General features: G+C 40.9%; 6 protein-coding genes and 1 long non-coding RNA gene across 27 annotated transcripts; 3 read left to right on the top strand and 4 right to left on the bottom strand.

Moving 5' to 3' along the window:
• The first annotated feature begins 25,954 nt into the window (after positions 1-25,954).
• On the top strand, positions 25,955-30,446 carry LOC148125551 (uncharacterized). The gene is made up of 4 exons (XR_015743998.1): positions 25,955-26,366; positions 29,475-29,556; positions 29,909-30,235; positions 30,381-30,446. It is a non-coding gene; the product is annotated as an uncharacterized LOC148125551 (long non-coding RNA).
• Positions 30,447-41,686: 11,240 nt separating this feature from the next.
• On the bottom strand, positions 41,687-51,932 carry RIBC2 (RIB43A domain with coiled-coils 2). The gene is made up of 7 exons (XM_026705845.2): positions 51,744-51,932; positions 50,034-50,115; positions 48,423-48,767; positions 47,871-47,989; positions 43,646-43,873; positions 42,598-42,764; positions 41,687-41,863 (listed from the first exon to the last, which is right to left on the bottom strand). Exons 1-7 carry the CDS (start codon positions 51,840-51,842, stop codon positions 41,782-41,784), a joined length of 1,122 nt encoding a protein of 373 aa, XP_026561630.1. The 5' UTR covers positions 51,843-51,932; the 3' UTR covers positions 41,687-41,781.
• A 162-nt stretch (positions 51,933-52,094) lies between these two features.
• Positions 52,095-84,671, top strand: SMC1B (structural maintenance of chromosomes 1B). Its single transcript, XM_087934216.1, is given in 26 exon segments — positions 52,095-52,233; positions 53,173-53,281; positions 54,137-54,325; positions 56,501-56,613; positions 56,914-57,117; positions 57,938-58,176; positions 58,279-58,537; positions 59,329-59,469; positions 64,221-64,303; positions 64,497-64,704; positions 70,707-70,892; positions 71,274-71,453; positions 72,605-72,751; positions 73,388-73,525; positions 74,785-74,901; positions 75,860-75,966; positions 76,426-76,567; positions 77,145-77,290; positions 79,331-79,484; positions 79,875-79,973; positions 81,024-81,180; positions 81,814-81,968; positions 82,846-82,997; positions 83,412-83,481; positions 84,389-84,621; positions 84,623-84,671. Coding segments are annotated over 25 exon segments (3,777 nt in total). The 5' UTR covers positions 52,095-52,233.
• A 1,074-nt stretch (positions 84,672-85,745) lies between these two features.
• On the bottom strand, positions 85,746-107,225 carry SIRAL2 (SIR2 antiphage like 2). Of its 9 annotated transcripts, none has more exons than XM_087934204.1 (11): positions 103,907-107,225; positions 103,571-103,635; positions 101,764-101,870; positions 98,048-98,110; positions 96,671-96,923; positions 94,869-95,090; positions 91,472-91,600; positions 90,104-90,389; positions 88,933-88,965; positions 87,568-87,651; positions 85,746-86,489 (listed from the first exon to the last, which is right to left on the bottom strand). In XM_087934204.1, the coding sequence occupies exons 4-11, from the start codon at positions 98,092-98,094 to the stop codon at positions 86,461-86,463; spliced, it is 1,083 nt and encodes a 360-aa protein (XP_087790330.1). In that variant the 5' UTR covers positions 98,095-98,110; positions 101,764-101,870; positions 103,571-103,635; positions 103,907-107,225; the 3' UTR covers positions 85,746-86,460. The 9 variants fall into 9 exon arrangements, with proteins under 9 accessions (XP_087790330.1, XP_087790331.1, XP_087790329.1 ...); XM_087934205.1 differs by having other exon boundaries at positions 103,947-107,225; XM_087934203.1 differs by having other exon boundaries at positions 103,952-107,225.
• Positions 107,226-107,383: 158 nt separating this feature from the next.
• Positions 107,384-131,736, bottom strand: LOC113439873 (uncharacterized). 6 transcript variants are annotated; one of them, XM_087934211.1, is made up of 9 exons: positions 131,552-131,688; positions 128,495-128,642; positions 123,409-123,494; positions 118,568-119,069; positions 117,812-117,979; positions 116,844-116,999; positions 112,155-112,392; positions 110,506-110,585; positions 107,384-107,914 (listed from the first exon to the last, which is right to left on the bottom strand). In XM_087934211.1, the coding sequence occupies exons 5-9, from the start codon at positions 117,906-117,908 to the stop codon at positions 107,778-107,780; spliced, it is 708 nt and encodes a 235-aa protein (XP_087790337.1). In that variant the 5' UTR covers positions 117,909-117,979; positions 118,568-119,069; positions 123,409-123,494; positions 128,495-128,642; positions 131,552-131,688; the 3' UTR covers positions 107,384-107,777. The 6 variants fall into 6 exon arrangements, with proteins under 6 accessions (XP_087790337.1, XP_087790338.1, XP_087790336.1 ...); XM_087934212.1 differs by lacking the exon at positions 128,495-128,642 and having other exon boundaries at positions 118,568-118,759; positions 131,552-131,736; XM_087934210.1 differs by lacking the exon at positions 128,495-128,642 and having other exon boundaries at positions 131,552-131,713.
• Positions 131,737-131,785: 49 nt separating this feature from the next.
• On the top strand, positions 131,786-202,156 carry KIAA0930 (KIAA0930 ortholog). 2 transcript variants are annotated; one of them, XM_026702521.2, is made up of 10 exons: positions 131,786-132,189; positions 170,190-170,338; positions 181,778-181,885; positions 184,191-184,268; positions 185,867-185,968; positions 187,209-187,349; positions 189,399-189,593; positions 191,112-191,274; positions 193,231-193,386; positions 195,416-202,156. In XM_026702521.2, the coding sequence occupies exons 1-10, from the start codon at positions 132,057-132,059 to the stop codon at positions 195,454-195,456; spliced, it is 1,266 nt and encodes a 421-aa protein (XP_026558306.1). In that variant the 5' UTR covers positions 131,786-132,056; the 3' UTR covers positions 195,457-202,156. The 2 variants fall into 2 exon arrangements, with proteins under 2 accessions (XP_026558306.1, XP_026558314.1); XM_026702529.2 differs by having other exon boundaries at positions 131,826-132,189; positions 181,781-181,885.
• A 6,148-nt stretch (positions 202,157-208,304) lies between these two features.
• Positions 208,305-229,014, bottom strand: NUP50 (nucleoporin 50). Of its 7 annotated transcripts, none has more exons than XM_087934199.1 (8): positions 227,251-229,014; positions 226,262-226,380; positions 222,678-222,761; positions 220,237-220,435; positions 216,302-216,979; positions 212,627-212,708; positions 210,974-211,092; positions 208,305-208,784 (listed from the first exon to the last, which is right to left on the bottom strand). In XM_087934199.1, exons 2-8 carry the CDS (start codon positions 226,328-226,330, stop codon positions 208,579-208,581), a joined length of 1,437 nt encoding a protein of 478 aa, XP_087790325.1. In that variant the 5' UTR covers positions 226,331-226,380; positions 227,251-229,014; the 3' UTR covers positions 208,305-208,578. The 7 variants fall into 7 exon arrangements, with proteins under 7 accessions (XP_087790325.1, XP_026558345.2, XP_087790327.1 ...); XM_026702560.2 differs by having other exon boundaries at positions 228,913-229,014; XM_087934201.1 differs by having other exon boundaries at positions 212,627-212,705; positions 228,913-229,014.
• Between the last annotated feature and the right edge of the window lie 38,846 nt (positions 229,015-267,860).

The raw sequence follows: 267,860 nt of genomic DNA, 5'->3' as shown, positions 1-267,860 counted from the left end.
GATTTTAAAAAATGAGGGGAAGGACCTTCAAGGAGAGTTAAAGGAGGAAGGGGATGAAGAAGAAGGGAATCAACCGAGGAAATGCTTGACTCCTCCGGCTTCAGAGCCTTCACAGCCTTCCTGTGAGGAAATGAGCTCCATCTGTCAAAAGCCCCGAAAGCCATAACTGACATTAGATTGATTCTGGCCGAGATGCAGGAACAGGGCAAAAGAAATAAATGGAGAATTAGAGGAATCAGGGGGAAAAAAACCCAGAAAAGGCTACTTTAATGGGTATCTCATCTCAAGACAGAACAATTGCCAGAGTTAAAGCTTTCAGATCGAGGGTGTCCATAGAGTCTTCTCTCCTGAGGCCAATCGAAAGGGGGTTGGACTAGAAGACCTCCAAGGTCCCTTCCAGCCCTATGACTCTATGATTCTAAAAGCAAAAGCCAAAAGTATACTGAAAAGTGTTGTGAGCAGGCAGCGGAAAGAACCTGCTGGACTAAAAGAAGAAAAAAAAAGGGATGGGTATAAAGTCCAGGATAGTATTAGAGGCAGTTTGCTCTAGTGGTTAAGGCCCCTGGCTGGAAACCAGGAGGCACTGAGTTCGAGTGCTGCCTGAGGCAAGAAAGCCAGAGAGACTTTGGGCCAGTCAGTCTCTCTCAGCCTGACCTACCTCACAGGATTCTTGTTATGGGGGCAACAAGAAGAAGGAGGATTGGGTATGTTCATCCCCCTTGAATTAAATATTTTTAAAAAATATGTGTAAATGTAAAAAAAAAAGCCCCTTTGTAAATTCTTTTTCAACAGGACAGATCAAGGATTTAATAGCTGAGATTTTAAATATACCCAGAGAAAGTAAATCTAGGATTTAATACTATTAAAAGGATTATCCAACTATTTAATGGACCTAGATGAGTTCCAGAAGGAGCTGGGGGGTTATAACTGCAGATCTATTATGCTATTCAGCTGAGCTCCTAGTCACTGTTTGGAATAGGAAGGTGACTGAGGCTCTGAATAGGATTGCACCCTTGCGAACTCTCCTCCCCCGTAGACCTCTCTGTGCCCCGTGGTATAAAGAGGAACTGAGACGGATTAAACACATAAGGAGACGGTATATACCAGGGGTCAGCAACCTTTTTTTTGGACCACCAAACTCATAATTTTAGATCCCAGGGACCACTAACTGGTTCTGTGGGTGTGGCCTAATTTGTGGGTGTGGCTTGGTGGTCATGTGACTGGCTGGACATGGCTTGTATGTAAATATTATAAATATTTATATAAATATTGAATTTTTTTTATTTAAAAAAGAGCAACTTTTACCCAAAATCAGGCAAAGCAGGCAGGCAGATTGAGTTGCTCACAGAAACACAGATTCATTCAGAGATCTATCTATCTGCCATCGGCTAGCTCAGTCTGTCACATAAAATTTGCTCGCAAGCAAACTCACAAAATTAACTCACAACACACCATGCATGTAAATATTGATTTTTTTATAAAAAAACAGCAACTTTTACCCCAAAGCAGGCAGATTGAGTTGCTCACAGAATTGTTAAATGATCTATCTATCTATCTATCTATCTATCTATCTATCTATCTATCTATCTGCCATTGGCTAGCTCAGTCTTTCAAATTTGCTTGCCGTGAGTCTGCACTGAATTTGCCTGCAAGCAAACCTTCAGTCCTAAGGGAAGTCCAGCTGTACTTAAAAAAAAGCAGAGCCGAAGATCTAAAGACTAGATGGAAAGCAAGAAATCCAACCATTTTCTGCTTCCTAGCTAATCTAAATCTCCCGGCACAGAGAACACATGATGGTCGGAAAAAGGGAAAATAGAAATTTAGCAGGCAAGTTTACCGGGTAAGGAGTGAGTGGGTGGGGAGGATTCCCGCGGGGCATGTGGGCGGCTCAGGCACTTGTGTTTCTGCGCAGCCTGGATTAATTGCTTTGTGGGGGGTGCTCTTTGGGTGAGATTCCTCTGCAGCCCACCAAAAAATTTTCAGAGCCCTCCGGTGGGCCACGGCCCACTGGTTGGTGACCGCTGGTCTAGAACACCGCTGGTGGAAGACAGGTGATGAACTCGATTGAACACAGGTAAGAGCTGCTACTAAGGCCTACCTCATGGCGATTCATGAGGCAAAGTGTAAATACTTCTCCACACTAATTGCATCTGCAGATAATTGCCCAGTGACCCTCTTTAAGGTGAGCTGTCTCCTCCTAGGCAAGGAGGAGATTGAGGTCCACCTGAAGGGGTGCGCTGAGGAATATGCGGATTTTCTGGAAGACAAAATCACAGGGGTGGGATTCAAATTTTTAACAACCGGTTCTGTGAGTGTGGCTTAAGTGGTGGGCATGGCTTGGTGGTCATGTGGCTGGGTGGGTGGTCAACATCACTCACATCGAGGCACGCATCTCTACGCCTAGCCTTTCATGACTGTGGGGTTGCTGCAACAATTGCAAGTGTGAAAAATGGTCATAAGTCACTTTTTTCAGTGCCATTGTAAACTTTGAATGGTGACTCCACACAAGCAAAGTACCAGCAAAGGAGGGGAAAAAAACTCCAGAGACGTTCCTGAGACGGGAAGTCTAATCCTGCCAAGAATGCAATAAGGGTTAACGAAGAGGCAGTTTCTGTAAGCAACCCCAGAATGTTTCCTTCCTGCCTTCCTTACAGGATTAGGCCAGTAATTTCTTCTTACAACTGGTTCTCCGAACTGCTTAGAATATTAACAAACATTTCTAGTGAATAGTTGCGAACTGTTAGAATCCAAACCCTGCAAAATCACTTGACTTCGTTCCCAGTTAGATGTTGGCTGATCCAATGGAAGCTCCTGAGGTAAGTTCTTGCCCTGTTATCTGGGAATGGTTTGACCCTGTTGCTCCTGAAGAAATGGACAGGATCCTAGGGAGTATGCATGCAAGCACCTGTGTTTTAGACCCCTGTCCCTCCTGGCTTGTGGAAGCTTCTCAGGAGGTGACAGGTGGGTGGACTCTGGCAGTGATTAATGCTTCCCTACAGGAGGGGACGGTGCCCTAGCACTTTAAGGAGGCTGTGGTCCGACCTCTTCTTAAAAAGCCATTGCTGGACTCCACCCAGTTGGATAATTTCCAACCTGTTTCCAATCTTCCCTTTTGGGGGAAGGTTGTTAAGAAGGTGGTCGTGCAGCAGCTCCATAGATTTCTGGATGAAACGGATTATCTCGACCCCTACCAGTCAGGATTCAGGCCTGGATTTGGGACAGAAACGGCATTGGTTGCATTTTTGGATTATCTTTGGCGGGAGCAGGATGGGGATAGTGCATCCATCCTCGCTCTACTTGACCTCTTGGTGGCTTTGATACCATTGACCATGGGATTCTCCTGGGGAGGCTTTGGGGATGGGAGTGGGAGGCCTTGTGCTGTCTGGATTCACTTCCTTCCTCTGCAGCCCCTCTCAGTCAGTGTTGATAGGAGGGGAGAGATCCAACCCTCACCCACCGCTTTACGGGGTTCCACAGGGCTCAGTACTCTCTCCACTCCTGTTCAACATCTATATGAAGCTGCTGGGTGAGATCATCCATCATCATGGACTGAGGTATCACCAATATGCTGATGATACTCAGCTGTTTGTGTCGGCCCGTGGTGAGTTAAGTGTTGCTGTGTCCTCCCTCGAGCAGTGCCTAGAGGCTGTTGGGGCTGGATGGGGAGCAATGGGTTGAAACTAAACCCTTGCAAGACTGAATGGTTCTGGGTCTGGGGTTCGTGGGTTCAGGGAGAATTACCATCTTTAGTCTTGGATGGGGTGGCACTACCCCAAACAGACCCTGTGTGTAACCTAGGGGTTCTCCTGGACTCACGACTCTTGTTCAAAAAGCAGGTGGCGGTCGTGGCCAGGAAGGCCGTTGCGCAACTGCGGGTTGTACACCAGTTATGCCCTTTTCTGGATCAGCGGTCCCTATTCACAGTCACTCATGCCCTGGTCACTTCCCGTCTTGATTATTGCAATGCACTCTACATGGGGCTGCCCTTGAAGAGCATCCGGAAGCTCCAGTTGGTGCAAAATGCAGTGGCCCACATGGTTTTATGCAGACCCCGGGTGCACGTGTATCACTTCTCCTGCAGGAGCTGCATTGGTTGCCAATTTGCTTCTGGATGCAATTCAAGGTGCTGGTTGTCACCTTTAAAGCCCTTCATGGCTTGGGTCCAGGTTATCTAAGGAAACATCTCTTGTAAATCACATCCACATGACCCATTAGAACGAGGAGGCAGGGAATGTTGTGAGTCCCACCTCTGAGGGAGGTATACCTGGTGGGACACAGAATAAGGGCTTTCTCCGTGGTGGCTCTGTCTCTCTGGAACATCGTTCCCTCAGAGATTAGAATGGCCCTCACTCTAGCTCTCTTCCGAAAGGCACTGAAGACCTGGTTTTGCCAGCGGGCCTGGGGAACCCAGAGGGGGATGGAGGCCATCAAGTGGCTAGTGTGATCTGCTGTCATCAGGGAGGGGGATGGGAGTTGGTTTTTGATTTTCTGGGGTTTTTTTGTTTTGTTTTTGTTTTTCCCAAATTTTGTTCTATTGGACTTTACTAATTTATTTGATTTTTTGTTAGTTTTTATTGTTTTTATTTTATTTTTTGTTTTAAATATGGTTTTACATTGTGTAAGCCGCCTCGAGTCGCCATGGGTGAATGGGCAATATTGGAACGGCTGGGAAAATGTTCCACACGTCATCATCTCTGTCTTTCATTTCAGGGAGAGAAGAAGTTGGAGGAGGAGGCCTTTGGCCTCATGCTCCGAGGCCTTCTTCAGCAGTCTGCAACAACGGGGCATTTAATTTTTATTGTGAAGGGAAGGGTGTTAAGTCTTAAAGTCCCAGGGGAGCTTGAAGGAAAACTGGGTCAGTGCAAACATTCACGGAATCACAAAACTCCAGTGAAATATTCCAAAATACGGGAACAATCTAGGCGGAGGATTGTTCTTGAGAAGAGGCATCAAGTAACATGGGAATTGGGCTTGTCACAAGAGCTGTTTCCCTTAATGCAGGGACTTCTACACAAAGAGGCCTCTTTAACTGTAATGTTCAATGGCCACAATTGCAGATAAGAGACCAAAAGTGTTTGTAGAGTCCTTTGCTTGAAATGCCATCCCACAGTTTCCTCCTTCCAAAGAGTCTGGGATTTAAGATGCTGGGAGTAACCATAGAGGGAGAGGGCAGCTCCAGAGGCTTAAACAAAACATTCCCTACATTGCACGTGTGTGTTTTGACCATGAGATTCCTGGGTATAAGAGGTTCCAATCAAAGGTATCTTTTTCGTCTCAATTCCACAGTAATTTGAGGAACACGGCTGGCAATACTTCTCATCCACCTAGAGTCAGGTTCTCTACTGTAGGAACCATCAAATAAGATCCACGTATGTAGCAAAATGAAAAGAACATTGTAAACTTTGGGTTCCCCACTATACTTGGTCCCCCGCCCTGATATAATGTCTCTCTTGGGAGAAAGGGACTGGGAGGCAGGGTTTCTTTTTCCTTTTGGTCGACTAAGGAATCCCTCAATGGGATGTCTTACTGCTAATACTTGTGTCGATGAGCCAAAACAAGGAATGACTCTGAAAGACACTTTGGTAACAGTACAATGGACTTCCTTCTGTCTCTTCCAGATCGCTGAAAACCAGCAGGAGTTTCCACCATTTCCTGTTGAAATTCGGCTGGCTAAAAATAGGATGGTTTCATTTCATGAAAGTAGCTTTAGTTTGGAACATTAAGGTGGGGGAAGTATTGGAAACTGAAAAGAAGGAAGGACAGGGGACATAGGACTTCCCTTCTAGAACATTGTCCTTCCTGAGACGAAGGTTGTCCTGTATTCTGTTTTTAATTGGTTTTAGGATTGTTTGCCACCGAGTGTCCCTTATTTGAGATGGACAGCTGTACAAACTGAATCAACAAATACACTTTGGACATTATTCCTTCTCTTGGTTCTCTAAAGAACTTGTACTCTCTACTATATTTCGTTTCTTAAAAATCTGTATTTTTTGGTTACCACCAGAGGGTGTTGTTATAAAAAATTTTTTAGACTGTGCAGAGATGGACAGAGTAACAATGAAATTAAGAGACAAAGAAGAGTTGATATAATGTCTGGGATGCTGCCTGGTATGAATGGTTTAAGAATAAAAAGAAATCAAAATGGCAATTAGGTAAAGAATACGAAACTATGTAAATACTTATATCTATATTCATATCTATCTATATTTATTTATATATTAAGTTGAAATTGTATAATGAAAGAAATGTGCATATAGAAAGATGATAAGGAAATGTAAAAGATGTCTTGATGTTGATATAATAATATATAAAATTTTATTTTATGTTTTTAAATTTTGAAAACTAAATAAAATTTACTAAATTTAAAAAAAAGAAAAAAAAGAAAAAACTGATGGACTAAAAGATAAATTGGAGTGGTGATAAAGTGTGGTTTTTTAAATAGAAAATAAAAAAAGTCAGTCCTGCTATCTTAAAAGAAAAAAGACTTTCAAATATGGAAGAATTACTAAAGAGAAATAATTAAAAGTCTCTTTCAGGTAAATTGTATTTGTCCAGGAAGCGTCTCAAGAAGTACCAAGCAGGGTTGTCTTTTCATCCCATTATTTAATATTTTGATAGAAACACTAGCAGTGCCTCTTCAGCGCAATAGAGAAATTTTAGAGATAAAAACAGAAGATAAAATGATCTACAGGCAGTCCCCAGGTGAAGAACTTCTGACTTAAGGACAACTCCAAGATACAAACCGGCTGCCCAGTACTAAAAATGGTGGATGGTATTCTTGTTTCTTGAGCCGACTAACTGCTGAAGCCGGGCAAGGATTTCAGGAGGAGCCACTAAAACTGGCCATTTTTCATACATAGCCTCTTTTCGGTGGTTTTCAGGAATTGCTCAAAGCGTTGGGCAGTTTTGTCTGTTCATTGGCTCGAGGAAGGAGGACACTACAGGGCTATTCAATAACCGGCAGTCCGGTCAGGAAAAGTTCTGACTTACATGAAAATTCAAGGAAACGACAGAGTTAGGAATTGTAGTAATTCATAAACCAGAGATTGTTGGCTTGTTTGCAGATGATAGATTATCGTTTGCAAATTCCAGTAATACAGCTTCAAGTACATGAAGATTGAATTGAAAAAAATTGCAGAAGTATCAATGTTAACAGTAATCTTTGTAAAAGTCACACCACATGGACTCCCATACCTTTTCTAAAATTTTAGATGAGATGGATTTTTATATTTTATATACATGCACATGTAACATTTGGAATTAATATTATTTTTAAAAAATCAATCAACTGTTTAATAACAAGTTTATCCCAATGCAGAAAAAAATTAAAAAAAGAAAGAAGTGAGATAAATATATTTAAAAATTGTGGTTTGAATTCTGGCAGTAAAAACAATGGCTCTTTCAAGGATAATGAATTAATGAAATTTTAATTTCCAAAATTGAATAATTAAGAATTAATAGAAAGAATATACTGTATGTACAAGAGACCTCAGAAACACAAAGATGAGGAGTTCTATTTTTACAATTATATTAGCAGCAGCAGATTTGGGGCCTATTATTCCCTCAAGTTTGAAAACTATGGAAGGGAAACCTTGCAGTACCCAGCATTTATTTGTCTGTCTCTGTCTGTCTGTCTGTGTCTGTGTCTGAGCTGTTCTTTCCATTGCTTTTCTCTCTGGTGGCTTGATGGCTGTGGATAGCACACAAATGATACCAAAAACAATCACAGCCATAAAAAACTTTAAAAAAAACAGTAAATAGCTTTCCAACTCCCCCTAATGCAAGATATCCACTGATATCCAAGTTAAAATTGAGAATTAACTGAAATCCAACATCATACTACTTAAGATTTTAGTGCAAAACCAAAATTCAAAGTTCAAAGCTTAATTTCAATTCAGCGATACGTCAGTGGCAAAGATAAGACAGTTGAACTATTAAGAGACTAACAGAAATAAAAGTACCCTAAACCTTTGGGGGAACTATATTAAACCCAGGAAAACTCTCTAAAGCAGAGGTTCTTGAATTCTGGATCATACTTGCTAGGGGGAAATGAACAAATTGGGGGTACAAATTGGGTAAGCTTTGCCCTTAAAAAAAAACAGCTGACGTCCGATCATCTGGGTGATGTTCACATGAATTGATTCTTCATTGGGAACATTTCTTCGGGAACTGGATTTAGGGTTTCACCTGTTGGAGAATGCATCTTGGTGTTGAAAATCAATTGGACCAAAGAGGATGAGGTGGAAAGAAATTGCTGATCATGAGACACGGTACTCTGTCTTGCGGAGGGACAAGGTTGGGGAGGAATATTCTTTTTCTCTTTCTCTACAAGAGAATTGTCCAGAAGAAAAAGGAGGGTGTCTTCATTCAAACAGAAAGAATGGTGGGACCTCAGCCGTGATGTGGACCAAGGGGAAACTGCCAGGAAAACAACTGGCAGAAAGCTGTCATAATCAGTCTCACTCAAATGAGAGGCTTAATAGAGCTTCCATTGTAAGAGGCAGTCCACATTGGAAGATCTAGGCCTCCTGGATAAAAAGAGAAAATCTGATCCTTTGGCTTTCTGAAAAAAGCAGGATCCTTCAACTTTGGAACCTGTCCAAAGAGGATCCTATGATTTGGGGCTCAACTTCATTAAACTAAATATTTTTCTGGGTAGAGTCTGTCCCACAACTTTTTGTTTCTTGCCTGCATTGCTATATGAGAAATGATGTCTGAATTTAAAAACCAGGACAGATAATTTCTCCCCCACTTTCATTAAATAAAGCTTTCTCTAACAATACTTTGGCATAAGAAATAGGTGTCTGCTAATAAGCAGTTATATGACAAAAGAAGTTCACCCTAGACAGAGGGAACAACAACAACAAAGACCAAGAACCAGAATGGCAACCAAAATCTACCACCAAACAGCCATGCCTCAAAAGTGACCCTTTGAGAGCAGTATGCAAATTTCATTTTAATGTATGCTGAATAATGTACATTCAAAGTGACAATAAAGTTATTCTAAGTCATGCCTTCTGTGCCAACAATGAGAAATAGGCAGCTTTGGTGAGTACTTAGTAGGTTCCCAGAGACCTTGGGCTGGCATTGGTGTGTATAGAAAAGGTGAAGGTGATGAGCTTTGATAGGATCCCAAAGGAGGCCTGGCATCTCCTTGGGGATTCTACTGGCTTTGCAATAGTTTCTATGCCAGTCAATTGTCAGTTTCTGTCAGTTGATGATGATCAGAGTGAAGATGGCGTCTAGGTCTCTAGGATGTCAGTAGGTCTTCATAAAGGCTGCTGGGCTCTGGGGAACTTTCCCCATTTTGTAGCCAATTTCTCAGAGGACTGGGACATTCCATAGAGGGTGGAGGGGAAACAGCTATTTCTTGTTGTCTTGGGAAAGGAGAAGATGGGGGGCAGGGGAAGTAAATATGTTCCAGAGAAGTTTTATTTTTAATTCCTTATTGATGCTAAAAGACTTGGTTGGGTACTTTCCAATTGATTTGGATAAGTTTGCAGCCTTAACCTGTGAACTAGGAAAACCTTTTAAAAATTTGATAAACTCACATGGCTGTGGAACCTATCCTGTCATGTGAAACCAAATCAAAGTTAAAAGTGATGAGCCCAAGCAAGGAGAATCATTTTCCCATTCTGGTTTCTTAAATCAAAGTTATTACGGAAACTAGGCTTTTCTTACATTCCTTTTTCTCTCTTCTGGGGCTTTTTAAAGATATTTCTGGTGCTTTGGAGACAGAACAAAGAAGGCAAAGGACCCAGGATCTGATGCTCCAAGTCCAACCTGCCAACTGCAGGGCAGCTGTGCTGTCCATGTACAGAATACAGACCAGCACCAAGGCTCCTGGGAGAAAACTAGTCAGATCGATCATCAAAGTAGAGCTCCAAAAAGTGGAGCAATGTGGTAAGTGGACACTTTGGATTGGGATGTGACCCTGAGAGGGAAAGGGAAGGATCTCCTTTTGGAGTGGATGCCTAGATGCAGGGATATGCAGGACGCACATCTGCATCTTTGAAGATACAAGGTTGCCCAGAGGGACAGGTCAGAGCCCAAGCTGTTTCTGACACACTAAGTCCCCCTGCAGCTCCTATATTTATACTGACTCCCCACAAGTTCTTCTGCTTCCATTTGGATCTTCAAGGAACCTTTAAGATGGTTCACCTGCACTTATTTATATACATTGGCAAGTGGGGAGGGGGTGGATAGAGAGCAGGGTTTGCCTTAGGCCTCACTGAGAAGTTTCTCATGGCCAGGAGATTCCACCAGCTCTGTTGTTGGATTTTTTTTTACCTAATTTTCTTCTGCTAGGTTCGAATTTCCCACTGGGAAGCCTATCCGATGGGGGCAAAATAATTTGAGTGGAACAGCTGCGTGAAAGCTGGGTCTCTTTATTTTTCAGGAAGGAGGTACAAGCGGCAGCAGTATGAGCAACAGCAAGGACACACGATCCTGGGGTAGCTGATGAATTGTTAGTAATCGGGATGTTTTATACTCTTTTTCCCTTTTGAAGTTTGTTTTCTAGTCTTTCTTACGGCTTTGTGTGATTCCTGTGTTAATGGTTCTAATCCCGTTTCATTTTTGTGACTCCCCCAGTTTTAATGGTTTTGATCCTGTTTTGCTCTTCCGGAGGACTGGCGAGGAAGTGCTTGCTAGCGTTTAATTGTGTTTATAATGTAATCTTCTATTCGTCCCATGTTTGTTTCCAAAAGCTAATATTGTGTTTTTGATCGAGTTTTAGCACCTTTCTGTTTGTTTCCCCCTTGTTATTGTGGCCCGTCTCCTTCTGCATCTGTGTTTCCTATTTTTCCATCTCACTATATTGAAATCTTAATTACTCTGCTTCGTTTTTCTTTTTTGTGCTGTTTCTATGGAGATTTTTAATGATTTTCTATTCTAATGTATTTTGGTGCTGACACTTAAATGGCTTTCTGATTTAATATATTTGGTGCTGCAGTTTGATGCTGACTTTTAAATGGTTACTTATTCAATATGTTTGGAGCTGCCGCCTTTTGAGTGGCTTCTTATTTTTAATATTTGGAGCTGCAGTTTCCTGTAATTTAAGTAGTATTTGGCTCCAGTTTATCTTTCCCTAGAAGCTTCTAATGATGACTTTGTTTCTGAAACTAAGTTTTTTCTTTTAGTGGTAATACTGTCTGGGTAAGTTCCCCATGTTCCCTTCCTACACTGTAAAGCAGAAAAAGATTTTAACAGATGGAACTGGGTCTCGAGGGGAAGAAGGACCTGATTTTGGGGAGTTTCTTCATCTGGGGGAGACCTAAGACTTTGCTGAGCACCTCCCTCTCCTTTCCCGGTTTTCTCCACAAAGGACGTGAAGAACAAGATTCTCTTCACCAAAAGGAGCAACATATGTAGAAAACTGAAGATTTTAAACCGCATCCTCATGAAACCTCTCTCTTGGGAGAAAAGGCAGGGTTTCTTTTTCCTTTTGTTCCACCTGATGGTGGACTAGAGAATCGTGGAGAGGATCTCTTGCTTTGACTCTTGGGTCAACGGGGCAAGGGAAGACAGGGAATGGCCCTGCAAGACACTTTGGCAACAGTACAGTGGAATTCTTTCTGTCTCTTCCAGCTGACTGAAGTCCAGCAGCATCTGGTGGAATATGGGATGCCTGAAAATGATTATTTCATTAATGAAGGCAACTTGATTACTGATAAAGTAATAAATGAAAGTACTTATGACTGATCATCAAAGTTCAATCAAAAGTGCTGCACCACCCTGAAGGCCCTGGATCGCATTTTGGGTGCTTGTCAACCAGTTCAAATTTACGAGCATTTGCAGCATCCTATGGTTATGCGATCACATTTTGCAATAGTTTTTGTTGCTTTCTGAGCAAAAATAACAATAATCATAAAACACTCCCTTTGGATAATCTGGATTTGGACTAATGACCACATAATTTGCTTTAGGGCCATGTGATTCACTAACAGCACCGTTCATAAAATTGACCAAAATTGTGACTCTATTATTGTCGTAATTTGAGGAGGACTCAAATTATGTAGCCAAGAGATAAATTGCAACAACTCTGTATCCTTCAGGTGTTCTCATTTTGTTCATAGGCATAGGCTTTCCTTCCATTTGTCACCTTCTTTCCTTTATTTGTCTCACTTTTATTCCCCATGCAGGTGACCTAACTTTAAAGGAGCTGCGACTTCCTCTTTGGAGATGTAAATGTAAGGAAGGAACCTTTTACAATTGTTGATGGACGTGGGACAAAGCAAAGAAGTGTTGGAGGAGGATTTACCTCTTCCTTACAAGGTTCTTAAAGTGAATATAAAGCTAAATACAGAGACTTTTCTTGTAGGCTTAATGGGCAAAGACCTTGAAAGAAATAGAACTTTGATGTTATATATGCTGACAGAGGAAGAATACTCTACGCTCAAAAATTAAGGATACTTTCTGAAGCAGCCTGAAAGGTCAAAAACAAAATATGCATTTACCAGAAATCCTCTGACCCCTTTCCTTGCTTCTTATAGAAATATTGTGCAAAACCACAAAATTGCTGAGCTAAGGAACTGGAAGTAAGCATGTTTCAGTGAATAAGGATGGGTCTGGAAAATAACAGATATGTACTTCTCCTTTTTGGTATAGTTTAAGATAAGAAACGTCCCAGGCTAGGCTGAGGTTATGAAATGTATAAAAGTGACGCCTCAGGAAGAGCCAGGGGTTCAGAATTTGCCATGCTAATGCTCTGAACCTTGTGCACAAATAAACCTGTATTCTCCAACCTTTCGTGGTCTCGTGTCCTGATTTGGAAACAGGATCTGCTGCAACATTTAGATTCCCACAATGGATTGTCATCTCCTTGGAGATTCTACTGGCTTTAAAAGTGTTTCTATGCCAGTCAATTGTCAGTTTCTGTCAGTTGATGAGGATCATACATCTAGGATGTCAGCAGGTCTTTTTAAGGGGAGCCTTCCCCATTTTGGAGCCCATTTCTCAGAGGTTTGGGACATTCCATGGAGGAGGGGGCGGAAACAGCCATTTCTTGTCCACTTAGGAAAGGGGAAGGGCGGGGATGGGAGGGTTCTTGAATTACCCTTGAATCAGAGTGATTATGGGAATTAGGCTTTATGTTGGTTCACTTATATTCCTTTTTCTCTCTCTTCTGGGGCTTTTCTCAGGGGTTTCTCCTGCTTTGGAGGGAAAAGGAAGAAGGCGAGGGAGCCAGGGGCTGGCGCTCCAAGTTCTCCAAGCTACCAACTGGAAGGCAGCACCAAGGCTCCTGGGAGAGCATGAGCCACGTTCATGGCGGGTGTGGAGCTGCAGAAAGTGGAGCAATGTGACGAGTGGACGCTTTGGATTGGGCAGTCCGGTCAGGAAGAGTTCTGACTTGCATACAAATTCAAGGAAATGACAGATTTTGGAATCTTAGCCCCTCTTAAGCCTGTTTGCAGATGATACATTATCATTTGCAAATTCCAGTAATACATTAAGAATTAATTGAAAGAATTTGCAGAAGTATCAATGTTAACAGTCCTCAGGGACTTCCATACCTTTCCTTAAAAATTAGGTGAGATAGATAGTATTTTATATACACTCACAGAAAGGAAATTCTGGTAATATTTGGAATTAATATTATTAGGTAAAATCAATCAGCTATTCAATAACAATGGTATCCCAAAGCAGGAAAATTTCTGCGTTGCCGTTTGAGAAATGATGTCTGAATTTAAAAATCAGGAGAAAGAATCTCTCTCCTCCCTCTCTCTCTGCCATTAAACAGAGTTTGTCTAACAATACTTTGGCATGAGGAAATAGGCGTCTGCGCTTAAGCAGAAAAAACACCACGAGCTGACCCTTTTTTTGCAACACCAACAAAAAGACTCCCCACAAATCAAGGTCTACAACCAAAGGGCCATGCCTTCTGTGCCAAAAATGAGAAATAGGCAGCTTTGGTGAGTACTTAGTAGGTTCCCAGAGACCTTGGGCTGGCATTGGTGTGTGTAGAAAAGGTGGAGGTGATGAGCTTTGATAGGATCCCAAAGGAGGCCTGGCATCTCCTTGGGGATTCTACTGGCTTTGCAATAGTTTCTATGCCAGTCAATTGTCAGTTTCTGTCAGTTGATGATGATCAGAGTGAAGATGGCGTCTAGGTCTCTAGGATGTCAGTACGTCTTCATAAAGGCTGCTGGGGTCTGGGGAACCTTCCCCATTTTGTAGCCAATTTCTCAGAGGATTGGGACATTCTGTGGAGGATGGGGGGGGGGGAGGGGAGGAAACAGCCATTTCTTGTCCTCTTAAGAAAGGGGAAACCGGGGTATGTGTATGTGTTCTTGAATTAACCCTGGTTTGTTGAATCAAAGTGATTATGGAAACTAGGCGTTAGTTGGTCCCTTTTCTTACATTCCTTTTTCTCTCTTCTAGGGCATTTTCAGATGTTTTTCCTGCTTTGGAGAGAAAAGGAAGAGGGAGTCAGGGGCTGGTGCTCCAAGTTCTCCAAGCTGCCAACTGGAGCGCAGCACCAAGGCTCCTGGGAGAACATGAGTGACGTTCATTGTGGATGTGAAGTGCCAGAAAGTGGAGTGATGTGGTGAGTGGACCCTTTGGATTGGGCTGCGACCCTGAGAGGGAAAGGGAAGGATTTCCTTCTGGAGTGGATGTCTAGATGCAGGGATATGCAGGACGCACATCTGCATCTTTGAAGATCCAAGGTTGCCCAGAGGGACAGGTCAGAGGCCAAGCTGTTCCTCACCCACTAAGTCCCACCTTCTCCTGCAGCTCCTGCATCTGAATAGACTCCCCACAAGTTCTTCTGCTTCCATTTGGCTCTTAAGGGAACCTTTAAGATGGTTCACCTGCACTGGTTTATATACATTAGCAAGTGGGGAGGGGGTGGATAGAGAGCGGGATTTGCCTGAGGCCTCACTGAGAAGGTCTCTCATGGCCAGGAGAATCCATCAGCTCTGTGAAGCAGGAAAAGATTTTAATAGATGGTTGTGTCTCGAAGGGAAGAAGCACCTGATTTGGGGGGATTTCTTCACCTGGGGGAGACCTAAGACTTTGCTGAGCACCTCCCTCTCCTTTCCCAGATTTCTCTACAAAGGACGTGAAGAACAAGAATCTCTTCACCAAAAGGAACAACGTATGTAGAAAACTGAAGATTTTAAACCCCATCCTCCTAAAACCTCTCTCTTGGGAGAAAAGGGCAGGGAGGCGGGGTTTCTTTTTCCTTTTGTTCCACCTGATGATGGACTAGAGAATCGTGGGGAGGATCTCTTGCTGCTAATTCTTGGGTCAACGGGGCAAGGGAAGACGGGGAATGGCCCTGCAAGACACTTTGGCAATGGTACAGTGGAATTCTTTCTGTCTCTTCCAGCTCACTGAAGTCCAGCAAAGTCCAATGGAAATTGGGTTGGCTGAAAATGAAGATGATTTCTTTAATGGATAACTTTATTACTGATAAAGTAACAAATGAAGGTACCTATGATTGATCATCAATGTTAAATTAAGTGCTGCAGCACCCTGAAGTCCAAATTTACAAGCATTTACAGGGTCCTGTGGTTACACCATCACGTTTTGCAATAGCTTTTGTTGCTTTCTGGGCAATAATAAATAAATCACGAAACACTTCCTTTGGATAATCTGGATTTGAACTCACGACCACATTATTTGATTTACGACCATGTGATTCGCTTAACAACTATTATAAAAACGTTCTTAAAATTAACCAAAATTCCAGACTCAATTATTGTCATAATCTGAGGGTGACCCTTTTGTGGTTTCCAGCAACGTAGCCAAGATGTTAAACTGCAACATCTCTGTATCCTTCAGGTGTTCTCATTTTGTTTGTAGGCATAGGCTTTCCTTCCATTTGCCATCTTCTTTCCTTCATTTGTTTCACCTTTTTTTCCCCACATAGGTGACCTGACTTTGGAGGAGCTGTGACTTTCCGTTTGAAATATAAATGTAAAGAAGGAACTTTCTGTGGACATGCGACAAAGAAAAGCAGTGTTGGAAGTGGATTCACTTCTTTATTACAAGGTTCTTAAAGTGAATATAAAGATAAATTCAGAGACTTTTCTTTTAGGCTAAATGGATAAAGACCTTGAAAGAAATGGAACTTTGATGTTATATATGCTGACAGAGGAAGAATATGCACAAAAATGGAAGGATACTTTGAATCCCACAATGAATGGCTGCAAAAGTTGATGGAGTTAACAAAGACACTAAATTGACTGCTTTGATTAAAGAAAAGAGCACAGTTAATTTTGTTTCAGCATGGAAACCTTTTTTGACTTTATGCTTTGAGGGCCACAGAGGATGAACTTTGTAAGAGTTGGTATATGTTTTTATAGTACTGTTGTACTGGATAAGTATGGGGCTTTTTTGTATTTTAAATTTGCTTTTCAAATGTATGACTAATAATATCCCATAAGCCTCCACTTTCAAGAAAATGCCTTTCTTTCAGAAACCAGGACTGGCAGAAGAGGATTCAAAACACAGCAGATAACAGTTTAATTTTCTGCTGTTCTCAAGCCTCCATGATCAAAGCAAAGATTCTAGCTCAACCTTGGGAAGTGCAGGGAATGTTTTTTATCCAGACATATTTTGATGTTTTTCCTTTGCAAGTGTTTCTTTTACTGAGAATACAATGCTCTTTTCTATGACTATGTTCACATATTATTAGATGCTTTAATTCATGTGATGTAACTGGACAGATGACTATTTCTAAACCAATGAACTTTTGCTTTGAAGTTCTTTGTTGTGATAATATAAAAGTCAATGTAAATCATTTTAGCCAGGTTCCCCCTTCCCATAGGGACTCCCCCACTTTATCAAAGTCCTCTAATACAATGCTTTTAAATCATTTTCCGATTCTTTTGCCTATTGGAAAACAAGGTAGAACAAGGCAAAACCTAGAGCGAATTTTGACCAACAGCATGAGGTAGAACAAAATGTAACTTTGATTTTGGATTTTGCTGTTAGATAGTCTGTTGTTGTTTAGAAATGGCTAGTGTCACTGTTCCGATTCTTGAAAACCAAGAAACAGAAATAAAAGGTTCAATTAAATGCTTTTAATTCTGGCAGGCCTGGAACCACCAGCACACAGCCACCAACTCCAAGGCAGCAATAACCGTTGCTGCTTTCCTGCCTATTTAACCCCACCCCCTGCATGCGCCTGCCCCACCCACATGGCTGCTGTACTTCTAGAGAGGCCTGGAATCTTTCTGTTGGGCCTAATTCTTTCTTCTGTTGCTGGCTTGCTCTCCAGCTGATTGTTGGCTGGCTGCTTCTTCGTTGTCTACCTCCCATGCCATGAATCTACTGTTTTTCATTATCCCTGTAAGCCTTCTCCCACAAATGGCAACCCCAGTCCATCGGAGGCTCACTGTAGATATTTTATATAAAAGTAAAAGTACATCCTCAGCCTGTGTGTGTGTAGAACATTGAATCTAGAGTAAAAAGGCTTGCAAGGGTCCTTGGATGTCTTCTAGTCCAGCCTTCTGCTCAGCTGAGCTCTAGTGGACTTCCTCCTAGTGAATGAACTTGGAAAGAGGTGAAAGAGATGCTTCTAGGCACTCCAACCTGCAACTGCATCATCTGGAAGCAGGGAAGAATGATGGCCCAACAGAGGTTCTTCTCTTCTGCACCAGATTATCACCAGATGCCTTCAAAAGGAGCCACAGGCCAGATTCTTCCTTGCAATAGGAAGACCATGATACATCATCCAGCCCTCCACCCCCAGGAGTCCTCAGTGTACAAGTTTGTTTAGTGACCATTTGAAATTACAGTGGCACTGAAAAGAGTGGCTTATGACCGCTTTTCACAGTTATGACCATTGCAGCCTCTCCATGGTCCCATGATCAAAATTCAGACACTTCACAACTGGCTTATACTTATGAAAGTTGCACTGTCCCAGAGTCATGCAACTTTTCCAGCTAGCTGGCTTCGGTCAATCAAAATCAATGGAGAAAGCCAGTTTGGCTTAACAATCACACTATTCACTTCACAACTTATGACTCACTGAACAACCATAGCAAAGGGGTCATGAAATGGGATATGACTCATTTAACAACTGTCCTGCTCAGCAGTTTTGTGCTCTGTTGTCATGAATTGATGTCTATGTTTAAAGCATTTTTTAATATAGAACAGGGTGTACCTAGGTGTCTGGAAGCTGTCCGTGTGTCATAAACTCATGAATTCTTTGCAGATAGTTGTCAACTTATGACGGTCACTTAGCAACCATTCAAAGCTACGATGGAGCCCAGAGCTATCTATGACCCAGATTCAGAGTTCTGAGGGCTGTACCCCCACTCATGGTCCAGCAAAAAATGGACTTAATGACCATGGCATTTGCTTTATGACTGCCACATTCACTTAAACACCACCACAAGAAGAGTTGTAAAATTGGTCAAGGTCCTTGATGATTTGCTTAATGATCGTCAGTATACAATACCCTAATTGCAAGCTCAATAACAGTTGAAAGTGGAAGACTGCTTGCTTTGATTACTTTATTAAACTTCTATCCTGACTTTCTGTCCAGAATTTCATGGTGGTATTTGTGACACTCCCTCCTCCAATTTTCCCCCAATACAGAAATTCTGAAAAGTAGATTGGAGTTGACAAATGAATTGGCCCAAAGTCACTTTGGATCATGCCAGACAAAAACTATCGCATTCTTTGACACAGTGACTAAGTTAGCCGACCACCCAAATCTGTCAATCTGTGATTATATGATTCTGAAAACAATATGGAACATTTTTGTCACCAGTGCTGAATCTTTTATGGGTTTAAAGCCCATGTCAGTGTATTTAAAGCCATTGTCAGTGTATACAATTACAGTGCCAGTATATATACCGGTGTAATATTATATATTACTCATTTGGAGTTAGGGATTTCTTTATTTATTGAGATGTATTCTGTATTCTTGGGTGGGCTGCACCAAGGAAGGCTCATTCAATTTCTTTGAATACATATTGCACGTTGACAATAAAGGTTTGAACTTGAACTTGTCTTCTCTGGGTCCTTCTCTGGCCTGCTGAGCCCTTTGCTGCCCCTCTGGCCCAGCTTTCAGGCTGAGCCCTGCCATTTTCCTTTTACTAATAATATGTAGCCAAACAGCAAGGCTAACAAAAGATACAAGGCCTAAAAGGGAGCCATCTTTGAAATGGCTGAAGAATTGAGGCCTGGAGGGAAGAATCCAGGAGCCCAGCAGCGAAGTAGAAAATGCCTCATTTGAGGGCAAGAAAGTTGACCTGATTTAAAAAATGAGGTGAAGGACCTTCAAGGAGAGTTAAAGGAAGAAGGGGATGAATCAGCCCCTTGGATTCGGAAGGGCTTGGCAGGGACAACCAAAGAAGGGAATCAGCTGAGGAAAAAGGCTTGACTCATCTGGCTTCTGAGCCTTCCCAGACCACTGACTGAGGGGCTGATGCTCTGTGGGGAAACGAGCTCCATCTGGCAAAAGCCCAGAAAGCCATAACAGACATTAGATTGGATCTGGCCGAGATGCAGGATCAGGGCAAAAAATAAATAAATGGAGAATTAGAGGAATCGGGGAAAAAACAGAAAAAGCTACTTTAATAGGTATCTCAAGATAGAACAAGTGCTGCCTGAGGCAAGAAAGCTTCTGGATGACTTTCGACCAGTTACTCTCCCTCAGTCCAACCCACTTCACAGGGTTGTTGTTATTGGCAAAATAAGAGGGGGAAGGATGATTATTCACTTCCTTGAATTATTTATAAAAATAATAAACTTGTGTTTAAAAACACTTTAAAAAAACCCTTGGTAAGTTTTTTTTGTCAACACGAAAGATCAAATATCTCCTAGTTGGGGTTTTAAATATACCCACAGAAAGTGATTTTTTGATATCTGAACTTAATATTATTAGAACATTGTCCAACGATTTAGTAATAATTTCACCTCAATGTGGAAAAAATAAAATGAAAATCTGGGATAAATATATATGTAAATATTCTGGATCAAATTGTGGCAGTTAAACAGATGGCTCTTTCAAAATTAAATGTTTGATTTCAAACTCTTCCAGAAGTCTCACATGAAATATTAAGGCAAAAAAGGGTGTTTTTTTGTTTCAAAACTATGCAATAAAAACTGAAAAGGAAAAGCTCACATCTACCTCAGATACCTCAGAAACAGATGGACTTAGCCTTAGGGCGTCCATCTTGTCCCTCTTTTCTTCAGGGGCTTTTTTCAAAGTTTTTTTTCCTTTGGGGAGGAAGAATGGGGGAAGAGGCTGGCTGTACAAGGCATACATGAGCTTATGTTCAAAATTGTCCAGAGGAGGAACAAAATAATGACTGAAAGACCTGTGGAGCATCATGGTTGGCAGGCATTTTGCCCTGAGATGGGGGAAGTGAGAGGGGAGGAAGGTCTTCAGGACTGGGCTCCTTTATGGCAATCTATACAGAAAGATCATCTCTCAATTCATGGTGGCCCAGAGCCCAGGCCAACTTTTTTGGATCCACTAAGAACCCACAGAGAACGGGCTTCCAAAATTCAGTTTAATAGCAGGAGAGAGGATGCATCAGTCAGTCTAGCTGAATGGAGCTTCCACATTCAGACAGTCCACCTCCAAAAAGCTTGTCCTCCTTGGCAGCAAAATGGGCTGTTTTTATTATTTTAGGGGGTGGCTTCTCAAAGACATTGGCCCAGTATTGCTGTGAGGTTGAAATGCTAGACCAGGTGATCACTCACAATCACCTCATGCTTAAAGGTAAGGAGGCCTGGAATCTCCATGGAAACTCCAGGGCCTCTATGTCCTCATCCCTCCAGCTCTGAGCTTCTCTCAAGTTAAACCCTTTCCTCAGAGAGTGAAAAATTCAAGGTGCAAGCTGGATTTTTCAAGGACTGCTGGACTCTGGGGAACCTTCCCAGGGGTAAAATTCAATTTTTTTCCCCTACTGGCTCTGTGGGCGTGGCTGTGGGCGTGGCTTGGTATACTAGTAACAAAAACTAGGGGTGATTTTTTAAAAAAACGATTCAAATGGTCCCTACCACATCTCCCAAGGTGGGCTGGGGTGGTTGAATTTCACCCCTGAACCTTCCCCATCTCAGAGGATTGGGATGTTCCAAGGAGGGAAAACACCGACTTGTTTTTGGTCCTCTTAGGAAAGGGAAATGGGACAAATTTATTCGAGGAATTTTATTTTTTTATTCCTTATTGGTGTTAAAACATTGGTTACTATACAGATTATTTCATTAACACATGGCATCATTAGCCTCTGAAACTTGAATGCTCCAACAGAGGATGTTTTTAAGAAGAGATTGGACAACCATTTGTCTGAAATGGTATAGGGCAGGGGTCTTCAAACTTGGCAGCTTTAAGACTTGTGGACTTCAACTCCCAGAATTCCTCCAATCATGTTAGCTCAGGGATTCTGGGAGTTGAAGTCCACAAGTCTTAAACTTGCCAAGTTTGAAGACCCTTGGTATATGTTGTGGTCCACTGGCAGCCTCCAGAGATGGCAGCAGAATCAGTCAGTGGGGAAGAACAAGGGCCAGTCTGGGAGTCTGGGGAGGACTCAGACAAGGGTCCTGCACCTGACACAGAGATGGGGCCAGGGCCATCTGAGAGTTATGTGCTGACTCCAGAGCCTCCAAAATCTGAAAGCAGCAAGGCAGAGGAACAAGGGGAGCCTATTCTCAGTGCACTATGCACAAAGCTGCCAGAAGGCAAGAGCAGTTAAGACAAAAGGGGTGACTTGGAAGTAAGGCTGGGAGGTGATTGCCCCTCCCATAAGATTATAAAGGAAGTGCAAAGGGACAGGAACCTTTGCAGGAAGCAACATCATTCACTCTTTTCAGATTAAACCTTGAAGGTGTGTGGACCTTGTACTTCATTTGACTTTTTCAGTTAATTTGGCACTTTAGTTGTTGGCAGCAATTCAAAGGAGATAAAGGTTGGTGCTTATCTCGAGAGACTGTTTGGGACTCATTACGGGCTGGGAATGAGCATAATTCCCAGTGTTGAAATAAAAAGTGAGCTGTTTGGACTAAGCATGTGCTTAATTACGGTCTCAGGAAGTCCTGGTCAGAACACAACAGGGTGCTGGCTCCTCTCCTAGAAACTGCTCGAGCAGCCCATGCCACTGCAGCCCATGCCGCCACTGCTGCCAAGAAAAGCTCCCACAGCCCTCTCCATCCCCTCTTCTGTGAAATTGTTTTCTCCCACTCCCACTCCCACTGGTGGTCAAATTCAAAAGGAATTCCCAGCTGAGAATCGCTGCTGTAGATTGGTTGATTCAGGGAATATACATTTCTTTAGTGTTAACTAATAGTTAGCTATTTTTGGTACAGGATTAGATTTGTATTGGATGCCTCTTTTTTTTTTTCATTTTGTTTTTGTAGACTCAGTCTTGAATACCCAAAAATGAGTGCAGCAGAAAAAGCAAAGATAGTGGAAGATCATTCCAAGAGGCCTGGACAGAGTCATTTGGAGTGATTGAATGCAGTGGGAAAGTGTTACTATTCTGTGTAATGAAAGTGTTGTGTGTTTCACATCTAGTGTCAAACAGCACTTTGAGACCAACCACAAAAGTGTTGAACTTGGCGTAACCGAGTTTATTGAACAGAAATTGAAAAAATATCATTCCCAGTCTCTTAGTTTTCCAACTATCTTTCCAGAACAAATCATCTGATAGTTGCTAGTTTTCACATTTCTCTGTGCATAGCAAAACATGGTAAGCCCCTCTCGGATGGAGATATTATCAAAATAACCATGTTGTCTGGGAGTAATTCTCTTTCATGATTTCCCAAACAGGGATAAAATTATTAAACGCATCTCTGAGATGCCACTTAGCAGAGTCCAGTGCATGGCAAGTGATGTTAGTCAGCAGCTCCCCACTGACTTACAAACGGCAGCCTATTACTCCATGTGCTTGGTTGAAAGCACAGTTGTAAATAATCATGCAAGGCTAGCAGTAATGTTGTGTTATGCTGTTGGTGGCATCATGAGAGAAGAGCTGGTGAAACTGGTGTCTTTGCCTGAAAGAACACAAGGGATAGATTTCTACAATGCTGTGATGCAGACTTTTCTGTCACAAGACGTAAGACCAGAAAAAGTGGTTTCCAGTGATGGGGCACCTTCTATGGCAGGGCAACATCTGGTTTCATACAGTTGTTTGTTACAGAAGCAAAGCATAAAGTCTTTGAGTTATATCAAATCTGACACCAAAAAAGAGACTAACAGATGACCTGAGTGCTGCATGTGTTGCTCTCAAACTTATAAAGGATGAGCCAAGGGTAGAAAAATTATCAGCGTGCATACAACAGCAAAAGTCACATTAATCAAGAACATGCCAAATGCAAACTTTTACTTTTCAATAAAAAGTTGTTTGTATCACTGAAAGCGCTCTTATTTTGCTTTTTTTTTTCCAGAGAAAAAACGTTAATCACAAGTGAGTTGTTTTTCCTAAACTAAAACCTCATTATTCAGGTTAAATTGCCATGTTGACACTTTGTGATAAATAAGTGGGTTTTGGGTTGCAGTTTGGGCACTCGGTCTCTAAAAGGTTCGTCATCACTGGCGTAGACATTTTGGTGAGGTACCAATATTTATTACTGTAAGGAGTCCCAGACCACTCCTGAGTGAAGGAGTGGAACGTCTGGAAGTTTGAACTGAGATTACAGAATGTGAGGCAACTGGCAGTTGGAACAGAGTTCTTTTCAGGTGGGGAGGGGGAGTAGAACTCCTTAGTATCAGAGCACGTTAATTACTGTATAAAAAATACTAATGATTGAAAAATTTCAAAATTTCTTAGCACCTAGAAGCCAAGAAGAATATACGTGCCAAATTTCAAGTTTGTAGGCTTTACGGTTCTGGAGATTTTGTGATGAGTGAGTGCTACTTGGCTTTTATATACGTATATAGAGATTCAACTTTTCTGTTTCACTTCATTGATACAGAACCCAGTGGAGTCCAACCCAAAGATCAATCAGTCAATTTGGTGGAAATATTTTACATGTTTTCCAGTTTTAAATGCATCAAGGAAGAAGCAAGGGATCAGGCAGCTTGCCTCCTCATCAGAAACTATTAAGTGGTACCAAAGAAAAGAAAGCAGCCATATCAGCAATGAGAAGTTTCTTCTTGGCCAGAGTGGTGATCGTAGGTTGAACCTGCCAGTTTTCCTCTAGAAATTCAATTTGATCTCTTTGCTTCCACATTTCTGTTGGAATAATGAATTGACCTCATCAAAATGTTTAAAAAATTGTCAGTCTGTTCAAGTATGTCCCAACAAAAAAGTAGCTTCTTCATTCCAATATATGTAGATTTCTCTTTTTCAAATTTCAACAATGAAAGCTTGCGTAAGTTGCTATGTGGTCTTTCTTAGACATGACATTAAAGATACAAGCAAGGAAGCCCTCTGTTGCTCTTTCAATTAGGTAGCCCATTTAGGTGCTCATAATATTTAAAATGTTTAGTAATAGATATCCTGAAAGTAATTAGAGTGTTGTTATAACGTATTCCTCAGCTACAGTTTGTTCTTTATGGACGTGCTGAATTATTATTGTACTTGCTCTGCATTTTGAGCTTCAAATTACAAAATTAGACACAGCTAGAACAGGCAGAAAGTTGTTGTGATAACTCTCACTGAAGTGGGTGGCTTAATAGAGCTTCAGTACTAAGGGGCAGTGTACCTTAGAAGATGTAGATCCCTTTTGAAAAAAAAAAGAACAGTCTGATTCTTTGGCTTTCTGAAAAAGCAGAATCCCTGAACTTTGGAATTTGTTTAAGAGGGTCCCATGATTTGGGGCTCAGCTTCATTAAGCCATACATGTTTCTTGCGTAGAATCTGTTAAAACATTTTTGGGGGGTTTCTTGCCTGCACTGCTATAGGAAATGATGTCTGAATTTAAAAACCTAGGGCAGAGAGTTTGTCTCCTGTCTCTTTCATTAAACACAGCATTATCTAATAATACTTTGGTATTCAGAATAAGGTGTCTGCACCTAAGCAGAAAGAACAGCCTATATAGGATGTTGAGATTTTTTAAAAAGACCAAAAACCAGAATGACAACACAAAGGGAATAGGACTGAACGCTGACCAAGGTATGCATCAGTGAATCTTGCTCAGTTAGCTAGCTTAGAGGAGCTTCCATATAAAGAGGCAGTCTACAATCAGAGCCATGCCTTCTGTGCCAAAAAACAATAGCTTTGATGTTTTGTTAGTAGGTTCCAAAAGGGCTGGCATTGGTGTGTGTAGAAAAGGTAAGCTTTGATAGGATCCAAGGGAGCTCTGTTGTCTTCTTGGGAATTCTAATGGCTTGACGTCATCCACCAAGCTCAACTGTCAGCTACTGTCAGTTGTAAATTGATCAGAGTGAAGATGGCTTCCAGGATGTAAATAGGTCTTCATAAAAGCTGCTTGGCTCTAGGGAACCTTCCTCATTCTGCAACCAACTTCTCAGAGGATTGGGACATTCCAGTGTTGGGAGCAGCCATTTGTTGTCCTCTTAGGAAAAGGAAACTTGGGCTGCAAAGAGGAGCCTGATTTTGGGAGTGGGGGAGTGTCTTCATCTTGGGGAGACCCAAAACTTTGCTGAGAACCTGCCTCCCATTCCCAGATTTTCCCAAAAACAACACATTCAGAAAGAAGATTCTCGTCATGAAAAAGGACATTGAAAAAGAAGAGAATATACGTCAAGCTGCCTGCCGTAGAATAGACCAACAGAAGAGCCAGAAATTATAGGAAGAGGTTCAGGAGTGGATGAAGCAGACCAACCAGTTAGGTGCCCCTTGGAATTAGAGGGTCCCATTAGCTAAGCTTTTCTCCCATGTGTGAATCCCAGTCTCAGGGGGGCACAATATATTCCCTGGGATAGAGAGAAACTCAGAAGGGTTTTTCAACCTTCATTTCTGAAAGGGAGAACCCAGGGGATTCTGGAGGCAAAATACCCCCCAGACTCCCACACTTAGACCGACTCTTTCCCATTGCAGCAGGAGTACAGCGTCGTCCAGGGCTTCTCTTTCATCACCACTCTGTTTTAGCTGAAGCAGAGCGGGCAAATGTCAGTCCCAAAGCCAAGAAACAGGAACCTCTACAGCCTTGCTGTCTTGGGAGGGAGGCAGGTGGCAATTGAAGGCAACTAAAGCAGGACAGAGAGACAGGAGCAGTGGAGGGAGGAGAGAAAAGCTGCCCCTAGACTGTCAACATGCGGCCTGTGCAAAGGGTCCTTAACTTGGGGCTCAGTTTCCTTTCTACTGACAGGGAAGCTGGAGGAAAAGAGCAGGTCAACAGGGGCTGGGAAAAAGAAAAAGGGAAGGGCTGGAGCAGCCTGGCTGACTTTCCCCTCTCTCCACTCTTGTTCCCTGCCAGACTCTGATGGAGGACAACAATTTAAGCAGCTTCACAACAGGACTAGCTGCATTACTTGCTATTTATGACGTCAGGTCAGCCTTTTCTTCCTTTTGCCTGCTATTCTCTTGGGAAAAATGAACCCGAGGGCTGTTACCCAAGATGGGCACTGATGCCTCTTCGTTCCTTTGATCTCACAGCAAGGTTCCCCCAGCCATGTGCCCACATTGAGCCTCCCCTCCTGGAGATCTCTGGGTTCATGTGGTCGTCCTCCATGTAAAAAGGAGACAAGAATGTTTCAGAGGTACCAGCAACTCAGCAACTTTTCTGGGACTTCCTTTCTGGTATTGGAACAGCTGGGAAAACGTTCCACACGTCATCATCATCATGTCTTTCGTTTCAGGGAGAGAAGTTGTTGCTGGAGGAGGCTTTTGGCCTCACGCTCCGAGGCCTTCTTCAGCAGTCTGCAACAACGGGGCATTTAATTTTTATTGTGAAGGGAAGGGTGTTAAGTCTTAAAGTCCCAGGGGAGCTTGAAGGAAAATTGGGCCGGTACAAACATGCACTGAATTGGGTGCTAAAACTCCAGTAAAATGCTCCACTGGGAACAATCTAAGTGAGGGATTGTTTTTGAGGACAGGCATCAAGTAGCATGGGAATTGGGCTTGTCACAGGAGCTGTTTCCCTTCATGCCAGGACCTCTTCACAAAGAGGCATCTTTAACTGTAATGCCAGAATTGCAGATGAAAGACCAAAAGTGTTTATAGGACTCTTTGCTTGAAATGCCATCCCAAAGCATCCTCCTTCCAAAGAGGCTGGGATATAAGAAGCTGAGAGTTCCTAGTGAGTGGGCACCTTTAAAGGCCTATAGAACCTACTGTAAATTGCACATGTGTTTTGATGATGAGATTCCTGAGAATAGGAAGTTCTCAGCAAAGATTTTTGGGTTTTTTTGCTCCAATTCCACAGCACTTTTGAGGAACACAGCTGGCAATGCTTCTCATTTGCCTGGAACCAGCTGCTCTACTGTGGGACCATCAAACTAGGATAAACATATGTAGCAAACTGAAAAGAACATTGTAAACTTTGGGTCCCCCACTGTTTTTGGGACACCAACACTGTAAAACCTCTCCTTGAGAAAAGGGCATTGAAGCAGGGGTTCTTTTTCCTTTTGTTTCATTTGATGGTGGACTAAGGAATCCCTGGACAGGATGTCTTGCGGCTATAATTTGTATTTATGGGCCCAAGGGGAGATCGGGAATGGCTCTGCAAGATACTTCGACAACAGTACAATGGACTTCTGACTGTTTCAACTTACTGAAGTCCAGCATACATTTCCACAATTTCCAGTGGAAGTTGGGCTAGCTGAAAATGAGGATAGTTTCATTAATGAAGGTAACTTTTTTTTTGGAACATCAAAGGTGTGTTTGTCTCACCCTTTTTCCCATGCAGGTGATCTAACAGTAGAGGAGCTGTGAGGTCTTGACCCCTACCACCATTTACCCAAGGATGGATACGGAAGATTGGATGAAAAGTACTTCCACTCTATCTCAAGGAAAGTCCCTTGATTTGTCCCATCTACAACTTTCAATTATTACATGTAAATGTTGTAGTTGCTCTGTTCTACTCTTCTGACCTTAAAATACAGTAAATCCTGATATTTGTGCTTTTAAATCCTTGGATCATCCTCATTGCTTCAAGAATGGACCTTTCTGTATTGAACTGCTTCCTTGAACTTCTTCCTGCCCACCGTCATATAGCCAAGGATGAACAATGGATGAAAAGGACTTCGACTCTATCTCAAGGAAAGTCCCTTCGTTTCTCCCATCTACAACTTTCAATTATTAAACATATTTTTTGTATTTGTTCTGTCCTTCTCTTCTGACCTTAAAATACGGAAAATTCTGATATGTTTGCTTTTAGATCCATCAGCGATTTGAAGAAAGGAGGTCTCCGCTACAGATCTCCATCTTTGATGTTTGAGGATGGCACTGAGGCTTTATTATGTTGCATGTTAGTGGTGTGGAGGGTTTTGTGTTTCTGCAAATCTGGGGTTTTCCTCTATCAAGCATGTGGTTGAATGCTGCTTTTTGCCATGTGATTTGGGACACACGTGGTGCCTGGAACACACCTGCTTCCTTCAACTGATGGTGACTGAACACCCACTTTCGAGGCTGGAGGAAAGATCAAAGACCCTGCAATTGAATGGACTCCACTGATGGATTGACTAGGAGATTTGATGGCAAAGGCTGACACCTTCCTGTTGTGATTGGAAGGATTGGTACTGTTAGGAACTTTGAATCTGATGACTGTTAGATCGTGGATTGACGTCAGAGCCAGGGAACGTTGATCTGAAGGGCAAGCCAGTTAATTAGCACGTTGCCTTAATGGGTATAAAAGGACACAGCTGAGCTGGTGCCTTTTGCCAGAAACAAAATGTCTATTTTGAATGAGGACGTTACTGCAAAGAGATCTCTGTTTGTTTGAATTTTGAAGGGGAGTTCTAACCGTTTCTGCCAGTCGTTATCTTGTTATTTTCCTTCAGTTTGATTTGATTGTGAAACGGCTGCTTTGTGTTTGTTCATTTGAATCTCCAAGAGGAGACATAACACCTTCCAGTTGCTGTTTCTTGTATCTATGGGACATTTATATGGCCTGTTATATGCCACGCATTTAAGGCAAGCCCAAGATGAAGAGAACAGAATTTCATTAAAAGACTATATTAACAATCTTGCAAGTCTTAAAAAGTTCCCATCATTGGTTTTCACAACTGCATCCATTACGGCAGTGGCTTCCTATGTTTCTTCATCGGACTGTTCAGTGACTGGGGGCTCCTCCTACTATCTTTTTTGTCCCAATTCCATAGCACTTTGAGGAAAATGGCCGGCAATGCTTCTCGTCTGCCTGGAACCAGCTACTCTCCTGTAGGAACCATCAAACTAGGATCACCGTATATAGCAAAATGAAAAGAACTTTGGGTCCTCCACTGTTTTTGGGACCCCGTCCTCATAAAACCTCACTCTTGGGAGGAAAGGGCAGGCAGACAGGAGTCCTTTTTCCTATCATTTCATTTGATGGTGGACTAAGGAATCCCTGGATGTCTCGTGGCTAATACTTGTACTGATGGGCCGAAGGGAAGATGGGAAATGGCTCTGCCAGACACTTTGGCCACAGTATGATGGACTTCTTTGTGTCTCTTCTAGGTCACCGAAGCCCAGTAGGCGTTTCCACAATTTCCAGTGGAAATTGCGCTGGCTGAAAATGAGAACAGATTCATTAATGAAGGTAACTTTCTTTGGAAACATTAAGGTGTGTGCATGTGCGTGTGAAGGTATCATCACATGAAAGACAAGCTCCCGCATTGTATCCCAAGTTGGGTTCATGACCGGATTATTTGCTTTAGGACCAGGTGATTCACTTAACAACTATTATAAAAATGATCTTAAAATTTGACCAAAATTCTGGATTCAATGTTGTCGTAATTGTTGTAACTTGAGGACGACCTGTTTGTGGTTTCTAGGAGTGTAGCCAAGAGATCAAATTGCAACATCTCTGTATCCCTCAGGTGTTCTCACTTTGTTGATAGGCAAAGGCTTCCCTTCTTTCCTTTATTTTTTTCCCCTTCTTCCCCATGCAGGTGACGTAACAGTAGAGGAGCTGTGACTTCTTCCTCCCCGCCACTGTATAGCCAAGGATGAACAATGGATGAAAAGGACTTCGACTCTATCTCAAGGAAAGTCCCTTCGTTTCTCCCATCTACAATTTTCAGTTATTAAACATAATGTTTGTATTTGCTCTGTCCTTCTCTTCTGACCTTAAAATACAGAAAATTCTGATATGTTTGCTTTTAGATCCATGCAACATCAGCGATTTGAAGAAAGGAGGTCTCCGCTACAGATCTCCACCTTTGATGTTTGAGGATGGCGCCGAGGCTATGCGGCTTGTGGAACAGATGCAAACTGTGGTCAGTTTTATTGTGCCGCAGCATGTTGGTGGTGTGGAGGGCTGGACTAAGAGACGCTTGCGTTTCTACAAATCTGGTTTTTTTCCCCTCTATCAAGCATATGGTTGAAACTGCTTTTTGTCATGTGGTTTGTCTCTCTTTTTAGGCCGTGCAGCAGGTTGGGACAGGAATGAACGTGGTGCCTGTAACTCACCTGCTTTCTTCGACTGTTTTTCACTGGACCATCCTGTTTCCAGGCTGGAGGAACAAATACAAAATATTTAATTAAAATAGAGAAGGAAAGTAAAAACTCATGAACAAGAATGGGCGATGATTTTATTTGTTTTTCAACTGACATTATCCCAGAAATCCTAAGCTACTTTTCAATATTCTATAAGTGACATGGGAAATGTATGATTCTTTAATGAAAGCAGATTGATGAGCCAAATTCAAGATGTGGGAGACATTCTTCTTACACCATGTGAACATCATCCCCCATGGAATTTCTATATTACTTACTGGGGTATAACCATGAATCTCCTGCATAAGATGATTTCGCTATGAAGTTTCCCTGTGAAGCTATTTAATATGAAATTCTGGAAAAGAAAGCCAGGGTTTCTAACAAAGTTTCTCACCTGACCAGTCTTTCTTTAAAATATTTACAGAGCACCTCTTTTTCTTCAATTATTTCAAGATTTTAAAATGTAGGCTTCTTGTTCTTCATTCAAAGCTCTTCTGTTTCTGACAACAGCTTTGAAATTACTGTTGTCTTTCTGTAAATTATGAAAACCAGAAATTACCCCTTATTGTTTTTACTTGAATCACCAAGTATAACTATGTTTTTAATTTTTTACACTCCATTATTTTTTATTATTTACAATCCATTGATTTTATTCTTATACACACATATATGAAAGTAATATTTCTTTTATTCAGTATCTTGTTTACATCTGGTCTCAAGATTCTAATAAATTTTAATTAGAAAGAATATGTCAGGATTGCTATCTAAATATTTCTCACCTTTAAGATCATTATTTTTCTCAGGAGGTCACCTTCTCCACAACTTGTTCTTGAATTTTACAAATGAGGTTTTGATTCTCCATTCTGAGCTTGTCCACTTGTTCATCTAAAATACTTACTCTGTAAAATATCAAGACAAGAATGAAATTAGCCCCCTCCCCTAGGTTTTTACTTGAATCATCAAACTTGTTTAAAACTAATTAAAAATATCTGGCATTTTGTTTGTATATACATAACCTTACTTTTTAATAAATGTAGTTTTGCTAGTTCTATTACAACAGCTAGCAAGTTCTTCTTACAGGAACCAATGCTGGAATGATTTATTGGATGCTTTAGAAATGCTCAGTAAATTTGACAATCAGTAAATCTTTCAAGATCATAACTATTCCTCCATTATATTGTTAAGGGATTTGACTAGCTTCTTCAGTATTAAGGTTAACACCACTGTATTTAAAAGTTTGATTATTTAAGTTCAAGTTAATAAATTTTACTTCACGTAATCTGTTACTACAACAAAGGAATCTTCAGATCTTAAAAACTTTTTTTCCCTTTTTCTTACATACCAGAACAGCACAAATCAATTCAAAACAATTTCTGAAGTTTCTAATATGAACAAAAGGATGGAGAAAACTGAATTGGTGAGGGTTGAAATACAGAATAAAGGGGAAACCAAGAGCTGAAGTCAATGAGCAGCAAATTAGGTAAAAGATCCTTCAAAGAGACCCAGTGCTCTCTTTTCTTTTGCTACTGCTACTATTACTGGAAGTGAAAATCTTTGAGGAAACAAGGCCTCACTGAGATCAGATAAAGGCACTCAACATGGAGAGCTAGAATGTTTTGTTGAAAAGAGTCATCTCTTATTTTTCCCAAACCTAATATGAAATTCTGGAAGAAAAAGTCAAGGTTGCTATCTGAAAATTTCTCACCTGCTCAGTCTTTTCTCAAACTCTCTTTTCAACCAATTGGAGATTTTTATCCATCAGCTCCTCATTCTTCAGTTGGAAGCCAGACTACACTGAAGCATTGGCAGTTAATGACAGTTGGCAATCAGACATTTTGTAGAACTCCTGGCTCTAAATACATAGCAATGAATCAACATAGTCAACCAATCAATATAGGGTGGGACTGGACATTAATATTTGAGCCACCATAAGTCTATGTATTTGCCATATGCTAAATAAATAAAATAATAATAAATAAAATAAATAATTGGAGTTCCTCTTTTTCTGACAACTTTGAAATCTGCATCATCTTTTGTAAGACCAGAGAAAAATTAGCCTTTTAGTTTTTTTTAAATCAAACTTTGAACCCTCAAAGTTTTTCTTCAATTAAAAAATATTTAAAATTCCTTCATCTGTGTACATGTGTATGTGAATAAAGTCCATACTGCTATAACAACCAGCAATCTTTCCTTATAAGAAACAATGTTTTATCCATTTATTGGGCATGTTAGAAATGCTCAGAGAAAGTGACAAATCATTACATTTTCATGGACTTTACCTCCATATCAGCTAGTTTTAAGGAATTTGATTAACTACTTCAATATTAAGGTTAGCATCACTATATTGGATTATTTAAGTATAAGTTAATGATCCCAATTGGAAATCTGTGGGGTGATCTGAAGAGGGCTATCTATGCACAGGAGCTCTTCCAATCTGACAAATTTGAAGTACTTTTACGTGGAAGGGTAGACCCCAAAAGCAAAATGTGTCACGTTGATAACTTACAACATAAAGACTGAATGCTGTCACAAAATCAAAGTGCTTCAACAAAAGATTGGTTTAAAATGTGCAACCATGGTATTTTTAATTGTTATTTTTCCTCCTAAAAGATTTCAGTTTTTCAATTGAGTTGTATAGCTTATATGCTATGTTAAAGGTGGAAAAAAATTGAAGTTAATTATCTTGGTCTGATTGTTTTTCATAGCAAAAAACTGACAACAGGTGTGTGTAGACTTTCTATATCTACTGTATTTAAACTACCAAGCTGTCTTTAGATGTAAATAACTTTTTTATACATTCCTCACTTGCACTCCCATGAAATGAGATGGTGTTTTTCTAATCAAGGACCAGATTGCATTCTAAGAAATGCCAAACTCTCTGAAACTCGATTGCTGATATATATTTTAGATATTTTTTTCATACAGCTGCCAGTCCCATTATCAATATAGAAATGATTAATGTTGTATCTAAGAAGCTTTATCTCATGAAAAATACAAAATAAATTATGTGAACACTGAGCTAACATGACCTGATGGCAGTTAATCCATTAAGATAGGGAACAACAAATTATTACAAAATACTTTTCAGAAGTCATTCTGGAGAGAGTATCTAATTTGTTGTGAGTTGCCTTTAATTGCATTGAGAATATTTGTGTCCTATGTTTCAATGTACAATTTACCATAATTATATGTTATATTGTAATTTATGATGTGGGGTATCTCAACTCAGATATGAGGGGTTCTTGGTGCTCTCTGAGACATGCAGACATTTCATTACACAAATTAGATCATCAGTGCTAGTTAAGAGTGGGGTTTTTTCTCTGTTTATATTCGACCTGTATACTGCACCAGTCAAAAAGAGGGCTGTGAAAATATTTACAGACTCCTCACATCCTGGACATAAACTGTTTCAACTCCTTCCCTCAACACGACACTATAGAGCCCAGCACACCAGAACAACTAGACACAAGCACAGTTTTTTCCCCAAACGCCATCACTCTGCTAAACAAATAATTCGCTCAACACTGTCCAACTATTTACAAAGTCTGCACTACTATTACTATTAATCTTCTCATCACTCCTTATCACCCATCCCCTCCCACTTGTGACTGTATGACTGTAACTTTGTTGCTTGTATCCTTACGATTTATATGGACTGTTTCCTAGTATGATTTGATTGCTGATTGTACCCTATGACTATCATTAAGTGTCGTACGTTATGATTCTTGATTCTTAACGAATGTATCTTTTCTTTTATGTACACTGAGAGCATATGTACCAAGACAAATTCCTTGTGTGTCCAATCACACTTGGCCAATAAATTATTCTATTCTATTCTATTCTATTCTATTCTATTCTATTCTATTCTATTCTATTCTATTCTATTCTATTCTATCCTATCCTATTCTTATTCTATTCTCTAGTGGCTTGTCCTGTTAAGTGGGGATAGTCTTGGAGGTTCTACTGTCCCAATGGCGGTTGGTGGATCGTTTACTATTAGGTTGATTGGCAGTTTCTTGACTGATGGTCTTTTAGGATGGGGATGGGCAACCCGAATTTTATAGATGTCCACCATCCAATTTGGAAGTAAAACTAAATACTGAAAACAAAATGCAATAGTGCCAGCCTCTGTCACCCTTTATTCCCACAAAAGCTTCTGTGGCCTAAAAGGAACCTTTTTAGAAAATAAAGGGTGGGTGATGACATCTAGGTGCTTTATCTAGAAGTGAGACTTTCTGCTGGCCTCCCTCCTACCAATGCCCCGAAAAGACCAGGGGCCAATGGTGTAGGAAAAGACATTCTGGACAAGTAACGATGGATCTCTGCTGTCCTTAATCTTAATTTTAAAGGTCTAAAATAGATGCCCTATGACCTCCTATGGGCTCATCTTTTCAGGTGGGTTTCCTTACTGCCTTCAAAAAGGAGGGAGCTCCCAGTGTATCTTAAAAAGCTGGGCACACCTTCAAAGTTAGCCTTGTTGAATGACCCTATATATAGACATATATTGTCCGACCTGTCCACAATCAGCACCGGGAAATGTTTCATGACGTTTTGGGTTATGTCATAAATCTTTGATCAAGCTGTGGATAGATGCTAAGGGTGCACCTTCAAAATAAAATACCCCACAGCCTGCGCGCTCTTTGCAATATGAAGGGTTACAAGCTAAGCAGGCAAACCTCAGGCAAAGGCTGTTGACTAAAAGAAAGGGGAAAAAACGGGAGGTGAAAGATGGAAGGCCAGGCCCCCCAATGCTCCCAGGACAATTGAGCGCACAGAATGTCCTTAAACTGCACACAAACAGATCAAAGGTTCCGTCAGGGTGGCAGAGGGTCTCATTGATTGAGCAGGGGCTGGACTGGATGACCTCTGAAGGCCTCGGATTCTCTATGACGGTCGCAAAAATAAACGTGAGGGGCTGTTGGTCTTTTTCTCCTCCTCACCCCCAATTCGGTGGTAAAACTCACCTTCACACCTCAGCCCTCCAACCTCTCTCCCTTTGGGAAGCCTTCCTTGACTCCAGGCTGAAGAAGAGAGCAGCTGAAGCCAAAAGGAAAAAAAAGTATGTTTTTTTTCCCCACCCTTAAAATGGAGGGGAAAAAAAAAAGAATCGCCTCGTGAAAGTGGCCACAAAATGGAGGACGCTGGGTCTTTTGCCAGATTTAGATGTCCTTCTCACTACCTGTGGAAGACAGCTAGGCCTTAAAAGGTCAGAGTGTAGACTACCCCCTACAGGCAGCATGAAGGACACCTAAACAATGGAAAGACCTGTGGAGGGAGGACCCCGGGTACTGGCTGAGGAATTCTGGGAGTTGAAGTGCACACATCTTTAAATTGCTAAGGTTGAAAAACATGCTCTACTAGGCAATTGGACAGATGACCTCTAAGGTCTCTTTAAACTCCCATTATTCTCATCATTTATTTCTTGTGTCACAATAATAACAAGGCCAGGCTTTGCTTAGTCACAACAAATTAATCTAATTGCACCCCTTGCCCCTACTGTCAGAAGTCCCCCATCATCAAGGACCTGTATACTGCACAAGTCAAAAAAAGGGTTGTGAAATACTCTACAGACCCCTCACATCCTGGACATAAATTGTTTCAACTCCTACCCTCAAAACGATGCTATAGAGCACTGCACACCAGAACAACTAGGCACAAAGTTTTTTCCTTAATGCCATCACTCTGCTAAACCACTAATTCTTGATTAATGTATTTTTTATGTACGCTGACAGCTTACGCACTGAAAACACTTGGCCAATAAAGAATTCTATTCTATTCTATTCTATTCTATTCTATTCTATTCTATTCTATTCTATTCTATTCCATGCCACTCTACAAGTCCCCTTTGAAATCTCCCCAAAAGACCCACTGAAAGCATCTCCTATCCAGCCAAGGAAGCTGCCAGTAAAGAGAAGAGTAAGTGGGCTTGATTTCCCTGGGGTTGACTTGGGTCCCCTGTGGATGAACCTGCAGCCATCTTTGGCTCAGAGAGAGGGCAGGGTTCAGGGCCCCCTTTTATCCCCCAAAGTCCTTGTTTCGTTGGTGAGGAAGGGGCTTCCCAAGCAGGCCCAACTCCTTTGTTGGTGGGACTTGGGGAGAGGTTTGCCATGTGCTCAGGCCTAGCTTTTGTCCTTTTGTTTCCTTAACAATTTAATTCTTTTCCCTGAAAGAGGTTTCCCTGGCTTTTGTCCCATCCCTCCACTTGCTTACGTGCCTTCACTACTTTTAGGTATGCCGCCCCAGTCTCACACTACCAACTCTTATTATTCTATGTTTTATTCTATGTTTTATTCTATGTTCAATAAGACAGCAGTCTCCAACCTTTATGGCTTGGCAGCCGAGCAGGATGGGGGGTGGGGGGAAACTGGGCCATGCAAGTGGCAGGCTGGCGTGCACACGCTTCAGCTTGCCACTCGCCCAAGTTGAGCTGCCTGCGCACATGTGCCGACCAGTGGCTCGTGCAGCCAGGTTCCGGATGAGCCACGGCCCAGGTGGTTGGAGAACCGTTACCAAAATAATTAGTTTGACTATGATTGGTCACTCACCAATAACTAGGGGGGGGACACAGAACCAAAGGGGGGTTGTTAAACGCTTGGTTGGGGGCACGAAATGCCAGATTTAGCTTTGCTACACTGTAATCATTTGGCTTTAGTAAACCATACTTTCTTTAGCTGTGAGTCTAGGAATCCTTATTTTCTATTGACCCAGTTGGGGCAGCTGACAATTCCTCACATTCTTTAGCGGTCCTATATACTCTTCAAACTGGAAATAGTTTAATCTGCATTTTGCAACATATTGGCTATTCTTGCTAGGGTTTCAGATAGAATGAATTCTGTGGTTTTGGCTTTATTCTGGTTAAAAAGCCTCTACAGAGTTCTTTTTTATTCTTAGCTATTCTCTGCAAACAAAAGCTTAAGTTCAAGAGCAAAGAAATGTAGCTGATATTGTTTGGAGTGTTTGCATTGAATATGGCAGTGATTTTCACTGCTGATGCTGAGATTAGAAGCCAATTACTTGCATTATTAAATTTCCATGTGCCCATTTAAGAGGCTTTCTGCTACATCTCTGCAGAATACCCTGCATTTGCCTTTCTTCTTTCCACTAACCAATACTTAATGGCATAGAGATTATGGCAGAATTATTGTTCTTGCCCCACAATCCTGCCACTTGATCTTTTGGCATCAGTCACCACTCCGTGTTTACTCTTCCAGGAAGTATGTCTCACTTACACAAAAACATTGGGGCAGGAAGTTCTTTGTTGTCTCACTGGAATGAAAAGTTCTTCCAATTTTAGTTAAGGGGAAAACCCACATTGTTCTGTTTACAGACATGTGGGAAGACCGGAATAAGAGTTTATTGGCCAGACTTAGTGTGGTGGGTGGCCTGGAGCCAAATTTGTGTTCTCAGTCTTGCAAAGCAGCTTAGCTGATTTTTTTGTTGAGATTATTAAGATCTGGATCAGTGTTTCTCAACCTTTGCAACTTTACAATGTTTGGACTTCGACTCATAGAATTTCCTAGCCAGCATATGTCAAAGTTACAACAGTCACACAAACCCCATACCCACACAAAGGTACTTATGGCCGCTGCAGTGTTCCTGTGGTTGTTCATCCTTATGACAGATTGCAGGGATGCTGCAAAGAAATAGGACAATTGGGCATGGCCAACTTGCTGCGGCCAACTTGCAGCGACCAAATACGCCACGGCTAACTCACTGCAAGCAACTCATTGCAGGATAATTTAACAATTCTATTTAATTATTTAAAATAAATAATTTTTGCCATTCAACTTTCATTTTGTTCCTCTTTTTGCATTCTTTCTTTAATGATTCTATTCCACCATATCTGCGATATTAGTATAACTCTTGTCCCGTAGCAAGTTGTCCTGTGGTGAGCTGGCTGTGGCGAATTGCCATAGACCCACGCGGCAGTGTCTCCCCACCCCATTTCCCCAGGTCCCCACAGGCTCCCAAACCAGCCACTCAGATACACAAGATCGCCAAAAGCCCGTCATCAGAAGCAACCAGTGCATGGAGGTAGTTGCAACCTGTAGGACGAGGCCTACTTTGCAAACCAGCTACTCAAGGGATTTGCAGGAATTGGCCTGCTCTCATCCAGCTTTACTAACCAGCAGAATCCAACTTTAACCTTCCTTCCCACCTGCCACTTTTTTTTTTTTTTTTGGCAGAGGAGGTGATGATGATCCTCTGATGATTTTCTTGGCCTAAAGCAGGGGTGTCCAACCTTGGCAACTTTAAGACTTGTGGACTTCAACTCCCAGAAAGCTGGCTGAGGAATTCTGGGAGTTGAAGTCCACAAGTCTTAAAATTGCCAAGGTTGGACACCCCTGGCCTAAAGGGATTGGAGTTGTTTTTTTTAGAGGATCCATTTGTTTGTGGACCTTCCTTAAAATAGATTCCTCTGCTGCACAAAGTACTACTTGCTTGGTTGTTCGGGTTTTCTCCCGCGTAAGATTCAAAGTGTCTAGGCAACGTTTCGATGAAGTCTCATTCATCATCATCAGGCCTCTGTCTTTGGCTCTTGCTTTTCAGAGTGATGTGAGGTTGCAGCTGCTTTTTTCTTTCTAACTGTCAGTGGGGGTGGGATTTGAATGGGTGGGGGCTTGGCTGTGTTCTGATTGGGTGGGGGTGTCTTCTCATTGGTGGGGGCCTGGCTGTGTTTTGATTGGTTGGGGGTTGGCCGTGTTCTGATTGGCTGGATTTCTTGCTGCCCGGCTTCGAGTTCGAGGTCGCGCTGCATCTCCATAGTTGGTGTCGGCTTGCTTCATGTATGGCTCGGAGGGGTTTGGAGTGGGCAGTGGTGAGGTTGCAGGTATTCGTCTGTTCATGAGGGCGGGTTTCCAAATGGCTGGGAGGCGGGAGGTGTCATCTCGTTTGTTCATGCTGTGTGGGCGTTTTTCTATTTCTATGGCTTCTCTGATTATTCTGCTGTTGAAGTGTTCGGTTTTGGCAATAGTTCTGGTATTTTTAAAGTTAATTTTATGTCCTGTGGCTTTGAGGTGTTGGACCAGGGAAGAGGTCGTTTCTTCTTTTTTGATTGAGTTCTTATGTTCTTCAATGCGCGCACTAATTCTTCTGTTAGTCTGTCCAATGTATGTGGCAGGGCAGGCAGTGCAGGGGATTTCGTATACTCCTTGGTTTTCTAATTCGACTCTGTCTTTGGGGTTTCTTAGGATGGTGGATATTTTTCTGTTTGTGCAGAATGCTGTTTTAATATTGTGTTTTTGGAGGATCTTGCTGATTCTGTCTGTAGTGCCTTTTATATATGGGAGGAGGGCTTTGCCGTTTTCTTGTTCTCTGTCTTGGATTTTGGTTGGGGTTTCTTTTTGGATTAGGTGGGTAATCTTGTGTCTTTGGAATCCATTGGCTGTAAGTACGTTGGTGAGGGTGTGTAGTTCGGCTTTTGGTGTTGTTCATCGGCTAAGCATTTTGTTCTGGAGATGAGTGTTTTGGCTACGGAATTGATCTGTGCTGGGTGGTGGTGTGAGAGTGCATGTAGATAGCGGTTTGTATGTGTTTTCTTTTGGTAGATGGTGTGTCCTAGGGAGCCATTGGATCTTTTGTATACCAAGACATCTAGGAAGGGAAGTTGATTGTTGGTTTCTGTTTCCATGGTGAATTGTATCTTGGGGTGTAGGCTGTTGAGGTGTGTGAGGAACTTGCTTAGTTTTTCTTTCCCATGTGGCCAGATTATGAAGGTGTCATCTACGTATCTGAGCCAGAGTTTGGGTTTGTGGTCGTATTTTTCTAGAGCTTGTGTTTCAAAGTGTTCCATGTAGAGGTTTGCGATGACAGGTGAGAGGGTGATCCCATGGGTGCTCCTTCTATTTGTTTGTATTTTTGTCCATTGTAGGTGAAGTATGTATTGGATAGGCAGTGGTTGGTCAGATCTAGGATGTGCTTGGGGGGTTGTATTTGTTTTGGATGGCTGTCAAGGCTTCTTTTATTGGTATTTGGGTGAAGAGGGATATGACATCGAAGCTTACTAGTAGGTCGCTGGGTTGTAAGTTTTGTTTCTTTATGATTTCGATGAACTGGAATGAGTTTCTTACATGTGAGTTGATGGATTCTGCATAGGGTTGTAGTTGTTTGGCGAGAAATTTGGCCAGGTTTTGTAGAGGTGAGCCTATGGAGCTGACTATTGGTCTGAGTGGGGTTCCTTCTTTGTGTATCTTGGGGAGACCATAAAGCTTGGGGCATCTGGATGATTTTTCTCTGGGTATGATTCTTTGCTGGATTTCTTCACTGATGGGGGAGGTTTTTATTTTGGATTTGGTAGTTTTTTCTAGGTAGGTGGTGGGGTCTGTCTTTAGGGGTTTGTATGCGGGGTCTTGGAGTAGGTTGGAGATGCAGCGCGACCTCGAACTCGAAGCCGGGCAGCAAGAAATCCAGCCAATCAGAACACGGCCAACCCCCCAACCAATCAAAACACAGCCAGGCCCCCCACCAATGAGAAGACACCCCCACCCAATCAGAACACAGCCAAGCCCCCACCCATTCAAATCCCACCCCCACTGACAGTTAGAAAGAAAAAAGCAGCTGCAACCTCACATCACTCTGAAAAGCAAGAGCCAAAGACAGAGGCCTGATGATGATGAATGAGACTTCATCGAAACGTTGCCTAGACACTTTGAATCTTACGCGGGAGAAAACCCGAACAACCAAAGATCCACATATATATATATATATATATATATGCAAACAGGTAAGAAGGCGGGTCCTGCAAGCAGGCTGATAACTTGCCTCCATCATTTGCCAGTTGCGTCGGTAAGGGGAATTGAGGTAGTTAGTTAGGAATTGAGAGCTTTCCCCTTAAGGAAATGCATCATGGTAAATGTAGTCCATGTCATGTGGCCACATCTGTAATCCTGATTGGTCACTGAATTGATCCTTGGTGGGTTGGGGGAGGTCTCTCCACTCTTGCCTGGAACCCAGCAACATGCTGCTGCCTCAACCCCTTGCTCCTTCATTTTGGGGATGAAAAATTACCATCCTTTTACACCAGAAAGTCAGCTATGCAAAGAGTTGGACATTGAGATGAATCTCGATGTAACCGTGAGTTATCTTGAGGATGCCTGATGACCCAATAAAAAGACTTTGTATGGTTGCTTTGTGAAGTTATCTATCTGCCTTTATACATTCAGTCAGTAATTATAGAGGACAGAATATGTTCCCCCATAGTTGCAAACCCTTTAGAGCAAGAAAATCATCTGTAATGTTATATTTTTTTATTATTTATGTCAAGAAAGTAGAAATATTTTTACAAACATATAAGCTGCACTTCTATATGAGAATATCGGCTCCAACATCATCGGGCAAGCGTGTTAAACTGTGAGTAGTATTGGCCAGAAGGAAAATTTGTATATACTTCTTCATTCATATATGCTTGTCTGGAAAAAAAAAAAACAGTTGATACATGTTAATGATTAAGGTCTCTAAATATGAGATTGCTTATTCTCAGTATCAATAAGAAATCAATGTCTTTTTTTTTTTACAAATGGGATAAAGAAATTAGAATGCCAGTTTGGTGAAATGGTTAAGAGAGAAGGATAGAAACTCAGAGACCATGGTTTTCTGGTCCAACCTTAAGCATAAAGCCAAATGGGTGACTTTGAGTCAATCACTCTTTCTCAGTCCCAGGGAGGGAGCAATGGCAAACTATTTTCAAAAACACTTGCCAAGAAAACTGCAAGGATTTGTCCAAGCACTTGCCAGGAGTTAGCACTGACTTGCCAGGAGTTAGCACCCGCCCAAAAATTATCTAAGACACTAATAAAAAGCGTGCTTTGAAATAAGTTGACATCAATGGTATTTGTTGAGGGCAGTCATAAAACACATAATGATGAACATGACAGCATAACTGAGGCCCCACCCCTTTGTACATGCATGCACCTGTAGAGCAGGGTTATTGGGCAGGCTGGAAAGCTGTTGAGAATTAAATAACGGCAGGCAGATTATTCTGCCACTCCACTGGACAAAGCTACCAGGCCTTAAAACCTCTAGAGGCATCATATGTCTTGCCAGAAGCAGATGCTGATGCTACCAAGTCCCGCTAATTTGCCCCGGGGGAGTTTCTGGGCTCATCTTGGGCTAAAACAAAGTGGGCATCCAGAAAATGTCTTACTTATTTTTCTGCTCCTGGGATAGCTGCACATTAAAATTATCTAACGCTCTCCGCAAGTCCCGATTCTGACGTTGCTGATGACGATCGTAGAGCAATTCAGCTCTGGCCTCCTGAATCCGCTTCCGTTCCCATTCTGCGTTTTTCTGGCGTTCCTCTTCATCTAACCTCTGCATGAGAATCAGAAAGCTGGTCTGTGGTCAGCAATAAAACACCCCTGCCCCCCCATCCATCTTTCTGTGCTGCTAGTAGCTTTCAACAGATGGGCTGCTAAGGACCCGGACTCTTCCCAAGGTCCTTCTGGAGTTGAAGGAGTCAGGGAGGTTCAAGCTATCTGGAATCCTAATGTACAAAGATTGGTTTAGGCTCCCCCCTCCCTTTACCACCCATTAAACAGGACCTGTGGTCCTTAATCTGTTGCACGGCTACAATTTCCAACAGCCCCTGCCGAAGTAATAATGGTGTAGGAAGGTGAAGGTTGCAGATAGGAGCATTTGGAGAGTGTGGTCAAACAGATCAAGATGGAAGACATAGCAGTGCCATCAAAGCTCCGCCTCTGTGTTTTATGTGTGTGGCATGCAGGATGCATCTGGAAAACAGGTGGAGCTTTCCTCAGACTACTGCAGCCCATCTTGGTTTTCCCAAGTTTGATCTGATGGAGGAAGATCAAAGACAGAGGAAGGAGACCATCGAGCAAGGAATGGCTGGAAAAATGAGGAAATGGCTGAAGGAGCCAACCTCCCTTATACTCTTTGGAGGACCCTTCAAAGAGCCTCTTAGCGGATAACAACACGCTATATGTGAATGTGGAGAGGCACAAGCCCGGCCTATCTGTTAGTATGTCAGTTACTATCAGAAACATGTACCGATAATGAATTATTTTTAGTCAATGACAAAGCCAGGAAGGTGGCTTCATTCTGATAGTTTAAAGTTTTATGGAAGAAGGAAGGAGGAAAAGGAGGAGAAAAAGAAGCCCATCTTGACTTTTTTGATCACACCATGCAGAATTCCAGGTTGTTATTCCACAAAGTTATTTCTTTAAAGGGAATACCTGCTTCTCCAGAACTTGTTGCAGCTGAATATCCTGGATTTCTTTCAGCTGAGCTTGGCTCATTCCTTTCCATCGATCCGTGATGATACAATTTGGTCCAAAGGAGCTGACAGCTTGCTGTGGGTTTTCAGTCAGCAAATCCCCCTGAAGCTGGCTCAAAATATCCCTCTCGTTTGCTTCTTCTTCTTGCTGTTTTTCAAGTCTTCTCTTACGTTCAGACTCAGCAGCCTTTAAAAAAAAAATCACAGCAATGCTTACAAAGTGAGAGAGAGTTGGCCCTCACCAGATGGCAAATGTTTAAATCAAGTTCAGCAATTGTGTTTTGTAGGGTTTTTGGTAGGAAATCAAGACAGGGTAAGTAAGATAAGATAAAGAGTAAAAAGAGACTAAGGAGAGAATTGCGAAGTCTTTTAAAACTCTTCTCTCATTCTGACAAATTAAAAATTACAATTGCGCACATGATGCAAAATAAAAATATACATTGACATCCTGATCTGGGTGTTGCTTCTTGTCCTTTCAGGTCTGCCTGTTAAGTTGGAGCTGTGACAAACTTGAGAGCTGTGACAAACAGCAAGTGAAAAACAGCTCTTTATTTGGTAAACCAGTACAACGAAGTGAGATGCCTGTCCTACAGCTCCCTCTTTTAAAGGGAGCTGTCAGGCAGCTCGGCCACTGAGATTATCTCTTTTTCCCGCCTGGAAAAGTTGACCAATCATTTTAAATTATTTCTTTTCCTGCCTAGACGGACTAGAGGGAAACCTTTGCTCTTCCCTCCTCATTACTCTATTCAACACTGCCAATGAGTTCTGTGGTAGATTTACACCTCCTTCCAAGTCATGAAACAAACCGCATGGATCAGGTTCTTACACTGCACTAAGTCAGAACAAGCAAGTATTATGGCTTCAGTTGCATGAGTAACTCAATCTTCTGGAGAGGTTCAAAAATACACAGTGATACAAAACAATCCAGTTTCCTTCCCTTGCTTAGGATAAGGCTTAATCAGAAATGAGCACGACGTTGAGTGCTCAGGATGCCCTATCCAAGATAGGGCAAGGACAGTCACAAATGACAAGGTGACAAATGGCAACTTCAAATCTCAACTGTCTTACATATTGGCAAAAAAAATCAGAAAATAAAATACAAGCTGAATAGTCAAGACCTTGTTGATGATCCAAACTCCGTCAAGGACCTTGGAGTTCTCATCTCTAATGACCTAAGTGCTAGAGCCCACTGCAACTACATAGCCAAAAAGGCATTAAGAGTTGTTAACCTAATCTTGCGTAGCTTTTTCTCTGGTAATATCACACTACTAACTAGAGCATACAAAACATTTGCTAGACCAATACTTGAATACAGCTCATCAGTCTGGAACCCGCATTATGTATCTGATATTAACACAGTTGAGAAAGTCCAGAAATACTTCACAAGAAGAGTTCTCCACTCCTCTACTCATTGCAGAATACCTTATGTCACCAGACTTGAAATTCTAGACCTAGAAAATCTAGAACTACGCCGCCTTCAGTCTGATCTAAGTATAGTATTACTATATATTATATATTGCAATGTCCTACCTGTCAATGAATACTTCAGCTTCAACCATAACAACACAAGAACACACAATAGATACAAACTCAAGGTTAATTGTACCAAACTTGATTGCAGGAAATACGACTTCAGCAACAGAGTGGTCAATGTCTGGAATACTCTACCTGACTCTGTGGTTTCTTCCCCAAACCCCAAAAACTTTAACCTTAGACTGTCTACTATTGACCTCATCCCTTTCCTAAGAGGTCTGTAGGGGGTGTGCATAAGTGCACCAACATGCCTACCGTCCCTGTCCTATTTATTCTTTTTTTCTTACATGTATCCATTTCATGTATTCATAACTATGTTTATACTTATATCTGTTATCTTATAATCGCTTGACAAATTAAATAAATAAATAAACAGTTACTGCTAACCCAACTATGAGATCATGCCATAACTACTGCTGCATGGAGATTACATATTCAGATCTGGAAACCATCATTCATAAAAGTAGAGGGCTTTGAAGATTGGACTGGATGCTGGGTTTTAAGTATACTCTCCAAATCTCAATGAGGTAAATTCAAAATACACTCCAAAATCAAGTTGAGCTCTGGCAGGAATTCTATATAGCTTAACTTGATTTTGGAGCAAATTTACATCATTCAAACTTTGAAATATATCTGCTTTATCAGATACACAGTATTTATTTATATCCATCTCATTCTCCAAGAAGTTCAAACTTCCACAGGAGGTGGGTGGCTAATAAATTTGAATGAATTCATACAATATAGAAAATACATTACAGATTCATATCTCTTTATGCAATTTGTGTCCTTTGCTCAATGATGTCATGCTCCTCAATGATGTCAACTCTCTCACGATTTGCAAAATCCACCCAATAAAAGTTTTTTTTTTTTGTCTTATCCCAAGCCATTTAGACTCTGGAACAGGTGCAACAATAAATGATAACAGTCAATAATCAGACTTACTTTCAAGCTGAAGTGTAAATATTTGTAATAGCCTATTTCAGCTATATGAAAATAAATATCCTAGACTATTAACATTTAAAAACTACTTTGAACACCATAATTATTGAACATTTGCTTCAATAATTACTATATTTTATTTGTGTGTGTGTGTGTGTCTACATCAGGCTTGTCCAACCTGCGGCCCAAGGGCCGCATGCGGCCCAGGTCACCTTGTAATGCGGCCCAGTGCCCATCCCAACCTTCATGCCAGAGCCAGTGAGGAGGAGGAGGAGAAGCAGGCGCGAGGCAGGGCGAGGCGAGCGCCAGGCCAAGCAGCAACAGAAAAAGCAGGCGCCGTCAGAGCGCCACCTCCTGCTGTTGCCACCACCGCCATCGCCGCCGCTTCTGCCCCCGCCACTTCTGCCCCCGCCGCTTCTGCCCCTGCTGCCACTTCTGCCCCTGCTGTCGCTGCCGCTTCTGCCCCTGCTGCTGCTGCTTCTGCCCCCACCACCTCCGCTTCTGCCCCCGCCACCGCTGCTGCTTCTGCCCCTGCCGCCACTGCCCCCGCCGCTGCTGCTTCTGCCTTCCAGTCCTGCCTCATCCAGCCGGACCATTTGCAGGAGGAGAGGTAGGCGCAAGGCGGGTGAGTTTTCTCCCCCCCCCCGCAAAATTTGGCCGGAAAATAAACCATGATAAAAAAACCATGATAAAAAATAAATAATTTTTAATAAATAATTAATAATAAAAACATCTCACTAACTTCATTTCCAAATAAATTTAATATGTTAACTATGTTTTCTATGGGTTTTTTGGATGATCAGGTATCATTACTGTTGTTTTATTTTATGTGCGGCCCAAACCAAATTTTCATCTTCTAATGTGGCCCAGGGAAGGTGAAAGGTTGGACACCCCTGGTCTACATATACTTAAGGTTTATGCTTAAATTTAGAATAAGTGATCATATGGTTTGGGGGGGAATTGGACTGTTTAGTTTGTCTATTTTCTATGTGATGTTTTAATGTACAGTGAGAGGTTATTTTATTATATATATATTTGTACCTGTACTGAAGAAAGTTGGAGGTAATTCTTTTTATATTTCGTTTCTTTCTTTTCTTGTCACCTAATTCCCACAGTACTTATCGTCTTATCTTTCCTAGTACCCTCTTCTATTGGTATCTTATGATTTATCACTTGTTTGTATCTTATGATTAATTATTAACTATGATTTATGATCTATACTCTATCACCTTACTGTTTATATGTACATTGTGAGCCAGTGCACCAGAGATAAATTCCTTGTATGTCCAATCACAATTGGCCATTAAAGAATTCTATTCCATTCCATATTTTTCATTCCATTCCATATTTTCTATTCTATTCCATTCCATTCCATTCCATACTTTCCATTCCATTCCATTCTGTATTTTCTATTCTATTCCATTCCATTCTATATTTTCTATTCTATTCTATTCTATTCTATTCTATTCTATTCTATTCTATTCTATTCTAATCCAATCCAATCCAATCCAATCTAGTCTACTCTATTGTTTTTACTTTCCCGATCTCCCCATTTGTTCCCCTCTCCCCTTTAATCTTTTTTCTTTGGGTTAATTTGTATTATATCTTTTTTTTGAAATGTAAAAGAACTGCCTTTTAAAAAAAAAGCAATTACAATGTCATACCTTTTCTCAGGTACTATATTTAAGTAATAATAACCAATTTTGCTTTACCAGGGCTTGATTGAATTCTGTAGTAGTGATACAAATTGCTCGTCTGGTTTCCTCATCTGCTCGTTGGAGATTCATAGCCTTTTCATCAAGCTCCAGTCTCTGCTGCTTGTAGAGTTCATCTACAAATTGTAACAAATCAGTTATGTCACAAGTCATCTTCATTTAATGACCCCATTATCCCTGGGCAACTGAATGGAGCTAGCAAAGTGTTTTAATGGCCGGATGCCTTTCCTGTCACCAATGCGGAGTTTTGTTCAGCAGATATATTCTCAGTGTGCCCAGAGAGAGAAATATCTGCCTCTACCTAGGATCAAACTCACAGACTCCTGATTGTGAGGTGAGAGTTCCACCTATAGGCCACCCCACTATTCTTGTGTTACAAGTGTTATGTCACAAGAGCCAGGTACTAAATCCTTGTCCCGCTACTAGCAATACCAATAAGCACTTAGCTGCATGGTGCTTTGCAACACCCTCTGTGCGATTTGCAATATCTAATACTTATTTGCATATTGCCCCAACAATCTGGGTCCTCTATTGTAGATTCGGTCATACCTGCATATTTTTTATCTGCCAGTGCATTCTGCTTTTCTTTTTTTTGCTGCAAAAGCCATTCTCTGGTTTGTTCTTGCTGGAACCTCCATCTATTCTTGCTGTTTAAATCTTCTCCCATGAACTTCTGCAAGCTGGATATGGTACAGCGTGGGTCGCTGTCAGCAACGCGGGCAGCAGTATCTTTCTGCAGGCGTTGTGGGTCAAAGAGATCGTACTCACGCACTGTTTCTGGTTTCTGATAATTTTGACGAAATTCATTAATAGCTTTGTTTAGAATCCGAGTATCTCTTTTCTGTCTTTGGTCACACATGCAGAGGATCTTATCATTTTGTTTCATTTCTGCAGCTATATTTAGAAGGGGGAAAAAGGCTGTGATTCTAATCCTTAAAAAAAAAAACATTATTTGTGAACTTAAATAGCAGTGGCTGAAGTTAATTGTTCCAACCCAAATAAGATCAATGCTCTTTTACCTGCTCAGATTATATATTCATGTACTTCATCTCCATGTGAAGCAGTTCATGGTTACAGGTAGTCCTCAACTTATGACCACAATTGGGACGAGAAATTCCATTGCTAAACAAAGTGGCTATTAAGCAAGTTGCATCCAATTTTATGACCTTCTTTGCCATAGTTGTTAAACAATCACTGCACTTGTGAATAGCAATAGCACTTAGACTTATATACCGCTTCACAGTGCTTTACAGCTCTAAGCAGTTTACAGAATATTGCATATTGCAGAGTCAGCATATTGCCCCCAACAATCTGGGTCCTCATTTTACTGACCTCTGCGGAATGGAAGGCTGAGTAACCTTGAGCCTGGTGAGATTTGAACTGCCAAATTGCAGGCAGCCAGCAATTAGCAGAAGTAGGCTGCAGTATTGCATTCTAACCACTGCGCCACCACGGTTCTATCATGCGTTGAATCATGCAGTTGTTAGCAACTCCAGCTTCCTGGCCTGGGATATTGCAACCATTTGTAAATACATGCCAGTGGCTCAGTGGTCAAAATCTGATCACATGACCATGGGGATGCTGCAATGGTCGTAAGTGTGAGGATCAGTGAGAAGTCACTTTTTTCAGTGCCATTATAACTTTGAATATTCACTAAAAAAAATAGATGTAAGTCGTGGACTACCCATGTTTTGAAATATTCCTTGAAAAGAATATTGCACAGGGACACTTCCATAGAGCTAATATCTATGCCAGTAAATATTCCTCATATCTCACAATGGTACTTCTTGCAGCTCCACTAAGCCCAGAAAAGCTAATTTTTGAGCCATCTGTATCCCATCTTGCAGTGCTATCTTAGTACGTACCAAAAAAAAACCCCAGTTGAGTGCAAAAAGTTCTCAAGACTGGGATGAATACACTGAGATTTTGGAAAAAGGGAGAGGGGTGTGATGGAAGTTCTCACTAAAATATCCAAACCCAAACGTTGCAGAGTTCAATTATCTTATGATTTACAACTATCTTACTTGCCCAAGGAAAATCTTAGGTGAATGGATGAGGAATAGGAATGGAATCAAAATTGTATGGTGGAAGGGCTGAAGGAGAACTCATTTTTATAGCCATCTGACAAAAGATTGTTTAAAAAAATGATACGATATATACCAATGGAATCATCACGGGCCTTCTGGATTGCTTCTTCAATCTTTTTGTCTTTTACCTGGGCGTCCAGAGCTTCCTTATCAATCTGTGGTAGACATGAAGGAAAACTTAGTTCAGATTTCATATCAAAGACGATAGCTCCAGAAGAGGACATTTCCCAAAATAAGCTCAGCTTTAACTGCTATTTTCAGGAAATAAAAAGCTGAGACAACTAAAGGCAAGAAAATCATATTCTTCTTTATTGATGAATTAAAACTAAATAAATAACTAGAATTACACTGTATCCCATTAAATAGATTTTAAAATCTCATAGATACAGAACTACTGAACTTTTAATTCAATTATGTCACATATCTCCAAGATTGACTTTTGTATTTTAAGGACCAAAAAATAATCAGTCCAACACTAAAAACATGCTAGTTAACATGCCAGATATTTAATAACTCCAATGAAAAGAGTTATTAGAATTATAATTTATAAAAAAAGAAAATTATGTAGCTGAAAACATATCAATGTAGCCTAGCTTTACAATTCTTTTTAAAACCTTCAAAAGTCAACATGCATATCATACAGATGCCCCAACAAACAAAATTAAATAGGATGATTTTATATATCACATGTGGCTGGATTATTTACAGAAAAATCCATGTGGCTAGTTCATATTTCTTTGTATTATGTAAGCACAAAGAGTTGGATTACTCAGATAACCATGATCCATACATCAACTTGAACAGACACTTATGTAAATAATATTAGATCACTCACAAGTACAATATTAATTTTATCTAATAACTGGCTAAAATTAAATCCATTTTCATAACTGCAACATATTCCAAATCAATAATATACACAGATATCTTTTCTCTACCAGATTTTAGCTTGATACTACTTTTTGTTTTCCATATAATTTTATGGTAATTGTGTTTATCTCTTAAGCTAATGATTACATTATGGGCAGTACTTTAGAAAGTTACAAAAGAACATATGAGTTGCCTGATGATAAATTGTCTTAGATATAAATAAAAAAGGAAAATTTCATATTACTTGCAGGAAATATAAATTTCATTCAGTGAAAATCTCTCAAAATAAAAAAAAACCCATTATTTTATTTAAAAAATATAAATAGGAATAAATTGTGGCTGAAATGCAAGCTTACATACCTAAGAAATTGTTACATAATATAGCTTCTCTTTCTATAATTTATTAAACATTTTACTGCCAAGTTGGAAGACTATACATTTATTTTTTTCTATATAGAATTAAGCAAATAGATTTCATAATATTTTAGAGAACACAGCAGTAAGTGGATAATTGTATGCAAGTTTCAGTGCCTACTGTTAAATTGTGTATTTGCACCTAATAAACAATAAGTATGTAATTCAAATTTTCAGATACATGTTCTGTTTAACTTTGTATCTGGTTCTATTCCTTTTGGAATTCCTTGAAACTATTTTATAAGGAGGTTTCAAAGGATTGCACTCAATTGTGTATCCTTCGTAAAATTAGTCTGAATAATTATTTAGGCATTGTATGTTGTTTCTGAGAAGGAAAACTTTCCTCCTTTCTCTTTTTGTGTATAAAATAAGAGAGATTTTTTTAAAATGCATAAAGTTACGCAGCTGGTGTTGAAAAAACTATCCCCGTACTACTTCGTGCAAAGAATTAAATTTAAATGACAATCAAGAAAATCCAAATAATTACAGAACCACCTACCCCGATAGTCCTGACTCGGGCATCAAAGATCTGGCTTTGCTTCTGCAGCTCCCGGTAGCGCCTCCGTTCCCGCACCGCTGCCTCGGACCGGGAGTGCATAGCCGGCCACAACAGTCCTGCCGAAGCAGGGAGGACGAAAGAAGATGCTTCGCGCCGGGATAGCTACCTAGGATGCTCAGCATCCCGGCGCCTAGCAACAGTCTCCACAACTCTGCGTTGCTAAGGAAATGAGCTTCGAGCTATCGAGGCTCTCTTGCCCGCAGTTCCCGTCAGCATAGAGATTAACTGATTGCTAGAGTGGCGTAACTACGTCTCATCGTCAGGTGTCTAGAACTGAGGCAAGGAACTCTCAGCAAAGCCTCGGAAGGCAAGCGTGGGGGAAGTCTCGCGGGATATCCTCTCCCCTCAAGTGCAACGCGACATTGGCCGATTTGGCGGGAAGGGAGGTTGTTACGCTGTGAGGCGGAGGGTCAGACTTTATATATTAAATGTATAACCTCCTGTATAAGCGCTTTTATCGTTCCTCGCGGATCTCTGGAAGGGGAAGATAGTCTTCCGCCCCCGCCGGTTATTTTGCACATTTCAAGCGCTTGTCCTGCCCGAGCTGGCGGGGTAGTACTTCGGTTAAAATTTTCAACCGCGTGGTTCATCGTCCAATTTTTGTTGCCTTCTCAGCGATTTTTATTTCCTTTCCTCTCCCCAACCCCCTTTTGAGGGACAGCTGCGCTGAATCCAGTTGGCAAAAATACCTAAATGATACACGTGAAATATTTAAAAAAAAAACACCGGGTGCTTTTTGATGAATCAGGTTGCTCCTCCACATGTGTCCCTGAAATGCTTATATTTCATCTCTTCTAAAAGGGACGACGATTTGGAGGAAATGCTGTAGATTTGGAGGAAATGCTGTAGAAATGCCCACGTTCAAGAGTGATGTTTCTATAAATGCAAGGGACTGGCTTGAAAGTGGAATAAAAAAAGATAATGGATCCACCACAGTTTTGTCTAGTCTGCACTCAGGGAATCTTAATTTTTTAAACATTTGGGCCTTATACCATAGATATAGATGTATATCTATGGTATATACACATTCCAAATACCCTCAAATGAAAAAAAATTGCAGCCAAAGACCAGGGCATAATAAAGCTCAGTAATGTAAAACAGACATGTAAAGAACAAATGGTTAAAATTAACAATATATCCATAAGATGGTTGCACACATTCTGTATAATGTAGCAGAGTTTAGCCAATGTGGAATAGATTAATATCCAAAAGTAAATCTGAAATCAGAAAATTGGGAAATTTGCTTAAATATGATGTTATGAACACTGATTGTACCAGCATAATAAACAGGCAATATATGTAATGTTCTTGCTTTAGCTCCATCATCAATCATGGCGGTGTTCCTTTTGCTTTTCTTCCTCAATCATAGATGGGATACTTAAAGCTTTTGCTGGTTGAGAATTTCAAATCCTGGCGGGGACAACAATGCATTGGACCATTCAAAAAATTCACTTGTATCATTGGTCCTAATGGCTCAGGTAATGTATATAAATGATTTATAGCAGTTGCCTTTGATTAGGGCCCTCCTAGACTGGTCTTTATTGTACAATTGAAAAGCAAAAATGCTTTAGGTAAGCAAAATGTTGATTAAAGCGTATACACAGATTAAGCTATATAAATAGGTATTTATATTGGCAGTAGAACATTAATCACTTGTACAAGAGATGACATTCCATTTGGGAAGAAGGAGAATGGATTATGTGTTTAGAAGAAACTTCCTGTGTTCATTAAGAGTCTACTACTAGGTGTTTACAGCAAACAGGGAACATGGTGCCTATGGGCTTAAGCTTTTTTCACCAACCTCTTTTAATGTCCATGAGGTTCCTTATATAGGCTACTTTTTAAAATATTTTTATTAAAAACAAACTGGAAGATGGCTTTTAGTAAAGCAGCAGTCGTTGCTGTTATATTGATTTTTCAGCAATACTGTTGGATCACAAAAAGATCCTGCTGGGATGGTAGATATTTTGCTATGTGTTCTCTAAATTCCAACAGCATTTGCAACAAAAACTTTTACCACAAGTCTTTGTTAAGGTTCATCACTGTTTCTACCCTCTAAAATGAAAAAATGGCTCCCTGAAATTTTTCTAAAATAGAAATGAAAACTTTTGAATTGCTTTTTTTGTGGCTACATTTAAATTAGAGGGGGAAATTGTGATTTAGTGTAGGATCTGAACCAGAAAATCATTAATTATTCAAGTATTGCAAGCAATTAGGAAAATATCAGTGTAGGGTGAATTGGTGAAAATGTTTTCATGAAATTTAAAATGGTAATATTTGTCATTCTAATTTGCATCCGTAAAAAGCTTTTTTCACGATTTATGCAATTAAAGGGAAATCAAATATAATGGATGCCCTTAGCTTTGTAATGGGTGAAAAGACATCTAATTTAAGAGTGAAGCACATTCAGGAACTGATATATGGGGCTCATGTTGGAAAGCCAGTTTCTTCAAGTGGACGTGTAACAATGGTGTATATAGAAGAAAATGGGGAAGAGAAAAGATTTTCAAGGATTATTCGAGGCAAGTGCATTTTTTCTAAAAATTAAATATTTGTGAAATCTAAATATATATATATATATAAACAAATATAGACATTAGCATTGTTTTGTTAAATGTGGCAAATTTGTGGTCATAGGTTGTTGGATAAATTTACATTTTACAGAGTTTTGTAATATCTGTCTGGTATATGATTCTCTAAACGTAATGAGAAAGCAGAAAATCTATGGATTGATCAAGTATATCAATACTTGATATTACATATTGAACAATGTCAAATAATATCATGTTCTGCCCTGGCTCCTGTCCTCTGGAACATCATGCCTCCTTGGTAAGTTTGCACCCATCCTTTTGGCCTTCCGAAAAGACCTAAAGACCAGGTTTTGCCAATTGGATCGGAGCGGGTTATATTAGAGGTAGTTAATAAGATCCCATCTCCTCCATATGTGTATCTTGTTCATTTCCATCTTCATTAATTTTTAAGTCAATTTTAATGTTCATATTTATTGTTCTAATGTTTTATTTTGTTGCTGTTATTCATTTTAATCCATCCAGAGTCACCTCAGGCAAGGTGGATGTTTAATTTTATTTATTAATATTATATTTACTAAATAAAATAAAATAAAATAAATATCAAGGTAATTGTTGTTAGGAATAAAACTGCCAGTGTACATTTATTTTAAAGGCATACACCAAATACTTTTTAAAAAACATGCAAAACAAAACAAATACATACAAATACAATACATGATAATATTTTGTTATAAAAATGATATTTTTTCATAGAAAAAATAAATATACAAAATAACAGAGCTGAAAGGGACCTTGGAGGTCTTCTAGTCCAACTTCTTTTTTTCAATCAGGAGACCCTATACATTCTGGACAAATGGCTGTCTAATCTCTTCTTAAAAACCTCCAATGATGGGTATCCAAAATTTCTGGAGGCAAGCTATTCCACTGATTAATTGGAAGTTAATTAACTGACAGGAAATTTTGCCTTAATTCTAGGTTGGATCTCTCTTTGTTAAGCTTCCATCAATTACTTCTTATCTTGCCCCTAGTTGCTTCTGGAAAATACGTTGACTCCCTATTCTCTGTGACAGCCCCTCAAATATTGGAAGATTGCTATCATGTCATCCTAGTCCTTCTTTTCGTTAGATAAGACATTCCCAGTTCCCACAACTGTTCATATCTTGTTTAGCCTCTAGTCCCTTAATCATCTTTGTTACTCTTTTGCACTCTTTCTAGAGTCCAACATTTTTCTATCGTGGTAACCAAAATTGGATGCAGTATTCCAATGTAGACTTACCAGTGCAATATAAAGCGTCACTAATGCTTCACGTGATCTTAATATTCACCCTTTGTTGATGCAGCCTAGGACTGCATTGGCTTTTTTGGCAGTTGCAGTACCATTCTGGCTCATACTAAATGATTGTCCACTAGGATTCCTAGAACTTTCTCATAGTTACTACCAAAGTTTTTAAAAAAAATTATAAGCAAGTGAAGTTAAGGAACGAAAATACAACCGAATTATTAGGTGCATAAGCAAATTATCTGCTTAACATGCAGAATTACATTATGCATAATTAACTATAGTTTTAAATATGAAATGAAATATTCGTGCAATGCAAAATTTGCAACAGTACAGAAACTAGTAAATTTCAGATTTGTTAAAAAAAATAGTTTGCTGTTAGGTCCAAGCTGTGTATTCCTGAGGAAGAAAGGGAGGGAAGGGAAAGAGAAAGGGGGGGAGGAAAGAAAGAAGAAAGAGAAAGAAAGAAAGAAAGAAAGAAAGAAGGAAAGAAAGAAAGCCTTATAGTTATGCAGAAGGGAATTTAGGAAAAATGGTCAAACAAAACAAGACAGCTGATAAAAGAGGACGAAAAAAGTTAGAAAATCAAAAACGCTATATTTCCTGCAAAGGAGCTAGCCCCAAAATTAGCTTGAAAGCTGTGAATAACATAATTATTTGCAACACAAACATTTCTTACAAATTAAAAATTGTTTTATTGGTTTTCTGTAATGAGAACAGTGTAATGAGGTGATCTGTAGTTAAGTGTAAAAATTTTCTAGAATGTTTTGCTGTGAAAATAGATTTATTATTTATTTTCCAAATGTTGGATTTGTGTACACTGCTTGTGTACATTTTAAAATAGTGGATTGGGTATTAACTTATTTTGTTGCTTCTTTCAAAATTAGGCAATGGGTCTGAGTTTCTTATTAATGACACTGCTGTCAACCGCTCTATGTATACAAAGGCACTTGCAGAAATTGGCATAATTGCAAGAGCAAAGAATTGCCTAGTTTTTCAGGTAAATATTTGTGTTCAAAATTTAATATAGCATTATGTTACATGTTTATATTGGTGGTAATATTTTTAATTTTTTTTTGATCCAAATAGTTAGAAGAATGTGGGGGATGAGATGGCTTTTTTTAAACTAGGAGAATATTTGTGACTTTTACATATAAAATACTAAGAAGAATTATTTTGTAGCAGGAAGGCAAATCCTTTTAAAAATTGTAATATCCTGAAATATAGCAAAAACCAGTGTTGGTTTTAACATGTATTTCCTTTTTATACTGTTAATCTAATGTTAGAATTATTATTGCAGGGTGAAGTTGAAGCAATTGCAATGAAGAAACCCAAAGAAAGAACTCAGCTTTTTGAACAAATTAGTACCTCAGGAGAGTTTGCTACTGAATATGCAGAAAAAAAGAAGGATTTGCAAAAGGCAGAAGAAGATGCACAGTTCAATTACAACAAGAAGAAAAACGTTGCGGCTGAGTGCAAATGCGCAAAATTAGAGAAAGAAGAGGTGAATTCAGAAAAAATGACTTTTGGTTCTTAAGTTAGTATATAAAATGAAAATGTTATGATTTTGGTGGAAGTTTTCTGATGAGATTCTCATCATAAGAATAAAGATTGAGTCATACCATGGTACTGTTAATTTTCCTGCCTTATTTTGACTATGTTATAAATAAAATGGTAATACAAGAAAGATTGCATAGAAGGTACTAACCCTTGGTCAGAATTTTTCCAAAAAATGTGAGAGTATTCTGAATATCTATCAGAGAATCAACTTGAGGAGTATTAATTTTATCAGAGTCCTTTTGAAATTTGAAATATTTTAAGATTAAAACAGTCTGACTATAGGAAATTATATTAATGCTGCGCAAACAATATGGAAAATGTTCTTAATTTAAAATGGAATTAAACTATTAGTGAAAAAGCTAAATATTTTAACAGTAGGGTGACAGAAATTGCAGCCAGATTTCCTTCATATCCTGACCTATACCTAAAATAATTAAACTCAATAGAGAGGGAGAGAAGGAAGGATAGCATCCTATGAGTTGTTGTGTATTCTAGTTAGAATCTCCAATTCTTATTAAGCAATTTTAAGAATTCTACAACAATGTAATTTTATATTTTTAAGAACACGTATTACTAAGCCAATCATTAATATGAATACAATCCTTTCCTATACTATTGTATATGTCTAACAGTACTCATGATTAAAAAATTTTTATTATTAGATAAAAATGATGGTGTTGAGGCTTGGATGGATCTGAACTCTTTATAATTGAATGGCATACTGCTACGTATGAGTTCATAGCTAATCATTTTGTTGATTATAGGCAGAACATTATCAGGAGTTGTTTGAAGAACTGACAGAACATAAAAAGCAGTTGCAACTTTTTCAATTGTATCACAATGAGCAAAAAATCAAATTTCTCAATGATAAAGTAGCTGAAAAAACTAAGATAATCGGTACTAAGAAAATGGCTGTTTCTCATGCGGAAGAAACCATGAAAGCCAAGAAATCTGCTTTTGGAAGGTTAACTAGAAGCAGTCAGCACATTGAAAAAGAAATTAGGTAAGTGCATCTAACAAATAAGGTGTACCTCTTATCCATTTATATTAGACGTTTTTGGACTTTCTCAGGATAAGCTTTTTTGAAAATTGTATTCCTTTCTAGGGCTCTAGAAGTTATATTGAATCAAAAGAGGCCTCAGTATATTAAAGCAAAGGAAAAAACTTCTTACCAAATTAAAAAAGTTGATATTGCTAAAAATAGGTTAAGAGATCATATGAAAGAGCAGGCTAAGCAAGAAGAAGGCAAAAGGGAATTGGAGCTAGAGCTGACAGAGATTGATAAAGCTTGGAGAGCATTTGAAAAAAAGGTTGAAGAAGAGGCACAACATAGAGAAAGAGAAGTTTTCCTGGAAGAAAGTCAGGTAAATTTCAAGGCAAATAAAAATTATATATGTAATATTCAAAAGAGCAGATTAGGGCTTTAAATTGGATCGTGTATAATCAAGGGAACAAAGTCAATGGGGAAACCAGATTCACTTAACAACAGTGACCCTAACGTAATGGCTGCAGTGATTCACTTAACAACCATAGCAAAAAGTAATAAAATGAGGCAGAACTCACTTAACTGCTACTAAGCAACAGAAATTTTGGGCTCAATTGTAGTTGTAAGTCAAGGATCACCTGTAATAGGTTCTAATTATCCAATAATGGCAGAAGTGAGGATAATATTGAAAGCCATCTAAAGGAAAACACTGGAATTGCAGGAACCCAAAAGTTATGCATTAAAACAAGGTATGGTCATTATAAGACAAGTGGATGGAAATGTTAACAGTATATTGTTAGTGAACCAGAGTTGTGAGATGGGCAGCCATATGTGATCATAAAAATTGTTTAAAATTTATTTTTATAATATTACAAGTATCTCTGTCCTTGACCTATGACCACAACTGAGCCCCAAATTTCTGTTGCTGAGATATTTGTTAAGTGAGTTTTGCCCCATTTTATGATCTTTCTTGCCTCAGTTGTTAAGTGATTAAGTTAAGCCATTAAATTAGGGTCACTGTTGCTTCCCCACTGACTTTGTTCCCTGGGTTATACATGATGCATTTTTTTCAAGTTCAGAATTTAAATCCAATACTGGATTATGATTGATACGATTTATTTAGGGATACAATCCCATACACATAATGAAGTTTTTTCTGTTTGTGTTCAGGTAAATCAGTATCAGAAATTGAAAGAATTAGTTCATAAAAAAGTAGCCATATTAACTCAGCAACGGGAAAAACTGCTATGGGAGCAGAAAGCGGATATAGAAAAGATGTCATTTGATCGGCGAAGACAAAAAGAAACTGAGGTATATATAAATATTAATCATGATTTGAGAACCAAAAAAGTGTTCTAAAAATAATGAGCTCCTTTTTTATTAGGGCTGTGCTGAAGACTTAAAGTTTAGTTTTGACATCATTGTTTGGAAAAATCCTGGTGAAGATAATCAAGCAATAGTTTTACAAGAATCAGTTTGTTTAAATAGGGTATAGCAGACAAATTGTATTGCTTTTTTGACAACTAGATTAGTAAATTAGGATAGGTATAGTTAGTAGGTTTCAGTGAAACATTTAATAAAGATGACCATAGCTTCTTTCTTGATAAAGAGAAACAGTGTGAGATGGATGGTGGATGGTCCCACTAACAGATGGATTTGGAATTGATTAAACAGTAGTATCCAACATGTGATCCTTATTGGATCTATGTCTCCAAGGTACAGCTATTCAGTGGAGTATCCTAAGCAGGGGTGGGATCCAACAGGGTTAACTACTGGTTCGGTGATTTATGATATGTTTCCCTGCACGCTGCTACGTGCGTGCCTGTATATCATCAGCACGCTGTCTGCAGAGAAGCAGCCTTTCAAAAAGCACTTTTTTTCTGCTTTTTAAACTGTAGCTGTGCTTCGCATGGCAGCTGAAGTTGAAAAAGCAGGAAATAAAGGTCAGGTAAGAGCCTGGGCGGGCGGGTGGGCAAAAACATCAGCACACATAGAACTGGTTCTATGTCTGCTGCTCTTCAGAGTTACCGGTTCTACAGAGGTGGACAGAACCGGTAGAAACCCACCCCTGATCCTAAGGTTCTGTCTTAGGCCCAGTGGTCTTTCAGGTATTTATGGTTTGAGCTTCTTCGGCGACAGACCGAAACCTCATCTCTCTGAGGCTTCGATCCATGCTCGCCGCTGGAGTGCCCCAAGCCGGCTGGTTTCAGGGCTAAGCCTCCCCGTAGAGGTGGTGAAGAGGGGGGAGACTGCCAGCAGGGTCAAGGAGAGCTGCATCTCTCCTCCTCAGCTTGCCATTACTCCCTTTCCCGAAGGCGGTTGTAGTGGTGGTCAGAAATGGCCACCACAAAGAAGAACTCGACTGGAAAAGAATGTGCAGGAGGAAGATAAGAGAAAGTTTTGGTTGACCAGGTCAAACAGCAAAAGCAACAAATAAGGCACCCTGGAATTTAAACTTAATTACATTGTTCCCAAAGAAGATTTTGAAGCTGCGAAGGAGAGAGAGAGAAGGGAAAGGATTAGGTTTTTTTTCTTCCTTCCTGATACTGACAGCTAAGAGACTTAAGCAAGAAACTGAAAAAAAAAATCTACTTTGACATTAATAGGCATCTAAGCTGAAAATAAAAGTCAAAGGGATAAAAAAGATTTCTGGATATTTAAAAGTTTTTAAAAGCTGGAAAGGAGAAAAAAAAGAATAGAAGGGCAGGATTTGGAAAAATGGAGGGGACTGCCTGGAATTAAGGAATGGAACTGTAATTAAAAGGAACTTACAGTGAAATTTTAACAGGATTCCTCAAATATACATTTTAATGGAAACTTGGTAACAAAATAATAGAACCCCAGGAAGAGAAAGTGGAAAAAAGAAGCAAGTAGAAACAGCCTTGGATTATTTGGATTACTTAGTGATTTTTGGTTCTTGCATCTAGATGACTAAAATTAACTGGGTGGCTGTTTAAAAGTTTTTAAAATGGTATCACTCTTAGAAGAACTGAAAACGGAACTTAAAAAATGGAAAGAAGACGCACAAGAAAGGAGAAGTTCTTTTGGCTTCGTGTTTCAGTTCTTAGAAATGGAGATCTGGAACTGAGAAGCAACAAGAAATGCTTGCATCTTTAATGATCAAATAATTTTAAGGGGGGGGGGGAAGAAAACGGGGGAAAGAGAGTGAAAGGTTTAAGATTAGAAAAAACAACCAAAAAGAAGAACAATCTGAAAGATAAGTATAATATTAGAAAGCAACAGAAGGGGATTACAGATAAGAGAGTTAGAAGTAGAGAGACGAGGGGGTAAAAAGGGGAGGGAGAAGAAGAGGGGGAAGAAGGCAAGGAAAAGAAGTTGTAAAAGACAGAAACAAGAAATGGAGAAACAGGGAAAAGATATAAGGATTGTAACCATAAGTTTGTTTAGAGATAATGGGTGAAAATTTAATTGTAAAGGGATTCTGCAAAGGTACATAAGATAGCTTTGTTATATTACAAATAGAAATAATTTTAGAAAATATGACGATGGATAAAATATTTATTGTAATGCAGTGGGATGTTTGTTAATAAATTAATTAATTAAAATGATTGAGAGAATTAAAAGGGAACATTTTTAATTATTAGTAATGATTTATAAAAATATAAGTGAGAAATATGGGGGAAAAAAGAATTAACTATGGAAAGTTTATAAGTGTTCCCAAGGAAGTATGATATTCAATTGAAAAGAAATGTTAAAGATGTTAAGATTTTAATGCATATTAATGATAGAATTGAATTGGAATGGAATGTGTTTTATTTACATATATGTATAATTTTTTCTTTTTAAGAATATAGTGTGTATTTTAAGAATGTACCAAGCAGAATTCTATTGGAAGTTATTGAATGCTATAATCTTAAAGCTATACATTGAAGCTTAAATAAGAGCTTGAATGGATAAAATCAAAAGATATAAAGGTGTCATACTCTAATTGGTAACTACAGGGAAAAATTTGCTTAATAAAAAAGATAATGTGAAATTGTAACAGGACAGACAAAAGTATAAATATAATGATTTGAATTGAGTTAATTAAAACAAAGTTGAGAAAATTAGAAGAGGGGGAAAAACTATGTAGAAAATATAAAATGGTAATAAGATATGGAATAGAATATAAAAATGAGCATGAAATTGAGTTTTGTGTCTGTATGAAGAAGTGATAACCTGGGACCATGCTATTTTCAAAAAAGATGTTTTATTTGTATTTTGTTTTTGTGAAAACCCAAATAAAATTTTCAAAAAAAAAAAGAAATTATACATTAGTTATAGGTTGCATTTTAAATTACGTTGATTCATAAGAATCGAATGTGTTCTCTATATTAATATCTTGGCCATTTATAAACAATTAAGCACAGTATTCGTTAGTTGGAGGAAGTCTGCTTTTCTTCCTGTATAAGTGCTCAAATGGCAGCTAGACATTATAAGATCCAGTGTCTGACAAGGAGCACCATAGTCACATTCAGAAAAGGATATCGGATTTGCTGGAAGGATTACTAATTCCTGAGAAGAAGGGCTTAAAGTTCAAAAGGATTGTGCAAACTCTGCAAAGTTGGTGATAAGAGTTCTTAGTGTGCATAAAAAGTGCTGTTCTATTTGAATAGGAACTTCTTTAGTAATGCATTTGGTGGAAATTACAGGAAGTACTGGAGAAGTTCCCAGCATCTCTGCCCTACACACAAACCTTTTTGTGACTAATGTATTGTGATATATTATTGTTTTTGGTACATTGTGGGAAAAAATGTGGTACTGAGAAAACCACCACAAAAATTCATTTTAGTCATGGACCACTGTAAAATACAAAGAGGAACTATTATATCCACCTCAATAATTCCATTAAAACTTACAAATGACAGGAGGTAACTAAAAATTAGTACTGCTAGCACAATACTGTAAAATTGAAACATTAAAATATCTCCTTAAATTTTTTAAATATTAATACTAAAACTATAGACTAAAGTGTGGCCTCTGAAGCCCAGAAAAAAGATGTAAAAAAAACATTAGATTAGAAGTTTTTAAAAGAAAATCTCACTGAGTTTATCAATGCCAGTACCCTTAATTTTCTTTTTGAGAATTTCAGTTGTTGCTCGACAAAGTCTAGCTACGTTGTATGTAATAAACTGTTCCTTAATTTAGAGGATAAAATCAAGAGGAAAACTTCGTTATAACCTATAACAGTGGTTGCCAACCAGTGGGCCGGGGACCACTGGTGGTCTGCAAGAAAATTTTGGTGGTCCGCAGAGAAATGTCACTGCAAAGCACCCCCCAAAGCAATTAATCCAGGCTGTGTGGGAACACAAGGCTGCGCCACCCATGTGGCCCATGGGAACACAAGGCTTGCATCACTTGCATTGCAAACAACTCGAGGTAGTGAGGTGAGGGGGGGAAGTGTGGAGGGGGGAACTTGCCCTATGTGCCTGGCCTGGCCACCGGGCTGCTTCTTCTGCTTTTGGCTAAATACAAGGAAAGCAGCAAAAGTCTTTCTTTCTCTCCCCCAAACTCTGCCAGAAATGAGTCTTTGGGACCCTGCAACGCATCCTTCTCCAAGAGGCTGCACTGGCAAAGACTCATTTCTGGCGGAGTTTGGGGGAGAGAAAGAAAGGCTTCTGCTGCTTTCCTTGCACGAAGCCAAAAGTCTCTCTCTCTTTCTCTCTCTCTCTCTCTCTCTCTCTCTCTCTCCCCCTCTCTCCCCCTCCCGCCGAGAACGGAGCTGGAGGCGGTATCCTGTGATCCCAAATAAAGAATGATGGATTGGTAGGAAAAAGGAGGGGAATTTTTCTGCAGATTTTGGGGGGGATTTTCCTAGGGTTTCTGGTCTACAGGATTTAAAATTATGAGTTTGGTACTTCCTGAGGTCCAAAAGGTTGGTGACCCCTGACCTATAATACACATCAATAAAAGAAGAATGGTACTGAAAAAGTTGTTTTTGTTGTAGTAAACTGAAAAACATTTTATGGAAGTAAATAATGGTAATTTTAAAATTCAGTAAAATTCTTTAAATATTTTATATGTAAAACCAATTTTTAATGTATATTACTACATATTTTTAGGAGAATATAAAGCATGTCTTACAACAGATAGAAGATAATGAAAGAAGAATGGAGAAGCTTGAGGAATACAGTAGGACATGCTTGTATGTATTTATAGCATCTATTAAAATTAATAATTTAATTTGACTTTATATATAACTTACATATCTGTCCAAATGGATTATTCAAGAACAGTTTAGCATATTATTGGCCATCATAATTTATGATAGCTTTATTTGACATTAAATTATTTGTCCAAGTTATTTTATTTTTTTTACTTTTTGGCTTGAATTGAAGGGAATCTTTAGAAGAAAAAAAGCAACAAGAAGAAATACTGACAAATGAGATTGAAACTTCAAAGATCAGAATAGGCAAAATAAATGAAGAACTGAGTAAAGTTGTTAGTGATTTGCAGAACGCTAGAATTGATGTCCATGAAGGGAAACGCCAGCAGAAGAGGGCAGAAAATTTGGAGAGCCTCAAAAGATTATATCCTGATTTTGTGGTAATTAAATAGACTAATTCTTTTAATTTCACTTCACATCATTTACAAATAAGATAGCTCCTTTAATAGTACTTTGTTATTCAATAATACTGAACGCTATTAAAAACAAGCTCAATGCCACGGGGATAAATGCAGCAAGAATTGTCAAGACAGATTAGTAATATTTTTCTTTCTTTTTTTATTTTAAACTTTATTTACAAGAATTAAAAACATACAAATTTAAAAATACAAAACCAATAGTGTATACATAACACATTCCTGTTTACATTTGATATCGAATTTGATATGTCCTAATAGTCATTACTGATACTTCTCACATTTCCATTTACTATCACATCTTAATCACTAAGCAGCTCATAATACTCTACTAATCTTGTTGGTTTATAACTATTTATTAATTAATAATACATTCATAATTTTTAAATAAATAAAAAGATATAGTGAATATATAATGCTTATATTGATAACGTAGAAGAAAAGAGGATTTAACACCTTTGTTATTCTTATACATTTCATATAGACAGCTGAATATAATTTGTTTCTTGGGTTCATTTATGTGTTTTTCCTTTACAGTCTACCCAGTTGTACCATTTATCCCATTTCCTATAATAATCTGTGTCCTCCTTCCCTTTGATTTTGAGTGTGAGCCTCTCCAATTGGGCACACTCATTCGTTTTTTGAATAGTAATATGTATCGGTGGTACATTTGGATTCTTCCAATATTGTGCTAATGAAATCTGTGCCGCTGTTAATAAGTAGATGGTCAGATATCTTACTTTAGGGGTATAATCTCCTTTAATCATTCCCAACAGGAACAGTAGCAGTTTCCATTCCAGCCACACTCTATAATTTCTTCTATCCACTCTTTTATTTTTAACCAATATTTCTTTGTCTCAGGACAGGTCCACCATAAGTGAAAATAAGTACCAAATTTCCCTTTGCATTTCCAACAGCATGGGTTTGCTGTCGGAAATATTTTGGCCAGTCTGAAGGGTGCCAGATGCCATCTATACCTCATTTTGTACAGATTCTCCTTATGTGCTACTGATTTAGTTAATACGAGATTTTTTTGCCAAATTTCTTCCCAGTCATCCAGATCTATACTGTAACCAAAAATTTTTCCCAAGCTAACATGGGTTCTTTCACGATTCTCTCAGCCATTTCATGTTCTAATAAGTAATTATATAATTTAGAAATCAACCCTTTCTCAGGACTTGAAAGTATTTTGTCTAAATGCATATCTTTTACCTCAATTCCATATTCCTTTACGACTTTATTATATCTCAATTTTACTTGGAAATATGACCAATTATCAATGACTATCCCTAGTGCTTCAAGTTCCTGTATTGTTTTAATTCTTCCCTCTTTATCTAATATTTGATGGTACTTCAGTTTTTTACTGATATCCATCGTATTTAAGTGAAACATTTCCTCAATCGTTGAAAACCACCTTGGAATTTTGGTATAATGATTTCTTCTAATATCAGCCCAAATTTTAATTAATGGCTTTCGAAATACATGTCTAGTAAAGTATAGATTATTTTGGCTATTCGGGTTCCACAAAAATGTGTGCCACCCTAATTGTAAGTCGTGGCCCTCCAATTTTAAAATTCCTCAAATTGATCCAATCTTTTATCAATCTGTTTCAGTAATTTGGTGTAGTTGTCCTCCCACAGATTTAATGTTCTAGCTCTTAACCAGATGCCTAAATATTTGGTCTTATTTACAATTTGTAATTCCATCTTTTCTTCCAATTTTTTTTGTTTACTATTTGGTAAATTTTTAACTAGCATTTTAGTTCTTTTCCTTATTAATTTTTAATCCTGCTAGTTTTCTGAATTATCTATTTCATTTAGTAAAGCTGGTCCTGAGTCTTTTGGATCTTCTATAACAAAAACCATATCATCTGCGAAGGCCTGTAATTTATACTCCTGATTTTTAATTTTGGTTCCTTTAATTTCTTTATTTGATCTAATTCTATCCAACAAAGTTTCTAAAATTGTTATGAAAAGCAGAGGTGAAAGAGAGCATCCCTGTCTGACACCCTTCCTTATCCTTAATGATTTAGTAATTTCTCCATTTAATAATACGTTAGCCTTTTGTGTAGCATAAATTGCATTTAACATTTTTACAAAATTACCTCCAAAGTCCATCAAGTTTATCTGCTTCTTCATAAAGTCCCAATTTAAGTTATCGAAAGCCTTTTGCGCATCCAGGAAGACCAAGGCCACTTAGTTTCCTGGATGTTTTTCATAATATTCTAATATATCTTATTATTATTCTTGTATTATATCTAATCTGCCTCATGGGAAGAAAGCCATTTTGGTCTGAATGAATTTTGTTACTAAGTGCTTTCTTTAATCTTTCTGCCATTATCGCCATAAAAATTTTATAATCTGAATTTAAAAGAGATATTGGTCTATAATTCTTTATTTGGTTGGCATCTGCACCCTCTTTCGGAATCAATGTTATGTAAACTTCCTTCCATGATTCTGGAATTTTAGCTTCCAGTAATACCTCATTGCAGACCTCTAATAGCATATTCTCTAGTGTGTCACCTATCTCTTTATATAATTCGTTTGGTAGCCCATCTGGACCTGGCGTTTTGTTTCTTTTTTGTTTTTGAATCACCGCCTGTAGTTCATCTAAAGTAATTACTTTATTAAGCAGCTCTTTTTTATCATCCGATAAAGGGTACAGAATTCCTTCTTTCAAATATTCTTCTATTTTATTTAAATCAACTTCCTCTTGTTTATAAAGATCCTCAAAATATTCTCTTGCGATTTCCTTTTTTTTCTCCAGATCCATCTCTATTATTCCATTTTTATCCTCTTATTGATATATCGTTCTTTTCTGATTTTCTTTTCTTAATTTATATGCCAGCCATTTACCGGATTTATTTGCATGCTCAAAATAATTTTGTTTTGTATATAATAATTTTTTAATTAATTCCTCTTGATCTAAAATATTCATTTCATGTTTAACTAGCGCTAATTCATTTCTAATTTGCTTGTCCCCCAGGGTTTCCATTTGCTTATTTTCCATTTTCTCTGTTCTTTTTATTAGAGCTTTCCACTTTCCCTCTCTTTCTTTATTTCTATTTGCTATAAAAGCTATCGATATTCCCCTTAAATATGCCTTCATAATATCCCATAGATTCTGCAATGAGGTATCCTGTTTCTTATTAAATTTTAAAAAAACTGGTCAGTTCTTCCCTAACTTTTTGAATATATTCTTCCTCCTTCAATAGTTGCGAATTGAGTGTCATCTACCTTTTTTTATAGAGACTATTTTTCCATATTGTCTGTACCGGATTATGATCTGCACACGTATTAGCCAAAATCTTTATATCCTGAATCTCCTTGCATAACTCACTATTTACCCAAGCCGTATCTATTCTGGTCCATGATTTGTGTGGGCTGGAGTAGAAAGTGAACTGTGATATTCCTGGGTTTCTCTTCCTCCACACATCCACAAGGTCTAATTCTTCAACCATCTTTTAGAAATTTCTTAGGCAATGTATTCCGTTCCTCGTCTTTGTTCACAGGCATAATCGTGACTATTGTTTGTTATTGTGTTGTAATCTCCTATAGTACAGATTCTTGAGTTACCAAATTCTATTAATTTCTCATATAAAATTTTGTAAAATTCACTTTGATTTTTATTGGGGGCATATATCCCCACTAATAATGTCTTTTTATTTTGTATTACCGCCTCTACCATTACTTTTCTTCCCAATTCCTCTTTATAAATCAATGTTGAGGCTATGTCCTCTTTTTGGTGAGTATGTCCTCTTTTATATATAGTACTACCCCTCTTTTTTTCTCTTCTGCCAGTGCTGAATACATTTTCCTCAGTTTTTTATTTACTAAATATCCCTGATCACGTGTCTTAATATAAACCTCTTGAATACAAATCGTATCAGTTCTTTGTTTTTCTAACTTAAAAAATACTCTTTTTCTCTTAACTGGATCATTTAACCCATTAATATTTATAGATATTAAATTCACCCCTTTATCCATTTCCCTTGTTACTTCTATCTAGATTAGTAATATTTTTCAATATGGGTTTAAACCAGGTTTCCCAAGTGGTCAGTATTGATCCTCAAAGGTTGATGGGACTATCCAAAGCTATGATGATAATGAAGATGATTCATTGCACAATCAGCCAGATGTTCAGGCTGGATTTGGCATTTTTATCCATCTATCAAGTCCTTCCCAAGGACATGGATGGGCAGATGTTGTTGTTTGTGATGTTAAAGGTATCGTCACAGGATGTAAGCTAATCCAAGAAAAGCTACCTTCTGCACTTTACTGATGGTGATTTTGTTATTGCCAGTGGTTTTCAAATGGTGGTGCAGTTGTTTGTTATAGAACTATTCATAGAACCATTAGTTAAAGAAGTATTTATTGAATTATTTTCATATAATAAATGTTTGAGTATTGATTAAATAATCTGAAGCTTTACGACAGGGTCGATGAGCTGAAGAGTTTGGGTGGGAGGCTAGTTTAATCAGAAGCAAACCTTCAAGAACTTGACATCAATTTTTAATTTAGGTACAAACATATACATATGCTACCTACTCACCAGAAGCTAATAATTTACAGTTATAATTGTAAATTATAATTATGTACAATTATAAACACAAAACTAGTAATATCTGTTGTGAATTAAATACTATTAACAATCAATACTATTTGCTGTTGCTGTTGATGTGGGGTAGCAGAGTATTCCAAACTGAGGGGGCTTTGAGTATTTGCAACTCTGACCTCTTGGGGAGAACTCACGGCACTTGCTACGATTAGGACATGTTAAGTGTTGTGCCCATTAAGTCTTGATCCACTGAATCCACTGAATCCAGTTGGAACAGCCTTTGGGCCATCTGGAAGGGCGGCCCACATAGAGCAAATTGCAGTCATTGCAGGAGCTGAGGAAGGATTTTGTCCGAGGAAGGCCTAATATTGATAAACAAGTTCAAATTAAAGCTCCTTCATAACTATGTGGAAGTGGTGGGCTCCATCCTGCTGGGATTCAGACACTGTCCCGTACCACTCAGTCTCTTGCAGCCTCCAAGTACTGAGTCAAGAACCCCCCCCCCCCACAGGATCTCCTGCTTGGCATGCAGTGGAGAAATACAGTTGGATATCATCAGTATACTGTTGATGTCTCACTCAGCCCCTCCCCTTGGTGTTAGAAGCACCAAGGCTCGGCAGCTTTATACGAATGCTAAAAGATGCAAGGGAATAATATATAGGAAGACCTTGACAGAGAGAGGGAAAATTCCTTACCAAAACAACAAGGAGGGAAACACTACGTAAGCCCAAACAAGGAGGGAGGCATGCCAGAATGTTTCAGATAGGCAGTTCCTAAATTCTTATTGTATAAAAGAGGATAAAGTAATCAGAGTGGCACTATTCTGTTACTAAAACCAACCTTAAAGTACTTTTAGCCCTAATATGAAGTAATTTATTAGGCTGACTCACATTTTGGGACTAACAAAAGACCAACATTATTTATTTGCTGTATTTCCATACACGTTTATGGGAAGTTCTTGGCAACTGGTGTCTCCATCGGTTGAAGTAATTTTATGCAAAAAAGTATGAATACAGGTAGTCCTCAACTTACAACCATAGTTGAGCCCCGAATTTATGTTGCTAAATGAGACATTTGTTAAGTGAGTTTTGCCCCATTTTATGACCTTTCTTGCCACAGTTGAATCATTGTCGTTTAAGTAAGTAATATGGTTGTTAAGTGAGTCTGGTTCACCCGTTGATTTGCTTGTCAGAAGGTCCCAAAAGATGATCCCATGATCCCAGGACACTGCAATCGTCATAAATATGAACCATTTGCCAAGCATATGAATTTTGATTACATGACTGGGGATGCTACAACAGTTGTAAGTGTGAAAAATGGTCATGTCACTTTTTCAGTGATGGTCACTAAACGAATTATAAGTTGAGGACTACCTGTAGTTGCAAATTAATACGCTATTTTTCTTTTAGGTTGGAAGACTCGTAGACTTGTGTCACCCCATCCATAAAAAATACCAGCTTGCTGTCACCAAAGTCTTTGGCAAATACATGACTGCAATTGTTGTGGCCTCAGAAAAGGCAGCTAGAAATTGCATTCATTTCCTCAAGGAAGAAAGAGCTGAGCCAGAAACGTTCCTTCCTCTGGATTATCTTGAAGTAAGTGGTTAAAGAAAACACAGTAACTTCTGTTCAATTCCCCTCACTCAGAATCTTTCATGGAAAGATCATAATATTTTAAATTTTATTCATAATTTTTATTGTATTCTGACATGAATATAAGGAGGCATACTTTGGATTGCCATTTTATCTCATTTACTCTGTTTTGATGTCCATTGCCTAATATCTATAGGTTTCTCTTTTGTCTTTAACTTCAAATTGGTCTGTTAATAATAAAATGTGCATTAGGTTTTTTTTAGATGGTTTTGTTCCTCCAAATATTATTTAAATATTTTTCTGCTTTTCTAATAGAAGGAACTCAAGTCATTTTGTCAGGATCTTTATCTAGTATGAGATTTACCCACCCCTTTTTATATGTAGGTTGAACCAATCAATGAACAGTTAAGAGAAATAAGAGGAGCAAAACTGCTGATAGATGTCATACAAACATCTTTTCCTCCATTGAAGAAAGCTATTCAGTTTGCCTGTGGAAATGGCCTTGTATGTGAAACAGTAAAGGATGCAAAACGGTTAGCATTTGATGGCTCACATCGACTGAAAGTAAGTACTAGGAGGGCTGAGTTTTAAAATCTAGTTTTTAAAGGATCTTTAATAAAGGTTTGGGATGCTAGTCAAATAAGCTTTGGCTGTGATGGAACTATATATCAGCTGTAACGTAGATTGTCAGGCTGTATCTTTGTATAGCTGAAGTACTGTTTAAATCTCTTCCCTGCTTGTTGGCTTTTAGAAATGGCAAGGTACTGATTTTTTAAATGCTGCTGTTCTGAAGGTTCTATATATATAGAATATATATATATAGCTCAGGATAGAATTGTGAGATACTAGGTGCTCTCTGAGCCTGGCTGTTTTCTTGCAGACGTTTCATTACCCAATTAGGAATTTCATCAGTGCTAGAAGGGAGTAGGATTTGCTCTCTTTTTAACAGGGTTATCTAATAATAATAAAAAATAGTATAAACATGGTTATGAATACATGAAATGGATACGAATAAGAAAAAAAAGAAATAATAGGACAGGGATGTTAGGCACGTTGGTGCGCTTATGCACGCCCCCTACAGGCCTCTTAGGAAAGGGGTGAGGTCAATAGTAGACAGTCTAAGATTAAAGTTTTTGGGGTTTGGGGAAGAAACCACAGAGTCAGGTAGAGTATTCCAAACATTGACCACTCTGTTGCTGGTAATATTTCCTGCAATTTGTTGAACATCTTCTTAACTTCAAGTGGTTGCTAAACAGCACAGTCATTAAGCAAGATCTACTTGTAACTCTGATTCTGTTATGATAACATGAACCCTAAAGCCAAATGTAGGATAGTCAAGAAATATTTATTCTAAATATTGTTGTTGACTCTACTCCTATAAAGCAGAATGCAAAAATAAAAACAAATATTTTGTCAAAAATAACAACAATGTATCAATTTTTATCCAGGAATCAATCTAGTATAGTGGTTAAGGTGCTGGCCTGAAAACCAGGAGATGGTGAATTCTAGGTATGACAGCCGGCTGGTGACTATAGACTAGTCACTGTTTGTCAGTCCAACCCATCTTATAGGGTGGTTGTTGTGGAGAAAAGAGGCAGTTCACTGCCTTAAATTATATATAAAAAAGGCAGAACAAAAGGGTGGTAGTAATAAGGATGATGGAAATAACTAGTTGTCTTTTTAATTTTCTGTTTCTGCTTTTTCTCAATTTTCAGACAGTGGCTCTTGACGGAACTTTGTTTTTGAAATCTGGAATAATTTCTGGAGGCTCAAGTTATTTGAAAATGAAGGCTAAATATTGGGAAGAAAAAGAAGTAAATGAACTTAAGGAACAAAGGGAGAAACTAATGGATGAACTAAAGGTAAAGCTACAAACTTTTATATGTGGCACTATATTCTAATGAAAAAGCCATAAAACTATCAAAATTAAATGGTTGATTTCACATAATTATTTTTAAATACTGGAATATTTAAACATTGTATACTTAGTAAACAGGTTATTTATTAAGTAGGTTAAGGAACTAATTGAGAATTGAAGGCAGTGGTAGAAGATAAAAGATAAAAGGAAAATACCATGAATGACACAGTCCTTAACTCACAGCTAATCTTCCAAGCTAGAATACATCAGTACAATTAGAACAAAATAGGACTAAGGATAGAATGAAACTGCTTAAATAAATCCAGAATGTAATTTCAAAAAGGATCCTAATTTACACTGAGCATCACTTCCCCAGATGAGTGTTTCTTCTGATTCTCCAACTCTTCTCCAGGTTAAGACCTTTTTCTTATCTGGCAAGATATGCCACTTCCTCTCCAAATGGAAGGCTTGAGAACAAAAGTGGAGAGGGAAACATTTCTGTTTGAGTCTCTTGGGCTTTGCTGTTCTCTTCCTACTACTTAGATTGACAATTGTAGGTTTAATAGATGAACTCTTTCATTTTGGGGTTTTGAATGATATATTCTGCCCCTTTATTACACTGTACAACATCTTTCCATAGATCTTACTGAAAATTAAACATAAGGAGGCTGATTTAAAGCATTTACAAGCTCAGTGCCAAGGAATTCAAGCACAATACAAATACTCACAAAATGAACTAGAGATTCTCAAGAAAAAACGTCTGGCTAATTTCTACAAGGTATAATTAGGCTTTCAAATTTTCTTTTGTCTAAATAACATATTTTTAATCTCTTATAATTAAAAAGTTTGTTGTTTTTATTTTTGAAAATCTGTGTAGTATGTTTTGTGTATTGTATTGTTTAGTTAAGTTAGATTTTTGTTTTAAGTTTTGTAGTATTTTTATGATATATTTCTTTAATACTGTTGCTGTGATCTAAAAAAAAACCCATGTTGGGATAATCTTATAAAGTGTTAACAGTAAAAGTTAAATTTATTTTAAATTGAATTTGACTTCTGGTAATTATAGTATATAAAACCATACATTGCAATGTCCTACCTGCAAATGAATACTTCAGCTTCAATCATAACAATACAAGAGCATACAATAGATACAAACTCAAAGTTAACCGCACCAAACTTGACTGCAAAAAATACGACTTAAGCAACAGAGTGGTCAATGTTTGGAATACTCTACCTGACTCTGTGGTTTCTTCCTCAAACCTCAAAAACTTTAACCTTAGACTGTCTACTATTGACCTCACCCACTTCCTAAGAGACCTGTAGGGGGCGTACATAAGTGCACCAATCGTGCCTACCGTCCCTGTCCTGTTGTTTCTTTTTATTTTTCTTATAAGTATCTATCTCATGTATTCAAAATTATGTTTATTCTTATACCTGTATCTTGTAAGCGATTGACAAATCAAATAAATACTAAAAATACTAAATACTAAATTACACAAACTGTGCCATGTTTGGCATTTCCTCTTCCTGAATGCTTTTTCAACTTTTCAAAAAATCCTTGTGTTTGCAGGATGTCTCCTATTAAAGTACTAAACAAGTCTGACCCTGTTTAGCTCTTTGAAGTCAGTTGTTGACTGGGTCTTGCTACTTAGCTAGGTAAATAAAATTGGATCACTATAGTAAATTTTTATTCAGCAGAACTACTGGGAGCAAGAGTCTCAATTAAAGTAGAATGTCCAAAATTAGAGGCTTACTTCAGCCCAAACAAGAACTCTGACATGGTTGTAAAATAAACTAAAGCGGATATGTGTCACCTCTTCCTCATAACAGTTCCTAGCAAGACCTATCCTAAGATCTGCTGTGTGTCTGCTATCCCTGTACTCTTTGATCTGCCAGTATACTATATTCTTGTTCAGCAGCTTTTATTTAAGTTCAAAGTCCACTAAACCAAGTTTATTAAATCACAGCCTTATTAATAAGTTAGAATAGTCGTTCATTAAATAAACCTAAATTTTCTTCATGTTTATTTTTCTTTAGGAAAAATCTATGCTGGAAAGTGAAATGGTCAATATACAGTCCCAATGCACTATGCTGAATGACGGAATCTTACAAAGAACTGAAAATATGAATGAGCTCAAAAAAAAAATTAATGAGGTATATAGGTTTTCCATTATAGCAGCACCGGAATTGTAGCTGGCTAGCGTATAGCACTGGCTTGGGGTCTTTTTATTCTAGCTAATAGGCAATATTTTCAAACAAAGAATATTTTTATCGCTAAGAGGCCATTTTTGTGGAATGTGACCTTGAATGTGATGTTGTACATTCTCTTGAAAAGCCGTGGATCAAATTTTACATTGTATCAAATTTAACTTTGGTCATGTTTTTGAAATTAGAAACTAACAATTGTTGGATTCCTAGATGAAATATTCAAATATTATACAGTAACTAAGGGGTGGAATCCACGCAGTAATCCAATGACTTATTTTTGTCTTCAAAAGAATATTAAAAACATTTTTTTTGTCAGTGTAAAATTGAAATGGAATGGAATATTGTTATTCTCTGAATGGAAATATTGAAAGTAGTAATTGCTGAATGTATCTGAAGCGATTAAAAAAAAACACAAAATGGGATTTAAAATGCAGACAAACTTTTAAAATATTCTTTCTTTCCTGTTTTGAAAATTTATTAGAAACAGAATTAATCTCATTAAGTTTCACAACATTTTTCCAATCATTTCAGCAAGAGTAAGTGGTGTTATAGCAGCTTAGTAAATTAAAATTAACGTTTATATAATATTGGAAATGTGAGCAGATGCCACAGAAGGAAATGCCACAGAAACCAAACCACAATTCTTGCATTTGAGATAGTGAAAGAACACAGTGATTTTGTCAACTTAAAGAAGAAAACATGTAATAGCAAAATACTTCCCCATTCTTCTAATAGTTTCTACCTAGAAGAATTTTCTTATACTGGTAAAATTCACATAACAAAGGACAGGTTTTTAAATTCCTATGTCTTATTCCATATTTCTTTATAAGAGAAATGAAGCATTCTTGTTTTTAGAAAATATATTTAATTCTTGTACTTTGGGTGGTGGATGGTTATATAATAGGTTGAAGACAATGTTTTTCATGAATTCTGTGAAGACATTGGCGTAGAGAACATTCGTGTATATGAAAAAGAACACATACAAAAGCAAGAAGAAATTGACAACAAGAGGTAATTATTCAGAATTAAAAAAAGAATACTCATTTTAAATTTCTTTGTTAAGTGCAATCTTTAATACATTTCATATCTATATAGGAAGAGGAAATTGCTGCAAAGATAAAATGTTTGTGTGAATAGAAAATGAATTTTTTAATAAAATGAGGTAGATGAAAGGAGAAATTGAGCTTTGGGAAAGAAGTAAAGTAGTTAATATCCTTTAGGTTGGATAGAACCATTGCTGAACTATCTGGAAAAGTTTGCCATAAGTACATTTATTATCTATGTAAAATATCCAGCATACCGCAGTCTGCAGAATTTAAATATTTTATTATAAATTTTAGGAAAGAGTATTCATGAATTTCCTGATAACCCTGTTGTATATTTCTTGTGTGAGAAACAAAAATCCTCACTAGTTGACAAAATAAATTGAGTTTATATTGTCTTCTATTTTGCAAAACTGTGTTTGGAAAGATCTGAATTTGAAAACCAGAAGACAAGACTGAATACACAACTTGAGTTTATTAACAGTATTATAGAAAAGATGGTAAAGAAAAATAGTGTGCTAAAGGCAGAAATTCACAAAGAAGAAACTGAAATAATTCACCTGAAAAAGGTAACTAATAGTTTTATAATAATTTGAAATATATGCAAGTCAGTTAAAAATATAACAGCACTTCTTACTCTAAATAATTAATGATTATAGGAACACCTGTAGGACTTTCTTATACTGTAAATTAATAAATTACTTCATTAAATCTAATTTAGAATCAGGGAATTGTAAAAATGTAAATCTACTTTCTCCATAATTCATCTTAATCAGAAATGTATATATGTTTTTGTTGTTTACTTATACAAAATTACATTACATCTGTTCATTTATACTGATGTTTTGTATTCCCTATCCCTGTCTTTAGATTAGTACTCAGTATGACTTATGAATAAATTACTTATAAATGTAGATTATGTATTGATAATTAACAGTGAAATCTGGACATTCTTTATTGAAACTTGTGTAAAATTTCATGTAAATATATGCATGTTTGAGAAGTTAACAATCATGGCAAAGTCACTAATTTTCATATTATTACCATTAATCTGTATTTGGCATCCTTCATTCAATATTCTGCTGAAGAACCTGTTTAACAATCTGGCATTTCTATTTAAAAAAATGACATGTTTTTCCTATATAGGATGAAGAAAACTTTTTACAAATGGTAAATGAAGTCATGGAAGAATTACAGCAGCTTAGGGAAAGGCAGAATATTAGTAAAAGCGATGTTGCAAAAGCACAGAGTGAAGTTGAAGAATCAAGGAAGGCATTATTAACTTTAAATAGGTAACTGATTTTTTTGTTGGAAATATAATTAATTTCACCTGAAACATCCTGAGTTAGGAACTTCTCACATTACCTTGAACTTTAATTCACCTCTAATAATAAATCCTCTTTCAAACAATGGGGACTACACCCAGTTCTTGACTTCATAGTTTGCATTTTCTCTTAAGGTGGAAGTCTAATGCCTTGGAAAATGCTTAAAAATTTACCTGGACACTAATTCAATTATTTTTTTCAGGGATGCAAATTTTAGTGATTAAGGTATTTGGATGGATAAGAAGACTCAGATCTCTGGTAACTCCCATCTTATCTGCTCCAGTGTTAAATCAGCTTGCTCCCAGATCATTTGAACCATCTGCAATACTTTTATTTATTAAATTCATTTTACTTTATTTATAAATAAGGATGCCTTTTAACAATATTAATGATTGCATGACAGGCAGTGAATTGGGACAGTTCACTTTCAGCAAACATACTAGTTCTGTATCTTGACATTGTTCATCTCATTCTTATCAAGATGAAATTCTTTCCACTTTTCTTTCTAACTAATGCTTAATGTCCATGGTGGAACCTGATCCTTTAATTATCTGGTATAGCATAGAACTTACTTTGCACCACATTCATTTTTTACAAGTTATCAAGTCTCTGTTTTGAGGCCTCTCAGATGAATCTTCTTGAATCTCTCAGCTATCTGTACTATACACATCCATAAACCTTGTTTTGCACAGCAAAGTAAATTCCCAGGATACCAATGCCTTAGCAGCAATTCTTCAAAGCACACCAGAATTAATAGAATCCTGGAATAATCTCCTCCAAAACAAAGAGTTATGAGTTAAATATTTAAAAGCCATTTTGTATGTGTATATCTTTTGTATCAGATCAGTCTCATTCTATGTATTGCTATTTTCTTTGTTATAGGATGAGCTTGAATCTTAAGTCAAAATTCAGGGTATATATGCATGTCTGTGCACACTGTTATGCAACATGCCATTCTAATACTTTAAGGGAACATTTCCAAATTTCTTTAATGAGCTATGTCTACATTGGATGCCTGGACCCTTAAAATATTGCCTATAAAGCTCTTTAGATAAAATAATGAAAATTTTGTTGGATAACAATATTTAGCAGATAAACAAAGCTATATTTGTATGTCTAAAAAATAGGAATCACTTCGATAAAAAAACATTACTGTATTCTATTCATAAAATACGTTACTGTATTCTGCATATTTACATTAAGCTTGAATGTTAAAAACACAGAAAGGTAAAGTGAGCATTCAGTAAATATAAATGAACAATCCCCTGTCTATGTAAATAGATAAATATCTGAAAAAGTTTGAAAACCTAAAAACTTGTTTATATGTTTCGAAGTTTTCAAACTTTTTCAAGGTGCAGAAATTTTTTATGTTGTTTTTTTGTTTTGTTCTTAAAAAAACCTCTTGGAAACTCTGATCAAGAAGTAAAGATGTACCAATAAAAAAAAACCTGGCTGTATATAAATGAATCTTATCTCTTACGGAACATCAGGCAGGGTATTTTGCAGTTTGAAAGATCCTGGTTAGTGTCAGGCACAACTAATTGGAACCATTCGTGTAGGTTGCAGCATAAACAATTTATTGAAGCCCATACAGAAGAGTCTGGTCAACTAAATTAGTGTTACATAAGAGTCAGTGGAATTCAAGGGGAGCTGGATATGGATCTCTTGTGGCAATGACTTTAAACTGAAGATGCATTTTACTCCACTCCCCAGTTCTGCCTGCTCTTCTCCTACAGTTAGTTTATTTCTCTCATTTCTCTCACTACTGGAATTGTCCAATGAGCAATTAATGTCCTGAATTTGGGCAGAAAGTGCTGAAGATCTAGAATGCTATGTTACATTTAAGATAATGCTGGTTAAAAGCGTAATTGAAAAGTATTCTGAGATTATCTTTTCTAGTGTTGTGTTAGGGTGACTGAATATTACATGGAAAATTTTGTCATAATAGTTTTAAAGTTTCTGAAATACCAATGTCACATTTTATTTGCCTTTCTCTTTTTCTGGCAGAGAATTAGCAACATTACAAAAGGAAGCAGGAGCTATAGAGACTTCTCTGGAACAGAAGAAATTAGAGAGACATAACAGGCTTCTTGATTGTAAGCTGCAAGATCTAAGGATAAGCCTTCTTTCAGGATCTTTGGATGACATTAGTGAAATTGAGGTACAGTAGCTTCCTTTGTGGCAGAATCATTAAGAAAAAAATAGATGTTGAAAATCTTCATAATTGTGTAAGCCAATACAATTACATTAAACTAGATTTTTAAAAGAGCTAGAAAGTGAATATTGAAATTGCAAATATGAGAGTTAAAGATACCAGAATTGAAGAAGCTTCTTGGTTGAGAAGCGAAATGTCTTCAAGGAAAAACAAAATCCAGTTGCCTTTTTAAAAAGTTCTCATCCCAAAGTGTTTTTTTAAAAAAAACATATAAAACATAATACATTATAAAGACATTTTAATTCCTTAAATATTGGCGAGATGCAGAGAAGTGAAATAGTGTTGCTCTTTATTTTAACTCTTACATATTAATACTGACTTAACTATTTCTTACAGTTGGAACCTGATACTCAAAGCACACAAGTTTCTGCAGATATCTATGAAAGAGAGGAGGCACTTCAGATAGACTATAGCAGTATTAGAGAACAGTTAAAGGTAATATGATTATATTTTTTCCATATATAATATTGATTATTACTCTAAGCAACTTACTACTCTGTGATTTGCTTAATGACCATGTGATGATTCAGAATTACAACTACATGGTTTGCTTAATCACTGTAATAAATTGCAAAATCGGGTCCGGTCATATTTATGACTGAAATTCAGTCCCAATTGCAAACATAGGTTGAATAATACTTGTAGTGTATAAAAAACATTTTCTGTTCAACTGAATACAATGGCAAAAACATGCAACATATTGCTGTGGTTTCCTGTGTGGCCTATAATATCTTTTAAAAAATCATTTCAATTCAAGATGTGGGAAGTGATATTTCAGTCAAGTACACTATGATTTTTATTCAATACTTTATAAAGAAATCTTGAAAGTGCCTTTCAATGAATAAACTTAACTACTCTTGTAGGTTACACTACTTCAGATTTTTTTAAAGCGCTTTAACTCACAATCAGACAGTTTCACATCTGGTTTGATTCAGATTCCAAAAGTTGAAGTTTACATAGTTAGAATTGGGTAGCTTCAGTATCACGCCTATATAAGATTATTACTGAGAAGCCTAATTTCTCCAGTGAACAGTGAGTATAGAATATACTATATAGAGTATATAGAGTATAGTATAATAGAAGTGTTTACAAGGTGTGGTCCTAAAAACCCCCCATCAAGATGGCCAACATAAGAATACACTTGAAGCTCAGCCTGCTGTTATCATACATAAAAAATAGGTAGAATTTTGATAGCATCACTGTAGCTAGCATCTTGACATTTTTTTCCGACCCTGCAGAAATTCCCAGGATATAATGAGTAATCAAATAATGGAGTATGACTTTCAAAAGATGCATTTCAACACCCATGCTATAATTTGTGTTCTTTAAAATTCTATATTATTTTATTATATTGTTTAATGCTATAGCTGTTCATAGATCTACTCCGCTTACTGTTTACCTCTTGAGACTTCTAATCAGTCCTTCTAATGGTTCAGAAATATTTCTTGGTTGTTGTCATCACTAATTGTTTCATTTTACAATTAGGAATTGCAATCTGACAAAGAGATTGGGACTCACTTAGAAAAACTTCAGCAAGAAGTGGAATGTGAAGAAAATGTTTTGTTAAAAACAACAGAACCAAATCTCAAAGCACTGGAGAAGTTTCATGCTGTTACAGGCAGATTCCAAGAATCTGTCAATGGTAATTAATGCTCAACTCTTTTTCATTAATTATTTGTGGAATGGAGGCACTTTTCTTTTCTAGCACTTCACTTTGTTTTATCTCTAATTTGGACTTTTGCCAGTGAATCAGATTTGGGTTCCAGTTTAGTTCAATTTTGTATGTATACATGTATGTTTATAAATATAGATCAGCATATGTACTCTATACCTAAACGCTTGTACATTTGAAGACTTCAAATGATTGAGAAAGCTCAAGAATAGCAGCACAATAAGCCGTAGTGCTGGTATGCGCAGTAGGACACAAATGTGTATGACTTTGTTATTTCCCACTGTGTTCACGGCTGTATTGTAATACTGCTAAATAAAGAGAATTGTTACAGTAAATAATATATTCTTTTCAGGGAGATAAGTTATTTTGAAGGAAGGACAAAAAATCAGAACCAAATATTGCCACTTGAGGGTTATTTTTTTCCTTCATTAAAATGTTGCCTATAAATTAAAATAGAATGTATGTTTAAATTTTAGAGTACTCTATTACACATATTTTTAATGATAGTTATTTTTGTGTTTGCTGATAAGGTGAAGTAATATATTTACTATTATCAGTTCTAATGCTTAACTGTTACATTTTATTCCGTTTAATCTTTCATAGCATTTGAAGTCCATAGGAAGAAAGCCAGATTTTGTAGGCAAGAATTTGAAAAAGTGAAAAAAAAGAGATACAAGAGATTCAGCCAATGTTTTGAACATGTGTCAGTTGCTATTGATCAAATCTATAAGAGACTTTGTAGAAACAACAGCGCTCAGGTTATTATTTCATTAATATTGATTAATTAAAACTAGACATTTGACAATAGATATGTGTATCATACATCACTATTAAGAACCTGATATTAATTTATGTATGCCATTTCCATACTGGGCAGTATACATGAAAGTTGCTAAAGTGAGGTATAAACAATACAGTGTAGTTAGAGAATGGAACAACAAATTACAGGTTAAACAGTTCCATAAAACATTGAGAGATCTTAAAACTTTAAAACATGAAGACCTCAAAATCCATTAAAACTTTCCTAAGAGGTCTTTTAATATCTGGAAAAACAAATAAGAAGTCTCGTGGCCTTGAGGGGGGAACAGCAGGTAAGTTTGAAGAATGGAAAGCATTGCGTCACTGAGAGTTGTTACCAGAGATGTTTTTCTCTTGGTAGGAGCACTTTGAAGGATTGCATCTGGCCGGGGCAAAGTATGGAGTGGTGTATGTGGGAGGAGGCAAACTTCAATCAGTAATTCATTATTCCAGAACATACTTTTAAAAGTACAAGCCGTTATTGTGATCCTTAAGAAAGCAGATCTATCTAGTGCAGGTTGAATCCCTTTTTATTATATCTCACTTAAGCTTCAGATCTCTTGCCATTCTGACACCAAACAGCTTTGTGAATTTATATGGATAGATAAAATTAGATGTCCTCAGAATTCTGGTTGCAATAAATCCCAAACACCAAACTTCAGATCTCCCGTGGTAGAAGATCTGGAGGAACTCAAGGCAACAATGACACTGTGAAGTAGCAGCCCAACCACCTTTTGAAACACTCTCTGCTGCCCCTAGCAAAGAATGGGATCATCATAAAACTGAGCTTAACATCCTCTACTTCTGAACTGAATGAAAAAATATTGTGTCTTGTAGGCCTTCCTTAGTCCAGAGAATCCCGAAGAACCTTACTTGGGAGGCATCGGCTATAACTGTGTAGCTCCTGGGAAACGATTTATGCCAATGGACAACCTGTCAGGTGGAGAAAAGTCTGTTGCGGCTCTGGCTCTTGTGTTTGCGATGCACAGGTAACAAGCTGGATCTTGCTACTGTTTCTGCCTTTTCCAAACCATATCACAAATTTTAAACCTGATAAACTTGACAATAATTGGAGGAGCACTCAGTCTTCAAACTGATTCTAACTGTGTACGCATCGTTGATTTCCAAATCCAGTTCAGAGGATAATGACTAATGTCTTGAAAACATTTTCCCCCGAACTCAGGCAAAAATAAGCCTTCAATATCTGGTAATTAGACCACATATTTTTAAGAATTTGTGAGTCAGTTACCCATGTACTGTAATCAAGGCTTTGTCCTACAAAGTTAGGTTCTTTGTTTGCTTTTGAATTATAAAGGTGGCAGCCTTCAGCCTTCAGTTCACAGGAATTGACCTCTCACTAATTTTTAATAAATCGTTTAATTCTGTTTACTTTGTTGTTTCAGTTTTAGGCCTGCTCCCTTTTTTGTTTTAGATGAAGTTGATGCAGCTCTCGATAACACAAACATTGGAAAAGTAAGTCATCCAGTTCTCTGTTTATTGTATCTATAGCCAATGTTTATTTGTATAACTCAAGGTGGGGAATATAATGAATTAATCTCCCATCACAACTCCTCTGTGAGGTGTGTTGGGATTAGAGAGAGGGATTGGTTCAAAGTTACCCAGCTTGTTTTCATGTCTAAAGTAGGATTAGAATTGTATCCTAGCCTGCCTCTCTGCATCAAGGTCATCTTCCTTATGCTGTACAAGACATTGACAAAAATGGAAATAATCTCAAAGAAACAGTGGCGGGTAACATTTATTGCATTGAGTTATCCAGTGTGGAATTGTCTGCGGTGAGTTGGCAGGTGGCAAGGTGGCTGTAAAGAATTGTCCCTTTCCTCTCAGGACTGCCTTCCTCCACTAACATCTAACTGCCCCAGTGGGTTCTGAATGGCCCCCATCTTTAGGGGCCTGGATGCATGCCTTCCCAATTCTCAATCCCCCGTTCCTCTCCCTTCTGAGGAGGAATTGCTTTTATTTTGGATAGAGCTCCCAATTGAATGTTAATGTTATTCTGCATAATCTTGCATTTTTTTTCCCTAATGTCAATTACATATTTTGGAGTTTATGGCACTCAGTTACTTATAAAAATAAATAAATTTTAGTAACTCAGAAATAAGTTATTTTTATAATGGTGCATTCTTCCTCTTTTCTAAATTTAACATATTTAAATCATAAATACTGTATAATGAAGAGTGTGTGTGTATAAATAAAATATAGTGCATTTTCAGCTAATATAAACCTCTTATACCATAGTTTGATAATCTGATTTTTTTCAAACAGCTTATTTACCAATTTATAAAGTAAATTTCCTTCTGAATCATACTGTATTTCACATAACTAGCAATTTTCATAGCCTTCTCTTTTTTCCTCCAAAAAGGTATCAAGCTTTATTAGGCAGCAATCAGAAGAAAGCTTTCAAATTATAGTTATTTCTTTGAAGGAAGAATTCTATTCTAAAGCAGATGCTTTAATTGGCATCTGCTTCAAGGTAAGTAATGCCTTTCCCCAACTTATTTCAGAGATGAAAAAGAGAAACCCTTCAATTAAATGAAATTTTTAATGATTTTGAAAACTATCCCTGTATCATTACAATAAGATAATGTGTGCCCAATCTCTCTTCCCTTTTCAGCAAGATGACTTTATGTTTAGTCAGATACTGACCCTTGATCTTACTCGATATCCAGAATGAGGAGAATGAAAGGCAGAAATGGAAGAAGAGCTCTCTGATTTAATGCCTGTTGGTTTCACTAAGTTATAGTTCTAGATAAAGTTATATGATTCCTGTTGCACTGGTTAAATGTGCAGTTACTAAATCACTTACTTCAGTTTAAAACAATACCATGAAATACTTATGTAGAACTGGTAAACTTTCTGCATTATATCAGCCAAGTGTACTTTTTTTGCGTTGATTGTTCATATCTGCAGTACCCAAGACCCAAACTAGAAATTCAAACAAAGGAATAGTGTAGTACATGTAATTTAAAAAAAGAGGGGATTGAACAAAACAAGACTTTCTAATCTGTTTCTTCTTGTAGCTTTATCATTAACTTGAAAGATGTTATATACATAAATATTTCCAACAGCAACACATATAAAACTATCAGATAGATCAAAGCAGTAGGATTAAGACTAAGTATTATATAGGGGAGGGCAGTATCGAAGGCTATAAAGCTTTGGCTGCTTTTGTGTATTAGTTTTGTCTTTTAGTTGTGCATTTTTTATTTGATCTGGGATTTGGGATGGTATTAGAAATATCTGCATGTATGTCACTGTTTATCATTCTGGTCACTATAGAATAAACTGCCATTTGGGGGCATTTCAAGGGAACCTTAATCTAGTTTCACATGAATATCTATAGACAGTGTGACATACTCATTGGAGATTTCAATTAGTAGTTCTTGATATAGAATGAAGTTTGTCCACTGTATACACTTGTATTTGAAGATTATTAAATAAAACAATTCTAGCTTTCAGATATCAAGTTTCCTATCTGCTATGAGTCTTTTCTATATGGAGAACTAAACTTTATTGCAAGTTGGAATGAAATTTACCATCTAATTTCATAGTAACATAAGTTTAATGTTTATTATATGACACTGAGACACATAATTTTTATTATGTGGCACTGAGAAACATCTTGCATAGGTAAAGGATGCATTATGCTTTATATCAGTTCATCAACTTTTAATTGTTGGTTTCTTCAGATCTAATAGATGCACAACAGAACATCTCTGAATTATATATGAATTTATTTATTCAAAAACAAAGAAATTAACGCACATCAAATTTCACATTTTGTTCAAGTTTTTTTCTTCAAGAATTTACAGAATGTATAAACTTTATTACATTAGCACAGCATTTCTCAACCTTGGCAACTTTAAGATACTGTATGGGGACTTTGTCCCAGAATTCCTCCCACCATGCTAACTGAAGAATTCTGGGAGTTGAAGTCCACACATCTTCAAGTTACTAAGATTCAGAAACACGACTAGCATTTCGTCACTGATCTTTTGCAACTGCCTGCATGAGAACTCCCAGTACTATGCTAGGAAAACTTGAAGAGTTCTTTGCCTAGACACATGGAATGTTACTCAGATTGGGTGCCTTTTTCCTCACAAGGTGTCATGTAGCCCTTTGAGGGAAGGAAAAGGCTTCCTGTGCTTTAACTTACAGTGCATGGACTGAAATAAGATGAGAGGAGTCCAAAGTTACAAACTAAATGCCACTTCATAGGCCATAGCTCCCTCTTTTCCAAGACTTCATCCCTGAGATATTTAGAAATCTGTTCTTCCTCAAGAGCAGCTATGAAATTTGAATTATTGGATATGATATGGATCCCCCCCTCCAAAGCAGACTTTGTAAGAAGTCTCCACCTATCCGTTATTTGACTCCCAGCAGATGCAAATGGCCAAAGTAAGGAGTTGTTTCTTGAGGAGCAGTCTGGTATGGTCACAGAAGGACACCACCTTCAGCGGGATCTGTTTAAAACAACATAAAAGTCAGTTTTGTTCCTCTCGGCCCACATGATTTAAAATAGTTTATCATGCATAACCATAGGAGAAAGGAGTGCTCTCAGTTAAACCAAGTCAAATTTAGTGAATTAGATGTGCAGGGCTCAAAATTTGTTCCACCCCCTGTCATCTCTGACTACTGAGTGCTCCTGAAATCAGGTTTTTTTCCTATTAGAATGGAATAAGGAACACTGAAATCTTAAAAATGTCTCCACCCCTTAACAGTGACCCTCAGACTAGAACACAGTGCATTGTTTTCTTTTTTGTACAAAGCAAGGCATGAAGCAATTCACGCCACTCATGATTTACAAAAGGAAGAAAGACGTTAATTGCAAAATGACCCAAAAGCCAAACAGAACAATCAGTAAGTAGGTCAACATTATGCAATTCTTGCAGAGAATTGCAAAATCTAAAAAAGAATTAATTGGACTTTCAAAACAATCATTCACTACTTAAGTTTTTTTAATGTGTTTTTTCTCTGTGTACACACAGTGTCCATTCTTTCAGCATGTCACTGTTGCGCAATAGTTCTGGCTGTTCCTGACATGTCAGAAGGTAGCGTGGAGAAGATCTACTCATTCAAGATCTTGACCTATGATGACCACTCCAGAGTTCTCTCTTGTCTCCAGTGCTGATGTTTTAACATTTACATGAAACTGCACCCCACTCCGCTGTTCCCACCTCAATATATATCAATAAATATTGGGCTGATCTTAATTGTTTTGCACAGATGGCTAAATCACTTTGATATTTCTCACACCATTATGATGACTCCTGTTGGTGTGAGAAATACTAATGAATTTTGGACCATGGCAATACAACCCTTGAGGAAACCTCACACATGCTACAAAGGACATAATACAACGATCCCCACAGCTCAGTATGGATAAGGCTAAGGTGTAAAGCTGCCCTGCCCTCCCAAAAGTAAACTCAGAGAAGGCTTTCCAAATACATTCAGATGCCTTTCTGGCTGCCCAGTGCAGGCAGTCTTTGACTTACAACAGTTCAAGAATACAAATGTACAAGAATACTGAACAATAATTACCATCCTTCAGGTGCCTAGCCTTCTTGGCTCGGTCATTCCCACTCTCTCCTAACCTTCTTTTTGTGCAATCTGCACATGATGGCCCTGCAGGAAGAAGCGTTACCAACATTAATGACTTGTGATATGTAATTCTTACCCTATCCACAAGAGTAGAACAGAGACTCAAAGAGTCAAAAATATCACCAAATGGTGGTGTGGGTTTTTTTGGTAGTCAATTCAGCACCAAAGCCGGTATAATGTTAACAAAGCTTCATTTTACTTGAGGTGAAAACCAGTGGTGTCCATGGGGAACATCCAAATCTGCAAAATGGCAGGTCTATAACCATCATCTCACATATTTTGACACCCCACTGCTGACACTCCTGGAGAATTTTTTTTGAAATACACCTTCCCCCAAACTGATTGTACACCCTTAATTAGCAGCAGGATCATTGGGAGTCATATAGCTTTACATTTTGTCTCTCTTAATTAGTACGTACTTGCCTTATCTAAGAAAAAGCTCACAGACAAAATCAGTAGAATTGCTTTGTTATAACCAAGAACGAAGTTGTAGATTTGTTTATATACAGATATCAATGTTCTTTGATCTTCCCTCCTGGCTTTAAATTCTAGGTCTTCTTCTGCCTTTACAAACGGATACTCTGTTGGTATTTTGGTAACTAATCGAACCCCAATGCTAATAAGTATGTATACTTTCATACTTGAAAGACTGATGTCAGCCTTACCAAGTCGACTAGACAGGAAACGCAGCCAGATAAACTAATTCTACTTTAATACTTATCCATGAATGAGGTTTTTTAAAAATAGTTGAATTCTTCCTCTTTTCCCCTCTGTTCAGGATAGCCTCATCCTTTAAGAAGTTATTTGCTTGTTTGTTTTGAATTGGAAGGGGGGCAAAAGGGACTTTGTACTTCAGTAAAAGGCAATATTCTTCTGGAGACTTAAGAACCAACTCCAAAAGGCCCAGATCAGTCCCTAATATAGCGGAAAAACTGTCTGGAACAAGCAGCTCCATGCTGCATGTTTTATGTATGTATATATGCATGTACTTAATTAAATTTATTATAGCCACCCATTCCAGCAAGTTCTGGGCAGCTTACAAAATCTACTACTAAATTAAAATCATTAAAGACATAAAACAACCATTGAAACACAGCCTCCCCCTTATTGCTAAGCATCCATTGTAAGCAAATTTTCACTTCTGCTACAGAACAAAATAAGTTCTATTGCAGTCAATGAAGTCGTATAATCAAATTCAGGTTTTTAAGAGCAAATTGCAAGAGGGGGATGTGGACATGTCTAAAGCCCCATACCAAGAGATTTGAAATCATTTGAAATTTGAAGAAATATGTGAAATATATATACCCCAAACTGTTGTGCTATCCACCCTGTCTGCATCTGGAAAAAAGAAGAAAATTAAGCAATGAATTAACCTGGATACAATTGTTTAAAATATGCCTTTATGGATTTTTTTTAAAAAAATAACAGTAAACCATATATACATCTTGTGTTTTCAGTTTCATTAATAACTTAATTCTGTTTTATTGTAGTAACACTTCCCATAGCAAGGAAAGGCACAGAAGTTGATAGAATGTTTGTAGTTCAGGTTGAAATATAGGTCCTTGGTGCTTTTTGAGCTTGATTATTTTCTTACAGACATTTAATTACCAAATTAGATAACAACATCAGTGCTGAAAGAGAAAAGCTAAGAGCAACCAATCTCAGCACCAACGACCCCAAAGAGACACTCTTGGAACAATAGAATGCAATGAGGAGAATAATTAAATTTTAGCATTTCTCCTTTGTGATGCCAGTCGTCCTTCCTTCCTTCCTTTCCTTCCTTCCTCCCCTCCCCTTTTTCCTTCTCTCTCCCTTCCAAAAGTGGATCTAAATGTAAACAAATAATATACTGCAATGTATACTTTGACCCAAGACAACATTTTAAGCAATAGAGATTTGTAAGACTTTGGGTACCACAGAATGGTTGGCTTGTGTTTAATATGTTAATGTGTTTAATATGTGAATCAAAGCAGATCTGCTCAAAAAAATCAAGATGTTGGCAGCCACAGCGTAATCGAAGCTTTGCCTATTATGTGCGTTGTACCCATTGCATCTTTACTTTAAAATTAGGCATTGATATAATCAACGTTAGTTGAAAAACTCATTTCTAAGTTGACAATGATCAAAGAACATAAAATGGAGGAGCTGCGTAGATACATGACATCCTTATTTTATAAGGAATTTGTATCGATGCAATCTCCCAATTTTTCAACTAAGTAGCATTTTATTTATTTCACAACATTTTCTTTAAGAACATTTATATAGACAGCCAACCCATTCTCAGTGACTCCAGGCGGCTTACAAAAATAAAAACCCAATATAAAAGCAACAAAAAACTATCCCTCCCTCCTGCCTTGGCAACAACAGTCAGTCAATCAAATAAACTCCATCCCATAATTAAAGGTTAAGGTTAAAATATATTTTAAAGTCGCACAAGCATGCAGAACGGTAGCCCAGAGATCTTTTCATACATCACCTGGACTTCTTTGTTTACAGATCTGTGCCGTGAGATCCTGGAGGTACCCTGGGAAATGTTCAAAGCAATCCCCATAGGATACGACTTTTATGCCATGCACAAGCATATCGGCCTGCAATTTAAAGAACTGGTCTTCATTTTCTTTCCGCACCAACATATAATGTTCTAGTTCCACTTTGTTTTTAACCGTGTACAGAAAGAGAGCTTGAAAGATTTGATCACGCAGGGTCTCCCCACAGCCCACAAACAAAAAAGATTTCCTCCGGTATAGGTTCTGTAGTGCTTCCTATAAATAATAATAAAAAAAACCAAGCAGTTATTAAAACTAAATGTGTCATGAACTGTGGATGCTGACCTCATTTGAGATAAGTTGGCAAAGTGCAAGGCATACAGTAATCTTAGGCTGAGGAGGCTTTAGCTAAGATCTCTCTACTGAGTTAAGCTCAGGGACAGCTCACTGAGGAGTCAGTCTATCCCACCCTGATTTCTAGGAAGCTGTGAAAGTAGATCCACAAGTTCTCCCATGTCAGCCAAATGCTTCTCAGTGTATGAATCTGCTCCACAGCAACTGCAGTGAACGTAAAGCTTTAACTCAGGTTTCATGACCCAACTTGTTTGTGTCAGAATAGAACAGAACAGAAAAGAATAAGAATAAGAATAGAATAGAACAGAACAGAACACTTTATTGGCCAAGTGTGATTGGACACACAAGGAATTTGTCTTGGTGGAAATGCTCTCAGTATACATAAAAGAAAAGATACAATTGTCAAGAGTCAAGAATCATAAGTTATAACAATAATAGTCATAGGGTACAATAAGCAATCAAATCATACTAGGAAACAGTCAATATAAATAAGATAAGATAAATGTATTGTCATTGTACTCAGAAACCTGAGAACAATGAAATAAGGTGCTCTTTCACAACATACAACTGAACAACACCAAAAGACATACAAATAACAATGTAAAACAAATTAAAACAAATCATAAGGATACAAGCAACAAGGTTACATAAATGGATCATTGTCCTAAGAGGATGCATAAATGCAGTCCATCAGCTATTTCCAATTCTCAGGGTAGTTTTGAGGCACTGCTGATCTATAAGCCTGCATAGTTCAACAATAACAATAGCAATAGTATTAGTACTTGGACTTCTATATCACTCTGAGAGTTTTACAACATCAGCATATTGCCTGCAACAATCTGGGCTCTCATTTTTCCGACATCGGAAGGATGAAAGTCAACTTTGAGCTGGTCACGATCGAACTGATGGCAATCGGCAAAGTTAGACTGCAATACTGGATTCTAACCACTGCAACACCACAGCTCCTCAACAAAAAAGCCTGTCTGGCCTTTGGATCCACATACCATTACTTCGGGGTCTTGGGTTACTTCCTGATATCCTGAGGGATCCAGCACCATTCCGCAGGGATCAGTATACAAACCATGAATATGAAGGACACCATATTTGAGGTGTCCTTTTGCCCACTGGAGAACCTGAGGAGAGACCAGTTGTTCAGTAACACAACTTGCAGAAAGAGACCAAGCCCCAACGGAACAAAATATTCATACATTTAGATGGCAGAGTTGTTAAGGCCTTGCTTGGTTGCTTCATATAGAAACCACAATGAAGTCCTATATTTCATGACATTGTCATTCAAAGGTCAATTTATGCAATTTGTAAGATGATATTATGGTCCTCATGAGGACCTCCTCACTGTGGATGCCCAGGTAGTAGAGTGCAACATTAGGACAGTGTTTCTCAAATTTAGCAACTTTAACAGGAGAGGACTTGAACTCTCAGAATTCCCCAGCTAGCCATGCACTGCCTAAATAAGGAGCAATGTTCTTTACCATCTTATTGATGGTATCTCCATTTCCAACACTTGGATCTTCAAAGAAACAACCTTCTCTAGCTGCTTAAAAATTAAGATTTGTAAAGACTTTCAACCAATGACATTAAAAGGGCATTAAGAAAAACAATTATATAGTTATTTAGTAAATGACACGCCTTAAAAAAGAAAGAACATTGTGTAATGAAGAATATATCTTTTTTTGAAGACAATAAGCCAGGGATCCCCAAACCCTGAGCCGTGGCTGACTAGCAGCCCGCGGCCTGTTTGAAACCGGGTCTCACAATGGGCCGGTACATGAAGCTCCACTCACATGAGCAGTGAGCCAGTGTTCACACACACTATGCTCCGTTTGCACTCACGCCCCTCCATGTCAGGCCGCCACGCTGGAAAGACACTGCTGCTATGGGGGAAAAAGGAATATGGCAAAGAACATAACCTACCTTTTTCCCCAAGTTGGTTCTACCCAAAATACCAGGTGCCCACAGGGTACTATCAAAAAAGTAAAACTGGATCAGATCCAGTTTGAGCTTCTTCGGTGACAGACTGAAATCTGCGATCGTGCGTAGTTTCAATCTGTGCTCGCCGCTGGAGCGCGCCAAGCCGGCTGGTTTTGGAGCTAAGCCACCCCGTAGAGGTGGTGAAGAGTGGGGAGACTGCCAGCAGGGTCAAGGAGAGCCGCATCTCTCCTCCCCAGCTGGCCATTACTCCCTTTCCCAAAGGCGGTTGTAGCGGTGGTCAGAAATGGCCACCTCAAGAAAAGAACTCGACCGGAAAAGAATGTGCAGGAGGAAGATAAGAAGAGAAAGGTTTTGGCTGATCGGGTTGAACTGGAAAAACAACAATACAAGGTACCCTAGAATTTGAATTATAAAGAACAACATTGTTTCCAAAGAAGACTTTGAAGTGGTGAATGAGAGAGGAAGGGAAAGGATTTGGTTTTTTTTCTTTTCTTTCCTATAGTGACAACTAAGAGATTTAAGGAAGAAATTGGCAAAAATCCACTTTGACAGTAACAGGTATTTAAGCTGAAAATAAAATGTCAAAGGGATAATAAAGATCTCTGGATTCTCAAAAACTTTTAAAAGAAGGGAAAAAACAAAAGGGTGGGATCTGGAAAAAGGGAGGAGACCACGTGGAAGTGAAAGGAATTAAGAGTGAAATTTTAACAAGATTCCTAAAAGATACATTTTAACTGAAACTTGGTAACAAGATAAGAGAACCCCAGGAAGAGGAAGTGGAAAAAAGAAGCAAGAAGAAACAGCTTTGGATTATTTGGATTACTTGGTGATTTTTGGATTTTTGTCTGTTGGATCTAAAGGACTAAAATTAATAGGGTGGTTGTTTAAAAGTTTTTAAAATGGTATCACTCTTGGAAGAATTGAGAATGGAACTTAAAAAACAGAAAGGAAGAAGGAAGAAGGAAGAGGTTCTTTTGGCTTCGTATTTCAATTTTTAGAAATAGAGATCCTGAACTATGAGAAACAACAAGAAATGCCTGTAGAACAAGAAGGGCGGGACAAAGAAGAAGCCATCTTCAATGACCAAGTATTTCTATGTGGGGAAAAGAAAGGAAAGGGGGGGAAAGAGAGTGAAAAATTTAAGATCCGAAAAAACAACCCCAAAAAAGAATCGTTTGAAAAGTAATTATAACATGAGGAAGAAACAGAAGAGAGAATCAGAATTAGAGATAGAAGGGGTCAAAAAGGGAAGGGAGAAGAAGAGGGAGAAGAGGGAAAGGAAAAGAAATTATAAAGGACAGAACCAGGACATAAACAGGAAAAACGCACAAGACACAGAGATAATGGGTGAAAACTTAGTTGAAAGGGGGATTCTGCAAGGGTACATAAGATAGTATTGTTATATTAGAAATAGAAATGAACTTTGAAAATAAGAAATAAATGTGATTAAAATGATAGATAAAATACTCATTGTAATGTAATGTAATGTTTAATAAATAATGAAATAAAGAGAATGAAATTAGGAAAGGAGGGGAACATTTTAATTAAATGTGTTATAAAAATTTAAGTGAAGAGGAATATGAAAGAAACATGAAAAAATTATGGAAATATTGTAAGTGTTCCTAGAAGTATGATATCCTATTGAAAAGGAATGTTAAAGATGTCAAAGATTATAACTAACATTAATGATAGAGCTGAATTGGAATAGAATAAGTATTTTATTTATTATTGTTATATATACTGTATATTTTCTCTTTAAGAACTTAGTGCATATTTTAAGAATGTACCAAGCAGAATTCGACTGGAAGTTATGTGTTATATTGAATGTTATAATTGTAAAGGCATAAACTGAAGTTTAAGTAAGAGTTGAATTGATAAAAATTAAAAGATACAAAGGTGTCATACTCCAATTAGTAACTACAGGAGAAAATTTTGTTTAATGAGAAAAGAAAATATGAAATTGAAACAGGACAGACAAAAGTATAAATATGATGACTAGAAAGGTATTGAAACTTAGAATATATATATGAATTTAGAAAGGAATGAGATAATTAAAAGTAAGATTGAGAAAACTAAGGGAAGGAAAAAACTGTTGAGAAAATGTTAAAATAGTAGTAAGATATGGATTAGAATACAAAGATGAATATGAAATTGAATTTGTGTCTGTGTGGAGAAGTGATAACCCGGGACCATGCTATTCTCAAAAAAAGAAATTTCACTTGTATTATGTTTTGTGAAAGCCCAAATAAAATTTTTATATATAAAAAAAGTAAAACTGGCAGCTGTTACTATGATGCACATTAGAACAGCACAGATCGGATTGCACCTTTGAGTTGCCATTTTTACCTCTTCACATCTTTGTCCTTATCCATTTTGACAAAATCTGAGAGAGGCCAACCTTTCACATTTTCAAACAGAAGCTCACACCTGTATTTATTAGGGACACCATACCTTGTCTTTATCTTTCAGGTCAAGCGATTCCATAGCTTTATGCTGCTGTTGCCCAAAGATCTCAAGTAAGTTGTCATAGTTGGTGGTGAGTACCATTGTGCCCCGTTCCATTAGTTGGAGGATGGACAGGAGGAGAGCAGGATGCTGAATGTGTTGGTCCAAGTTGTCAAACACCTCCATCAAACAGTCCTGGAAAAAGTTGGGCTTAGCATCCCCTGTGCGCTGCAGAAGGAAACAGAACAGCTTCAGGGAAATCGAATGATGTACATCTTAGAATGATGATGTACATCTTTGGATGATGTCTGGAGCTGCAAAACATTTCCACACTGGACATGAATTATAGAAGTTATAGAATAACAGAGTTGGAAGGGACCTTGGAGGTCTTCTAGTCCAACCTCCTGCCTAGGCAGGAAACCCTACACCACTTTAGACAAATGGTTGTCCAATCTCTTCTTAAAAACTTCCAGTGTTGGAGCATCCACAACTTCTGGAGGAAAGTGGTTCCAGTGATTAATTGTTCTGTCAGGAAATTTCTCCTTAGTTCTAGGTTGCTTCTCTCCTTAATTAATTTCCACCCATTGCTTCTTGTCCTGTTTTGGAGAATAGATTGACTCCCTTTTCTCTGTGGCAGCCCCCGAGATATTGGAACACTGCTATTATGTCACCCTGGTCCTTCTCTTCACTAGACTAGCCAAGCCCAGTTCCTGCAACTATTCTTTATATGTTTTAGTCTCCAGTCCCCTAATCATCTTCGTTGTTCTTCTCTGCATTCTTTCTAGAGTCTCAACATCTTTTTTATATTGTGGTGACCAAAACTATGTTCAGGGCTACTCTCCACTCTTCGGATCATCTTATCCCCTGAAACTTTCAACATGCAAATCTGATTCTTCCATTGATGGGCCAAGAAAATATGTCATTAGGACAGTCTTTTTTTTTTCTACTTTAGGAGGGAACTGAAAATATTTATTTTCACCTGGGCACTTAAGAGAATTCTTAGAGGGCATTTTCTGCTAGTGGTTTTTAATGATTGGCTAGGCTGCAGTTTAATGTCCTGTTAGATTAGAATTTGACTGATGGAATAATTGCAGGCGTCTGCAAGACCCCTCGAGCCATAAAATGAAAATTGACAGCACGCCAGTGTTTTTGTTTCGGTAAGAAAGATTGCAATCCTATGCAAATTGTAATCTTGTCTGGAGTCAGTTTCGTAGCTGCCTTTCTAGAATAAAGCTGTTCCCACAATTGGGTATGGATCACCCCATGCATCTATCCCTCACTAATTATAGGTAGGCAAGTGAGGGAGGAGGCAGAAGATTCAGAAGTGTGCACCTTAGACACTGAACACTTTTCTGTGGGAAGGAGATAGCAACCCCCTTGCAGAATTACTTTTGCTGCTTGGCTAAACTCAGGCCAGAAGAAACCCTTATTTGTCCAAACATAAAATAGCTACTTGTCTAAGTAGGATATTTTTGGTTGAGAGACAAACTGGAAGTAAGTGCTGGTTTTCAGCAAAACCATCATAAAATTTGAAATTTTATGATGGACACTGCAAATGGCTGTAAATGCAATCACACTGTCATGTGCCCAAAATTCTGTGACTGTGGAAGGAGCCTGACTGCAGGAATTTTGATTCTGGATCATACGTTTCCTTTCCCTCACTGGTTTTAACTTCAAAGAGTCACTAAGTCATCAGTCAAGGACGATCTACAATGGAAAGCCTGACCAGGGATACAGATCTATTTACATCTTCACTTTCAAAGCAGGAATAACATTCACTTCAGATCCCTTATCTGACAAATGCTCACCGGTGACATCTTTCGGATTAAATCGTGTGCAACCACAAGCAAATCTCGGTCTTTGGACACTTTCTGGCGGAAATCGGCTACATCTCCAGGATGTAACACTTCTAGCTGGTCAGCGGCTTCAATGACTGCTTCAATGCAACTCCGCCACGAACACAAGGCTGGAATTCCTGGTGCAACAGCAGCACTCACCCCGGTTCCAATTACTAGCAGGAGTTCTTGGGGCTGCTTCCGTATAAGGCTTTTCAAAAATTTCCTAAAAGAGAAATCCAGTAAAACTCTGTTTTTGGATCACAACTGCTATGTCTCTAAAGTAGACAGTCACTTGATTATAGATTAAAAATATCTAATCCCCTATCAGGAACAGAACGTCACACTGCAAAATAATTATGAGATTCTGGAATTAACAATGGAAATAACTTTTGGAGTTAACCAAGCCATCCAGGGCTGTTAGGAGTAGAGATGGAAACGCCGGGGGTGGGGGTAGGGATGGAAAAATTGGGGAAAAACAGGGTTTTCCCAAAAACATTTGGAAAAAAATGAGGTGGGGGGAAACCTGTTTTTTTTTTCTTCTCATTTCGTCCATTTTTTCCCCCAAACTTTGGAAAAAGATGGAAAAAACCAGAAAAAAATCTATTTCCCCCCCAATTTTGGTGTTTTTTCACCAGCCTTTCCCATCTCTAGTTGGGAGGGAGGGAGGGAGGAAGGGAGGGAGGGAGGGAGGGAGGGAGGGGAGGAAGGACGGAAGGAAGGAAGGAAGGAAGGAAGGAAGGAAGGAAGGAAGGAAGGAAGGAAGGAAGGAAGGAAGGAAAACAACTAGGATGGGGAAAAACTTTGCTGGAGAAACAAATACTAGGTGGAGCTTCCCATTTTAATTTTACCCTTGAGCTAAAAGGAGAAAAACAAAGATTACAGTAACTTTAAAGGGTGCCAAAGTTGCCCTTATTTTAACAAAGCAAAATGATTTTAGGCGTAATCAACAGGATTAAAAGAATGGGCACAGTCTTGATTTATATGGAAAAAGGACATGTTAAGAAGCAAGATTTTTAAAAAGGAGGTTTCTGCTTTTAGGCTCAAGGAATATCCTCTTGTGCCAAACAATTGGATTATTATGGAAGGGTGACAGTAGCGAGACAAATAAAAAAGAGAGCAGAAAGGTGTTCTGCCTAGGAAAGGTGCTTTGTGAAATTATCATCAGTAATCATCTTCCCATAGAGGGGTCAAAACCCTGAAATCCTGCCCCACATCATCACACATAAAAAAACAGTCAGTCCTTCAACTGCATGGTTGTGACTGCCATTTTTTATTTTATTTTTTGACACACATACTCCATTCCCAGGACACCTATTATCAAGTTTAACCTTTTGTTCATTTATTTACCTTGATTTTTGCTCACTTTTAAACGTCGTCTTCTTTGAGGGCTCCATTCTCTGTCTCCGCTTCCTGTGAAGTAAGAATTGCACGGAGTCAGGAGTTTTTAATGAGCAGCTACACCAACTGACGAGATTAATTTGATTAAAAACGTAGTTCAATAAAATTCAGACAAAGCAATTTGGACAACCTGGCAGGAACCTCTCCTGGATCACAGCTCTCTTCACCAGGCTGCCAAACTGAATTCCCTTTTCTTTCAAACACCTGATCTGTGCATCACTGCACATGCCAACTTGCAGATTTTGACACACAAATAACCCACAAAGGTACCCCTGATACAGATCAACTCCAGAACATTGCGTGTCAAAGAAATAATAGCAATGGATATTACTCAGAAAAGATTGTCAGCGGTTTCTGAACTTCAATATGTAAACACTTCAGAGATACTTCCGTGCCCCACGTTTCCCAAAGAATATATTTAATATCCATTGCAATCATAATAATTACTCTTTACAGAGGTTGAGTTTAAATCAGAGGTCTCCAAACTTGACAACTTTAAGACTTGTGGACTTCAACTCCCAGAATTCCTCAGCCAGCATAGCATAGCTGGCTGAAGAATTCTGGGAGTTGAAGTCCACAAGTCTTAAAGTTGCCAAGTTTGGAGATCCCTGGTTTAAATGAACAATTTAAATCGTGAATAAAATTCTACAAGAACAAAAGCCAGTTTAAATCAATCTCCTATTGACCCTTTGTTTAGTTTTTAAATAATGATCCTGAATTAATCATTCATCACCTACTACTTTTACAATTCGATTACTAACAAATGTTTAAATACATTTAGAAACAAAAACTATACAGCAACCATCTCCTTGAAGTAACCACTTTAGCTGAAATTAAATCTGGAGATTCCCACAGAGAACGGAAGATATGGAAAATAATGGGATATTCCTTTCCGCAGTGAAAAGAAAATCAGCAAAGTTTGCTGTTTGCTTTTTCATGATGGTTGTGTTTTTGTGATCTTATAGGAAAAGATGCACAATAATCCTTCCAAAAAGAAGGACACTAAGACTCTAACGCAGTGTTTCGCAATGTTGTCATCTTTAAGATATGTGGATTTCAACTCCAAATCTTCCCTAGATGAACATGCTGGCTAGGGAATTCTGGGAGTTGAAATCCTCACACCTCAAAGGTGTCAAGGTTGAGAAATACTGCCATAGAGACACACTCTGTTGTGTGAGAAACCACATTCCAGAAATAAGTAGAGCCAGGACAAATCACAAATATTAACCCTATCATTAATGATAATAAAAATCAGTTGGCTAAAAAAAAAAGGTATCTCAAGAGGGGCATCTGCAGGGAAATGTCATGAAAATTAAGAGTTAGTTAAGAGAAAGTTAAGCCTGCTAGATGCATTGCACAATCGCTCAGGAATTGTTTTGGTCTGCTTGTTTCTGCAGTTGATTTAAATTTAATTGACTCCGATCTGAGGCTATTGCATGTACGATACAGCTGTATATAGTGTCCTCAAAGAGCCAGGTTTTTTGGCATGTCTTTGGTGCCACCAAAACAACCCTCTGGATTTCAGTAGTTGTTTGACCTTCTTCCTTGCCTAAGCCACTTATCTCCCCCACCCGAAAAAGGCATTAATATGAGAGAAGGATATGAATATTCATATCTTCTCTGCCTTGCTCCTGATAGAACAGTAAAAAAGAAGAAAAAAGAAAGAGAACAGAAAAAAGATAGGAAAGGATAGAGATAGATCACTGCCCTAACAAGAAAAGAAACGGAAGGAGAAGAATTCCAATTGATATTGTCAGCTGTTCGTCCGATATTGAGGGGGTGAACGATAAGATATCAACTCACTCGTGTAGCTTCAGTGAAGTTTTTATTCATCTCCCACACCACAACAACAGGTAACAGCGATCAAATTATGTTTAAAGTCAGCTCTGGGTTTCGCTGCAACCCAGAGCTGTATTTATACATGTTATGCTTTGGATAACAACATAATTACTATAGCCACCTTCCGGCTGCCTTCACTGCCGAACATCCGGCATCCTTAAATTAAAGAAACATGGCCACTGCACCTTTTCCCTGCTCGATGAGTTCATGTACCCCCATTTGCCTCGTATCATTATTACAACACCACCTCCTTGACATCCAGCCATGAATCATTATTATTGTACCACTCCTTGTCAGGAAGCTGATGTCAGTCATTTGAAGAATATTCATCATAACATCTATGTGGTAACACAATCAATGTAAGGCAACTAAAAGACAATGGTCATATCACATCCTGGCTGTCTCGGCTCCAGTCTGTTCTTTATATAGATATATTAGATATATTATATTACAATATAATATATAGATATATTAGAAATTGGGTTAAATTAATTTGCCGTCAAAGTTTAACCTTCAATCGATTCTCTTTTTTAATGGGGATATCTACATCCACTGCTTCTTTAATCTGCACCCTGAATTCAGAGCTATTTAAAACTAATCTCACCTTCTGGTCATGTAACAAAACTATTGATAGGATCATTTAATTTTTATAATCAAAGCTTGCACAATTGTTGCCATAGTGTTCATTTTATCTACCAGGAGATGGCAACTGCAAAATTCAGAATTACTAGATGACAGTTAAGATATAAAGAACATTTTGCCGGCATCTTGTGGTCATTTTAGGATTTGCAGTCCAAAAAACTGAACTTGATTTTGCAGTCTTAGAACTTAAACTTATAGAGCTGGAAAGGACCTTGGAGGTCTTTTAGTCCAGTGGTTGCCAACCGGTGTGGCGGAGACCATTGGCAGTCCGCGAGAAAATTTTGATGCTCCGCAGAGAAATGTCCTCCTAAAAGCAATTAATCCAGGGTGCACAGGAACACAAGGCCCACATGGCCCGCCCCACCGCTAGCCCCCACCCTTCGGTTGAGCACAAACCTTACCTTGTAGTAGAGCCATGTGAGCCAGAACTGGAAGGTAAGACCAACGGCGGGGGAGGGAAATCCACCCCAGGGTGGCTTGCTGACGTTGGTGGGAAAGTCGGTCCCATATTCCAGAGCTGCAGTAGTCAGAGGACTGGCCCTTTGGTCATCCTGGAGTAGCTGCTCCTCCACCCGGGTGCACCGGCCTGCCATGGACTGGAGCAGCTGCTCCGGGATGACCAAAGGGCCAGTCCTGTGACTACGGCAGCTCTGGAATATGGGACCGTCAGCAAGCCACTGTCAGTCAAAATTCATATTAGTGGTCCATGGGATTTAAAATTATGAGTTCGGTGATCCCTGAGATCCAAAAGGTTGGTGACCCCTGGTTTAAAGGTTTAAAATTTGGGGGGATCTGTTTCGCAAGGGGAGGGAAACTAATATTATTGTAATATATTAATCAACATTCAACTGGGGGGATAATATGTGTGTATGTATTCATTTTAATGCCCTTTTAAAATGTTTGTTTTGTGTTTTTCCTTTGTTTGTCTCTTTAGAACAAATCTGCTGTTTTGTATTTTAACTTTTTTTTAAATAAAATAAAAATAGACAGGGAAAGAAAAGGAAATTTCTCCTTGTTCTAGGTTGGGTGTCTCTTTGATAAGTTTCTCTCTGTTATGTATCGTCCTGCCCTCATGTGCTTTGGAAAACCGGCTGACTCCCTCTTCTCTGTGGCAACTCTTCAAATATTGGAAGGCTGCTATCATGTCACCATCCTGTCCTATTGGCAAGCTACCCTTTACCTACCTTATCAGAAAAGGGAGTTTCCAACAACGGAATCAGCAACTGAAGGCAGGATTTGTTACTTGTTTCTTTCGACCGAAGACAGCTGCCACTCGGTCTCTGGCAAAGCTCTGGAAGCAACAGAAAAACTAAGATTTCAAAGCCAAGAAAAAGGAGGATAATCATTCTTGAGTCGAAACAAAAGCTGGGTTCACACATCTGTCTTCTGTCTCTCTCTATAAAAGTGAAATATCACTCACGCATCATCACAAAATCTCCAGAACCGTAAAGCCTACAGACTTGAAATTTGGCGCTTATGTTCCTCTTGGCTTCTAGGTGCTCACTAAGAAAGGATTTTTCGAAATGACCATCAGAGCATTAGTATTTCCTATATTATTATTATTAACACGCTCTGATGCTAAGGAGTTCTACTCCCGCTCCCCACCTGAAAAGAAATCTGTTCCAAATGCAAAACACAAGAAGAGGAGAGGAGTTTCCGTTTCCGTTTTACTTTCAGCACTAAGAAACTTTAGTACAGAACAGTTGAGCTAAGCCACGCCAAGGCTCCTTATTGTCTCCTTCTTGCTCACACAGCAAATATTGTGTATATTAAAGTTGCCAATTTGGGGTGGTGGGGTGGTGGTGGTCTAAGTGCTAGTGCTAGATAGGCAGTGATAGATGATAGACAGACAGACAGATAGATATAGATGATAGACAGATAGATGATTGACAGACAGAGAGGTAGGTAGAGATAGATAGATAGATAGATAGATAGATAGATAGATAGATAGATAGATAGATAGATAGATAGATAGATAGATAGATAGATAGATAGATAGATAGATAGATAGATAGATGGATAGATCGATAGATAGATAGACAGAGAGAGAGAGACAGAGAGAGACAGACAGACAGACAGACAGACAGACAGACAGATAGACAGGTAGGTAGGTAGAGAGATAGATAGATAGATAGATAGATAGATAGATAGATAGATAGACAGACAGATGATAGACAGATGACAGATAGATAGGCAGGTAGGTAGTAGGGAGGTAGAGATAGATAGATAGATAGATAGATAGATAGATAGATAGATAGATAGATAGATAGATAGATAGATAGATAGATAGATGATTGACAGATAGGTAGGTAGGTAGGTAGATATAGATAGATGATAGATAGATAGATAGATAGATAGATAGATAGATAGATAGATAGATAGATAGATAGGATACAGACAGAAGACAGATAGATATGCCCCAAAGCACTTCTGCTCCCTCCTGTTTCTCTCTCTCCCTCCCTCCCTCTGTGTGTGTGTGTGTGTGTGTGTGTGTGTGTGTGCGTGTGTGTGTTGGGAGGGGGGAAATCTGGGCTCATCCGGGGGGCAATGCAGCCAGTTGTAACAGCTTCTTTGCCAATCTAGTTCAGGGTTGTGCGCCCAGAGTCCTTGTGTCAAACCAGAGCCCCTTCCTTTGGATCGGGGTGTGAACCTTGCAGGTAGTCCTCAATTTACAACAGCTCATTGAGTGACCATTCAAAGTTACAACATCACTGAATTAAAGTGACTTATGACCATTTTTCACACTTATTATTACCGTGGCAGCATCCCTACGGCCACCTAACCTAAAATTCAGACATTTGCCAACTGATTCATATTTATGACGATCGCAGTGATCCTGGGGTCCTCTTTGGAGACCTTCTGACAAGCAAAGTCAATGGAGGAAGCAAGATTCACTTAACAACTTCGTCACTAACTTAACAATTGCAACGACTCACTTAGCAACTGGGGCAAGAGGGGTTGCAAAACAGGGCACTTAAAAAAAAAACTCACCTCACAAACGTCTCAGTTAGCAACATAAATTTTGGGCTCAAGGGTGGTCGAAAGTTGAGGACTACCTGTATTCCAGAGCAGGACAAGAGGGAGTAAGGAACCGAAAACCGCCGGACCCAGGACAAGCCGCCCGGCTTCCCACTCAGACAATCCTCCCTCCCGTGGACTTGCTCCCCAGCGCCGCAGGGTTAACTCTCTTTTCCCGCCGGCCGGCCCTCCGGTCCCCGCATCCTTCCTCTCCCTTCCGAACCCCGCCGGGGCGTCAACTAAGGGCGTCCGCCCGCCAAGGCTCTCTCCAAGGCCGCACCGACGCCGCCCGCCCGCCCGCCAGCTCACCCGCCGCGCCCGGGACTCAGCGCGCCTGGCCTGGCCTGACCTCACCTCACCGCCCGCTAGTTCCGAAGGTCGCCGGCCTGGCCGGCTCCAGCTGTCCGGGTGAAGAAGGAGGGCAGGAAGGCCGGGCGGAGCGCAACCCCGGCCGGCCCTCCGCCGGCTCCGCCTTGCCTGGCTGGAGAAGCACCCAGGCGGAGGGAGAGAGAGAGAGAGAGAGAGAGAGAAAGAGCGCGCAAAGGGCGGCAGCGCCGGCGGAGCTACGGTTGTTACAGTCTCCTCCGCGGAAGGGCGGTGAAGCCGCGGAGCTTCCCTCGAGAGACGCTCCAGAGGGAAGCGAGGCCGCCGCTGGACCGGCCCCGGGCTCGAAACCGCGCGGAGGCAGAAACGGGCTTGGATCTCCCGGGGGCGCCTCTTGGTGAATGGAGCCTATACTGCATTAGCGGCGATGCTCCTGGTTACTGGGCCCTTCTTCCGGCATAGACTTCCCAGGGATCTCCTGGTGGTCTCCTATCCATATACAGGGAGTTCCGACCCTGCTTTGGATGGCAGATTATTGGGGGTGGGGGGGACGGACGGGACGGGACGGGACCCGGATTGTAGGCTGTACTAAGAGGTCTGAAAAAGGATCCCAGAGAGGAAACCCAGAATGGTACCAATACAATCAGCTTGGACATGGAGTCACCAGTCATTTCACGGATGTTATTTCAAAACTTTGAGCAGGCTCAGATTTTGTTACTACTGGGAGATCACTGAGAAATCTCAGGCCTGTGTTTTTAAATAGTTTTCTTTTTAGTTCGTTTAGCTTTTTAAAAGTTTCAAAAGACTTCTTAAAGTTTAGTTTAGCTTTATTCTTCTTACATAGACCTAGATTATTATAGCAGTTTTATAGTGTGTATATATTTATATACTATAAATTGATGCTGTAATATATTTATACATACACACATACACTATAATACACACTATATACATACATACACACAGACACACACGTTATTGTTATTATGTATTGTTTTTTAACAAATTAATGTTGATAAAATTCAGTGAATTTTAAACAGAAACAATTGAAGGACAATAAAAGGAAGAATAAAAAGCCAAATAATATTTAGTAAGAAAATACCAGTTTGATATGAGAAGGATAAAAAAAACTGGACATTGTTAAACAGCAAATTATAGCAGTGTCCATAATAATAATAAATTATTAGATATAACTGCGGTGTTGTACAGTATAAGCAGAATAACCTATTTATGACAAAGACATGATTTTATCCAAGCCTGAACAAGAAAAGAACCATACTGAATAATAAAATAATGAGGAAAGTTTACAGCTAGAATGTAGTATTGTCAAAAAAAGAGATGAATGGAATGGGTGGCATATGGGAACCTGAGAAAAACGCCACAATTTTTACTTTTTATAAAAAGTATTTATTTATTTTTAATCTATCTTTAATTATTTTTATAAATAGCTCAATGAACATATCTAACACTCTTCCTTCTCCTGTGAGGTGGGTTGGGATGACCCAAAGTCACCCAGACACCCAAAGTGGAACTAGAACTCACCATCTCCCAGTTTCTAGCTTTGTGCCTTCACCCCTAGGCCAAATGGTTAAGAATTGGACAGCTCCAGGAATAGATGAGCTGCGTAGTTTTTGACTCAAACATTTAAGTAAATGCTGTATTTGCAAAGAGGAGAAATAAGCGACTGGGGTACCGTTGGTAAGATTTATCTCCTGGTAAAATATTACTATTGTCCTGACCCAGGCTTCATAAACCGTAATTATTCATAAACTTGTTTTAAAAACAAAACCTATTTTATTGCAGCGCTAGGAATTGTTTTCATTCCCAGCCAGAATTAATCTCAAACAGTCCCCCAAAATAAGTACACACCTTTTAGTTCAGTGAAGTGCTGCCCAAAACAGAAGTATCAAACGAACTAGAAAAGAAACCAACCGAAGTACAAGAAAAACCAACCAAAGTTCAAAGAGCTTCCAGGATGACTCGGAACCAATCAAACTACTTTGCTTCCTGCAAAGGTTTCATCATCTTGGCCTGAGTTTTATCCCTTATGGGAGGGGCAATCACCTCCCAGCCTTACTCCTGAGTCACCCCTTTTGTTTCAGCTACTCTCGTCTTCTAGCAGCTCTGTGCATATGCACACTGGGAACAGGCTCCCCTGGAGCCTCTGCCTCAATGCTGCCAGACTCCGAAGGCAGCATCCCACTCCCAGATGGTCCTGGACTCATCTCTGCATCAGATGCAGGACCCTCATCCGAGTCCTCTCCAGACTCCCTGACTGGTCGCCGTTCTTCTCCACTGTCTGATTCCGCTGCCGTCTGCACCGGCTGCCAGCGAACCACAACAACTATATTGACAAATGGTGAAAGTTGCATGCTAGAAACCAGGAGACTCTGAGTTCTAGTCTGACCTTGGACACAAAGCCAGCCAGGTGACTGCTCTAAGTAAAATATGGCTTCCAAAGCTGACACATGGGCCAGTCACTTTCTTTCAGCCTAGGAAAGACAATGGCAAATCACTTCTGAAAAACCTTACTGAGAAAACTGCAGGGACTTGTCCAGGGAATCTCTGATAATCAAAAACAATTAAATGGAAAGAAGAAAAAAGGATCACAGACAGGGTACTGTATGAAATCAGACAAGATAATCTAAACTTTTGGCTGGTATAACAGATGCCCTACAAGATAATCTAGAAAACAATAGCCTGCTACCAGCCGAATAGAAAGAAATAGACAAAACCCAGAACAAGTGTTGAAGATCAGGCTCTAATTGATAAAATGGTTTTGGAAAATTGTAAGAGAAGAGTATGTTGCTCTGTCTGATTCTAAGACGCTACGAGATTATTATCACACAACTGGATTACACAAGACTTGGTTGGGAAACATTGGAGGGAGTAATCACATCAAGAAATATGTTTCAGAGACAGTGAGCTTGTGGAAAACACAACTGATAATGGACAGTGAACAAATGGGCTGAGATAAATATCAGCACTACGCAATTCTATACAGGCCGACGTCATGTTCCATGAGGCAGCCTCAATGGCTTCTACTCAGCATCTGTGATGAAAGTCTGACAACTTAATCAGCCTCTGCGCTTCATAGAGATGTTCTTTGAAGAGGGATATCGAAAAAGGGACTGGGAAGTATATAGATATTGCCCACTAGGAACTGTCCAAATTAAGAGACGTTAATTTTAGCGATGTCTGGTAGAATCCATGAGAATGTCATTGCCCAAAATATTCATCAAAAATAGATAATTCATGTCATATTTGCAATGAAGTGCCTCCCCTATGGACACCCATAGTTAAATATAGTCTTGCTTCACTTTTGTAGAACTTTTGTAGGCAATTAGAATTAGGAACTTGGTTAGGCCCAGTTTTACACAGAATTCTTTCATATTTTATGTATAAGCCTACCAAGCTTTGCCACCCTAGTACATTTAAAACAAGGGCAATACTGATAATAGGTATCTTAAAATAATGTTATTTATTTATTTATTTTGTGAAGTATGTATTAGATAACAAATATAAGTATAAACATGATTATGAATACATGAAATTGATACAAATAAAAGGGAATATTAGATCAGGGACGGTTGGCACGTTGGGGGGCGCTTATTTTCTGGATCCAGGGTTATCATTGCAGAAAAAGGTTTCAAAATGCATCCAAAATATATGTTTGAAGTTAATGCACGTAGAATCTGAAGAATCATGTAGGCGAAATTGCAGATATTCTGTTTTATTTCATGCTGTTTGTTCCTTGACTGGGGGTTTGGGGCTGTAGAATCTCCTTTGATTTCCAAGCAAATTCTGCTCTTCCTCCATATCTACAATCATTTTCAATCCAGAAGAAAGAAACTGTCTACTTTTTATTGGAAAGTACAGCTGCCACAATTAGAGCAATTATAAGGACAGCTCCACCCACGGAAACCAAAATAGTAATTACGATCATGCCGCCTGCCCGCTCAAACATTACACTGGCTGATTCATAGTTGGTCACTGGAACACAAAGAAATACATAGTTAAGAGGCAAACATTACAAGAAATATCAAAAGAAACTCCGATTTGCATCCTTGTTATGTCTGTAAATTACATTCAGGTCTAAAAATCAACATCCTAGCCTGGAAATGTTCATAACTTCCTCTATGGAAGCCAAGAATTCAGTTGAGCTCTCCAGGCGAGATCGAGAAATGAGTTGACATCAGCAAACAAATTATTTTCATACATGAAAAGAGATCCAGATTTCAAGTTCCTACAGGTTCCACATTTCCTCCAACAAAGGTTGTTTTTCCTACTGGCAAGAGTTGGGCAGCAGAAGATCTCCCTTATAAAATTGATGTTTAGAATTAGTTAAGATACAATGTGGTGGGCATAGGTCTCCATTTTAAGCTATCCTTGGATCTCTTTTCCCTGCCCATGGACTGCAATCATCTTCTTCACCTCCTTCCATCTGCATTAAGTCAACCTTTAACAGCATTATAAGACCAGGCGGCACCGGTATTTCCAGTACACAGAATACAGGAGAGCAGAGTTGGAAGACACCTTGGAGGACTTCTAGGGGGGTTGGATTAGAAAAGGGTCCCCGCCCCTGGGCCACCACTGGGCAATGGTCTATTCACAATTGGGTGGGCTGCTGGGGGCTTGCAAGGGCTTGGGAGAGTCCCTAGCTAAGACTCCGTGGCTCAGAGAGCCCACAATAACCTCAGAAAGACAAGCAGCAAGGGAAAGCTCTTAATAGGCTTAATCAAACTTCTGGGCGTTCAGCCAAGAACATTTCACACCCCGTAAAAGTGTTGCAAGCTAGATGAACAATCCACTCAGCACTTGTCAGGGAGAGCCATTGAGAAAATCAGATAACAGCCACTAGCCTCCGAGTGGATTAATTCCCAAATAATAAGAATCACGTCACTCACCAGAAACTCCACTAAGACTCCAAGATCCCTTTTACAGTCACTGCTATTAAGCCTGGTTTCACCCAGTCTTTTATTTAAGTATTAAATGCACGAAATAATAAACAACTGTTCAGTGTGTGTGTGTGTGTGTGCACGCGCACACACACACACACACTGAACAGTTGTTTATTATTTTGTGCATTACAATATATTTGTAATTAGGGCAAAGAAGCGATATTGAGTTGGCCATACCCACCCAATCACATGAACACCTAGCTACACCCACCCGATTGCATGACCACCCAGCCACGCCCACCCAGCCAGTCATTAGGGTGGAGAGCCCCTTGCTAAAAAATTTGGGCGCATGCACAGCTCAACTTGCATCAGTGACAGGCCGGTGCACACACGCAGCTCAGCTCGGCTTGCAGTCGAACTGTGTATGCATGCGCTTGTGTGCCAGCCCACTACTCACACGGCCTGGTTCCCCTCTCCCCACCCCAAGCCAGGCCACCAAGCTGCAAAGATTGGGGATTGCTAGATTAGAAGACTTCCAAGGTCCTTTCCAATTCTGTTACTATATATTCTGAATACTGGATTGATTGATTGATTTAATTGGGTGCCCATCTTACCTCAGAATAAATCTGAGCACCTTACACTCACACCGGCACTGCCTGGTCTTGCAAAGCTGTTAAACTTTGACTTGATATGGGTCCCCAGCGAAAAAACAGCTTATGAGTTTGATACACATTTCTACAACAATATATATAATATATGTGAGAACTCTCCACTGCTTCATCTGAATATTTATGCAGCTCCAATTTATGAATTCAACCATACAACTTTGTAAACCACGGCTTATGGCTTAGCATTGTGGATGGATCATTCTGTTCCCCAAACTATGGTTAAAGTCATGTACAGAAATAGCCAACCTTTGGGGGATGAATTGGCGTTTATGACAGCAAGAGCTGAAGGTGCGCCTAGGAAGTAGCTCCCGGGGGGATAATTGCCACCAGTTTCACTGATTTTTCAGGATGCTTCTAAATTTTCCCATTTGGCCCACCAAACTTGCCACTTAGGGAGCATCCTTGCAAGAAAGCCCTCACCTGTGGGTGTACGTTATGGGGTTCATTTGCAAATAAAGATGCTGCTGCTGGGATTTGCCTGGTTCTGGATTAAAGCAATGGATTGATCCAGCCAGGGAGTTGTGGGTCAACAAAAAAAAAATTTTTAATGGGGAACTTTCTTTTCTTCCTCTACTAATAAAATAACTAATCAACTATTGATTTTAGCTACTTTCTTAAGATACACTGCTGTGAAAAAAACCCCTGCTAACTCAAGAATGTTGATATGGGCATAGGATAGATAGATAGATAGATAGATAGATAGATAGATAGATAGATAGATAGATAGATAGATAGACAGATATATATATATATAGGTAGATGATAGAGAGACAGACAGACAGACATAAAGATAGATTACAGACAGACAGACAGACATAGAGATAAAGATATAGATAGATGATAGATAGATGAAAGACAGACAAAGAGAGAAATATAGAGACAGACAGACAGACACACACACACACACAGAGAGAGAGAGAGAGAGAGAGAGAGATGATAAAATGTTCACAAAGCAGCCAAGAAATAATTCCCTACTAACGTACCTGTGTTTTTAGTCAAGTATCTTGAAACTTACCATTCCTGGTCTGTATGGCTGTTGACCAATCTGTATGTGCTCTTATGACAGACTTGTCATCCAAAAAAAAGTAGTTCACCCTTTAAATGAATGAACAAGCAAAAGAGAAAGAGAAAATGATTAGGAATGTGGAAGTTGATGGAAGATAAGAGCTTCAAAAAGATGGAGGAATTATAAATGGTTGTTGGTATCTCCTGGACTTTTATAAAATGCTGTTTCTAAGGAAAAAGTGAACAAAATAAATGCTTCTTTTGAAAACACCCTTAAAAGCAAAGGAAGAACTTCAAGAAACAATGGCTGGAAACCATCCAATGAGGACACCCCATAAAGCATAAAGAAACAGAAGATTCTATCGAGATGGATCAAAAAAGTCAAGATTATTAAAGCTCCACATCTTTTTTTGCATGCATGACACGTGCAATACACTAACACGGGGGGCCTTGTGTTAAAAAGGGGTAGCCCTGGCCTGTCTCCTTTTAATAGGCGTTAACGTGCGTGGCATAGGGATTGACAACTGCAGTGGCCATTTTGAATTATTGGGATGGAGCCACTTCAAAGACAACTGTACAAGCAATTACAGAAGTTCAACTTTAAATGGCTAGCATGAAAGCACCTTCATGAGGGGCACACAGTATCCAGTCCATCCCACTTGCCCATGGAAAATACAGGTAATCCTTGACTCATGACCACAGCGGAGCCCAGAATTTAAGTCATATGTCATTGCAGTCATAAGTGGAGGCACCACAGGACTTGATTTTGCAACCATTTTTATAACCATTGTAAAGAAAGTCACTGTGATCATGTCGTGTAGTCATTAAGCGAATCCAGCATATCCATTGGGTGTTTTGTACCATTTTCTGCCAGAAAAAAGGCAAAAAAAATGTAGCAAATCACGGCTGAAACTGGTCATAAATGGAAGCTGGTAGGCTAAACACCCAAAATGCAATCATGTGACTGCGTGCATACAGCAGTCATAACTATGAGGATGGGCTGTAAGTAGTTCTTTTTTAAGGTCCATCATAATTTGGAATGTTTGTTAAATGACCAGTCATATATTGAGTTCTTCCTTACAGAGGACAACTGAAGTCTTGGAAAAAAGGGAGATATTTATATCTCTCTAGGTGCACAATGAAAGTGAAACACCACTCATGCATCATCACAAAATCTCCAGAAATGTAAAGCCTACAAACTTGAAATTTGGCACATACTAGTTTCTAGGTGCTCACTAAGAAAGGATTTTTCAAAATGACCATCACAGCATTTATGTTTCTTATATTATTATTATTAACATGCTCTGATGGTAAGGAATTCTACTACCCCTCCCTACCTGAAAAGAAATCTGTTCCAAATGCAAAACACAAGCCGAGGAGAGGAGTTTCAGTTTTAGTTTAACAGCACCAAGCAGCTTTAATACAGAACAGTTGAACTAAGCCACACCCAAGCTCCTTGCTGTCTCCTTGTTCACACAGCAAATACTGTTTCAGTTTCCAAACAGCCCTCAACTCTCTCACACACTGACAGGATGCTAGCCAGATGAATACAGATGGATGCTGGTAGGCAGAGGCACAATTTTCTCCCCCTATTTTCCTCCCCAAAATTAAGCCCAACCACATAGTTTTGTAGAGAAGCATGGGTATCGAGCTAGTTACCTATAAAAAGTAGATGGCTTAAGAGGTTGGTTGCAGAAGGGACCTTTGGTTTTACGGCAGAACTCTGTCCCCACCTGGTAGCCTACCACACTGATCAACTCATACTGGCTATCGTCCAGGTCAAGAACCAGAAGTTCCCTGGTCACTCTGCAGGAGACGCTTTTGAATTCATCTGCAAAATACACCTGGGCCTGAGGAGTCCTACGGATGTTCTCAATCTGTTCGGTATCTGTTACACCTGAAAAAGAATAGAAAAGAGAAAGACAGAAATATGAAAATAGCTGGCCTGTTTGATCACCAGAAAAAGAATCACAAACTTTTCAAATGGGCAGAAACGGGGAAGAATTTAGCTTTTCTAGGCTCTGCTTGCCAGGTTGATAATTCTACATGAGCTATGACAAAAAAAAAATTAGACCAAGGAGACATGGGCTACAAATATCCGGACTACTACTTGATCAATACCTAATAATATCACTCTATAAAGTCTTAGTAAGACCACATCAGCAATACTGCATGCAGTTTTGGTCACGATACTGTAAAAAAGATGTTGAGACTCTAGAAAGAATGCGGAAAAAAGCAACCAGGATGATAGGGAACAGTTGGAAGGGACCTTACAGGTCATCTAGTCCAACCCCCTGCCCAAGCAGGAGTCCCTACACCATTTCTGACAAATGGCAGTCCAATCTCTTCTTGAAAGTCTCAAGTGATGACGGTCCCACAACTTCCGAGGGCAAGCTGATGGTTGATTGTTCTCACAGTCAGAAAGTTTCTCCTTATTTCCAGGTTAAATCTCCCCTTGTTCAGTTTCCATTATTTCTTGTCTGGCCTACAGGCGCTTTAGAAAATAGATTGACCTCTTCTTCTCTGTGGCAACCCTTCAAATATTGGAAGATACTACTACAGTCTCCCTGGTCCTTCTCTTCCCTAGACTAGCCACGCCTAATTCCTGCAACCGTTTGTTGTGTTTTAGCCTCCAGTCCCCTAATCATCCTGGTTGCTCTTCTCTGCTCTTCTTTTTCTAGAGTCTCAACATCTTTTTTATAGTGTGTTGACCAAAACTGGATGCAGTACTCTAGGTGTAGGTTACTACAGGCTTTATAGAGTGGTATTAGTACCTCACTTGATCAAAGAATATCAGCCAAGGAGACACTAGGAAGCTTTACGATGATGACAGGGATGGGATTCAAATTTTTTAACAACTGTTCTGTGGGCGTGGCTTAGTTGGTGGGCGTGGTTTGGTGGGCATGTGACTGGGTGGACACAGCTTGGTGGTCCTTCAGTCCCAAGCAGTGGGTGAGATCTTAACCAACAAATTCAATATGAATCTACAAAGATCACTTGCCATTCTTTTTCTTCAAAGCTTTCTATATTGCTTGGCATTAATCAAAACATCTCCAAACAACTTAAAACAACATCGCTCCATCGGCTGGGTTTCAAATGTAGAATGTAGAGTCCAGAAAAAAATTTTTTTTTATTCCACTGAGATCTAGTTCCCCATACAGATTGTGTATGGATGATCCACAAATCTCATTAAGCTAAGGCTTCCCTTGATCCCTGCCTGAGATCAACCTTGGCTGATCTCAAAAGGCTGAACAGGGTTGGACTATCCTTATTAGCCCAGGATGAGCAGCCCAGGACAATTAGTCTCATTGACATATTTTTAAAAAGTCAGTTAAGAAGAGGAAAAATGAAACCCCTTCCACACAATTGCTAAAAAACCATATCATTATGCCAAAAAGTGTTGGCTCAACTCAAAAGGTGCCTAGATCTTGATTTACTTAATGTGCAGCATAACTAGCATAATAATCCAGGGCAAGGGTCTTCAAACTTGGCAGGTTTAACACTTGTGGACTTCAATTCCCAGAATTCCTGAACTAACATGACTGGAGGATTGTGGGACAGGATTGTGCAGTCATTGTGGGACTTGAAGTTTACATATCTTAAAGCTGACAAGATTGAAAAACATTGATCTAGATCAGGGTGTCCAACCTTGGCAACTTTAAGACTTGTGGACTTCAACTCCCAGAATTCCTCAGCCAGCAAAGCTGGCTGAGGAATTCTGGAAGTTGAAGTCTACAAGTCTTAAAGTTGCCAAGGTTGGACACCCCTGATCTAGATCATCATCCAGGGGTAGGATTCTACCAGTTCGCACCTATTCGCTAGAACCGGTTGTTAACATTCTAAGCAGTTTGGAGAACCGGTTGTTAGAAGAAATTACTGGCCTAATCCTGTAAGGAAGGCAGGAAGGAAACATTCTGGTGTTGCTTATAGAAACTGCCTCTCCGGTAACCCTTATTACATTCTTGGCAGGATTAGACTTCCTGTCTCTGGAACTTCTCTGGAGTTTTTTTTTCCTCTTTTGCTGGTACTTTGCTTGTGTGGAGTGACCATTAAAAGTTACAGTGGCACTGAAAAAAGTGACTTATGATTGTTTTTCACACTTATGACTGTTGCAGCATCCCCCCAGTCATAAGAGGCCAGGGGAGGGGATGCATGCCTCGATGTGAGTGATGTTGAGTTGACTGCACAATCCTGTCCCACAATCCTCCAGTCATGTTAGTTCAGGAATTCTGAGATTCAACCTGGAAATAAGGAGAAACTTTCTGACAGTGAGAACAATCAACCAATGGAACAGAAGTTGCCTTCGGAAGTTGTGGGAGCACCATCACTTGAGACTTTCAAGAAGAGATTGGACTGCCATTTGTCAGAAATGCTGTAGGGTCTCCTGCCTGGGCAAGGGGGGTGGACTAGATGACCTACAAGGTCCCTTCCAACTCTGTTAATCTGTTAAACATGTCAAATGTCATATTCTTGCTTTCTTGAATGCCCTTGTCCAAAGTGGGAGTGGATACTAACCCTCCACTTCATACAGAACAGCTGAATTGCTGCAACAAGGGCCCGTTAACCATTTCAGAACAAATGTGGCAGACACTACAGCAGTTTCTGCAATTCTTTGAAATTGTTGATTAGCAAGTTTTTCCTCACGCAAGACCAAAAAGGAAATATTTCCAGCTTGAGTCACAGACCCTACTCAGAACTGTTATTTTCTCTCTTGTTTTTCAGAATGAGGTGAAAATCTCGTTGAATTCAAGCTTAGTCTTGGCTATTCTTTACACCCATCCATGCCATTGATTGCATCAAGAAAGCACAACTTTCTTTTGCAGACAGTTTTCCAAGCCTGGATATCAGCTTTGAGATTTTCCCCATCTAAAGCTCACATAAACCCAACAAGAGGTATCCAATCCATGGGAAGGAAGTCAAACAAGTCAAAAGGACAGCAGAGAGAAACACTGGCTGGCTTTCAAGATTCTGTTATTATACCCTACACTACAGCAATAAACTGGGACTCCTGGAAACCTTCTAAATCCTGAACTGGTCTAGCTCAAAGGGCTGGTACATTCACTGGCTACCCATGTAGATTGCTCTAGATTGCTCTCAGTGGTGGGATTCAAATTCTTTTACTACTGGTTCTGTGGGTGTAGCTTGGTGGGCGTGGCAGGGGAAGGATACTGTAAAATCTCCATTCCCTCCCCACTCCAGGGGAAGGATACTGTAAGATCCCCATTCTCTCCCCACCCCACTAACCTGCTTTCCAGCTCTATTCTCCCGTGCAGGGCAACAAAAGAAGACCCAGATGATCAGCTGGGACTTGGGAGGCAGAGAATAGATGGGGGCGGGGCCAGTTAGAGGTGGTACTTCGAACTACTCAAAATGTCCGCCACCAGTTCTCCAGAACTGGTCAGAACCTGCTGAATACCACCTCTGATTGCTCTCCATGCCTATGCTTGATTATTTTCAAGAGAGCTACAAAATGTAATTCTGAAATAATCTCCTCTTGGACTTCTCTTTAGCACTTAGCAATAGCACTTATACTTATATAGCACTTCACAGTGCTTTACAGCCCTCTCTAAGTGGTTTACGAGGTCAGCATTTTGCCCCCAACAATCTGGGTCCCCATTTTATCCACCTCGGAAGGATGGAAGGCTGAGTAAATCTTGAGCCTGATCAGATTAAAACTGCCAAATTGCAGTCAGCTGGCAGTCAGCAGAAGCAGCCTGCAATACTGCACTCTAACCACTACACTTTAATGAGAGCTTCCCTTCCCAGTTCCCACAATGAATTCTCTCATTTTCCAGTTCTGGATATTCTACACCCATTGCCTACAATGAAATTTCTCATTCTACACCTACTAGAACTCTCATTGCTCCTTCTTCCTCCTTGATGTAGTTACTACTGCTATTCCCATAGCATCTTTATCCAAAGAGTAGAGCAGTGTTTCTCAACTTTGACAACTTTAAGATGTGTGAACTTAGTTGGGGTAGAGGAACAATATGTTTCCATTACAAGGACCTTGCCTTAAAAACAAAGGCATTTATTATTAAAAATGAACTAAGCGTCTCCAGTAACTAGAAAGCATGAATATTGAAGTTGAGAGGCTTGTAAACAAAAGACAGATGGCTTCTCTAAAAGCTATTGTGTTTTTAAGTTGTTTGCACAACTGATTTGGAAATCAGAATTTGAAAGCACGGAAAATCCTCCTTTGAGAAATATCTGTGAAACTTTAGTAGATGAGAAGAGTTTGATTGTAGGAATGCAATTTCTCAGCCTGAATGTTATTCTTATCTGTTCCCAATGTTGTATTTAAGTTGTTAAACATAATAAAGACTTCGCTTATTTCAAGGTAATTACCTGGTAAAGTGGATGCATCTGGAAGTTGAGCCACTGCTACTCTGACTTTGGTTGACTTAAACTTGGAGGAAGACACACATTTTGGAACGTTAATAATAAAATTGCTGCCCATGAAGGTGGTGAGAAGCATGCTGTTGTTAGTGGAGAAATCCAGGGCTAAAAAATATGAAATCAGTAGGAATATTAGTGTATTTCTTCAGTCTGTAAGCCACAGGATGGATCATTTTTCATGAAATATGACAGCCTGGTGCAGTTTATTCAGAAATGAAGTTTTCAAAAAGTATTAACATAAAAAGGCTGCAATGTTATGAAAACTGCTTCTTCTCTTCCACAAAGCATCATTTAACTCTACCCAGAAGATTGAATTATTTTTTTTAAAAAAAAATCAAAATACTAAGGGAAGAAAACTTCAGCACTTCAATGTTTCTTCAAAAGAAATCAACCAACCAACCAACCAACCAACCAACCAACCAACAAGGAAAAGCTGATGAAACATCTAAATTTCTCCTTATCACCTCCTAAACTGTAGGAGACATTGCAGAGAAGGATTAGCAATCCCACTTTGTAGCAGTGAAAGAGAAAATCCTAAAATAAAATGTATGAAAATAATGTTCTAGAATTGAGTCTGTCTGAACAGAAAAATATTTTTCCCTTTTAATTTGTCCCTAGATTGTTCGAGTAAGCAATGAATTGGCATGATGTAATAAAGTTATTTGGCTCTCTTCACACTCTTGGACTATCATGAATAATATCTGCATTTTGGCAAATTGGCCTTGGCCAACTTGATGTAATTATGGGACCTTCTCCTTGGGGTGCCTTTAGATAACCTTGACCTGCAATCTCTACAGTCTTTCTGGCTACACCTCATGGAATTTCTGAACTGAAACATCTGAAGAGCTCCAGTTGGGCAAGTCTATATTAGTTCATGCAATCCCGATCTCGGTTTGACTGAAGAAGGTCATACTTACGGATTTTCTCCAGATTTTCTAATGGAATGGTCCATCCTGATCTCAAGATGCCAGAGAAAAACAGAAGCAAACCCAGATTCACACCATAAAGTCGCATGGCTGGAATCTAAAGATTTGATTTTCTCCTGGTGTCCTAGAAGCTGCCCTGAATTCCACCTGATTTGACAACTGAAAGGCAGTGAACAGAAGGATAGATTTTCTCCTTAAAAAAAGGGGGGAGGTCCTTGATGCCTGGCAAACATAAAACTAGGCTGAGAAACAGGGTAAACCAGAGAATCAGGCCATGGACCCAGTAAGGTGGGATATCTGTTGTGCAAGGGGTTCTTTCAAATATTCAAAGCATGAAGCTGATCTATAAGGAAGTTTTTGCTTTATGAAATCTGGGCAGAAACCAGACAGTGTTATTTTCACGTTCCTTACCTTGTTAATTGAGAAGATCATTGCAGACACATTATTATTTATATATCATTTGCAGTGTAATCCTGTGTATTATGCTCAAAAGTAGTCATGTATTACTGAGTCCACTGGAGTTATTTCTACTGAGAAAGTGACTGTAATACAGGGGTCTCCAATCTTGGCAACTGTAAGACTTGTGGACTTCAACTCCCAGAATTCCGCGGCCAGCTTGCTGAGTTGAAGGCCACAAGTCTTACAGTTGCCAAGTTGCAGATCCCTGGTATAGTCCAACAATCTTAAAAAGAAGAAATTTAGGCTTATGTACTTTGAAGAAAATCCCAGTACATCCATATAGCTTACTTTAGCGCTTTATTTTCTTCCTCCAAGAACGGATTGTCCAAATTTCAGGTAATTTATCAGCCTTGCTGGAAGTACAGAAGCTTCCCTTGAGTCAAGCTGGATCTCTCCGATGATTTCAGGGTTATGTGTTGGAAACCACATGAAAATGTTGCAGTCTTCTTCCCCAACTTTGCAATCAAGTTCAGTTGAAAGCTAAAAAAAGGTTCAGTGCATTTCAGGCCTACTTATTTAAGGAAACGTTAATTGTAGATCCCATGAGTAGCACTCTCAAAAAAAAAAAATCCAAATCTGAGACAAGTCCTTTCTTTTTTAGTAGACATTTCTTTCCATAATACAGAACCCATTTGACACTGCCATCTTCATTTCTCTTCAGATTTCCTGGCCAAGATGTTCACTCTGAGATTTCTTGTAGGTTTCTCATCCAAGATCTAGCCCTACTTAATTCACTCCACTCCCCATCCCAGGTCAGCCAAGTGATGGCTTTACTCAAGCTGGAGAGTTCCTTGAAAGAACCAAACCAGATGGAACCACATTTTATTTATTGATTGATTTGATTTGTCAAATGCTTACAAGATAATAGGTATAAGTATAAACATGAGTAAGAATACAGGAATTTGGTAGGAATAAATGGGGACAATAGGACAGGGACGGTAGGCACGATGGTGCACTTATGCACGCCCCTTACAGACCTCTTAGGAATGGGGTGAGGTCAATAGTGGATAGTTTGAGGTTAAAGGAGAGTGGGGGTTAGAGGATGTAACAAGAGTCAGGTAGTGCATTCCAGGCATTGACCACTCTGTTGCTGAAGTCGTACTTTCTGCAATCAAGTTTGGAGTTGTTGACATTGAGTTTGTATCTGTTGTATGCTCTGGTATTGTAGCGGTTGAAGCTGAAGTAGTCATTGACTGGTAGGACATTGTAGCAGATAATTTTGTGTACTATGCTTAAGTCTAACCGTAGGCAGCGTAGTTCAAAGCTGTCCAAGCCCAAAATTTCAAGCCTGATGATATAGGGTATTCTGCTGTAAGCAGAGTGTAGTACTCTTCTTGTGAAATACTTCTGGACTCGCTCAATTGTATTATTGTCTGATATATGTAGGAGTCCAAATTGATGGACCTAACCCAATGGACAAGCACCTTGAAAGCAGCCCAGACACAGAAGAAATACAAGGCCATCATTTATACAGAGGGATTCTTATCATCTATTTCCTGCTATGCACCTTGTCCTTTCCTAGGGATGTTCAGCCTTTCTTTCATAATGTCCAGGTCAGGGTCGCCAACCTTTTGGATCTCAGGGACCACCAAACTCATAATTTTAGATGCCAGGGACCACTAACTGGTTCTATGGGTGTGGCCCAATTTGTGGGTGTGGCTTGGTGGTCATGTGACTGCTCAGCATGGCTTGTATGTAAATATTATAAATATTTACATAAATATTGAATTTTTTTATAAAAAAAGAGCAACTTTTACCCAAAGTCAGGCAAAGCAGGCAGGCAGATTAAGTTGCTCACAGAATCACAGATTCATTCAGAGATCTATCTCTCTGCCATTGGCTAGCTCAGTCTGTCACATAAAATTTGCTTGCAAGCAAACTCATAAAATTTCCTACCAAGCAAACTCACAAAATTAACTCACGACACACCACATATGTAAATATTGATTTTTTTTTTATAAAAAAGAGCAACTTTTACCCAAAATCAGGCAAAGCAGGCAGGCAGATTGAAAACAGATAATCAGAGTTGGAAGGGACCTTGTAGGTCATCTAGTCCACCCCCCCACCCAAGCGGGAGACCCTACACCATTTCTGACAAATGGCAGTCCAATCTCTTCTTGAAAGTCTCAAGTGACGGCGCTTCCACAACTTCCGAGGGCAAGCTGTTCCATAATAGAGTTGAGATTGAGTTGCTCACAGAATCAAAGATTCACTTAGAGATCTGTGTTTCTGCCATCGGCTAGCTGAGTCTGCACTGCTTCAGTTCTAAGGAAGGCTTGGCAGAGCCGAAGATCTAAAGACTAGCTAGAAAGCAAGAAATCCAACCATTTCCTGCTTCCTAGCTAATCTAAATCTCCTGGCAAATCAGAACAGATGATGGTCGGAAAAAGGAAAAATAGTAATTTAGCAGGCAAGTTTGTCAGGTAAGGAGTGAGTTGGTGGGGAGGGTTCCCGTGGGCCATGTGGGCGGTGCAGCCTTGTGTTTCTGCACAGCCTGGATTAATTGCTTTGTGCGGGTGCTCTGGGGTTGAGATTTCTCTGCGGCCCACCAAAATTTTCTCACAGCCCACCAGTGGGCCATGGCCCACAGGTTGGCTACCGCTGGTCCAGATGACCTAAACTCAAGCTTTTTAATCTTTTCAGTCAAGTTCATTTGTATATGGAGAAAATTGGACTCCTATCTTGCACCAAATTCTTTTTCCCTTGCTTATTTCTTTTTCCTCTGTGTGTTATACTGACTCTTTCATGTCGCAAAATTCCTCAAGTAAAGGTAAGAAAAAAAATGCAATAGCTCTTATCATTGGGTCTAGCCAAACAATCGCACCAAAGTATTTATAATGGAAAGAATGGCTTTGTCTCATCTGAATGTACTCCAAGGACATAAAAACCAGGCAAAGCCTTGACCACATATCCCAGCTACCATCTTTATTATAATTTTTTACTGTATCTGCAGAACCCCTTGTTTATTCTCAAACAAGAATTTCCTGCTCGTGCCTTCGTTTTCTAGTTCACACTCAGCAAGATGAGATTTCTGAAGGATCAAAGCCAGTGGTGGGGCTCAAATATTTTTACTACCGGTTCTGTGGGCGTGGCTTGGTGGGCGTGGCAGGGGAAGGATACTGTAATCTCCATTCCCTCCCCACTCCTGGGGGTAGGTTACTGCAAAATCCCCATTCCCTCCCCACCCCACTAACCTGCTTTCCAGCTCCGTTCTCCTGTGCAGGGCAATCAAAGAAGACCCAGCCAACCAGCTGGGACTCGGGAGGCAAAGAATAGATGGGGGCAGGGCCAGTCAGAGGTTGCATTTGCCAGTTCTCCAAACTACTCAAAATTTCCGCTATCGGTTCCCCAGAACTGGTCAGAACCTGTTGAATATGACCTCTGGATCAAACCACAATACCTGGTATTTGTGACCTTCTCAGGGATAGGATTACAGTCTATGTTGCTAAGCTGGGCTTTTCGGTATGTCATTCAGAGACAGCAAACAGTGCAATTCCCCTTCCTAATGCCAAGTATTAGACACAGGATACTGGAGGAAGTAATGAGTCATTGAAATGAAGTGGTCAAGTGAGCAGCTTCAGGAATGTGAAGCGTGAAACCTCCTTGCTTGGCCTTTTGGTTGTCAATATCTCACTGGTTAAACCAGTAAAACAGTGTCTTATTCAGAAATCTACACTGAAACCTGAAAAAAGAAAATCTAGTCCAGATTCCGTCCGGCTCTACCTGGCCTAACTTTCATCCTTTTGTCCAAGTACAGGCAGTCTTTGACTTACAACAGTGACCGTGCAAAGTTACAACGGCACTGAAAAAAGTGACTTAGGACCATTTTTCAGAGTTACCACCTTTGCAGCCTCCCCACAGTCATGTGATCAGAATTCAGATGCTTGGCAACTGACTAGTATTTATAATGGTTGCAGTGTCCTGCGGTCATGTGATCACCTTTTACGACCTTCTGATCAGCAAAGTCAATAGGGAAGCGACATTCATCAACTGTGTTACTAATTTAATAACCACCACCAATCAGTCAAAATGCGACAAAACTCAACAAATTTCTCACTTAGCAACATTAAACGTTGGGCTCAATTGTAGTCGTAAGTCAAGGACTGCCTGTTATTCAAGGCCTTGACTTGTGCATCGGTTTCACACATAATCTGGACTGAACGCTCTTTGAATGCACATCCCACTCTCTGCTGTTCTTCTTGCATGAACTGCGCCTCCACAGAAGACATTGGGAATAGCCATATGTCCGTTTTAACTTCTCAACTGGGCAGCCACAAATAAAGCACTCATAAAAATTGATTTAAAAACCACACATGTTCTCAATGGCCACCTTTCCCTTCCAATGGTCATTTCTAAAGGTGGTCTTTTGGAACAAAAAAAAATAGTATACAAAAAAAATGGAACAAAGGACCTACGATCTCTCTCTGAAACCATATTAGGCCTGGTTTTTAACATTATTGTACTTGCATTGTGTAATTTTTTTTTTTTAAGAGGTATCTCTTCACTTTTTATCTTTTCATTTAAATTTGATTAAATTAAATTTAAACATTGTATCTTTGCATCTTATTTTGTTTTATTTAGTTTCCTAATATTATTTGATTGCTTATTTAGTATCCTATGACTATCATTAAGTGTTGTATCTTATGATTCTTGATGAATCTATCTTTTATGTATGTTTTATGCACCGAATACAAATTCATTGTGTGTCCAATCACACTTGGCCAATAAAGAATTCTATTCTATTCTATTCTATTCTATTCTATTCTATTCTATTCTATTCTATTGGACAAAATCTGGTTATGAACTTTGAATGTTATTTAAAATGTTTTAAATAAAAATCACCAAAGAAAAAGGGAAAAAAATATAAGGCACAAAGAAAAAAATACTGCCCGATTGATAATCCGAGTGGGATGTCATCTTAAATGCCTTCTCACCCAGAACTTGGCCAGAAAGTATTTCAACACCCAAGTAAACTCACCCAGCCCATTACTCCACCACTGACCTGCTATTCATTTGGTTGATAAGGTGTGCTAACAGGTTCCGCTACATGCCTTCACAGCCCATAATATTTAACTGCATCACATTTAAACAGAGCCTATTGTTGCTATGAGTCTTGATCATGCTCTTACCTCACTCAAGAAGACCATATCTGACAAATCACCTGAGGACATTGTGGAATTCAACTTGCATTTATACCACTCCCTCCTGAAAATATCTAAAAAAATGTAAGATATGGTAACATCTGTGAAATATTCAGCACCTTATATATTTTTCAGTGTTATCCTCTAATGTGCAGAATTCTTCTATGCAGGACTAAATCTAATGTAGAATAGAAATTGAATAGAGTCTAAAGACAGTTCCTATTATTTAAAAGGAAAGCATTTCTAAATCCCACTGGTGCCAGAGGAAGATATTTTGTGGTTACTTTTCATAGTCAAACAAATACTAAGTCATATTGTTTAACTTTGGCTGGATATGTGCTTCTCCCCAACAGCCAATGAGTTCCAGAATGTCAAGAGTAGCGGTATTCAAAATTGCCTTCAAAATCCAAAAATTGGTGGGCATGGCATTGTATTGGAAGTGATGCCCACTATCTTTGAGATGTTCACACCTTCTACACGAATGCCTCTTTTCAATTAGTTGGAGGTCCTGGAATTCTTGTTAACGTCCACTCACACCAGTGTGCGCTCACAACCAGCAAACCTGTTGTTAATGTTCACCTCTGAGAACAGCTGATTGGGGTTTTCCGGGAGGCTGATCCACCTGCCCAATCAGCTGCTCGTGTTGAATCAGGCTGCGATAATGTGCTGAAGCTGACCAGGCTGTTTGCTAAGGATGCTAGCCAGATGAATATTGATGTTGGTAGGCAGAGGCAGAAATTCTTTTTTCTTATTTTCCTCCCCAAAAACTAGTGTGTGTCTTATAGTCTGGAGCGTCTTATACTCCAAAAAATATGGTAAATCATGCGTAATTTTTTAATACAAACCCAACCTATTGAGAAAGCTACAGGTCTTTAATATCAGAGCTCCCATTAATTTCTGGACACTTTGGAGAGCTGGTTCAGGATATTTATTTCAGTTAATTCTGTCGCAAGTATCTAGGGATAGGAGTCAGGATAACTGTAGGACTACCAGATGTGGACTTCAAAAATCAGATGACAACATTAGAGGACAGCAGAGGTTAAAAAAAAAACTGTAGTTATTTACTGCCCTCTAGTGTCGACTTAAATTCTGGTCTAGTACCAGTAGCTGTAAGTACAATAAATGTACGGTAATTCGAAGACAAACCAACGCTAAACTTTATTTATGTTTCATTTTATTTAAATGAATTAAAGTTTAAATTAAAAAGTTTAGATTAAAAATTTAAATTTAAACTTTATTTAAAACATTCTGCAATGAAAACATCAATATTCTTTCTAAAAGACTAAAGAAGTGCCTCTCTGGCATTATAAATATTGTAGACACCTCTGAAATTCTCCATTTCCCTGAGATCACCAATCCTATTGGGACATCCACATTTTGGCCATAATCTGTAGAATGTGGTCAGATCTAGAGGGTTGGCCAGAGGAGAATGGTCAAGGACAGTATTTTTTAGCCATTTTAGGATAGACGTCAATTTCCAGAATTTCTCAGCCAGCATAGAATTCTGGGAGTTGAAGTCCACCCATCTTAAAGTAGTTTAGATTAAGAAACATTGGATTAGGGCAGGGGTCGCCAAACTTTTGGATCTCACGGACCACCACTCATAATTTTAAATCCTGGGGACTACCAATTCGAATTTTGACTGACGGTGGCTTGCTGACTTTGGTGAGAGAGAGAGAGATCTGATCTAACCTCTCTCCCTCCCTCCCTCCCTCCCACACACAAACACACAGAAGTAGGGTGGTGGGATTCAAATTTCTTAACAACTGGTTCTGTGGGCATGGCCTAATTTGTGGGTGTGGCTTGATGGTCATGTGACTGGCTGGGCATGGCTTGTATGTAAATATTATAAATATTTATATATTGACTTTTTTATAAAAAAGAGCAACTTTTACCCCAAAGCAGGCAAAGCAGGCAGGCAGATTGAGTTGCTCACAGAATCACAGATTAATTCAGAGATCTATCTCTCTGCCATTGGCTAGCTCAGTCTGTTACATAAAATTTGCTTGCAAGTAAACTCATAAAATTTGCTACTAAGCAAATTCAGAAAATTAACTAACACACCATATATGTAAATATTGATTTTTTTTATAAAAAAGAGCAACTTTTACCCCAAATCAGGCAAAGCAGGCAGGCAGATTGAGTTGCTCACAGAATCACAGATTCACTTAGAGATCTATGTCTCTGCCATCGGCTAGCTGAGTCTGCACTGCTTCAGTCCTAAGGAAGGTTTGGCAGAGCCGAAGTACTAAAGATTAGCTAGAAAGCAAGAAATCCAATGATTTCCTGCTTTCTAGCTAATCTAAATCTCCCGACACAATAGAACAGCTGATGGTCGGAAAAATAGCAATTTAGCAGGCAAGTTTGCCAGGTGAGGAGTGGGCGGCGAGGATTCCCGTGGGCCATGTGGGTGGCGCAGCCTTGTGTTCCTGCGCAGTCTGGATTAGTTGCTTTTTTTTTTACATTTCTCTGCAGTCCACCAAAATTTTCTCATGGACCACCAGTGGGCCGCGGCCCATTGGCTGGCGACTGCTCGTTTAGGAGACAGTGTTGAAAGAAATTTCCTGTGTTCGTTTCCCAGCTGGGAAACAGTCACCGATGCTGACAAGAAATAGACATGGAAGCCAGCTTTCAGAAAAGAGATCCTTTAATTCAGGAAGGCAAGAAAAGTAGTGACACAGCTCCATCGCTCCTGGCTTGCAAGCAGATTGGGGCTGTCTCTCTGAGTCTTTTATGCTTAATTCCCCTTTGAAGCTCCTGCAGCTTGATGGGATTATTTGTGTGCCTCTAGTTAAAGTGATTGCCCTGGATTCTGTGTTCCTGCCTTAATGGGTTAATCCTGTCCCAGGACCTTTGTCTTTCCTATCTTGTCTTGGGGCAGGAAAAAAGGAGTTCTGGTTTTGTCTTGGTGAGTTATTTTTAGCCTGATTCTCCTTATCTTAAGGAGAAGCTCTACTTAAGCGTTTCTATTGTCAACTGTTAGCAGGACTGCTCTGAGTTTTTTTCTTTCAGATGGTGATTCTTGGTATTCTTAAAGAGCTGGCTTGAGTTTCTTGGCACTGTATTTCTGAAGTTCTGGTGCTGTGAGGTTTCTGGCACTGTTCTTTTGGGATATACTCCCCACAACGGTTGATCAGAAATCTTGCATTAAAAATGGAATGTCTCATCTAGAGTTGCACATGTGGGATTTGACCAGTTGTGAATATGATTATTGGTGGCACAATTTAGGTAATTTTTGTGTCCTGTTTTCCTCTAAAGGGGTGAAGAAAATGGATATATATTGGTAGTTACTGTCTCACTTTAATTTCACAGAACCCCCACTTGTCCATGCAGCCAGGAAGTGTGAGTCAAATGATTTGACTCATACTTCCTGCCCACACGGACAAGTGGCTGTGCTTGTCCATCTCTGCATCTCTAAAGATAATCAAAGATATTTGGAGTCTTTTCATCCCAAAGCTTGAAATATAATTGCAAATGCTGAACATGGAAATAATGTCATTCCTAATTGACTAAGTTGACAACTTGGGGCCAGTTGTCAACATGCCTTTGAAATGTACATGCTTTAAACAATTACTTGTTCCGGCTTTACATTTTTGGAAAGCCATTTTTAAGGATTGACTAATGTCATGTCTGTCTTGTCTAACTGAAATCTCTATAATGCAGGGGTTTCCAACCTTAACAACATTAAGACTTGTGGACTTCAAGTCTTAAAGTTGTTAAGGTTGGAAACCCCTGCATTATAGAGATTTCAATTAGACAAGACAACTCCCAGAGTTCCTCAGCCAGCTTTGAAGTTGAAGTCCACAAGTCTTAAAGTTGCAAAGGTTGGAGACCCCTGCTATAATGGAACAACATCTCAGGCCTTTTACATTCCATTACTCCAGCAATGTCTCTTCTGTGTGGTAGGAACTGCCATGCCAAAGCTTCATTTCAGGAAGACTCTTAACAGCTTTCTAGAAGGTTTTAAGGGTACATAATTATTTACTTCATATGTAATGAGCAAGACCCCAGGAACCTCAGACTAAGAGTTACTTTCCCACATGTAGGAAAAACATCCACCAGACTTAAGTGGGACTATGCTGAAATCCTCCATTGTTGGGAGTTGCACCACCCGATGATCAGTATGAGTGGCTGGGGACGGACTGAATTAGCCTTAATGTTCTGGAAGTCTCTTAATGGCTTGCTAAATGGACAATCCCCCTTCAGGGACAGGAGCATAAGAGAGACCCAGCCAGTTCAGGCATTTTTAATTGACTGAGGCAAAGTTGGCTGAAAATGTCTTGCGTTCTCGATTTCTCCAAGCTGGTGCCTTTCTTCAGAGAAATTCAACTTCAGTTCCTTGGCAAGGCTGGCTTGCCAAGTTAGGGAGTTGAGTTAGGGAGTTAAGAGTCAAATACTCCTGGGGGATATCAATTCTGAGGGAAGAGAGCAAAGCTAATGTGTGTTTTAAAACGCCTTTTCACTTGTATTTACAAATTATAAGCAAACATTCCCAAAACAGCTAAATGTGTTTTTAAAAAAGAAGAAACATTAGGAAAAGAGAACACCAAACTCACTAATAAAAGGAAAAATGAGGTGGGGGAGATACTTTGATTTAAATACCACGATAATTTGACAAGGTTTGGGGCCTATGTATATCTGAGCACTTACCTTTGTAGGAAGTTAGCACCCGCCCGTCTCCTAGAAAAATGAAATATCCTGGGAAATATTAAAAAGGCAGAATATTTCCTCTAAAAAGAGTAGAAACTCAGAAGCAGAAACTCACCACCTCAGAAGCAGAAGCTCGCCCCCACCTTTGTTAATGGGTGGGCCATGAAGACCTGGGCCAGAATACTTTACATAACAATGATCTCCAGGTAAAGCTATAGCAATTGCTCAAAAGCCCTTTCAGTGCATCATCCAGCAAGGCTCAACCAAGCCTGGAACTCAGGACAGCCTACAGAGTTGTCCCTGCATGGCCCCATGGGAGGCTGACAACCAATCAGAATACAAGTTCAAATTCAAATCCCAACAAAGGTTATTCAACCCAGGCACTCTTAGCACATCAGCCCCTTTTCTTAATCTCTTCCTTCACCTTGAAGTATGTGATCATCCTTCCTTTTCACTCTGGAGCTCCAGGCCACATGGTCCTGTCCACCATTAAACCTTCCAAACAGCCTCCGTGTTTCCAGGGTCTTTTTCCCCACTTGGAACTGAACCCAGAAGGATTTTTCTTTCAACACCTTGGCCAGAAAAATATGAGTGTTTTAAGAATTCAAAGGCTCTGCTTAATGGTGGAGGGCATAAGCATTAGTGGGCGCCAGTGTTAATTCTTGACAGCGGGAGAGGCATCATACTAACAGATCTCTTACTGGCTTTTAATAATCCGTTTTCCTTGACATCTGCAATGTAGTACTATTCCAATCTCTCAACATTTCAGTCACTTAGACATATAAACGGGGCCACCGGGAGAGGCCACCCAAGGCAGTGATAGTGCCCACCCGTCCACGGTCAGTGAGGCGACGTGACGGCCTGAGCCGTGTCCTCCTCCGAGCTAAGCCCCACCGAGTGAGCGCCTCTGCCCGATGCCCATGCCGCTGGAGCATTTGGAGCTGCCGGAGCATTTGGAGATGCGTGGGGATGGGGACGGGCTGGACGAGGGGTGGAAAGGACGGGCGGCTTCGAGCTCTCTCCGCCGGACCTGCCGGTCAGGGAAGCAGCGCTGCCGTCGCCTCACCTCCCTGTCTGCTGACAGGTGGGCACTATCACTGCCTTGGGTGGCCTCTCCCGGTGGCCCCTTCGGGTTCGGGCTCAAGGGACTTGGGAAGGAAGCCAAGCTCGGGTCGGCCCAGCTCTTTCGCTTGGCAGGTGGGCGCGCACCCGCAGCTCGTTTTCCCAGCTCTGCCCAGCCCGCCTGACTCTGGTGCGGCCCTGGCGGGAAGAGCAGAGGGCCCAGCGGGGAGGCGCACACTGCCTTGGTGAGAGCTCCACCGCCGGGCAGGAGGGCCCACCTGTCAGCTGCGCTGGGCACCCCAGGCGAAGCTCTTCATGCTCTGCCCGGCACCAGGCAGGGACGGCGGCTGGGCACTTCTCATGGAGTGGGCCGATCCTGCGCTGCGGCCCCGGGAGATTCGCCTCCCCATGTGGGGTTGGGCTGCCCTCTCGGGCAGGGGAGGCTTTGTCGTACCGGTACTAGGGTGTCATTTTTAAAAGAATTGGCTTTGCCTTTGAAGGTGAAAGGAAGGCGGTGACAGGAGCGCCTGAAGCCGAGTGTCTCCACCGGCCTTCGGTTGCAGGGAGGAGACCTGGCTAGCCATGTGTGGCTGCTCCAAATGCCGCGGCGTTGCTCTAAATACCGCAGTAGCACAGGGAGAAGGGAAAGCAACGGTGGTGAAAGGTCCCCGATACGAAGTGCCCCACCAACGCTGAAGTCAACATCCAAGCTGTCGCTGCCCACCCGCCTAAGGTTGCAAGGGGGGGGGGAATTAAGTCACCCCCGAAAAGACGGCCTAGCCGTTTTTTCAGGGGTCAAAAAAAATTAAGGCCCAGCCTTATTTTGTGAGAAACACGGTACTAACCACCCCCAGCGTTGCATCACTTTTCAATCCACAGACCAATTGATACAGCCAGGTCTCCATACCCTTCTGAAAGGGAAGGTTCGGAGCCCACCTCACCTCTGGGGGAAAAATGTTCCAGAGGGTTGGGAGCCAGAGCAGAGAAGGCTCTCTTCCTGGGCCTCACCAACTGAAATTCTCTGATTTGGGCCTGTATGGTATTTGTATGTCAGTTCCCCTGATCACGAAGTCCTCCAGCTAATAAGAGGATCTGTTGTGCAAACCCAGATTTTGAAGGTACATGAATCGCTAGCCTGCAACCCCGAGAGAGCCAGCTTCCAGCTGGGCATCTGTAGAAGATGCCCGAGCCAAAGATGGCCCATGGGAGTGATGACTTATTGATTACTAGCTCTATACCCATGTTTTGCTACGAAACTATGTGATCGGGCTTAGTTTTTTGGGAGGAAAATAAGGAGAAAAAAATCCTGCCTCTGCCTACCAGTATCCATCAGTATTAATCTGGCTAGCATCCTGTCAGTGTGTGAGAGAATTGTGGGCTGTTTGGAAAGTGAAACAGTATTTGCTGTGTGAGTAAGGAAGAGACAGCAAGGAGTCTGGGTGTGGCTTAACTCAATTGTTCTGTAATAAAGCTGCTTGCTGCTGTGAAATTAAAATTTGTCTTCTCTACTTGTGTTTTGCAGGTGGGGGGGGAGTAGAACTCTTTAGCATCAGAGCGTGTTAATAATAATAATATAGGAAATACTAATGCTCTGATGGTCATTTCAAAAAATCCTTTCTTAATGAGCACCTAGAAGCCAAGAGGAACGTAAGTGCCAAATTTCAAGTTTTTAGGCTTTACGTTTCTGGAGATTTTGTGATGATGGATGAGTGGTATTTTGCTTTTATATTAGAGAGATTTATATTTATATGATACGGATTTACAGAGCCGTCCCCATGGACATCTATGCCATATCATGATGCAAGTGTACTTGTACAATCATGGTTTTGTGTGTGATGCAATTTCATCCAGGTGATAAAAAGCAAGGTGTTTACTAATCAGATGCCTCCATTTTTAAATGCAATACCTACAAAGCATGATTTTGTCCGCCACGGTGTCTCATCTTCCGCTAAACCAGGGATCTCCAAAGTTAGCAACTTTAAGACTTGTGGACTTCAACTCCCATAATTCCCCAGCCAGCCATGCTGGCTGGGGAATTCTGGGAGTTGAAGTCCACAAGCCTCAAAGTTTGTTTGTTTGTTTGTTTATTTATTTATTTATTTATGTCAATTGCTTACAAGATAATAGGTATAAGTAAAAACATAGTTATGAATACATATAAGAAAAATAAAAAAAATAAAAAAATAAAAAAGTTGCCAAGTTTAGAAATCCCTGCCCTAAACCTTTGGAGGATATCGGAACCTTTGTTTTGGGGGGCTTTTGGACCGGAATCAAATCTACAATGCAACCGGTTCGGGGCATTTCTGCTTGGTCCCTGGAAGACATTAAAAGGGTCCATAATAATAATTTAGGAATTGCAATTAAGGTTCAAGAGGGTTGCGACCGCAATTCCAACGCCAGTCCCGATTCTCTTCCTCACCTTTTCTCGACAGCAGCGGGACGCCCAAAGGTTGGGTGCTAGGGAGCCGGAGGCCTGGGCACGGCGGTGGATCACGCCCACCGGCTGCAGGAAAGACGACGGACGCCCATCTGGCTTTCCCGAGGCTTCCCCGCTTCGGCTGCAGCTTCGCGGTCCGGGAGTGGGTGACGTCAGGGGTCCAGCCCGGGCTCGGCCACGCCCCTCCCTTCTTCGCGGCCCCCCATTGGCTGCGACGCGCCGAGCTAGCGGGTGGCAGGAAGCGTTCCAAAAGGCGAGCGCCGCCAGCTGCAGGCAGATCAGCTGCTGCTGCTGCCTGCGGAGGCGGAAGCGGCGCCGGCCAGCGGGGAAGCCTCTCTCCGGGAAGGGACGGGCATTTCAGGCAGGCCGCTCGGCGGCGATGTCCCCGCAGTAGCTCTCTTGCCTTAGTCCCCACGCTTGGGGGGCAGGGGAGGGGCAATCCGGCCCGAGCGCTTGAGATGCCCGACGCTGGGCGGGCGCTGCTGGCATGGCCTCCTTCGCGGCTCCCGAGCAGCAGGACGGCGACAGCGGGGAGCTGGACCGCTCCCTTCAGCAGATGCTGCGGGCCATAGTGGAGGAGAGGACCCGCGTTAGCCTCCGCCACGAGATCAGTGGGCTCGGTGAGTGGAGGGCCGGCTGGAGATGCCGAGGGAAAGCAGCAGCCGGTGGGGGTGTGGGGCGAAGGCGACCCCCGGGGGCAGCCCTGGTAGAGAAAGTCGCCGCCTTGCTTGGTCGGGAGAAATGCAGGCGCTCCGCCACCCCTTCCTCTGCGCTGACCCTCCTTCTCGGAAGCCCTCTGCACCTGCTCAGGGACTCGTTTTCCCCCCCCACCCCGCCCATAACCTGCAAAGAGCTGAAGAGCCTTGAGGTGGGCGCCCGCCTTGCACAGAAATTGTGCCTTGGTAGCTTTTCTGCTTCAGGGCAGAAAGGATTCCTTAAAGTACCTGGGGAAAAAATTCTGCCTCCCCACTGTTGGTAAAGGAACAGGCCTACTCTTGGTCTGAAATAATATAGGGTCTCTTGCTTGAGCAAGGGGTTGGGCTAGAAGACCTCCATGGTCCCTTCCAGCTGATTGATTGATGATTCATGTGTACAAGCCACCCAGTTGTATCTGGCTGTAGTCTCCAAAGTGCCCATCATTGCCAAAATGAAACACCAGCCACTAGTTGCTGAATTAGGGTGATTGAACTGCTACCAGAAGCTCTGTTCTGTTAAATGTGGGAAGAGATGCTTTTGTGGTTTCATAAATAAATCTTTATTCTTGCATAAAGACTCTTAAATGTGGGAGATACAATTGTTCCCTGTGTAGATATACGTAGTAGGCCTAATAATTCCCCTAAGTGAGAATTGTTTCTACTTCCTGCTAGAATAGATCCTCTTTAATAAGACAGATCTATGGGGGTTGGACTCATATTCTTTTGAGGAAAACAAAGTTTGTTTCCTCTTTCCTGGCTTAATTTCTGAAGAGGGGAAGTAGGAGGGGGCTGTTGTGAATTGCACTTTAGTTTTAGTTTTGGGGCCGGCCTGCCTTGCCTCACAAAAGGGTATTAAAGGTGTGTCTCCGCTACTTTGCTGGGCAGAGATGAGGAAACTGTCATTTTAATGTTCTCTGTGTTGGGAGGTACTGCTGGATCTTGCTTCACCCGAAAGCCTCTGAGAGCTTTTATTTATTTATTTATTTATTTTTTAAAAGTCTTCCCTATTTCAAGGATACCGGTTGAAATCACCTCTCTGTTGTCTTCCTGCCTTGTTTCTAACACAGGCCATAATGTAACATGTTTCTGATGTATGCTCCAGTTTCTAGAATGCAGTGTAAACAATTAAATCCCCTCCTAGACAGAAAAAAGGCCTTTGTATTCCCCAAGTTGGAGTCTGTTGTTGTTGTTGTCATGTTGGATGAACACCTGTTGTACATTCTGGAATATGTAACATTCAAGGATCTAACATAATCCCATCTCCAACGTCCTCTGAAGAAGTGGTGTAGGGTTTTCTACCTAGGCAGGGGGTTGGACTAGAACACCTCCAAGGCGGAGGTGGTATTCAGCAGGTTCTGACCAGTTTGGAGAACCAGTAGCAGAAATTTCAAATAGTTCGGAGAACCGCTAAATACCACCTCTGACTGGCCCTGACCCCATCTATTCTCTGCCTCCCATTGAGTCCCAGCTGATCGGCTGGGTCTCCTTTTGTTGCCCTGCACAGGAGAACAGAGCTGGAAAGCAGGTTAGTGGGGTCGGGAGGGAGTGGAGATTTCTTCCTTTGCCATGCCCACCAAACCATGCCATGCCACGCCCACAGAACTGGTAGTAAAACAAATTTTTGAATCCCATCACTGCTCCAAGGTCTCTTCCAACTCTGTTATTCTATTCTACTCTACTCTACTCTACTCTACTCTACTCTACTCTACTCTACTCTATGTTGGCTAAAGCATCTTACATATGTCTTCTTTACAGCTTAATTCTGCAAACAAATTGAATGGCCACAGCATTTATTGGATTGGAATCTAATAAGTGTATTAAAGTGTATTTCCCATGGTTTACTGGGAGATTTCTCAGCAAAAGATGGGAAGTGATGAATGAAATTTTCTGTAAGAGGGTTTGCCAGATCTTCCCCTCCCCCTCCAAAATGGGAATCTGCTCCACTTACTAGGAGGTCATTAGGAAACAACAAATATATTATCTGTTCCAAGGGTGTCATATTGGCAGCTCGTGAGCCAGATGCATCATGCACAGGCCATGCCTACCCCAGCTCTGGAAAGGCAAAACATGTGGCAATATGTCATGTGACATCAAGGTAATGTGGCGAGTTTGACTCCTGTGATTTATTCTGATGGATTGATATTTATAATCCTGTCTTTATTATTTTAATAAATAACTTGGGGCTGTGAACATACCTAATACTCTTTATTATAGCCTTTATTTCTTTGTCAGTAAATATAAATTTAACATATAATACTTGTTCCTTCTCCTATTTTCCATACAACCCTATGAGGGGAGTTGGGCTGAGAAAAGAGAGTGAGTGTGACAGGCTCAAGGTCACTCGCTCCACTTTCACACCTAAGCTGGGACTAGTGCACATATCTCTTGGTTTCTAGCCTGGTGCCTTCATCACTAGGCCAAACTGGTTCTAAATGGTCCCAGTAGCCCCATATTAAGAGCATCCGTTGGTTTCCCAGAATCCTTTGTACCAAGCAGAGTAGTGTGGACAGATTGTAGAAACAGTTCAACCGTTGGTGGAGAAGACATTCCCCGATGGCTGAATACCACTTTCTAGAGCTGTGTTCATCAACATCGACAAATTTAAGATGTATGGACTTCAACTCTCAGAATTCCCCAGAATTTAATTCCACATATCTCAAAGTTGCCAAGGTGGAGAAATACTGGTATGGGGGGCAGAGGGGAAGGGAGGAAATCATAGTTTGCAGCTGCTTTCTTCCAACATTTTTGTCTTAATTAGATGAGGAACTGCCCATCACAAATGCCCACGGCTTGCTGTGCTGGTCAGACAGTATATAGTTAGTTGGGAATTGGGAGCTGTCTCCTTCAGGGAATGCTTCATGAGAAATGTAGTTAATGCCTCATGGGAGATGTAGTTCATGTCATGTGGTTACATCAGTAATCCTGACTGGTCACTGAATTGATCTCTAGTTGGGTTGGGGGGAGTTTGTTCACAGGCAGAGTAGCTAAGCTACTATGCAAAGATTGTGAACATTAGATGAATTTCAACATAACTGTGAATTATACCTTGAGGATGCCTAATAAAATCCAATAGAGAAACTTTGTATGGAAGCCTTTGTAGAGTTTAACTAACTGTCTCTATATTCAGCCAGAAAATTAGAGACACTTGCTATTGTCTGACTGAAGCTCAGCTAAGACAGGCTAGAGCAGCGGTCTCCAACCTTGGCAACCGTAAAACTTGTGGACTTCAACTCCCAGAATTCCTCAGCCAGCTTTGTTGAAGTCCACAAAGTCTTAAAGTTGCCAAGGTTGGAGACCCCTGGACTGCAGGTCTTCTGTGGCCTTTGAGGTCCTGCTTGATCTTTTCATTTGCCTGCTAAATGCTTCCACTACTTTGCCTGAGGACCATTTTCCTCCTTCCTGGACAGCTCTCAGTACAGTATCCTTGCTCACAGTCTTGGCTGTGCCTTAGAAGTTGCATGATCATTCCATGATTCATTTTTCTTTTGTTCCCTTTCCACCCTCCTTTGAAGTGCTACCCTCCCTGCTCTGAATCTGTGACTTCATAGCATTTGTCAAGACCTCCTAAGTGCATTATGGGAACAGCCTTTTGTGTTTTATGCACTGCTGTAAAAAAAAAAAGATTCCCTGTGCTTGTTTCTAACTGTGGCTCTGTTTAGAAACCTGGAGAAAAATCTGCAGCCCAATTTGTTATGTTTGAACTACAATGCAAACTCAGCTGCCAAAGAAATCAGTTAGAGAAACAGGTAGATTTACATGCAATACAGATCTCTGGCAAAATAATTCAGGCTACATCTTTATTTCTCTAGTTATCTAGTGCAAGAATATTGGAATCTGTCTAGCATAAAAATCTTGCACTTTAATTAATGCTGTTGAATAACCATCCTCTTCAGGGAACTCACAAGTTGAAAAACAACTTTATTCAATGCGATTCAGTTTATAAGAGCCATCTTAATATTTCAAATGTGATGGTTATGACAGGGTTGGGCAGCCTTAAAAAAATTAAATTATAAATAAAAATCGCTATTAGGTAAGAAAAAGAAGTTGTTGTTTTCCTTAGTAAGGAGAACTAAACAAGTGTGATGAAAAGAAGGCACAGCCATTTTTTGGCTGATTCTTGAAACAATTTTTCTGTGTTAGTGTTTGTGAAGCTACTATTGGTAAAATACAAGGGCGAGACTTTGTTTTATAGTTCAGAAATAGTCTTGGAATGTTTTAAATTAGTGTTTCTTAACCTTGGCTGCTTTAAAATGTGTGAACTTCAACTCTCAAAGTTCCCCAGAGTTAAAGTCCGCACATCTTAAAGTTGTCAAGGTTGAGAAACCTTAAACTATTAAGAACAGAAATTGTGCAACTCAATCTGTGTATAAATTGAAAGAATTAAATCAGTTCACTGTTCAACAGTAAGCACCTTCAAGATTTTGCAATACTGCTGATAGATTTGCTAATCTGGTTGCTTTGATTCGTGATAAATGGACATACGTTTGACTAATCTACATGTGATTATCAAGCAGATATGGAAAGTACCGGTAATAGGATATTCCCTACAGTAGTACAAGAAAATCAGTAAAGTTTACTGCTAACTTTTTAGTGATGGCTGTGTTTTGGTGGTCATATAGAAAAAAGACGCACAATATTGCTTCCAAAAGGAAGGATACTATGACTCTAAAACAGTGTTTCTCAATTTGGTCACCAAAGAACCACTTTGGTGGTGTGGTTAAAGCATCAGGCTAGAAACTCTGAGTTCTAATCCTACCTTAGGCCTGAAAGCCAGTTGGGTGACTTTGGGCCAGTCACACTCTCTCTTAGACAACTCAACCATCAGGCTTCTTGTTGTGGAGAATATAGGAACAGGAGGGAATATTGGGTATGTTAGCTGCCTTGAATTATTTATAAACATAAGAAATGTAGGATATGAGTAAATAAATAAAAATTCAAGGTCCTGATTTTGGCAATTAAATCCCTCCATGGCCTGGGGACAGGCTACTTGAGGGATCCCTTCTTCCCAATTTCTTCTACCCATCCCATCAGGTCCAACTGGAGAGTCATGCTGAAGGTCCCGTCCGCTAAGGAGATTCATCCGATGGGATCCAAGCGATGAGCTGCTTCTTCTTTGGTGCCCACGTTCTTCTGGAAAATCATATTATTACATCTTTGGATACAAATGACCATATCCAGATATTTTCTGTAGAACTAATCCCTTTAAAAATTTTTCCCACTCTTCCTTGCAAAATTCTTTTAATTTGGAAATAATTTTAGGGGTCGGTGTGTTACACTCCATATTTGAGCTCTCCCACAAATTTTCAATCCTATTTATGCCTAGGAATTGTGAGACCCATTGTGAAACCTTATTTGGCATATTCTGCAAATACTTCAAGGTTGATTAGGAGATCATCTTTCAGATCATTGCCTTGGTGGGATATTCAATCTGTAAAACAAGGCTCTTCAAACTTGGCAAGTTTAGACTTGTGGACTTCAACTCCCAGAATTCCTGAGCTAACATGACAGGAGGAAGGATTCTGGGAGTTGAAGTCCACAAGTCCCAAAGCTGCCAAGTTTGAAGACGCCTGCTGTAAAATCTGTATTTGCTTCAATGGTGCCATGCTTTAGGTGTGTAGGTCTAATCAGACATATATGTTATTGGTGCATCTCTGTTCCTTACATGTATGTTTGTACGTATAAATGTAGTTGGAAGCTCAGGGTGGGCTATGGAGGAGCTATTAGGGGCTATTAGGAGACAGAATGTCTTTAACTGGAACAGTCCAATGTTTCTCGATTTCAACAACAGTTAAGAATTGGAAATGGATGGAAATTCAGTTCCCAGAATTCCTCAGCCAACATGCAATCTGGGAAATATCTGGGAGTTGAAGCTCACCCATTAAAATTGCTAAGATTGAGAAACTCCAGAAAGTGATTTGGAAGCATCCCAAATAACTTCTGGTCCCGTAGAGATACAAGGGAGGAGACAGGATTTTTCTGGATTTTTTTTCCCTTTGCAATCCTGATCTGGCTTTGACCTATGTTCAAATTTCTGTTTTTCATTAGTTTGTCCCATCATAGCCATTTTAATCCTGTATCCATTTTCATAATTGATTTCCAACATTACATGGGGTTGGAAAGAAGAAAAATGGAATGAATTTTTTTTCCCCCTCCTAGCCTCCAAATTGTGAACAATTATAGGTGGTCCTTGACTTACAACAGTTCATTTAATGACTGTTCAAAGTTACAACAGCCCTGAAAAATATGACTTATGACCCTTTTCCACACTTATGATGGTTGCAGCATCTTCATGGTCAAAATGATCAATCTTTGGATGCTTGACACTCATGACAGTTAGTGTGCCGGAATCATATGATTGTCAGGATTCCAGCAGTTACTCCAATTAAATCATGAGTCTCGAGCCACAGTCCCAAAAATGAAAGAGAATTTATTTTAAGTTAACATTCTATATCCGGCACTAACCTGGGTGTAGCCAACTCTGAAATATTCACTGTCACCCTGGATCCTGTTTTCCCTCCCACCCCTCTGGGTGTATCATCCAATGAAACACATCCATAGCCAAGAGTCATCAATCGTGCTCTCCAATTAGATTTTTTCGAGGCAGAAGCTTCAGCCATCTAATCAGTCTGAAGAATATATGAATGGAAGGTACTTTCGATTTCACCCTGTTGCCTGCTCTTTGAAATTCCCCCCACCCCTTCTTTCTGTTGTCAACTATAAAAAGTGTATAGAAAATGTTTATGAGTTGACAATGATCCTCTTTTGCGACCACTTTACAAGCAAAATCAATGGGGAAGCCAGATTCACTTAACCTTGTGACGAACTTAATAACTGCAGTGATTCATTTAACAACTGTGGCAAGAACAGTTAAATGTGATAAGATGGGGCAAAATTCATTTAACAAATGTTTCACTTAGCAACAGAAGTTTTGGGCTCAACTATGGTCATAAGCTCAAGCACTACCTGTATATTGGATTACCTGCTGTTTCTCTTTATTAATAATACCTGCAACATTAATCAACCTATTCTAGTTGTCTTGAAATATTCTGGATTTTTTTTGCCCCTGGCAAAAATGATTATACTCCTCATTTGCCTAATCTTTTAAAAGGTCCTGAATAATTGTTGCTAGAAAGAGGAGAAGTTTGTATCTTGTAAGATTTACAGCATTTTTCCAAAGGATCTGCCATTGAATATATAACTGCAAAAACTCAATAAAGCCAACATTAATCTTACTGTATAGATTAGAAAATTCTAGAAGATTCAGTTTATTTAGTATAAAAGATATATGTTATTCTAGTCTAGTAATATCTACAATTCATGTTTTACCCTCTGATTTGATCTTTAATTTTCTTTGAAAATACTGGATTTTTTTTTTCATATTAGGATGGGCCAAATGCATTTTACTGCCTGAAATAAAGGATCCAAGTATGCTGCTATTAGATAACAATACACTGTAATTTAATGTATTTTACAATTGTCTATTGAAAAGGTCTTCAGACTTGGCAAGTTTAAGACTTGTGGACTTCAACTCCCAGAATTCCTGAGTTAACATCACTGGAGGAAGAATTCTGGGAGTTGAAGTGCACAAGTCTTAAAGCTGTCAAGTTTATTGCCTTCAGTTTTAAATATAAAATTCAAACAATTTTACATGAACATCCCAGAAGCCAAAATATTGACACAAACTTTTTCCTTATCTATTAAGATTTAAATTATCATCATAATATTAATAATCTTTGGTTAAGAGCATAAATAACACTGACTATACCCAATAACATACTGTAACGTATTATTTGCATCTTAAAATATAACAAAATGATGTATAAAAAGAATATTCTAAACAGGGCACGAAGAAACTTTTCCAGATTTCTACAATGCTGCCATTTCTAATCCACAAGACTTAGAACATCTGGTTGATCGCATGTAATTCCAGTCAGACTGGGGGTGCCATAAACATTGTCCAGAGTGAATAGGCCTTAAAACTGTGGTCTCTTTTGGGGGCTGAGCCCATTCTGGTCATGAACTCTCCTCTTTGGGGGCATGGATGTGTATTTTATATATATATTGACATATATATATAAGTAAAATATAAATACATATACATATATATATATATATGTTTTCTGAGGTTCTCGCGGGTATTTGTATGTGGATCTTTGGTTGTTCGGGTTTTCTCCCGCGTAAGATTCGAAGTATCTAGGCAACGTTTCGATGAAGTCTCATTCATCATCTTCAGGCTTCTGTCTCCGGCTCTGTGCTTCTCAGAGTAATGGAGATTGCAGCTGCTTCCTCCTTTTAACTGCCAGTGGGGGTGGGACTTGATTGGGTGGGGGCTTGGCTGTGTTCTGATTGGGTGGGGTGTGTTCTCATTTGTAGGGGGTTTGGCTGTGTTCTGATTGGCTGGGGGGTTAGCCGTGTTCTGATTGGTTGGAGGCATGTTCTGTTCAGGTGGGGGCTTGGTTGTACTCAGGTTAGTCTTAGTTGCTGGGGGATTTGAGCTGGTGAGCTGTGATCTTGCTGTTTGGCTTCGAGTTCGTGGTCGTGCTGCATCTTCATAGTGGGTGTCGGTTTGCTTCATGTATGGCTCGGGGGGGTTTGAAGTGGGTAGTGATGCAGCTGCAGTGCAGCTTCTGGTCCATGGTCGTGTCTCATCTTCTGAGTGGGTGTGAGTCTGTTTTCTACATGGAAGTGTGGTGGTGGCATCTTGTGTGGCTCTCATGGGTGTGGGTCTGGTGTCCTTCTTCATGGTGAATCTTACGCGGGAGAAAACCCGAACAACCAAAGATAGATAGATAGATAGATAGATAGATAGATAGATAGATAGATAGATAGATATATATATATATATATATATATATATATATATATATATATATATATATATCCATATATATATATATATATGTTTTCTATATATATATATATTCTGATAATAAATAAATAAATAATAAATAATAAATAATAAAGCAGAAAATTGAACCCAAACCAGAACTATTTCAATTAGGCATAATAACATAAAAATATAATAAAAAAGATAAATACGTTATGCTACATATCTTAACAGCTGCTAGGATTTCCTATGCACAATTTTGGAAGCAGGAAAATGTACCATCAGAGGATGTTATAAAAAAAAATTAAACTGTGCAGAGATGGACAGACTAACAATGAAATTAAGAGATAAAGAAGAGTTGATATATTATTGGCAGCTGAATTGTTCATGATAATTATAATGTCTAGGATGCCTGGTATGAATGGTTTAAGAATAAAAAGAAATCAAAATGAGAATTAGGTAAAGAATAAGAAACTATGTAAATACTTATATCTATATTCATATCTATCTATATTTATATATTAAGTTGAATCGTATAATGAAAGAAATGTGTATATAGAAAGATGATAAATGTAAAAGATGTCTTGATGTTGATATAATAATGTATAAACTTTTATTTTTTGTTTTTAAATTTTGAAAACTAAATAATAATAATAATAATTAAAAAATAAGAAGATATTTAAATAACCACGGCCAACTGCAGAACTTGTGGGCCAAAGTACAGGGATCAAGAAGGTACAGGTAATCCTTGACTTATGACCACAATTGAGCCCAAGATGTCCTTGCTAAGTGAGACCTTTGCTAAGTGAGTTCTCCCCATTTTATTACCTTATTTGCCACAGCTGTTAAGGGAATCACTGCAGTTGTTTAGTGACACGGTTGTTAAGTGAAGCTGGTTTCCTCTTTGAGTTTGCTTGTCAGAAGGTCCCAAAAGGGGATCACAACGTGACCCCGGGACACTGCAACCATCATAAATACGAGTCAGTTGCCAAGCCTCCAAATTTTGATCATATGACCATGGGGATGCTACAAAAGTTGTAACTCTGAAAAATGGTCATAAGTCACTTTTTTCAGTGCTGTTGTAACTTGGAACGGTCACTAAATGAACTATTGTAAGTAGTGGTAGGATTCAATTTTTTTTTACTAATGGTTGTGTATGTGAGTTGCTTGGTGGGCATGGCAGGGGAAGGTTACTGCAAAATCCCCATTCCCTCTCCACCCCACTAACCTGCTTTCCAGCTCTGTTCTCCTGTGCAGGGCAACAAAAGAAGACCCAGCCAATCAGCTGGGACTTGGGAGGTAGAGAATAGATGGGGGCGGGGCCAGTCAGAGGTGGCATTTGCCGATTCTCCAAACTACTCAAAATTTCCGCTACTGGTTCTCCAGAACTGGTCAGAACCTGCTGAATACCACCTATGATCCCACAGATGGGGCTTTGCTTGTTTGCGTGGACCGGTTGCTGGCATGCCACAGGCTGGTGGCAGTTTGTGGACTGGGGGTTGGGGGTCCCTGCTCTAGAAGGATAGTACTGTAAATTCCCTCTTCTGCTGCACTTGCTGATCTTTGAATAGCAAATTCTTGCTTCCAATATCTTTTTATTCTATTTTTAGTCAGGAAAAAAATCATGCTTTTCTCCACCGCTACCAGTTATTTGCTTTCTCTTCTCCATCGATCCAGGCCTTTTCTACAGGCCTGGTAATATTAACTACTGTTCAAACAGAAGCCCTTAGCAGGAGAGTTTGCTGCAATTTCTCTGACCTATTACCCAGGGGGATTTTCTGCAACAACACGTTTTTGTTTGTTTTTCAAGGATTAGTGGCAATATTCCACATACTACTAGATGGGGGCGGGGCCAGTCAGAGGTGGTATTTGCCGGTTCTCTGGACTACTCAAAATTTCCACTACCGGTTCTCCAGAACTGGTCAGAACTTGCTGAATATCACCTTTGCCTCCTGTATCTCTTATTTCTATCTGTGTCGAGAAATAGACGGAGAGGGATTTTGGTTTAGTGTTTGAGGCTTAGGCATAAAACCAGTTGGGTGATCTGGGGCGAGCCATTTTCTCTCAGGCCCAGGAAACAGACAGTGGCAAACTATTTCTGAAAAACCTTGCCAAGAAAACTGCAGTCCAGGCAGTCTCTTGGGCATGTATATTACAGTATTAATGGTGAGGTTTTTTTTGAAATATTAATGTTAATGAACATGATATTGCTTAAAATATATATTTAGAGCTGAGTGTTTATTACAAAATGCATTAAATAACGTTGCTGTATAATGAAGGTTCCTATCTTAAGCATGACGCTTAATACTAAGGCTTCCGCTGTATTGCTAATTGTTTTTGTGTATGCATGTTATGAAAAAAGTAAGCAGAAAGGAAAAGAGGAAAAGAAACTGCTTGAAAAATTAGATAGTTTAGTTTCCATGTGGGTTTCAATTATAGGTGGAATTGTCTTGAAAACCAATTTATCTGTGTGGTCTGTTGCAGGCTTGTAACAAGGAATACTAGCATTTGCATTTTGCTTCCTCTGCTTATTTCTTATTCTTTTTTAAAAAATAACCTCTTAGTAGCTAAAAGTCTCTGGGTGTTTTGTTGCAATGACAGTAAGTTCTGGAGCTGGAGTATTCTGTGGCTTCAACTCTAACAGAAGCAGCTGAACACATTTCTGTACTGTGTTCTTCCCCCTGTACAAATATTGCATTGTGCATCCCCTTTCACTTCTCCCAAGCACATCAGAGACAGGCGAGAGGAGGCCATAATTGGGAGGAAAACAAGTCTGAGTTTTAAACTGTGGTTTGTTCAACTCCTGGTAAAGAGAAATCTGGTGGAATTTGAGGTTTGAGCTATGGGTTTGAGCTATGTCTGTTCATGATTCGAATTACCACATTTCTGTTCAGTTGTGGCGTATACACGCAATCAGAAATCACGTGCTTACAAGATAAAGGAAGCAGAAATGTTGATCTGCCCTCAAAAACTATATTAGAATTGGGAAACCATGATGAATATCTTTTTTCCTTTCTTTGTGTTGTTTTTGGTGTGTGCCACATAAAAAAAAGACCTAGATTCTAGATAATCTCTTTTTTAAAAACTCTGTCTTCTGGGACATACTTTGCATAATCATCTCATATTAATTTAATGGTATGCAACATGGCTTTTGCACAACTCTGTTAGATGATACTTCACGGCTTCTCTTTGCTCATCTCATGTCTAAACAATAGAAAACCTGATTAGTCCATGGATATGAGGCCGCTAAGACAGCCAAGGAATGTTTTGTTGAAGGGAAGCCAGAAGCGATATCCAGAAGAAGGCAGTGGCAAAAAACACAGTTTTTCCCAAGGAAACCTCATGGACATATCCATAAAGCCAGCTCAGAAAACGTTTACTTTTTCCATACCTAATTTAAATTTGCGCTAATTTTTATTGTGGATCTGTCGCACAATTAAAGAACTGTAGGAACTTTAGGAACTACAATTAAAGGACTGTAGGAATTGTGCATTGTTTTAGTGTTTGTGAAAAGGTTTTTTGTGCCATAGTGCTTATTTTCCTTGGCAGAGCTCAGGTCTAGAGTATGTGAAAAGAATATTTGCTCTAAAACTTGCTTTTATTTCTTTGAGAATAGAATTTCCTAGCCGGGGAAATCAAAATAATCTGACTTTCATATGTCTAATTTCCATGCAATGTTTTAGTGAGGATGTGGAAGTTTTCAAAACCCTACGTGAATCAGTATCATCTGAGAGGGTGTTTAGGGAGGAATCTGACCTGGTTCTTCCATTTGTCTCCATAAAATTTGATCCCAGTAAGGGTCCTCAGGTGACGGTGGTAACTCCTTGAAACTACTTTCGCATATGAGATGGATGTTGTCACTTAGCAAGAGGAGACATCATGTCATTGTGCAATTGCCATTGTGCATCATGTGTGTGATGATGTCATGATGTCCCCCCCTACAGATCCACTGATACAAAAGGAAGGATCGTCAGAGCCCCCAAAAATGGAAAGAGTGGGACAGTTTCCCCCACATGGTCTTCTGCTGGGTTTTCCCTGGATCTCCATCTTATTTATTTATTTTTAATATCCTACGACTCTTTCATTAGCAGCAAGACCCAGAGAGACCACAGAATTTTAGATGGGCAGATCAGGATTTTATGTAAACAGATTAGTTGCTTTGTGTTCATACATAAAAAGAGAAGGAGGAAAGATAAGAGTGGAATGAGAAACTCTGCAGAGCAAAATTAACGTCCCATCTTCCAAGATAACGTGGTCAAACTTATAGATCAGTCCTGGAAAGGGGTTGGGTCGAGCCCTCTCTTGGCTATTGATGAGGCCCCATGGGATATGTTACAATGGCATCCTGGCAATGGAATGGAATTCTTTATTGGCCAAGTGTGATTGGACACACAAGGAATTGGTTTTTGGTGCATATGCTCTCAGCATACATAAATTATTCGTTTTTGAGGAGAAGGAATTTTATTTTATGTTCTTTTATTATTATTATTATTTATTTATTTATTTATTTATTTATTTTTATGCTGTCTGTCTCATAGCAATAACTCTGAGTTGGCATACAAGAAATTAAAACTAAGCAATACTAAAATTAAACAATCAATACCCCTCAAGATGTATTGAAAGGGAAAGGGCAGCCAGCTTTTAAGTGTCGCATGAAATGGTGTTTAGGAGGGCATCTCTTATGCTCTCACTGTAAGGTTCTCTCAGTTCTCACACACATGGTTTTGGGGAATCCTGTGGCCTGCATGGCTGCCCTGGAAACAGCAAAGGACTGGCCCGCAGTGCCTCTGCCAGCTAAAAGGGAGCTTGGGAGGGCCGTGTACGGTCCTCTCAGGCTCCGTTTTCGGCCATGACTGCCTCTGGCAGTGAAAACGTGCCCCCCACCCCCGGCTCCATTTTCACTGGCAGAGGGCTAGCAAAACAAACTAAAAACAAAACAAAAAGAGAAATGTTTCCCCTTTTGCAAGAAGGGACAGGAAAGGAGAAAGGGAAAGAGAAAAGAAAAAGAAAAAGAAGGGAAGATGGGAAGAGATCAAGGAAGGAAAAATAAGGAAAGGGGAAAGAAGAAGAAAGGAAAATGAAGAGGGAAGGAAAAAGAAAAGGAAGGTAGGTAGGAAGGAGGGAAGGAAGGAAGATTATAATGAGGGTGAGGGAGGCTCTGAAGGAAGTCCTGTCTTAGCACTTGGCCACCACAGGTGCCCCCAACACAAGTGATGTCAAACTGACCCCCCCAAAAGTCAAACACAACTCTGATGCGGCCCTCAATGAAATTGAGTTTGACACTCTTTGTTTTTTCAGAAGTGGGAGAGAAGCATTTTGGAAATGGATCTTAAATGGTGCGATGAATGGTTGGCCAGCAAGAATAAGGCGATTGATACTTCCCTGTGTTCTGAATTCAAAAGTAAAGTCTGATCAAAGTTCTGTGGGTCTCCTCACCATTTTGCTACCTTTGATGGGGCTTTTGGGGAATTTGTCCAAAATGTCTAGAAGAGATCACCCTCCCTATCCTACTAGATATATGGCCACCCCTGCCCCACTCCATTGCAGTCACTGGAAAGACAGAATAGTTTTTGTTGGGTATATGGATACACCAACTAAGTTTGGGTGAATAAATATATAAACCTAGGTTTAAGTGTTTGTAGCTTTAAGCACAAAACTGCAATGTAATTAGATAATTAAGGGTGCGGTTGCAAGCTGCAATAAAAGGCAGTAGAGAGTAACGTAACACTTCCTGCTCCTGGCCTGTTCTGGTCTCTGGTCGCTGGTCTCTCTGCTGCCTGCTGTTTACTCCTGTATGAGACGTCTGCTTGTTGGCTACTGTGCTGGATACCGTTTCTACTGAACACAAGGACTGTTTACTTGGTGAGCTGATATCCTGTGCATACTCAGCGTTGTCTTCGAGAGAAAGGTATCGGGAGTAGAAGATATTTCAACAAGCAGATAAAGACATTGTACTGACTAGTTAATGGACTAGGTTACTGGATGGATATATTGGATAATGACATATGGACTGAATGACACTGCTTAAACTCTGAATGAATTAAATAACTGTTTAAAACTACAAACAGTGTTTTTGTCTCCAGTGTGTGTATACTCTTGGGCCCAGCCTCTCTCTCATTTGGCTGCCTGGCTTGACTGCTGCTGTGCACTCAGCTTGGGGGTTTGTCCCCAAACACTAACAGTTTTTTCCAACAAACTTGCTGGTTGTATTTTTTTTTAAATGTGATTTTATGTGATTATTTCAGTTTGCCTGGGTGGGTTCTCTAAAAGGCTTTTGCTACAAAAATTGAGGACCTCAAGAAGAAGGTTACTTCAGTGTGCTGATGAAAGAATGGGTTAGCTCTGTCTTCCTACCCAGAGACTGAGTCCTCTTAAAGTCTGTAGCCATGCTTCTCTTGACTGTGTCTCAGTTTTGTCTCAGTCTTAAGCCCAAGAAAGACGCGTTTAGCAAGAGCTCCAGAGCAAAAAGGCAGAGTTAATTTCTTTGGATTCTCTTCAAAGTTTTGTCTTGGATTTTCTTGGATTTATTTCCCTTCTTGGATTTACAATCACAAAGCCCACACTACAGCAATCGGCTGTTTTTCAGGCAAATGCCGTAGCAGCCAGGTTTCCTTTTGAGAAGAATTGCTCTGAAGGACAACTTCTCATCCAGCTTCAATCCCCTCTACTGATTTTGTGGCTCCATAAATCATGCTGACAGATGGATCGGGCTGAATTGAATGTTGGACATTTGGGTATCTGAGGTTGAACTGTAGTTCCGTTTCTGATCAGGAAAGTGTAACATTGGGGCCTTGTGATGCGCTCCTGTGAAGGTTGGCAAAACATTCAAAAGAAGCAATCTATAAAGAGCATTAATAGGAATAAAACCTCTCTCTTTGGAGCATTAAAGAAGTTGAGTCATTTACAAAATCCACATGGTTGCTTTGAAAGGTGTTCTGTGTTGCCTGTGTGTTAAATGTGCCAGTGAAGCAAAGAAATACCTTTCAAAGCTTTGGGGAACACACACACACACACACATATACACACAAAACCCTGAAAGTTTATGGCTCCTTCCACACTTTAACGAAAGGTGCTATATCATCATCATAATCTTTTAACGATCCTATGAGGCCACTCTAGGCCACCTCTAGGCCACTGCACCACTCCAAGAAAGGTGCTTTATCCGCACCACCAAATCTTATACTGCAGTTTCCTCAAAATCTTTGCATAGTCCTAATTCACACAGGAGAAACATCAAAGATCAAAACTTTCCATAATTATATGTGACTAAAATGTACCCAATCAAAGCTTACAGTTCTTGTAGCTTCTTCAACAACATCCTTAGGGAAGGGTTTAGACAGTGTGCTTCTTAATCAACTTTAATGAATCACAGATGAATAAAAAGTGGAATGATTAATTCTGTTTCTTTGTTATGTCTGTTAATTTCCATGGCAGACTTACATGGAGTCCTGGAGGCAGAAGCTGCTTCCTACAATGGGGATCAGTGTTGTGTGTGCTTTCAGAAGACTGCCCAGGGAGGAAAAAAAACCAAAGAGGAGATTTCTCGACAGTCTTTATTTTCAGTCTTTATTTTACTTTTTTTTTTATTTGGAAAGAAACAGGAGCAATCTATGGTTTGTCCCGTTCCATGGAACAAGATTTTGCACAACTGCCCCAGTGGCTGAAATGTGTCACAGTAGAGTAACAGGGGACCTTGGAGGCAGGCGTGGACGTCAAAAAATTTAGCAACTGGTTCTCTGCCCGGTTGATAGATGGGTGTAGGCATGGTGGGCGTGGCCTAGACGGCCTTCTGCACCAAGGGCGGGGGGGGGCTTTTTCCCCTCCCTGGGTTCCGGAGGTTTTCCTTGAGCCTCCAGGAGGGCGAAAACGGCCTCCCTGCCCTCTGGAGGCCGGAAACAAGACCGTTTCCAGCCTTCCGGAACTTCTGGGAGGCCCATTTCTCACCCTCCCTGGGCTCCAGAGGTTCTCAGGAGGCCCGTTTTTTCCTCCCTCCCCAAGCTTCCACGTGGGTCCTGCACTTACCTGGAATCCAAACAGACCATGTAGGGACTCCTGGGAGGGGCGAGGTGAGCGGGGCCAGCCAGTCGTCGGAACTACCGGTTCGGTGAACCAGATGTAACATTACCATCTGGTTTGCCCGAACCTGTGTAAACCAGTAGCAGCCCCCCCCCCTTGCTTGGAGGTCTTCCAGTCCAATCCCCTGCTTAGTATTAAACTATTAAATATTAGCATTAACAGTATTAAGCTATTAAATGTTGACATTCATACTTAAATATTAAGTGTTACATATTAACAGTATGAAAGCCTGCTGGATTTTACCTCAGACTGTAATTGGGCAACATGATTTTTTTGGAGAGTGGCTTCACTGCTGAATTTGGCTACAGAGTAAGGTGCTGGCTTTGTAGTGTGAATTGCTTATTTTCAGTTCTGTGCATCAAGCTTTCTCCCCGCTTTGGCTTTGTTTGGATAATGTAGAACTGAGGGAGTCTGTCTCTCTCATCTACGCTTTAAAGTAAATCTGAAAATTAATGACAACTGTGATTTAGCACATCTGGAATGTGCTACCTCTCGGGAAAGCCTAGTATAAATGCCACAAAATTGCCCTTGCATGTGAATCTGTTGGATTAAAATAAAATATGACACATATTTAATATCAACAGGAGAACCTACTTTTAATCAAGACCTCCCTTTTTATTCATTCTTAATATCATACTTATATCCCATCCTTCACATTCCCAAGTTAGCCTTGATTTATAAAAAGGAAACTAGGACTCGGGAATATGTAAGTGGAGCAAGACCAGCGATGATTTATTTCTCCAGCCTAAATGCTAGGTGAAAAACAGTTGTTCAAGAACAGTTGTTCTTGAAAGGTTAAGCAGATTCTCCCAAGAACCAACAAAATGCATAAGGAAGCTCATTATTCTCTCAGCAGATACAGACACTCAGCTCTCAAGGCTGAACCATTGATCCAGGGGTGGGATGCTACCGGTTCTGCCCGGCTCTGTAGAACTGGTAGCTCTGAAGAGCAGCAGGCACCAGACCGGTTCTGTGTTTGCTGCTGTTGGGCCCACCTGCCCGCCTGTCCTTTATTTCCTGCTTTTTCAACCTCAGCTGCTTTGCGCGGCACAGCTGAGCTTGCAAAAGCAGGAAAAAAGAGGCTTTTCAAACGCTGCACACCTGCGCGCAGTGCTTTTCAGGTCTCCGGGCGGCACAGCTTAAGGTTTTTTTTACACGCGTGTGTAGCGTGTCTGCCGCACAAAATGTATAGTCGCTGAACTGCATTGATCCCATGACTTTCATGAATGAAACCAAGTTTTCTTCTTTCCTAAAGATCTACATGGATGCAATCGGAGAAAGGAGAGTTTTAGCTTTAGCTCTTCCCCTCCCCTGCCTTAATCTAGCATGGGAATAAAATAAAGAGCATTAAATGCATTATTAATTTCATGAGCCTACAGCATGTTTGGTGGTTTTGTCTAAACTGCTGCAAAGGTGGATTTCTACTCAGGACTAAACGATCACCGTGATATCTTCCAACCTTTCCATTGTTCTGTGTCTGAATGATCTGGCAGCGAGTTTATAGATGTACTTTTGTCCTGCCTTGTTTACAATCAATGCAATTCGAGTAGAGGCTTCTAGTCCAACCCCTGCTCAAGGAGGAGACCCTATATCCATGATGGCAAACCTATGACACGGGTGCCAGAGGTGGCACACGGAGTCCTCTTGTGGGCACACAAGCCATTGCCCAAGATCAGCTTCACTACATATGCATGCATGCCTCCCGCCAGCCAGCTGGTCTCTGGGTCTCTGCTGGGCATATGTGCATATATTTCACAAGAAGAGTTCTCCACGCCTCTACTCGTTGCAGAATACCTTATGCCACCAGACTCGAAATTCTAGACCTAGAAAACCTTGAATTACGCCGTCTTCGGTCTGATCTAAGTATAGTACATAAAATCATACATTGCAATGACTTACCGGTCAATGAATACTTCAGCTTCAACCATAACAACACAAGAGCACACAATAGATACAAACTGAAGGTTAATCGCACCAAACTTGATTGCAGGAAATACGACTTAAGCAACAAAGTGGTCAATGTCTGGAATACTCTACCTGACTCTGTGGTTCTTCCCCAAACCCCAAAAACGTTAACCTTAGACTGTCCGTCCCTGTCCTATTGTTTCTTTTATATTTTTCTTTTATGTATCCATGTATTCATAACTATGTTTATACTTATACCTATTATCTTGTAAGCAATTGACAAATAAAAATTAAATAAAATAAATAAAAAATAAAATAAAATGTGGGGTCAGGGAGCGTGCGGGGGCAGGGCGCATGCACGGGGGATGTGCACACCTGCGTGGGAAGCGGGCATCTTTTCCGGGGGAAGCACACACTTTGGGCACTTGGTACCGAAAAGGTTAGCCATCACTGCCGTCTGCAATTAGAGACAAGAGGCTCTTCTTAAAAGCCTCCAGTGATGGAGCACCAACTTCTGAAGGCAAGCCAGTCCACTGGTTGATTGTTCTCAATGTTAGGAAGTTTCTCCTTAATTCCAAGTTGCTTCTCTCCTTGATTAGTTTCCATCCATCATTTCTTGTCTTACCTCTTGGTGCTTTGGAAAATAAGTTGCTCTCCTCCCCGCTTCTTTGTGGCAGCCCCTCAAATACTGGAGTTCTGCTATCCTGTCAACCGTTAGTCCTTCTTTTCTCTAGACTAGCCATACCCAATTCCTGCAACCATGCTTCATAGGTTTTAGTCTCAAGCCTTTAATCACCTTAGTTCCTCTTCTCAGCACTTTTTCCAAAGTCTCCAGTATCTTTTTTTGTAATGTGGTGGCTAAAAACATTTGTTAGCAATGTGATGTAATTTGACCCCGAAGTGTTACTGATCTCAATTTGTAGATTTGAACTGTTTTGTTCTTACAGAATGTCAGAACTTGGTGTTGGCCAACATTTCTTATTTTATTGAACCAATGTATGAAACCTGATGGGGATTATTGCACTGCATGAAAGAATCTACTTAGTCCAATTGTCTTTGAATGTTGTTTCATCTGAACTTCTTTTGGGGTAGTGGATATAATTGCCCCAGGGCTTTTGACTATGTAGTTGTGAGTGCAGTAATGGTTTATACGAATAAAATTATGCTTGGGTCCTGTGCTTTGTAGAACTGGCTTCAAACTAATCTATATATGGTATATAAAAGTGAAATATCACTCACGCATCATCACAAAATCTCCAGAACTGTGACGGCTACAAACTTGAAATTTGGCACGTATTTTCTCCTTGGCTTCTAGATGATCACTAAGAAAGGATTTTTTGAAATGACCATTAGTATTTCATATATTATTAACATGCTCTGATGCTAAGGAGTTCTACTCCCCCTCCCCACCTGCAAAACACAAGCAGAGGAGTCAAGTTTTAGTTTCACAGGAGCAAGCAGCTTTAGTACAGAACAGTTGAGCTAAGCCACACCCAGATGCCTTGCTGTTTCCTTCTTGCTCACACAGCAAATACTGTTTCACTTTCCAAACAGCCCACAACTCTCACACACTGACAGGATGCTAGCCAGATGAATACTGATGGATGCTGGTAAGCAGAGGCAGAATTTTTTTCTCCTTATTTTCCTCCCAAAAAACTAAGCCCGATCACATAATTTCGTAGCGAAGCACAGGTATCCAGCTAGTAATTACTGTACTGTAAATTTTTAAAAGTCTCCAGCTGCTGTTTTGTACATTGCCTGAGAATTGCTGGGTGTACAGTCAGTCACATGTTGTCAGTTTAACTAGAATTCTAGCTTAATCGTGCCCAAGCAGAAGGCTGATGCTCCAATGCTCCCACTTCTTTCTCTGGTTGCCAGCAAAAGCATATCATTAATGAAGTCAGTTTACGTCCATGAGCTCACCTTGGAATTTAAATGAGAGAGCAATCTTGCTGTAATTATCCTGGGTTTTCATTTTGGGTGTGCATTAGGAAGGTTTTCAGACTCTGGCGTGGATCTTTGTCCCTACACTTATCATATTATATCAGTTGCTTTGAACTAGATCAGCTGAGCTGCAGATTGAAACCTGCAATGTTGGTTCTCTGATGGGATTATTAGGGATTGAAAGGCCTGTCTTTATGGTGGAAATGAAATAAAATTAATCACAGTGGATGCCTTCATAGGGAGCCAAGTTGGCTACGCTGAATTGTCCCATTCCGTTCAAAGGGAAAGACTGGAGTTATAGAATTGGCTAAGGAAAGAGATCCACAGGAGAGATATTCTTCTGATTTGTACTTACAATGTGCTATTTTGGTTGGTGATTCCTGTGTGAAAATCAGTAAAATTCATTCTGTGCTTAATTAAATATTTTACTGTCTAACTTGGAATCAATAATTTGCAAAGATATCTGCTAAGATTAGCCTGATATTTGGTTAGGTGGGCATAGCAGAGGTGGTATTCAGCAGGTTCTGACTAGTTCTGGAGAACCGATAGCGGAAATTTTGAGTAGTTCGGAATATCATCTCTGACTGGCCCTGCCCCCATCTATTCTCTGCCTCCCATTGAGTCCCAACTGATTGGCTGGGTCTCCTTTTGTTGCCCCGCACAGGAGAACGGAGCTGGAAAGCAGGTTAGTTGGGTGGGGAGGGAATGGGGATTTTGCAGTAACCTTCCCCTGCCAGGGCCACCAAGCCCATTTTTGAATCTCACCACTGAAGCAAAGATTTACATATGATAGGAAAGCTTTCTCTCCTTACAAACTTCTCTCTTCTTTTTCAGTGCTGTATGAAATCTGGGGCAGCTTTGAAGTCTATTCAGAGGGACTTCAGCACAAGGAATTTGAGCATTTTGTTCTGAGATATATAAATCCTAATTATGACTGTTGCTGTTGGCAGTCTTAAAGTTCAACATCGGTAAATAGAGCCACATCATAGATTTACCGATTAGCTTTGCTTCAAAAACAAGGTTATGCACACATACTTGTATATATTTTGGACTTCGAGAAGGATAACTGCTTTAAAGGAGGATAGTTGAAGCTCAGGGTTGACATGACTGATCCTTGGTGCTCTCTGAGGTTGCGTGTTTTCCTGCAGACGTTTCATTACCCAAATTAGGGTAATGCTAGCACTGATGGTATTACTTAGTTTGGTAATGAAATGTCTTGCAAGAAAACAAGCAAGCTCAGAGAGCACTTCACGAGAACTACTTTTAATTTTTCCCATCTGATAATCTGGTAATTAAGTCATAGAAATACCAAAGGTGCCTTTTCAAGAGACAACTGGACTTTCTGGTTTTTCTTCGAAGTCATTTTGCTTCTCATCCAAGAAGCTTCTTTAGCTCAGAGCAGAGGAAGCTTCTTGGGTGAGAAGCAAAATGTCTTCAAAGAAAAAAAATCAAGAAAGTCCAGTTGCCTCTTGAAAAAGCACTTTTGGGACAATCATGACTTGGATGACTGAGAATCTCCATAGACGTTAAGTCATAGATACTTCCATTTCATTTGTCCCTTGTAGTAGGCAAATTTCTGTGCATTTGTGTCATTCCATTTGTATTGTCATGACAGTAGATTTTTCCCCCTTACCCTTTCTCATGAATTAGCTGATAATTTGACAGCTTAGAAATACTGGGGATTGTGTCTGTTGCTGAAATGTAGTGACGTCAACATTGAAGCACATGAATTTTGTTCACTTTTGAAATGAGTGTCAAGCATCACAGTTAATTTTTCCTTCCTTTGCAGACAGAACTTGTATTTGCATTTAAATACTGTAGGTTTTGCCCATGAACTTACAGAGAAAAATGTACTGGTATATGCTTCAGCCTTTAATTCCATTGTACTAATAAGGACATTTCAATGTCCTTTATTCTAAGTGATGAAACATCATTTTAAAAAATCATATTTGGCTTCTTGGAATAGCCAAAGCATGGCAATGAGGTTTGGCCATGATGCTCTTTATAAACTCTGTCTAGCTTCTTAAAGTGCTAAACAAGGTTTTAAGACATCAAAAGTTTAATTTCACTCCAGGTTAGTGCTGTTTTTTCCTCAAGCTGCCTTCCAAAATCTATGGCAGGATTTTCCCAGGCCTTTTAAAGAAGGATTCCAGAATTGAGTCTTTATATGGGGAATATGAGCCTCGGTGGCGCAGTGGTTAGAGTGCAATACTGCAGGCTACTTCTGCTGGCTGTTGGCTGCCTGCAATTTGGCAGTTCAAATCCACCAGGCTCAAGGTTGACTCAGCTTTCCATCCTTCCGAGGTTGGTAAAATGAGGACCCAAAATTGTTGGGGGCAAAATGCTGACTCTGTAAACTGCTTAGAGGGGGCTGGAAAGTACTATGAAATGGTATATACCATAAATCTACCGTTTGATAGTACTTTACAGTCCTCTCTAAGCATTTTACAGAGTCAGCAGAAGCATTATTGCTATTGCTATACCTTGTAGGGTGTTTTCAGTTATATTGACCACAGGGATCATGTGATTGGTCACATTCTCGTTGAGAAGTATTAGGCGTATATAGCCAAATCTTATCAAAAGCATAAGAGGCCATGAGTTCAGTTGCCAATAGAAAGCTTGAATAAAACCTGTCTGGATGCATCAGTTGTATCTTATGCCTGCTAAATGTATGCTTGGTTCTGGAACTGAGGCCTAACTGGCTGTGGAATTCTGGGAGTTAAATCCCACACCTCTTTAAGTTGCCAAGGTTGAGAAACACTGCTCTAAAATCATGCTCGTTCTGGCCATAAATTTCATTTTTTTCCTTACTAATGTGAGATGTGGTTGCCTTAAGGATAAGCAACATATGCTTTGGCTGCCATTCAGTGGTTTCTTTTTCTCCTTTAATTCAGTAGGTCTCTTGGAGCTGCATTTGGAATATCTCCAAGATTGGAAGGTCATTATTTAGAATTCTCTGCTATTATTAGCGATGGTAAAAAAAATGCTGACAAGGTTTCCAGAGCTACCTTTTTGAAAAATGAGCAGAGGCCTCATGGAGTCGGCCATCTTACCACCTTGAGTGGAATTGGTTGAAGGGAAATGCAAAAATATTGCCAGTTGGATGACAAAGCCTTCAACAGTCATCAAGTTAATAGAAGAATTTGAGACTGAAATATAGCAGGTAGTAATAAAAATATTTCTGTGGCATTTTGTAAGAAATATGGCACAGTTCCGGCATGGATGCATTTTTTAGATTGAAGAATTCCCATTCTGTAAATGAGCATAGTTGAGACTTCATTTTCTTGGAAAGTCTTTGAAATTGAGTAACAAGACTACCAAGGAAGTCCCATGGCTGTGTGTTAAATTGGCACAGTTCCGGGATGAATGCATTTTTTAGATTGAAGAATTCCCATTCTGTAAATGAGCATAGTTGAGACTTCATTTTCTTGGAAAGTCTTTGAAATTGAGGAACAAGACTACCAAGGAAGTCCCGTGGCTGTGTTGTTAAACTGGGAGTGGTGGGGAACTACTTCCTCATTGTTACTGAGAAAATAACACTAATTTATCCATGCCGCCAACCAAAATTGAACTCAACTTGAGGGGACATGTCAGGTTTTTCTAGAATAATGGCAAGCTTGGCCTTTGTTAATCCTTGAGTGCAAGATTACTAGGGAATTCTGGGGGTGGAAAGTTGGAAAACAACTCATGGCAAACCTCATTTGTAATGCTGCCAAGAAAGCAACATAGATGCCTCTATGAAGTCTCCAAGAGTCAGATTGGATGCAAAGGAGGGGCTACTCACTTCTATTGCTTAATAAACAGAGATTCAACCCCCTCTTTTTCCTCCTCTTATACAGGAGATTATCAAAATGGATTACCCTAAACTTCTTCAGGAAACCATTCCTTCACTCCCTTCTTGCACTGGATGACTTATAGAAAATCAAGGGGGTAACTGTTGAGTCTAAAATAGCTGCTTTTGTTGGTTACCTATCATAAGGCTAAAAATGTCAGGTTTTAGCAGCCCATGAAAGCTGGCACAGAGCATAAATGTTATAAATCTCTCCAGGATTTTGTTTGAAATTCTTCAATTGTATTTTAAAATATGCTTGAGGAAACAAAACAAAAAACTAAACTAAAACTAAAAACCAGAAAAATATAGATAACAATGATATCAAGAAATCATACTTAAAAGCACTGCCTGATTACTATGAATGATTGTAACAGCAAAGCCATCTCCAGATTCTGAGAACTTTCAGATACGTTTCAAGGGCAAAAGTCAGAACTTTCCATTAATTTACACATTAAGGCAGATGAAGTCTCCCTGGATGCCAGATACCTGATAATAAGGGTAGAAACATTCTTGCCGGAGGCTTCCAACAAAGAATCAAATGCAATCTTATCAAATGCACTAAGCTAAAGCAGAAGTATGACAGATGTTTGCAGTGAACAAGAACAGAATGCATCAAAAATTCATCAAGTTTAAAGACAACGTTAGTTTTGTCTTCTATTTTTTAGTTGTGTCAAAGGCAAAATTATTGTCTTCAAGTAGAATTAGTGTTTTCACAAAGGGAATAAATTGAAGTGTCTTCTTCCTAGGGCTGAGAGAGGGAGAATGGAAAAAACCTGATAAGCTAGGATATCAGTTTGTCAAGCTGTTGGAATGCAGACCCAAAAAACAGATGCCATGGTCATAAGGAGCAGATAAGTTAGTTGCTTCTGATATTCATAACTGCATCAAGAATGGCAGTTGCTGGCATCTTCTGAAAATCAAACTTGAAGCAGAGCACAAGGACTTTTCCAAGAAGACGAGAAGCTATTTGTTGCTCATGCTCTAGAATAGAATAGAATAGAATAGAATAGAATAGAATAGAATAGAATAGAATAGAATAGAATACTGTATTGCCCAACTGTGATTAGACACACAAGGAATTTGTCTTGGTGTAAATACTCTCAGTATACATAAAGAAAAGGTACATTAGTTAAGAATCAAGAATCATAACATACAACACTTAATGATAGTCATAGGGTACAATCAACAATATATAAGAGGTCTTCATCTAGGAAGGACATCTGCTCCAATATTCCATTTTGCTTCTTGTCTTTTCCAATTTTCGGCCTACTCAATGACTCGGAATGAGTGCCACAATTCTTCTTCCCATGGCCTCTTATCTGCAAATGATCTAGATTCTGCCCTTGTTGTCACGTCCACCTCTTCTTCATCTGACGTTCTTCTGAGATGAGAAGAACAAGCATACAATCGTTGGGAGTTGGGTGGCATATGAATTTAATAAATTCTTCTTCCTCTTCACTATTTTTATTCTAGGCGAGTCGTCTATTGGCTATAGCTATGGGTGAACTATATTAAATAAACAGTCTGAATTGGATGATATTGGAATTCTGAGAGCTGAACACTTCACATCTTAAAAGTTGCCAAGAGAAACTCTGTCAGGATATAATTGCGTGGTTGGTGGATAATAACTCACTTGTTGTTAGAGGTTCAAATGCTTATTAAAGAATTTAGGTTGGTACTTCAAATGTGTGGACAATGAAATGGCCCATGTTTTGGCATCTTCTCAGGTGGATTAAGTATTGGATGAAGGCAATCAACACATTGTAGTTGATGCAGAATATGTAGTATAACACCGAACTCCAAGCAATCAATGCCACTGTCTTTTCTTGCCTGTACTGTGTTTAACTTCTGAAGTGTTAAAATCCAGTACCTGTTTCTCATTTGTAAATTCTAATTTGGGACTGTACCTAAAATTGTTCCTCTTACTAGATGGCCCTCATAAAGCTTGAAATCATTAATACCTTCCCTGTCTGATCACAAAATAGAAAGTCATTATGGTGTTGAATGAACTTTCTTTATTAAAAAACCAGCATGAGGCCCCACTTAATGTCTTCTACCAATAAACCTATCCTCCTGGGCATTTTGAATGCCATTTTATTTATGGTTCGATTGAAATTTCCTGGATTTTAGTTGGCCATATATTTTGGTGGTAATCAGTATTGATAATATTTATTGTACATTTATATTCAGTTTTAACTGCTGAATACATATATTTGCTGAATATTGATATTGATATTATATTGATATTGATATTATAATGGCCAGCTTTGTCAAAACGCAGTTACCATCTATTGCCAAGATACAAGCTAAGACAAAAAATAACCAAGGATTTCGTGTCCTGCATTATTAGGACAAGTTTTTCTTTTTCTTTTTCTTTTGTAATTGGGTAGTTGCCAGTTAACTAGAGAAGAACTATCTAGGATCATCCTCAAATTGATCCACCAGTAATACTAATTATGATCAGATATTCATGTTGTAGGCTGTGCTGGATACTACATGATGGGGAGCAATCCATAAAGGGAAAAGAGACCCTGTGGATTTTACTCTTTTAATTGTTGTCAACTATAGGGGGAAACAATAGGGACGCGGAGGCTTAGTCATATCTGTTGTCTAGAAATTCTGAAGCATTAGGGCAATTCTTTTCCTTCCAATTGCAAAAAAAAAAAAAAAGATGATTGAAATCTTTGAATTCCTATTTTCTGATGAACTGTGGGAGTTCAGCCACTTGAATTCATTTGGTATTAAGCTACCCTTTCTGTAAAATGTTTCATAATGCTTTATACTTGGCTGCTTGGCAGGGTCAGCTATTAGAAATTGAATATCTGTAAAATCGTTATTCTTGTCATCGGGAATAAAAGCAATTGAATAAGCATGAATACTTCTTAGAATGGTACCAATTCTTGTGGCTGATGCATCTAGTCCCAAAAGCAGATTAATTGTATGCACTGCTCTTGAGACAATCAAATTAAATCGGTTAATTGTAAGAAATAAATGAGAGAATACAAGAAAACAGTATGTAATGTTATATCCAACTTTAACACTAAGAAGGTTCAAAGAGCAGGCATGTTGCCTATTTTATACTCACAACTACAGTACTCTTAGGTTACAAGGAAAGTAGCTGAATTAAATCAGTAACAAGCCAAGAATTTGAACAAAACCTCTGCTATCCAAACCCCACATATCTTCATCTTTTTGGGGTGTAATCCCGGTGGAATTATTAATTCTGTAAGGATGGTGAATGCCACTGAGAGATGACTTGGACTGTGCAATAATGTACCTACATAAAAAAAAAACCCATTGTGTTTTATAGGGGAAACACAAGCACATTTCTCAAAGTTTTTGTAATTTAAGTTTTAGATGGGGGTAGTTTAGATGGGGAGACCCAGTGAGGGCCAGGCGGTTAGGGTTAGGGTTGCAGAGTTGTGAGGTCACATTGCGAGCCACATTGCTTTTCTACATCCATCTCCATGTTGCAACTCGTCAAGAAAGGAGGAGAGCAGGTGACACGCTATGCCGCAAATGTTGCTTCGGCCTTTCTGAGGAGAGCCTGTGAAAGTGAGTGAGCAGGGCTTATCGATGAAAGAAGATTAATGGAAGCCTCTGTCTAGCACTTGCCTTGGCTGGCCGTGACCTACATTGGATTTTCCTGTCTCCTGACTAATTTATTGGAAGAGGGAAAAGGTGAACTCCATTGCCGCGGTGTTTGCCACCGCTAGTGAGGTTCTTAAATTAGCAACGGGAGGTGACGGCAATCTGGCTGCAGCATCTGTCACTCCACTGATTGTCAGGGTTGATTTGTGTGACCTGGCTGGCTAGCTAAGTGTCTCTTTCTCTCCTCTCTCTTCACTCCTTCCATCACTTTTCCATGTGGGTCTTCTTTCTGTCATCTCCATCATGTAGACCAGACCAAGGAATCAACTTCAGAGAATGGCTGAAACTGTATTTTTTTAAAATTGAGATTGGCCATAATAATAGAATTATTGCAAGTATGTTTGTGCTATATATTCCTCCTTTTATAGTTTAGTGAATTTGGGGAGGGTGCTTGAGTCACTTATATGTTTTTTTAAGAACTTAAGGCACTTTTCACCAATCGGTTGTGCTATGAATGGATATAGCAAATCTCTATCATGGTCATGTTCCTTTACTGGCATCAGTGGTGGGATTCAGCCGGTTCTCACCACTTTGGGAGAACTGGTTGTTAACTTGCTGAGCAGTTTGGTGAATTGGTTGTTGGAAGAAATCATTAGGGCAGAGAACCAGTTGTTAAATTATTTGAATCCCACCACGCATGTTGACTGTGAATTCTGGGAATTGAAGTCCACACGTGTTAAAGTTTCTGCAGTGCTGCAGACACTTCACTTTGTGTTCAGGAACTTGCTCGCGGCAAAAAATTCACAGTCACAACTTAGTGGCTTTATTGTAGATGTAACAAAAGTCATATACATGCCAAAGATCTGCCTACTTTGGAATACGTAGGTCAAATCTGCTTTTCCTCCCATCTTTTGAAATCCCTGGAAATTCAGGTACTTTTCTCATGGCTGAGAGGCAGATTCTGCTCATTGGTTTTGTAGTAGTACTGTTTCTCCTGGGTTCTACGGGATTTTTCCCCAGCTGTTTCCTTGAGCACTTCATTCTTTCTGCACAGAAGAGGGAAATTTCCAAACAAAACATGGCGCTGCGCCACTCAGGATGTCCATTTGCCTTTGTGGAATCAGATTCATAGTTACAATGAAGATGAGGCAAGAATTGGTGCTCTGCATTACAGCATGGACCCTTATATTTGCTTTTAAATTAAAGCAAATTTTAAATTAGCCCAATGAAGCAGATACCTTGGTGAGCCTCCGTACTTTGATCAGGTTCTAATCTTGTGTTGGTGAGGAATTTCATTAGCCTTATTTGTGCTTCAGGGAACAAGAGATTGCATATAATAAATATGTATAGACGTGGCATCATTAGGAGCAATGTAGGCAACATCCTTCATATTCAAGATATTCTATTAATGTTAAACTGAAATGTAGCTATGAAAAAAAAGCCTTTGACCAAGTTAGGTTTCCTTCTTTCAAGGGTAATTTTATCAATGTTCTTTAGCGCTTATTATTTAATGATGCACTGAACATTTTTTTTAAAAGCACATTTTTAATTCAGTATAGTGGTCACTAAAACTTTGTTTGATTTGTTGTTGTTTTAAACTGTTATTCTTACTAGTGATAATTATTTCAATAAAATAATTGCACGTAACAGCTCCAAGGGACAGTCCCCTAAGTTAAGCTTGAGCCTGAAAATGTATTTATTGCAAGGGAGAATTAAAGCAACATTTTCCCTCCCCCAAATAGAATATTTGATATTTCTTGCTGCAAATATTTTTTCTGGCTCTTTCATTACTCCTTTATTACGTTTCTGCATATTGAATCAATGATATAAATGAGGCTAATCTATCATGCAGCAACTGAGGCTGCATGACCTCATGGCAGGATTCTTCCTCTAATCATGATTGCTGATAGACAGTGGTTTCCTTCCATCCTGGACTCAGTAACACATAAAAAGTGGAACTTAATGTCCACAATTGACATATTGCAACTTAAAAAAAAAATCTGCACATTTCCAAACTCACTCTAAAATCAAATACCTGGACCTTGATAGGGAATGCAGCACGTGATATGGGTGTGATTAAGGTTGGTAATCCGGTCTACATCTTCTCGATCTTATTAAAAAAATGTTCTATAAGAACTTCAGTGGGTTAAAGTTATGATGGGCACATAAATTCATATTTGTAGGGTCCATCTGGGTTTGACATTGGAGGCGGAAGAGTGAGTAGGTAAATGGGAAGAAGTCTAAATCAGAGGTGTCAAACTCAAGGCCCATGGGCCAGCCTGGGGTGCTTAGATCTGGCCCACGGGGCAGCCCTGGAAATAGTGGCCCGGCCCGCGGTGCCTCTGCCAGCGAAAATGGAGCTCGGGTGCAGCCTCCCCAGGCTCCATTTTCTCTGGCAGAGGCTGCAGGTGGCTGTCACCGCCAAAAATAAAGCCCAGCCGGGCCGAGTGATGTTGAGCTGGCCACACACACCCTGGCCACACACACCCTGCCCCCCACCCAAGGTCAAAAACAACCCTGATGCAGCCCTCAATGAAATTGAGTTTGGGACCCCTGGTCTAAATTAATAAATGAAATGAACAAATGAAAGAAAAATAGATAAGTTGTCCATCTGTGGAAAAAGAGGAAGGGTTTAATCAAGCCAATAAGTCTCATTTAATGAAATGGGAATTGGTGAAAACATGCAAATAAGTGAAGGATAAATGAATGATGAAGATGGATGGATGAAAGACTAAAATGGTCATCAAATTGTATGTATTGATGTCAATCCAGGTTGAAGGGAGGTCCTATTGAAACTAGGAATTTATCACTTGTCGATAGTTGCGGGTTGATTCACCAGTAAACAGTGATTGCAAAGGAATCAATATGTTCATACTGCCCTTAAGGAGAGTATGGTTATTCCTCTTTTATTTTGTCCAATTAGCAAAATATCTTTGGCTAGGACTGTTGTTTTTTTCCTGCAGTCCTAATTATCCTCTGAAGTCTGTTTTGCTCCTGTTGGTTTGGTTCTGCAACCAAGGACTGCAGAAAAAATTACTACCAACGTGCCTTCAGTCGAGAACCTGTATACTGCACAAGTCAAAAAGAGGGCTGTGAAAATATTTACAGACCCCTCACACCCTGGACATAAACTGTTTCAACTCCTTCCATCAAAATGACACTATGGAGCACTGCAGACCACAACAACTAGACACAAAGACAGTTTTTTCCCCAACACCATCACTCTGCTAAACAAATAATTCCATCAACACTGTCCAATTATTTACAAAGTCTGCACTACTATTATTATTAATCTTTTCATCACTCCTTATCACCCATCCCCTCCCACTTGTGACTGTATGACTGTAACTTTGTCGTTTGTATCTTAATGATTTTTATTAACTGTTTCCTAGTATAATTTGATTGCTTATTGCACCCTATGACTATCATTAAGTGTTGTATCTTATGATTCTCGACTCTTGACGAATGTATTTTTTCTTTTATGTACACTGAGAGCATTTGCACCAAGATAAATTCCTTGTGTGTCCAATCACACTTGGCCAATAAAAGAATTCTATTCTATTCTATTCATAAAGGTGCAGCGAAAACACAAAAGAACTTTGAGAATTTTGTAAACATTTGTGGGTATCTGTGTTGAGAGAAATGTTCTTCGGGGCACAAGAGTTATCTCTCCTTTAATGGGTGAAAAATTGAAAGGTCTAATAAAGGGAGATATTTTTTGGCTCTGCCATGCCTCACCTGCTTGAGAGCAGCTCTGCTTGCTCAGGTTCATTGTTCAGTTAGTTGACTTATTGCTACCCTGAGGCTGATGTTGCTATACAGAATAATTGCTTGGCACGCTTCATGAAATATCACAGCAGCTTTCTCCGAGGTTAAATTGGGATTCAGGTGAAATGCTAAAGTAACTCCAAGTAATAATCATTATTGATTCTTTCTATCCCCGCATCAGCTCATTTCTGACATGTTTTTCTCCTCTGGACTGTGGATTGAGGTAAATAAATTGTGTACCCTGAAATAATTTCCCTTTCCCGAAGCCTTTAATCTGGAAGAGAGAAGACTGTTTGAATCAGATGATTCTACCTTTCATTTTCTCAGATGATTGCATTATGTTTCTATCTAAGTAGCCTTTAGCAAATACCTGTCCAAACAGAAACAAGGGAAAAATCTAAATTATATTTGGCTAAAAGCTTATTGCAGGAAATGGGTATCTTGTCACATTCTGCCCCCTTCTCCCCACCCCTCTTTCTTCCCTCCTGTGTTAGCCCTAGCAAAAATCTGAAAGGTCTATAATGGCTGGATTAACATTTTATTCTAAGCTTTGTTCAGTTTTGTTTTAATGAAATGAGTGAACATGGCTGCAAATGAAATAAATAAAATGTTCAAGTGTATCGAAATGTTTATGTATCGAACACATCTAAATTACATTAAAGTAATCAAAATACCTTTACAATCCCCAAGGCATGTCATGACTTTTGAGCACCCCTAATGTTTGGGAATTGAAAGTTGGAAAATTTGACACGCCCTACTTGTGGCCTGTAAACTATGCTTTGTGGTTTCCATGCATTAATCAGGCCATTGTGGCTTGATCAATAAGCCCATGGTTAAAGCAAGTCATGTCTTAGTATGCAGTGGGTTAACTTGTGTTTTTTCTAAGGCAGATATTCTCAAGTTTTGTGGTACCATGACTCCCTAACACAATAAATGATTCTTTGTTGATAGCGCCTTCCCAAGTGCAGATTGCGCCTTGGCAGATCTCTAAAAAGGTTAAATCATGGCAATTGGACCAAAGTTTATTAAAAATGAGGCGTTTCATTACTCATCCAAGTAACTTCTTCAGTCAAAACGAAAATTTTGGGTGGGTGTTGAAATGAACCAACTCTTGCCAGTGATACGGAGCTGACTCTGTAAACCACTTAGAGAGTCTGGCTGTGAAGCGGTATATAAGTCTAAATGCTATTGCTATTCGCTAACAACTGGGCTAATTTATCAACTGCAGTGATTCACTTAACAAAATCCTACTTTAGTTGCTACCGCTTCGTTGGTGATTGTGCGTGCGTGGGTGTGCCCTTAACGCTCACGCACCTAATAAGCCAATCAGCTGAGAGGATGAAGAAACGAAAAGCTAGGAGTGACCCTCCCCCTCTCATGTGCTTTTTGGTCTTTTATCCTCTCAGCTGATAGTTGGAGGCTTTTTTTTTTACTACCAGTTCTGCCAAACCGATAGAGATTTTTACTACCGGTTCACCCGAACTGGGCCGAACCGGTAGCATACCACCTCTGTTAACAACTATGGCAAGAAAGACCATAAAATGGGGGCAACACTCACTTAACAAATGTCTCACTTAACCACAGAAATTTTGGGCTCAGTTGTGGTCATAAGTCAAGGAGTACCTGTATTGCTCAGTTGCCATTGTTACTCTATCAATATTTTCACAACCTCAAGTCGCAGCTTGCTTTGCTCCGTATCTAGCAGTGGTTACTCCCACTGGATGCAAGAAAATCTCATCTCCCCTCGCTCTTTCAACAATCCGGAATGGATTTAAAATTTCAGACTGTTGGAAAATTCTCTCAGCTGTTTCTACAATGACTGAAGGCTCTTTTTACGCTGTTAAAAAAATAAAGCACTAACCAGGATGTCCCAAATTCTGGGTGAGGAAAAATAGTTTTCAGAATTCAGTTCCTCTTTTTCAGAAAGTTAAAACGACCCTGCAATGCTGATTGATAGTCAAAACAAACAGTTTCTTGTAAGAGAAAATATCAGTTTGAGGACACAGTGACCTCCCAGGTTGCCGCTGTTTATATCATTTTCTTGCTATTCTATGAAATTTATCATTGGGCAATGACAGATGGTTAGTAACCTTGTTTAATAAGACGGGAAAGATTGTGCTTACAACTTCGGTGCACCAGATGACGGATGCCCTTTAATTCTGGGGTGTTTCTGTTAGTGCAGCCAGTTTAAGAGCTGAAATATCAGTGCTGACTTTCTGCCATGTCGACTTTGTTTATTTTGCTTCCTGTGAGGTGAAGCTGTGAAAACAGTTTTATTTCTAATGCGTGAACTCATCTTATGGAAGGTGGATAACAGTGTTTAAGTTTTTCATAGCTTTCCAGGCTTCGTTTATCTCGTGAACTCATGAACAAAGCTTGCTGACAGACGGCAGATTCAGCCTGTAGGAAGAAAAATCCAGTTCCAGTTCCAAGTTGGGAATAAAATGGAGGCTGATTGGAAAGAAAGTTGGTTTATTGATGAGCAGAACCCCCAACATCATGGGATCCTGGGACAGCTGACAAAATGGAGTTGCGAGTAGGGTGGGATTTTATACCTTTTTAATTTCTGTGGGGTCATGTAGGGGTCATGGCTGGCTCTATAGGCAAAAGAGGAAACACAAATCCTCAGTGTTTGTCTGAGCTAATCTTGTCTTGCCTAATTGCTTATCTGGAGTTTCTGTCTGACCCGTCTTTCTGAATGGATTACCAAATCTGTATTTATTATTCTGCCTATTTTATTATTCCCCAAAATATTTCATTCTTTGGGGTGGGGTGTTTCCTTTACTTCACCCCTTGCCCTTTTATCTCGACCAGGATGGCGTTTATGCTCCCTTAAGCATTGCTCTCAGGGTCATTGAAGCTCCTGATCCCTTTAAGGTTATAATTGTTAAGATAATCACTTTCTAAAGTAGTGTGTGGTAATGCCAATTTGCATGAGCAGAACATCTTAGATAATAGACCTAATCAGTGATTAACCTTTGGATTAGAAAAATGCACTGTATGGGACCAATGGGATGTAATGGTTAGGAAACTGGATTTAGGACCAGGGGGATTCTGTGCTTTGTGTAAATTCAAAGAGAAGGAAGCAATTATAAGTGGATCAGGTGGCACCCAACCTTAAAAATAGAGCTAGTTGAGCTATGTGTTGTGCTTAATGAAGGAAACCTTCACTAAATCAAATATACGTTGCTGGCTCTGAGGAAAATACACTGGTGTTATTAACAGTAAAACTCTATTAACCATTATGGTTATTTCACTATTCTAAACATGAAAAGTTAAGTGTGAGTGTATGTATGTATGTATGAATGAATGAATTTTGATGGAAGAGTTAGAACCTTCATGGAGGATTAGCTGAGCCATTTGTTACACCTGGTATACTGTCCAACATTGCTTGCAGCTGAAATGTAGAGTAATACTTTACCCTAATTCTACTTGAGTATCCAATTTAAGATTGGCTGCAGGGGTGAGTCTCTTCATTACGTCATTGGCTTTTAAGAACATCATAGGAATAAATAGAAAAATATCTTTAGATTACTGAAATAACATGTTAGTTTCCCTTTATCTATCAAAAAATGGGTTTGTACTTTTAAAAACTTTTCTGCAGCTTGGTATAGGTATCCAGATGTGTTTTTCAGCCTTGGCAACTTTTAAGGTATTGGACTTCAGTTCCCAGAATTCTTCAGCCAGACAGTCTAGGGAATTCTGGGACTTAAAGTCCACGCATCTTAAAGTTGCCAAAGTTGAGAAACCCTGATCCAAAGACTTTTCTTACTGTTTTAAATATGTATTTTTGAATTATTTCAAGCCGTAAAGTTTGAAGGCTGCTGAACTATAAAGGAAATGATAAGAAAATGATGGGGATAGGGAATTGCAGAGTGTAGGCTCCCAGGTTCCCACTCATGCTTTCCAACGTTCCTAAATTCATGTTAAATTACACCAGAGATTGTTCTGGGATTTTTTACAATAAGTACTTCCTACTTTGACCACAAGTGTCAAACTCAATTTCATTGAGGGCCGCGTCAATGTTGTGTTTGACCTCAGAGGATAGGTGGGGGTTGTTAGAGTTTGCAGCAGAAATTCAAGTCCAGAAAACACGCAGATGACTGATTCAGCAAGTTCATTAACTTCTTTATAAACATAATAATATGAGTAAAGTTTACAATAACATAACATAACACAAGCAAAAACACAGGCGGCAGCAGCAGCAGCAGCAGCTCAGAGCGGAGCTCAATTTCAAGCAAGCAAGCAAGTTTCAGAATTGACCGCCTGGAGCTAAGACATGCAAAGACTCCTTCCAGCCTCAGCCCCCAATTCAGCTCCCATTGGCTGACTTTGTTAACTATGTCTCTGCCAGTTAATGAATATCCTCTGACAGGGATGGCCAGGATAGGCATGGCTGGAATGGGCATGGCCAGCTCGACATCATTCATGTCAGGGGTGCCTGTGGAGGCCCAGGTTTTCGGCTGTGATGGCCTCCTGCAGCCCTCTACCAGCAGAAAAAGGAATTCCATTTTTGCTTATGGAGGCACCGCTGTTCACTGTTTCCAGAGTTTGACACACCTGGCTTAGACTGTGACAAATAGTGATAAGTCTAAGCCAGAAATCAGTTACTGTAAAACATCCCAGAACAATCTCCAGTGTAAGTTGAGAACTACCTGTATCTGCAGCTCCACATCTTTAGCATCAGTCTTGGTGGTAGTTATCTTTCTGAGAGAAAACCACGAAGGGAATTGGCTAGTCTTTCTACCTTGCTGGATTTCCCGATTTGAAAAGTCATCGCCTTAATTCATCCCTCAACAAAGTATTTATAGCCAAAGAAATTGTCAGAAAAAGAAAAATTCTTTGCTTCTGTTGTCCATCTTTTGGTCCCTGCCAAACGGTTGGGAAATGACTTTTTTAAGCCCAATGTGAAAGCAAACTGACACAGGGTTGCAATGAAGTTATTGATGTAGGAGAATCTTGCCAAATTGCCTTGGTGAGATGCTGCGAGTCTCCATTTTTTTTTTTTGCCTGACAGATTTAAGTAACAGACAGTAATAAATGGAGGTCAAATTCTAATGAGCTTCACAATGATTTGCCTCATGAAAATACTCCCCACCATGCACGTGTGTTTCTGAGCAAGCAAACTTTTCCCTCTCAACAGTGATGACTTTGCCTGAAAGTGTTTCAATCTTTTACCGATTTTTACAATAGAGGGGATTTGATGAAATTGTGGTCTTTGTTGTGGGAAGTCCTGAGCATTGCAGCTGAAGAAATACAGAGATGGCTAGGCTTGGGTTTTGTCCTAAAGTGATATGGGAACTTAGATGTCTTAAGAGCCAATTTGGTCTCGTGCTTAAGGCACTAGGCTTAGAAAGCAGGAGATTGTGAGTTCAAGTCCTGCCTTAGCCATGAAAGCCAGCTGGGTGACTTTGGGTCTCTTTCAGGGTGGTTGTATGGAAAATAGGAAGAGGAGGGTAAAGAAGAGGATAAGTTTGCAACCTTGAGTTTTATTTGTAAAAATAATAAAGGTAGGATACAAATTAAATGAATAACAAGGTTCATATAAGATGAGACAAGGCTTGGGTAACTCGGAGGCCATCTGAGCTGCTTGCCAATTTTCCAATTGATCCCAGTGGTGGGATTCAAATTTTTTTTACTACCGGTTCTGTGGGCATGGCTTGGTGGGTGTGGCAGGGGAAGGATACTGCAAAATCTCCATTCCCTCCCCACCCCACTAACCTGCTTTCCAGCTCTGTTCTCCTGTGCAGGGCAACAAAAGAACACCCAGCCAATCAGCTGGGACTCAATGGGAGGCAGAGAATAGATGGGGGCGGGGCCAGTCAGAGGTGGGATTTGGCGATTCTCCGAACTACTCAACATTTCCTCTACCAGTTCTCCAGAACCTGCCAAATACCACCTCTGTTGATACCTTTATATTAAACTCAGTGAATGCAATCTGATATCTCTGATTCTTAATCCTTCCTTTGACTTCCTTGCTAGGGTTTTTCAAAGATGACCGCATTGTATTCTGGACATGGATGTTTTCCACCTACTTTATGGAGAAATGGGCCCCGAGGCAAGATGATATGCTCTTTTATGTTCGCAGGAGGCTGGCCTATGTTGGTGGAGATGGCGTAGAAGAAAAGAAGGTAGGTTGATTAACAAGCTGAAACTCCCAAGAAAGGCCGTTTTTGTGCTCCTTTCATAAATGGCTAACGGGTTTCCTCTTCAGCTGAGAGAAAATTAGAAAGTAGATCAAAGACACAGATACTGATTTCAACTGAAGAGAGATTTCTTTTTTTACTCAGTTAAAAAGAATATATTTATTTGGTGCAAATCTGAAGCCTGGTGTGTTGGCTGGGAACACTGTTAAAACATTATCTTATGACATTGATACAATCCAAGAAATTGATTGATTGATCGATCAATCCACTCATTCATTCATTCATTCACTCATCACAAACAAGCAATTCTTGGTGGCAAATAAACATAAAAGCAATTAAAAGCAGAGCCCAAAAGAGAAAATTAAATACACATACCAGTAGCAGTTAAGAAATATTATAGTGGGCAGATGTTAGCATAGCCAGGAAATGGGGGCCTTCAAACACGCGGGACCCCAGACCCAGACCTGTAACCTTCAAGGCCTTCCAAAAGACCAACAGGGTGTCTCTCTTATTCCCTGGAGGGAGAATGTTCTAGAACAACGGCCCCCCAATCTTTTGGGCACCAGGAACCGGAGAAATGTTTTTCCATGGACTGGAGGGAGCGTGGTTTTGCATGCTGCCTGCATGCTGCGGATGGGGCTTCGCTTGTTTGTGTGGCCCGGCTTCTGGTATGCCACGGCCCAGTGCCAGTCCATGGACCAGGGATTAGGGACCCCTCTTATAGAGGGCAGGCAGAGAGAAACAGAGACAGAGAGAAGAAAATGATTAAAATCGGGTGGGATTCAAAAATCCCAGCAACTGGTTTTCTGCCATGGGCGTGGCCATGGTGGGTGTGGCCTACCAGAACTTCTAGGAGGGCCGTTTTTCTCCTTCCCCAGAGTCCGGAGGCTTCCCTTGAGCCTTCGGGAGGGTGAAAATGGCCGCCCCCGGGTTCTGGAGGCCCTCTGGAAGGCAGAAACAGGCTCGTTTCTGGACTTCAGGAACTTCCGGGAGGGTCGTTTTTCACCTTCCCCAGAGCCTCTGCGCAGACCCTGCACTTATCTGCATCCATAACGGGCTGCGTGGAGACTCCTGGGAGGGTGAGGAGGGGAGGGGCAGGCGAGACCAGCCAGTCAATTCAACTACCAGTTTGGCAAACCGGAGGTAAATTCAACATCTGGTTCACCTGAACCAGACTGAATCGCTGGTTAAAATAAAGAAAAAAATACAGCATTATCCTATGTTGTATAGAAAAATCTTCTGCAGTTATGAATGTAAATTATACACCTCATAAAGATTGGAGCTGCTTTTAAATTTGTGTTCATTTGGACTTTTGACAGGTTTTCCCAGAACCAAAAGAGAATAATGACTCCTATTAATCTTGCATTTCAGCTTTATTCTCTCTACTTGAAAATATTTCTAGAAATGCAGCTTTTGACATACTTTCATACAAATACAGGCAACTATTCAATATATTTGATTTTGTGTTCTCTTTTCAGGTTAATCTCGAAAAGCAAAACTAGTTTGACAAAAGTTCCCTCCCTTTCCCCCATGTGGGTTTAACAAGTCTCACTTGGTTAAATATTTGCTTCATTTGTGAAGCATGAAATTAATGTTTTGTGATTTATAGCCATCTTCACCTGTCACTTCTTAGATTGAATACAAACAGGAATTTTGTACCAATTCTGTTTATTTGATGTAAAATCCCCTTGGGCGTGAACAATATTGCATTTTTGAACTCAGTAGCTCCCTCTTGATTAGTACTGCAATAAAACAGTGTTTGCATATTTAAAGGAATACAGTAATAAACGATTCTAATAATCCTTGTATCAGGCAAAGGATATTGTGGCAAGCAATCAGTGTTAATTTTTATTTATTTGTCAAGTTGATAGGCAGCTTCAGTCTAAAAGGTCTCCTTTTTAAATTAGATCCCAAAAAGAATTGAATTGCTTTGCTCTCAAATTGTACGTTCAAATCTTTCTCTCTTCAAATTGCCAGCCTCCAGTTTGAATTAAATCAGAGCTGATTAGAGAAACCTTTCGATGCTTGCTTGCATGCTCACAAAAACATCTGCCTTTTAGTAAAATGTGTAAGTGAGAAAAAGGGCTATCAGAGTCCTCCTGAGTTTTGGCTTCCATAAATATGCATGAAATCCCCTATTATGTTGCCTGCTATTTGGTAATGATGGGCTCACCTAAACTTCAGGCCTATTCAAAAAGTCAGTGTTTCTCAACCGTGGCAACTTTAAGGTGTGTGGATTTAAATTCCCAGCATTCCCCAGCTGACAGGGCTGGCTGGAGAATTCTGGGAGTTGAAGTCCACGCATCTTAAAGTTGTCAAGGTTGAAAAAACTTTATTGGATACACCATCTTGGTACTGAAGAAACAAAACCAGCACAGGTTTTTCCCTCGCAAAGTCTTGCCTAGTTAAACAACAGCTTCCTCTTTTCTCTACTCTTGAGCGATCACATTGTCCAATTATGAGACATCCTTTTGTTATGGGAACAGTCCTTCTCTTTCTCCAGCACCTGCAGTGGTGACCTTGACTCTCACAATCTCCGCATACGTTCTCAGCATTCCATTTCACCCTTCCCTCCCCATAGTTCATGTGCACAGAGCCGAAGACACAAGCCTGAAGATGACAAATGAGACTTCATCGAAACGTTGCCTAGATACTTCCAATCTTACGCGGGAGAAAACCCGAATAACCAAAGATCCACATACAAATACCCGCGAGAACCTCAGAAAACACACACATATATATATATATATTTGGAAACTGATTGGAAGCAAACAGGACTCTGTTAAGCACTAATTATCCAGTTTCTGGCAATATCTGCCACATAGAAAAGGGGAGCAGTAAAAACGACCTGCCAAGCATTTTTGAGATTTTTCTTCAAACCAAACACTAAAAAGAGTTGTGTTTACAGCTCAAGGCTGGGATGTGCACTTGTGATTTTTAAATAGAAAGGAAAATAACTCACTCTGAGACAGGAGCAAGCCTGGGCTAGACTTTTTTCTTTCTGTCTAAGCCAACATTTCATTTTGCTGATAGATACAAGCGTGTAAACTTCTCAACTTTTAGAGAAGGGGCGTTGGTTCTTACCTGATACGCTTCTTTTCGTAGAGCTGTTGAGAGTGTCCAGGTTGGGAGGAGCTCCAGTCTCGGCTCTCACAGGCTGAGCTTGAGATTCAGGCACGCCTCTCACCATCACATGGTCCTCCGGCGCGCCCCAGTTTTGCGAAGACGAGAAGGAAGGTCCTGTTCTCATCTTACTCAGGAAAAAAATATTAGTTTGCTCGGTCGAACAGCAGGGTTTCCCACCAGACGGCCACGGGTGGGGCTGGACACTCTCAACAGCTCTACGAAAAGAAGCGTATCAGGTAAGAACCAACGCCCCTTTTCCATAGAGCTGTCTCGAGTGTCCAGGTTGGGACATACCAAAGCTTGGCTAGTCCTGCGGGCGGGCTCCCGTCTGGAATGGGACCTCTCCTGGAACCCTGATGACCCGCTGGAGGGCACGCCCAACAGGAGAACCCCTCGGAGGTTGGAATGCCTCAACGAGAGGGCCTGATGAAGGAGACGGGCTGTCTAAAGGTAGCCCTGCCGGGATGCCACAGATGCTTACTGAGACCGTGGGGCAAGGAGACTAGGTAGAGCGGCCAAAACCTTGTTAGGGACCCGGTACGAGGAGCCCGGGCAGAGGCGAGGATGGAAGTTCCCTGAAAAGACCTAGCCAGAGTGAGGGGAGGCGCCCTCAATAACCGGAGGGTCACCGCTGCGAGGGTGGCAATGGGACGCCCTAGGGTGTTATGGGATAGACCCTGTTGGGAACCCCCTGAGAGAACTCCAGGTCAGAATGATGGAGGGGAGACGTAAGGAGTTCCCAAACTGTGACCTGTGCTAGTGGGGACCAAGTTTGGTTCCGCCCAGAGCGAGGCGGTCGGCCCTGCTCAAGAGCCAACTGACCGAGGACCGCCCAGAGGGAACTAAGGGTAGTAGTGAGGACCAGGGCAAGGGGTCCGTGTATCTGGATTATGAGGCTGTGGGCGGGGCCCAGAGAAGGAACCCCAGCTAACATGGGGTGGGGATAAATGTGTTGCCGGCCAGATGCCCTGGGGCAAGGTGAGGAGGACAAGGGTGCTCCAGACTATGAACCTGCGTCCGGGAGCCGTATGGTCTACCGGGAGTCTTGGTATGGAGAGGTAAGGCAGATATGAGGATTAGGCTTCCCCAACAGTTTGGGCAAGGCTGAAGAGAAAGAGATTTTGCAGGAGTTAAGTGTCAGAGTGGAGCCAGACTAGGCGAGAAGCCTGAAGAGGATTGGCTTTCTTGCTCTCCTTTTCCTCGTCTTTATACTTGTTTCTTTCTTTCTTTCTTTCTTTTTTTTTTTTTTTTTTTTTTGGGGTGGGGCAGCCACCTGGGGGTGACTGCATTATCGGGGGCGCGGAACGAACCTCTCCCGGATCCCCGGGAGGGCTTCCTGGACGAGGTGCCTCCGGACCTGTCTGGTTCCGATCGGTCGGGAGGCCTGTAGGGAGATGATTGGTAGTACCTGGGGAAGGAGGAAGAGCGGGAAGAACCTTGGCGAGAAGAGGGAGAGGAACCTCTGAAATCAGACCTCCTAGCAAGAGAAGGGAGATATTTGCGCTTGTTGCGGGTCTCGCCAGGAATGGGTCGAGAACCGGTCCAAATAGCTTCCCCCAGAGATGGGGGCTGATGCTAGCTTAGCCTTGTTTTTTACGTCCGCCTGCCAGTGGCGGAGCCAGAGAAGGCGACGGGCAGTGACCTGGGACGAGATGGCCCTGGTGGAGAATTTTGCAGCCTGGAAGGTGGCGTCTGCAGAGAACTCGGCTGCGGCCAGGATCTTGGCAATATCCTGGTGCGCTCTGAGATTAGCTGCGGGACGTGCTGCTTGAGCTGCTGGAGCCACTTGATGGAGGTTCTGGTGAAAAAGACGCGGCCGTGGAGGCCCTGACCGCCCAGGCATCAGAGAGATGAGCGCGGCGCAGGGCCAGTTCAGCTCGTTGTCCTCGGGCTGGAGAGCTTCGAGGGACTCGCTGGGAGTTGAGCGGGAGGCCAGACCTACTACGGGCTCGTCCACAGGGGGGATCGAGCAAGGTAGAGAACTGCGGTTCAAGATTGAAAAACCGCTTGTCCTGGGCGTTGGGAGGGGAGGAGGCCCCGAGGAGGCTAGCTGCCTTGAGACCATGTCAGAGAATATGGGTGGGACAGGAATCACTTCGGTTTCCACCACAGGCTGGGAGAAAATGGAGTCGGGAGGAACCCCGATGCCGCTGGGTTGGGTGGGGGGAGGGTTCAGGCCCGAGGTATTCCTGGCCTTGAACAGGAGGGACCTAAATAGATGTGGTTTAAACAGCCCCAGAAACGCGGGCTGGCCTGGAGAGAGGCCCTCGTCCTCCGACATGTCCCCTTCTGGGGGCTTGCTCCCAAGAGGAGTTCACTGTCTACGACAGACCCCAATCGAGATCCTCCTCGTCCCCAAAGAGGGTAGGGTCCCCGAGTTCCTGGGCTTCCATCTCCTCCATCTCCAAGGGCAGGGTCAAGTCCCCGTGGAGAGCTACCTGACCATGCGAAGTTGCTGATCCTCGAGCCTCGGGGCCTCAGGCCTAGGGGCCAGACCGGTCAGCTGCTGAAACTGTTGTGCTATCCCGTGCCGGATGGCCAGCTCCATCGCTCGTTTGAGATTTTCGGGATTTCCACCGTGGGGGGTGGGTGAGGCTCCTCCGGGCGCAGACCTGCAGCAGCGGGGGAAGGTGGCCTCAGGGGCCTATCCAGGCTGCGATGGAGAGGCAGAAGCAGGGGAGGAGGGAGGATGGGTGGAGGTAGAGGGAGTGGATTGGAAGGGTCCAGAGGCACAGAGCTTGACTCCTTAGAGCGTCTGTCAATCTCCTTTCAAGGGCCCTGTGTCGCCTAAGGGCATCCCTTTGAGAGGCTTTGGATGTTTCCTGTGCTTGTTTGCGCAGGTGGTGAGACTTAGCCTTGGCCTTCAGGGAAGTGCCACGAGATGCATTGTCGTCTGCCATCTGGAGAGGAGAAAGGAGGAAAAGTTCTTGATTAACGTGAGGTGATTAACAAGGCTGGACACAGCCTAAGCAGGGCCGGAAACCCAGTACTCGTTGCACCCCCTAGGTCAAGGGCAACAGAGGTGCTTTGCACGTTGTTGAGAAGTAGGGCCTAGCCCAGAAGCCAATTGCCAAAGATGGACGCCAAAAAACCGCCCTGCCGGGCGGACCGGGAAGGGGGATGGCGGAGCTGCTACCTCCCTTGCTGGGGAGAGACTGTGTAGCCAGTAGACTCCTATATCTAGAGGAGTACCAAGGCAGGATTGCAAGGTACCAGCAGGGATTTGGACATTCCAAGGATCTGCCCAGGAATCAAACACAATGCGGCCTGCAGGTAGGCCTCGAGCAGTGGCAGGCGTCCCTGGGGCTACCAACCAAAAATTTTAAAGTAAAGTGCCATCATGGGTCCTCGGACAGTTGCACGTTTGGATGCGGCCTACGAGAGGCCGGGATCCTAGAGCACGTTTGCACCCCCTTTTGATCAAAAATTTTTTTTGTATTTAAAATAGGAGGCTGTTGCACAGCAGGCCTAGCCCAGAAGCCACAGCCAAAAGTTGAACGCCAGGCAGCTACCCCTGCTGGACGGACCGGGAAGGGGGATGGCAGAGCTGCTAACTCGCCTGCTGGGGGAAGGGCTACAGAGCCAACTAACCCTGGTTAGCCTGATAGAAACTAAGTGCAAACAGGCAAGGATATAGGCAGTCCGGAGTCTGCCTATAAACCTTAAGAAAAACCCTGTTATAGGCCTCTGAAAATGGCGCCCGGCCATGCGGCCACACACAAGATGGCGGCGACTCCTGCCACTCCCAAGATGGCTGACACCACAGGGAGCCCAAAATGGAGGGCGCAATGAAGAGGCAATCCCCAGCGGCGGCTATCACCCAGGAGAAGTTAAAAGGCCCGGAGGCCACAAAGAAGTACCTGGGAGAGGCAGGGAAGCATCTCCCTGGGTTAGAGGGCGTTCGTGGGGGAAACGGCCAAAGAACAAAACCAGGCAGGAAAGAACGATGCAGCTTCGCACGGAGCGAAAAGGCAGCAATCGGAGGGGGGCAGCGCTCGAAGCTCTGGATTCTCCTTAAAAGGATAGTGAAACAATTCCCCTTAGAAGAAAAAGGCTCCCTAGGGAGCTCAAACCTCAGTTTCCTGCGCTGTCTGAGAGTCCAAGTTGATCAAAAAAAAAGAAAACACGAGGTGCTAGAACGACCAGGAGCAAAAGGAAAACCAGCCTGACTGCCACGAGGCTGAGCAAAAAACTGGGGCGCGCCCGGAGGACCATGTGATGGTGAGAGGCGTGCCTGAATCTCAAGCTCAGCCTGTGAGAGCCGAGACTGGAGCTCCTCCCAACCTGGACACTCGAGACAGCTCTATGGAAAATGGAGGTTTGCTGAATTGATGGTGGCAGTGAGAATAGAAATTGTGATATTTGTCCCTAGATTACTGATCTTCCAAGAAGGAGATAATGCATTAATCTTCAGAATACAGATTCATTGATAATCCGCTCATAATTTGTCCAATCTCGGTCTAGCTCTTCTTCATTTGAAATGCTAAGGCGCTGTTCGCTCTTTCTTTGCTGCAAATATTTCACTCTATATGAATTATTGTGATCTCCCCCATTTTGCTTCCCTCCTGACTTTACCTGAACCACAAATGACATTTTATCCATTTCTTCCTGCATTCAAACTAATGAAAACAGAGCTGCTACTTTTTAATAGCATAACTGCAAATTGAATTATAAATCAACCAAATTATAGTAGGACGTCGTTGAAAGGCTTTAAAATGCCTTTCTTCTGAGGGCTCGATTTTCCTGCTGGGAGGGCTCCGGTGCAAGGACACAGACAACTGCTTGGAAGCTGGTTTATTTTTCAGGAAGGCAAGAGATAGCAAGAAGTCTGCGTTCCTGGGGCTAGCCATCTTTGTATAATAAACCCCTGATTTTTATACCTTTTCTCCTTTTGTGTGTGTGTGTGTGTGTGCTTGTGTTTGTATTTCTTAATGTTTTAAATCCTGTCGGGTTGTCTTCATTTCCGCCAGAGGGTAAACTCCACGGGGTGGTTTGATTGGATTATCAGTTTCATCCTAATGTTTTCTTGTATTTGTTTTGTGGCAATCTCCTGTCTGCTATGGAATTTATTTCGTGTCTTTTGTCATTTGTGTTTTGCTGATTTGGCATGACCTGTTGTTTGTAAGGGATTTCTTTTTCTTGTTTCCCTAGCTTTCTTAATTACTTGGCTTTTGTCTAGGGGGCTTCTTTCAATACCTTTTATTAAATCTCTTTTCCTATGCAAGTTTGTTTTATGGCTGGCCTGATGTTCCCTTTGGGCTTTTTCTGCTTGGGTGTCACCACTGTCCTCATGAAGTTCCCTTACCACAACGTGTTAATAGAGGTATTTCCTTTTCCAATGAATTATTTGCAGCTCTTTCAGTACTTGCTGAAACCCAGTGCAATTTACTTATTTGCTTGTTTTCATTTATGTGCCACTGGAATCCAATAATTCTTAGTGGCTTACGCACACACATAAAAGTATGAGACACTCAAAGCCAAACTGCAAGCATAAGTTCAGCCTGTCAAGTGATGTCCACCATCGAAGACCATCAGCTGTATGCTGTAGGCACAATCTTGAAAGCTGAAGCTTCAATTCACTGAGAACATTTACATTTTCCTATGTGGTTAGTTCTAAAATAAACTCTGGATGACCGATAAGAGCTTTTCATATATTTTCCTCTCCGTCTAGGGTGAAAAGTGGATGACACCTCGTGTCACCAGCTATTTCCTTCCTTAGTGCATTATATATACGCCAACACCATATATATATATATATATTATTTGATTTGTCAATCACTTACAAGGCAATAAATATAAGTATAAACATGAGTAAGAATACAGGAAATGGGTACGAATAAATTTGGACAATAGGACAAGGATGGTAGGCACGATGGTGCACTTAGGCGCACGCGCGCGCGCGCACACACACACACACACACACATATGAATGAATGATTGAATGAATTTGTGAGAAAACATCTGTGGGCTACAGGTAGAAGATTGAATCATTGAATTTCCCAGAAATTACTCTGGCTGGGCATCTTCTAGGAATAAGCATATAAACCTTCCATTGTCAGCAGTTTTCATACCCATTTTAGGGAAACAAAATGGGAAGACGTAACTTTGGAAGGACAGAGACCAGGGGTGGGATTCAAATTTTTAACAACCGTTTCTGTGGGTGTGTCTTAGGTGGTGGGTGTGGCTTGGTGGTCATGTGACTGGGTGGACATGGCTTGGTGGTCATGTTATTGGCTGGGGGTGGCCAACTCAATATCACTCACATCGAGGCATGCATCTCCTCGCCTGGCCTCTCATGACTGTGGGGATGCTGCAACAGTCATAAGTGTGAAAAAGGGTCATAAGTCACTTTTTTCAGTGCCATTGTAACTTTGAATGGTCACTCCACACAAGCAAAGTACCAGCAAAGGAGGGGGGAAAAACTCCAGAGATATTCCTGAGACAGGAAGTCTAATCCTGCCAAGAATGTAATAAGGATTAACAGAGAGGCAGTTTCTATAAGCAACCCCAGAATGTTTCCTTCCTGCTTTCCTTACAGGATTAGCCCAGTAATTTCTTCTAACAACCAGTTCTCTGAATTGCTTAGAATGTTAACAACCAGTTCTAGCGAATAGGTGCGAACTGGTAGAATCCCACCCCTGACAGAACCGTAAAACAGCTATTGAGAAATTTTACTATATTGTGTTGGGGGAGGGAGGGTTGGATTTGGTCTGGATTCCATCAAATTGTTCCAGGCAAAGCCACTGACTGGCCCAACTTCTATCAGTAGATGGAACACAATTGGACCCTAATTCTAATTACACAATGTTTAAAATCACTACAATCTAAATATTGCCTTGCCCAACTTACACATTTGCCCAACTAACACATTTCATTAAAAGACAGAAGCTTTGGTGATCTGCAACTCATTTGATCAGATGCATGGAATAGGTGTATGTAGGGTGTCAGCAATGGGCCTCTGGATTCTGGATAGGACAAATGAGGCAGACTTTCCACAAAAGAAATAATGAACACCCAGTTTGACCTCGGGGCTCAAAACAAGGACAAACTACTGTAATATTGCAGCCTTTCAGCATTTCTGGAAAAACATTGAACAGCATCCTTGAGCAAGAGATTGCTGAAGCCACATCAAAAGGTTTCAGGCCATCTCAAAAGATCTCAACAAACACAATGGATTTTTAATATATCACAACTGTTAATTGATAAAGTATAAGCTTTTTGCAGTATTCAAAGGACTTTTACATACATAGCAGTTTTTGCAAGGAACAAAGTCAATATTAAAAGATAAAGAATTCCTAGAATCAAGCATAACCCATAGGGACTGTACAATCTCCATGTAGGTTTCTTCACAACAACATCAATGTGCCTTGCTATTGCATTCTTCTAAGATACTTTCCTGACTTACTTAGCCTGGGCTACAGATCTAGCTATGTTTGTGATCTGACAAAATCATAATCAAAAGATGCCACCACAATCACTAATTTCCAACCTGCTGACCCCAAAATATCAACATTAAATGGAAAATACCAACTTTTCTTAACCTTGTTCAGTTGTTTTCAAGATTAGCCAACCTCTTCACTGTAGAAATCAACATATTACCAATCTGTCATTTTCTTTTGGTGGATATTATAAGCCACATTCTAAATGTAGAGTGTTGTGTAGATATCTCATAAGTGTTATCAGGGTCATTACTTGATAAAGGGCATATAACTTAGCAATAACGTGACAGAAGAGGCAATAAGAGTAAAAATACTAAATGGAAGAAAGATGTTAGACACTACATTATTGAAATCTACCACAGGAAAAGTAACTTTTCTTAAGGGCTATTTGTTCAGAAGAAAGCGATGGGAACCTCTTTCCTACTTCAAATTGAATATATGGGATGAAAATGGAGGACTTAGGTTCAGGTATGAGCCACGGTGGCGCAGTGGTTAGAGTGCAGTACTGCAGGCTACTTCTGCTGCCTGCCGGCTGCCTGCAATTTTTCAGTTCAAATCTCACCAGGCTCAAGTTTGACTCAGCTTTCCATCCTTCCGAGGTTGGTAAAATGAGGACCCAAATTATTGGGGATGATAGGCTGACTCTGTAAACTGCTTAGAGAGGGCTGTAAAAGCCCTGTGAGGCGGTATATAAGTCTTAAGTGCTACTGCTATCCATATTTGACTGGAATGTGTGTGACTTGATCCTGAGCCTGTGAATTAATCACCGTCCTTCCTTATGAAGCTTCTGAACTCCCCAAATATTAAAGATTTCCAGTTCTAGTGTGATTCTTACCTACACCGTTGGGCTTTGTTTTAGCAGGTTGAAGTTGAAGTATACCGCAGAGATTCCAAGAAGCTTCCAGGTTTGGGAGATCCCGATATTGATTGGGAGGAGAGCGTCTACCTGAACCTTATACTGCAGAAGGTGACCTCAGTTTTTTTCTCTTCTCCAAAGGTTGCTGGTGTTAAGAGAGGGGATGCCTGCAATTAGCAGGGTATTTTGAGAATAAGAATGGTACCTTGGCTTGAATTGGCACGATCCACCAATCACTTGGTCATTTCGAGACTTCCCATCTGTTTAAACCTGTAGTAAGGTTATCTGTTCCTCAGCAATTTCAGCTTGACTAAAGACACTACATGTACTCTGATGTTCTCACAGCAGTGCAGAGTGGACAAAGATACCGTGTGTTATTCATTCTCTGCCTGGTGAGTGCCTCTTGGACAAAGCAGCCACTTGGAGTGAGAAAAAAAAAGACTGCTTTTTAAAAATTGTTTGTGGAGGTTTGTCAGTCTTAAATTAGCTTTGGTGTTATTAATCAAAGTGCCAGACATCACACACTCCTTTGTGATTTTGTTTCATTTCCAGAGATTGTAATGATTTATAGAAAGTTGCCCTCCTTTTGGCTTTTCTTAAAAAAACCAACCAACCAAACCTTTGATATTGTTTTGTCCAATTGGGTTTTAATTTGTGATTTTGTCTACCTTCAGTGTTCTGTTGTTGAAACTGAAGCGCTGCCAACAAATTCTTGCAATAAGCCAAGAGCATAAATAAATCTGAGTGGGTTTTTTTTTGTTGAAAACGTTTCAAGTATTTCAGTGTGTTAGGGGGCAAAGGTGAACAAACCCTTTGGATGATTCTAAATTCTAGAACCTGAAGTGAATAGGGTCGAAATATTTGGAACTTTTGTTTGGGGTGGAGGGTTCAAGAGGTGTTAAAGCCTCATGTTGCCCCCACATCTTAAATTTTTTTCCTCTCCTTGTCTAGTCCCAACTCCAAGAACTAATAGATTAATCAGCAGCCCTTCAGCTAAATTTTGAAAACATATTTTTATTTTGTGGGATGAAAGTTTATTTGTTAGGTTTCTATTCCACCTTTGAGGGATTATTTATTTGTAAGGCTGATCGGCAATGGTGTGGTTTTTTTCCCTAAGGAAGAGTTTGAACATTTTTTCTTCAAAGAATATTGATATAATTTAAACTGTCCTATTCCTTAATCTTTTGATATGTCAGAAAGGTAGCTGTGCTGTGAGTTGGCAGATTCAAGATGAAAGGCAACTAACCAGCTAAATTACCAAGTGTTGAATCTGCTGGCCTCCATGGAAATCCCTCTTCCATAACTTTGAGTTTTTCTTCTCCTTTGGCCTGCTTTAAATAACCTTTTTTATGCTCTTCTCTCATTTGAAAGCCACATTGTCATGGCCCAAAGCAGTGTTTCTCAACCTTGACAACTTAAAGATGTCCAATGAAGACAAAGCTTAGGGGGACGCCTGATAGCATTCTTCCAGTACTTAAAGGGCTGTCGCAGAGAAGAAGGGGTCAACTTATTTTCCAAAGGGCAGGACAAAAAGCGACAGATGGAAAGCTCACCAGAAGGAAATCCATTCTGGAAATAAGAAGGAATTTCCTGACAGTGAGAACAATTTATCAAAGAAACAGCTTGCCTCCTGGAGGTATGGAAAATATCTGTGGATATTTGCAAGAAAGAAATGGGGCAACCATTTTTCTAGGATGGAACAAGGACTCCTTTGTTGGGGGGTTGGCTAGAAGACCTCCAAGGTTCCTTTCAACTCTATGATTGCATGATTCTTTGAAGATTGTGGAACCCAAGTCCCAGAATTCCCCAGCCAGCAGTGGGGAGGAATTGAAGTCCACTCATCTTGATAGCTGAAGTCCACATAATGTGGGAATTAAGGTCCGCATGTCTTAAGATTGCCAAGGTTTGAGAAACACTGACTTAAATAATTTTATGACTGGAGGTGGCTGGAATTTCTCTGGATGGTTCGCTGAGCAATAGAGCAGGAAGGAGAATTCACTTGCCATTCAGCAATTGATCTATTGAGTTCAGTGCTCAGATGGATGCAGGACAGGAGGAATGGGCTGAGCCAAAGGGGAAAAATAAAAACCTGAAGTCTGAGAAAGTTTTAGATGCACACAAATTAGGGAAAAGAAGGTTGGAAGGAGAAACGATGGAGAGATAAGAGCCCATAGATCCAAGAAGGGGCAAGAGCTATAGAAAACCTAGTAAGTGACCAGTAGGATTGTGTTGACCTTTAGTTGCAATTGAACATGAAACATGAAAGACTTCTGTGGTGAAGTAGCTTCAGATTATTTCATTAAACGAAAACCGAAGGACCTCGTATTTTCTGTTGGGGGATCTGGACATGTAGACCTAATGAGAAACATGATGCCTGATTGGTGTTTTCATTACCAATACTTTGATTTTCTTTCAGCTGGATTATATAGTGACGTGTGCGGTATGTACTCGTTCCGATGGAGGGGATATTCACATCCATAAAAAGAAGTCCCAGGTGAGTATTTCTGCAATTTGGGAACTTTGAAGGGTGTCTCCTCCTTTTGGCTTCAATTTTGCCCATTTCCCCCACGCCCCATGAACTTACGTTAGGGCGTTCTTATATAGCTCAAGTAGTTTTAATTAGTGATAGCCCCAGGCATAACCCAAGAATAGCGTTAAGGAGCATTTCAAATGGGTTTAGTAAAATCCCCCATGTCAATTTGTCATAATACATTCATCAAATTAAGAGGTAAGCCCTCCTCTTCTTCTTCTTCTTCTTCTGCTTCCCATTTCTTCAAGCCAGACCTCTTCATATTATTCCCAAATCAACAGAGTGACTGAAAGAAATTGTGGGGAAAAGTTCAGGATTCTGTCTGCCTATCAGTCTGCAGGATAACCTCCCCAAACTGAACAGAACACGACCACATTTGCATTGTGAGGGGAAAGGATGGGGAGAGCCAGCAAAAAGAAAAATCCAGTTTGAAAATGGGCTGAATTCGGCTTGGAGCTTATGACAAAATCCATCTTAATGGAGCTGCTCCATCTTAAAGGAGTCCTCTTACCTCCTGGCCACATGACCCAGTACTGAATCGGCATCCTCCAGTCTCAAGAGACTATGGTATCATGCTATGAAATCAGTAACTGCCACTTTCTGTGTTGTTTCAATGTGGTACGCAAAGCTGGAGTGTCCTCTCCAGAGCACGAGGCCCGGGTATAATTTAATATGGAGGATAAACTGTTACCCAAGCAGCAGATTCCCCCCTCTCCACGTTACTGAAATAGTCTAATGGATTGGCAGAGCCGATACGATTAGTTCCAGCTGCGTCGCAGGAGTTACGCAGACCGTGATTGTACATTTCCCACGTCATTATAGTTGTGCTTTTAAAGTTGCAGCAACGTTTCGGCAGAATCTCATCTGCCATCAACAGGCTTCTGTATTGTGTTCGTCTGTGAGTCAGACTTTTTCAGTTGTTTCAGTTTTAAATTTGGGGCTAGCCTACTGCTGTGCCAGAATGGTTTTTTCTTCATCCTGATTGGTTGGGAGTCTTGGTCTGTGTTTATTGGTCTTGGAGTTTGCTGTGTTCTGCTTGATTGGTGTTTCTAATATCTTCTGTCTGTTTTGTGGCTTTTTTTGTGTCTTGATTGGCTGGCAACATTGTGTTCCTGTATTGGAGGCTTTTAGTGCAGCTTGGCTCCAAGTAAATGGATGGCTATCATTTGTTAGGAAGCTAAGTTTCGTCTGGGTGCCTGGTTGGGGTGTGTTTGAATTGGAGGTATCAGGGGTGATCTGTTTGTGCCCAGGTGTTTGCCTGGCTTGTGGTATGGAGATTTTTTTTGTTTGTGAGTGCAGGCTTCCAAATGATTGACAGTCTGGTGGAGTCATCTCTTCTATTCATGCTTTCAGGTCTTTTTTCAATCTCTATGGCTTCTCTGATAATTCTGTGGCTGGGGTTTTCTATAGTGGCTAGGGTTTTGGTGCCATTGAAATTGATGCTATCACCTGTGGCTTTGTTCGGGAAAATACCCAAACAAAGCTGAATAACATATACATACATACATACATACATACATACATATCAAGCTATATCATATTTTCCAAATGGTGTTTTCCAGCAAGTCTTCGCATCTCCAAGTAAACACCCCATGGACAGCAAGGGCGAGGAATCGAAGATTAGCTATCCAAACATATTTTTTATGATTGACAACTTTGAAGAGGTAGGTCCTTTCTCAGATTGGCTCCCTCGTGTAGAAGAATGTGGAAGTTTTGGGAGTGTGTGTAATTATAAAAATTAACTTCATCTCTAAAAAAATTAATCTGATATGGAGATTAACTTGAATGTGGAAATTTTTGAAATCACATCTTATAACACATCCAATCATTGGGTTTTTCCTAACATAAGATAGTGATAGTTTTTCATGATTTCTACAACACACCAAATTTTCCAGATAAGATATAAATTACTGCAGCTTCTTTATCTCAGTTTTTAACATATGACTTGAGTTATATTGGCAACAGTCATTAATTATGAGGTTGTAATCGAACAATTATATGCACGTAAAATTTCAGAATGATAGAAGATATTGTAATATGGAAAGTTTATATCGTGGTTACTTTGAAGTTTTACAACAAATTTTATAAAGATCCTTTATTTTTTTCTTTTCTTTTTCCTGCTTATTTTCCCCTAGTTGTGTTTGCAGAATAATAGTAATAATAATAATAATTATTATTATTATTGTTGTTATTATTATTATTATTTTAATGGCGCAATTAGTGCTGTTCAGGTTATAGATCCATCTGCTTACTTAGAATTTAAATTTACCACTGTAAATTGGCAGAAAACATTGCTACATAAAGGTATTAAATCACTTGCATTGAATATTAATAAAGCCTAATTTTTAAAAATCATCTACTTTTTTGGATTGCATCACAAAACTGCTGGTTTTAGAGGCTTGGAGAAATTGTGCTTAAGATACATTAAATATCCTTTTTATTCCTGGTATTAATTATGATTCTGAGTCTGCCTTTTCACATTGTTTCCCTTATCTAAATCAGCACTTCTCAACCCTGGCAATTTTAAAATGTTTGGACTTCCACTTCCAAAATTCTCCAGCCAGCTAGGCTGACTGGGGAATTCTGGGAGTTGAAGTCCACTCATGTTAAAATGGCCACGGTTGGGAAACATTGATCTGAATGGTGGTTTAGTTTGCAGTAAATTATAGGAAATTGGGGCTTAGGGATGTTTTTTTTACATAATAAAATTACTTTAAAAAAATGGTTAGAAGATTCCGTGCCCCCAGACCTTTTACTGAGAATCTGGTTTCCTGGTATAGACTCCTGCGCTGTTATTAAATCTCACTTTGTCATCTGACTTAGCCATAGGCAATGACAAGTGGCCTTGAGTTTCTCTACAGCTATTTATTTTTTTTCCTTTGATTTATTTGGATGTCTTGTTAGGTATTTAGTGACATGACTGTAGGGGAAGGCGAGATGGTTTGTGTGGAGCTGGTGGCCAGTGACAAAAGCAACACTTTCCAAGGTGTTATTTTCCAGGGATCCATCCGCTATGAGGCCCTCAAGAAGGTCTATGATAACAGGGTGAGTGTCCTTCAGATGGTGAGGTTCAGGGGTGGTCTTCAAAAATTTTAACAAAGCGTTTTCTTCCCGGTTGCTGGGTGGGTGTGTCCATGGTGGGCATGGCCTAGTCAGCCTCCTACACCATGGCGGAGGGGGTTGTTTTTGCCCTCCCCGGGCTCTGGAGGCTTTCCTCGAGCCTCCCAGAGGGCAAAAACAGCTGTGATGACCCAGGGTGGGATACAAAATAAACACAGTCACAGAAACAACTGAAGGCCCTTTTATTCCTTCACTTTGCTTCAAAGCTCCAAATATCCTTGACTGGAGACAAAAAAAACTCCCCCACAAGCAGTTACAAAAAGGAGGAAATGCCATTTAAACTAAAAATGCCTATAAATTATAAAGAGTAAAAACAACACAAACCACACTGAAGCAGTTAAGGGAACCAGGCAAGATAAGGGCTTGAAGACTTCCACAGATAGCGGAACACACACAGGGAAGGACGCCAAACTCAGAGAGGAACGACAGACTAGAGATATTTCCATGCTTTGTTTCCAGCACTGGCCCATACCCATGTCCATCCTTTTAGCCAGTTCTCACAGCTGCAGCCCATGAAGAGGTTCAAGGCCCTTTCCTCCCTCAGTAGACCACGCCATTCACATCTCTCCCTTATCCTCTCCCCCTTTTGTGCCCTAGAATGGAGAGGGGATGGGCCTGGGTCTTCCTCTGACTGTCCAGCCTCCTCCACAACCTCCGGAGCCACACTTCCAGTCCCTGTCGGCTGTTCCGCCTCTCCCTTGGAGTCAGACTCCAACAGGGGCACGACAACAGCCTCCCCGGGCTCTGGAGGCTCTCTGGAAGCCAGGAATGAGGCCATTTTTGGCCTTCCCAAACTTCCTGGAGGCTCGTTTTTTGCCCTTCCCAGGCCTCTGCGCGCACCCTGCACTTACCTGCATTCAAAACGGGCCGTGTGGTGGCTCCTGGGAGGGGCAGGACAGGGTGGGCGGGGCCAGCCAGGATTGGGATTTGGGGGTTCTCCGAACTGCACCTAATCTTAGCTCGGGGCTCTCCTGAACCCCTGCATGCCCCCCGCAGCCCAGCCCTGGTGAGATTGTCTCTTAGACAAACAACATGGGGCAACCAGAAAGGCTTTCTTGTCTGTATTTAGAGCAGGAGTTGGAAACCTACTTTCAGGGAAAGAAGGACCTTGATGTCTCCTGTCCCTCCTCCAATCATTTCACCTGTTTAAAACAAGACAAGTGTTTCCTCCGCTGATCAAAATGAGAGAAAACAGATTTGTTGCATAGATATTAAATACCGGGTCAGGCCCGGGTAACCTCCTGTAACACAAATGGCACAGACCTGAATTAAATAAGAGAGAGCAACCTAGGAGATATTTTCTGACGGTTAGAACAGTTAATCAGTGGAACAACTTCCATCCAGAGATTGGACAATCATTTGTCTGAAATTGTATAAGGTTTCCTGCCTGAGCAGGGGGTCAGACTAGATGATCTCCAAGGTCCCTTCCAACTCTGTTATTCTGTTAGAAATTTCTCTTAATATTACTTTCTGGAGCCTTGCCACAATTAGAGAACAGTGGTAGGTCCAATCAAAAAAGTCTATCAGGATGGTGATTGAATGTGGGAAAATTTGCTGTTTACTCTTGGAGAGTTGATCATATCTTTCTTTAAGGTATTATGTCCCCTAATGGTAACCGAGGCAAATCCAGTGCCCAACTCACAGAAAATAGCAATAGCGCTTAGATTTATTTACTGCTTCGCAGAGCTTTGTACAGCCCCTCCCTCTCTAAGCAGTTTACAGAGTCAGAGTCAGCCTTTTGCCCCCAACAATCTGGCTCCTCATTTTACCCACCTCAGAAGGAGGGAAGTCAGAGTCAACCTTGAGTCTGGTGAGTTTCGAACTGCTAACTTGCAGGCAGCTGGCAGGCAGCAGAAGTAGCCCTGCGGTACTGCACTCTCATCGTTGCACCACTGTGGAAAAATTGAATTGAAAGAGGTCCGTGCCAGTTCATGTCAATGATGCAGTGGCTTGAATGTTGACTCCCCTTTGCAGGTGAGCGTGGCAGCCAAAATGGCACAGAGGATGTCCTTTGGTTTTTATAAATACAATAATATGGAGTTTGTGCGTATGAAGGGGCCTCAGGCCAAGGGACATGCGGAAATGGCAGTGGGTCGCATTTCCACGGGTGACACATCTCCTTATGGTACAGAAGAAGATTCAAACCCAGGCTCACCGCTGCATGAGCGAGTAAGTTAACTTTGTTAATGACATTCTCTCCTTTCTCTCCTTTCATGAGCTTCTTGAAAGAATAAAGTATATCAGAGTGTTTACAGCGTGACTACTATTTTGAGAAAACCCAGGAGCAAAACCCAGGACACAGAGTCTTTGTCTTTTAACAGTGGTTAATATACAAGACTGCTATATGCTGTACATACATACACGTGTTAGGCCAATACCAGGCAATCAATCAATCTTCAACTCTACACAGAGAACTACAATGGAGATAGAACATGAGAGAGAGAAAGACGCCCTCACATGGCGTCCCTTATATAGACAGCTTCTTAAAGTGACAGTACCCTGCTGACTCATCCTCAGTTCATCATCTTGGCTTACAGCCTTACAGCATCTGGCCAGCTATTAAATCTTTATTACCTTTACAAAGTATGTTATTGGAGACAGTGCGCCATGTTGTCTCTGCCATTTGTTGCAATTTTGGTCGGCCTTGACCAGAGCATCAGAATAAAATTCAGCACAAGAGGCAATATATTAAAAGCTGTTTCTCAGAATAGTGGAAGCCGATGGCTTGGCTTTATGAGCGGAAATTTCAGCATGCCGTTCAACTCCACTACCGTTCAGCTTAGAAAGCTTCCAAGTGTCAACTAGGGCTGATGGACAGCCAATTGGTCATTTCTGAGTTAAACACCTGAATATTTTAGGGAACCTTGTTGAACAGAGTCAGGGGATGGATCAGTGTCCATAAGTGAAAGTTGGTTTATGTATGCTTATTCAGAACACCAAAAGGTACAGTGTAAGCCACTTTGAATGATAGAACCATTCAAAATAATAATAATAATAATAATAATAATAATAATGAAATGAGTTGGGTTTTTTCATCCACTGGTCTGCAGTTAGAAGGCAATACAGGTAGTCCTCGACTTATGACCACAATTGGGGCCAAAATTTCTGTTGGTAAGTAAGACATTTCTGAAGTGAGTTTTGCCCCATTTTACGACCTTCCTTGCCACAGTGAATCACTGCGGTTAGGGTTAGGTAAGTTAGTAACACGGTTGTTAAGTGAACCTGGCTTTCCCATTGACTTTGCTTGTCAGAAGGTTACAAAAGATGGACACAAGACTCTGGGACACTGCAACCCTCATAAGTATGAGTCAGTTGCCAGGCGTCTGAATTTTGATCACATAACCATGGGGATGCTGCAATGCGAATATATATGCTGAACAAAACTCCGCATTGGCAATAGGAAGGGCATCTGGCCATTAACACACTCTGCTAGCTCCATTCAGTTGCCCAGACTCCACCCCGCAAAGGATTATGGGATCATTAAAAGATGATGATGATGACGACCATGGGGATGTTATAAGTGTGAAAAATAGTCATAAGTCACTTTTTTCAGTGCTGTTGTAACTTTGAATGGTCACTGAATGATTGGCTGTAAGTCGAGGACGGCCTGAATTGGCTACCATCAAAGACGATCAATCTAAACCTCAGCTGCTTCTCACCTGTTGCTGTTTTCTCTCCCCTTCTTAGGTCACGTCCTTCAGCACCCCTCCAACTCCAGAACGCAACAGCCGCCCTTCCTTTTTCTCCCCGTCTCTCAAGAGGAAAGTGACCCGAAATCGAATTGCAGAGATGAAGAAATCCCACTCAGCCAACGACAGCGAGGAATTCTTTCGGGATGATGAAGATGGAGGTGTGACAATTGGGGAGAACGCTTCGGTTGAGCTTGGGGTGGACACCGGCCTTTCTTTATAGCATTATAGGAGCCTCTGTGGCGCAGTGGTTAGAGTGCAGTACTGCAAGCTACTTCTGCAGCCAGCTGCCTGCAGTTTGGCAGTTCAAATCCCACCAGGCTCAAGGTTGACTCAGCCTTCCATCCTTCCGAGGTGGGTAAAATGAGGACCCAGATTGTTGGGGGCAAAAGGCTGACTCTGTAAATCGCTTAGAGGGGGCTGTAAAGCACTATAAAGCAGTATATAAGTCTAAGTGCTATTGCTATTATGCTAAAAGGCCACGGAGTCGGGAAGGATGAAATGGGATGAATGGGTGGGCAGACGTTTCTGCCTTTTCAGCATCTTGCTTTTGTGGGAAGGCTCTCGATGTTCTTTGAGTTTGCTTCCCAGTGAAAGTGGGAGAGGAATCAAACTGTCCACATTCAGCGGTCTGCTTCTGAATTTTGCTAGGCTGAGAGATTCTCAGAGGCCGGAATGGGACAACTCGCCACAGCCAATTAGCCCTGGAAAGCTCGCCTCAGCCAACGCGCCACAGGACAATTCACCGCAGCCAATTCACCGCTGGAAAACTCACAACAGGCCAAATTCAACCATTGTATTTCATTTTTAAAAATAATTATTAAAATGTATTTTAATTTTGGTTATTCCCATTTCATTTTGTCCCTCCTTTTGCATCCTTTCCTTAATGATTTTAGTTCACTGTTTCTTCAATATTGTGTAACCTTTGTCCCAATGGTGAGTTGGCTGTGACAAGTTGTCTGTACCAAGTTGGCAACAGCAAGTTGGCCGTGCCTAAGTAGCCATGGCGAGTTGGCCACAGCGAGTTGTCCTCGACCGGGTTGTCAAACTCAATTTCATTGAGGGCAGCATAAGGGTTGTATTTGGCCTCAGGGGGCCACCGTGGGCGTAGCCAATGTGGGCATGGCCGGCTCGATGTCACTCGTGTCGGGGGTGCCTGAGCGCTCTGCCAGCGAGAACAGACTCCCGAGTTCCGTTTTCGGCTGCAACAGCCTCCTGCAACCCTCTGCCAGCGACAACGGAGCTCGTTAGGGCCATCTGTGGGCTGGTCCTTTGCTGTTTCCAGGGTGGCCCCACAGGCCAAATCTAAGCACCCCATGGGCCAGATCCGGCCCCTGGGCGTTGGGTTTGACACCCCTGTCCTAGACCTCAGAACCACCCAAAAGCTGTGAGCTGCCAGACTAAACTAGTATGGCTAAATCGGATTTGGAGTTTTTGAATTCAAGGGTGGGATTTGGGGACGACATTTCTCTGCAGACCACCAAAATTTTCTCGCAGACCACTGGTTGTCCCAGGCCCACAGGTTGGCGACCGCTGCTATAGAGGAAGTTAGAGTCTGGGAAGAGGCAGAGTTCACAGCAAATTCAGAAAGTCTTCAATGTTTGGCAGATACCCTCAAAGTCTTTCAGTGGATCTTTGGCCTGCCTGCTTGAGAAGACCCACAGCAGGAGGTTGCTGAGATGCATAAATCATCTCCTCCTCCTCCTCCTCCTCCGTTAACTAAAAATACTATGGGTATTTTTCTTTTCTTTTATTCTATTGCCATAAGTACACATTAAAAGGGGGTGAAAAACAATCAGTGAAAGACTGAATGCAGTTATTGGGTTCAGTTCTTCCTTCCCCTATCAAGGATTCAAGGCTAAAGTCCTTTTTTTGACCTGAAAGATCATTGGAAAAAAGAGAGAGGGATCACTGAACTAAGGAAACATTCTCCGCATAAATAAAGCAAGTTGCTGTTAAATGTGACAGTGAACTGGAGGGCCGGGATTTGACGTCTTTTCCCTCAGCAATGATGTCTGGTATATGGGGGCACTGAGCCAACCAGGCCACCTAGTTTGATTCTTTACAGAAATTCATACGCATCCATTTCCTTCCTGAAGTTGTCTTCTCTCTGACAGATTTGCATAACGCAACAAACCTACGTTCCCGGTCATTATCTGGAACTGGGCGCTCCCTTGTGGGTTCTTGGCTGAAGTTGAACCGAACGGATGAAAACTTCCTCCTCTATGCACACTTGACCTATGTCACGCTGCCGTTGCATCGGATTTTAACTGGTAAGGCTGCTCTGCTTTTCAATTCCTACCTTCTTAAAATTCCTTAGGTACGTATCTCCTGGAATGAATGAAGAGGGTGGAACAATGGTGCTTCTTCTCTGCTTATCCATCAATGAGTTTGATAACCCCTTCACTTTTCCTTCCTTCCTTCCTTCCTTCCTTCCTTCCTTCCTTCCTTCCTTCCTTCCTTCCTTCCTTCCTTCCTTCCTTCCTTCCTTCCTTCCCTCCCTCCCTCCCTCCCTCCCTCCATATTAAATCTCAGTGCAGATTCTTAAATTTTCTGAAAATTGCCAAGAGTTAGGGAACCCTGTTCTATTCAGAAAATAAAAGCACTGATACCCATTGCTCATTCATCTAACATCTTTCACCTTCAGACATTAAAAGGTAAAGGTTCCTCTCGCACATACGTGCTAGTTGTTTCCGGCTCTAGGGGGCGGTGTTCATCTCCATTACAAAGCCGAACAGCCAGCGCTGTCCGAAGGCGTCTCCATGGTCACGTGGCTGGCATGACTAAATGCCGAAGGCACACGGAACGGCTGTTATACCTTCCCACCAAAGGGGTCCCTGTTTTCCTTCTTGCATTTTTACCTGCTTTCGTAATTGCTAGGTTGGCAGAAGCTGGGACAAGTAAAGGGAACTCACTCCGTTACGCTGTGCTAGGGATTCGAACAGCTGAACTGCCCACCTTTCTGATCAACAAACTCAGCGTCTTAGCCACTGAGCCACCACCATGTCCCTTTAGCATGTGTTATAAAAATGTTTGGTGCAAATCTCTGTACGTGCACAATTTAGCTTTCCTGTGAGTCAGAAACTCTATTGGGAACTCCTTTGGAAACAGGGTCTTAACAATTATTCCTGATGGACCCTCTGAAGTTCTAGTCCTAGCAGTCCCGCTCCTCATCTCTGATAAAGAATCCTGTGCCCATACTGGACTCCCATTATCTTCCATCCACATGGCAATGTCTCCACTGGCTAGAGGTAGAGGGAGAAGTAGAGCCTTGGGTTGGGGATTGATGAAGACTTGGAAGATGAGGAAATTTTAGGAGGGTAGTTGCAGAAGAATGAAACTATGCCAACGTGTGTCTGTGTAAAAGGCTTCTGAAGGACAAGAGAATAGCAGCTACTAAGTCAGAGGTTTCCAAACTTGGCAACTTTAAGACGGCTGGCTGGAGAATTCTGGGAGTTGAAGTCCACAGGTCTTAAAGTTGCCAAGTTTGGGGATCTCTGTAGTAAGTCAAGGGCGAAATAAGAATTACCTGAGCCCAGGCCAAGAAAGTAACTTGAGAAAATGTCTCAGACAAGCCCCTCCCTAATTCACCTGAAGGTAAAGGGGGCAGGGAGAAGATTAGAAAGATTCTATTATTATAGCTATTACAATAAAAATAATCTGGACTTATATGGTATTGGTTTTTTTTTAAATCTGATCTGCCTTGTTGGACTGACAATCTGGTTTTGGCCCGGATCCAAATCAGGGCTAATGCGTAAGTAAAGAAAAATGTGAAGTGGCATCTGTGCACCAGATTTTTAGATCTGTAGTTCTATAGATTGACCTGGCTCAGTTGAAATAAAGGCAAATAATTAGTTACAGATCAACTATTTCATTTAAAAGGGACTCACAAGAAGAACTCGCGTAAAGAAGCCAAGAACAATATATGGATAATTTCTAAGTGGTTTCTTTAACGCTGTTTGTCTACAGACAGAATCTTGTCAGACTAAAGCAACTGTATGCAATAACTATAGAAACACTACTACTAGGAAGGGTCTGGCCTTGTCCTCTTCCTTCCCGCCAGGCATTCCAAGCTCTGCTGTCTCTTTGCCCTCTGAGAAACAGCCCCTCCCTCTTGTGAATCCAGACTACATTCCACCACACTGTTGCTCATAAATGCCTCATTAATGGTCTCCATATCTCTTGAAGTAAATGAAGTCCAAGTATCCCCCGTAGGTTATTTCTAGGTAGTAGAAGAGATGGATTTTGAACCTCCCCCCTGTAACCCTCTGCCATCCTATTGTTATTATTTCTTTTGCCCAGATATTCTGGAGGTGCGACAGAAACCGATTCTGATGTCATAGCCAAGAGCCGTGTGCTGCTGCCTTGGAAAACTCGCAGCCAAGTGCCTAAAAATAAAACTTATCTCTTGCTGTCTTCTGTCACACGGCCGCCACTTGTGTCAGGAACATGACTCTGAAAAAAAAAGGGATCTCTAGGAATTACCAGCCAATCAAGAAGTGCCTCTTTGTTCTTTCCTCCCCTAAGAGAAACAGAACTGGCTCGTATCGTAAAACTGGTAGAAGATTTTTAAAGCAAAATAAAGAAAACAAGAAAACAAGGGGAAACAAAACTAACCCACCACCATCGTAGAAGTAGGGGCTGCATATTAAAAAAAAAAAAATCCCAACAACGATGTTTTACGGACCATTCGTTAGCGTTTACTTTCATAATTTACTTTCATAATTGGAAACCAACCTGTACAAAATGCATTAATCTTTATATACTGTGAGGCAACCTTGCCTAGGATTTCATAACTGATGAGTCAGTGAACATTGCTCTTTTCACGTGCATAAGAAAGCAAAACCTCGGCCTCCTTTAAGGGTTTTAATCGGTTAGGATCATGAAATAGCATAACATCAGCGGGGAAGTTTAAGGGGTTGGAAATCATGGAGGTTCATGGAGGAGCTGAGGGGAATCCAATGGCCAGGTGCCTCTGCTTCTCTCAAAGGGAATATATTTTGTAAAGCCTCGTAGCACAGATGAATTCTGCGACGTCATCTTCACCTACCAAAGATCAGCAAAAAAGAAAAAAAAAGCCCAGCTTTAAAAAAAAATGTCTTTTAAGGGTTGAGATCCGGCATCATTGGCTTCTAGTATTTGGGGGCTTCTGATTTGAGGAAGAATACACTAACTGGAGGACAGGAAGGAAATCCAGAGGAACCTCAGCCTGGACAATTGGAAAATTAAAATGAATCAAAGTAAGTTCCCAAAACCCTTTTTGACTATCCCATCAGCTCAAATGGTTCCCCTCAAACTGACGTGTGTGTGTGTGTGTTGCTGTGGTTTCTCAGTTAATGGAACAAGACTCATTTAACGCTCTCCCCGATGTTCTTCTAGAAATGGGGAGGAGGGGAGGCAAAATTCTGGAGAGAGCGCAGAGTTCATTGTTGTGGATTTGGGATCGTTGCTCAATTGTTTGCGTGTCTGAAGATTGCATAAAAACGTAGCTGTGGTAGAAGAGGGCATTTCACTACTTTCCTGGAAACACATGCATTGATTAATATTATTTTTATTTTAAAATGGATTCTCCTTTAAGTGTTCGAAAGGAGATACCGGCGTATGATATCAGGCGTCCTCCTTCCTTCGTCTTCGATGGATTTGCACTTTTTATTTTAAATGTATAATACAATTTTTTTTTCCTGTGTGTTTACAAGATGAAGCTCAGCCTGTTTACATATGAACGTGTGTACGCGCCTTTAAAAACTCGAAGTGAACCACGCAAGGATTAGGGTGAGGGGTGCCCAGTGTGTGTGGGAGGGGGGGAGAGGGAGAGAAGTGCAACATTAAAGATGGCAGTTGGGATTACATGACCCAAAATCCACTCTTTTTTTTTTTCTCCTTTGCTTCATGGATGCCCTCTTTTTAATCCTACACCAATTCTGGCTTACCTTATCGTATATTGACCATAATATGATATAACCCTTTATAGCAGTGGTGGCTAACCTTTTTGGGGCTCCTGTGCCAAAAATTGCGTGCGTGCTTGCACACTTGCGCTTGTGTGCCAGCACCCAGAAGGCAATGCGTGCCCCCCTACAACCCCTATGCATGCCCCACCCCCTTACCTGCATTGCGCCTCACAGCTGATTTTTGGGCGGTTTGAGACCTTTTTCGGCCTCCTAGAGGCTTGAGGAAGGCTTCTGCAGGCTTTGCAGGCCGAAAACTAGGCCCATTTTGTCACTTCCGGTATTTCCAGAAAAACAGGAAGGCCTAGTTTTCGGCTTGCAAAGCCTGCAGAAGCCTTCCTCAAGCCTCTGGGAGGCTGAAAAGGCCTCAAACTGGCCAAAAATCAATTCTGAGGCGCACACATGCACAGTGAGGTAAGTTTGCCTGCAACTCATATGCCAGCACAAATGGCTCTGCATGCCACCTGTGGCACGCATGCCATAGGTTCGCCATCACAGCTTTATAGCCTCTTTGCTACTAATCCAGTCAGGTTTCTTTACTAATTATAGACCTGTCCTAATCCAAAATCTCCCTTTGGGTGAAAAAAATCCTCCTTAGGCGATCATAGAATCCTCAACCAGCAATTCACCCCAAAGAAAGCTTCATCTAGATCAGGGTTCTCCAACCTTGGTAACTTTAAAACTTGTGGACTTCAGTTCCCAGAATTCCTCAAGCAACAAGGCATGGCTGGCTGAGGAATTCTGGGAGTTGAAGTCCACAAGTCTTAAAGGTTGGAGAACCCGAATCTAGATGCCTTCCTCAGCAAGATTTGAATTCACCTGCTCATTGGCTGGGGAAATGCGTGTGGCTTGTTCACTGCAGGTATATTCTGGATGGAAGAGACTTGAGTTTTAAAGCCACTCCTTGTTCTTAGCTCTTTAACTTTGAGGTGTAGCTAAGAAGAAGAGGACGATGTGGTTTTGCTGGGCCTGCAACACCACTGACTAGAGAGAGTTAATTTAACCTTGTGCAAGTTAGGGCTTGCTAAATCCGATTGTATCTATTGATTCCATTTTATTTACAACACAGATACTCCCCATTTTATTAAACAGGTTGTGGGAACCGAGTCTGAAGTTTGGTTTAATAAGGATAAACTGACTTCCCACTGAATTTCATGCCTTAAGCTCATTCAGTTTGTAGCCAGTTGCTCTTTGTAGGAGTGCGTCCCTGCAAGATGCCTAGCTGAACAAATTGCTTGGCAGCTCAGAAGGGTGTGAGAAAACGAAAAGCACCCCTGGGTAAGTTCTCTGGATATAAGCCTGAATAAACACAGATGGACTTTGATTTTATTGGGAGTTGTTGCAAGCCAGCAGAAAGCTGAATATCATTTTGCTGGTGGAGAGCCTGTGAAGGTCAGAAATAGGATCACCTAAACCAGGGGTTGCCAACCTTTTGGACCTCAGGGAACACCAGGCTCATAATTTTAAATCCTGCAGACCGGAGACCCTGGGAAAATCCCCCCCTCCCCTCCCCAAAAAAATTTCTGCAGGGAAATTCCCCACCCCGTTTTCCTACCAATCGATCATTCTTTATTTGGGATCACAGGATACCGTCTCCAGCTCCATTCTTGGAGGGAAGGAGGGACGGAGGGAGGGAGGGAAAGAGAGAGACTTTTGGCTTCATGCAAGGAAAGCAGCAGAAGCAGCAGAAGTCTTTCTTTCTCTCCCCCAAACTCTGCCAGAAATGAGTCTTTGTGAGACTTGTCGTGCTGGTGCAGCCTCTGGGAGCAGGATGCCTTGCAGGGTCCCAAAGACTCATTTCTGGCAGAGTTTGGGGGAGAGAAAGAAAGACGTTGGCTGCTTTCCTTGCATGCAGCCAAAAGCAGAAGAAAGAAGCAGAAAGAAGCAGCCCGGTGGCTGGGCCAGGTGCTTGGGGTAAGTGGGACAAGTCCCCCCACCCCCACTGGCCTTTCCCCCTCCCCTCACTACGTCGTGTTCGCAATGCAAGCGACGCAAACCTTGTGTTCCCACGGACTATGTGGGCGGCGCAGCCTTGTGTTCCCGTGCAGCCTGGATTAATTGCTTTGGGGGTGACATTTTTCTGTGGACCATCAAATTTTTCTCATGGCCCACCAGTGGTTCCTGGGCGACCACTGACATAAACTACCATCACTCAAGGTCTCTGAAGCTCCTTTTCTGCATTGAGGCTCCTGGCAAGACTTGGTCAAGAAGCAGTGTTGGCTTCAGGGTTTAATGAGTATGGTGATGTAGACCAAGGGTCTCCAACCTTGGCAACTTTAAGGCATGCAGCCAATTCCCGGCTTTGCTGGCTGTGGAACTCGGGGAGTTGAAGTCCACAAGTCTTAAAGTTGCCAAGGTGGGGGACCCCTGCTCTAGACAACAAATTTCTTGACATTTCATCAGCAACTGTGGATGACATCTTCAGACTTTGAGCAAGACAAACATTACCTCCTGGACATAGGGAGGCCTCCAACCCTTTTAGCCTCCCATAAGGCTTTATAGACCCCAGGTTTTCCCCCCACATTGTTGGGAGAAGATTTGATGATGGCATGGAAGCATCGATTGGGGCCCGATTTTTAATTTTTAACATTTTATGATTTGACTGGTTGAGTGTTATAGTTGATTTTGTACATCATTTTAAACAAATACATTTCTGCCCTACATAGAAAAGGCCATTGATCCAACAGCTAAAAAAATTAGAAAAGGGCAATGTTAAAGTCATCTAAAGGTTGTCTTAAGAAAATCCAGGAAATCCTTTGATCAACCAAGGATGGTAGAGACCCGTTCACAGCATTTGGGGTTTGTTGCATCCCCGGTAGCTGTGGATATTGGGTCATAAAACAGTTTCCACATCTGATTGGAAGAACACAAGAAGCATGCCAAATTAAGACAGACTGAAAAAATCATCAGTGGGAATATGTGCTACAACATAGTGATCACATCAGGCGTCCTCTCCTACCCCAATGCAGGACCAACCAAAAATCATCTCCCCAAACTGTGCAAAACAGAAACTTCCTTGGACCAGGATCCAGTTAGGACACAGCTGCTGAGATTAACCAATCAGAACCTACAACCAATCAGTAGCCAGCATAAAACACCAATGAAGAACCACCATCATCAAATCGATCAATTGGCATCGGGCACACAAAGAATTCAGTAACCTGCACCAATCAGAAACCACTTGGCTAGAGACCAATCAGAAGTCAGGACACCTGGCTATAAAAACAGGAGCTCTGTCACTCCCTGCTCAGTTGCTTGTGGTATGCTTGGCAGATCACTCTACCTCTGAAGATGCCAACCACAGTTCCTGGTGAAACATCAGGAAATCTGAAACCCACCTCTGCCCAACAGCTACCCAATGGGAAAACCAACAGCAGGTTATAAATCACTATCTCATTTACTTTTTGTATCAATAGGACGATAGCATTTGGCAGGAGGATTTGCTCTGTGTGTGTGATGAAATGCAGCTACAAAAGGGATAATTCAACCATGAAACCCACCACAATCCTGTGGTTTTTTTGGCCTCCTCCTCCCCCCTCCAACAAAAACCCCTCCTTGGTATTTAGGAAACACGCTGAATCTGAAATACTACCCATAATTTACCACGAAGTATTATATCAAAGTATTATATCAACTCGGCCTTTGTAGTTCTCTTAATGTTTGCAATGAAAGGTCAATGGAACCATTGGTTAATGGATGATTAGAAGAATTTGGGTAACCAGATGTTGTACCTCACAAATGCAGTATTTTTCAACCTTGGGAAATTTAAGATGGGTGGATTTCAACTCTGCACAGTTTGTTGGTGGATTCCGAGAATTGAAATCCACCCATCTTAAAGTTCCCAAGGTTGAAAAATACTGAGATACAGATTCAAAGTCAAAGCTTAAAAACTACATAACGTTTGGCCTCTCCCTGCCTGCAGGTTGAGTTTGTGCCAGAATACCTGCTGCCAAAGGCAAGGCTTTGCTCTCAAAATGCTGGCACAATGTTCAGCCCATTTTTGCTTTGATTAAAAAAAAAAAGTGCTTATGGCCTTCAGATGGTGGACCAATGCCCCCTCTTCAATATTCTGAACAGAAGGTCAAGCTGGTTGTTTTTCCTGAATCGAGAGACGGCCAGATAAAAGAGCACGGAAACATTTGAATCTCCACCTGTTTGTTGTCTTGAGACGGAGGAGCCCAGAATTCTGGGATATCTGACAAGCTGGGGCTCTGAAAAAAATGCTGCTGCTTCAGAACTTGCAATAGGAAACAGCAGCTGATAGCAAATGGGTTCATAATGCCTTATGGAGAGAACGTTCCAGAAGGCTTAGAAGTGGGAGAGGGCAAAGCTTCAAAGGGGGAGTTTGCTTCAATTCCGCTTTAAGGGAAAAGGCTGCTATGGGAAGCCCCGTGTGGTCTCCTTTCACCCACCTTATTTCTGAAGAACAAAGCAAAACCATTGTACAACTTTGGGTTCACTCAAGGACCCAGAGGAAGTTATTTGAATGATCGATTCAAAGGTGCTTTTTCAGGAGGCAACTGGACTTCCTTGTGTTTTATTTGAAGATGTTTTGCTTCTTATCCTAAGAAGCTTCTTTAGCTCTGACTGGATGTGGGGAATGGAAGGATTTATATTACTTGCAGACAGCCGGTTATTTGCATCCTTTTTAGAGAGTCGTTGAGGCCACTTGAAGGCTTATTTGTGTCCTCAAGGTGACCTGAGTAGTGCAAATCATTATATGAATGATGTGAAATTCTACACCAAGGCAGCATTTTGCTTCCACACCTCCAGGAGGCAGGCCGAAACATTTCTCATCAAAGTAAACTGCAGCTCCTTCCAATTCTCATTTTGGAGATGTCCTCCAAAAGATTTGGAAGACTCATTGTGTGTTCGTTGTTCCTTTTTATTAAACAGATGAACATTCATTCTGTCTACCTTTTTAAAGCTGGCAATGTATATATATGTGTGGTTTTGATTTCAGCAAAATGCCTACTTCCCACTTTCTTGGAATAAAGTCATGTAAAACTTTAAAAGAGGGAAGAGATGATCTCACTGCCAGTGGCAGCATTGAAATTTTCTGAATTTTTCATAATAATAAATGTCATCATTTAACCTAGTGGAGTTGGATAATTTGACTATTTATTTGTTATATTTAAGTCCCACTTTCATTTGTGAGACTCCTGTTTTCTCCATCACAATAATCCCATCAACTGGACTAGACTGGGAAAATAAGTGGCCCCAAATCACTCAGCCAGTTTTCATGCCTAAGGCACGACTATAGAACTCCCGTCTCCTGGTTTGTACTTCAGTACCATCATCACTATATTAAACTGGTTCTTGTCACCAACCTTTTATTGAACTGCCGGTTACTCAGACTTTAGTTTGGCTTGCCACTCAAAAATTTAAGACATCAGTTTGATCCTGTTGATGCAGAAGTACAAATGGTGATATTCGGACCATAAAGAAATTATAAATATATTTCTAGAATAATGCTAAAGTTGTATTTTGTTGTCTGAAAAGGTTAAGATTTGGGTTTTGATTAAAAAAAAAACCTGCTTTCCTTATTTTGAAAAAGAAAAAAAAAGTGGATTTTAAATGAGTGGGTAAGCTTTAATTTCCCCAAATGGGAACTCTTTACTTACCTTTTTTTTATAATCACTTATCTATTCTTCCTCTTTAAAAAAAAATTGCAGTTTTCTTGCTTGTGCATTCTTGCTTTGCAGTTCCAGAGTCTGACTGGGGAACCCATGACTGCAAGGACAGGCTGCTGCTCCTCCCAATCTCCATGGCATTTTACCCAAGTGGTAATTACTCTTACTATAGTTATTGGAATAGCTGCCACGGTGCCCTTTGCAGTCCTCCAGAGCAACAGATGGGAACCGGAGCTTCACAAAAGGATCCGGATTGGCAATGAGGGAGGGTTGCAGCCACCTGCTGTGCCTTGGGTACTTGACAATTTGTTCCATTTCAGTCCGACTTGCCTTGGGCTTCCTGCGGATTTGGAACATAGTCCAGGTGAGAAGAAATACACTTACTTATAAAGGAGAATATTTGTAGCTCAGGGTTGAAATGAGTAGTCCTTGAGCTTGGTTGGTTTCTTGCAGATGTTTCATTACCTTAACTAGGTTACATCTTCAGTGCCCGTAAGGATCTAATGTGAGGAAGGAACCATCTGCCAGAAAGTAACCAAGCTCAGAGATCACCAAAGAAATACACTTTGCTTCACTCAAGAGAACATATATCCAACTACAGTTCCTACAAAAAAACTTCCAACGTCATACAAGGAGCCTTGGTCAACACAAGCCACAACCCTGCTTTTTCCAACACTGGTACGAGTCCTGTTTGTTGAAAGCTTTATCGCACTAAGATTTTTAGATATACAAAGCTACATGAAGTGTCTCAAGCCAATGACTTCTGTGCTTATGGTATTCTTACATGACCACACAAATAATCCAATTCAGAATCAACATCTCATTTGTTTATTCACATTTCTATAGATTTTCTTGCTTTTCTTTTCCACTTCTCCAGAAAACACAGCTTCTGGGTAACAGGTGAAAAACCTTTTGTTCAATGACCGATGGTTAGACCCAGAGTAATGCCTGGATGGTAGTGCATAGATCAGAAACTTGTTTTGACAGTGAGTAGAAAAGGAACCATATTTTTTTTTTAAATGCAATTCATTAAGTTCTTATGCATTATTTCCATGCACTGTGCAGTATATCAAGTCACTTGGACACATTGAGCAGCTTTTGTTGAAAATAATTTAGAATGTTACAATGGTGGAGCCTTTACCCTTTTTTCTCCTTATGAAGGAAATATGAGAAGTTAGAGCCCCACCTGTTTATTTTACGTAGCGGCATGTATTTTGATGACATGCATTTCAAATGAGAGAGCAGTGGCACAGAAACTACCAGACCCATTTTCTCCTTCATAAAAATCTCCACAGAATCTGCAGGAAAATCGTATTTCAGAGGGGATTTTACCCCTTTATGATTGCAATAATTCTGTTTCTGGACTGGCTGTGCAACAATGCCCAACCATGATGGGAGTTGTAGTCCTAACACTACACAGTGGGTACCGGATTAGGGAAGACAGTCTAAAATGATACAGCCTAGAAGCAGGTTCATCGCGTCAGTGGAATTCTACCTGCCCCATTTTGCTATTTGGAGAAAAGACAAAATTGGGAGTTGAGTTGCTCCGAACGGTTTACTTTTGCCACGACCCAAGATTTTTGTGAGTTTAAGGAAATAATTACTACAAGAAGAAAATCCCACTTTACAAGCCGAGAAGTGATTTTGCTGCGAATTAAAACATACCTTCATCAAATAGGGTCATTACGGTAAAGATCTTTTTTTTTACTGACTTGTTTAAAGGGACATTTCTGCACCAGAAAAAAGAGGGGAACCACATTAATAGTTTTAAAACAAATTCTTATGAGATCCTGCAAAATTATCACAAAAAGAAGACCTGTTCTTAGCAGGACAGGAGCAAAGAAACACAACCCAGACCAGAATTTTAGTTTACATGCATGGCCTTTTCCTCCTAGGAACTCTGATCCTTGCCACAATTTCAATCTTTTCAAGGAATGGATTAATCCTGAAGTTAATTCTTCTATTTTAGAAAATGACAAGAGTTTGAATGTATAAATTAGTTATGGGAATGGCGGGGAAGAAGAGTGCTTGAACTTTTGCAGAAAGTGATATTAATGCACTCCCACGATCCACACAAGCTGCTTGAAACACACACAAAGAGCTGACTGACGTTTTCAAGAGCAGCAGACTGGGTGAAACCAGGCTTAATAGCAGGAACTAAGAGGGATCCTTGAAGTGTTAGTGGACAACCAGTTAAATGAGCCAGCAATGTGTGGCAGCAGCCAAAAAAGCCAATCCAATCCTAAGTTGCATTACCGGGGGGTACAGTCAAGATCACGTGAGGTACTAATACCACTCTATAAAGCCTTAGTAAGGCCACACCTAGAATACTGCACCCAGTTTTGGTCACCACACTATAAAAAAGATGTTGAGACTCTAGAAAGAGTGCAGAGAAGGGAAACCAGGATGACTAGGGGACTGGAGACTAAAACATACGAAGAACGGTTACAGGAACTGGGCTTGGCTAGTCTAGTGAAGAGAAGGACCGGGGGAGACAGGATAGCAGTCTTCCAACATTTGAGGGGCTGCTACAGAGAGGAAGGGGTCAAGCTATTTTCCAAGGCACCCGAAGGCCAGACAAGGAATAATGGATGGAAACTGAACAAGGAGAGATTCAACCTAGAAATAAGAAGGAATTTTCTGACAGTGAGAACAATCAACCAATGGAACAGAAGTTGCCTTCAGAGGTTGTGGGAGCTTCATCATTGGAAGCTTTCAAGAAGAGACTGTCCTGCCATCTGTCAGAAATGGTGTAGGGTCTCCTGCCTGGGCAGGGATGGGGGTGGGGTTGGACTAGATGACCTACAAGATCCCTTCCAACTTTGTTAATCTGTTAAAGCAAAATTCTCCAAAAGATGCTGGAATAAACATTTCTGCATAGGTCCCAGGCTCTTTCAATGGAATACTTCCCCAAGGAACAAGGCGAGGCAATTGTCACACGCACTCCCCAAAACAAGCCGGTATAATTAGTTCATATAACTTTTTTCTTTTTCCTGAAGTAGCTTGTGATGTTGGCTTTCCTTGTAAGAGCTTCACTTTTGGTCAGCATCAAAACAATGCAGGATTTCTTTTACCGGAATCTAATTTCAAGCAACAGGGAAGACACCCCACTAATTAAAACGTGTTTCATTAAAAATAGATTGAAACGTAAGCAGGCAGAAATCGTGCAGGCAGACATTAAAATAAGCAGATTACACTTGCATGTCCTAGCCTTTTTCCCAACCCTGAGTGTACCTTGCTCTGCGCCACCCAATGTCAACCAATGAAAAACATTATCATCTGGGGGCAGAAAACAGAAAACGAAGCGTATTTCATTAGGCTTGACAGTTAATATCAAAAACTCCTTGACATTAAAATGCCCTTTTTCTACCTTTCTGAAGCCCATCCTTCGTGACATTCTTGAAGAGTTAAACTTGTTTTTAGAGCTTTAGATTTTCAAAAGTAGCTCTTTGCATAAGTGTCTGGATTTCCTATCCTCATTCTATTTGTCCTAGTATATTATTTGCTTTATTCATTTAATTTTTATACCTTTCCAGCAATCAATTGACTTGCCTTGCCCAAGAGCACACTTTCAGCCTTTTAAGCAGCTTTCCAAAATGTCAGGCACAATTGTTGTTCCTGTTTGAAATGTCAGTTTCTCTTCTACTGGGATCATTTTATATACACGCTTTACTCTGCAATCTGCCAAATGCATACCTACAAACATATATTCCTGTAAGATGAAGCTTCTCCAAATAAATTTTTTGTTTGAAATATGCAAATGTTAGTTGTCTGTTAATCAGAAAAAGCAGACAATTCACTTGTACAGGCTTCAAATCAGAGTAAAAAGGGGGGAAAATCATGGAGGATATTAAAGACACCTTCCAAAAAGATAAGAATACTATTACTGACACTCTTGGCTATTCAATATGAATATTTCCAGAATATCAATATGCACATGAGCATTTCTGATGTTTCCCCCACTTTAATATTAACAAATTAACCTAGGAGTTACTTGACAGGTATAAAGCCCCAAATTACACATATTTATAGGGCTTGTACAGCATAACCTCTCACTATAGAGTGGCCCTTTTCTTAAAATAATTTCACACATTCCTTTAAAGGTATCCAGAACTTCAATCTGATTTTTTTAGAAAAGGCATTAACTCATATTTCTTCTTCTATAGTACTCCAGTTCTTATTTTTGGGGATTCACTATGATCAGTTTCTTGTGGAACATTCTGTCTCCGATAAGATGATATTTAAACAACCATGGCCAACTGCAGAACTTGAGGACCGAAGTACAAGGATCAAGAGGGTACAGGTAGTCCTAGACTTACGACCACAATTGAGCCCAAAATGTCCTTGCAAAGTGAGTTTTTTTTCCCCATTTTACGATCTTACTTGCCACAGCTGTTAAGGGAATCACTGCAGTTGTTTAGTGACACGGTTGTTAAGTGAAGCTGGCTTCCTTGTCAGGTCGCAAAAGGAGACCCCCATGACCCTGCAACAGTTCATAAATATGAGCAGGGGTGGGATTCTACCGGTTTGGGCTGGTTCTATAGAACCAGTTGTTACGATTCTGCACAGTTCGGAAAGCAGGCAAATCGTGCCCTGGGCTGGCTCCTCCCCTCCCAGTCCTTATAGCACATGCACACCATCCCACGCATGCCTGACATCACTGACTGCATCCCCCTCGCTGTCTTACTGCTTCACCCAGGCTGTCCTAAGGCCCAGGAAGCAAAAAGGGGCATAGGGTGGTGGTGCTGCGCGGCCCCACGCTCCGTGTTTTGCCTTTCCGGGCCTCGGGGAAGCCTCCTGGGAGCAAAAACCCCCCTCCCCCCCCCCCCAGGAAGCTTCCCTGAGGCTCAGGCCAAAAAAAAAAAAAGAAAAGAAAAGCCACACCCACCCAGTCACATGGCCGCACCAGCTTAGCCACGCCAACAGACCTGGTAGTAAAAATATTTGCATCCCACCCCTGAATATGAGTCAGTTGCCAAGTGTCCGAATTTGGATCATGACCATGGGGATGCTGACAAGGTCCTAAGTGTGAAAAATGGTCATTGTTTTTCAGTGCCATTCTGTATCTGGTCACTAAATGAACTGCTGTTGACTACCTGCACCTCCCAACTTAACAAGAGGACAGGCAGCTGTAAATTCAACTCATGGAAAACACAGATTGGGGAGAGCTAAAGGACACGAAGAAGGAAGAAACAGCCCCGCCACATTCTCCATCGATGGGCTCTTAATCAGAATTAAGATGAATGAAGGTTTTCAGGTTTTGCCTCAAGCTTCTTGACGCCACTTTCTTTGGGCTCTGAATCTTGTCGTTAAGTACCAAGAAATGATAATTATTTCAGAATTGTTCTCCAGGTAACATTCAAAGTATCTCCTGGACTCCCTAAAATCAAAGTTCTCCCAACAGTTGTTACTTAAAAACAAAGGTTTTAACAGAACAAAAACTGTAAAAGGAATTTCCCTAACAGGAAAAGATTTCAAATCCAGATGGAAAATAACGGTTCGCCTATCTTTTTTTTCCCCTTCTCGAACACATAATTTTCTTGCTACATCATCTGTAGGTACGAATTGGGGGGCTTTTAGCAACTTTACTTTTCATGCACAATCAATCGAGGGTTTTTTTTGCATTTCGTATGCAAGTTTTATTGACAGATGGTTTGCACAGTAGATATTTCGAATCAGAAGAGGAGAAAAGATCCATGCTAAGGTTATAAGTTTCATCGGCCACCTTCTATTTTTTTTTTTTCCCCTCGTTCAAACCCTTCAGAAATTCTAAGACAGTCCTTAAAATAGGAGATCAATGAGTTAAAAAGTTACTACTAGAGTCAAGTGGGGAAAAGAGCGGCAACGGTTGGGCAGCGGTTTCGCCCGAGACTGGTAGCGCCAAGTCTCAGGCCTCCTCTTTTTTCTCCAGCAAAATTTTGTGCAACTCATCTGCATCTTCACTTGTTTTCACCCTTATCAATATTGGCAGGGGTGCTGTGGCGTTCTTCTCGTCGATGGGGGGGTTTGGGACACAAACAATGAGAACATTGTTCTTCCCCGTTCTCGAGCAGGGCATCTTGGGAGGCAGCAAAATATTCAGCAATATGTTGCCTGCAAGGAAGGAAAGTCAAATTTACTGTGGGAAAACAATGAAACCTAACTTGAATTATAGGTAGTCCCTGGCTTGGTGACCGTTAAATAGAGTCTGCAATTTCTATTAAGTCACGACGGTTATAAATTGAAGCATCCACGCGGGGTGGTTGTTAAGTGAATCCAGAAATCTTTTAAGTGAAGCCATTCATTCCTTTGGGTGGGTTTGTTTTTTTTGTGGGGGCCAGAAACTGGCTGAAAAGGCTAAAAATCACACCACCTCTAAAGGTGAGCTTGTTGCTAAGTGTTCTGACCCAAGTCCTTTTCAAAAAAATCAAACACAATCCAAAAGGAACAGAAATGCTTTTCTGAAATGCAATCCGAAATTGTAATGCTTTTACAAAATAATTAACTGTGATAAGCACAAGCCTTGCCAAACTGTGCAAGACTTGCCAAGAGATACCGGAGAAGAAATAATTTGCAATACAAGAATCTTCAAATACAAACTCAGGATACTGTAATGTCCACGAGGCTGAGTTTCAAAACGACTTTGCCTTCTACAAAGTATGTTCGTTTCACAGCTGGCTTTTATCTTCTTGAACGAGGGGCCATTATCTTGCAGCCTTACTCCCGAGTTGCCAGTGCTGTTGTAGCTGCTCTTTCTTCTGAGCAATCCTTTGTGCACACACACTGGCACAGGCTCCTTGGGAACTTCCTCATCACTGCTACTTGCCCCCCCCCCCCTCTCTGAAGGCAGCAGTCCACTCCCTAATGGTCCTGGCCTCCTCAGCCATCCACACCTGCTGCCAGCTAACCACAACACTAAGCATCTGATGATGCCTGTGCGTGTGTGTGTAACCTAGTAGCTATTTGACAGACATAAGGGCCAAAATTACACATTTATATCTATTGGGCTTATGCAGCATAACCTCTCACTATAATTTAGAGTGGCCCTTTTCTTAAAATAATTTCACACATTCCTTTAAAAGTATCCAGGGTTGTATGAGTCTGGGGATATAAAAAATTAATTGAAATAAACATTGGGCAGGTTCATGGAGGGAAGGCCTGTTTATTGGATAAGGTTACTTTGGTCGTCTTAGATGAATGGTTCACACTGGGAATGTACCCATAATACTTTTGCTGGGCCTCTTGGTGCATTCTGATACCACCAACCTTTCAGGGTTCCTGGATGGAATGGGACCGCTTTCCAGAACGCCCAATCTTTGCAGAGATTAATTCTCAAGGTCTTCTTCTCAAATGCTCTCTCCTTTTTATTTACGTGCAAGGGACCTGCCTACAGCATGTCATGGGGCTTTATAGTTTTGAATAAGAACAAACTGAACCTGATTCCAGATGAGCAGAGCCTTGGTCACTCAAAATCAGCTTTCCTGGACAGTGTTACATCTCCTCTGGAGATTCGAGCGTGTACTTTAGATGTGTTCCCTGGATGTTTGGGCTTCAACAGTTCATGAGATATAGTTGAGACCGATGGGGAAATCTCAGATCTAGCAATGTGATCTCTTCCTTCCTTTCAACTCAGATGACCTACTGCAATGTATTTTAGGTAGGTGGCTCAGCTTTTCAAGTGCCTGGAAAGAGCCTCTGGAATGAAGCTAGTCTGGCTTATTAAGCATGCAACTCTTACAACCAGTTCATTACTACTAGTGAAACTACTAGCGTGTTTTGGGACACAGTACAAGGATTTGGTTATAGCCGATAAAGCCCAATTTGACTTGAAACAAGCTAGCAAAAAGACCATACTGTGTCTTAGTGTTACGTACTTAGTGTTACTCAGGCATTCATATTTTCTCTTAGGCTATCAGATATACACTGGCAACATGAGAACGCTTTTCTCCATATTGTTAGCAAGTTCTGAAAAAGTTTCTGCTAGAAGGGATTAAGTTAACTCCCCTTATGTTCTTCTAAGAACGTGCAACACATTTTTATTTAGACCACTGCTTCTCAACCTCAACAATTTTTAAGATGGATGAGCTTCAACTCCCAGTATGCTGAGTAGGGAATTTTAAGGACACTTTGGATGTTTTGCTACTTTTTTGTTATACTTTCATTGTTTTAAATTGTGGGGCTTTTGTTCCATAATATGGTTTAAATTGTGTTTTTAGCCAATCAATAATTCGTGGATTTGAAAAGCCTAAACCCTATAATAAAGACGTATTTTTGCAAAACAATTTTTAAGGAAAGTCACATACCTAAGTTGGTATCTGCCCTTATTAATAACTGAGTCTTCTGATTGCTGGAGGGTTTTAAATGTAACGTTCCTACTCCCTTTTCTTTAAATTCGTTATCTTTCTTGTAAAAGACTTTGCACCTAAAAAAAGAAAGAAAGAAAAAAAGATTGGATCCTGCTACGTTATCTTGGGACACATATTTTCACCTTCATTCATTATAAAAAGAAGCACATTGTCTGGGAAGTGAAGGTACATATACTGAAGATGCCCTCGACTGAACCTGTACCAAGATAACGATATTTCGCGCTAACCCCCCCCCCCCACCAGCGGCTCATTATTTGCACCCAGAAGCGCCTCTGGTTTTCCCACCTCGAACGCCGATCGTTCAGGAAGGGCTAAATCCCTCCTGCACAGCCCCGCTCGGCGCGCTGAGCTAGCCGGAGGAGCACCCTTTTCCGTCCCGAGAGGCCCCGACGTTCGCTCAGCTTGCGGCCATTTTGGGCGCCGACTCGTGGTCGGGCGCCGTACCAAGATAACGAGTTAATATTTTTTTTTAAAAGTATCTTGTACTAGTTTGCAAATATTATTCTGGAGGACCTACAGAAATCAATGAGTTCTTTTTCATTTTGACTGAATCACATGTCAAAAGGATTTAAAATTCATGTAGGTCACTTTCAGGAAATAGATCAGAAGCAGCTGAATGAAGATAAATGCTTCCATTAAGCGAATTATGTAATAAATGCAACCAACTGGTAAACGCAAGCAGCTGAGTTGTAAAGAAACAGAATGCAAGCAATACAGGTAGTCCTCAAATTATAATCCAGCACTTAGCGACCATTCAAAAGTCCTGATGTACCTACCTGGGGGTTACATGCAACCCAGATTCAGAGTTCCATCGGTTGCCCCTCCCCATGGTCCTGTAACCACACTTCGGGCACTCAGGAATTGGGCTGCATTTACTGTGATTTGCAGTGGTTCCTGGCCACGTGACCCCATTTCTGAATGGTTTTGTCACAAGCCAGCATTTATTTCCAGTTTCTGGCAAAACCATGCCCACAGCGAAGCATTCGGTGACTTTACGATCATGGTGTTCACTTAAAAAAAAAAAAAACTTCATAAAATTGGATCGTCACATGACCAATCCACTTTACAACCATGACCAGGTATGAATGGAGCAGCAGCAGGCTCCATTAGGGTCATAACTTGAGGATTTCCCCCATAGTAGCTAAAGCAATTGAGGCAGCCGCATACCATGTTATAAAACTTATTATACGCATAAAGGTAAAGATTTCTCCTGTCCAGTCATATCCAACTCTAGAGGACGGTGGTCATCTCTATCTCTTAGCCGAGGGAGTCACTCTTGTTTGAAAGCATTTCTGTGGTCACGTGGCCAGCATTATACCCCATGGCACATGAAAAGCTGCAACCTTCCCACTGATGTGGTACCTATTTGTCTACTTACATTTGCATGCTTTCGAACTGCTAGGTGGTCAGGAGCTGAGGCAAGGAACAGGAGCTCACCCACTGTACAGCACTTGGGTCTCAAACCGGGGCTCTCAGCTTTCCAGCTGACAAGCTCGGCAGTGTTAACCATCAACCCATCGTGCCCCCTTTTGATACATGTACACAATGCTGATCATGTAGCTTTACTTGCGAGCCCAATAAGTAACTCACTTCTTTGAGTAAAAGGCGTCCTCTTCTTTGACTTCATTAATGACTACTTTGGGAGGCTCTTCCTCCTCTTCGTCACCCCCTGCTGGGAAAAGTATTTCGGATCAGAATTACATTTCATGCCAGAAACTTTACTGTTTGGGAAACTGTACTGCTGTATGTAAAAAAATCTTGTTCGGTGTGGGCCCAGAATGAAAATATATGGAAATATTTCAGAGGCATTCAAAACATTTTGTATTTCGAAACATTTGAAGCGTAAAAACAGTTCTTTCCAGCCTGAATGCCAGCTCTTTGTTTTGTTTCTATCATATCAAGCTCATTTCCAACCATTCCTACTTCCCTACCTCCCACTTTTGAATTTAAAAGGTGTACCCACCTCTTTGATGCAATTGGCTCCAAACTGACCGATTTTTAGGATCTTTAGGACCTAATCCCAAGCATAAACCCCAAGACATCCAATCAAAGGAGGAGGTAGGGATGATGGAAAATAAGAAAAATTCAAATTCAAATGTCCTAGGACATTTAGGAAGCATACCGAGTGTAAGACATAAAGGACTTAAGATGCCTGCATACTAATGCCCAAAGTTTGGGGAGCAAACAGGTTATAGTTCAAGTAAACTTGGGAAAGATTCCATGGATGAAATTCTTAAATGGGAAAACAACTGAAGAAAGTTGGGCGACTCTGAAAAATGTGATGATAAAAGACCTGCCTACCACACAATGCCTTTGAAAAAGAAAAGTAATCAAAAAAGAAACCAGCACTCCCTGATAAACTGAAAGACAAAAAGGATACATATAAAGGATTGGAAAGAGGACACATAACTAAGGCAGAATACCAGCATATAGTCCAAATCTACAAAGATGAAATCAGGAAAGCTAACACTCAGAATGAACGGAGACTTGCAACAAATTTTAAAAATAATTAGAAATATAAATTAAAACAGGCAATAAAATGGTAAGAGATCACATGTCTACTCTAGATGAGTTCAAATCACCAGGATCAAGTGGATTACATCACGGGGTTCTGAATTAGCTGGGAGATGTGATCTTGGAACCATTGAACCATCTTCAACTACAGACCAGTCAGCCTGATATCAACACCTGGGAAGATCCTGGAAAAGATAATCAAGCAACAAATCTGCGAACACCTAGAAGCAAGCAAAGTTACAACCAGAAGCCAACATTTTATCAAAAACAGATCATGCCAAACAAATATCATTTCATTCTTTGTCAAAGTGACTACATTAGCGGAACAGTGAAATGCTGTGGATATAATATACTTGGATTTCAGTAAGGCATTTGACAGAGGAGACCACAATCTACTTCTTGGTAAGACAAAAAATGTGGGATAGACAACATCACCACCAAATGGATTTGTAACTGGCTGACCAACCACACTCCAAGTGTAGTCCTTAATGGAAATACATCTACATGGAGGACAGTAAGCAGTGCAGTAACCCAAGGTTCTGTCTTCAATATCTTCCTGAACAATTTAGATGAGGGAATAGAAGGAGAACTCATCAAATCTGCAGACAACACCAAGCTGACAGGAATAGCCCAAACCCCAGAAAATAGGCTCAAGATCCAGAAAGATCTCAACAACGTGAACATAGGTCCCTATCTTATAAAATGAAATCCAATGGTTAGAAATGAAAGGTTTTACACTTAGGCAAGAAAAACCAAATGTACAGGTACCATTAGGTGAAACCTGGCTCAACAGCAGTAACTACAAGAGAGATCTAGGAGTCCTAATACACAGCCACTTACATACAGCCTGCAGAGTGCTACAGCAGCCCCAAAAGCCAATGCAATCCTAGATTGCATTAATAGAGGGATGGTTTTGGTAAGACCACACTTGGCATACTCCACCTAGTTTTGGTTACCACAATATAAAAAAAAGACGTAGAGACTCTGGAAAGAATACAGAGAAGAGGCAACAAAGATGATTAAGGGGGCCGGAGGCTAAAACATATGAAGAACAGTTGAAGAAATTGTGTTATGGCCAGTCTAGAGAAAAGAAGGTCTAGAGGTGACATGATAGCAGTGTTCCCATATTTGAGGGGCTGCCGCAGAGAAAAGGGGGTTAACCTATTTACCAAAACTCCAGGAGGCAACACAAGAAGATGAAAATTAATCAAGGAGAGAAGCAACCTTAGAACTAAGGAGAGATTTCCTGACACTGGGAAGAATTAGCCAACGGAATGGCTTGCCGTCAGAAGTAGTGGATGCTCCGCCATTGGAGGTTTTCAAGAAGAGATTTGACAGTCGTTTGTCCAGAATGGCATAGGGTCTTCTACTCAAGAAGGGGATTGGACTCAAACAGAGGTTCCCAACCTTTCCAGCTTGGCAGACTGGGCCGGGGGGAGGGAGGGGAGAGAGAGGAGATAGTTTTGTGCGAAGGGCAAACGCCAGAGGGGGTCTTCAGCAGGTTCTGGCCAGTCCTGGAGAACCGGTAGCAGAAATTTTGAGTAGTTCAGAGAACCAGCTAAGGCCACCTTCTGCCTGGAGATTTCACAGTATCCTTCCCCTGCCACGCCCACCGAACCGGTAGTTAAAAAATTTGAACGCCACCACTGGCGGGCACCCATTATGAGCGAGCACATTCCATTTGTGCAAACGGCGCACACCACTCGTGCAAATGGAGCTGCACACGCAAGTATGCTCTACCTGCTTGCGCGGCCCGGTTCTGAACAGGCCACGGCCCAGAGGCTGGGCATCCCTAGATTAGAAGACCTCCAAGGCCCCTTGCAACGTGGTTATTTGGCTATTCGGGCACCGATAACTTGAGTCCCTTTTGTATACGTTATCAGGACTCCGGGGAAAGTTTGAGCCAGGCTTAAGACTGCTTGTCACAGCCTGCCAGCAGAAGCACAAAACACGCTCTGGCTAGTAGAAGGCAGCTTGGTGGCTGGGGGACAAGCCACGAGGGGGGGGGCTACAAAACGCTCCCTTGCGGTCCAAACAATTCCTCCCTGCAGCTTCTCTCTTTCGATTCTCTGCAACAGAGAGAGAGAGATCGGGGGGAGAAAGGACCTCGCATTGTATCTGGACACTAATGGACATGCAGCCAATCATCACCCCCTCCCCAAACAAATGTGGTGAATGTCGACTCTCAAAACGACGCTAGCCAAAGCCCTGTTTTCTTTCTTTCTTTCTTTCTTTCTTTCTTTCTTTCTTTCTTTCTTTCTTTCTTTCTTTCTTTCTTAGTTGCCATAATTATTGGGAGGGGGACGGGGGGGGGGAAACCTTTGAAATGTAGAATGCTTTGCTCCAATGTGCCCCTCGTAACAAAGATAAGGGCGCCTAAGAACCAAGGCCAGATCAACGCACCCCGGCAGCGGCAGGAGGGAGGGCTGCCTGCTTGGTTGGCTAACGTGGCCTGTGACACAAGGGATGGTGGTGGACAGGATCTATTCTTTGATGATACCAAAAGCGTGGGGATTACTCAGTGTTGGTTTTACACCTGACCGTGCCGATAGGTTGTACCCAATAAACAGGAATTTTTGAGGAAGCCAAGGCCTCAGAGCCTTGAATTGGTTGGGAGCATTTACTCGGAACCATGACAGTGAATTTGCAAACCTTGACAGTCCAACCCTCAAACGAATGCAGGGACAGACCACCAGAGAGTTTAAACGGGACCACAGCATTTCTCAGTCTCTAAAACAACATCGTACTCACCTTGTGCGTTGCCAGCCTTTTCGGCCGGGCTGTCTAATGCATTATTGGAAAAGGAAGAAGCCACCCTAGCCTGGCTTGCATCTTTGCCAAACAGCCCTCCATTTCCAGAGGAAAATGAGAATCCAGACCCGGCCGGCCCTGAACCCGGACCAGATTTGTCACTTTTGTCAAAAAGGAACAAGGTGGTGGTGGTGGAGGAGGAGGAGGAGGCAGCTGCCGGTTTGAGTTCTGTTTTCTTTTCCAATTCTGTTTTCTTCCCGGGGGCCTCCTCCGATTTGCTGATGTTGAAGAAAAACGTGGAGCTCTGCGGGAGGGACGTGCTCCCAAACGCAGGGCGAGGCTGAGCTTCGGAGGCTTTGCTGCTGCTGCTGCCACCGCCACTTTCGGAGCTGCCGTTGCCATCCAAGCCCTGTTGCTCTATGTCAGCCAAGTATCTCTCATAGTCATGGAAGATGGGGGTCAGGTCACAGAGCGGGTTGGCATTGACGTGTTTGACTATCCAGTCCCGTACAGAACAATTGAGGGCGGCCAACTGTTTATGATAGCTCTTCGAGTTGCAGGCTTTGGTCTGAGTGAGTCCGGGAGACAAGGGCTCTGGGTTCTCACTATTGGCTTCCGTATGTGCAGAGGACTTCTCAACTCTAACATCATTTGCTGAGCCGCTGGAGACCACAGAATCTGGAAAAGAGGAAAATATCCAAGGACTGCTATTACAAACCACCTTTGTGGAGAATCACCTTTAAAAAAAAAAAAAAAAAAGCAAGGGAGAGGCCTCCAAAATCTACCAGCCTGTCTAAAAGCCACATTACCTAATCAAGTATGAGGCCAGCATTTTGATAGCAAGAATACTGAAAAAAACAAAACAAAACAGAAAAACCCAAACAATATAATCTTTGGACTCGCATCCAGCATCCTTCAAGACGTCAGAATGATTAAAACTCTAAGGAAAGTTCTATTAAATTAAACCACCTGTTGCTTTCTTTGTAACAAGCTTAGCTCTTTGCAAAATGGATCTTAACAAACACTGCAATGTCTGCTGTCAAATAACAATATCTTGGGGGGTGGGTTGTTTCAGGGATTGCATTTTTTAAATATTAATAGAAACGCCCAAATGTCCAGGGACAAATTGGTAGCTTCATGATGAAGGATTTGGGAAAAAAAAAAAGATTTCTCCAGGATAAATACTTCGGGTGAACTACTGTTCAAAACACATACTGTTCTTCATCTTTCTGCCGGAAACCAGTAGAAAAGTTACCCTTTTGATTGGGGACAATTTATAGCTGAATATAATCGGAGGACAAGCACAAAAGGGGCTCATGCAATTTAAGCGGCAGCGTCATATCCAAAAGCCAACCAGGACTTCTGCTTTAGGGACGGGGCAGGACAGGTACAAGGATCATCCCACCTTATTGTGCCAACCTTCTTCACTCCGATGTCTACTGTAGAAAAAATGTAGTTTTCCCACAGCCGAGCAGCGGGATGGCTGACCAAGGAAAGAATTCCTCTTCGGCTGATTGATAATTTTTTTACTTCTGTTTCCCTACCAGTCACAAAGAAGGAACTCCCCCCACCCCCCCACCCAGCCATCACAGAAATGCAGGTTACAAACAACTTAGTTCAAAATATGAGCAATCTGTAACTTCTATGGGCCTGTTATATTATATGAGCCTGATGATGCAGTGGTTAGAATGCCGTATTGCAGGCTAATTCTGCTCGCACTGCCAGCAGTTCCATTCCTTCAGTCCTGACCAGCTCCAGGTTGACTTAGCTTTCCATCCTCCCAAGGTCAGTAAAATGAGGACCCAGATTGTTGGAAACAATATGCTGTAAACCGCTTAGGGAGGGCTGTAAAGTGGTATATAAGTCTAAGTGCTACTGCAATTGCTATATACATAAATCTGCTCTAACGTTGAACAGTGTTCTCTTCCCCAACGTCTTTATTACATTCATCATACTGAGAGTAACTTTCTGAATTATACTGAAAAGTAAAAGGCATGAGATCAGAGATAATTGAATCCATTCTTCTCCTGAGACCAAATTTCAAATTTAATAATCAGAATTGAGGATATTAAGGATAGAGGGTTTTTTAAAAAAAAAAAAATCCCATGATAGTAAACATCTCTTTAAAAACAACCTGAAATAAACCTGCATATAATAAATAAGATGCAATTTGGAGACAGGTAAGCAGATGATCAGAGGTTCTAAAAGCAGGTTCACCCTCTATCCAGGCCTTGTGATCATCACTGAGCTCTTGCAAATCTACACGAACCTCATTTTCAACCCTCTTGAGATCTGGATCCAGACTCAATCAATAATTCAGATAGCGCTGTTCGAATTGTAACCAGATCCAGCCGATTGGTATTTCTTAGTAACAAAAGAGCACGAACGCTCATTTTCTCTTAGAGGTTCTATGTTTTACCTAACAACTGCTGCCTGTTATTTCTGGAAAGTTGTGAAGAATGGGGTCCAAATGGGACTTAGAAGAAGTACTTCTTTAAGGATGCAAAACATATATCACAACCAAATCCTTCCAAGAAAGGATCTTGCAGAATAACACCGAGACCAAGGATGGGTTTTGCAGCGTACCCCAAGTTCCAAACAGGCCCTCAAAACTTGGGGACTCAATTCCAATGGCAATAGCGGATGGAGGTAGCCCTTGACTTCCCACCATTTATTTAGCAACTGTTCAAAGTTACAATTTGAACAAAAATTAAGATGCGATCAGTCTTCGCACTTATATCCACCTTGCCATCCCCACAGCCACATGATTCACATCAATGTCCCAAAGATGCTTTTGGGACATTTCGGGACTTTTGAGTCAACTGGATTTTCTGGTTTTTCTTTGGGGATGTTTCTCTTCTCATCCAAGAAGCTTCTTCAGCTCTGACTCTTCAGACATTTAGCTATATGCACTTTGGGATGAACCTCCTTCAAATGGAGAGGGAGTATGAGCGGATTTCCAGAAAAAAATTGCAGACTACAGGAACCATTTGCGCTTCAGTTTGAGATGCAGACAACAGACTCCTCTCCAACAGCCTGCGCCTGTCTTCTAGACCGTGAAGGGACACAAGGCAGAGAACATCCCGCAGAGGCTCCACACCCATTTGCACTACTCAGATGACCCTGGGGACACAGATAAACCCCCAAGTGGCTTCAAGGACCCTCTAAAAGGATGCAAGTGACCAGCTGTCTGCAAGGAGCATAAATCCTTCCATTCCCCACCATCCAATCAGAGCTGAAGAAGCTTCTTGGATGAGAAGCGAAATATCTTCAAAGAAAAAACAAGGAAGTCCAGTTGCCTCTTGGGAAAAAAACCCATGTTTGGGAAAAACTTTATTACCTGGATGACTGAGAATCTCCAGAGACAGATTCACATTAACAGTAGGACAGTTAGTCATCGGCACTTATTTGCAACCTTTGAAGTATCAGGAGCTCACACAAAATTGCCATTGTGGCCTTCCCAACGACTTCCAACAGGCAAAGTCAATGGAAGAAGCTGGATTCTCTTAAGGACCGCATGATTCACTTAACAACTGCAGCAATTCACTTTATCAACAGTGGCAAAAAAGGTTGTATAATCGGGTATGACTGACTTAACAGCCTTGCTCACAACAGAAATTGCCATCGAGGACTTACTGGATTTATGTTAAAATATGGCTTTATGCTACTACATTAAATGGAGTTTTCTCCTCAGGGGACCCTTCCTTTTTAAACCATAGAGCATCCAAACTTGGCAACTCTAGGACTTGTGGACTTCAACTTCCAGAACTCCTTAGCCGGCCATGCTGTCTGGGGAATTATGGGAATTGAAGTCCACAAGTCTTAAAGTTGCCAAGTTTGGAGAGCCCTGCCATAGAGCATTTTAAAAAAATATTTTTTATTGGAAGATATTAAGATTATTTCCCTCTAGTAAAAAAAAAAAGAAAAGAACTTACTAAATGTCGTTTCTGTTTCTGAAGTCGTCTTTAAGGTGGGGAGCGAAGTGCTGTGGGTAATGCTGCTGGAGCTGCTGCCACCGTTGGATAACCCTCCGAAAGATTTTGTTCCAGAGCCATTCCCGAAACCAGAAAAAATATTAGTCCCGGAAGGTAAAACGAAACCTTTAAATCCCTTAAAAGCTCCGCCACCGTCTGACTGGAAAAAACAAAAACAAAAACAAAACAGAAATAAGTTGTTCTGCACCTCTCAGATTACAAGGCCATCCTGGGCCTATTCAGGATTATTTTTTTCCACGAGGGCTGCGTTTGCAGTAAACCCCAGATATTCCTGATGGCCACCGTAATCAGGAACCAGAAGCTGGTTCAAAGATAAAAGCTCAGTGCTACCTCTAAAATAGATTTCTTAGTTTATTTCTCCCAAATGTTGCTTGTCGTGGGCACTTTCCAGTTATCTCAGCCACTGCTTTTAACAAAAGGTCATTCCATTTCTACAAAATCTCCATGGAAGGATGCCTTTTTAAACTCAAAATATCTTGGGCAGGAGCCTCCAAGCATGTCTCCAAAGTAACATTTTGAAAAACCACTTTCCTTTTTTTGGGTGATGCTCAGCACATTACAAAGGCACCTTCTGTTGGACTTGGAAGTTCACAGTGTGGCCTTTGAAAAGCCTGGTTCTCTAGAAATGAACCATCAACCAGTGGGGCAGGGGAGGGGGCGAAACCACATAAGTCCTATAATTATTCAACAGCAACTTAAAAATTTCTCCGTTAAAAGGTTCAAGTAGGATTTAGCATTGTTAAGTACTGGGAGATGATCAGATAATTAGATAGATAGATAGATAGATAGATAGATAGATAGATAGATAGATAGATAGATAGATAGATAGTATGATTCAAATTATAATGGATCACTGCTTTAAAAAACCACTCCATCGTGTCAAAATCAGTTCAAATATGATTTAGCATTGTTAAGTATTGGGGAGATGATAGGTTAGATAGGCAGGCAGGCAGGCAGGCATAGTATAATTCAAATTATATTGGTCCGCTGCTAAAGAAAAATACCCCCGATTCTATCTCAGGGAAAATACCAACAGCATAAACTAGTCAATCCCCTGACCCAAAACTAAAGGCCATTAGCCATCTAAAGATGACTTTTCTTGCTGTACAAAGACAAATCAATAGTTAGTCAGAGCAGGCAAAATGTTTTTAATTCTAAATTCCCTGTTCTTATTTTAAAAGCAGGTTATTTTGACCTGCTGAAACAGAAATGTTTTGAATTCAAAATGTTCTACACATCCTTAATAATAACACAGAGCTATTTTAGCCCTCTTCAAACATTAAGTTACAAATGACTGAAGAGTACATAATTCTAAAAGATGATCTGTGTACTAGAGTGTTCACAAACAAATGTATGCCTCAGCTTCAGCTTCTAGGAGGGCAATTTCACTAGACTTGGAAATCATATGGATTTGCAGAATTAGCCTAAGCAGCCTGGAGGAATCCTGAGAGTTCAAAACCACTCATTTAAAAATTACTGAAGTTAAAAAAACATTCGAGTTCAGTCCCTAAATCCTACTAGCTCTTCCAGCATTTTCTTATGTCATAAACTGAGTTTAGAAAGAGCATATGGGATTCACTACAAATCACCAGGAATAAAAAAAAACCCTGTTAAATAACAGCATTTTTAATTCCATAAATATTGGTTTTCCAATTCAGGTGATTCAGATGCACATATAATAGAAGTTGAGTAACTGTTTGGAATTATCAGAATCCCGAAGAAAGTACAATATTGCATTCTGCCAACTAAGTTTTTACTATTAAAATATACAAGTGTTTACCAACATAATCCATTCCGTTTCTGGATGAGAGACTCAAGACTGGGAACGGGACTCAATTTCCTTTATTATTAATTAGTGTAAGGCAGGGGTGTTAAACTCACATGGTCATGGTGGTGTCACGTGACATATTGGGACTTTCCCCCCCCCTTCGCTAAACCGGGTGTGGCCAGCGCAAGATGCATCCGGCCCGAGGCCCGGGAGTTTGACAGCCCTGGTGTAAGGGATCCATACAAATAGTGAAAAGCTAAGCTTTTTTAATAGTTGGCCCAACCACAAAAAGAAAGTTCTCTCTTCCCCAGCTGTTAGAAAAATAATGGCTAGAAACATAAAAATCTTCCAGAAATTCTTATCTTCTTCAAATGCTCCCCCAGAGAGACATTTCATGCATTATGAATCTTCTAGAATTTCAAATGACATTTTGCATCAAAAATTTAAAAGAAATTCAATTCTATATTAGTCTGAGTATGTTAGTCCAAGTATTTAGTTAAGATTTCTGTTTATATCATAAGCTAGCAGTCTGTGACAGAACTATTTTTAGGCAATGCAAGGAATTAAGACAAATTAGCAGAAAGTTTGTTTTAAAATGATAAATTATATCTACCTCGGTCACCAAATTTCTACGCTTTGCCTTCTTAATTGGTCTGTTTTTCAAAACTTCCTCACTGGCCACGGAGAAAGTTCCTACCTGCAGAGAATGTTTAAATTGTTAGACAGGCAAAATGAAAAAAGCCTGAAAAAACAACTCCAGCGCATTGATGTAATCATCTACCACAAGGTTCAACCTTGCATTGCAATAAGCAATCGCTTGGCATATTCAAATTCTATAACATCACTGAGGATGATTACTTAAGAATCATTTGTGGGTATCATAGCTGCTGACTTATTCAAAATATTTAGAACATGTTTTCCATAAATATTTCCCAAAATATGTCAACTGACAGATTCCCTCAAATTAGTCATTATTTTTAAGAAGCATATTTATTGCAATTTACTCAATGAACTTTAGAAATCGTTAAATTGCTTTCAGAAAAGCCGTAATTATTTCTATTTATAGATAACAAGGATGTCCTGTAAGAGATTCCAACATTCATGTTACTTTTTAATTATGGAATTACTTCTTTCTTATACATACATACATACATACATACATACATACATACATACACATACACACACACATACAGTATATATACAGGATGAGTCTGCCTACCGAGATGAGGTGGACCAGTTGCTTTTGTGGTGTGGAGACAATAACTTGGTCCTCAACACCAATAGGACCAAGGAGCTTATAGTGGACTAGAGAAGGAACAGATCAGACATCCAGACCTTGCTTATCAATGGAGACCGAGTGGAGCAAGTGGCCAGTTTTAAGTTTCTGGGTGTTACCCTAAAAGAGGACCTGACCTGGAGTGCCCACATTGCAGCCCTGGTCAAAAGGGCTCAGCAGAGATTATACTACCTGAGACTTCTCAGAAAACAACTGAATGAAAAACTGCTGGTGACCTTCTACCACTGCACCTTAGAGAGCATTTTAACATACTACACCTCTGTATGGTTTGCCAATTGCACAGGGGCAGATAGGACAGCCCTCCAGAGGGTGAACTTCCTTGCCCAGAAGATCATTGGTTGCCCTCTCCCCTCTTTGGAAGAGCTTTATAGCTCCCGCTGCCTTAAGAAAGTTCAGAAGATTCTCAAAGATCCATCTCATCCTGGGCATCCTTTTTTTTTTAACTATTACCATCTGGCAGATGGTACAGAATAATAAAAATAATGACAAATAGGCTGAAAAACAGCTTCTATCCCAGGGCAGTAGCTCTTTTGAATTCTGCTGTATAGTGCAGTGTTGGTGTAGTGTCAGGGGTTTCGGGTTCAATGAGTGAAGGATGAAGGATTTGTGTTTGTGTTTATTTTCATGGTCATGATGTGCACTGAAGATGGTGTTTGATTTCATTGTACGAGGTGCAATGACAATAAAGTAAACTAAAACTATATATAAAACCCACTTCATAGGTTAATCTTACAACTGCAACTGGCACCTGAATTTCTACTATAAGTTCTTGGGGTTGCAAGTCAAGCTGGACCCAAATTTATGACAATTTGTACAGTGGGCAGATTTTGCCAGAAGTTGGCCAAAAGGATTGCAAATTGCGATTGTGTGGCTGTAAGATGCTGCAACTGGTTGGTAAAGGAGAGCCAGCTGTCAGGCACCTCAATTGCCATCCCATGACTGCAGGGAGTGATGTGACAGTCGTACGTGTGAGTACAGTTAGTAAGACCATTTTTCTGATGGTGTAGTCCCAGGTTGTAATTTTGAACTATCATTAAACCAAAGAGACATAGTGTTGAGGACAATCAGTACATTCAAGAGCTCTAAATGGGCTACAGTGATCAGTCTAGTTATTTTCCTATAGCAACTGGGGGGGCAGATTGGGCTGAGGAGGATAGGATGGGTAGTTCTGTCTCCCAAGGGGGATCCATGGCTGAAAGGGAAATGGAACGTGGTTCTTGGAACAGGGCTAATCCAACATCTTCATGCTGCCCCACACTAGTAGATTTTGATTATAAACACAAGAATAACTTGAGCACACAGTCAAAGGATATAGACCAGTGTTTCCCAAGCACGGAAACTTAAAAGATGTATGGACTCTCCCAAAATACCCAAGCCAACATACTGGCTGGGGAATTCTGGGAGTTTGAAGTCCACACATCCTCAAGTTGTCAAGGCTGAGAAACACTCATGTGGACAATGATAAAACTTTCTCCATAACAGATGGAAAGGAATCAACAAATTTCCCCTTAGAGGAGAATGGAATTCTGAACTATGGTGTGATCCACAACATGGGGATCATAGGATCGCAGCCTACTTATGATTTACTCGAAATAATGAATAATCTTAAGCTAACTAAAGAATGAGTTAACATCTTAAGCAAACTGATGATAAAACATGGAAGACATGGAAGATATACATAAAGGATAGATAATTACATCAAAATTTTCTAGAAAGCTCACACCACTGCTTGGAATAGTTACCCATTTTTATTGGAAGCATTCACAAAATTCAGATCTGTTTGGAGAATTTGGAAGTCAGAATAATGCTGATATTATGTCAAAATATAACTTTAATAGCAGATTTCTCCTGTAGCTGTTATGTTGCATGAAACTGCAAGCTCTTTAACATGAACTGAAACACAATTACCCAATGACACATGTGAATAAAAGCTACCCTAATTATACTGTTTTTCAAACTGTGTTTTGTTGGTAATATTCTCAATAGAAACAGTTGCTTTATAGATTACTGATCTATATGACTAGCCATCTTGACTAAACATTGCGAACACCATCACTACCAAGACCTCAGCATCAATCCCAGGAAGAAACTCAGCCCTGTTACAACGCACTTACAAGATATATTAGGCAGAGAAAATAAATAGTTGAAACGATGCATATGGCTCCAGATTGGCTCTGCATGGTTGAAACCTTGCAAGATATTGGGGTGTAATTATCAAAATCTCAGGAGATTTCGAAGGCAATGCCATTACACAAAGAACCTGCACAACCTTGCCGTACCTGTGGCTGAGCACAAATGGGTGATTTCCTTCCCTTGCTCTTAAATGTGAGTTACTTTTTGGCTTGACTCCCTCATTAGTGAGGCCCCATCAGGGCAGATAATAAAGTTTAAAGAAGCTTGTTTCTGTATCATCAGGAATAAAACAGAGAAGTCCAAATTTCAAAGGTTACAATAAGCCCAGTTATAATTGGCATGCATTACCAATAAAGTCTGCATGAGTTCATCTTTTTTAATCACACAAGACAGGTCAACTTTAATACAACAATAACCAATACACTGGTAACCCCAGACTTTTCATAGAGAGACAAATTATATGAAATGGATTTTTCCCTGTGTCTGTTTAGGTCTCGACTCTTGGTACATTCAAGAAAGAGTGGACAGACCGGCCCATTACCTTCCCGGTTTTGCAAAGTATTTTTTTTCCCCATATACCAAAAATACAGTGACATACATTTGTGTACTTCACGTACTGTTGCTCTCTAAGTCAAAGGTCTCCAAACTTGGCAACTTTAAGACTTGTGGACTTCAACTCCCAGAATTCTGGGAGTTGAAGTCCACAAGTCTTAAAGTTGCCAAGTTTGGGGACCCCTGCTCTAAGTTAATGAAATAGTGTTTACCTCCTCAGTTTCTTCTTCTTGATCCCAGTTTCTGTCAGTCAGCTCAGTCTCTGCCACTCTCTTAGCCATTTTACAGCACTACTGCATCACAGCAAGCAATAATTAGTTGTCTTTCAGATCTAGTTTTTAGAAAAAAGGATGACAAAACCAAGACTTTTATAGCCTGATAACCAGAGGTATTAAGCAGATTATACAAGTATCTGATAACCAAAGATAGTAATAATGTTGCATAACATTTCAGGTACCCTATTTACTAAGATACAATCTCAAGGAACTGTCACTTCTGACCAACCAGAGCTGTTGCTACACAGATGAAATTGTGGGAGACAAAGTAAGCTACTTTGAGATCCCCAGAAAAACTGGGATAGATATGCCAGTAATAAAAGGAACATGAGAATATGATCTGCCGAATGGCATTACTTATATTCCACATCTTCATACAGAATTGGGTTGTTGGAAGAGGCAAATTTAGTTCAGATGTCTCACTGTTGTTTCCCAGAGACACTGGTTCTATAAAAGCTATGAAGGATATGGATTTGGGAAGATTCTAGTCTATCTTGGGGCTTGAAGAAAAAGGAAAGCTGAGTTACTTCTTGAGAGCCAAAATGCACACTGCTGACAGGTTGAAGTTGCAACTAACCATCATCCTTGCCACTATATGTACACATCTGATGTCTATCTGGCTGGATGAACAGATACTATAAAAACAGCCCCAAAGTACTCTGGATGGCCAGGGTTTTCACACAGCAACTCTTTGGTTCCTAATAAGGGAGGCATGCAAGTTCCGCATCTTAAAGGGTTTTAAAAATAAAATAAAAAAGCTAGCACAGTACAAAGCATCAACATCTGTTATGGAATTTCCAAGTATGCTCTAGTTCTTGCATATAGTCAAGAATTCTTAGGAAACTGAAAATGGTCACACCCCAGTGTGTTGTTTGGAAATGTGCATACATATCTTCCCCTAAAGCAAAAGTAAAACCATGGTTTACTTTTATATAGAGAAAATAGTGGGAGGACAGGTTCATTTTCCATTCTTCCATGAAGTTGTTTTGTGACAGGTCATCTTGCAAAGCAGCCACTTTATTAATTTCCCACAGTCTCTTTAAAACTCCAAATTTATCCAACGGGCATCAAGTTTTATGTGTTTATTCCTGGCAGTAGGGACTCTGGATAGAAATTCTTGTTTGACCAACAGATGTTTCTTTAAAGAATCTAGTGCCACCCAATCCTAAATTGCACAGAAGCCTTCTCCTTGCAAATCTGGACCTCCACAAATATTTTCTTCCTGGTCTCCCTCCACTGAGAAGCCCCCACCAGCAAAAACTCTGCCTGGATCTGCTACCCAGCTCTGATGAGTAGCTGATGAGGTCATAATGCTGTGGAGGAAAAGCAAAGATACCAAGCCCATTTTTAAACAAGAGCCCAGCCAAACTGGCTGCCGAAAAGGGTTAAAAGCCAGTTTTCCAATCAACATGCCCCCAAAAGGATAATGACCCAAAGATCTGGGTCAGAAGCAACAAAATGACTCCTATGTGTCTGCAACAACCCCAATGCTGTGACTACAGGTCCAAAATGGAGAAAGTAGTAAAGAAGAAAGAGGACCCCCTACAAGAGACTATATCACACATGCAGCATTAGGAACAAGCCTTGGTTGCCTTAGTTTTTCTCCTTCCTCACACAGGAGGGAGCCTGTAACCAAAAGACAGAATATGGAGCTACTTTTACTATCAATATTATTCTCTAGAATAGAATAGAGCTGGAAGGGACCTTGGAGGTCTTCTAGTCCAGCCCCCTGCTCAAGCAGGAGACCCTATACCATTTCAGACAAGTGACTGTCCAGTTTCTTCTTAAAAGCTTCCAGTGATGTAGCACCCACAACTTCTGAAGGCAAACTGTCCCAATATTTCCTCACTTTTAGGACGTTTCTCTTTAATTCTAGGTTGCTTCTTGCATTGTTTCTCATCCTGCTCTCAGGTGCCTTGAAGAATAAGTTGACCTCCTCTTTGTGGCAGCCCCTCAAATACTGGACTACTCTACACTTTCCAGAGGAGAAACAAATTCACAATTAATACTAGGAACAGAAAAATACATTTAACGTGTCTCCACAACCACCTCTCTCTCTCTCTCTCTCGGCCAGCAGTTTTGAAATGAGGCTTTGTATTTCTCTCTACGCCATTGTTTCTCAACCGCATCACCTGGGTGGACTTCAATTCCCAGAATTCCCCAGTTGATTTAGTTGGGGGGGGGGGTAGGGGTGAAGTCCATCTAAAGGGGATGAGATGGCGAAACACCGCTCTACACTACAGCAAAAGCCAACAATGAACCCTATCATTCAAACTGCGCGTGTTTTCACACGGCAGCCGGGCGCCCCAGGCAAGGCCTCCACCAGGGCCTTCCCGCGCTTTTCAGGGAAGCTCAGGCCACGCCCCCCGGCGCTTCCGGCTTGGGCTTCCCTACAGAGGGACGGTCTAGGCCTCCCCGCCTGCTGCTCCCTCCTGCTAAAACCGGAAGCTCCCGTCCAAGGGGAAGCCATGGGCAACCCCCACCCCATCCTCGGTGCCGCTGGTGGGGGCCGGCTTTTCCAAGGCGGCGAAGGAAGGCGCTGAAAGCCCCCACTCCCTCCAAGGGACCGCCTGCCATCGACAACCCACCGCCGCCGCCGCTCCTGCCCGGGCTTTCCCGCTCGAGAGAGACCCACCGCCGATGGGCTCATGCGGCGACCGCTTCCTCCTGGCCGTAGCGCTCCCCGGGAGGAGCGGCAGCGGCTTCCGCTTCCGGCAAGCGCCGCCGCCCCGCCCAGAGGCGAGGTCGGCGCGTCGCGGGGCGTGGCCTCCGTCGCCCTAGCAACCGGGCGGAGGACTTTGAGGCTGGGGCGCTGCGCCCTCCTGCGCGTAAGGATATCGGATGCCGGTTACCTGTTTCGTGCCGGGATGGGAGACCACCTGGAAATCCCAGGGCTCGAAGGAGTGGGCGGGACACACGGCTTACCAACATGGATCCTCGAGGGATCCAGCCAGGGCTGAAACAGTGTCGTCCTCTTTCTCTTCAGCAGGGGGCACACTTGGGCAACATAACATTTAGACGGGGCACCACCTGGAGATCCTATGCCAGGGCTTGGAGGTTGAAAACGGTGGCAAAAACGCCCCTGAAAGGTAGACCAGAAAGTGAGCTGGACATCGAGGAGGCTTTTACAGTTAAAAATCTGTAGTAAATTGGAAAGTAAGTGTGTGTGTCAACATCCCAATTAAAGCTTTCCTGAGTGATGGGTATCCCAAGTTTGGCTTAAAAACATCCAGGCATGTAATTTGATCAACTGTGATCTGTTCACCTGAGCACTTTAGGATCTCAGCTTCCACCTGGGAATGAATCAGCAGTTTTATTTTCCCTAAAATTACTCTGTTCGAATAGACTTACCAAATGATGTTCGGCTTCTAGCTCCAAAGAGGTTTGCTACCTTTGATAAGCCTATCTAAATTATTGTGTGGATTAATAAAATAGCCTGTGAAATCCTATATTTCTGTTCTGGGGGCACACCAATATTTTTCTCAACTGCCTTTGAGCATAGTTGGTTTCCTTTGTAATGCAATCTATTTCACATCCTGCTATATATTTTTCAGTAAAGGGATCTCTAAGTTTCACTAAACTGTCAAAGTGGTCCTGGATGCAACAGTGTGCCTGTTGCATTGATTTGTGTATTTATTTATAGTTCTGTTAAGTAGTGAAGGGGATATATTGATATATTGAACTGATATGGATTGTTTTAATTTTATATGAACTTTGCTAATACCTATCATTGCAAATAAATGTTTTCAAGTCAAAATTATATTTGATTTACTGTATGTCCTCGCCAATCTCACATACAGGACTCCCTTGGATAACTTCAAATTTACATTTAAGGGAGTGGGTAAGACCAGGATACCAACTTTTCAGGGGCATCAATTGATTAACAGGTGAGCCTTGCCTTGTAAAAGTTTCCAGATCCCCTCCTAGAAGTAGGTTGGGGATTTTTTTTTTGCTTGAGATTCTCCAAAACTCCGACCTTTAACCTCCAAGAGTGCAACCTAAACTCTTATGCTACCCAAAACTCTTTGTGCTAAGTGCGGATCTCATCCCTCAACTCTGCAAGTTCTTTTCCCTTCCATCACTACCCACACTTCTTAGAAACATCCCTAAAGACTGCAAAAAGCTGAGTTCTGCAGAAGATTTGTCATCTTTGGTTCGTCTTTAAAAGAACTGCTCCAGCAAAAAGGTGATGCATTATATGCCTGCAAAGTTGACCTAGGAATCACAGCATGGATTAAAGTGCCTTTTCTCTGTATTAAAAAGTACGGAAGCAGAGAAAGATATGGACTAGGTGGGCTGCTACGCTTCAGATATTTGATTTTTAACTCAGGTTCTGTGATTGTAAAAAGTCTGAATTAATCTACCCTCACATTTCCTACCTTTTCCCTGGTTTGGATGACTTCTTCCCTCAGCAGCTCCTGAAGTGCGTTTGGCAGAATTTGCAGTTTTTGCGTTTTGCAAGAAGCTAAATCCCATCATGGCCCAAAAGCCTCTTTGGTGAGGAAGGGAGAAAAGACAGCCTGGGAACTGACAACCTGTAAAATCTCTCTGTCTCAGGGTTGGGGGAGAGGTTGAAAGTCTTGCCAGGTCTCTAGCCGGTATTCTTGATTTCTGCCCAGTCCATTTAGAACTTAGAATAACTTTCTATTCTATTTCTTGTTATAATTTAATGTACACTAATTGACATACATTAAAATGAAATTTCGTTGCATGCAGCTCTCAAAGGGTCTCTATCTCCAACATACGCTACATAAACATAACAAAATGAATAAATAAATAAATACATACATACATACAAAAATGCATATACCCACATATGTCATATGATGCAGAGAAACACCACAGTCTAATCTGGATGTATAAATATATGGTGAGAAAAAAATGAACCTTACGAGTTTACCAAATGGATGACATAAGTTACAAAGTTGTTACAGAATCAGTCCTGCTAGAAATACTTCAAAACCTCCTCCAAGAGGGAAGCAACAGAAACAGACCATGAAATAGGTGTGTGGGGTCTCTAATCATGCTTTGAGCACATAGTGCTTATAAGCAGTATCCTGAATAACAAGAGGCAAGCTTCCTATAATCTTCTTGGCTGTCCTTGCCACTGTCTGTATGGACTTTCAATCTGCAACCACCATTCCCACTTTCATTCTGCCATTACAGGTGTGGCTTGGTGATTTTTTTCCCTTCTCACCTGTTAGTAGCTAATTTGGGAGGAGGGAGCATTTCTTAGTGTGTCAAATGGCCTATTTCAAATATTTATGATCTGCACAAATTATGGAAATCAGAATGTTTTACTGTGTAAGCTGGGCTCATGTGTCATCCCATTTCATACTGCTGTTTTGATTTTCACGTTGCACATTTTGTGAGTTTAGGCAATTGGAGTTTAATTAACTGGTTAAAGACAGCATAGCAGGGTCAATATATGAATCCCCTTGGTATTTAAAATGCAGTCTAATGGTTTAGAAAAAAAAAGATTAAAGTCTATTTTGGGCTCAGTTCACAAAACACACACAAAAAAACCATCACTTTTTCAGATTAATTATGCATTTTAAATGCCTGAAAATCTTGCTGTCCTTGGAGCAGGTAAGATTATTCTTAATTTCATGGATTTACCTGACTTCTTGAGAAAGAAAATAATGGCTCTTTGTTATGAATGGGGAGGAGGGTAATTTTGAACATCCCTGGCAGATTTTATCCATGAATTCTCCAGTAGAAGCAGAGGTGGTATTCAGCCACTTCTGACCAGTTCTGGAGAACCGGTAGTAGAAATTTTGAGTAGTTCAGGGAACTGGCAAATACCACCTCTGGCTGGCCCCACCCCCATCTATTCTCTGCCTCCCATTGAGTCCCAGTTGATCGGCTGGGTCTTCTTTTGTTACCCTACACAGGAGAATGGAGCTGGAAAGCAGTCTAGTGGGGTGGGAATGGGATTTTGCAGTATTTTGTTGTGGCCCACTGGCACTGATGGAACTGTCAGCAGAGTTAGACAGTAGTGAAGAGGTTGGGGAGGAGCCTGGGCCAGGCCTGGAAGCTGAGGAAGATCCGTAGGAGGACACGGCCATTAGAGGCAAAGATGGGGCTTGTGCAGACTGTCAGTCAACAGCTGCCTTCAGATTCAGCAATGAGGTGAGGGGGCTTCCGGAACTGGTTCCCAGCATGCACAGAGCTAGCAGAAGACAAGAACAATTGAGAAAGCAGGGTCAACTCAGGAGTAAGATCACACCTCGGAAATGATTATATTAAATACATGTGTAAAACATGCTAGGGCTTATTTTCGGGGTAGATCTTATTTTGGGGAAAACGAGTAGCCTAATAGACTTTCGCTGTTCTGCTCTCCTTTCTACTTGTCTGATGCAGGGACTGAAAAGCCTTAACATCTTCCACAAGTCCAGATCCAAGTCCAGATGCTCAGGTGCAACAGTGAGTAATGTCTGGCTCTGCCCTTCCTGAAACTGATACCCCACAGAACCAGCTAGAGGGGCTTCTCCAGCTTCAGACTCAGCATCTGAGTTTAGAGCCAGGACCAGAGCAAATTACATGCTCTGTATTTGGAGGGAAGAGCTGCACCCTAGAGGAGCAAGAGACAGCAAAGTTTAGATAGCTTGGTTGGGAGGAAGAGAGTTAAGCAGCTCCTCCATAAAGATGAAGGTTCTCCTTGCACCATACATGCTAGTTATTTCCGGCTCTAGGGGGTGGTGCTCATCTCTGTTACAAAGCTGAAGCGCTGAAGATGTCTCCATGGTCATGTGGCCAGCATGACTAAAGGCCGAAGGTGCACGGAACGCTGTTACCTTCCTATTTTTCTACTTGCATGCATTTTTACGTGCTTGTGAACTGTTGGCAGAAGCTGGGACAAGTAACGGGATCTCACTCCATTATGCGGCCTTAGGGATTCGAACCGCCGAACTGCTGACCTTTCTGATCACTGAGCCACTGTGTCCCTTGCTTCTCCCTAAGAGTTGTCAAAGTATATCGTACATCATTGATGTGGTTTGCTTAAGTTTGGCAAGATTGATCATTAGGTCCAAAAACCAAGAGAGATAAACTGAGTCTCTTCTAAGCAATTTCCTTTATTTTTCCTCTCCCCTAGACTGAAATCTTGCCATATCAAACTATTCCATCACTAAAGACATCCTCTGAGAACTCTTAAGAAGGTACTGCCTTAACTCTCTTCCTCTCACCCAAACTTTGCTGGGAATTCACACAACCACACTGTGTGAATGTATGTCAGTGCCAAATCTACCTTTCTGCCATTGATCTTTGTCAGTTGGATATAATTCTTTTGCCTCAAAGTGCTGGATTCAATTTACTTTTAAAACGTGGGGCTGCAGCCATCAGTCCCATGACTGAATGCAAATATGATAGCTTTATGCCTGCAGGAAGTCACATAAAGAAGAATGGAAAAGATAACCCTGACTTACTCCTGAAAAGCATACCTGTTTTATGTTTAAAAGGCTACTACCCATTCTCTTTTCATCATCTCTCACACCAGGGTAGCAACAGCTCTTGGGTTTTTGTCTCTGCCTTTGAGTAAATTATTTCAATTGTATTCCATGCAGAAATGTAATAAATAATACAATGCAGGTGGAAAAACAAGTATTATCTCTTCTAATCGCAGACCTAGAATTACACTTCAGAAAACACCATTCTTCTGAACTTCTAACCAGGGATGGGATTCAAATTTCTTAAAAACTGGTTCTGTGGGCATGGCCTAATTTGTGGATGTGTCTTGGTGGTCACGTGACTGACTGGGCATGGCTTGTATGTAAATATTGTAAATATTTATGTAAATATTGATATTTTTTAATTAAAAAAGAGCCAAAAGCAGGCAAAAGCAGACAGGCAGATTGAGGTGCTTGCAGAATCACAGATTCACTCAGAGATCTACCTTTCTGCAATCTATTGCCTGAGTCTATCACATAAAATTACTTGCAAGCAAACTCATAAAATTAACTCACAACACACCATGTAAATATTGAATTTTTTTTATAAAAAAAGCAACTTTTACCCAAAATCAGTCAAAGTAGGCAGGCAGATTGAGTTGCTCCCAGAATCACAGATTCACTCAGAGATCTACCTTTCTGCAATCTGCTACTTGAGTCTGCACTGAAAAATAGAAGTTTCAGTCCTAAGGAAGGTTCAGCTCTGCTTTTAGATTAGCTAGAAAGCAAGAAATCTAACAATTTCCTGCTTTCTAGCTAATCTAAATATCCCGTCATAGCTGATAGTCGGAACAGCTGATGGTCGGGGAAAAAAAAGAAAAATAGCAACTTACCAAAAATTAGGCAAAGGCACAGGGCAGGCAAGTTGGATGGCGCACATGCCAGGTAAGGAGTGAGTGGGTGGGGAGGAGAGGAGCCAGCCAGTGGCACAATTTGCTGGTTCTCCGAACTATGCAGAATTGTAACAATCAGTTCTATAGAACCGGTCCGACCAGGTAGAATCCCACCCCTGCTCCTAACTCATTTCACCAAGTTTTATTTTAATTTAAAGATTTATTTAGTCAAGTACATTGATAACTCCTCATACACCACCACTGCAGATGCCCCTGACACAAGTGCTGTTGAGCTGGCTACACCCACCATGTCCACACCCATCCCACCCCTCCCTCCCTCCAAGGTCAAACACAACCCTGATACAGCCCTCAATGAAATCGAATTTGACACCCCTGGTCTACACAGATTTCCAGCCCTGGTTTTGTTCTGTGTGGAATTAGTGCAGAATTAAGTTACTTCCTTATAATATGATTAAAGCTTGGGAGCCTCTTTATTTTTATTTACTAACGTCTTTTTTGAGCAGACCTATGAGTCCGAGACAATTCCCCAATGCTGCAGTACTGGTGTTGAATGGAAAGTGCAATCCCATCCAAAATCAATGGGGCCGAAATATCCACAGCAACACAATTTGTCTGGATTGAGCCTGAAACTTTTCCTCCCCAGCCTGTTTAGACATTGGGACAAGACCTCAACAGCGTCAGTGTCTCTGAGAGCAGCCACTCTCAGTGCTAACTTTACACAGGTCAACCATTCTTGCCGAACATAGAAACTGGGTTCCTGTGGAGTCAATAAATCAACCGTGAACCACCCCAACACATGAGTGCTGATTCGTTTATTCTGCGTAATTCTTCCGGTACCAAGATGCTGAGAATCAGTTGATTGGCCCAGGATCAAGATACATAATTGGGCTTCCTCAGCATATTGATGCTACATGTAAATGTTGAGCCAGGCTTAACATTTAGAGTTTAATATGTTTAACATGTGCAAGTTTCATGTAGATGTTAAACCAGAGGAGAGGATGTGGAGCTCTGCAGCGCAGGAGAGTCATTATAAAATGGTGCCTTCCACTCCCAACCCCTTAAGTCAGGGGTGTCGAACTCAATTTCATTGAGGGACACATCAGGGTTGTGTTTTATCTTGGTGGCCCGGTAGGTGTGGCCAGGGTGGGCATGGCCAGTGTTAAATCGGTAGATCGGTCCCAAAGGAGAGACGCGAAAATAGTGATTTTCAAGCTCTTTTTATTGTGTGCTTACATCGGCTCATCCGGCTTTGGATCGGTGGCGGCTTATATAGAACTTGCTTTCGGCGCCGCGGCCAATGACATCATTTCGAATCTCCTGTGATCGGTTTATCCAATCGCGGGTGATTCGCAATGGGCCAATCACTGCGGCTTACTCAGCCAATCCGAGGTGTGTTCTAACCAATCAGAATTAAGTATTACAAGAATGCTAATGCAGCTAATACAGAACAGCCAGCTCAACATCACTCATGTTAGAGGTGCCTATGGTGGCCTGATCCCTCTGGCAGCGAAAACAGGTTCCTGAGCTGAGTTTTGGTCGCTTTTTTGATCATACCTTGTAGACCAGGGGTGTCAAACTCAAGGCCCGCAGGCCAGATGTCGCTTAGATCTGCTTCATGGGGACGGCCTGGAAATAGCAAAGGACTGGCCCGCAGTGCCTCTGCCAGCAAAAACAGAGATTGGGAGGACCGCATGCAGCCCTCCTGGGCTCCGTTTTCAGCCATGAGGGCCTCCTGCAGCCCCCTGCCAGTGAAAACGGAGCCCGGGCTCTGTCTTCACTGGACGAGGGCTGCAGGAGGCCATTGTGGCCGAAAATGGAGTCTCGATGAGGCACGTCGAGCTGGCCACACTTCCTGGTCACGCCCCCCCCGCCACTGCCCCAAGGTCAAACACAACCCTGATGCGGTCCTCAATGAAATCGAGTTTGACACCCCTGTTGTAGACCAAGGGTGCCAAACTTGAGGCCTGCGGGCCAGAGGCGTCACGTGCTGGCCACGCCCACTCCCGGTTTAGTGAAGGGGAAGAAAGTCATGTCATGTGACGCCGCAACTTTGACACCCTTGTTGTAAACACTCCTAGTCATGATCATGCTGAGGGACAAAAATGCAGAAAAAACAAATTCAGAGGTGTGATACGCTCACCTTCTATGGATTCTGATGTTGTTTTGGTGGGAGATGATGACTCCATAGCCCCGTGTATTTGCAAGTGTGCCAGAAAGTTTGGCTGTGAATCAGAGCATGATTCATGAGCACATTAAAGCGGCCTGTAAGGAGCATCGGTGTGATACATCAGGAGTCAGAGATTAGCCTGATGCTTCGTGCTATGTATCCGTTCCTCGTTGGACAGAAATAATAAAATGTTTGCAGCATAAGCAAAAGAAATCCTGTAAAAAAAGCAAAGCCCATCTGTTTCTAAGTGATGGAAAGGTTTAGAAATCCCCCCTCGAGGGAATTGTTTCATAAATAGCATCTGTTCCCACCTACAAAGCAAAGATCACATTCATCATTTGCCTAAAATTAACTTGGTGAGTCTTAACATAAAATGGTGAGGCTTAGCTTGAAAAATCAAAGAAACTTTTACGGCAGATGGATTCCCTCTCCCACCCCGCCCCCTAAAAAATTAAGTCAGAGGGGGAAAAAAAATTCAGTGCAATATTCATTGTCACTAGTTCTTCAAAGCCTGTACAATATTGCATAGTTTTTGCTGTAATACATTTTGTCCAAAAGGAATTGGACCAGCCAAAATTAAAAAGAGCAGCACGCTTATTAAAAGAGGAGAAAAAAATGGGTGTGGCTCCTGGTGTTTAAGCATCTTTGTAGACAAAAGCTTAGAGATGAGCCCCTATTTTGGGCACAAACACCTTTGGTAGCTTAAGGACTAGTTTGCAGCCATGCCAAATCTGAATGATGAGTGTGTTAAACACCTGGGAGCCAAAATGTCTTCATTTCATTTTAGGTCCTGGTTCTCCTGTGTATCTGGTCCATGCAGGGGACACAACCAATCCGAAAAAAGGTTGGTGGCTGTGTTGATCAACTGGGATGTTGCCTAGGAAGCAACCTCTGGTCCAAGAAGTTGATTATGACTTACTTCAACTGAAAAAAAGGGGGGGCGGGGAAGCAAACCACAGTGTGGGAAACCACTGTGTGATTCACACACTTCTTTTCTTTCTTCCGAGGCCAATTTTAATAGAGGAACATTAAAGTTACAAATCAAATCTGAGAAAATGCCCCACTCATTGGCATTAATGACATCCATGCCTCTGAAGGGCCATCATTTCCATGAGAAATTGCACTCATATTTGAAAAAAAGCACACGGTTACTACAGATAATTTAGCCCTAAAATCCTTCCTATCTTAAAACTTTTGCCTGGCCTTTCTTGTAAGGAACCACTCCGACACAATCAATAATAGTTGATATGTATTTTCCTAAAATAGGACTACTGTATTTTCAGCCTTACTTGTCTCCTGGATATAATATGTACAATGTAAAAGTATCACAAAGTGCAAAATGCTGTTTAGATGTACATAAACCATTTAAGAGAGAAGATAATTATCACAGCTGGAATTTAGCCAGGTTGGTTAACATTTCTTGTGTGGCAGAAATAGTTTTCGAGGAACACAGAAGGTTTAGATGTTGCTCTTTTTCTGAAGGATATAACTTCTATATACATTATATAAAAGTGAAACATCACTCACGCATCATCACAAAATCTCCAGAACCATAAAGCCTACAAACTTGAAATTTGGCACATATGTTCCTCTTGGCTTCTAGGTGCTCACCAAGAAAGGATTTTTTGAAATGACCATCAGAGCATTAGTATTTCCTATATTATTATTATTAACACGCTCCGATGCTAAGGAGTTCTACTCCCCCTCCCCACCTGAAAAGAAATATCTTCCAAATGCAAAACACAAGCAGAGGAGTTTCAGTTTTAGTTTCACAGCACCAAGCAGCTTTAGGACAGAACAGTTGAGCTAAGCCACGCCCAGGCTCCTTGCTGTCTCCTTGCTCACACAGCAAATACTGTTTTATTTTCCAAACAGCCCTCAACTCTCTCACACACTGACAGGACATTAGCCAGATGAATACTGATGGATGCTGGTAGGCAGAGGCACAATTTTTTTTCTCCTTATTTTCTTTCTCAAAAACTAAGCCCGATCACATAGTTTTGTAGCGAAGCATGAGTATAGAGCAGATATACAGCATATATCTTTGCAGACATAACTTTAGGTGGTTTTCATAGAAGAAAAGCTTGAAACTGTTCCACCTCAAATACAGGTAGTCCTCGACTTACGACCACAATTGAGGCCAACATCTCTGTGGTTAAGTGAAACATTTGTCAAGTGAGTTTTGTCTTGGTCACTTCAGAACTGCGTCGTAAATGCTCCCAGGTAGCTCCGTCGTAACTCTGAGTGGTCAATAAGCAACTGGTCATAAGTCAAAGTCTCCCTGTATCATCTTAAAGCAGTTGAAGAAATTTGGCATAAATGGAAACAGTCACGTCCTGGTTAACTGATTGGGTTCAATCATGTATCTGATGAATTTCTAATGTTTGTTGAATGTTGAATTCATAATATCCACTAACTGGTGCTTCCTTTACTGCTTCCGTGTTTGTGCAAAATCAAATCATATGCAGAGTTTATAGATTAATGCTAATGGCATTATGCTGTGTTATTTTACTGAAGGATGATTCAAAATATTTAGACACACTGATCTTTATACATTAAGTGTGTTTTGTTGACATCCATCAAGGCATAATAATCCGAATAGAAGAATATTGCCAATTCTGAAGATCTGGCTAGAGAATTCTGTGAGTTGAACTCAACCATTGCCAAGGTTGAAAAATACTGATCTAGATAGTTGGGTTTTCTGTAGATCTACTTGGAACCAAGTTGAAACAGAACAGATTTGTTAATGGTCAACATATCTTTTCAACCATTACCCTTTTGACATTAATTTCTACTTCTCTTGTAGTTCAGATTTGGCTTGTAACAAAGCTGGGGGAAAAATGTGAAATAAAAAATTCCTGCAAGGAAGATTTAAATTTTGAAGGAAAGAGAAGTGGCAGGAAATGAGAGATAGAATAACAGAGTTGGAAGGGATTTGTGGGGAGGTCTTCTATCTAGTCCAACCTTCTACAAAAGCAGCAGATTCTATACCAGTGTTGATGAACCTTTTCGCCACTGAGTACTGAAATGGGAGTGCGCGCATATGTGTGTATGAACGCCGGAAACTGAAAGAGCAGCTCCCTGGCATATGAGCGCAGGAGTGCCGGAAACCGGAGGAGTAGTTCCCCAGCCCCTGGAAGCTGAGCTTCTGGTTTCTGGCATGTGCAGGCACGCCCACCACCTGGTCTTCCGGTTTCTGGTGTGCATGCGTGTGCGAAGACCAGGTGGCCGGTGTGCATGTTTGTGCCAGAAACCAGAAGCTCAGCTTCCCAGCATGCACATGCGCACCTGGGAGCTGCTCTTCTGGTTTCCAGCACTCTCGTGCATGCAAAGACCAGCTAGCTGGTATGCATGCATGCGCTGGAACCCAGAAGAGCAATGGGCGATGGCTGGCATGCCCAGAAAGACTGGTCTGTGTGCCACTTCTGGCACGCATGCCATGGGTTTGCCACCATGGCAGCAGGGGTGGGATTCAAAATTTTTAACAACTGGTTCTGTGGGTGTGGCTTAGGTGGTGGGTGTGGCTTGGTGGTCATGTGACTGGGTGGACGTGGCTTGGTGGTCATGTTATTGGCTGGGTGTGGCCAACTCAATATCAGATTGAGGCACGCATCTCCTTGCCTGGCCTCTCATGACTGTGGGGATGCTGCAACAGTCGTAAGTGTGAAAAAGGGTCATAAGTCACTTTTTTCAGTGCCATTGTAACTTTGAATGGTCACTCCACACAAGCAAAGTACAGCAAAGGAGGGGGAAAAAACTCCAGAGAAGTTCCAGAGACAGGAAGTCTAGTCCTGCCAAGAAGTCAGTAAGGGTTAACGGAGAGGCAGTTTCTGTAAGCAACCCCAGAATGTTTCCTTCCTGTCTTCCTTACAGGATTAGGGCAGTAATTTCTTCTAACAACTGGTTCTCCAAACTGCTTAGAATGTTATCCGGTTCTAGCGAAGAGGTGCAAACTGGTACAATCCCATCCCACATGGCAGTCTATACCATTCTGGATAAATGGTTGTTTAAGGTCTTCTTATTAACTTCCAGTGATGGAGCACCCACAACTTCTGAAGGCAATATATACATAAAACATGGACGTGAGGCTATGCATAACTGACTCATAAAAATAAGCGAGGAATGTATTGCACTGATCATACAGATGAAAGTAGCATTATGTAATGCTCTATTTTTTTTAAAAAAAGATTGGTGTATCCTGCAGGGGCAATCTTGAAGCTTAATTTAACAAAAGGAATAATAAGAGTGTATTTTAAGTTGGGGAAATAGGGAAGAAGGCACTAGAACAGGGATGTCAAACTCGATTTCATTGAGAACCGCATCAGGGTTGTGTTTGACCTCAGGGGCCAGGCTGGACATGGCCAGCTTGAAATAACTTGTGGTGAGGGCATCTGTGGTGGTCCAAGCACTCTGCTAGCAAAAACAGGCTCCCGAGCTCCATTTTCAGCCGCAACGGCCTCCTGCCGCCCTCTGCCAGTGAAAACCGAGCTTGGTCAGCCCCTCCCCAAGCTCCGTTTTCACTGGCAGAGAGCAGCAGGAGGCCATCACAGCTGAAAATGGAGTCTAGGAGCCTCTCCTGAGCTCCATTTTTTGCTGGCAGAGGTACCCTTGGGCTGTTCCTTTGCTCTTCCAAGGTGGCCTGTGGGCCAAATATAAGCACCCCATGGGCCGTATCTAGCCCTCAGGCCTTGAGTTTCACACTAGAGAATGGAGAAGCCACTATTTATTTCCGAAACTGATTCATATTTCAGTGGCTTTAAAAAAACATGTCGAGTATTGTATGCAGAGACCACAAAAAATAAAGGATCCATTGCTTCTCTCATTATTGGGCCTGAGGGGAGCAGAAGAACCCCATTGCTCTGACCACACCATCTTCCTCTCACAAAGAAGGAGCAGCCTTGCAAAGACTGGAGCAGAGCATTTACCGATTGTCACGTAAGCTGGATGTTTGCAGAGTGAAAAGACGTGCTGATCTATTTGTGTATCTTCTTGAATATATGAAAGGATAATCAGGCAGCTGAGCTTCAGTGCTCCTCATCTGAATTCCCTTCTCCCCTTAGGTCTGGTCGACAGGATCCGGGCATCCATTGTGCACTTAAAAGAACCAGAGCCACACGTGGAAAATAGCCCATCATCGCCTGCTGCGGAGTTCTGATTATTTAATATCCTATCCCCTGCTTCGACTTCTACCATTAACTTTCGGCTCTAACACATCCCATTTTCCTCCTTGTGTAGGCATGGCCTTCTTACACAGCAGCTTATTCACAGGTTTACTTAGTGTGAGTACGGCAGAGTCTGGCCGGCCTCCAGCAAGTGACAAAGGCACTCCAAATGCCATTTTAATATAAATGCAGTCTAGGTGTTTAATTTTTTATGTTGTTTTTTTATTCCAGCCGATAGGGAGTGGAATAATAAGGATGTCCAGCTCTTGAAATATCTTCTTTCGAAGACCGGGGGTCTCGTGGAAAATAGCACTTTGCGAAAGGTCAGTGTTTTAGGCCTGCATAGAAGAACCGCAAAAACTGTTTTAAGGAAGGTTTATTACTCATCTTTTCCTCGATTAAGGAATTTCCAAGAAATGCATTGGTGTCCGTATGGACAGCTCTCTCTTTCAGTTTTGATTCCCCGCTCCCCTCTGACAACATAACTAATTTCAGAATGGATCAGATAAAAAGGCCTATTTAGTCCAGCTGTCTGTTTCCATAGTTTCCAGATATTTAAGAGATATCCACAGACAGGTCTATTTTATTTTATTTCTACAAAAAATGTATGACTCACTCCCTACATCCTCACATACAATCTGCTGAGAGAGATGCCTTCAACAACATCCCTCAGTGTAAAAAGTTAGCACCCGTCTCTCTCCTAGAAGAATGAAATATTCCAGGAAATACTAAAAAGGCAGAATATTCCCCCTAAAAAGAGAAGTAGAAACTCAGAAGCAGAAACTCACCTTAGAAGCAAAAGCTCACCCCCACCTTTGTTAACAGGCGGGCCATTAAGGCCTGGGCCAAAGTATTCTACATAACAAAGCCCTCTACCCATCTCACCAAATGACCTGGGAAGATTGCATCAGCCAGCACTCAGGTGAAGCCATGTGGTCCAGACAAAGCCTACAAAGTTAGCTAAGACCCCGGCTCCTGGGATACATTTCTTACACAGGAACAGGAAACACTAAGGTGGGGCCCAACAGAGGGTATAAAACCAAGGGTGTTATGTCCTGAGGGCTCAAGAAGTTCTCACTCAGGTCCACTCACTTATGTGGGCGTTCTTTTCCCCATTCCCCATTGGTTGGCTCTCCCCAGCAGCCAGCTATAAAAGCAGGCTGCGGGGTCCAACTGCTTGCTGATTGCTGCGAGCCAGTTCCAGGCTTGGCAAGCACGGTCAGCCCTTTATTATTAAATAAAGTATTGTTGCACTCATGCTCTGGTCCAGCCTCTCATTGCTCAAACTTAACAAAGGGATTCTCAGCTTCTCTTCTATTTTCGCTCAGGTGCTCCAAGGCACGTGGTCCTGCCCACCATTAAACCTTCTTTTCAAGTAACTTCCATGAATCCAGTGTCTTTTTCCCCACTTGGAACTAAACCCAGAAGGATCTTTCTTCCAACACCAGCCTCCAGGATTTAAAGTAAAAATGTGTTGGTATTGATAGCTTGTCTTTCATGAATTTGTCTAGGTTTCCTTTCTCATCACTGCATCTTGAATTTTCATGTCCTTCATACCCACATTTTCTTCAGAATAACTCTAAGAGATAGGTTTAAGTACAAAAAGCAGAGTGACTCCAAACTGATAACACATTTGACCCCACCCTCATGCTCAGCCTGGTCATCTACGCTGAGAGCCAATCAGGAGTTTGTGGCCACCTTTCCTTGTTCAACCAATTTTTCTGGTCAAACCAAGGATGGATGTTGAGGCCTAAAGGTGAAAATCTGAATACCCTGGTAGTCACATACTGCTCTGAGGTAGTAAATTGGTAATTCCTGATGCACATACTTGGAGTTGGGTATGGTTGCCTGGCAACCACTGCATAACCTTTGTGTCAACCATCCAACTAGCAAACCCAAGAAAAATAGACACCCTCAAGAACTTTGAAATCCCAAAAGCAAAACTGTATTGAACACGCCATTTTGGTACTGAAGAATCAAAACCAACTCTGGTTTTTCCCGTGCAATGCTTGTATAGTTAAACAATAGCTTGTTTAACTATACAAGCATTCTCCCCACCCCTGGTTGGTCACATCGTCCAATTATGAATTGTCCTTTTGTTTTGAGAAGAGTTCATTTCGCCACTAAATTCAGTAATCCTTCCTGAAAGAAGGAGAGAAAGGAGGGAGGGAGGGAAGGAGGAAGGAAGGAAGAAAAGAAGTTGGAAGAAGAGGAGGAGCTATCTTCATGTTGAATGTTTTGGGTGTGGAAAGGAGGAAGGGAGGGTGGAAAGAAGGGAAGGAAGGAAGGAGGGAAGGGAGAACTATCTTCATGTTGAATGTTTTGGATGTGCCAATTCCAGTAAAGAACAAAACCAATATAGTGCCAGACAGTCTCTTTGAGATCCACGAAGAAAGAACATTGCCATTTTCTTTTTAAAAATGTGAACAAAAAGGTTAACGTGACAAATCTTTACAAAGTTGCTTTTCTTTTCATTTCTGAGTTACCTGAACCTATAATTTTCTTTGGCTAGAAGTAGGCGCTCGGTATAATTCAAAGCTATCATTCTTTTATTCTTTTTTTTTTAAAGGAAGCTGTCATGATTCAAGAGCTGAAAAATGTCAGGAAACATGATTTTTCTCCCACTTTTTATTTTTGAAAGTCCTGTACCATGCTGCCCTCATTTCACATCTAAAAATACTTGAAATAATATGCCCTTCGAAGGGGAGCTGCATAAGCAGAAGTTAAATAATTATTGTTCATTAAGCAATGTATTCAGCTCCCACAAAAAGCTGCTTGCCAATATTGTCCGTTTTTGCAAAGCTGCTTTATTCTCTGTGCAATTCTTCTAAGAAGCCACCTCCTTTTCTCCTTGCCTCAAGACCCTGCTGAACTCAAGTGGACTCTTCTACTCCGTGGTGGTATTCAAATTTTTTTACTACTGGTTCTGTGGGCAGGGCTTGGTGGGCATGACAGGGGAAGGATATACTGCAGAATCTCCCTTTCCACCCCATTCCAGGGGAAGGATACTGTAAAATCTCCATCCCCTCCCCACTCCGCTAACCTGCTTTCCAGTTCCATTCTCCTGTGCAGGGCAACTGTCATGCCCTTGTTGAAGTCTGATTCTGAGGGGGCGACTGAGCAGCTGACAGGGAGTGGGAGTGTGGCTCCGGTGGCTGTGGAAGAAACGGAGGAAGGGCACAGTCCAGCTGGGCATTCAGAGGAAGACCCAGGGCCACCCCCTCTTCATCCTACGGCACACAGGGAAGAACGGATAAGGGAGCAACGTGGGTTACAGGGAAGAAAAAGGCCCTGATTCCCTTTTTTAGCTGCAGCTGGGAAAACAGGATAAAGAGGGTGCTTGCACTGGAAGCAAAGCGTGAATTATTTTGGTTTGTCAAGTCTTATCTGAGTTTTGGCGTCCTCCCAACTGTGTGTGTTTCATTATCTTTTGGAAGTCTGTAATTTATTATCCTGGTCTGTCGTGTTAATTATTTCAGCGTGGTTTGTGTTGGTTTTTTAATTTCTACTTTATCTGTACTTTGGGTTTGAACTGCATTTCTTCCTTTTGCAGATTGTTTTTGGAAGAGTTTGAACTCCAGCTGAGGATAACTGGACATTGGGGGCCAAGTTGGAGGTATTAAAGAGATTTATCTACTTTTGTGACTTTATTATTTTTGTGCCACGCCCTGGGTCATCACAGCATCAAAAGAAGACCCAGCTGATCAGCTGGGACTCGGGAGGCAGAGAATAGATGGGGGTGGGGCCAGTCAGAGGTGGTATTTACCAGTTCTCCGAACTACTAAAAATGTCTGCTACCGGTTCTCCAGAAACCTGCCAGAACTGGCTGAATACCACCTCTGCTTCTACTTATGCTTAGCAACTGAGCAAGTTGTTTCTCAATTGAACTTAATAGCAAACCAAGAGAGTAGCACAACTTTGTGTGGACACTCTTTTCGTCACTGAAAAATGTCCCTCCTCCTTAGAGTAGCTTGAAAAACCAGTAGAGTTGGGGGAGGGGGAGAAAAATAGATTTTAAAAAACCCTGAGCAATTCAAGCCCCTCCTATTTTTTTAGGTCAGTGCCACCATCTTGATTATTTTTACCCAGACACACACTTTGTATTCCCGCCCCCCGAACATCCTGTTCACAAAGTCAATGCCGCAAGTGATTTTAATGGCCAAAGAATGGAGGATTTCTTCACTTCGTATATCTTTATACCACTTGATACATCCACAGAATAGAGGTAGTCCTCAACTTGCAACCACAATTGGGACCAGGATTTCCGTTGCTAAGCAAGGTGGTGATTAAGTGAGTTGTGTTCAATTTTATGACCTTTTTTGTCACAGTTGGGCAACTCATTGCAGTTGTTAAGCGAATCACATGTTTGTGAAGTGAGTCCAGATTTCCAAATTGACTTTGATGGTTTGAAGCCAGCTGGAAAGGTTGCAGATGGTAATCACATGACATATGAATGCTGCAAATTGTGTAAATACAAGCCAGTTGTCAAGCATCCAAATTTTGATCGTGCTGTTAAGTGCAAAGACCAATCATAAATCACTTTCTCTGCGTCATTGTAACTTTGAACAATCGCTAAGCAAATGGTTGTAAGGATTACCTATAGTTCACCAACTATAAAAAAACAACAACCCAACAACCCATGGAAACAATAGAGAAGGAGAAGGGCTTCTTGGGTGATCCACATTGATTCCTTCTGAATGCCTAGACAAGGCCATGGCAGCCTTGTCAAGGCAACCATATGGAAATGATTTGTCATGGAGCAAACAATGAGTACAGTCACCATGTGCTTTACTACTCAACTGTAACAGGAAACAGGAAACTCTACTTAGAACAAAAAAGCAAGAGTATGTATACCATAAATCCAAACTTATAAACACTGCCATCTACTGGCTGAATAATACTACTGTAGTTGTTGCATAGAAATACATTCCAACAATGGATCACAACAAATACTATCTGGGCAGTTCTGCACAGCTTAAGAAAGCAGCCAAGGTCAACTCTTGTATTGTCAAAAGCTGGGTTAAAACAGCCATAAGGCCATATGCTAGGGAAATCTCGCCAGTTCCCATTCTGATTTTGACTGGCGTGATGTCCAGGGGCAGGGTTCCCATTTTTACAATCTCTTTTTCATTTCAACTCCTTCAGATCAAAAATACCAAAGCCTCAAAAATAGCTGAGAACAGCTGTGTGGCAGCACCACCTGCAATGTCTCTTTACGGAACACATCCGGTGCCAATGATTGGTACTGTTCCTTAACGCTGTTATTCTGTGATGCGGTGTGCTAATAACCATGTTTCTTGATTAAAAGAAAAACCCCAACAGGGCGTATAAAACCCATAGCTCTCCTGGAAGGAAAAAAAGAAAGGAAAAAAAAAACCAGAAAGAAAGTCAGCTATGTTATTTTCCAGCAAGTTGCATAAGAGATTTTAGGGCAGCTTGAAGTTAAAGAGCATGAATTTAGAGCAACTTGAACATTTGCATGGAAGGATTTGCTATGATCGTCTCCCAGAAAGAGGAAATTAGTGTGGCTCTAAAATCTCCTGAATACAAAATACACCCTACTTTGAGAAACCAAATGTTGAGGGGTGGAGGAAAATTTAGCTATCTTGCAATTGGAAAAGAAAAAGAAATTAATATCTTGGGGCGGCGTAGAAAAGCATAGTGCAGAAAATTTTCTGTGATATTCAAAGGTGACTCTGTTGCAGAGAAGTGAAACGTACGCTTAATTGGTCAGACAAGGCTAATTCCAGCCTTGAGGGTCCCTTGTTCTTCTGGTAGACAGATAATAGATAATCAGAGTTGGAAGAGACCTTGTAGGTCATCTAGTCCAACCCCCTGCCCAAGCGGGAGTCCCTACACCATTTCTGACAAATGGCAGTCCAATCTCTTCTTGAAAGTCTCAAGTGATGACACTCCCACAACTTCCAAGGGCAACTTCTGTTCCATTGGTTGATTGTTCTCACTGTCAGAAAGTTTCTCCTTATTTCCAGATTAAATCTCTCCTTGTTCAGTTTCCATCCATTATTCCTTGTCTGGCCTACAGGCGCTTTAGCAAATAGCTTGACCCCTTCCTCCTCTCTGTGGCAGCCCCTCAAATATTGGAAGACTGCTATCCTGTCTCCCCTGGTCCTTCTCTTCCCTAGACTAGCCAGGCCCAGTTCCTGTAACCATTCTTCATATGTTTTTGTCTTCAGTCCCCTAATCATCCTGGTTGCTCTTCTCTGTATTTTTTCTGATGGGCTTTAGTATCTTTATTTTGCAGCCATCCCTGGCTGGAACACTTTGATTCATTCACAAGGGCTCATATTCGAACAGCATGTTCCTATGAGTTGAACCAAACCAAAGGTGGGATGCTACTGGTTTGGCCTGGTTCTGCTGAGCCGGTAGTGCCAAAGATCAGCTGAGACTGAACCAGTTCTCTCAGACGATCTGCTGTTGGGCCTGCCCACCTGGGCTCCCATACTGACCTTCATGTCCTGCTTTTGAAGCACAGTTGCTTTGCGCGACACAGCAGAGTGCTGCACATCAGCTGTGGGAGACACAGAGAGCGGGCAGGATTGCAAGAGGTGAGTAGAAGAGCCTCTGCGCGTGCGCAAAGCATGCGTTTGGTGCGTGCGCACACGCAAAGTGTGGGCACACATGCAAAGCACACCCACCAAGCCACGCCCACCGGTGGTAAACTACTTTGAAACCCACCACTGAACCAAATCCATTTACGGCATTTAGAAATGATTTCTTAAAGGTCCAAAAAGGGACAATACTCCAGCAAAAAGCCTGCTTGTCTCCAGGACTTTCTGCCTTACAGTATACAAAGAGGAAAGAGGAAAGTCGCATGTACTTTGTATCAGTGGTGCTCTGCTGCCGGTTCAGACTGGCTCACCTGTACTGGTAGTTCCAACCACCGGCTGGGCCCACTCACCCGCCCCGGTGCTATCCCATCCTATATATCTGGTTCGGTCGCCCTGCCCATGCAGCCCAGCCGCTTTCCGCATCTTGTCCGCTCTACTCACCACAACTGCCGCACGTAGTTAATCCCTGTGTTTAGTTAATCCCTGAGCCCACATGCTCACATTTTCGGTTCTGCACTAGGCAGACTGGTTGTTACAGTGTGTGCAGAGCCTGCCTCTGCTTTGTATGGACTCTGGCTGTAAGCCAGATCCGTAGACTACCGGTCTTCCAAACAAAACAAAGGTTGAAAGAGAAGCAACCGTCACTTGATGTATCGGCAAAATGTTCTTCACGTTCAGCCTTACATGAGGAACACTCTTATCAATCCAATTGTGGAATCCCCAGAGTGTAAACTAGGATATAGTGGCCCTGATCTATTTTAGCAGGTCTATTTTATTTCTATTTTGTTTCTGCACAGACAAGGATCTATGGCTGTGCGAAAGCAGATGTCTTCCGGACAACCCAGAAGAAACAATTCAACTTGACACTAGAGCTTGAGTCCAAGGATCACGTCTACTGCTCTGGTTAAGAAATGTAGGTCTGGGCAAAACATCTAATTGTGAGACCAAGATGATCCACACAGGAATTGCATACGGTGTTTTGTTAAACTCTTTTATGGAGAAATCTAAAACAGCTTGTTGAAGAAATATCCATCTGGTTCAGTTCCAAGCTGAGAGAAAGGCCCTGGAGACAAAATGGGGGCTGGAGGCTGATTGGAAAGAAGGTCCATTTATTGATGAAGCAGAACCACCAAGCCCATGTCATTCTGGGCAGCTGACCATATGGAGTTGAGAGTGGGGTTTTTTTAATACCTTCTCTTGGGCTTTGCACTTGAGCTTCCTGTTTCTGTGCAAGAACATGTATTCTATTGGCTATTGTCAGACTCCCATGGTTCTATGTGGGAGTTATGTAGGGATCATAGCTGGCTCTATAGGCAAAGTAAAAAACCCCAAGTGTTTGTCTGAGCTAAGTTTGGTTGAAGTTTGGAGGGTGATGCAATAATTCCTATTATGGCTTAATGGCTTTGCCCTGTGTTGGCTCTTGGGTGAAGGCTAATCTGCCTTCGTTCAGATTTTGCTGCAGGGAACAATGGATTACCAAATCCGCATTTCTAAAAGCTACCCCAGCTCAGTATCTGCTTGGGGTCAGGGGGGATGGGGCTCTGAATTTCTGTCTCTTTTAAGATTTTTTTTTTTTAATTTCTCTTTTAGGGGAAATATTTGATCCTGCCTTTTTAAAATATTCCTCAAAATATTTCATTCTTCTACTGGAGGGGGAGGAGGTAGCAGCTTCCCATGAGCTCTTTAGGGGTGGGATAGACACAGCAGGGAACACCTGTACATTCTCTTTGCAAGCATGTGTGTTTCTGTTGCATTACTTGAGAAGATTAAAGCTCCAGCTCTATTTCTGTTGTGATTATTACTGACAAACTGGCAGATGAAATTGAAGATGTCAAACCAAGGTGATAATCTATTAAAAAAAAAAAACCACGGCCCTTCTGTTACCCACAGTTTTTGTCTTTCACGCTTCAATATTGGGAGCTGGTGCGTTGATTTCTGCTTTGTTGGCTGGATTGTTTAATATTGGTATAAATACTTGGCTGGCCTGCAGAATTTCTGGATAGTGACCAGGTAGTCTCACAGTGGTCTGGAAAAAGCTTTTAACTTCTTGCTGTTCTTTAGATGACTTCCTGATTTTTGCAACTCTGAAAGGATCCTGAAAAGAAAGGTGGTTCTCATTGCATTTAAATAACAGATATTGTCCTTACAGATTAATAAAAGGAAGGGACCTTGTAGGTCATCTAGTCCAACCCCCCCGCCCAAGTGGGAGAACCTACACCATTTCTGACAGATGGGAGTCCAATCTCTTCTTGAAAGTCTCAAGTGATGGCGTTCCCACAACTTCCGAGGGCAACTTCTATTCCATTGGTTGATTGTTCTCACTGTCAGAAAATTTCTCCTCATTTCCAGGTTAAATCTCTCCTTGTTCAGTTTCCATCCATTATTCTTTGTCTGGCCTACAGGTGCTTTAGAAAATAGTTTGACCCCTTCCTCCCTGTGGCAGCCCCTCAAATATTGGAAGACCGCTATCATGTCTCCCGTGGTCCTTCTCTTCCCTAGACTAGCCAGGCCTAGTTCCTGCAACCGTTCTTGATATGTTTTAATCTCCAGTCCCCTAATCATCCTTTGTTATTGGTTCTTTACTTAGTTAAAGTTTCCTTGCCAGAGCATTTGATAAGTTTAATTTTCTGTCCTGTGCTTTAATGTAAATTGGCTGGAAGGGCAGACACAGACAGCCCCATTAATTAGTTAAAGGTGACTCGAAAGTAGCAATTCACAAGAAGTGTGTCAGAAAAATGGGGAAGGGTGGGAAAAGGTGGATAGCCATATATTGTGTAGATATAAGAAGGATGAATACGTTGGACAATAAATACATGCTATTGAAGGGGAGTCGTAGAATAAATTATAGAACAGTGTTACCCAATCTTGGCCACCTGAAAGTGTATGAACTATAACTCCGATAAGGCTCCAGCCAGCCATCTATGCTTCAAGTGGCCAAGATTTTGGAAACCTCGTTAATATAGACTCATAAGTTGTCCTTACAATGAAGACAAAGAACATGAACTAATCAAAGCAAAGCTGCATAATATTGTAAGATTTCATTCCAGTTTTACTTTCTCTTGAGGACTGAAAGATCCTCCATTTTGATTGTTTATTTTATTTTATTTTATTTATTTGTCAATTGCTTACAAGATAATAGGTATAAGTATTAACACAGTTATGAATACATGAAATGGATACATATAAGAAAAATAAAAGAATCAATAGGACAGGGACGGTAGGCATGTTGGTGCACTTATGCAGCTCTATTTCTGTTGTGATTATTACTGACAAACTGGCAGATAAATTTGAAGATGTCAACCCTACAGACCTCTTAGGAAAGGGGTGAGGTCAATAGTAGACAGTCTAAGGTTAAAGTTTTTGGGGTTTGGGGAAGAAACCACAGAGTCAGGTAGAGTATTCCAGACATTGACCACTCTGTTACTGAAGTCGTGTTTCCTGCAATCAAGTTTGGTGCAGTTAACCTTGAGTTTGTATCTATTGTGTGCTCTTGTATTGTTATGGTTGAAGCTGAAGTATTCATTGACCGGTAGGACATTGTAATGTATGATTTTATATACTATACTTAGATAGGACTGAAGGCAGCGTAGTTCTAGGTTTTCTAGGTCTAGAATTTCAAGTCTGGTGGCATAAGGAATTCTGCAATAAGTAGAGGAGCGGAGGACTCTTCTTGTGAAATATTTCTGGACTTTCTCAACTCTGTTAATATCAGATATGTAATGTAGGTTCCAGACTGATGAGCTGTATTCAAGTATTGGTCTAGCAAATGTTTTATATGCTCTAGTTAGTAGTGTGATATTACCAGAGAAAAAGCTATGTAGGATTAGGTTAACAACTCTTAATGCCTTTTTGGCTAGCATGCAGAAACGCAGAACTTTCCCATGATTGTTTGTTGAATGGCAGACAGGTCTCCCTGAATCAGATTGCAAGGGAATCATTGTCAGTGGGATGTATGCATGAATCCGAATACATTCAGTGCAACATTTAGATGTTTGTCCCTGTTTTAATCACCCTCCTTGAGGGAAGAGTTGTAATCCATCATCAAGAGAGGACAACTGCATGAAGAACTGTGTATTGGAGTTTAAAAAAATCAATGTAGCCAATTCCATTGTCACTGGATAACTTAGTTTGCATGTGTCCAGACGTCAATAGGCCTAGGCTAAGTAAGAAAAATGAAGAATGTTTTGTTTTTGTGTTTTGCAAAACATTTGAGTGGTGGTGGAGCACCCAAACAGCCTCATGTCACTGAAAATTTAGCAATGTGTTGATGCAATTTAGCAATACAAGACAAGAATAACTTTTAATTTATACCATAGATATTAAAAAGTTAGTGCTTTTGACTATTATCACTCCCTCACATTTTTGGAAGTTTCAAAACTTTCAGTAATGTATGACTTTCATTGTAAAGATTTGATTCATTATCCAGCTGAGGGATTTTAATCTTGTTTTAGCTTGATGCTTTTATTTGTTTTCGTGCTTCAGTAAATCTCGTTTCTCTGCTGCTTTATATTGTGGGATTCACTGTGCTCTATGATAAACAAGATTTTATTTGTTGAATAAATCTGTGAAATGTGGGCAGGGGAGCCCAATTCAAGAATGAAATCCAAATTGTTCGTCGCACCAAAGGAAGGCAACTGTATTTCTCCGAGGACTGAGAAAGCATTAAAATGCAATGCAATGACAAAAGCTCTTTTAATATAAGATGATTTCAATGTCAGGATTCACACGCAGTGTTTTTCAAGCTTAGAAACTTTATGATATGTAGTCGTAAGTTGAGGAATAACTAGTAATTTCTAGTGCCTGTGCAGGGTATATGAGGCAATGCTGAACAAGGCTACAACATATTTTCAATTTTTTTTGATATTCAGATTGTAATTTGGGAATCTCAAAGTGCAAACAGACTTTCTCCAGCACTTTGCTTTGTAGCTAGAAATCGGTCTCTGGAGGCTCCCTGGAAGCCAGAAACGGGTCCTTTTCCGGCCTTCCCGAACTTCCGGGAGGCCCATTTTTCGCCATCCCTGACCCTCCGTGCATGCCCTCCACTTACCTGACCCAAAATAGGCCGCATGGGGACTCCTGGGAGTGGCGGGGGTGGGTGGAGGGGTCAGCCAGGAGTGGGATTTGGGGGTTCTCCGAAGTGCACAGAATCTTAGCTAGGGGCTCTCCCGAATCCCTGCAGCCCACCCCTAGTTTTGAGAAGAGCCCCCCAAAAAACGCTTGCAAGTCCAATTGGATGGAATTGTGCCACTGGACAAGCAGGTGTCAACAGGGTCTAACAAGCATTGGTGTTGGGAGTAAAACAGAAAATCAAGATGGCAGCCATAAGGGCCTGATTGGAACCCCTCCTCTTTCTACGGTACACACACATCATGAGGTACACAAAAAAGGGGTGAGGCTTCAATCATGCAGTTGCAGCTGATATTTTGATTTTTTGGATGCTTCCCTTCCAGGAGATGCCCTGTGAGAGCTCAAGGCATGGATTAAAATGCCACTTTTGTCAGGTTTTACATTTCTTCAAACACTGTGATGAAATTCCCAGCTCAGAAGGCACATTAAACTGAAGAACAGGGGGGAAAAAGTTTGCTGCTAGAAATGTTTTAGAATCATATATTTATTTGTAAAACTTTTCTACACAACAATTCAGGCCAAATGATTCCCATAGCAGCAGGAATACATGCCAAAACACCCATTTCCACAACAATTCTTTTCTCTTTTCTTAGCAGAAAAAAATAGAATAGATTTAGGAATAAAAATAAGCACTTCTAAAAATGGAAAGATTATGTTTTATAAGGTCTCAATTTAATAACAAGTTTAAAGATTTAATTAATCTTACACTGATATTTTAGGGATTTTGTGTTTTTTTTATCTTGGTTTCTCCTTCCCCTCTCCTTATGTTCATTTTACTGTAATGTTTGTACTTACATTACTATATATTCACTGAAATGCTAGTTTTATTATCCTTCAATAAATTTCTACTAGTTTTTCAACCTATGGCGGGCAAGCATGGACACTAACCTCACAATCGATGCAAAAGCTATGAGTGGCACAAACAGCCATGCTCGGCATCACAAGACAAGATAGTAAGACCTGCACATGGATTAGAGAACAAATGAAATTATACGATACCATCAAGAGAGTAAAAGAATGGAAATGGAAACAGGCTGGTCACATAGCAAGAAGAACTGATGGCAGGTGGACCAAGGTAGTCATAGAATGGATCCCACTTGATCAAAAGCATCCAGGAAAGACACCTGAAACAAGATGGATTGATGACAGACCTCAAACAAGATGGATGGATGACATCAAGCAAGTATTGTAGGCCCAATTGGCAAAAGACAGCTCAGGATCATATGGGTTGGAAATAGGCAAAAGAGGCCTTCATCCTTCAGTGGACAGACAATGGCTAAAATGATGATGACCAGAAGGTAGTATGCAGCCAGTTCTGACAGGTTCTGGAGAACCGATAGTGGAAATTTTGAGTAGTTTTGAGAACCGGCAAATCCCACCTCTGACTGGCCCCATCCCCATCTATTCTCTGCCTCCCGAGTCCCAGCTGATCGGCTGGGTCTTCCTTGGTTGCCCTACACAGGAGAATGGAGCTGGAAAGCAGGTTGGTGGGTGGGGTTTTGCAGTATCTTTTCCCCTGCCACGCCCACCAAGCATGCCCACCAAACCACCCCATACCACGCCCACCAAGCCACGCCCACAGAAGCAGTAGTAATTTTTTTTAATCCCACCGATAATGATGATGATGATGACGATGCAAGTTAAAGATCTTGCAAACATCTTCCTCTTCTTATACTCCAGTGAATCAGGGAGGAGTCAGGCTGAGCCACTTCCAAATGTCATCCCACCCATTTTAGACTTAAAAAAAATGTTTCTGCCTCTTTTGTCTAGATAATAGTTCCTTTATATTTCTTCCAAGGTCATCTTCCTATCTCTACATAGTCTATGCATGTGAGGAAAGACATCAAGGGCAAGGTATGAATTTGATCTCTTCTTTTTCTGTCTGCTTATTGCATGTTTCATATGCCCTTCAATTGGAAGAAACTGCGAAAGAGATCTTGGAGTCCTAGTGGATAGTACTTAAATATGAGCCAGCAGTATTCTATAGCAGGAGTCTCCAACCTTGGCAACTTTAAGACTTGTGGACTTCAACTCTGGGAGTTGAAGTCCACAAGTCTTAAAGTTGCCAAGGTTGGAGACCCCTGTCTATAGCTGCCAAAAAAGCCAATGCAATCCTAAGCTGCATTAACAGAGGAATAGAAAGTGGCACAGTGGTTAGAATGCAATATTGCAGGCTAACTCTGCAGACAGCCAGGAATTCAATCCTGACTGGCTCAAGTTTGACTCAGCCTTCCATCCTTCCGACGTTAAATGAGGACTCAGCTTGTTGGGGGGCAATATGCCTGACGTGGTAAACCACTCAGAGTGCTGTAAAGCCCTGTGCAGTGGTATGTAAGTCATTGCTATTGCTACAGAATCAAGATTACACAAAGTGTTAGTACCATTTTATAATGTCTTGGTAAGACCACTCTTGAAATACTGCATCCGGTTTTGGTCACTGGTCAGATGTTGAAACTCCGGAAAGAGTGCAGAGAAGAGCAACACAGATGATTTGAGGGCTGGAGACTAAAACATATGAAGGACAGTCGCAGGAATTGGGTATGTCTAGTCTAGTGAACATGATAGCAGGGTTGCAATATTTGAGGGGCTGCAACCAAGGAGAGGGGGCTGAATCTTTTTTCCAAAGCACCGGAAGGCAAGATAAGAAACAACGGATGTAAACTAATCAAGGAGAGAAGCAACCTGGAACTAAGTGAGAATAATAAACCAGTGGAATGACTTGTCTCCAGAAGTCGTAGGTGCTCCAACACTGGAGGATTTTAAGAAGAGATTGGACAGTCATTTGTCTGAAATGGTATAGGGTTTCTGCTTCAGCAGGGGGTTGGACTAGAAGACCTCAAATGTCCCTTACATCTCTGTTATTCTAATAATTCTTCCCTTTGTCATACTCCCTGCCAGTGAAGTTTCCTGTTCCATTTTCCGATGCCTTCTCCGACAACATTCCTTGTGCTGAATTTGAGTCTTTCCATCATGCTAGAGAGCTCACTTAGCTGAAACGCTGAGGCTTCACACCGCATTGTGCCATAACAGAAATCTTCTATGTGGAAACAGCCCATCAGCTTGGTGCCAGAATAGTTCCACTGGGTCATGTCAAGTGTTTTCGTGATTCTCATTTGGTAGAGAGTCATTATGAAGACAATGAAAGGAGACAGATATTGGAGAGTTCTCCCATCCCACCCGTTTCCTCCTCCTGTACTCAAATAATAGAGGAATAAAATTGATGTGTGGGAACAAAGTGCTAAGTACAGGCCTGAAATAGCCAACCTATCATTAACACAACTGAAAAGAGTCCCAGGCTCACCAACTGAAGCTTTGACTGCCATCAAATCAAAGAGATTTCAAATACAGACTTTATCCCTTCTGGTCCTGGGCAAGCATATTGACACAGGTAAGTGAGATTAATTCAAAGCAGTAGAACAATTATCATTTGCACGTTACATCTTTTCACGGGCTCAGTCTCTCTATATTACATTGTCCTTGGAACAAACATCTCTCCAAAATCTTCTGAAGACTAAACCTAGAGCATCTAAACCTTGAGGATTCCCTCTCTACAATATTCTGATCCAGATCAATAAGGAGGAATTAATATATTGTAGAAATACCACACTGGGGTCAACCAACCAGGTTAACTAGGTACTAATACCACTCTATAAAGCCTTAGTAAGACCACACCTAGAGTACTGCATCCAGTTTTGGTCACCACATTATTAAAAAAGATGTTGAGACTCTAGAAAAAGTGCAGAGAAGAGCAACCAGGATGATTAGGGGACCGGAGGCTAAACATATGAACGGTTGCAAGAACTGGCCCTGGCTAGTCTAGTGAAGAGAAGGACCAAGGGAGACGTGAAAGCAGTCTTCCAATATTTGAGGGGCTGCCACAGAGAGGAAGGGGTCAATTATTTTCCAAAGCACCTGTAGGCCAGACAAGGAATAATGGATGGAAACTGGACAAGGAGAGATTTAACCTGGAAATAAAGGGAAACTTTCTGACAGTGAGAACAATCAACCAATGGAACAGCTTGCCCTCGGAGGTTGTGGGAGCGCCATCACTTGAGACTTTCAAGAAGAGATTGGACTGCCATTTGTCAGAATTGGTGTAGGGTCTCTTGCTTAGGTGGGGGGTTGGACTAGATGACCTACAAGGTCCCTTCCAACTCTGGTTATCTGTTATCTGTTAAGTAATTCCTTCTTCGGGGCCACATATGTCCACAGGCAGAACAAGTGATGCTCTCACAGTTGCCTTATGTCATTGCAGAGATTATGTGATTTTTGCAATTTACATAATTTTCGCTGGGCAAGTAATGTTGCTGTGGCTTCTGCAGCAGGTCTATGCTCCAGACATTTAAATTTAGCCCTAAAAGGGCCTTAACCTAACTTAATGAAGCCAATTGTTTGGGGAATCTATAAGCCTACTCTGTCATAGCAGATCTCTCTCCCCCCACCTCTTTCTCTCTCTCTCTCTCTCTCTCTCTGCCTCTGTGTGCGTGTGTGTGTGTGTGTGTGTGTGCGTGCATGGGTCAAAGAAGTCCAGTAGACAGCCTCAATTACATGGCCCATGCTTTCCTTCTTTTTTATGTGCAATCTTCATCATGCAACTGAACCTGCCATCTTGAGTTTTTTGTTACCACCCCAACTTTCTACTTGCCAGAGCAGCTCAATATCCAAAGCTCTAGCTCAAGGATCTTCAAACTTGGCAAGTTTAAAGTTTGTGGACTTCAACTCCCAGAATTCCTAAGCTAACATGACTGGAGGAGAAATTCTGGGAGTTGAAGTCCACAAGTCTTAAAGCTGTCAAGTTCGAAGACCCCTGCTCTAGCAGAGCCATGAATGAGGAAGGGGTATCAACATTTGGTGGACAAGAGTTATGGTTCGCACACCAAGTGGCAGAGCTTAAATTGCAATGCTGTACCAGTCAACTTGCAATTTTATTTATCAATAATACAGCATATAAGATGTATAAGGATGGATGGATGGATATAGATGTACCTCTTCTTTTAAGACATACATCAGCAATACTCTGTACTTGTTTTAGCATTATTTTTAGAATCTTACTATAATCCTCATATTTTATTTAAAACAAGGGTGTATTTAAAAAGCATTATCTATGAATGAACAGATAATTACTGAAGCTGTGCAATTATTGCTCAGTATAATATTAGTAAAAGCTTGCGTTGGCGAGAACTCACAGGTGTGTTATGTGACAGATGAAGGCCAACCCGTCTTACATCTAAGATTTAAAAAACAACCCTCTGCCCTGTTGCACTGAATGGCACTGAATGCTGGGCAGAAACAACAGGGACTGAAAGCTCTCTCCAAGCCATGGAAATGCAAATGCTCCGTTGGACATCGGGCATCTCCCTTCTTGACCACATCACAAGTGACACCATTCAACAGCATTTTAATGTGGCACCAATTGCAGAGAAGATGAGAGAAAGCCAACTCCACTGGCATGGACATGTCCAGAGAGCAGCACCTTCCACTATGCCCAAGACAGCCTACCAATTAGAAGTCAATGGCCGGCGACCTCATGGGCGTCCAAAACAGAGATGGTGAGACACCATCAACAAAGACATGCAAGCTGTATAGGGGAAAATTTGTTTAATGAGAAAAGACAATATGGAATTGAAACAGGACAGACAAAAGTATAAATATAATGATTAGAAAGACATTAAAACTTAGAAAAAGATAGATAATTGAATTTAGATATGAGATAATTAAAAATAAAGTTGAGAAAACCAAGGGAGGGGAAAATTATGGAGAAAATGTTAAAATAGTAATAAGATATGGAATAGAACACAAAGATGAATATGAAATTGAGTTTGTGTCTGTATGGAGAAGTGATAACCCGTGATCGTGCTATTCTCAAAAAATGATGTTTTATTTCTATTATGCTTTTGTGAAAACCAAAAATAAAATTTATATTTAAAAAAAACCAAAGACATGCAAGCCACAACTGATCGGGCAAAGTGGCATTCAATGATCCGAAAAGCAGACCCTTCATCTGTGGGAATACGCTAGGAAGGAGGAGGAGGAGGAAGAGAAGAAGAAGGAGGAGGAGAAGGAGGAGAGGAAGAGGAGGAGGAGGAGGAGGAGGAAGAGGAAGAAGAAGAAGATAATATTAGTAAAAGCTATACCAAGCAAACTGTATTAAGTTGTTTTTAATGCTGTTAAATGCTGTTTTTAATGTTGGTTTAAATATATAGATTTTGCACCTTGCAGATCTTGACTTCCCATTTTTGTCCTCTGCCTTCAAGGCCCAACCTCGCTTGCCCCACTCCCCAAAGTGAGCAACCTCTTACCCTTTCCTCAGCCTTTTCGGGGGTGCAGGCAGGCACCTTCCAAACTGAGCTGAGAGATTTTCCTTTCTTCTCCCCGTCCTTTTTGCTCCATCAGTCCTTTTTGCCAGCTGGAAAGCTGTGCAGAACTCTTGAGTGGGCCAGAAATAGAACTTTCCTCTGAGAAATAACCGAATGCATTTTAAAACTCTGGTCAGGGTCTGAGCCAATCTCCATAAATTGCATCCCCTGCAAAGTAACAAGTGAAAACGTGTGCTTGACTTATCCAGCACAGCCGTTACAACCTGCCATTTTGCAATTCAAATAGCAGCCTGCATTTAACAGATGCCAACGGTATAAGTAAAACCGGGATAGAGTTCTTTGCCACTGTAATAATAGCTTATCTTTGCATTCCGTTTTGTGAAAAGGACCTCTGCCAAAGCTTTTGTGAGCTAACAGCATTTGCTCAAGATCTCTATGTGCTACCGGTAATATGATATGCAACATTTCATCCTAACATTAATAATATAGTTACTATTGCCGGCGTTCCAAAGCAGGTTCAATATAAAACTCCTTTTAACCCACAAGACAACAATGGAGAAATCATGGGGGCATCTAAAAACACTTGGCAAAATGTCTAACATAATTCAGGGCAGAATGAGAACGGGAACAAGATAAAGAAAACTAGCATAGCTCCCGGAATTATTTCTCGTCCTTTTATGAGCAGTGACGAATAGAAAAACATGGGCATTTTCTTCCCTGTAAGAAGGAAATGAATTAGTCCCTGACTTATAACCTTTTGTTTAGTGATGGTTTGAAGTTACAAAGGCATTAAAACGATTTATTTATGACTGATCCTTGCACTTTAACTCTCAGGGCACCCTTAATGTCATATGATCAACATTTGAGCCCTTGGCAGTCGGTTTTTATTTACAACAGTGGCTCAGTGGCTAAGACTCTGAGCTTGTCAATCAGAAAGGTCAGCAGTTCGGCAGTTCGAATCCCCAGTGCCGTGTAACTGAGTGAGCTCCCGTTACTTGTCCCAGCTTCTGCCAACCTAGCAGTTCGAAAGCATGAAAAAATGCAAGTAGAAAAATAGGGACCACTTTGGTGGGAAGGTAACAGTGTTCCGTGCGCCTTCAGCATTTAGTCATGCCAGCCACATGACCACGGAGACGTCTTCGGACAGAGCTGGCTCTTCGGCTTTGAAACAGAGGTGAGCACCACCCCTTAGAGCCGGCCAGAAATGACTAGCAGGTATGTGCGAGTCAATATGTATGTAGGTATGCATGCATGTATGTATGTATACACACACACACAAAAATCTGGAAATATTATTTGTTTGAAATAAATATCAACTTTAATATCAACTTTGTATAATAAATCCTGCCTAGACATAACTCCATTTCTTGTTTGGGAAAGAACCTGTCATGTATTTGCAAAAATATGAATTTTATGAATGACAGTAGGGTGTTGGGTGAGAACTGAGATGAGTAGAACATTTTGGAGTTTCTGTAGAGTAAATTAGGAATTCCAATCTTTTATTGCACAAACTGGAATCAACACAGAGCCAGATGTTATCTTAAAAGTGTATCTTAGCTACTGCTAAGCCTTCACACACGGGCTGAAAAATAACCAGTTTCTCTCACAATCTGGAATTCTACAAAGATAATCTCATAAATACATACTACGTATTCCAAAAACTGTTAGGGAAATAGATTACGTTAACTGCTGATTTGCTTGAAATAGAGATTTTTATCTTGGTGGATGATATAAAAAACCTTTGTAGAGGGGCTACGTTGGTTTGCTGTGAGAACCTTCCCTCTCATTTAGTCGGCTGAGATTGGGGATTTGTTTTATGGCCAATAAACATAACCCCCAAATCAATGCATATTCTTCCTACAAAAGAGAAACAAGAACTAAATAGAACTATCAATTTGATCTAAAACCTTAAAGCAACATATCCCAATCTTCTCAATGTTTTCCTTCCTTTTTTCTCTTTCGCTTTCCTTTCCTTTTCTCTTTCCCTTTCCTTTTTATCCTGCCATCCTGTTCCTCGCTCACAATACAGATTAGATGCCTCTGGCCAGAGTTCACTCATCCAGGTGATCAGAGGCGGTAGGATAGATGATACACAACACTGGCAGAATTATGTTAAACTTCTGGAGACAGAAGAGGAGGGAGTCACCTTTTCTTGGCTGGCAGATTTAACAGCCTGAGCAGAAATGGCTTTGTTAGCAGGGATTTGTGATTCAAGCAGCAGAGAAGGAAAAGTGGTTACTGCTTAAATATCCAGGGGGCCTTAATCGCTCCCTCACTCAGTGTCTGACTATCCTCATGGATTGTGGATTGTGCTGTTTGCCTCTCACAACTGAGAGAAGGTGGCATTCTACTGGTTTTGCTTTTTTTTTCCCCTTTCCCTTACAGTTTCTGAGATGCGCTTCAGAGCCATTTGTGTATTTTACCCCAATTCCCTTTGGGGAAGGGAAATGACAAGAAAGCAAGTTTCACTTGGCACTCAAAGATGATAGAGAAAGTCTTGGCAAAGCCAAGGGGGAAATCTACAGGATACAGGTCAAACAAATCAAGATGGCAGCCATAAATTCAATGGATGTTTGCCTATTTTTAATTTGGGTGATGTATCAGTGGTGGGAGTCATTTTTTTTTACTACTAGTTCTGTGGGCGTGGTTTGGTGGGCATGGCAGGGGAAGGATAGTGTAAAATCCCCATTCCCTCCCCGTTTCCGGGGGAAGGTTACTACAAAATCCCCATTCCCTCCCCCACCCCACTAACCTGCTTTCCAGCTCCGTTCTCCTGTGCAGGGCAACAAAAGAAGACCCAGCCAATCAGCTGGGACTCAGAAGCAGAGAATAGACGGGGGCGGGGCCAGTTAGAGGTGGTATTTGCCGGTTCTCCAAATTACTCAAAATTTCTGCTACCAGTTTTCCAGAACTGGTCAGAACCTGCTGAATACCACCTCTGTGATGTATATAAATGCACATAAAAAAGAGGTGAAACTTTGATCCTGATCCTCTACTGAACACTTCAGATGGAATGCATGCGCCTATAAGTAATCCTGGGCTTACAAACATTAATTTAACAACCATTCAAAGTTATAATAGCACTGAAAAAAAGTAACTTATGTCTTAGACCTCGCTCTTTTGACCATTGCACCATCTCCATGGACATGTAATCAAAATTCTGGAGCACAAGCAAGCTTAGACTTAGAGTAACTTTATTGTCACTTTAATTGTACGCTAATCGGCATACATTAACATGAACTTTAATTGCATACAGCTCTCAAAGTGTTACCACCTCCAATTCACACTACATAAACATGACAAGAAAATAAATACATAAATAATATACATATACCTACATATTATAAACATGAAATATCACTTACGCATCATCACAAAATCTCCAGAGCCGTAAAGCCTACAAACTTGAAATTTGGCACGTATGTTCTTCTGGGCTTCTAAGTGCTTACTAAGAAAAGGATTTTTCAAAACGACCATCGGAGCATTAGTATTTCATATATTATTATTAACACGCTCCGATGCTACTCCCCTTCCCCACCTGAAAAGAAATTTTTCCAAATGCAAAACACAAGCAGAGGAGAGGAGTTTCAGTTCTATTTTAGTTTCACAGCACCAAACAGCTTTAGTACAGAACGGTTGAGCTAAGCCACGCCCAGGCTCCATGCTGTCTCCTTCTTGCTCACACAGCAAATACTGTTTCCAAACAGCCCTCAACTCTTTCACACACTGACAGGAGGCTAGCTGGATAAATACCGATAGACACTGGTTAGGCACAGGCAGAGTTTTTTGCCCCTTATTTTCCTCCCCCAAATTTAAGCCCGACCACATAGTTTCATAGCACGAAACACAGGTATCGAGCTAGTATATTATATGACACAGAGAAACAACACAGTCTAGTTTGGATGTATACATGTACATGGCAAGAAAAATGAATCCTGCCAGTTTACCAGACAGATGGCATAGAGAACAAAGCTGTTACAGAATTGGGTAGTCCTGCTAGAAATACTTCGAAACCTCCTCCCAGAGGGGAGCAACAGAAAAGAAGTACTCGTTCTTTCTATATTAGGGCTGCAAAAATCTGGGCTGTCCTTCTATCATGGCCCCATTGGTGCCCAGTTTGGAAGAGGTGAAGGAGGAGTTAGAACCGGGATTGTCCGCTGGGGATGGCATGTCTCCCTTGAAATGCAGTTCCCTCGATACAGATGTGTCATTATCCATTGTTTTGTCACACAAATATCAGAAACCCAGAAGAGAATGGTAATTGGTTCAAGACATTTAAATAGCAAATTCTATGTGTTTACAGGACGATTAAAGTAAAATTGATACGTCCAAATACTAATAAACAGTGCCATGATTTAACCTTTTAAAATACTTTGGGCCCAGATGATTGAAACTTCATTTACATGATGAATTTACGAGACTCAACTGTCATCATAAGTTGAGGACTTCCTGAATCATTTTGGAAAGATGCTACTTCTCTTTTCAGCTCAGTACTCAGTGTAAATACATTTATTGAAAACTCTGGGCTGTTAATTGTGTTTTTAGTGGAAATAGCTGGAATGAATGTGCTGGAAAAGCAAACATAGGTGACTAGATTTTCTAGTAAAACTGTGAATGATGAGTAAGGTTTTTATTCTGGTCATGTTCTGACCCACACCCTTTTCCAACAAGTCAAACACAACCCAAAAGGAACAGAAACCTTGTAATGTTTTTACAAAATAATTAGCTGTGATAAGCACAAGCTTTGCCAAACTGTGTGAGACTTGCCAAAAGATAACAGACAAGAAATAATTTGCAATACAAGAATCTTCAAATACAAACTCAGGACACTGGAATGTCCACGAGGCTGGAGTTTCAAAACGTCTTTGCCTTCTGCAAAGTACGCTCATTCACAGCTGGCTTCTATCTTGTTGAAGGAGGGGCCATTACCTTGCAGCCTTGCTCCTGAGTCGCCCGTGCTGCTGCAGCTGCTCTTTCCTGCAGCCTTACTCCTGAGTCGCCCGTGCTGCTGCAGCTGCTCTTTCCTGCGAGCACACGCACTTGGCACAGGCTCCTCGGGAACCTCCTCATCGCTGCTGCCAGCCCCCCCAATCTCTGAAGGCAGCAGTCCACTCCCTAATGGTCCTGGCCCCTCATCTGAGTCCTCGCTCTCCTCAGGCATCTGCACCTGCTGCCGGCTAACGAGAACAGGTGAACTGTGCCAACATGATGAGTTCATTTGTCCATAATCATAATGCTGAAGTAAGTGAGTGTGTGTGTGTTGGTGGGGGGGAACCTTGGGCAAACCAGAAATTGATTTTTGTCTATCTCTTTGTTAATTATTTTTATGGAGAACTGTAAACTCCATTGAGTTTTGCTCAGAATGTTTGATGTTTTAATTTATATCTTTTATCCCAAACTCCAGCTGGTGGATCTTGAGATTCTTAAGAAAAAAAGCCAAAAAGATGTGGCAGGCTTCCGATTGGCTTTCCTGCAATAGAGACAGTTTGGCAGTAGGCCTCTTACGTAGAAAACTGGGCAGCCATATCTTGATCAGTCAGAATAGAGCTGGAAGGGACCTTGGAGGTCTTCTAGTCCAGCCCCCTGCTCAAGCAGGAGACCCTATACCATTTCAGATAAGTGGCTATCCAGTCTCTTCTTAAAAACCTCCAGTGATGTAGCACCTACGACTTCTGAAGACAACTTCTGTTCCACTAGTTGATTGTCCTCAATGTTAGGAAGTTTCTCCTTGCTTCTCTCCTTGATTAGTTTCCATCTGTTGGAAGTTAAAACCCACCCCTCTCCTCGGAAAATGAAATATTTTAGGATATACTAAAAAAAAAGGCAGAATATTTCCCCTAAAGAGAAAAGTAGAAACTCAGAGAGGCAGAAATTCAGCCCCCCATTGCTAATGGGCCATTACTCTGACTTGGGCCAGACTATTTTACATAACAAAGATCTACTCCAGGTACAGCTATAATAGGAATTACCGAAAACCCTTTCATTACAACATTATCCAGCAAGGCTCAACCAAGCCTGGGACTTAGGACAGCCTACAGAGTTGCTCCTGCATGGGCCCTTGGGAGTCTGACAAGCAATCAGAATACAAGCTCGCATTCGAACCCAACAAAGGGCATAAAATCAAGGGACTCTCAGCATTTCTGCCCTTTTTTCACCCAGGAGCTCCAAGGCATGTGAACCTGTCTACCATTAAACCATCTTTCCAAGCAGTCACCATGTTTCCAGTGTCTTTCTTCCCCATTTGGAATTGAACTCAGAAGGATAATTCTTCCAACACATCCATTGTTTCTTGTCCTGCCCTCTGGTGCTTTGGAAAATAAATTGACCCTTTCTGCTTTGTGGCAGCCTCTCAAATCCTAGGATACTGCTATCACGTCTCTCGTAGTCCTTCTTTTTTCTAGATTAGCCAAACCCAAATCCTGCAACTGTTTATCATACGTCTTAGTCTCCAGGCCTTTAATCATCTTAGTTGCTCTTCTTTGAAGTTTTTCTTTTCCACCCAAATCTCAACATCTTTTTTAATGTGATGACCAAAAATTGATGCAGTATTGCAAGTGTGGCCTTACTAAGGCTTTATAAAGTGATACTTTGCGTGATTTGATTCTATGCCTCTGTTTATACAACCAAGTATTTGCTTTTTTGGCTGCTGCCAAATGATAACCACTGCCAATTATAACCCCATTTTTATTTGAAGTTATAAGCTTCTCCTGTTCTATTAGCAGAGACGTAGAGACCAAGATGGATCAAAGACCTTGAAGAATTGCGTCAAAGCCAATATGCTTGAACTAAGTAGGATAATAATCTAGTGCAGGGGTGTCAAACTGGACTTCTTCAAGGGCCTGATCAGCATCGTAGTTCTCCTCCGTGGGCCGGTGGTGGGGAGGAGCAAGCAGGGAGATGGGACGGGTGCTTCCTGCAGCACTAAAATGAGCTGCGTGGAGGCCCCAATAATGCCTCACGTGGGCTGATTTTGGCTGGCAGAGGGCTGCTAGAGGCCAGGAAGGCTGAATACCCCCCCCCTCCTGCAGCCATTTTGGCCAGCAGGGGCACCGCGGGCCAGATATAAGCACCCCACAGGCCGAATCCAGGCCTGCAGGCCTCGAATTTCTAGTGCATGAAGTGGGAGGTTGCTTTCTTCAAAAGCACCAATTCACAGGTAAAATTAAATCATTGATCTGTCCCCCCGGGTAACATGCTAGCCCCCAGAGAGGAAAGAAAACGTGTGTTTCAACAAGCTACATCTGGTGCTTTACATGACAAGACAGCTGAGCAACTTTCAGCGTCCTTATCAATGGAATAAAGCCATATTAAAACCTGCTTGATGCAAGAAAAAAAATAAAGAAATGTGTTTGGCATCTACCTACGGCTTATGTTATAAATACTCTCAAAATAACCGCATTAGGGAAGGGGAGAGAACAGCTTTGTTTATTGAAGCAAATATGAAGTGTTTGCATTGAATTATAGCCACAAAAAAGTAATGTATTCCTTTTTTTGTCAAGGATTAACTGAGAAGAGACTCTTATCAACCAGCTGTAATTTATTTGGAGATGATTTGATACTTATGGAAATATCTTGCACTGACTGGCCAGCATGATCTCTTCATTACTGTGTATTAGGGGCCAATGCCAGGATTCTCATGTCATAGTAAGACATCGCTCATGTTTTGCAGACATGCCACAGTGGGCTGATTAATACAGGAAGTCTTTAATTTAGGACCACAACTGAGCCCAACATTTTTGTTGCTAAGTGAAAAAAATTGTTAAGTGATTTTTGCCCCATTTTGCAACCTTTCGGATGATAGTTGTTAAGTGAATCACTGTAGTTGTTAAGTTAATAACATGGTTGTTAGGCAAATCTGGATTCCCCATTGACATTACTTGTAAGGTCACCAA

Source organism: Pseudonaja textilis, chromosome 5 (assembly GCF_049901715.1).
Source record: "Pseudonaja textilis isolate UNSWEBS1 chromosome 5, rPseTex1.2, whole genome shotgun sequence".
Taxonomy (NCBI): domain Eukaryota; kingdom Metazoa; phylum Chordata; class Lepidosauria; order Squamata; family Elapidae; genus Pseudonaja; species Pseudonaja textilis.
Note: the sequence above shows the minus strand (reverse complement) of the source record. Positions and strands in the feature narration are given on the sequence as shown.

Bases quoted from the DNA above. Each gene is read 5' to 3' on its own strand.
- RIBC2 (XM_026705845.2), bottom strand. From the start codon at position 51,842: ATGCACTCCCGGTCCGAGGCAGCGGTGCGGGAACGGAGGCGCTACCGG. The intron at 50,116-51,743 runs GTAGGTGGTTCT...TGTCTACCACAG, and splicing joins CCCGAGTCAGGACTATCGGG to ATTGATAAGGAAGCTCTGGA. The intron at 41,864-42,597 runs GTAAGACATTTT...TTTTTTTTCCAG, and splicing joins TCCCAGGAGCAGAAAAATAA to ACAAGCATATATGAATGAAG.
- SIRAL2 (XM_087934204.1), bottom strand. From the start codon at position 98,094: ATGGAGCCCTCAAAGAAGACGACGTTTAAAAGTGAGCAAAAATCAAG. The intron at 87,652-88,932 runs GTATATATATTT...TTCTTCCTGCAG, and splicing joins GGATAGCACAACAGTTTGGG to GGCCATCATGTGCAGATTGC. The intron at 86,490-87,567 runs GTAATTATTGTT...TGTTTTAAACAG, and splicing joins GGCTAGGCACCTGAAGGATG to ATCCCGCTGAAGGTGGTGTC.
- LOC113439873 (XM_087934212.1), bottom strand. From the start codon at position 117,908: ATGCGACTTTATGGTGTGAATCTGGGTTTGCTTCTGTTTTTCTCTGGC. The intron at 117,000-117,811 runs GTAAGTATGACC...CATATTTTTTAG, and splicing joins AGAAAATCTGGAGAAAATCC to CCCTGGATTTCTCCACTAAC. The intron at 112,393-116,843 runs GTAATTACCTTG...ATTCTTTTTCAG, and splicing joins AGATGCATCCACTTTACCAG to GTGTAACAGATACCGAACAG.
- KIAA0930 (XM_026702521.2), top strand. From the start codon at position 132,057: ATGGCCTCCTTCGCGGCTCCCGAGCAGCAGGACGGCGACAGCGGGGAG. The intron at 170,339-181,777 runs GTAGGTTGATTA...GCTTTGTTTTAG, and splicing joins ATGGCGTAGAAGAAAAGAAG to CAGGTTGAAGTTGAAGTATA. The intron at 189,594-191,111 runs GTAAGTTAACTT...TCCCCTTCTTAG, and splicing joins GCTCACCGCTGCATGAGCGA to GTCACGTCCTTCAGCACCCC.
- NUP50 (XM_087934199.1), bottom strand. From the start codon at position 226,330: ATGGCTAAGAGAGTGGCAGAGACTGAGCTGACTGACAGAAACTGGGAT. The intron at 220,436-222,677 runs GTAGATATAATT...TGTTTTTTCCAG, and splicing joins GTAGAAATTTGGTGACCGAG to TCAGACGGTGGCGGAGCTTT. The intron at 216,980-220,236 runs GTAAGTTCTTTT...CCTCTTTTCCAG, and splicing joins AGAAACAGAAACGACATTTA to ATTCTGTGGTCTCCAGCGGC.